Source organism: Lissotriton helveticus, chromosome 1_1 (assembly GCF_964261635.1).
Source record: "Lissotriton helveticus chromosome 1_1, aLisHel1.1, whole genome shotgun sequence".
In the NCBI taxonomy this organism is placed as follows: Eukaryota; Metazoa; Chordata; class Amphibia; order Caudata; family Salamandridae; genus Lissotriton; species Lissotriton helveticus.
This window is the reverse complement of record NC_136057.1, coordinates 1,686,413,887-1,686,702,244: the sequence shown is the minus strand read 5'-3', so window position 1 is coordinate 1,686,702,244 and position 288,358 is coordinate 1,686,413,887. Positions and strand designations below refer to the sequence as shown.

General features: G+C 47.2%; 1 long non-coding RNA gene across 1 annotated transcript; it reads left to right on the top strand.

Moving 5' to 3' along the window:
- The first annotated feature begins 109,246 nt into the window (after nucleotides 1-109,246).
- On the top strand, nucleotides 109,247-234,636 carry LOC144773946 (uncharacterized). The gene is made up of 4 exons (XR_013600079.1): nucleotides 109,247-109,417; nucleotides 138,403-138,491; nucleotides 191,312-191,373; nucleotides 233,332-234,636. It is a non-coding gene; the product is annotated as an uncharacterized LOC144773946 (long non-coding RNA).
- Nucleotides 234,637-288,358: the final 53,722 nt, after the last annotated feature.

Sequence of the window (288,358 nt, the reverse complement as noted above, 5' to 3'; positions counted from 1 at the left end):
TGTGCCTGTCGCCCCATGTTCTAACTAACCAACTATCTAAATGAAGATCGGAGGAGGACGCCAGAACCCCACATCCCCGCCCAAGGAATCATAAATTGCGCCCGGTGTAATTAACAGTTCAAAAGGGGCCGCTCTGTAAGAATGTCTCATGAGTGGTCTCTCTCCCCGCCAGCCCATGACGCCCGAGCAACAGCTATACTTATCATTCCTGTTCCAGCGTTCCATGTCCGTCATCGCCACCACCATCTCGGATCTCCTCCTGGGGGGAGAGACCCTCCAGCCTGTCCGAAGCAATTTCGGGGTAGTTGAAGAACCGCACTTTCCCCGCAACTTCAACGCGCAGCTTGGCAGGAAACAACACAGCATATTTCAAACCCCTATCCCGGAGCCGCTTCTTGACTCCGAGAAAGCTCTGCCGCTGCCTCTGGACCACCTGAGTAAAGTCCAGAAAGAAGGTGATGGTGGAATTCTCATAGTTCAGGGGGCCCCCAGATCTGGAGGCCTGCAGGATAGCGTCTCTATCTCTGAAGTTGAGCACCCATGCAATCATTGGACGTGGCGGGGCTCCCGGTCTTGGCCTGCCATCCAGGATTCTGTGCGCACGTTCTATCGTGAAGAAGTTTCCCAACCCTTTCGGTTTCAGATGGTTAAGGATAACGTCTTCGATGGGGCTAACCCTTTAGCTTTCTCCGGGATGCCAATTATGCGCACGTTGTTTCTCCGAGCACGTCCTTCATATTCATCGAGTTTGCGATTTGCCAGATCTCTGGAGGCTTGGAGAGCCCGAACATTTTGCTGCAACTGCGACACATCATCAGTCAGACTCACGGTTTTGACATTAAAGATTTAACCTTCTCACTGGTTTTGGTGATGTCAGCCCATATCAAGTTCACTTCAATAGACACAGTGTCCAATTTATCATCCAGCGATTGCATCTGCTGCCCCAGGGAGGTTTTGACCCCATCTATTGCAGCCATCACATCCTGCAGTGTGGGCTCCGATGTAGAATCCGAGGACTTATTGCCGTCCAGCACCCACCCCGAACCAGAAGGTGAGCCCCTGGGCTGTGTATACCGGTCTAGTTTATTAGACTGGATGGAGCGGGATCCCTTAGACGCCCTGGACAGTGGTTTCTCGCCCTCAGGCCGAGCCGCCATCGTATGTCCCTATCTGCGCTCCGTATCTCCACCGGATCAGCTAAGCAAGTGTCACAATCTATTGGATTACTCCTCCGGCCCCAGTGTCAGCACTCGATCCCACAGTGGCTCAGATGTAGCGGGGAGAGGTCATAGAAGAACGGCGCCGTGAAGAATGCCCCCCGCCAGCAGTTCAACAGCAGATGGAGCGAGGGGGCCAACAGCCGCACACCGCCACTGTCTGTATCACCCGCTTTACTTGGGCACCTCAGGAGGCCATGGTAAGTCTCACATCACCACAGTCGTCAAAATCCCACCAAATATCAACAGTCTACTCCGTGGGGTTGCAAATGGCGATGTGTGGCCCATCGCCAGAAACAGTCCAGGGTGTACCTGTCAGGCCCACAGAGCCACAGGCAGGTCCAATGCATCGCAGCCAAGCCAGGATTACGATGAAAGGGTCACTGCACAGCGGCGCAAACCTCCAATATGCTGGCGGGTATATTGGTCTTGGTGCCCGCTAATCCACAATCCGCCATGGGGAGAACTCAGGACCTGTAGGCGGCTGGGTCTCCAGAGCGTCGCCCGCCCCGCCGCTCATATCACTTTGCGGCCAGGCACGCCCCCCCCCCCCGGAGGTCCGGGGGTACAATCAAGAAACTGAGGTGTCCGCCCGGGTCGCAGCCACGGAGAGGACCAATGCTGCCTCCATCTAAAGTATTTTCGCGGATCTCCCCGCTCGCACCAACCGAGTCTGCGCCCGGGCGAGGAGAAACCACCAAGTCCTCCTCCGGCTCCCCGCGGCCGAAGCCGCATCACAGGCTATCAGGGGCTCCGGGCAGCTCGCCCGACCCGGGTCAGGCGGGGCCGGCAACTTCTGGCTCGTTTCGCCGATGTTGACGCACTAGGGGTCGGTCCGCTCCACACAAGACCCCGGCTCCAATTGCGGCGGAGACCTGAACTTCACGGGCGCGCCACTGCGGCTAACAACAATGCAGCGAGTCCAGAGCGGCACCCACACAAACCGCTTTCCTTCCGCCAAGCGGGGTTCTCATCAGGACATCAGGATATCACCAGGATGTTGCGGGCGAGGTGGGGGTCGCACGGAACTACCGGCCTACGCGGCCATCTTTGATGCTCGCGTAGCTCCGCCTCCCAAAAACAGTATTTTTAAATAAATGGATAGATATCTTTGCAATCAACAGGCCTCATCGCATGATTGGGAGTGTGGAAGAGTATTGAGTAGTAAGGTGTATATGGGAAAAGATTGATGGTAATAATATATATATGTGACACAAGAGGGACCTTTTTCTTGTTGTGAGGTGTTCTAACCCTGTCCCTTTTGTCTGAAGGGTTGATCTCTCATTTGTTTTTGGGGTTTTACGTAGGGCCTGGCCGGGGCAAAGGCAGGCTAGGCCTGGCTGTAGCCAACCACACACTGCGCACAGCCTTTAGCGTTCACAGCAAGGGGTTGGCCAAGGGGCCTGGCTTGGGGTCAGGCCCTATGGATAACCCACCCGGAGGCTGCCATTGCCCCCCCCCCCGCAGGCAAGGAACCTCACGTTACAAGCGGCCTTTCTTTGCACACAACGCGGGGTTTGCTGTGCCCAACTCCCGTCAGGCAGGCAACACTATGCTTCACAAATGCGTGGGTTAGCCGAAGGACTTGTGTTGAAGCCAGGCCCTGCTTCCAACTCCCCTCAGGCAGACAACCCCGCGCTGCACACAGAATTTGGCCACACGCAGCGGGGGAAGGTTGGTCCCAGGACTTAGCCTGCCGTGAGGCCTTGCGGCCTAACCCCCAGAAGGCTGCTAATCCTACATCGTGCAAGCCTTTGGCGTGTGGAGCAGAGGGTTGGACTTGGGCCCCGGGGACCCAATCCCTTGGAATATATTATTAAGGGAAGGGAAGCCTGCAACCCCCTTCCTGACCCCTAATTAGCACCAGGGACCCCATCGTCTAGGGCCACAAGCAATTAAACTGGTGAGGAGGGCGTGCAGCCCCCCTCCCCAAGCCTTAATAGGCCCTAGGGACCCCATCGCCTGGGGCCAAATTCAATAACAAATGGGAAGGGGGCTGAGCATTCTGGGGATGTGGGGACCCCAACCCTGTGTCCAAAATGGCATGGGAGGGGGCGTGAAGCCTCCCTCCCGAGCCATATTTGGCCAAGGGGACCCCATCTGTCAGGGCCACATATAATATAAAAGGGGATGGTGCATGCACCCCCCTTCCCTGAGCAATATAAGTTCCCATGATACCAATCCCTGGGGCGAAACCAATACAAATGTGAAGGGGCCATGCAGCCCTACCCCCGTTCAGAACAAAAAGTAGCCCGAAGAATTGGGGTCCCGGGACTGATGAAGGCTCGGGGCTGCATTTGGCATACCACCCCCGGGGCCAAAGCCAATTAAAAAGGTGAGGAGCATACAATACCCCTTCCAGAGCCTTTTTTCGACCCCAGAGACACCATCCCTCTGGCCAAATGTAATTAAAAAGAAAGGTAGAGGGGCATTAGGCCCCCTCCTCGGGCCTTATTAAGCCCCAGGGAGACTATCCTCCTAATTTGAGTAATAAAGGGAGGAGGGTGCATGGCCCCCTTCCGTGAGTCTTATTACACCCGGTGGACCACACCCCCTGGGGACAAATATAATAAACAAGCATTTACAATGCAATAGGTCTCGCATTTATGAGAGTTTGAGCTATTGGCATTGGAAATGATATTGCTAGTAGCTTAAACTCTCGCAAATGCGGGACCGATTGCATTTAAAATGCAGGTTTTGGAAAAGGCCCCCATGCTGAGCTTTCACGTTAATGTCAGCTACGCCACTTTCTTTAGACGAGCCACGTACCGTAACGTCAGGGCACAAGTATTTGAGGAGTATTGTCAATTCATTTAAGCTGGGTATCATTTGCAGAGGCATGAGAGGACTCTTTGCTGTTTTATGTTCGCACTTAAAACTAGCAAACTGTGGGCTGAACGGGGTTGGCAGACACAGGGATCCAAGAATGGACCTGCTCCTGCATGTAAGACAGCGATGCAGACAGCGTAGGTTCATTTGATGGAAAACGCGGACTAATATGCGACACCCTCTTGTCTGCGCTATATAACACTGCTACATGTAAATAAATAAAAGGCGAGCATGTCCAGCAGGCGAAATGCTTCTTACTGCCACAAGCACTGGGTAAAAACACAAAGAATCTATAAAGGTGCCATCAGTACTGCAACAAATGGGGGTGTAAAGCAGAATGTATCATGTGCTGTGAGCGGCTTCATATAACAGCGTGCTGCTAGCATAGCGCCTTGAGGCTATTTAGTGCACAGTGCACTTTTATGAGCTCATGTAGCGCGGCCATTGTGGTTTAAGCCACTGCCCTGTGGCCTCTCTGAATGCCTTTCCTCCGCCCCAAGGAGATGGAATGGGGCAATTAAAGGCTATTAAAGGGCTGGAAGTAAAAGCTTAAAAACAGAACACAGCAAAGCTGTGAAAAGCATTCCAGTCTGAGCACCGCAGGTCACCGTAGCGGCTGCTTAAGGCCTGATTTTATCCGAGCAGGATTATAGCAACGGGCGCCTGAGCCAAGGGTCCTGAGCTCACAGAACTCGAGGGCAGGAGGGGTCTCGATAAAGCAGGGAGCACGGCTGGGGAGGCAGAGAAACCAGTATGACTGACTGCGCCCCAGCCCTACAAGCGCTACTCTGCTGACTCCATCTCCCCACCTGGCCACTCTGCCGCTTCTTAATCCCCCCGCAGAAGATGCCCACCCACTTTTAGCCATCAGCAGGGCACGGAAACAAGTTTCTATTTATAAAGAAGAAAAGCTTCTCAGAAATGTAAGGGCATAAGATAGCTTGTATAGATAATGTGCCTGCGCCAGAAAGGTGCTCTGAGATCTGCCTCGGCTCCAAGCGCCAAATAACAAATAGCATGCAAGGGCACTCATGTTTAACACGGAACCCGTGGGCAGGGGGGGTCTTGACAAAGCAGGGAGCAGGGCTGGGGGAATGGGAGGGGTGCAGAGAAAATAGTAGTCTCACTGCGCCCCAGCCCTAAAAGCGCTACTCTGCTGACTCCATCTGTAATAAAAAAAATGTGATTAGAAACTGTGGAGGAGCGGTGCTATAAAATGTTTTTAAACACAGCTATACAAACTCCTTCCGCGATGTGTCCGGAAGTCAGGCAAAGTCGCCTGTGACGGGGGCGGGGCTGCGTCTGCACCGGAAAAGAAGGCAGGCGGAGTGAAAGCGTCTCGGGATGCCAGAAGGAGAGCGGAGTCCCTCTACATTGAACTGGTAAGTTGAAAAGAGGGGGGGGGCTCGGTGCACTCGTGTGTGTGTGTATGATGTGTGCGACGGCGTGTGTGTCTGTGTGTGTATGTGCATGCGTGTGTGTGGTGTTTTGAGCTTCCTAGGAGACAGCGCCTGGCCGCAGCGCTCGTTCACGTGCGCGTGTCAGTTTGGAATCGCCTCCATGGCGATGCGCGCGGCCAGGATTGTCTCCTGGGAAGCTCACATGCCGACAATAGGGGCTCGGAGGAGACGCGCTTCGCGCGGCTAGCCGAGACCTAAAAAGGGTAGAAGGACCGCGTGGCCCCCCTCCCCGAGCCTTCTGAGGCCCTAGGGACGCATGCACAATTTTTTGTACAGGGAAAGGGGGGATTTGTGGCCTCCGATACCGGAGCCTCATTAGGCCCTGGGGATCCCACCCTCTTGGGCCTGCCTTTATTATAGGTGAGTGCACCGGGGCCCACCCAGGGTACCCACCATGCACATGTTGCAGGCTGCGGGTGAACCCCAAGGCCCCCGTGGTCTCTGGCGGCTCCACGCATGGCATGGTTGCTGGCTTTGCTCCCACCCAGAGGGAACAGCTATCAATGCTGCTTCCTCTGGGCAATTGGTGTGGGCAGGGAAACAGATCTTGTCTGCTCCCAGCCAGGGGAAAATTTTTAAATCTCCCACCCACTGGGAGCAGACATTTTGTTTGCTATCGTTTGGTGGGCGATTTGAAAATGCTCCAGCCAGACGGAAGTAAACATGTTTTCCTGCCTGCGTCGGTCCAGGCAAGGAAACCACTGTGTCCCGGGGGTGGGCTCCCTGGGACACACCAAGTGAACCGGCCCCGGGGGATGGGGGGCCCCTGGGCCATTAAAGGCTCAGGGAGGGGGGGTTGCGTGCCGACCTCGTTTTTAAAGTAAGTGACGGCCCTGGGGGATTGGGTCCCTAGGGCCTTTTTAAAGCTTGGGGAGGGGGGGCATGTGGCAAACTCCCCTTGAAAAATACTTTGGGCCTCGAGGAATAGCGCCCACGGGCCGAAAATAGCTTGGGGAGGGCGGCTGCAACTCCTCCTCATAAAAAATACTTTAGTCCCAGGGGTATGGGGTCCACAGGGCTGAAAGCAGCACTCGGAGGAGGGCTGCGCACCCCTCCCTTTAAAAAATAGACTGGCCCCAGGAAATGGCTCCATTTCCTGGGGCCTAAAATGGCTCGGGAGGGGGGCTGCACCCCCCCTTCCCTTAAATATACCCAGCCACCGGAGATGGGGTCCCCAGGGCTATAAATGGGCAGGGGAGGGGAGCCCTACTGATGCCCACCCTCCCCATATATAAGAAACTAACGGTGCCACCAATTTTTCTTTCCAAGCTCTGAAGGATTGTCGCAAAATTTGCCAATTTATTTGTCTATTGTGGCCCCAAAGGGTTCCCTCTAGTGCCCCCTTATATTGTTTATTTATTTATTTATTTTAAGTTCTGGACAGGGGACCTAAGTTGCCGCGACCTGTAATGGCTGCCAGAAACATTTTTCTCAGCAAATCAGAGCGCTCGCTTGCAGAAGCGAGATGGCCCAAGGAGAAAAAAAGCCACCTGGGCCAATGCTCTATTTTTAAATTGGCTCTCCCGCAAGACTCTTGAGAGACTCTTGTAGACAAAACCGTCCAGATGTACAAAGATTTTCAAACCTTAATTTCTCAAAAACTACTAAACGGATTTACATCAAAATTTTAATTATATTGAAAGCAAGGCAATTTTAAGTGGAATAAAGGTCAAATAAAAAAATGTGTTTCCAAATATGGAGCTTCACGTCTGACCCAAATATATACCGTATAACAAGACACCAATTAAATTGGCTCATCTGGATTGGTAGCGGTGAACAAGGGTAGCCACGACCTTGAAGATTCTTCCTGCACAGAGCCCTGATGAAGTTCTACATTTAATTGGAACTAAATGCGTTGGCTGGATGTTGTTGTGATTTGAATATAAGAAGAGAAACAGTAAACACTCTATTTTGATTACACATATTGGATACTTATTTGGATTGCAAACGGTGCACCCCTCCATTTGCTATTATCTAAATAAATCAGAACTTTGCAATGTTAAAACATTAATGTTGCGGTCAATTGGAAAAACACATATATGAAATTGATAACTTAGAGAGTGAGTTCAACAGAACCCACTTAGAGGTAAGGTCTTGTCAGTCGTGACCGGCATGACTCGTAGGGGGGGGGAATGTAAAGGGAGGGGGAGGGTTAATTAAAAAAATGTTTAACTTACCTTGGCCTCCGGTTCCGCGTTGCGTCTCCTCTCTCTGCTTCTACAGGAAGCAAGCAGCCTCCTTCTCCTCCCCTAAGCCGATCACAACAGTGCAATGGCAACATTGTGATTGGCTAGGACGCCGACCCCCACAGGTGTCTATAAGGAGGCCATTTTCTCTATGTAGGCTGCATGCAGCCTACATAGAGATAATGCAGAGTGTGCATGACTGCTTTGGTCGGGCCTGGGGCCGACCAAACAACCAGCCCCCACAACAGTGGGTGAGCCACTCCTCCCCTGCCTGAAGGAGGAACGCCCACCCACCCGCCCCCAAGCAGCCCCTGCCTTCTGCTTTTTCGCAGTTCGAGAACCAGAAACATAAAATGGTATTTAAAATACTATTTTATGTTTCTGCTTTTCACACTGCAAAATAGCAGTGGGGTGACGCTCCCCCGCCCACGTGGAGGAGCCGCCCATGGGTCTTGTGAGTCCCTAGACCAGTTCACAACAGCTAGCAACATTTTACCTGGCTCATGGGAGCAAGATGCAGGGGTGCGATTTAGCTGTCAAACAGAGCTGTCAATCAGGCTTGCGACATTGGAAATGGTTACCTTAGCAAAAAGGTACTTGCAAGGCGAATTGAGCAAAACTCTTTGGAATCCAAGCAAGAAGCTGGAACTGGACCAGGAGTCTCCTGGCAGATCTGATCTACCTGGCTTGGGGAACTCGGGTACAGAGGTGCTCTTGGCTATCTGTGGTGCTGAACTGAATCCATTGCCAGAGAATCTGTTAGGCATGCCAAGAGAGGGTAAAAACAAATGCAAGATCTTTATGATAGAGCCACATGGGTGGTTGGTCATTTGTGTAGGTGAATCTCTTCTCTACAAGCTCTGAGTAAAGCAGGTTGTGGTCTGACTGACCACAAGCAAGCCTTGGAACCTGCAAGCATTCCAGTTGTGAGGTTCTGTAATTCTCGAGCCTGACTCCATTTTGTGTTGCCCTGACGTAGGCCTGTGAAAGAGGCCCGGCGAACAAGGGGCCTGGCCTTCTGAGTTCATGTAAACATTAATTAGGTTTCTTTCGACTCTGAAAGAACTGCAGAGAAACTGACCTCTTCACCTGAAACTGACCTCACAAAGCCAATTTCCCTTGGTTTGATCCTTGTCTAAGATTGCCACTTAATGTTCAGGACCTCGTTAACCTTTAGTTTCCTTGCACATGTTTTATCTTGTTCAGCATCTATTACTGTTTCCTTTATGTTCTGACATTACATTGGTTGTGCTTTTCAATTATAAATTTGTCCGGCTTGCAAAGATTGAATTTGGGACATTCCTAATAATTAACTTTTGGGTTGGGTTACTGTAAATTGGGTTTTTGTTAATGTGATACTCAGTTAGAAAATGTGTCCTATTGGTCAGAATTTTGCGCAGTGGGTGTACATTTATAATGCGAATATGGTGTATAAAAAGAGATGTCTTGCTCTACGAAAACTGAGTAGTTTCCTGAGTTGTACACCGTGTTGTATTGCTTGGTTTACTGTTACTAGCTGCAGCTAATAAATTTGATCTTTGACGCCATCCAGAAGTATTCCGTGTCTCTGTATTCCAAGACAGGAGAATCCGAAGACTTTGGGTGTGTCCCTGGCACCGCTGGGTTCTAAGAAAACCCGGTTCTTCAGTTGGCGCCCACGTGGGGCGATTTCAGCTGTACCGGTCCAAGCCTGAGGATCGTGAGGAGCCCAGTGAGGAAATTCTGGAGGAAGGCCAACCACTTCATCGACCCCTGTATGTCGACGTGGACCAAAAGTTTTTACTGCGAGGCTTCCCGCTTTCCAACGGCTACGAAGGACTGCTGCCCTGACTGTCGCCCTGTCTTGGACCCTTGATTGATCCTTTGTAGAGCGAGACGATAAACGTCTTCTGGTGGTGTGACAGATACTTTGGTTAAGTATAAGTGGGTCGCTCCCACGATCTTTGTTTTGGTCCTTGGTTTTGATTCGGTTATTGCAATAGTCAAAGCCGAGGGGCTTGTATATTTACGAGTGTATCGATAGTTGATAACCCCTTGAAGTTTGAAGCTAGATAAGTGAGCTATAAGATGCCTGGCTTAGCAAAATTAGGAAATGGTTTAGTTGTGGTTGCAACAGGGATTCCCGATTGGAGGATTCATGTCCGATACCTCCGGTTGGAACTCCGACTTATGAGCTCTATTCAAAACACGGAGTGGGTCCTTTTACTTATAATGAAGTATGGGTTCGCTATACGAAGAAAGATGGTGTTTTACGATGGCCCCAACATGATAGTTTAGAATTAAATATTTTAGATAATCTGGAAGTTGCGCTATTTAGGAAGAAAGCCCGGCCTGCAATGTTTGACTCTTTCCGCCTCTGGCGAAAGGAAGCCAAACAGTGAGAAATTAAGCAAGCAAAGAGAGATAGGAAAGATAAGAATATGTCAGTACTACAAGCTGCTAGGCAGTTTAAAGTAGATGAAGAAGATCGAGTGAGTGAAGTCTTAGATAGACAGCATTGCATGGCCATCAATAAATGTTATCCGGCCTTGCCACCTTCTCCTCCAAAAGTGATTGAAGATCCTGAAAAAGATCCTTTGCTGTCTCATTTACTGAGATTGCCACCCCCTTATGTGCAGGGTGCTACTGCGCCTCCATTACCCCCGGTTGTTCCACCCTTTGTGGTTCAACCTCCTGCTGTTGTTGAGCCACCTGGTGCTCAACAGATGGTTTTGCCTCCTACTGCGCAACCCACTCTAGGGTCACCAGCTTTGCTACCAGCTTTGCCTCAAACTCCTTTGCCTTCTACTTCTGTATCTTCGACTCCTACTGTTCTTGTCCCTACACCTCTTTTGCCTCAAAATACTTATTCTCCTGTTCTTATGTCTGCTTCTTATCCTTCTGCTCAAAAACGAATGACCGAGACTGTTGTTAATCTGTTGTCTCCATTGTTTGGGTCATTGAATATGACCCCTGTTTCGGAACGTAAGCAAAGTCGTAGTCAGCTTCCTAGTTCCGAGGAACGGACAGTGTTGGATTTGTTGGCTCGTAGATGGATTTTAAATGCTTCCAGGTATAATTTGCCAGCGGTTATGGATGTTTTCTTTCAGTGGGAGCCGCCTAAGCAAAGGTATGTTTTTGATGTAATGTGTACTTTTCTCTGTCAGGAATGGGAGGATAATGAGTTGGGTCCGATTCTGCAGGAAGTGCTTGATGTTCAGTCCGAATTTGCTAAAGGGACGATAGTGGAATCTGATGTTACAGATGCCGTGGAGACGATACTTGTTTTTAGGTCTAGATTACCGCCTCAGACATTGTACGAACCTGATTCCTCTGTTAACAGGAAAGTGAAGCAGTATCCCATGAGAGAGGTTCCCCCTATATGGAGAGAGGAAGTTGTTGCTAATGTTAATCAAGGTATTCATGGTGTACCGGCACATTTTCAGCGAGTATGGGTACATGTACCTTGGAAAAGAGCAGAGGTCTTGGCTCTTAAGCAGACCTTACCTGATCCCCGTAAAAATCCTGCGGTTATTTCAAGGAGTTGTCCCAGACAGTTGATGCGTGTATTATGAATTTAGCTGACATAGATATGTTGATGGGTAATGTAGTCCCTCAACCTTTGTGGGCGAAGATCCGTCATTAGAATCATGCGCAAGAATTAGGAGATACGTGGGCTAATATTGTTGCTGCAGATGGTCGGCAGGTAGGAGGTGCCAAACCTGAGCCCTTAGTTGCAGAATTACCTGGTAGGATTATTAATTTAATGAAAACTATGATGCCACCTTTACAAGTGAATTGGGACAAGTTAGCAGCATGCAAACAAAAGAAAGACGAGAGTGTGTCTGATTTCTTCACGGGGTTTGAAGAAACTTTTATTGATCATAGTGGTCAGGATATGAGCACTGAAGGTGGTCAAAGGTTGTTCGTGGACAAATTTGTCTTTAATTTGCTTCCAGAACTTTCTAATAAATTAAAAGACTCTGAGAGTTCATGGGCTGTTTCTTCGTCGGCTCAGATATTGGCTACTGCACAATATTATGAGCATAGGGATAAAGATGAGAAGGATAAAGCAGAGAAGAAAACTAAAGATTTAAAGACGAAAGTTCTTTTGCAGCAAGCTTATCCGCCTCGTCAGAATCAGCCTCAGTTTCAGCAACCTCCACAGTTTCAGAGATTGTTACAGAAGCCTGAGCTTTATGCTCCGCAATTCTTTCCTGGTCCTAATCAGTGTGCTTATTGCAGAGAGGAAGGTCATTTCAAGAATAGTTGCCCGGCTTTGTTACAGCGTGCGAATGGCGTATCTGGTCAGAGAGGTCGTGGTGGTTTCCAGAAAGCTCCTAGGGGTAGGGGACGTGGTGTGTGAATGAGCGTTCCTCTTCCCTTCAGAATTCTGCGAATTATTTTGACAGACAGAATGTTCCGAGCGGTCAGTCTGCCCAGTACTATGTTGAGGATTACTGTGTTGAAGGTGAGAGTGTTGGTTATAATGATAGCGAGGACAGCCAAGGACAAAGTAAGGGAGTAGTGTCAGTTCCAGTAGACCAGAGTGGACCTTATGTTGAAGTGATTACATTAGGTGTGGCAGAACCTTTTCTTTTGGATACTGGTGTGACGAAGAGTTCTATTATGCACTCTAAACTTCCTGGCGCACCTTTGTCTAGCTTGACCAATGTTTCCATAGGATTTTCAGGCGCCCCAGTTTGTAACCCGGTTTCTAATCCTTTGCCCCTTTCTATTGGTCCTTGTGAATTGGAAGCTCCCCTTATTCTAACGACTGGTTGTGGTGAGAATCTGTTGAGTTTGGACTTGCTGAAAAGACTGCATGCGACATTACATTGCTCTCCTTCGGGAATACATCTTACCTTGGGTAAGAAAGTGATTTCTCAGATGTATTTGTCTAAAGATTGCCTTCCACTGGAATTGCGCTCTCTTCCTGATACACTTTGGGCTACATGTCCCAATGATGTTGGTCTCTTGCAGATTCCACCCTATGTTGTTACCATTAAGTCGAATGCTAGGCTACCTCGTATTCCCCAATATAAAATATCGAGCGATGGCGAGAGAGCTCTTCTAGCAATTATTTATGATTTGGTTGAGAAGGGTGTAATTGAAGAAATGAGAGGTAACGTGTGTAACAGTCCTGTTCTGCCTGTCCTTAAGCGTATTGATGCTTCTCAGCCACCTGTGTATTGCTTTGTGATCGATCTTCGAGAAGTGAATAAGATTGTGGTGCCACAGTTTCCTGTTGTCCCTGATATCACTGCTTTGTTGACTCTGATTCCTGCTTCGGCAGCCTGGTTTTCTGTTATCGACTTGAAGAATGCTTTCTTCAGTATTCCAATTGCCGAGGAAAGTAGAGATATTTTCGGCTTCTCTTTAGGAGGCCGCAGCTTCCGGTTTAAGAGAGCTCCTCAAGGTTATTGTGAAAGTCCCTCTATCTATAGTCAGGCGATGAAAACTCAGCTTGATGGTTTTGTGTTGCCTACTGGTGCTACTCTTATTCAGTACATTGATGATTTGCTGATTACTGCTGATGACGAAGAGATTTGTAAAGAGGCTACTCTTTCTTTGTTACGACATTTGTCTGACCTTCATCATAAAGTGTCACCTTCCAAGTTACAGTATTGCCGACAAGAAGTAACCTACTTAGGTCATCTCTTGTCGAAGGAGGGAAGAAGGTTGACCCCAGAACGAATTCAAGCGATTGTGCAAATGAGTGTGCCATCCACACAGAGAGAAGTGCGTGCCTTCGTAGGTATCACCTCGTATTGTAGGCAGTGGATCCCCAACTTTTCCTTGCTAGCGAAACCTCTGTTGGCGCTGACTCTTAAAGATACTCCGTATCCTCTCCCTTGGTCTGACGAATTTCAGAAAAGTTTTTCTGAATTACGTGATGCATTGTGTTCTGCTCCGGTGTTGGGTACTCTTGACTACAGTAAACCTTTCACGTTGTATGTTCACAAGAGAGAAGGTTGTGCATTGTCAGTATTGACGCAACAATTTGGAGACAAGCAGCGTCCATGTGCGTATTTTTCAGCTACGTTAGATCCGGTAGCTAGAGCGTGGCCGAGTTGTCTGAGAGCTACAGCTGCAGCGGCTGTTTCTATCCGACAGTCTGCTGGTTTGGTATTGGATAATACGTTGATTGTGATGGTCCCACATGCAGTGGATACCTTATTGAATAGGACTAAGACTCAGCACTTTACTAGTGCACGTCTGTCAGGCTATGAGCTGACTCTTTTGGCTAGCCATGTTCACATTAAGAGATGTAATGTGTTAAATCCAGCTACGTTGTTGCCGATTTCTGTAGAGACAGATGCTCAAGAACAGCATGATTGCTTTCTTCGGACAGAGGAAGAAACGAAGGCTAGAGTTGATTTGAAAGATACTCCTCTTACGAATGTTGATGGTACCCTATGGGTAGATGGTTCGTGTTTCAATCTTCCGAATGGTGAAACGACTGCGGCATATGCCGTCACAACTTTACATACAGTTGTTGAGACAGCACGTATAGCACAGAAATCTGCGCAAGCAGCAGAGTTGATTGCATTGACTAGAGCATGTGTGTTGTCAAAGGGAAAGCGAGTGAATGTCTATACTGATAGCCAGTATGCGTTTGGTGTTGCCCATAGTTTCGGACGCTTGTGGAGAGAGAGAGGATTTCTTACTTCCCATGGTACGAAAATACAGCATGGGCAATTAGTGAATGAACTTCTGGAATCACTTACTCTCCCAAAGCAGATTGCAATTGTCAAGTGTAGTGCCCGTAAAAAGATGGTTGTGGATGATGTGGGGCGAGGAAATGCGTTTGCGGATGAAGTTGCGAAGGAAACGGCGAAGGATATGATGAGTCAAATGTATGTTGCTGGCCCTGCTATCTGGGTTATGACAGGTGGAATGTGTGAAGACACAATAGAAAGTGTGAAGTTAATTCAGGCTGAAGCTACAGAAAAGGAAGTGAGTACGTGGAGAGAAAGTATGGGTATGTTGGATTCGACAGGTTGTTGGGTTGAGTTGTCGGAGCACCAGAGATGGTTGTTGCCTGATGCGTATGTGCTCCCAGTGGTTACTATGGCTCATGGAATGGCTCACATTAGTTCGAAAGGAATATGCAAGTTGTTGGCCCCAGTATGGCAGAATGCTGGAATTCCGAAATGTGCTGAGAATGTGGTGAAACATTGTATGATTTGATTGAAGTACAATCCTGGAAAGGGAACTCCAACTCCAGCTGGTCATTTTGCTCCTCCAACTTATTCGTTTGAAGTGATACAGCTAGATTACATTCACATGGAGCGATGCAACAATTTGAAGTATGTCCTTGTGGTTGTTTGTGCCTTTTCCAGATGGATAGAGGCTTACCCCCTAAAGGATAATACTGCCTTGTCTACAGCCAAGGTTTTGCTCAAGGAGTATTTCACTAGATATGGTTTGCCGAGAATTGTATGGAGCGACAATGGGAGTGAATTTGTGGGTCAAATCATGAAGAAAGTGTGTGCGGGTTTGGGTATCAATCAGAAATTCCATGCTGCGAATCACCCCCAGTCTGCTGGACTTGTCGAGTGCTATAATGGCACGTTGAAGCTGAAGCTAGCTAAGATACAAGCAAGCACTGGTCTTACATGGCCAGATGCCTTGCCGTTGGCTCTCTTGTCAACAAGGACGACAGTGCATTCTCGTGTGGGACTTAGCCCATACGAAATCGTCTTTGGTCGTCCGGCCAATGTTTGGGGTGTGCCAAGGCCTAAGAAATATAGTGACATCGAGTACCCTATGTTGGTGGATTACTTACATGACTTGACTGCTAAATTACGTGTTTTCCACCAACAGGTCTATGACAGTTTGCGACAGCTACTGCAGATCCAGGCCATATGATTCAACCTGGAAACTACTTGCTTACGAAGAATTTTCAACGAACCAAGAACTTGGAACCGAGATGGACTGGACCACATTTGGTCCTTTAGGCCACTAGAACTGCTGTTAGAGTAGCTGGTAAAAAAAACTGGGTGCATGCCACCCATTGTAAAAAGGTTCCTTTGCCCCTACCGTATGATAAGTGGGTGAGGGATGGAATAGCCGATTCCGAATGTGAAAGGATTCCTAGATTTGTACCTTTTAGTGATGCACATTTCACATGGACTCAGTCAGAACGCGAGGATGATGACATTCTGCAAGCTGCTGTGCCTTCCCATCTGAAACTCGACATAATGAATCAGGACTTCCTTTTTCAAGAGCAAACTGTGTCTGGTAAAGAGCGCTACAATCTAAGACCGAGAAAGACTGAATCAATGGACAAATAAAGATTGAATTTTTTTATGTAGTGATTACACCTTATCAGATCAAGAGACTTTTTTTAACCTTTTTTTCCTTTTTCGAGTCACCATCCGTACTCAGCTGCAGGGTCGCGGTACAGCCTTAACGGGTGAGCCGCGTATTGACATAAGGTCTGTGGTTCATGGTCGTTAGTACGATCTTGACGCACACTTAAGTGAAGAAGGTAATAGCCGTGAGCAGCACGTTAGAGGATGGAGTTTTTTGAGTCTGATAAGACTGTTAAGAGAACTGATCCTAAAGTGAAAATATGTATATTGATTTGTAGCAAATGTTTTTTGATATTGTGTTTTCTAATGCTTTTGAATATTATGTTAGCTTGTGTGGGTTGGATTGTCTATGTTACGCAACAGACGCTTGCATCTACGTCCCAACCTACTCTTTCTTTCTCTACTGTTTCCCCACATGAGTTTCATACGTTGCCTGAACATGAACAGACACGAAGATCAGAATTTGTAAACAATTCGTTCATACAGATGTTGCATCAGCATCAGCTAGTCGTAAATACAACAAATTGTTGGGTTTGTGGTCTTATGCCATATACGATAGATAAGGGAATGCCATATTTGGTTTTGCCTTTTTCGCCTAATGGGTCAGTATGGGCACTCCAAGCAATGTTTATCTATGCGAATGAAGCATCTCCTGTACGTTCCGTCAAAGATAATGCGAGTAATAATGCCTTGATACAGGGAATAGTAGATTAGATCAGAGATATTGATGCGTATAATGCTATCCCTAAAGATGAGGTACGAGCATATATCGGTTGGAACAAGACTGGATATAGCATTAGCCTGACAGAGAAGAAGAGACGAAAAAGGTCTCCCCCTATTTGGATTGTACCCCACCAAGGTCATTTTTGTCTGCAAGGTAATGGTCAGAATCCGAGAGCTCAGCTTGGTAAGAGTGTGTGTGTTCACACCTATGTCTATACATCCCAGAAATCTCCACCGTTCGTGCCAGCTAAAGGCACATATTTTGTTTGTCACGACAGAGCATATACATGGTTGCCTCCTGATTTTTCAGGCACATGTTATGTGGCATTTTTGCTTCCCCCTACATATTCAGCTGCTTTCAATTACCATAAGACAAGATATGGTATAGGGGTAATTGATGTGAAAGATACTGTCGCACAAGAAGTTGGAGACTTCTTTAAGGGTTTTCTGCCCTTTTGCGGTCCTATGGCTAATAGTAGAAATATTCGTCAGCTTACGAGAGTGGTCGAGGCCACTATAAATGAGACTGCAGGTGCCCTTAGCAATATTACAGCTGAGCTTCAAGCGGATCGCCTTATGACATTACAGAACCGCTTTGTTTTAGATATTATACTTGCAGATAGAGGTGGGGTATGTAAATTGATCGGGTCTAGTTGCTGCGTTTTCATACCTGATAACGCCCCGACAGTGTACCAAGCCATCTTGAGGTTACATAAGTCCGCTGAGTCTATACATGTAGACGAAGGGAACTGGTCATTGATAGAATGGTTTTGGGAACTGCTGTCCAAATGGGGATGGAAGATTCTGATGTTTCTTGGTATGGCTTTAGCAATCCTTTTCTCGTGTTGCTTATGCATCAAGTGTGGTCCCGCCATTTGTAGCCTTTGTGCTACGATCTGTGTGAGAAGATCAGTCCCGAGAGAAGTGAAGGGTAATAAGATGATGCTACAGCAACACCTTGATGACCTGATGAGAATAGACATAGACCTGGATTCAGATTGACATGAGTTTAGGTTATTGCCTACGTAATGGCAAAAGGAGGGTCTGAGGTTCTGTAATTCTCGAGCCTGACTCCATTTTGTGTTGCCCTCACGTAGGCCTGTGAAAGAGGCCCGGCGAACAAGTGGCCTAGCCTTCTGAGTTCATGTAAACATTAATTAGGTTTCTTTCGACTCTGAAAGAACTGCAGAGAAACTGACCTCTTCACCTGAAACTGACCTCACAAAGCCAATTTTCCTTGGTTTGATCCTTGTCTAAGATTGCCACTTAATGTTCAGGACCTCGTTAACCTTTAGTTTCCTTGCACATGTTTTATCTTGTTCAGCATCTATTACTGTTTCCTTTATGTTCTGACATTACATGGGTTGTGCTTTTCAATTATAAATTTGTCCGGCTTGCAAAGATTGAATTTGGGACATTCCTAATAATTAACTTTTGGGTTGGGTTACTGTAAATTGGGTTTTTGTTAATGTTAGAAAATTAGAATAGTTAGAAAATGTGTCCTATTGGTCAGATTTGTGCGCAGTGGGTGTACATTTATAATGAGAATATGGTATATAAAAAGAGATGTCTTGCTCTACGAAAATTTAGCAGTTTCCTGAGTTGTACACCGTGTTGTATTGCTTGGTTTACTGTTACTAGCTGAAGCTAATAAATTTGATCTTTGACGCCATCCAGAAGTATTCCGTGTCTCTGTATTCCAAGACAGGAGAATCCGAAGACTTCGGGTGTGTCCCTGGCACCGCTGGGTTCTAAGAAAACCCGCTTCTTCAGTTGAGGAAATATTTATCCAGAGGGTCAGGCAATGTTGTAGAAAGCTGAGCCTCACTGGGGGTTGGGACTACAGTTCCCAGAAGTTTTTGTGCAGACACGGGTCTCTTCTTGTTTTACGTCAAATCTAAGGTTCTGGTTTCTGGAGTGCCCCTTCAATCCAAGATTTAGGGGGTGTTTGTGGGTGTGATGAGAAGAAGCCAATGGGCATCTGGTCCTGCGGCTAATCCGCCCCAGTAGTGACGACATCCTGTGTGTACGTCATTAAAACTAGTCAGAACCTGATTTCTAGCCTAAATTCAAGATGGGCAAAACCATCCTCGACTGTACACCTCAGCTGCAACATCCTAGAGATTTGGTCAGCCTTGTGGAGGTGGACGCCTCGATGCATAGCTAATTTCCCACCTGCCCGCAACAAACACTGCCTGGGGCAAGGGAGGTTTTGTCCTCGAGTGGGGAACAAGTTTCTTTGTCCAGTGGTGCCAGTGAAGCCTTTGAGGCTCACTGCGGCACCGTTTTAATCACAAGCCATCCTGTGTGGGTGAAGGTGTCACCTCCTGCTCACACAGTTCTTTGTCTCTGGCCTCTTGGAGTGGCACACAATGCCCAGCAAGAGGTCAGACTTCTGTCTTGTAGGTAAACCTTCGAAAAAGCCCACCAAGGCACGAGGACACTGGATTAACTTGGTGGACACTGTCTAAAGTCCCATCTAGGTACATGCTGGTTAATCCTCGACACCACTATCGTGTCGGGGGTTAAAATACGAAGAAAATCAGCTGGGCCATCATGGAGCTGGGCATATAGATAATGCCCATATGACACCCCATGTTATCTGATGAACCGACTTTCACTTGTGGTAGATTTACATTTAGAATGCTACCACAGGGCAATATATGCTTGCACATACATTGTAGGGGACAGATAGGGGAAAACAGTTGCCAACCCGGTTTTCCTGTCGACGTGTAGCCCTTATATAGCTACACCTATAGGGTGGGATACTAAGCGTCACACTCCGAGAGAAGGGTGCTGCCATCTTTGGAGTGGGTAGAATATTGCACCCTGTCACAGCTAGATGCCACACATTGCATGAAGGTGTCATCAGGCTGGAGGCAACCTTGTAAATCACTTGCTCATAGTCACTGCATCCCATGAGGGCAAGTTGTGGGCATAAAAGTGGCACCCTTGGTAGCCAAACCTCAGATTACATCTGTAATGGAGAGAAGACTGAAAAATGACTGCCTTGCTACGCCCTGGACCAAGTTAAGAGAAGTTGCATCACAGATTAGACTGCACCTATTGCTCCTGAGATAGCAAAGAGAGGACTGTTCCTGTGGTGCCCTGCTTGGGGAAAAGTCATCCCCGGGCCCCAGACAGAAGAGGTGAACTCCAAGAGTCAGTTGGTTGACTTCTTGTTACAGCTCCAGGGCCAAAAAAGCAGAAGAAGCTACCTTGATGAGTTTGTAGCCACAATTCCTTAGATGTTGCTGACCACCGAAGTAAAGCCCAAGAGACTGAGCTCTAACACTCACAAGTTGCACCGGAGTCTGCTGGACCTGGAAAAGTGGTCGAAGTGCAGTTTGGTCACCCAAGATACATAATATCCGCAGTTAAAGGGAAACGCTAGTTGCACTGTGATTGGATACCAGTAGACCAGTGGCAACTGAGATCTGGTTGGACTTTGAGGGACATCGACCTCGGAGGCCAAAGTCACACTAAGGGGTTCAGGACCAAGGGGTGGCCTCAAAAAGATCCCTTGAACTGGATCAGGATCTTCAGCATACTATATCCCTTGCATCAGGACCACTCCATTGATGTTTATGGTGGTTTTCCCACAGAGCGCGGACTGGAGACTGCTTTTACTGCAATATAACTGTCCTGCTAAGCCTTAATGATCCCTGTGACTAGCCCCCTGCCGGAGTTGGTCACCCAAAGTGGTCCGGAGTACCTGAACACAACTTTATAAGAAGTTTTCAAAGTAACCACTAACAGTAGTAGTTGCCAATGCTTGTTTGCATTTTGAGTGAAGAGCAGTGACTATCGATTTGCTTAATAATTTATATCTCTTGAACCATCTGGGGGATTTTGTTCATTTTGGTGTTTAGAAATTCATAAAAATAAGATCTATTTTTTTTAACTGGTGTAGGATTCCACTTGTGTTGTGTTTCTTATTCAATTGTTTCTTTGTACTTGTTCCTTTGTTAAAGTCAGACTGCTTGAAGCCACAGCTACCCAGGATTGAGCCAAGGTTTTCAAACTAGCCTGACTGGACCCAAGACAGGTTTGTGAGTTTATTACACTGTGAGGTCGCACAACCACACCGTAATAAACCACTTTTCCTCATAGGCGCACAACCAGTAACATGTATATATGTATTTATAGATATGTATTCACTTAAAGACCACAGTTAAAGAATAGTTCTGGTTACAAATTAAACCCAACAAACCATTGGCAATCAGCAATTATTATTAGTTTTGCAACCCATAACTCAAAAAGCCTTTATGGACCTGTTTGAGAGTGCTCTTGCCTGCCATCTTGAACCAAAGAAGAGTTTTTGCCTTCCATTCCATTCTATCGTAAAAGGTCGAGAAGAAACTATGGTCTTTAACCCTGAACCAAGGAAAGGATATGAAGCAACACTCGTTTCCCATTCTGAACCTGAGAAGGTCAAAGAAGAACCTGAGGTTTTCCTTCCTGAACCTACAAAATACCTGGGAAAATGAAAGGTCTCCCATATTACCATCCGGAGGAGCCCTACAAATCATGAGAAACACCTGCAAGAACGTATTACCTCCTGTTGAGGTCTTGAAAAGGAAATAAGACAGTACATCAGTCATGTAAGAAGAAGGGTCCTCTCTCTTTGTGTGAGATTGTTTCGTTTGTCCGCACGTGCTGCTCCAGCTCTTCATTGGGGCTTCTCTCGCCTTGTGTGGCACTTACTGCGCTGATCTGCATGCACAGGTTTGGCCGGCTTAGCCACTGCCTCATGGCGGTTGCTTTGGTTGCTGGCTTATGCACTGCATTGCTATGTTAGATTGGTTGTGCATTATACACACACCACAGATGTGTCTCCAGGGATACCCCAAAGCAGGTGACCTTGCAAGTAGCTGGTGATGTTGGAAGAGTAACCAATGAAGAGTGGGGTGGGCACAGGTAAGATGCCAGAGGTAGGAGCAGGAGCTTGACATTTACCAAAAATTCTGGGCGAGAGGGACCTGAAGAAGGAACTGGGCGAGGTATAGCTAGAAAACAAGGGTTCCCTTATCATGGATAACATGGACTTCCAGAGGGAGTCTGGAGACCCGGTTAATGTGATCTCTCTGGGACAGTCTGAAGACGTGCATCAAGAACAAAGGGGAGAGAAAAAGAGGGAAGAAGTGGAAAGCAAGAGCATAGGTCTAAACCCCACAAACTAGACGCAATCAAGAGTCTTGTCTCTTGATGCCCTCACACATCCCGAGGGATGTCATGCTTCATCATTGGGCGTTGCTCCTCATCGGGCGGGCGCTGCAATGCCCTATGGGTCCCCCGAAGGGTCGCTTTGGCAGAGATCTTTTATTGGTACTGCTGTATGATGAGTGAGGGTGTGAGATAAATGGTTCTGGGAGAAGGGTGAGTAAGTGAGTGAATGATAAAACTAAATAAGGGATATCAGGATGAATTAGGTTTAATATATAGGTTCCCTTGCCAGGTTAAAAAACCCGTAGATCGTGTGTTACTGATGGGGGTAATGGGCCTTAGTAACTTTTGGTCAACATGTTTGGGGCCGTCTGAGTGGTCAGAACAATCCCTGGCACTTCTTCAGGACCAATGAAGTGAGTAAAAAGTGAGTAAAACGAGTGGGTCTAGAACCCTAGTAAGCAGGAACGGTCCAACCCTATGTATGTACAACTACAAAGTGGCTACAGCTCTACTGAGTGACCGCTCCTGTTGCAACCTAGTCTAAGTTTGTTGGTTGCTCCATAGGCTAGCGCGTGTAGTCGCCAACATCTTTTTTTTGATAATCAACTTTATTGAGTATATAAAACAGCAAGGAGTTAATTGGCAGCAGCTCACAAATCAACATGGAAAGTGGGTCAAAATCAGCAAGACATATCGGCGGGGTCAGTCCACTCCAGTCCAACATTTCATCACGTACGACAGTAATAGCACACCTTAAGACAATCCCTACAACTGAACTCATGGCGGGATCGTGTTGAACCATTTCCCCCATATTTTGGGAAACATCTCTGGAGAACCTCGGAATTCGAATAGGGCCTCCTCCTGAGTGCCACACCAGTCCACCCCCATCCTCCACCCCCCCCCCACAGTGGGTGCAACGGTTCGTGACCAGTGGCGCGCTATGTCCCTCTTGGCCACGGCCACCGCCGTTCCTAGTAGGCGTTTGTCCATCCTGGACCCGTCCAGGCCATCAAAGATCCCCAGCAGCATTCGTAACGGGTCGTGAGGGACCTTCCAGCCCAGGGCCTGTGTGAGTTCCCAGTCCACTCCTCTCCAGAACTTCTCTAGCACTGGGCACAGCCACACCATATGGTAAAAGTCAGCAGGGGATAGTCCACATCTCGGGCAATCTGGGGAAGGTCGCAATCGGGCCCTGAAGAGTCTTTCTAGGGTGAGGTAAGCCGCGTGTAGGTAGTAAGTCTGTACTAGGTGCAGTCTGGAGGACGTGGTCAGGGTGCGTGGAGCCATTAGGGCATCCCTCCAATCTGGCTCGTCTAGGGGGCCCACCCATCCCTCCCGGCGTGTGCGCAGCTTGTCTAAGGACGCGGGGCCATTGTTCACGAGGGAGCGGTATATGCGGGATACCCCTCCTCTGCCCAGATTCCCCATTGTCAGTTGCGCTTCAAGCGGGCTGAACTCTGGGAGTGTGACCGGTGAGGGGAGGTGTGAATGGATGGCGTGGCGCATCTGCAGGTATCGAAAGTGCTGGGCGTGGGGGAGGGCGTGGCACTGTTGTAGGTCTGCAAACGTACAGATATGGTCCCCCACCCAGACATCTCCAAGAACCGAGACGCCGATGAGGTCCCATCTACGGAATCCATTCAGGGACGATACCTCCCGGAGCCAGGTGCCGTGCTAGAGTGGTGTCTGACGAGTGAGTTTACGGTCCCATCCCGTGTGGCGCAGGACTGCGCGCCAGGCAGGGGGACTGCTCTGGTGATAGGCGCCATGGTTTGTGGCACCGGGGAGCCGTAGAGGAACGCTTGGATCTGTGAGAAATCCGTATCCTCTAGTTCCACACGGTATGCTGGGTCGGACCAGCCGCCCGCGTACCAGTCATGGATGACTATCAGTTTGGTGGCAAGGTAGTATAGGTATAGATGGGTCACCCCCAGGCCCCCGTCAAAGGAGGGGATGCGACTGTGTGCCAGGGAGATCCGCGGTCTTCTGCCACCCCAAAGGAATCGGGATAGGGTCCCGTCGAGCTCACGGAACCAGGTGCAAGAAAGAGGAATGGAGATATTTTGCAGGATATAAAGGAAGCGGGGGAGAACCATCATTTTGAACAGGGCACTTCGTCCCAGGGGGTTGAGAGGAAGGGTTTGCCATTTTTTAAGGTCAGACCGCATCCGGGTCACCAGGGGGGTGATGTTCAGTGCCCATTCCAGCTCCGGCAGGAGGGCCATCCATATCCCCAGGTATTTAACCGAGTGGTGCCTGAGGGGGATGGACGACTGGCAATCGTAGCATTCCCGAGAGGGATGCAGCGGGACCAGGGTGGATTTGGCCGCGTTGAGGCGAAGGCCGGAGACTCTCTCAAAGTCAAGGAGGATGTGCAGGCATTTGGGGCCCGAAGTCACGGGGGCAGCCATAATATATGAGCACGTCGTCGGCGTAGAGGGCTATTTTGTCCACGTGGCTTTCGTTCCAGGTCCACCCCTGGATGATGGGGTCCTGTCGGATTAGCGTTGCCAGGGGCTCCATCGCTAGCGTGAACAGTAGTGGGGAGAGGGGACACCCCTGGCGCATGCCTCTACAGTTCGGGAATGCCTCTGAGAGCGCCCCATTGACCAGCACCCGGGCCCCGGGGTTGGCATACAGGATCCCAATGTACCGGCGGAACAGCGGGCCAAAGCCCATCGCCTCCAGCACGTCTTGCAGGTATGCCCAACCCACCGTGTCGAAGGCCTTCTCAAAGTCAAGGAAGAGAAGGGCCAAATATGGGGTCAGGCGAGCACAGTGGGCCAAGGCTAGGTGGAGGCGGCGGATGCAATGGCGGGTGCCTCTGGCCGGCATAAAACCACATTGGTCCGGGAGGACCAGATCCTGTAGAAGGGGCTAGAGCCTCTGGGCCAATATCGTGGCGAAGAGCTTGATTTCGGTATTGATAAGTGAGATTGGACGGAAGTCCGCGCAGTTCGTGGAGGGCGGTTGGGTCTTGGGGATGACCACAATCGTGGCCAAGTCCGATTCAGGGGGAAAGGAGCCAATTTTCACTACGTGCCGAAAGAGGCCCAACAGTTGGGGAGCCAGGGTATCTCGAAAAGCAGCGTAGTACTCCTGTGGGAACCCGTCTGGGCCGGGCGTCTTACCAGGGTGTAAAAGGGGGATAGCCTCCCGGACTTCATCTAGGGTGAAGGGCTTCTCTAGAGCCTCTGCGGTTTCAGGAGCAAGGGAAGGGAGACGAACAACAGCCCCGCACAGGAGGGTACTTAAGGGCGCGTCAGCCGGTCGCGCCACGTAAAGGCGAGCGTAGAAGTCTGCAAAGGTTCCGGCTATGGCCAGGGAGGTTACCTGAAGGGTGCCATCCAGTGCATGGACCTCCGGGACAATGCGGTGGACCCTGGGGTAAGAGAGCAAGTTATGGAGGAGTTTGCCATTTTTGTCCCCCTATCCATACACCCGTGCCACCGACGACCGCCATAACATTTGGGCCGAGTCTAGTGAGATCCGGCGGATCTCTTCTCGAATCAGTGCCAGTTGCCGAGTGGGGTCGTCGCGGCCGGCGAGGGCCTGCTCAGCCTCCAGCTGGGCAGCCCGAGATTCCAAGTCCGCGAGCCGGGCCAGCCGGTCCCTCCGCTTGGTGTGGACAAGCCCCCTTGCCACCCTACGAATTACAGCCTTGCCGGACTCCCACAGGGTTCCAGGCGAGGGAACCGAGCCTTCCTTGGCGGAGAAGTAGTGGGTTAGCTCCTGCTCAAGCATGTCCACCAGTGCTTGGTCCTGTGGGAACCAGGCGTTAAGACGCCATACCGGTCGCGGACACGTCAGGGCAGCGTCAAGTCGGAGGGAGACGGGGGAATGGTCGGACAGTCCCCTGGGCATGATAGTTGCTCCCGAAACCAGGTGGCAGTCAGTGGTCGGGAGCAGGAGAAGGTCGATGCGGGAGTGGGTATGATGGGAGGCCGACGTGTGGGTGTACTGCAACGTACGGGGGTTCCAGACTCGCCACACATCGCAGAGCCCCAGAGCCGAAGTCCAGCTCGATAGGGCCACTGCGGAGAAGATTCGGGTCGCAGACGGGGTACCGGTCGTGTCCCACTGGGGCTGCATGACGGCGTTAATGTCCCCACCAACCACCGTGAGGCCGTGCTGGAAGGAGGAAATAACCTGTGTGAGGCACCGAAGCGTCGGGGACAGGAGGGCGGGTGGGATGTAGAGATTCAGGATATTCAGAGGGCAGCCCTCCACCATGCCAGATATCGCAACATAGCGCCCCTGCGGGTCAGTGTATGCCTTAACCAGGGTAAATGGAAAACCTCTCCGGAGCAGAATTGCCACCCCTCTGGATCCGCGCAGAAACCCGGAGTGCCAGACCGTCACAAATCCATACTGGGCCAGGAAGTGGCATTGCGTTCCCAGGAGGTGGGTCTCCTGGAGAAGGAGGACGTCCGCCGCGTGTCGGTGAGCCGCTCGGAGAACAGCCGTGCGCTTAATACGATCAAGGAGACCATTAACATTCCAGGAGAGGACATGTAGGGGTCTAACCAGTGCATATGCCATGAGGGGAGGGGGGATGTGGGGGAGCGCAGGAGCCTCGGGGGGCTCACCCAGGAAGGGAGGGCCCGCAGCGCCACGTCGAGGCAGAGGGAAATCATTGAGGCATGGTAGCGGAGCAGGGGTACCAGAGGTCCAGGCGTTGAGCAAGGGAGACGGGGCGACCGCCCGCAGCTACCCCCCACGGCAGTCCGCAAGCGCCCAAAATGGCCGGGACGTCGGGTGATAGTTGGTATTGATAGTCAGGAGAGGATCGACCCACCGTGTTACGTCAAGGTGAGGAGCTGCAATCAGCCACCCGCAGGTAGCACCAACATAGGCCGAGGAGCGGCTAAACAGAGGTATACTAAAAAGCGGCCCATAGGCGGCTAAAAACAACAAAACAATAGGAGCCAACGGGCTCCTCCTCCCCGGCTACCCCCTAACTCCCCCCACCCTACACTTCGAAACCGGAAGCATCTGTCGCCCCAAAGTCTAACTACCCAAAGAAAAACCCCCGCTAGGGGAAGGCACTAAACTAAAAACGGTTAGTTGGGAGCAGTAGCACCAACCAAGAGTAAGTTAGGGAGGACCCCCCTCCATATTGTCGGATAAATGCGAACAGCTTTGAACAACATATCTGCAAAGATAATTGCATTTCAGGATGTAAGTTACAGTCTCTCAAGTGACAGAAAGGATATGATATCAGGACCAAGAGGAAGACAGAGCGAGAGCACAGAGTAAAAGAACGTGGACAGTTCGGGTTCCCGTTCCCCAAGGGGAACCTCTCCAGGCTTCCGGCCCTCCGGACGTTGAGTAAGGTTCAGGCATTCGGCCAGGCCCGGCCGCTCAGGTTCAGTCAGCAGGGATTACGTGCCAAGTGGCCCCGGTTCAGGCCTCCACATCATTTGGGGATCCCCGGATCACAGGGCTGCCGGACAAGTCCGAGTCCGATCTTGTCTTACACAGGCTCGCACTTGACTCAGGGGTCCGATCGATGACGACCACGGAGGAGGACTCAGCAGAGGGGGGGCGCCCTGATCCAGGAGCGGAGGTGGGGACCTCCGGGACGCCTCCCCCAGTGAAGGAGAGGCCCCTTGTCGGCAGTGGCCCCGCCTGCGGGATCCGGTCCGGCGTCGCCGCGGCTTGGGCATCTCAGTAGGAGGGCGGGATGCGGCCCCCCCGGGTAGGAGACGGGGCACCCCCGGAAGGAGGGGGTGCTCTTTCATGAGCCAAGTCCAGGCCGCCTGTGGGGTATCAAAGAAGAAGGACTTGTCTTGAAAGAGGACCTTAAGGCGGGCCGGGAAGAGGAGACCATAGCGCAGCCCCAGTGCCCTGAGTTTTTGCTTGACTTCGTCATATGACCTGCGCTGGGATTGGACCTCTCTGGAGTAATCCAGGAAGATCATTATTTTAGAGTTCTGGAAGAGCAGGGGGCCTTGGTCTCTGGCAGCCCCCAAGATGACGTCCCGGAAGTTGAAAATACGGAGGATGAAGGGCCGGGCCCGGGCTCTACGGGGCGGCTTGGGCGCCATGGAGCGGTGGGCTCGCTCTATCGTGAACCAGGGGGAGAGCTTCTCCGCCGGCATCCAGGAGCGGATCCAGGTTTCGAGGAAGACGGCGGTGGGGCCCTTCTCCACTCCCTCCGGAAATCCCAGCAGGCGTAAGTTGTTTCTGCGAGCCCGGTTTTCGGCGTCCTCCGCCCTGTGGTGGAGGTCCGATGTCAGCGTCTGAAGGCGAGCCACCTGGGTCTTCAGGATGGTCAGGTCATCCTCAGCCGTGGAGATACGGGTTCGGCTTCGGTGATGCGCGCCGTGGCGGTCCGGAGGTCCTGCCGTATGAGGGCGACATCCACCCTCACCTCCCCAATTTTGTTCTCAACAGACGCCTGGGAGGCGCTGATCGCCTGGAGGATTGTAGACAGGTCCCACCCCCCTCAGCCCCCGGCGGACGCGGGGGGTCCACGTTGGATTCATGGTCCGATTTGGTGAATTGGTCCATCCGCATCTGGGACCGGGGAACCGGGGTCTGCGTGGTCCTTCCCCTGCCCATAATCGCAGTGAGCCAGATGGCGGGGCGTATGGGGTGATGCCGCTCACTCCAAAGGGTTGGGCCTCTCGGAGGATTGAAGTGTCCGGATTCTGATGGTGGCTCGTGGATCTGCCCTCGACCGTGGGCCCCGAGCACCCAGCGCGGGCGGGAAGGCCCTGGAAGCCGGAGGACGGGGAGGAGGAAGGAAGGAAGAAAGGGGGGGCTGCGCTTCTTCTGCGGCGAGAGACAGAGCGAGTGAGGGACTCCCAGATGATCGCACAGAGTGGGGCGCCAGGCAGCAGCGGGTTCAAGCAGTCTCAGTGAAGCGGAGCAGGGCAGTGCAGTTCAAGAGCTCCAGCGCCCGCCGCAGGTCCCCACGCCGCCTCGGCCCCGGAGGCGGAGTAGTGATGACTTGGAGGTAGCAGTGGAGGGTAGGCAAGGTGGTCTAGGGCCTCCAGGCCCGTGGGGAGCAAATCCAGAGGGCGGGCGCCCAACGTGGTCCCAAGTGGAGCGGAGCGGGGCCCCAGCAGGAGAGTACAATCCACAGGCCCTGGGAGCCGGAGGACGGGGGGGAGGGGAAGGAAGGAAAGAAGGGGAGGATGCGCTCCTTCTGCAGAGAGAGACAGAACGTGTGAGGAACTCCCAGACGATTGCGGAGCAGGGCAGTGCAGTTCAAGAGCTCCAGCACCCGCCGCAGGTCCCCATGCCGCCTCGGCCCCGAAGGCGGAGCAGTGATGACTTGGAGGGTAGGCGAGGTGGTCTAGGGCCTCCAGGGCCCGTGGGGAGAAAATCCAGAGGGCGGGCGCCCGACGTGGTCCCGAATTGAGCGGAGCGGGGCCCCAGCAGAAGAGTACAATCTACAGGCCCCGGTGCCGGCGTAAGACTTCCCACCGCCAGGGCCTCGGGGGTGGTCCGGTGAGGGTGTGGCACTCCCGGCCTTCAGGTTCGTGGGACGCGGGACCGGGAGATCAACGTCCCGCCAATCCTTCCCGCCAGTCAGCCCAGCACCCCCGGGGATGAATGCTGCGCAGGAAGGAGTGCAGGGCCGTGTGTTGAGCGGGAAGAGGGGGCCGATCAGTGGTAGGGCGGGGGGACTGAGTCCATCCGTGCGCACCCCGGGCTCCCAGGCCTCCGAGCCCAGCCGAGCGGCTCACGGGAGATACCACTAGGGAGCCCCTCGCCCGCCCCAGGCCTCTCCTCACCTCCACGGGCCGTGGCGGCCCCGGTCGCCCCGGGCCGTCAGCCAGATCCCACCGACGTAGCGCCATCGCAGCCGCTGCCGGGTCAGCCTCCCAGGGTCTCACGGGGCCTCAGCGGTCCCGGCAGGGTGACCCCCGGGGGGGAGGCGATACCGCAGGTGGTGTGTTTGGGCTCCCCGGCCTCTCAGCCCTCCTGCCCAGTTCACAGGCGAGGCCGGGGGGAGCCCCCCACTGCAGGACAGGCCTTCACCTCACCGCCAGCTCCAGAGCTCAGCCGGCCAAAGGGGGCAGGGTCGGACGATGTCGCGGCCGAAGTATCCGGGGCAACCCCACCGGGAGTCTTTCCCGACTCGGAAGCCCAGGGGGGACATCTGCAAGGCCGCCGCCGGCACCGCAGCTCACAGGATCCGTGCCTCGTCCTCGGCCAGGTAGGGTGACATGGCGGTTCCGGGGTGGGGGGGGCTCCGCGCCCGGCAAGGCGGCCTCAGCTGGAAGCGATGGACCCCCGCGGGGGCGAGGAATACACTGAGCAGTCAGGGGGCGCCGGTATCGGCTCACTAGACAGGCCGCCCGTCTCCTCAGCTGGGGGCCGCCATCTTGCGAACCTCGCGGCCCGGAGGAGTTGAGCCAGCGGAGGCGCCGCCAGGCCTCGGGGAGGCCCCCAGTACCGCTGGAAAGTGCACGGCAGCCAGGAGGGTGCAGGGATGCTGGGGCTGTCCGTCGTTGGGAGTCGCTGTAGGCGGATGCAGGGCGGATGACGGATGGGGGGTCCAGAGCACTCTTAGAGTGCGACAGCCATCTTGACGCCCTTGGCCATGCCCCCGTAGTCGCCCACATCTTAACGGGGATTGCCGCCGGGTGCACTGACTGCCAGCACCTACCCCTTACAAGCCTGCCTGGGGTCAATTTATAGCTCAACGGAAGACGACCATGGAGATCTTTGATTATTTGGATTTAGAACTAGCTCCATGGGCTCCACAGGTTATTTTAGCTGGAGATCTCAACATTAATGGGGCAGGGGAGCTTGGTATAGATTCTACTGGGAGATACCAGGGCCGAAAGAAGAGAGTTTGCCGGGCAATACTGAGCCTTGGAAAGAACAATGCGTTAGTGGATGTCTGGGGAAAATTAAAATCTAATGACCCCGGTTTCACTTACTACTCCGCTCCCCATAAGCTCTGTGTTAGACTAGATTATTTTTTGATATCTAGCTCTTTATTATCAAAGTCACAGATTGAAAGGCTACCCCGGATCGTTTCCGATCACAACCCTTTAACATTAACATTAGCCGTATCAGCAAATCTCAGGCAGAATCGGGTGTGGACTTTTGAGAGGGGATTGTTAATGGACATTTACTATATAAAGCATATGAAAACCTGGATTACAGGTTTCTGGGAGGTCAATAGGGGGAGCACGGCTGTGGGAAATGCCTGGGATGCCGTTAAGGCAGGGGTTCGCGGAGAGACACTCAGCTTTAGCCTCTACAAACAAAAGCAGGAGCAATTGCGACTGGAAGAGTTAAGTAGAAAGTTATTAGATGCTGAAGAAAATCTCGCACATTGCACGTCGACTGGCATACTGCTGGATCAAGCACTTCTTAAAGTTGCTAGAGCAACAGCGGAGGCAGAAGAGAGTATAGCCACTAAAGCGGCTGCTATCTTTTTAGCTAAAAGGAAACAGTGCTACGAATTTAATGAACGGGTGGGTCGTACCCTAGCAGTTCGGGCTAGGCAGAAAGTAGCCCTAGGTGAAATAAACAAGATAGAGGATTCTGCCGGGCACCTTGTCACAGATACTGAGGAAATTCGTGAAGCCTTTAGACAGTTTTATATCTCACTATATAAGGAGGATCAATCAAAAGACCCTAGTGAAATTCAATTATATCTGTCTGGAATCCCCACGGTTACGTTGCCTAGTGATGATAAGGAAGTTTTAGATGCACCCCTGGAGAAGGAAGAGATTATGGCCGCCTTATCGAGTCTTTCTTCAGGTAAGGCAGCAGGGCCAGACCAGATTCCGGTTGAATTTTATAAGGTTTTCCGTGATGTAATTAGTAATGACTTGACCACTACAATAGAACAGGCGCAGTTAGGACTGTCAATACCCATTAGCTGGGCGGGAGCAGATATAGTAGTCATCTTAAAAAAAGGGAAGCCATCCAGAGAACCAGGGTCCTACCGGCCAATTACACTCATGAACTCGGACGCAAAGATATTTTCTAAAGCCCTGGCAATAAGGTTCTCAAAGGTGATAGACACATTGGTTAGTATTAATCCACATGGCTTTATCCCAGGGAGGGGTACGACACATTACATACGTAAAGTTATCACTTTATTTGATGCAATGGAAACTCCAGGAGACCCAATGGCAGTTATGCTTTTGGATGCTGAAAAGGCATTTGACCGGGTCTCCTGGGGATTCCTGTGGGCAGTTCTGCGGCAATCTGGATTTGGGGAAGGCTTTATTAAAGCGTTACAAGCATTATACATAGCACCAACAGTGCGCATTCGGGTGAATGCAGGATATACTTCACCCTTCCAGATTGAACGGGGTACGCGGCAGGGGTGCCCGTGCCCCCCACCAGGCCTGGACTGGCCATAGCGGGCACCGGGCAATCCCCCGGTGCGCCGCAATGGTGGGGGCCGGTTTTGAGCCCCTGGGGGCCGATTTTGTTACAAGGCCGTTTTGGCAGCAAAATCCACCCTGCAACAAAATCGGCCGAAAACCAGCATTAGCAAAGCGCTCGGCGGCACCTCCAACCCCCCCCCACCCCACCCTGAGTGGGGAGGGGCCGGCCGGCCGAGCACTTTGCCAGGGCCGATTTTGGTTCCCAATCTGGCCCTGCTCCCCACTCTTGTTTGCTATGTACATAGACCCACTAGTCCGCAAATTGGAGGCAAACAATGGGAATCCCCCATTGGAGACCCATAGAGGCCACTGCAAGATTTTAGCCTATGCCGACGATGTGGCAATCATTACTCCATCACCCACGGAGGCTATAAGAGAGGTCGAGCTGGAAGCAATGCGCTTTGGACAGGTTTTAGGGTACAGCCTGAACAGATCCAAAACCCAAATCATTAAAAATGGGAAGACAGATTGTGTAAATCTGCGTGTGGTGCAGTCAGGAGTTTACTTGGGGATAAATATCTCCGCGGATCTCGGCAATTTGGTTGAGGCAAACATAGGGCCAATAATCAACAAAGCCAAGAGGGATTTAGATAGGTATCACAATTTACATTTGACCATAGTAGGGCGAACCAATATCGTTAAAATGATCCTTCTCCCAAAACCTCTCTATCTGTTCAGGGCAATCCCGTTAGTGTTTGAGGGGAAGTGGTTCAATATATTAGAAGAGATGGTAAATAGGTTTTCTGTGGGCACATGGGAAGACAAGAAGAGCGCTGAGGTATATGTCACTCCCTAGGGAATGAGGAGGATGGGCCCTGCCTGATTTTAAGTTGTATTATTGGGCGGCAGCCCTACAATATATGACGGGGCTCCTAGGGAGAGCAGAAATAGAGGCAGAGGATGCATTAGCCTCTAGCTCTATATATGCGCTTGTGCTTGGCGATGAGGCCGAGAACGCTCTTCTGAAGTATACTGATCCCAGTTATTTCAAAAGAATGACGTTTAAAACTGTGATCGCAGCTCATAATATTTGGAAGGCATTTTCGAAGAGATTTGGGTTAGGTAGATTTAATGCATACACTAGGTTATTTGAGAATTCCACACTACCGCATGAGATCTTTTCGGATACTGTGTTCCTAGAGTGGGGGTGGCGGGGGCTAATAGGTGGGTGATATGATTGGGGTTGATGGACTCTATCAATTCTCGGACATCCAGTTAACATATGGTTTTAACCCAAGGAATTTTTTCAAGTACCTTCATGTTAGGAGTTTTCTAACTACTAAAACAGGCGGACCAAATGGGCTTGGGAAGAATGTAATTATGGAAACTATCCAAGGGGGAACCAACTGTACAATTAAGAATTTCTATGCTGAGCTTATCGAGAATAGAGACGATAATTTGGAGAAATATGAAATCAAGTGGGCAGCTAAGTTAGGAATAAGACAGGAGACCTTCCGCTTGTCGTTAGACTTATGTCAGAGAACTCTATGCTCAGCGTTCCTCCAGGCACAACACTACAAGACAATTTATTTATTATATTATACACCAGCCAGGATTGCACAATGGGGGGGAAAGCAGGAAATGAGTTGTCCTCGTTGCGATAGTCTAGAAGCAGATATAGTACATATTTTTGCTACATGCCCATACTTGCAGCCTCTGCTTGGTTCTATTGAATTTTTTTTTTTAATTCTCTGGAAATTGAGGTCAGGCTCACGCCAGCAAGAATTCTTCCTGGGGTAGTCAACTTCAATCCGATTACTTTACATTTGCTGCTATGGCCGTGCTTCGATTGTGCATTGCTGCAGCGTGGCTTGACCAATTACCACCCACCCTGCACCAATGGCTGGCTAAGTTTCAGAATGCCTACAACCTTGAAAAGGGGATTTATTCAAAGAAAGGTAAAAGGGGAAGAATGTTGGGCCTTAAAATATGGGAGCCCATTAATAAATGGAAGGAAAATGAGGCTCCTGGTGATTAGATAATTGTATACCCTCTGACTGTTATAGGCTTCATTTTTCTTACTTAGCGGGTTTGATTGATTTAATCTGTGGATACATTTCGGTTGACTTACGTATAAATATAGTTATTTATAATTCAATTTATGAGTTTACATGTGAACTCTGTTCAGAATCAAAGGTTACAAATATTTTTTAAACTCATGCTCATGTCTGAATTTGCTACTATGTATATTGGTTTGCAGATGTATTTGTTTTATTCTTTATTCTGTTTTGTATTGTTTGTGCCCTGTAAAAACAAAAAGGGGAAAAATACTTCAATAAAAATATATATATTTTTTTAAAAAGGATATTTTTCCAATCCGACGGCAATAATGGATATCGATCAATCAACCATTGCATTTGTATAGCGCACTACATACCCGTGAGGGTCTCAAGGCGCTGAGGAGGGGGGGCTGCTACTGATCGAAGAGCCAGGTCTTGAGGCGTCTTCTGAAGGACAGCAGGTCCTGGGTCTGCCGTAGGTCGGAGGGGAGCGTGTTCCAGGTTTTTGCGGCGAGATAGGAGAAGGATCTGCCGCCAGCGGTGGTTTTCCAGATGTGTGGTACTGTGGCCAGGGCGAGTTTGGCAGAGTGGAGACTGCGGGTGGGGGTGTAGAAGCTGAGTCAGTCGTTGAAGTATGTCGGTCCGGCGTTGTGTATGGATTTGTGTGCGTGGGTGTGGAGTTTGAAGGTGATCCTCTTGTCGACGGGGAGCCAGTGTAGGCCTCTTAGGTGGGGTGCGATATGGCTGCGTCGGGGGATGTCGAGGATCAGTCGTGCCGAGGCGTTCTGGATGCGTTGCAGCCATCTCAGGAGCTTGCTTGTTGTTCCTGCGTAGAGAGCGTTCCCGTAGTCCAGTCTGCTGGTGACGAGGGCCTGGGTGACGGTTTTCCTTATGTCGGAGGGGAACCATTTGAAGATCCTGCAGAGCATTCGGAGGGTGTTGAAGCAGGACGCGGAGACAGCGTTGACTTGCTTGGTCATGGAGAGGGCGGAGTCGAGGATGACCCCTAGGTTGCGTGCGTGGTCGGTGAGTTCCGGCGCGGTTCCTAGCGATGTAGGCCAACAGGAGTCGTCCCAGGCTGATGGGGTGGGGCCAAGAATGAGGACCTCCGTCTTGTCTGAATTTAGTTTCAGCCTGCTGTCCTTCATCCATTTAGCGACGGCCTTCATGACTCTGTCGAGGTTGTCTTTGGCGGTGTGGGGGTCTTTGGTGAGGGATATGATCAGCTGTGTGTCGTCGGCGTAGGAGATGATGTTGAGGTTGTGTTGTCGTGCGATGTGGGCGAGTGGAGCCATGTAGATATTGAACAGCGTCGGGCTGAGGGAGGATCCCTGAGGAACGCCGCAGATGATCTCGGTGGTCTCGGAGCGGAAGGGTGGGAGGCAGACGCTCTGGGTTCTGCTGGAGAGGAAAGATGTGGTCCAGGCCAGGGCCTTCTCTTGGATTCCCGCGTCATGGAGGCGTGTTATTAGGGTGCGGTGGCAGACCGTGTCGGAGGCTGCTGATAGGTCCAGGAGGATGAGGGTGACTGTTTCTCCTTTGTCCATGAGGATCCTGATGTCGTCGGTGGCGGCGATGAGGGCGGTCTCGGTGTTGTGGTTGCTGCGGAAGCTGGATTGGGATGGGTCCAGGATGTTGTTGTCTTCGAGGTAGCGAGTCAGCTGTCTGTTGACGATCTTTTCCGTGACTTTCGCCGGGAAGGGGAGTAAGGAGATGGGCCGGAAGTTCTTGAGGTCTTTGGGGTCCGCCTTGGATTTCTTCAGTAGGGCGTTGATCTCGGCGTGCTGCCAGCTCTTCGGGAAGGTTACTGTCTCGAGGGAGATGTTGATTGTTTTCCTGAGATGTGGTGCGATGGCTGTGCAGGCTTTGTTGAAGATCTGGTGAGGGCATGGGTCGGATGGGGATCCGGAGTGGATGGAGTTCATGGTCTTGATGGTGTCTTTGTCGCTGACGTTGGACCTGGTGGTCAGACGGCTGATGCGGGTGGGGGTCGCGGGGGTGGTGGTCTCGGCGGCGGAGGTGGGGGTGTTGTGTTGAAGCTGTCATGGATGTCGGTGATCTTGTGGTGGAAGAAGGTGGCCAGTGAGTCGCACAGGTCTTGTGATGGTGGAATGTCACTGGTGTTGGAGCTGGGGTTGGAGAGTTCTTTCACGATGTTGAAGAGCTCTTTGCTGTTGTGTGCATTGTTGTCCAGGCGGTCCTTGAAGGCGGTCCTCTTGGCGGTCTTGATGAGTTGGTGGTGTCTGCGGATGGCATCCTTGAGGGTGGTGTAGCTGTCCGGTGTTCAGTGGCGGAGCCAGTTCTTTTCCAGCTTCCGACTGGTGCGCTTGGAGGTATGGAGGTCTTCGGTGAACCATGCGGCTTTCTTGTTAGTGTGATTGGTTGCAGAGGTCTTGAGTGGGGCTAGGGCGTCGGCGCAGTTGTAGATCCACTGTTTGAGGTTGATGGCGGCGGTGTCGGGGTCGGTGGGGTCTGCGGGTGGTTCCAGGGTAAGGGCGGTGGTCAGTTGGTCCTCAGTGATCTTGCTCCAGTGGCGGCGTGGCAGCTGTTGGGTGTGGCGGTGTGTTGTGGGTTTCCTGAAGGTGAAGTGGACGCATCTGTGGTCTGTCCAGTGGGGTTCGGTGGTGTGGTTGAAGGAGACATGGGGGCTTGCGAAGAAGATGGGGTCCAGTGTGTGGCCAGCGGCGTGGGCGGGTGTTGTCATGAGCTGTTTGAGTCCGAGGTTTGCGAGGTTGTCGATTAGGGCGGTGGAGTTGGCATCGTTGTTGTTCTCGAGGTGGAAGTTCAGGTCCTCGAGGAGGATGTAGTCCGTGGAGGCGAGGGCGTGGGTGCTGATGAGGTTGGCGATGGTGTCGCTGAACTGTGGTCGGGGTCCGGGTGCTCTGTAGACGGATGTTCCTCTGAGGGTGGTGTTGGGGTCGGTGTGGATCTGGAAGTGCATGTGCTCGGCCTTGGTGAGGGTGTCGTCGGTGTTGGTCGAGACTCTGAGGGTGTCCTTGTGGATGATGGTGATTCCCCCTCCGACTCCGTTGGTGCGGTCTCTGCGGGAGATCTTGTAGCCCTCTGGGATGGCTATGGCGATGTCGGGTGCCGATGTGGCGTTCAGCCAGGTCTCCATGAGGAAGGCGATGTCGGAGGTGGTTGCGAGCGGAACGGGTGTTGAGCAGGATGCACCGGAGGTGGTTGGGTTCTCTGGTTGATGGTTTGGCAGGCCGGATGCTGGTGAAGCTGCAGTTCCGGCAGGTGAAGGGTCCTTGGGTGCGCTTCGGGGCGGCCCGCTCGCAGGAGTGATCTCGTCCGGGGTTGAGTGCGTGGAGGAGCCGGAGTTGTAGTGCAGCCTGGTGTTCTGGCGGCTTTGGGGTCCAGGGGTTCTGGCGCTGGGCGCGGTCCAGGCGCGGACGGGCGCAGACGGGCTTTCCTCTGGCGCGCCGGCACTCCCGCTGCACGCAGCCCCGCAGTGGCCGCCATTTAAGGCGGGAAGTGAGGGAGGAGCAGCTGGGAGGCGGGAGCGGGCGGCGAGGGGGCAGGGCCGCAGGGGAGGAGCAGCGGGGATACAGAAGGAAAGGGGGAAACGGGCAACGGAGGCAACAGGAAGGAGCAAAAAAACAGAACGGAGCAAATACAGAAACAGGGCACAATAAAAACAGAGCAGAACACAGTACTGCAGGCAAGCAGGCAGAGCACAATATCAACAATACCGAGGCACAGCAGACATCAGGACCGAACTCGCGGTAAAGGGGGCAGCGGCAGCACAGAAGACACTGGCGCACTGGTGGAGCTGTGCGGTAGCGGGGGGCGACCTGGCCTGTAAACAGGGTCATGGGTCACTCCAGCTGCCGCGCAGCGTCCTCCATTTAAGGCGGGAAGGGAGGGAGGAGCAGCTGGGAGGCGGGGCGGCGAGGGGGCAGGCCGCAGGGGAGCAGCGGCAGGGATACAGAAGGAAAGGGGGGAACGGGCAACGGAGGCAACAGGAAGGAGAAAAAAACAGAATGGAGCAAATACAGAAACGGGGCACAATAACAACAGAGCAGAACAGGCAAGCAGGCGGAGCACAATATCAACAATACCGGGGCACAGCAGACATCAGGACTTAACTCGCGGTCAAGGGGGCAGCGGCAGCACAGGAGACACTGGCGCACTGGTGGAGCTGTGCGGTAGCGGTGGGCGACCTGGCCTGTAAACATGGTCAAGGGTCATTCAATAGTCAATAACTTCTTGCCACCTTTCTTCTATTTTTAGGAGCTTCCCTTGTCTATCTTCCCTCAATGCCCGGTATAGGTGCGTCACGAATTTACGCCCTCCCGCCATAGAAATCATGGTGACCAGTGTATGTGAAAGTGCATGGGCCTCCGGGAAAGTCGGCCAGAGCTGTCTAGCCGTGTATGCTACTTTTGCATATTGCAAAAATTGTCCGGCCCCTAAATCAAATGTTTCTACCGCATTCTGGTATGTTATGAACATGTCTTCCGGGTATAGGTTCGCCAGCATTAGGTAGCCTCCAGCTTTCCATTTTTCTATGGTCATTATATGCTCTATCTAGGCAAACTGCGGGATTCCCCAGACATCCGCCTCTTGTGCGATAGGCTTCGTTTTGATTACTGTTCTTACCGCTCTCTACCACATGTTGGCCATTAACCATATCAGAGGGGGGGTCGAGTCCGGCGTGCCCCTTCCTTTCATGAAAAAGGTCCCCAACTGATGGCCTCCGTAGGCACTCTCCAATAAGATCCTCTCCCATGAGGGTTCTATGTCCAGCCAGGGTATCGCGTGCTGTAGCTGTGATGCCAAATAATAGAGCTCTAGATCTGAGATTTCCAACCCCACACTGTCCTACTGCCGTTCCATCACTTTTGACAGGAGAGTATTTATGACTTTGCTTTTTTCATGCAGTGGTGCGGTGTAGGTTGTGAGGCATCCCTCTTTTAATGATACTGTCAATTCTTGATTTGTTGTTGTCAGTGGGGACCACCCACCATTATTTCAGTGGACTGTTTCTAACTATTTTCCACCTCCTGTGCTGTCCTGTTTCAAGTGAGGAGCCGGCCACAGCAGCCACAAAGGTCCATAGAGATAAAGGAAGGACACCCAATACTGTGATCCTTCACCATATCATTGTATTGGCAGCCTTTCTTCTATTTCCTACACCCATAATGGAACTAGGTGTAGCACTGTCTCTTCCAGCCATGTGCAGCATCTTTCCAGCCAGTCTGACTTTGCAGCAGAAGGTCGACAGCTTTCAGAGGCCCCGTCTGACACGGGTTTGTAGTGGGCTGCAGCTAAAGCTGGAGCGAACCTGCCTTGTTCAATAAGAGAGGAAGTTAAAGCTTGCTTCTCTCTACCGACACCTCCCCCTTGCTGAGCAGCTGGCCGCTCTCCCTAGAGTCTTGAGCCCTGTACGCATATTTTTGGGGACCAGCATATTTTTTCCACAAATGAAGAACTAGATAGTGTCAATGTTCACACTTAATATCCCTGTTTTTCTGACGACATCCAGGGCCGGACTGGCCTTAGCGGGCATCGGGCGCTTCCCCGAGAGGCTGGAAGGGTGGGGGCACTTTTGCTGCGGAGGGGGGCGTTTTTGCATCGCTGCCCCCCAGTAACAAAAGTAGCAGGGGGGCTGGTCGGTCAAAATTGCAAGGGCTGCTTTGGGTTCCTAGTCCAGCCCTGACGACATCTGGATACATTTGAAATGATCCATTCTTTCAACTAAGGCTTCAAAGTAAGTTCATTATCGAAGCCCTTCTGCTGAGGGCTAAACACGGGTGCACAGCTGCATGGGAAGCCTGACCTTGATCAGTAAATGGTAAACATTTAACTAGCTACATCCTTGTTGATGACATAAGCACCAGATTTGTATATGTAACATCAGCCTGAATTTTAGGAATATGTACGCTTCTGTTGTTTGTATATGTAATGTCCCATGTTAATTGATTTGATCTGGTGTGACTTAGCTGCTCTGTGTATACTTGTTATCTTTGATGCGAACATTTACTGGAGTAAATCTCTCTGATACCTTTGAGTCTAGATAGTGCTATATAGAACTCTCAAATAAATAAAATAAAATACAGACTCTGTAAGAGATGCTAAAATAAGTTGGGTAGAAGGGAAGATTTTATCCAAAGAATACAATTCAATAAAGCGAAAGGAGAGAATAAGATCTGTACTAGGAAGTCCAAAGCTAGGACAGAAGACATGCCATCAGTGGGGGCCCAGGTCATTGGCCCCACCCTGAGCCCTTGGGGTCCAAAGGCCTCAGATTACCAATGAGCAAGAAGAAACTCTCTAAAATCAAAATCCCGCAAGATAGAGGAACAAGGTTAAGAAATATTAGAAAGTGTGTCTGGTGGTGGCAGGCAGCACACAATCCCAAAATCTACTCATGAAACCAGGGACCCTAATGACTTCCTATATTTATAGTAATAGAGATACAGAATCAAGCCAAGTGAAAGGTACTTCCTGTTTGTTGTCTGGTCTTTCTGATGCATGTGAGCTGCCCCATGATGGCACAGTCAAGGAGAGAGCCTAGTTGGGTGAGAACCAATTAACCTTTTTAGGCTCAAGGGTTTTGAGAAATTTCAATGCTCTGATCAGTTCCAAACTCGGTGAATGGACAACCCTCGTAGAACCATGTGAAGGGTAAAGGCCGTCCACCTCCCACCATTCCTTTCGCCATATGGCCTGGAGACACAGTCCCTTGGAGGGAATTATTTTAAAAAACACTCTGAAAGGCCAAAAAGGCTTCAGGTAGAATTAGGGAGTGAATTCAAGAAGTCGCCCACTTGCTGGGAAAAAAAGTAAAACTGGGTCAAGAGCTAACTGCCTTTCACCTCACATCTTAAGATAACAGCAGCCAGCATTCCTTAGAAAGAAATTAGAAATAGTCAATTTGCAATGGCAAAGAAAAAACGCATTGATAGAGACACATGGTGTTAGTTTATCTTTACCAGTATATGAGCCATTACACGCATCCTGCAGTATGTAGATATACTGTAAACAGTGCATCATGAACTTAGCCAAAGCAGACATACAGAGACTTTGAGAGCTGCATTATAATATTTGGTTTGTGTGTAGGCATACATGTACTAACAGCAAGGAATGCTACATCTAAGGATTTCCTGTTTTTGGACAATATCACCCTTCACTACTTCCGGTAGGCGACCCAGTGACCTCCTTGTGAGCCTCATTTATATCAGCAGTGTTCTCGTGAGGAGTTTATACTGCCTCTGGCCAGACTTAAAAGAATTGTTCATCGTCGTTTGGAGGCACCGCTGGGAGGACTGCGGGCTGTCATCATAACGGCGCATATTCATCTCACCCCTGCTGCCCCCAGAAGCACCCAGGCAGGGCTTCCTTGTTTACCCTGCAGCCGCTCACCGGTGACAGCTCCGTCCGCCTATGAAGGGCCAGTCTTCGAGCGTTCCCTAGTGACGAGCCTGTCACCGGGGGATGCGCCCGGCTCCTGCTTTGCATATAGAGTGGATTTCCGGTGCTTCCATTTGTCTTCTGCTCCGGGTACAAGCCTTCTTTTATTGTTATTATTACCTTTCTTTGTGAGTTGCTAGCCTGTTGGCGACAGGGGCAGGATTATTTCAACTTGGGGGGGTTGGGGGTGGGGCAAATCAAATACAGAGCTTACTGTCAAACATCCGTTTGTGGGTGGCCACTGAAGAAAGAGTCCAGGTTGATCAACGTGCTGTGCTTTAAATGGGCCGGTACTCTCCGGTACGGAGTACCGGCACCTTTTTTTTATTTTGAGAGGGAGAGTCCCGGCACTTCTCAAGAGAAATGCAATAGCTTTAATAGGAGATTAATGGCACTTCTCAGAAACAAGAAGGTACTCTGTTACAGAGTACCTGCACTTCTATGTTTCCATTTCAAGCACTGTCAACTTGTGTTGTGGTGCTGGGTCTCACATATGAAGTGGCTGTCTTCGCCACTGTGTGTGATATCTATGGGTATCTCTCCTGGAGCTACACTCACTGTCTGCCCACCAGCAAGACACAAGGGGCCTTATTTATGAAGGCCTTGCGCCGCTGGTGCGTCGCTTTTAACATGGGAAAAAGTGACGCACCGGTGGCGCAAGGCTTTCATAAATAAGGCCCAAGATGTCTCGGTAAGACATGGGTACTCGCAAACATTTTCCCAGGGGCCGAAAAGTTTAGTCTGTGATGTGACCGAGGGCCGCATAGATGCCAACATGGTGGCAGTCGAGCGGTCAGGGGGTGGTACGGTAGGGGTCAGGGGGTGATAAGATGGATGAAAGTGAGGCAAAGCTTGTACATCTAGTGAATGAATTGCACAATGTGAAACCAGAAAACCTGCATGAAACCCTTTAACCCCATTTGCCCAAACTATGTGATCCTAGGCATTTGTTTTATTTTACTTTCTCTCCTTTTTCATCATTATAACATATAAGAGACCCTCAAAATGCATGACTTCAGGATGTGAATTGTTCAAAACCTCCTCCTGTCTTTGATTTAAATAAACTATAATGTTATGAATTCTGGCAACCCAGGCCACCCAAAGGGTGTACAAAACAACTGACTTGCCTCTTGGGTCACTATTTACATTGTTGCCAGGGGGGGGGGGGGGGGGTGAGGTGAGCATGAATGCTTTAAAAATCATGTTTGAAAACACTTTAAAAAAAAATACTTCCCAAAGCACTGATATAATCTGACATACTAAGGTGAAAAGGTTCAAATGTCAATTAAATACCCTTTTTCAATTTTGAAGAGATGTTGTCATATGTTTACACTTTTGCTGAAACATGTCTTCAAAAATGAAGGTGTTCCTAAAGTTAAGTGGTGCAGGACACCTTATTTTCATATTTTCTTTTACTTTGGTTAACCTATAAATAAATGCTTGCCTGTTTACAGTTGAGTAAACAGCAGCCTGGTGCTGGTGTTGACCAGGGGACCCCATGTAAAGGTCAGGAGGGCCGCATGCGGCCGCGGACCGTACTTTGAGTATCACGGCTCTAAGACATGGTGTGTGCCCCTACAGAAATGAGCCTGCGTAGATGTCTTTTCTCTAGGATGTAATGACCTACATGACTCTGCTGACATACTTGCCTCTCTCCATGGGGAGTAATGGCCTTCTGCTGGGCAGTGTTGGAATTGTTGTTTCATCAACAGTAAGTAATGACCTACAAGAGGACTGGAGAGGTTGGCTTCTCTACAGGATGGAATGCTGCTTTTCAGTGACCAACAGGATTAACTGGCGCCTCCAAATGTTCTTCTAGAGGTGAGCAAAGGAGTGGTTTCTGTCACAGAATGGTGTCAGGTGCTATTACATGTGAAATGTGAAGCAGTTGAATCCCGTACAATCGTTTCTCAATGTACTACTAGATAAGTTCACCCACAGTCCACCTGATTACAACTGGGGGTGGTTGGAACTTGCAGAGTATCACTCCGTGGAATTCCTCTGAGTTATAGAAACACTCTGGGCGGAATTCCGCGAATGGGCAAAAAATATGCAGCTCGTGCTACAATTTAGCGTCAGTAGCTGAAAATCAGCATGAACACCACCATGCATTGTGCAATAGCGTGTGGTCATTCGAGTTGATTTTGATGCTACTTGATAGACAATTTACTTGAGCTACAGCAAATCTACTCAAATGATTGCCTTTTAGCCACAGCCACTCAGGAACTCTGGCGACGCCCACATTCGAAAATCGCGCTAGGGGGCGCCAAATTTCGCTCCCCAGCTTGAGTTTTCCGGAACCTCATGGGGGAAGAATTCCACCACACGAAGATAGGTGGAATTTGGCAGGAACTCCACGTTAAAGAGTAACACAGAGTGGCCAAATATCTGCCAATTCCACAGGAGGAACCGAACATTCCGTCCACCCATGGTTGCATCCCAAGGCTCATAGGTAAGTCACAGAGCAGACAGGTGCCCTAAGCCAATCAGAGCCTTTGTGCTTTTGGGCCTTTTAGCGCTTTATATGCAGTTTGCATTATGCTGTACAGTGACTCGGAGTAGGTCATTTTAGAGCTCCTTAGCTCACACAGAAGCCTACTAGATCCCTTCAGGGTAGTCAGATTGTGAAGATGAAATCATCCAATCCTCTACATATGAAAGGAGGATGTAAGAGCCCTGCAGGGACATGGAGGCAGGCAGGAAGTAGGGATTTGGGGAAGGATTGCAGGAAGAAGAGATGAAAGGAACAAAGGTGAGGGACTGCAAGGGGAAGAAAGCAGTAAAGGGAAAAAGTTATTATTAGAGGAAGCAATTAACAACAGAAGGAAGAAGGGATGCACAAAGCTAGAACCGCTTTAAGGAAGGTGACAGAGGGAAGACAGCAAACCAAAGGTGTTAGAGGGAGTAACATCAGAAGGAGGGAGAGAAAGAAAAAGGACACAAAGGATATGAAGCAAGAGAAAAGAGAAGCTGAGAAACTAGACAGAGCTTGTATATTGCTGATAGAAAGTGTGGATGCCACATTTGGCACAAAGGCGTTGGACTGTAATGGTTCAGATCATTTATCTTAAGCTGCACCCAGCAAGTAAACACAGGGCCTTATTTAGAGTTTGGTGGCAGGGATACTATGGCCAATATGTGGCAGGTGTCCTGTCCACTGTATTACAAGTCCATTATAGTATATGGTACTTCTAATATGGCAGAAGGGAAATCCCTCAAAATCTGAAGCAGGATTCTGTCCGCCAAATACTAAATAAGGCCCTTAGCCCCTTCATTTGTAAAGACTCCCAAATTACATTGTCGGTGCCCCAAGGTCCTCGACATTCTCCTTTAACAGCTGTAAGGGATCCTCGCAACCATCCTCAACTGCCACATTGTTGCCTGATCCACATCAAGGTTCTGAAAGATCAGGGAAACAGCTGCTCCCTCAAAGACTTTTGCTCCTGCATGTTCCCATGAATGGCTCACAGCTACCTCTGCATGGATGCTAGCAACCTGAGCTACTGCTCCCTGGCCCCGGAGATCAAGCGGAGCATTCCTCAGTCTGGTTCCACACCGTGGTTCCTCCCTGGCTGCGGGGATAGTGGGGCGCTTTCCCCAGTCTGGCTCAACATTGTGAGGTTTTCCTGGCCATGGAGATCACAGGGCGCTTTCTTCACTTTGACCCCATGCTGTGGGTTCTTCCTGGCCCAGGAGATCACTGGGCACTTTCCTCAGCCAGGTTCTCCGTCCTGGGTGCTTCTATTTTCACAAGTTCAGTCAGAAATCTCAGGGTCACCGGTGGCTCGGAACTATCATTTACTGCACAAGTGACTAAAATCACCCCAAATGTGTTTTTCAAACTCACTGCCTTAGGGTGTTCTTTCCACTTGCCCATGCCCTTGCTGTGCCCCTCCTTCGATGGCCACGCAAAACAAGCATTTACAATGCAATGGTTTCGCCTTTTGAAAAGTTTGAGCTATTGGCATTGTAAATGACAACATTTTTATTTATGTGTTGGTTTTGGAAATAAATAAATAAATGGCATTGTCATTTACTATGCCAATAGCTTAATGTCTCGCAAATGCGAGACCTATAGGATTTGCAATGCAATAGGTCGCGTATTTACGCGAGTTTGAGCAAATGATATTGCAGCTAACAATGCGTTTTATTTATGTTTCAAAAACCAAAACATAAATAAAAGGTCTCTCACACTGCTGTCTCTCACACACTGCTGCCTCTCACACACCATGCTCTCCCACACACCATGCTCTCCCACACACCATGCTCTCCCTAGAACACTCACACTGCTGTCTCTCTCACACTGCTTAAAGAAACATGTATCATGAATTACTGCGCACCGCACCGCACAATGTTTTGTTTTTTAGCTCAGAAAGGGTGTAATAGTCTTGACAGAATGTGAAACTGCAAAAGGCAACTTATGCCTAGGCATCCAAAGGCACGAGTGCCATTCAGTTTGATTAAAATGCCAGCGTTGGTTGGTGATTTTAGATATGGCAGCAAACATTTTTGCGTAGTCTACAGGTTATTACAAATGTGGTTATCTGGTTCACAGACTGACTGAGACCAACCCGTAATAAAAACGTGCTCACGTTTGAGGACATAGTCTTATCAGTTTTGGGTCACTTTGAAAGGGGGCACGACATTTTCAACCTTTGCTCTTAGTTTGTGGACCTCAACAACTGAAAGTACTCACAAAATAAAACCAGTTTAGAGCCCATAGCCCTTTGTCAAAACAATAGGTCGATTATATTGTCATAATTTGGTCTGGAACGTAGGTCAATGTATTTGATCCATAAGAGAACTCTGAAAGTGCTTTGCTAGATCACTAACTAGGAGCTATATGAAGATGACTAGGGAAATAAATAGGCTGAGAAGTAGCGACAGGTTGGGTGCAGCAACACCAGGTAATGAATAAAATAACAAAGAAGCACCCATGAAATGGCTTTAAAGAGAATGTGGTCTGGACACAGAGGAGACCCGCAAAACCCATGGCACATTTTCACATTATGTGAATTCAAAAAAGGAATAAATCATTAACATTCAATAATGTTATCCTTAGAAAAATCCAATGTCTGGACGTTGCCATTTTTTTTTTTTAATTGTCAGACTGATAGAGCGCGCGAGGTCACCCAGCCAATGATTACGCCGTTTCCGGCTTCAGGGCCCATATACTTTCAATTCACACTATTCATTGACCAGGCGACTTCACGGGCTGCTACCAATTGTGTGTGTTCCCTACTGTGAATACTCAGTGTACCCGACTTACCATCCACCAACACGAGTACCTATGACATCAATGAATCAGGGGCCTAGCTGTAAAAGGAAAGGCAGCAAAATGCAATTTCAAATGACTTTCAATATTGTTTAAATGACCACGGACAACTGGAAGTTTTAAAATGTTTATCTAAAGTTCATTATCATCAAGCATGAAATACACGAGTATGAGGCAATCAATAACCAAGATAATGTAAATTATATAGCTATAGAGAACTAACGACAGGGTAACCATTCAAAATGCAATATGGAATGCAAATGGGAAAATACTAAATTCTCAGAAATGTTTAAGCATGGACAAACTATGCATGGGTTACTATAGGAGGGCCTATAAAGAGTAACACGCTAAACTTAAAGTAAAGGGACCTTTAAATAGTCTAGGTAATGAGGTTCTAGACCATATCAGGAAATGACAAACTGCAATGCAAAATATAATTTCTAACAGATGAGATGACATGAGAACACGTTTTGCGAGATAATTGCAAATGACTTTCAATGGTTTGCGGAAAGCATGGAAAATAACATATGCCAAGGTGTCACTTTATTTTAGCAAAAGGTAGAAATATAGAAAGGTGCAAGTTTAAAGAACTTAGAGCAGTATTTACCTAGACTGGTGTGGAAACCAAACCCTGGCCACGGGTCAGTTTAAGGACAGGAAACCCTCAAGGAAGGATACTCCTCAAGGAACAGCAGGTGCAGAATGGACACCCCGGACAGGACAGGATACCCTCAGATAAGGAATCAGGACAGGACCTCAGGACAGGACAGCAAACCCTCAGGACAGGACCGCTCAGGACAGGACCGCACCCGCAGTTTGGAAGCAACGCCTGCGCTCCACCCTCTCTGCAGCTATCGATCAAGACCCCGATTGGGTCAGCGAACTCCCAGCAAAGTGCTTTGCCAGCACTTTAAGGTTCAGTAGAACCTTAGTCTTATGGTCAATTTAGGACAGAGTGCTCCGCAGCTCTCTGTATCTTCAGTCACCTATTGAGTACGATGGGTCAGTGACAGGTCAGCTAAACCAGACAAGTCGGACAATTCCCTAGGTAAACCCAGGGTAGATATACTCTTTTGGGACGATGTACCACCCCCCAAATGTTGCAAAGTGTCAGAATCCCTCAATTTGGATTGGTCCTAAAGTAAGATTTGGGTAACACACCAATCAGAACACGCTAATTCGAGCCTATATTAGCATACTTGGGTACCGCCTAGAGAGATTGGGGTTCTCATGAGAACTGTGCAGAAAGACAATGGCAATTTTACAATGTATCATATGAGGAGCAACATTCGCCGTTCTCGTAGCGCAGAGGTGGCTTTCCCAGGCGCATCTTGTCTGTGGCTGCCAGCTGGCTGAGTTCCACTGTCCAAAGTGGCCACCTTTCAGTATTCTCTGGTCATGCGCAGAAGAGACCGTCAATATGGCTCCCAATCAGTTTGGACCCCCATTCCCCGCGGTACATGAAAAGTAAGCGAGAACAAATTAATACACAGAAATAACGTAATGAAATCACATTCACAGGGTTGTACCTTCAACTTATCATTATAACATATACTTATGCAGTCTAAATGTTAGCTACATGGAAACAGGCACAAGAGCAGTGGCACGAGCAGTACCACATGATGGGCACAGCTATGTATTACACATGCGCATAATTTTCCCTCCAACTCTGCAGACGCGTCAGGACACGTGAGTGTGGCTGACGCATGCGCAGTAACTAAATACAAGCGGCGGCCATATTAAAGGACACGGATTAAATGCATTAGAAATACACATAGGCAAGCTTCGGGTACTTTGCCCAAACAAAAATAAACGTTAGTAGAACATACATTTGTTACCTTATTACACATAAACGAGGTTCTTGACTTCGGCAAGCCGCAAAATATGCGAAGCTTTGCTTCATCAATCCCCTCTTTGATGATATTTACTATCATCACAAATAAATGGAACCAGATGCCAACTTTCTTTCACACTTTATACAATTCTATCTCTTCCAGCAATCGTTCCAATTTCTCTCTTTCAGTTTTGGTAGGGTGAGAAGTCTTCACCTTTTTGTATATCTGATCATTCACTTCTTCTAATTCAATCTCATCCACACTTCGTTTCACCCCTCTGGCATTCACTTCATGCTTTCCGGTGCGCTTGCGGCATTTGCAGCAGACAAATATGAAAAATAGGATGAGACCTATAATCCCAATTGGCATCAATACTTTGAGCAATAAGCCTTTACCTATACTAGCGAACCAATGACCTACATTTGAGAGACCATCTACCAGTCTCTTCCAGGCACTAACAACCTCGAGTGGTCTGAGTTCCTTTGCCAAATTAGTAATATTTTTCACATATCTTTTGATCTGTACACTTTTATCCGGAATATAAGTGCAACAATGTTGCGCCTTCAACATCCGGCAGACTCCGCCCTCTTTTGCTAATAAGGTGTCAAGAGCAAGTCGATTCTGCAAAACCATTGATCTGATCGCAACCATTTCGGTATTGACCAGCAGAAATCCATGAGCTGTCTCAGTAGACAATACATCCACTATAGTAGACAATTTGCAAATTCTGTGAGTGTTCAGAACCACTCCCACTCCAGGTATCAGTGCACTGAAAATACTACCCATAATTTCACCTATACTTTCTCTTTTACTACGCACTAAGCCATTAGTATTTTCACTGCTTCCAGCGCCTCCATTCACATGGTATATTTTCGGGAAGACAATGCCAAAATAGCAACTTCCATACCAGTGATCCGGCAATTTGAAATAAGCCTTGTCCCCACAAATATAATAAATTCCAGGAAACACAGGCTCTGACCCATTTTTGAAACCCCAACCTCCAATTACCTTGTAATTATGTTCGCATTCACTGGAACCAATGAAAATGTTATTATAATAGCTAGTCTTCTCGCGGTGAAGACATAGCTTGCCTTTCTTTTCAAAATCCAGCAACAGAGCAGGACCCGCCCCACCAGTTGAGGTGCCTTCCATGTTCTCTGCCCACTTTGGCTTTTTCTGACTTTCGTCATTAGCCTTCTTTTGTATTTTAATTCTCCTTTTCTCTGCCATGTTTAGGAACATCTTTTCCTGCTCATGCAAAGAACAAGTCAAGTTATCTCTGTGTGCGTCCGCTATGTCAATGTTACCTATAGTCAGGAAATAATCTCCCATGTATCGTATTGCGTCACTTTTGGTATGTACAGGATTCAAGTTCCCACGTATAGGAAGCTCAGAAAAGATCACGTCATTGTTAGAGTAATAGTACTGTAACGGTCCTCTTTTGTAAAATAAGCTAGCTAAAATGCTACAGGAAATTCCGTATGTCAGTGGCAAGTGATGGTATGTCACGCCTTCAGCCACAGAAGTAGGTAGCTTCATGCAGACATAGCAATCTTCAATTTCCATAGTCTCTACATAGTGTATTAACAAGTTTGCGAAAACATTTAAGCGTGTCCTGTTTTTGATTCTATGATAATGTAGTTCCTCATCTGATGCTTCTAAGTCTTGTTTTGTTTGTCTCAGTGCCCTTTCATGTCTAGCTACACTCTGTGTTGTCAGCTCTTCACTGTCAGTATTTACAATTTCAGTAGGGACAATGTTAGTATCTTTACTCACAGCAAAGGGTATAAAGATTGTTAGTCCTATCCAGAGTAATATCAGGACAACTACACTACAGACACATACCTTGCAGCAAGTTTTGCAACAGCTGCGACTAGGTCTACCATTCACTGCCGAATCAGACATTATGGCTCAGAAGAAGTTTCTCGACCCCTCTTTGTGACTTCACACGAGTATCTTACTTTGTGCAAATTCACGGCGGCTCTTCTTCCTCCTCGTCAGAGTACTCAGGGACGGGCTCTCCGTCGCTTACGTCAGTGATGTCGAGATCTTCAAGCTCTTCTAACACAAGTGTCCATTCAGGTGACTTGTACTTTTTGTTTTGTCTCTTTATCCGATCACTCCTTCTTTTGGAAGAGTCTTCTGGTTGTTCTGCTATACGAGCACTTCTCCTTTCTTCTGCACGTTTTTCTTCTACTGTTTTTATTCTCAATCTCAATTTCTTTATGTATTTAGGCTCAAGATGCTTTCTTTTCTTAAGTCTCTTGGCTGGTACTTGGACTTCGTTTCCTTCTCTTGCCCTTTTATTGTCCTTAGCTTGTGGCAATTCTGCTTCAGTTTCCTCTTCTTCTATCTGACTAATTCCAGGGCTAGTATCTGTTTCTTCTGCCTGGGTACTAATCTGGCCTTGTTCAGGTATACTGTGTGTTTGCTCTTCAAGTGTCTCTGATTCTATTTCCTGAACACTTTCTCCTAATCCTATCTGATCCTGTTCAAGCTCTTCGATCTCTTGATTTTCTTCTGCTCGAATTATTACACTATGTCTAGTCTGTCCCTTCCCGATATCAGGTGTCAGTGGAGGAGTATCAATCACTTGTTCTGTATTCCTCTCTTGTTCGAGATCCTTCACTTGTTCAGTATCGGGCACTTGTTCAGTCTTATTCACTTGTTCTGTATCAATCACGTGCTCTGTCCCTGTCTGACCTTCTCCTTCCTCAGTTTTGATGTGAATCTCAAGATTCTGAGGCTCTTCGCCTATGCCTTGCTTTTCCTGACTAGTCCACTCTCTACCTTCCCAAAGTCTTTCATTTGTTCGAATAGGGTCTTCAGTGAGGTCAATCAATGGAATCCACTCTTCTGGCCATATGCTTGGCAGCTCGTCTTCAGCTACTTCTGGCTCAGCTCCTTGGACTCCTTCAGCAGGCTGGGCTCCTGGTAGTTCGTTGTCAACTATTCTTGGGCCAACGTCTGCTGATTCTGCAGCTTGACTGGTACTGGGCTGTACGCTGTCAGCTACCTCTGGTCTGGCTCCTGCAGAGTCCTCTGCTGGACGTCCTTCTGTTTCAGGCACTTCGTCTGGTGGTACCTTCTGGGTGTGGCTGGCGTGTATCCAACGCGGAACCCCGGCACACTTGACTGCTGTGGTAGTAACCAGAATCACCTGACGTTTTTCTCCCCACCTTGGCTCCAGGCAGGTCTTCCGAGTGTGCTTCTTTATCTTCACCCAGTCCCCCGGGACCAGTTTGTGGAGAGGAGTCGTTGGATTGAGGATGGCGTCTTCTCCGATCTGGCGAGAGATAGAACGCACTTGGTCACCCAATCTCTTGCAGTATTCAAGTACCAAATCATCAGTAATACTCAACAGTTTGCTTCCAGGCACCCATGCTTGTCTCATTATTCTTCCCATAATTATTTCATGGGGACTTAGGCCTGTTTTGCGATCAGGAATACTTCTGAGTCCCATTAGAACCAAGGGCAGGGCCTTCACCCAGTTCAATTTAGTTGCATCACACAATTTTGCTAGTCTGTTTTTGATAGTTCCATTTATTTGTTCCACCACTCCAGAAGCCTCTGGACGGTAGGCACAGTGTAGCTTTTGTGCAATTCCAAAGGCCTTACAAAGTTCATCGATGACGTCATTATGAAAATGTGAGCCTTGATCTGATTCAATAGTGACTGGCACCCCGAATCTAGGTATCAGTTCTTTTAGTAAACACTTAGCTACTGTCTTTGCGTCATTTTTGGGAGTGGGGAAAGCTTCCACCCACTTGGAAAATAAACAGACCATGACGAGGACATATCGTTTCCCTTCACAATGGGGCATGGTGATGAAATCAACCTGTATCCTTACAAAGGGACCCCCGGACCTCCCAATTTTCCCCAGTTCCACTACAGTCTTTTTCCCTGGGTTCATCTTTTGACATGTCAGGCACCTCTGGCAGAGGGACTCTGCTACTTTCCTGAACTTTTTACTGTACCAAGTCTGTTGGAACACTAGAATCATGGCGTCCCTACCAATGTGTGATCCTTCATGTATTAACCTCGCCATTGCGCTAAGTAGGTGTCTAGGTAACACAGGCATACCAGTTGGACCTATAATGACACCATCCACACGCCTTGGTCGACACCCATCATCCTTCCACTTCTCTCTTTCTTGCCAAGGTGCCGCCTGCTGCCACTCTTTCACCTCATCCCATGTAGGCACTTCCTCAAACACCTGAAGCTGGCAGCTGGTTCCTGGCCCCCCTCGTTTTGGATTCACGATATACCGATCTCTTGCGCACCATTGGGCCACTCGATCAGCATAATCGTTTCCCAGTGATACCTTGTCCATGCTCCTCTTATGAGCAGCACATTTTTCCACTGCCAGTTCCTTTGGCAACTGGATTGCCTCTAAAAGGTCTTGAATAACCTTTCCATTTCGAATAGGGGTACCTGATGAAGTCAGGAACTCCCTCTGTAGCCACAATTGGCCAAAGTCATGCACGACTCCATAACAGTACTGACTGTCAGTGTACACTGTTATGCGTATGTTCTTCCCAATTTGGCAAGCTTTTATCATAGCAATCAATTCGGCTACTTGTGCAGACTTGATGTGATATAAATAACCTGCTTCCTCAATTTTCTCGAAGGACACTACTGCATAGGCAGCACTCAGGCCTCCTTGTTCATGCCTTAAACATGAACCATCTACAAATAATTCTTTGTCATGCTCAGGCAAGGGCGTTTCTTTTATGTCTGGGCGTGGCTTGGTGTTGAATTCAGTTAAGTCTATGCAATCGTGTTCATCATCCACCCCCCCTTCCATATCCTTTGGGTCGGGGAGTAAAGTGGCTGGGTTCAGAATACTGCACCTAACAATGTTTACATTTGCAGCACCCACAAGAATCCTCTCATATCTAGTCAGCCGACTAGGGGTGAGATACTGTGTTTTTGTTCTGGTCAACAAAATTACCACTCCATGCGGAACATACACAGTTACCGGATGTCCCATGACAATTGACTCACTCTGTTCTAAACTGGCACAGGTAGCAGCTACTGCTTTCAGACAACCTGGTAATCCAGCAGCCACTGGATCTAAGGTGGCAGATAAATATGCCACAGGCCTTCTCGTTGTGCCATGTTCTTGAGTTAGGACTGACAATGCGCAATTATCGCGAGTGTCACAGAATAGGGCAAACTCCTTGGAATAGTCTGGCATTCCCAGTGCAGGAGCAGTACACAGACAATCTCGTAGTTTGGTGAAGGCTGTTAAGCTTTCATCATCCCATTCTACAATCTCCGGTGTTCCTCTCTTAGTCATTTTTATCAAGGGCCTGGCTAGGACTGCAAATCCCAGAATCCACTGCCTGCAGTATCCTATCACACCCAGGAACATTCTAATTTCTTTCTGAGTACGGGGCAACTGCATCTTTTGAATTATTCTCACTCTTTCCGATGTCACTTTTCTGACACCTTTTTCTATCTGGTGCCCCAGATATTTCACCGATTTTGCACAGAACTGTAACTTGTCAGGGGACACTTTATGTCCCTTTTCACACAGGTGATTCAGTAGGGCAATGGTGTCAATCACACAATCCTTATGACTTTTAGACGCCACCAAGAGGTCGTCTATATATTGCACTAAGACAGAGTTCCCAGGTAGGACTAAAGTTTCCAAACATTTTTTCAAGATCTGATTAAAGATAGAGGGGCTCTCTGTATACCCTTGAGGGACCCGGTTCCAGCAATACACGTGACCTTCGAAGGCAAATGAGAAAAGAAATTTGCTATCTGGATGCAAAGGAATGGAAAAGAATGCATGACACAAGTCTATCACTGTGAACCACTCAGCATCCCAGGGAATCTGATACAGAATCACTGCCGGGTTCGGGACAATAGGGCAACAGGGAACTACTATTTTGTTAACTTTTCGCAAATCCTGCACTACTCTGTACTTGCCATTAGGTTTCTTAATGCCCATAATCGGAGAGTTACATGGGCTACTCATCACCTCCTGTATGATGTTTCCTTCTAACAATTTCTTGATTTCCACAGCAACACCAGCTTTCACTTCTGCATTCATCCTGTAGGGTTTAGTATTGGGGTATACCGCATTGTCCTTTATTGCTATCTGTATGGGGTCCACATTTTTCATCAACCCTACATCTTTCCCAGTAAAGTCCCACACCTCCGGCTTCACTGCTTCCTGGAGTTCTTTGGGTAAATCCTGCATGGTCATTCGTTTAATTTCCGAGTCAGGGCGGACTAACATTAATTTATAAATGCCGTCTTCATCTGGGGTCTGAATTTCAACACCCTTTGGTGTGCAAAAGATGGTACAGTTCATTTTGCACAGCAAATCACGTCCCAGTAAGTTTACTGGACTGGTGTCGCAAACTACAAATCTATGCATTTCCTTAAAGTTTCCGATTGAGATCTCCATGGGCTTGGTAACAGGAGTACTAATCAATTGATTAGATACACCCACTACTTGGATGGCTTCTCCCGAGAGGGGTAGGTTTGGAACGTCCACTGTTCTTACAGTAGAACGGGTAGCGCCAGTGTCCAACAGAAAGGTGACATCGTTTCCGTCAACCTTTCCTTCAATGTATGGTCCGGACTGGTCTACCGGCAAGGAGGCGCCAAGTACGCACTCCTCGTCCTCCCCTCTCAGGCCCCGTCAGTACTGGTCATCACAAAGGAAGGTATCATTTAGAAGATACTGCGAAGTTGCTGCATTTCTGTTCTCATTGCTTTCCCAGACTTCTATCTCATCTCCCTCTGCCTGTTTTCCCCTGTATACTTGCTTTGGTGCTCGGGGCACCTGAACTGTTTTTACCTGTGGTTGAGTCTTTCTCGGTCTCTCTTTCTGCGTCTGTGGAGTTAAATCAGGAGTTTTGGAGTTATCTTCGGGCAAGTAAGGACACTCGTTACGCCAATGTCCAATTTCGCCGCACTGATGGCAGGGAAATTTCTTCATAGCCTCCTCCCTGCTCATTTTGGGCCGGGGCTTGCCTCCTCCCCCTCCCCCAGGGCCTTCATTCTTAGCATTTTTGACCATGTTACTCAACTGCTTTTCCTGCTGCTCTGCGAGCTTCACCTGAGCCCACATCACTTTTTCCTTTAGAACCTTTTTCTTTTCTGCCATCTCGTCCTCGCAGTACTTGGCGTACCGCAGGACCTCATCTACCTTCTTGGAGTGCCAACAGATTTTGTTATCTTTTATCCACTGACAAATCTCAGGTCTTAAACCATTTACAAACCTGTAAATGAAGTGCGTCATGTCCTTCATCTCGATGTTATCTATACCACTGTATGTTTTGAACACCTGTAACAGCCTTTCATAATAGGAGTGCACTGTCTCTTCTCTTTCCTGCGTTGTTCTATCTATCCTGGTCCAATCAGTTTCCTTTGCTGGGACCTTTAGTTTCAGATGCTGAATTACCTGCTCATATTTTCTCATCACTTCTTTCGATGGTTCCCCAGTTTTTTCATCTCTCGGGTATTCCTCGCTAGGCCAGGCTATAGCTATTTTACACTCGGTCCATAAATCGACTGGGACCACAATGTCGAAAAACCCATCCAAGTCTTTCCACAGGCATTTCTGTACCTTTACGAACCTTTCCACTTGCCGGTACCATTCAACTGGCTTCTCCCGCAATTTTGGGAAATCGTTAGTAAAGGACACAATATCCTGTCTGGACCACGGAACGTGCACATACCTCCCACCAGGTACTTCGCGCATGGGACATAAAGTTTCGGGTTTGTCTACTTCTCTCAGAGGGAACTCAGGGGTAGCTTGTCTGGAGCGGGCCTCCTCTTTCTTATGTGCCCACCTTGTTTTCCATTTTTCCACGTCTCCCCATTTTTGCAAAACTGCAAGCAATTCTTTAATCTGCAATTTTCTTCCTGACACATTCAGACTTTCTAAATCTTTGTCGGAAAACTCAGCTCGGTATGGTTTCTGCAAGGGCTTCGATCTTGATATATCTATCCCCATACTAGCTGCAGTGTCGGTCAGTTTTTCATGGAGCACCCTAGTACTCCGGGTAAGACTTTTGCACATAAACAGCAACTCTTCTTCAGAATAGGTATTCAATCTGTCTAACCCCACATTTCCTGCCATTAATTCCTCTATTTCTACTCTCAGTTTGTAGAGGTCTAAAGGTTTCGTTTGCGGAGCCTGTTTTTCTAATTCACGACTCCAATTTTCAATTTCTTCTGGCGTTACCAAAGAGACACTCCTAGTACCTGTTGCTGACTCTAATTTAATTTCTTTCGTATCAAAAGGATTATGCCTCTTCTGCACTCCCTTTCCGGTCTGTTTGTTTGGCAGATCCAAGAACACAACATCAGACCCACACTCACTGGACTGATCGTCTATTAGTAAGGGCTCTTGCCTCGGCGGGGCCATTATCGGGTTCATAACTGGAGGGTTCAGACCTCCTTGATTATTCCCGTACAATGGAACCACTGGTCCGATTGTTACCGGAATAGTCAAAGCTTCAGGACTGGTATTTAACTGGGAAATTTTCTGAATTATTTCTGACCTCTGTTTAGCTATGGCCTCTTGCTCCCTTTCATCTAACACTCTTCCTAATGTTCGGTCAGGTATCATCTGTGGGGTCAGTTGAGGCGTAAAACTCGGGGCAGTAGGATGCGTCTCACTTGGTCCCCCACCATAATTTGGTTTCGGTAATAAAGTTCCCGTGCCAAATGGCCTACGCTCTTCCCCATATGGAGGCTGCAAAAAGGGTACCCCTGAACCTACTGGCTTTTCTTCGTTCTCATAAAGAGGTCTGGGGTAAAATGTTCTTTCACGGGAATATTTTTCCTCTGAGCTCTCGGGCATCCTAGGATATATATTGCGTACCTCCGGGGGCTCGGGTTTCTCAAAATAGGGCAATACCTGGCCCCCTCCCCCCCTACATAGGGATCTGTCCTCCTCCTTAATAGATGGACGTTGGACAATTTCTCCTGTACTGGAAGGTCGGGCTCCCTCATTATAAGGGGGCGGACTTCTCGTAAAGATGTCATCTAACAATTCATCATCTGACTCTCCCGGGGCCCCCCAATGCTTACACTTTTCGGTACTTTTCGCACCCGCTGCAGGGTTATGACATGCTGGCATCATGGGAAACAGACCCTCAACAATCATGCTCTGCCTCCACTGTTTCATCCTCTTGTCCCTGGTCTCTTGTTTCAGCCTGGGGTACCATTTGGTCAGACCTTTGTCCATTCGGGGTTTCTCTCTTTCAAAAGCCTCAATCTCCCATTCCTCTAATGCCTCATACTGCGTTAGTCTCGGTCTGGGATGCAATTCATTCATGCGGGTTCTCAAATTGAATAAAATCCTACCATTAAAAGTACCGTCTAACGGAAAAGCCAATACTCCGTCATCTTTTGTGTACTTCACCCAATTCTCCAACCACACACAGGTGTTGTACCCTCGGTCAAACATCATGAATGAGGCAGGAGTATTCGGTGGCGGGACAACAACGCCTTCCCTAGATTTAATCGGTTTGTCCGTTTTGAAATAATTCTTTACCCTACTTACAAGGGACATCTTTCTCTTTCCTCCGTACATAATATCGTATCTATTGGCTTTCCACTGATCCCTTTCGAACCCTTGGTTTCTCGGATCGGGTCTAGTCTCTGGACAATACGAGTGCCACATACGATTTCTATGCTTAACTTTGTTTACAAAGCTACCTCCAATCAGAACGCGCCTTGCAATTCTGTGCGACCAATGAGGTGCACGCGTTCAAATAATTTCGACCAATGGGTGCGCGGCCCTTTCGTGAGATAGTTCTCACTCCTCGGCGCTTCACCCCTCCTTTACAATTCCAGCCCCGCTACCCGCCCGCTGTTTCTACCAATCCCAGCGCGGCACGGAGTGACGTCAGAGACGCTTCGCGACTGACTCCCTCCCTTCACAAGGTAACGGAAACTTTCTTTCCTTTAAAGTGCTCAGTGCTTGGTTATTTTACAACAAATACACATTCGCCACAGTGCTCAAGTGTCTAGACAGTATAGCTTTGTTTCGCTGCAAGTAAACTACTTCCATTTACTTTTCACGCGCTGCGGGCAGATCTCTTCCGCCTACCCTTCACTCTAGCATCGGTGAACCTGTTATTCCCCTAAACTCATCCACTTCTTTCCGGGATATGTTCCGAGTCTAAGGTTTCTCAGCGGACCCCTTTGCTTTCACCCAAGCTCCGAGGAACCTGCTACTTTTCCGATGTGACCCTTACTAGGTTACGCCACTATGGGAATTTTGCCAATGAACCTTGTTACTGATATTTATTCACACATGTATTCAGAAAAACCCTAGTTAGTGCTTCCCGGTTATCCTAACCTGCACCTAACTTTCCTTTAAGCCTGTGACCTCAGGACAATGGATTCTATTCACCACTTGCCCTTTCAATTCCCCGGGGAGTTCGGACAACAAGAAACTAAACGGTTGACAAACGCATGGATTAATACATATAACAATATAAGAACAAGAATAATAAAAATACAGCAATTCATGAATTATTTTTACAAGATATTATTCGTGCGTATTCACAAGAGATTGATCAGGTCTCTTTAGAACAGCCGCTCTTTTAGCAGCATTAATGTACTAGCAGCTTCCGACTCAACTAGTCTAACTAGTTCTACCTAACCTTTAGCTAGTCCCTAACCATCCTCTGTTCTACCAGAAAACTGATAGAGCGCGCGAGGTCACCCAGCCAATGATTACGCCGTTTCCGGCTTCAGGGCCCATATACTTTCAATTCACACTATTCATTGACCAGGCGACTTCACGGGCTGCTACCAATTGTGTGTGTTCCCTACTGTGAATACTCAGTGTACCCGACTTACCATCCACCAACACGAGTACCTATGACATCAATGAATCAGGGGCCTAGCTGTAAAAGGAAAGGCAGCAAAATGCAATTTCAAATGACTTTCAATATTGTTTAAATGACCACGGACAACTGGAAGTTTTAAAATGTTTATCTAAAGTTCATTATCATCAAGCATGAAATACACGAGTATGAGGCAATCAATAACCAAGATAATGTAAATTATATAGCTATAGAGAACTAACGACAGGGTAACCATTCAAAATGCAATATGGAATGCAAATGGGAAAATACTAAATTCTCATAAATGTTTAAGCATGGACAAACTATGCATGGGTTACTATAGGAGGGCCTATAAAGAGTAACACGCTAAACTTAAAGTAAAGGGACCTTTAAATAGTCTAGGTAATGAGGTTCTAGACCATATCAGGAAATGACAAACTGCAATGCAAAATATAATTTCTAACAGATGAGATGACATGAGAACACGTTTTGCGAGATAATTGCAAATGACTTTCAATGGTTTGCGGAAAGCATGGAAAATAACATATGCCAAGGTGTCACTTTATTTTAGCAAAAGGTAGAAATATAGAAAGGTGCAAGTTTAAAGAACTTAGAGCAGTATTTACCTAGACTGGTGTGGAAACCAAACCCTGGCCACGGGTCAGTTTAAGGACAGGAAACCCTCAAGGAAGGATACTCCTCAAGGAACAGCAGGTGCAGAATGGACACCCCGGACAGGACAGGATACCCTCAGATAAGGAATCAGGACAGGACCTCAGGACAGGACAGCAAACCCTCAGGACAGGACCGCTCAGGACAGGACCGCACCCGCAGTTTGGAAGCAACGCCTGCGCTCCACCCTCTCTGCAGCTATCGATCAAGACCCCGATTGGGTCAGCGAACTCCCAGCAAAGTGCTTCGCCAGCACTTTAAGGTTCAGTAGAACCTTAGTCTTATGGTCAATTTAGGACAGAGTGCTCCGCAGCTCTCTGTATCTTCAGTCACCTATTGAGTACGATGGGTCAGTGACAGGTCAGCTAAACCAGACAAGTCGGACAATTCCCTAGGTAAACCCAGGGTAGATATACTCTTTTGGGACGATGTACCACCCCCCAAATGTTGCAAAGTGTCAGAATCCCTCAATTTGGATTGGTCCTAAAGTAAGATTTGGGTAACACACCAATCAGAACACGCTAATTCGAGCCTATATTAGCATACTTGGGTACCGCCTAGAGAGATTGGGGTTCTCATGAGAACTGTGCAGAAAGACAATGGCAATTTTACAATGTATCATATGAGGAGCAACATTCGCCGTTCTCGTAGCGCAGAGGTGGCTTTCCCAGGCGCATCTTGTCTGTGGCTGCCAGCTGGCTGAGTTCCACTGTCCAAAGTGGCCACCTTTCAGTATTCTCTGGTCATGCGCAGAAGAGACCGTCAATATGGCTCCCAATCAGTTTGGACCCCCATTCCCCGCGGTACATGAAAAGTAAGCGAGAACAAATTAATACACAGAAATAACGTAATGAAATCACATTCACAGGGTTGTACCTTCAACTTATCATTATAACATATACTTATGCAGTCTAAATGTTAGCTACATGGAAACAGGCACAAGAGCAGTGGCACGAGCAGTACCACATGATGGGCACAGCTATGTATTACGCATGCGCATAATTTTCCCTCCAACTCTGCAGACGCGTCAGGACACGTGAGTGTGGCTGACGCATGCGCAGTAACTAAATACAAGCGGCGGCCATATTAAAGGACACGGATTAAATGCATTAGAAATACACATAGGCAAGCTTCGGGAACTTTGCCCAAACAAAAATAAACGTTAGTAGAACATACATTTGTTACCTTATTACACATAAACGAGGTTCTTGACTTCGGCAAGCCGCAAAATATGCGAAGCTTTGCTTCATCAAGACCGTTAACCAGTTGCAGGTCTGCAGTATTAAAACACTCTTTTACAGCTAAAGCACAAGTTCCGATTCCTGAACAATAAAAAGCTGGAACTAGTAAAGATCTTCTTTCACAAAGAAGACTATAACAAGATAGGGCATTCAGTAACAAGATCTGCATACACCCGATGTTGTTGGTTCTTTCCAAGATAAATGCATCTCCCTGATGTCTAATAGAGCAAAACGAGATCTGTCATATTCGTTTTAGGCAGTAGAAGGAGGGCGCTTCCTCAATTTTAAAATGGGGATAAAATGTTCAACGGCAAAATTAACGTTAAAGTGCCAGTAATCACACCTTTCAGACGTCAATGCTCACTTCGACCATAAGAACCACATAAAAGATTTTCCCTTTACCTAAGGAGAGGTGCTTTGGTGAGAATTCGTACAGCGACTCGTGCCATTTAGCAAATCACTGAGCAGATGAAGATACTTTAGCTCAACAGATATGGATTTAGCCAACATGGAGAGCAGAGTAATGCTGAGTCATTGTAGCACATTCTCTCGTCTACAGGGCAGTGCCTCCTCTCATACACGGAAACAGAAATAATGTAAGGCAGCTAAGACCTTCCCAGCACATATTAAGAATAAGGCTGGCAGTTTACACAGTATGTCGTCTTTTCTGTTTAAAAAACATAGTATCATCCAATAATCATTCGATATAATAGTGCTCATTGTATTAAATTGGAAAAGATGAAAATCTGAAAAGCTCTGCTTGGACTCCATCATTTTCCTACGGGTGACGTGTATTTTGGCCGAGGGTGGACTCAAAGCATCCCCTCTGAATAAGAGTGTAACAAAGTAACCCAATGTTGCCAGGCAGAAAGGTCACAGGGCAAATCTCGAGTCTATAAAATATCACTGTAGTAAGCCTCCGGGCCTCACACAGCGCACCCCTCCATTCATCATGCCAAATCATCATATGCATCCCTTCCTTTAAAGCAGAAGGCAGCCACGGAGGGGCTTACTCCTCCCCAGAGACAGGACCACAAATGCAACATGTACATAATTAGTCAGAGCATCCCCGCTGGGCAATTTTGGCACCAAGCATGCTCTCATCAGAGGAAGTGCAGCAAAACAAACGGCGCACGTGAGGTTACAAGCCGGGCCTCGAGTACGACGTAGCATAAAGCAACTGCTACCTCCACAGAGTATTACACAGACCCTCCCTGCCAAAAGCACTAGGGGAGGAGGTGGAGGAGAAATCCTACCAAGATCATGCTCCACAACGGGCTGAATGGAGCATGGCAGGATCAGAAATGAAAGGGTCCGCTCAGAAGGCAGCTTGAGTACCAGGAGTTTAACAACCATACTCTCCGCCAACATAGCGCCTCGTTGACAGCTTCTCTCCACCTGCGAATGGCAAAGGACGGGGGCTGGAAAACCAATCCGAACAAGCCAGTCACTCAGCAGGACGAGAGATGCTGCTAATGCGGCGCGCCAACAAAAACAAAAGGCGGAAAGAGGAACACTCAATCTCATCTTTGCAACAAACATTAAGCACGGACAGCGGGGGGGCGGGTTAACGGCACAAGGACAGAGGGAGGGGGGTGGGTTAATGGGCACACGGACAGTGGGAGGGGGGGCGGGTTAACGGGCACACGGACAGCGGGAGGGGGGCAGGAACGGGCACAAGTTACAAGCATACCGTGCAAAGCGAAACATTCACAACATGAGGCAGCAACGAGACACACACAGACGTAAAACAAACAGCTTAAAATATAAACAAAATGCTGCTTATCTGATCGCAAATAAAAACACCACCAATCCGGCTAAAGGCATTTCGAAAAAGACGAAAACAACACGGTTAAAAAAATAAAAATAAACCACCGCCCACCGCCGCATGACGATCGCAAAGGGGCGGGATGAGTAAAAATCGCGGGAACACCCACGAATCTGCTTGCAGAATGACGAGCAGATCTCTCTTCCAATGGCTAGCCTCCATTTATGGAGCTAGCCAATGGAAAGAGAGGGTGGGACAACACACACATACTGTAAACATTAGATTTCGCCTGCGCCGAAAAGCTGTGCGGTGCGCAGCTTTCGACAGGCGAAACCTAAAAAAGGAAACTTCAGACTGTGCCAGATTTCATTGCCTGAGGCGAGCTAGTCCCATCCACCAGCACTGAACTCTCTTCTGGCTGCCAATCAAACAGAGGTTTAACTCTAAGGCTCTGGGACTGGTACACAAGGCCTTGCAATGAACCGCTCTGTTGCGCCTTGCCTTCTCTATAATCCTTACCCTCCAACCAAGCCAGGTCTGCCATTGGACTCCCATCAGTATTTCTCATACACTCATGGCGATAACTCTTGCAAAGCTGCTCCCTTTGTAATTCTCTTCTAGTGCCTCTTTGATTGAGGCTATCCTGAGAAAATTCCTGAAGCAGTTCAAGACCCACCTCTTTCAACACACCTTTGGAGTGGCGTAACTGTTATGTTATGTTATGTTAGATGTGCTTGTATAGCGCACGGCTGCCCCAGCCAAGGGGCGTCCCGGCGCTAGCTGCCTATGTCCAAAGGACAGCAAGATGGATTTGCAGGAAGTCCAGAGGTGAATATAACATAACTAATTAAAAAGGTGAGTTTTTATAGCTTTGCGAAAGGATAAAAGGTCATTCATTGCGCGGATTTGGGCTGGAAGTCCATTCCAAAGTTTGGCGGCTAAGTATCCAAACGAGCGGCCGCCCATTCTGGATAACTTGATGCGGGGGATGATGACCAAGTTCTGACCTTCTGACCGAAGGGACCGCCTAGGGACGTAGGGTGAGAGCAGAGGACATAACATAGGTGGTGAAGAGAGTTTCAAAATTTTAAAAGCAAGACAGAGAGTTTTAAAATGAATCCTCTTTTCAACAGGTAGCCAGTGTACTCTGCGGCTCTGCCTGGTGTCTCTATTGCTCCATCTCCCTTGGCTAGTTCTTGGAAGTATCCATGTTTAGGTTTATGCTCCGTAAAGTGCATGGCTGGCCGGGGCTTCCCCGAGCTGGTGAGTGCTGAACTGGATAGCTGTGTATGGTAACAGGTTAGTGGGGGAACAACCAGGTCTTGAGATTTTTCCTAAAAGTGAGTTCATCTTCCAGTGACCTCATAACAAGTGGGAGACCATTCCATAATTTGGGTACCAGGTGTGTGAATGATCTTCCGCCCCATTTCGCCCTTTTCACTTTAGTAGCGCTAAGAAGGTGTTTTTGAGAGGATTTTAGAAATCTGGCTGGGGCATAAGAAGATACCAGACCTCTGAGCTTAACTGGACCTTTATTCTTAATGGCCTTGTGTGCAATGCAAAGGGATTTGAACGTAATCCTTTCTTCAATCGGCAGCCAGTGGAGCTGTTTCCAACACAATAAAATAAAAAGAAAATAAGGAATGAACTGGAAGGTTAAAGAGTTAATTAATACACACATAAAGGAGAGCGGGGAGCAAACGGCCATGTTACCTTTTTTTCACAACAGATTTTATTGTTGACAAACACAAGAACCCTGGCAACATCAGGGTAACACATTGTATGAGTATCATGGTAATGGTAAAAATGTCAACTTTTACAATATACAGTTGTCGCAAATAGGAATATGCAGAAATCTGAGTTAAGTGTAAACAAGCATTTGAAATGAGAAACATCAGTGTCCCAAAGTCTGTATACATGTTATCGTAGAAAATCTCCAATCATAATATTTGGATACACGCATGATTATTATCAATATTGGTACCCAGCATTGTATCTTTATGGCAGATCTTCATTGTGTAGTGTAGGGGGGTTAGGTTCAAGATACAGACCCCGATAATCCGCCCACCGCTTCCATATCTTTGGGTGTTTCTGGGGGCATCCCGAGCTTTAAAAATTGGTAGTTCTAACCCCATGGAAAGGTCGAGGTCCTGTTTTCAGGCCCCCACAGTTGGCGTGGAAGTCACTTTCCAAGCTATAGCGATGTCTCTCTTAGCCAGCATAAGACCCAGGTGTAGCAGATGTTGTTTGTACCTATTACTGCCAATTCCCTCTGTAATATGAAGCATAGCCAAACTCTGTGACCGTGGAACGTCCCACCCCAACATCTCAGAGAGACACGTCAGCACCCCAAATCAAAACCACAATAAAGCAGTAAATTCCCAAACCGTGTGAAGGAGAGTGCCCTTGGCCAGCCTGCAGCGCAGTGACAGGGGGATGAAATCATCCTGGCGCGTCAAAGCCTATAGCAAGTAAGGTATACCCGTTGGAGGTATTTAAATGGTATAAGGCGCCGGTGCGCAGCAATGGCCGTGCCGCCTGGGGACTCAAGAGCCTCAACCCAGTTGTCCTCATCAAGTGGACCTAAATCTTTCTGCGTCTCTAGTCTTGTTAAGTGTGGTGTGGCTGTTGGTGACCAATGTGTGATATAATGCTGCAATTTTGTGCGCACCCATTTCTCCCAGGAACACCTTGGTCTCAATGGGGTTGAAGTCGAGAATATTGTCTTGCCGTTTTAAGTATGGGTAGAATGCGTGACGGAAGTCCAGATATCTGTATAAATGCGACCGGGGCATGTGGAATTCGGATTGTAGCCCATGTTACCTTTTTATCTCTCTCAGAGGCAGGGCTTTAAGTGGGATGAAAAAACTAGGGGGTCTCTCAAAGGCGTGGCTTAAAACACATAAGCTAAAAATGTGTGCTTAGCTTAGTGTGCCGCGGGCTGGAATTTTGCTGCTTCTGTCATTCCATTCAGATATATAATACAACAAATATCATTTATTTATTTATTTATTTATTTTGAAGGTTTTATATAGCGCGAACAAGACCCTTGCGGGCATCAGAGCGCTTTACATGACAGATGTTGGAAACAAGTATAGACATAGAACATTACACCTACAACAAGCCAGCTCTATTGGCTTTGCCATTGGTTGTTAGTTGCATAAGATAAATAAGCAACAACCATGGCTTCGTAGCATATAATATTAAAAATGTTTCAGTTCTGAAATGATGAGACTGTGAGAGAACTATAACAAGTCTCTTTGGAGTTACCTCAAAGGCAGTGATGGGTGGTACTGCTGCAGACATAAGATTTTTTTTTCCACCCAGAGGGTGAGAACAGAAATAGATAGCCCGATAGGGACCCATCTCGGCACCTGTTTGATAGAACTGCCGGTGATGAGAACCCGCAGGACCCGGCCCACTTAAAAAGCCCTGCTCAGAAGGAAACAGCAAATAAGGACGCAGAGCTGGAGGGTGTGAGGAGGGGAGGCAGCAACAGTGTATGCGACTCACTCTTGGGCGAATCCCATGTTGTGGTTGGCACTGCCTCTGCACCCTGTTGATTGCTGTGCTCGTGACTGGGTCCTTCTTCCCACCTCTTTCTCTTTTCAATCAATCACTCAATAAGATTTTTTAAAGCTTGCTACTCAACTGTGAAGGTCTCAAGGCGCTGGGGAAAGGGGGGGGGGCAGCTCTGGATCAGTGGAAGAGCCAGTTCTTGATTTCCTTCCTAAACGTGTGCAGGGTCAGGGAGTGGCTGATGTTCAACAGGAGATCTCATTCCAGGTTTTTGCTGCAATGCAGGAGAAAGCTCTCCCACTGGTTCTGTTTCTTCGGTTGCGGGGGACCTCTGCTAGGACGGGGTCAGCGGAGTGGAGGTTTCCCTTGGGTACGTGGAAGGCAAATCTCTCGTGGAGGTATTTGGGTCTGATGTTGTTGAGGGATTTGTAGGCGTGGGTGAGGAGCTTAAAGATGTCCCTCTTCTTGACGGGGAACCCAGTGGAGGTTTCGTAGGTGATGTGTCATGTGCTTGTGGCGCGGTGTCCCGAGGACGTGTCTTTAGTCCCTCTTCGTTGTTCTGCTAAACAGCTGCCGGGCTGGGGTACGAGTGTGGATTGCTATGAGCTGTGTTCAATGCATCGGCTGCAGTTTCCAAGCCCATCTCTTCCAGGCCTTGACCTTGGAATGACCTATGGCGATCTTTGGCCACTTATCCGGCATACAACCTTAACGTAATAAAGAGCAAATAAATATCCTACTGCAAACCAGGATATATTCTGATTACATATATAACATTTACTTTAGAATTTTTGATTTAGCGCTACAAGACACTGAATAGTGACAAAGTTCTACACAACAACGGGTAACAGGATAAGAACTTCCACAACACTTGCAAGTGGAAGGAAATGACATAATACAGTAGCGAGGCAAGGTGATATATATATATATATATATATATATATATATATATATATATATATCTATCCAAGGCGCCGCTTGAAGAGATCGGATGCCGCGTGTAGTCCTCCAGCATACAACGAAAAGCAGACACAACCCAGAGTAAGTGCAGAAAGTAGCGTTTATTTTCTCGCTAGTCAGCCATAACGCGTTTCACCACAGAAGTGGCTTGATCACATGACATATATATATATATATATATAGATAATTCTAATGGGCAATGACTAACCTATTCACCACTCAAATGACATTCATATTTCAGCTTACTAATTCAACAATAATCCTTTATGGGTTCCGGAGTAGCGTGCTACTCGCCGAAAAAGCGTTTTGACGCCTCGTCAGGGGTAGTAAGTGCTATATAAATGCAATTATTAAACAAATACAATACAATCAGTATAATTATAGGGCATTTAAAAGATATATGCATTTGTAGAAAACGTGAATAGATATATAGAGAACAGCCAGAAAACAGTAACGTACGTGGGGTATGAACATTTGCAATAAGCAGTATTACTGGGGCGTAGCTATCATTGGTGCAGCAGGTGCAGTGTACCGGGGCCAGGAGCTCTGAGGGCCCAATTGAACCGTGATAATCGCTGTATTTTACTACCCCAATAGCAGCCAAAGGGGCCATTTTCCTTGCTTGCACCAGGGCCCATGGCATCCGGACGGGGCGCGGAAGTAGAGAGCGCATGAGACTCCAAGCTCACCTGACCCCATGTCTGTGATAAGAATTCGACATAGTGAGTATATTAGCAGTGCAGCTGATGGGTGTTGTGCACTTGACGTTAGCAGCACTGCAACCGCAGTGGACAATGGGAAGCCAGTATTAGCAGACATGAACACAGTGAGCGGAGTCAGGGCGCGATTGGTAGGTGAGCCTTCAGGCCTTTGCAGATCTGCAATGAGGAATCAGGTCTTATAGGGTTTCGAAGAGCATCCTGTGTCCTATGCACCTCGTTCGCTTGATGCTGGGCATTTATTTGTATAGGAGCTGTTGTGAGAGTTAGTTTAGATTTACTCCTATGCTGCCCTTTTTGCTGGACAGCTTCGGTTTTTGTGTGCGGCAGGGGCTAGTGGGAGCTAGGGTTGTACGTTACACAGGCTGTTTTATAAGTGAGCGAGAGACCAGTGTTAACCGCTTTAGGGAGTTTAGAACGGGAGCAGTATTCCTGTGGCAGTGATCAGCCTGGCTGCGGAGTGGAGGGCGGCTCTGAGAGGGTTCGGGCTGGATCTAGGTATTCAGTGACGCTAGTGTACCATTGGCAGCGGGTGGATATTGGTGAAGGTGGTTGTTGTACTGGTGTTTGAATTTAAAAAAAACACTTAGGTGGACATGTTGGTGTCATATTTACATTTGAGCTATGAAAAATGATTTTAAAACAGTCTGCTGCAGTTAAGATTGCTTTGGCTGTGTACAGTGAATGTATGCACTAAAGAAAATGCATGTGACAAAATGTTTAAAGGTTGAGAGCACATTTCAGATGCAAATAGTCTCTCATGCAATGATTGCAAAAACTCCATAGGAAGCAGTGCTTAATTTGAGCCGGTGGTTTCCGTGCTCTATACTGGCACTTCATTGTCAACACAGCGCTTTTGACAGTTTGTCACATGGTGGCGCTGTCTGTCTAATTTAGAGATGAGCACAAAAACAGTTGTTTATTAATTCAATATACATTAAAATGAGGAATGCCTGCCATCCAAGCTATTCTTATAGCATTAGGGTCGTGTAGTAGTTTAACTGCACACTTGTAGCTGTGTGCTGGTTAGTAGTTGTCTTGGTACTGTCATTACAGGTGCTGGCAGGGGCCATGGGTGGAGCAAGCTGCAGAGACCTCCTGATTAGGGCCCTGAGACTTATTTTGTTACAAATTAAGCACTGGCTGGCGGAGGAAGGATCCCTTTAAACTGCCAATAGCAAGACCGCGGGAGTGATTAAGATGTGATTGACAGTTCCTGAAGCCAATGGCTGACAGAGACTATCCCAGATGAGCTAACGGTTGAAGGGCTTCTGATGCAACGCCCCTCTATGTGTACTGTAAGCAGTGGGTCTTGAGTCAATGTATCCTCTCGCCTCCGCCCGGACTCTATAATGCAGCACTCACCGAGGACGGGGGCTTCAGCGTGCCCATTCCAGTACAAGGGGGTCTGCAGCAATGGCAGAGTGTACTGGACAATGCTGTGATTGATACGCCACCTACAGGCGCATTAGTAGGAAGTCTAGATTAGGTTTAGATATGGATGGTTGGGAGGACGAAGGCCCAGTGGTCACTGTCACTGCCATCCTGTGGCATTATATCAGCTGGCGCCATCTTAGATGGTGCCAGGCGGTTAATGACCGGAAGAGCACCGACACCCTGCCCCATTCTTCTTTCCAGGGGCAGTGGCATAGGAAGGAGGGTGCGGGCTGCCCCGGGTGTCAGGGCCGGACTGGCTACCGGGCAGTTGTGTTTGCTGCCGAGCTGGGGGCTAATCTCTCTGTAGTGGGGGCTTATTTTGTTGATGGGGACCTGCGTGCTCATTGAAATAAAAAAAGCAAAACGAATTTCGTTTTTCACACGCAGGTCGCTATCAACGAAATCAGCTCCCAGCTCGGCAGCACACACAACTGCCCGGAAGCCAGTCCGGCCCTGCCGGGTGTCATCACTGAGGGGGGGTGACAAAATGGCAAAAAAATTAGTTTAAAACACATATTTTTGCCATTTTGTCAACGGGGCTGACAAGTGTCATCACTGAGAGGGGGTGATAAAATGGCTAAAAAATTAGTTTAAAACACACATTTTTGCCATTTTGTCAACGGGGGTGACAAGTGTCATCACTGAGAGGGGTGACAAAATGGCAAAAATATGTGTTTTAAACATATCTTTTTGCCATTTTGTGAAGGGGGGGGGGGTGACAAGAAATTTTCCGCACCGGGTACCACCTGACCTTGCTACGCCACTGTCCAGGGTGTACCTCCACAGCCCATGACGGGTGATCCCCCAGTTTTTGGCGGTGTAGGCTGGAAGTACTTGGGGTGCAGCCTTTCCACTGTGGCCCATCTCCCAAATCTCCACGGTGTAAATCCGTGGGGGCGAGCGCCTGGAAGTGGTCGAACGGGCGCTACACCTGTCAGGCAGAAGACGTATAGGCCAGTGGGCCCTGGGTAGAGGCGCGCACTGCCCGTGAGGTGATCCGTCTCTGAGTGGCACTTGATCAATTCCCATTTCAGAGCTCTAATGATATCCACAGAGGGCTCCCCGGGCTGGCAGCGCTTCGAGGACCTGTCTGCGGCCGGGGCTGATGAACCGGCAGAGGACTGGGGCGCCCGAGGGCCTCCCCGGCTCGGAGACTCTCAGGCGCGCAGTCCGAGCAAGGCCTCTCCCCTGCTGTGGACGGTGCAGGGACTACTGCACCAGTCCCCCGGGGGCATATGGAGCTTTGACCTTTGTACACTCCAGCACGCGAGCTCTGCCCGTCTTCACTCCATCTTACTACATCTGTGATCTCTCCCTTTCCCAGAGTACACGCTAGCTCTGTCCCTTCATGCCAGCACTACCTCTGTCCCCTTTTCCACTCCATCGCTAGTTCTATCCCTTCTTTGGTCCAACACAAAAGCACTGTTCCTTCGCTCCTGCACTAGCCGCTACCTTTCCTTCTCTCAAGTACTAACTCTGTCTCTTCACACCTGAACTGGCTCTGTCCCTTTTCCACTCCAGTACTAGCTCTGTCCCTTCCCCATACACTTAGCTCTATCCCTTTCCCTTCCCCCTGCACTTGCTCTGTCCCTTCCCCTGCACTAGATCTGTCCCTTCTCGCCTGCACTAGTTCTGTCCTTTTTTCACTCCAGCACTTGTTCTGCCCCTTTTTCACTCCCGCACTAGCTCAGTCCCTTTTCACTCCAGCACTAGCTCTGTCCCTTCCCCCGCACTAGCTCTGTCCTTTTTTTACTCCAGCACTAGCTCTGTCCCTTTTTCACTCCAGCACTAGTTCTGTCCCTTCACACCTGCCCTAACGCTGTCCCTTCACACCTGCGCGAACTCTGCCCCTTACACCTGCGCTAGCTCTGTCCCTGGCCGGCACACCTGCACTAGCTGTCCCTGCACACCTGCACGAACTCTGTCCCTTTTTCACTCCAGCACTACCTCTATCACACCTGCGCCAGCTTTGTCTCTTCCCTTGCTCACTTTCTCTGTTCTACCTTCGCACCTGCACAAAAGCTCTGTCCCTTCGCTCCATCATTAGCTCTGCCCCGTCTTCAATCCTGTATTAGCTCTGCCCCGTTATCACTCTCGAACTTGTTCTGTTCCTTTCACTCCAGCACAAGCACTGTCCCTCCATCCAGGAATACCGCGGTCCCGTCCTTTCTTCTCTACGGCACAAAGCTCTCTCCCTACGCCCCAGCACTAGTGGAAGGGCGAGATTTTGATCGATACCTTATCACTATTGATCTAAACCCCGATCTGGTCGACTGAACCTTTGTTGCCTGTCATTGAAGGAAGAAAGTGCCTCTGTTACCAAGCTAGTTCACCCAATAAAGGACCCCGCTCCAAAAGATCACAAACAACTTCTAGCTTTCAAAAGTTTATTGTAAGGATAGGATAAGCTGCAAATACAGGCATCTCAGAATGAGATTCACGAGATACACAGGTCCAACTACATACATGTGCTCTCTGAAAGCCCTCAGACGAGCAACGGAAATTACTAACACAAGTTCTAAGAATAATAAAGCTATCAGCATTGACGCATATTGAGATCTCTCCTTCATTTAAGTTGGAGGAAAAACGCACAGGTTAGGCTGTCCCTACCCTGCTCTAGATGGTATCCCTACTTAACCAAATCCCAACCTAACAAAGGTGTCAGCAGTGAATGACCCCCAAGGGAAGTCACTCACTCTTAGTCTCTTGGTGAAAACCTATAGTTCTCCAGTCATGACCCCTCTCTGCCTACCCATCCGCTCTCTAAAGGGTCCTCAGGTATCTGCTCTAACTCCACCCAGGGGTGCTGTCCCTAATACAAAACAGTCAACAACATTTGAGACGCCCCTCATGAGACGCCCCTCACGTGGTGTAGCTTCTGGCTTTTTCCATGCTGCTTTGTATTGGGCCTCATACGTTGGAGTTGACCTTGCTTCTCAGACTCTTCTCCGGCCCGCTGATACCCCTTAAACATTCCGGAACCCTCCTCCATGTCTGGGCCGTCTACTGAACAGACCTCTATTCATATTATTTATAATCGGATCCTCCCTTTCTCTCTTGCAGACAGACATCTGCAGCCAAGAACCCAACTCTCATAGACTTCCAAAAAGGTTCGCAACATTTCTCGGCCCAGACATGTACGTGTAAATCAATGTTAAAACATTTCAGGCCTACAGCATTTCTCATAATGATTATAGCATTCAACTTCTTCATTAATTAAAGCATGTTAATACTCTTATTCTATTATTCAGTAAACACATCTATAAATCATGGCCCATTAATGCAATGACCAAAACATTAGTTCAATCTATGTCGTGAAAAGAAACACCTTCCCCTTCCCTTCTAGCTCTGGCCCTGAGGCCTACCACATTCTGCGTTTAACCACATGCCATCTTACATTTTAACAGCTACACGACATGGATTCAGGAATAATCACATCTAATAAAATCATATAGTGTCACACATTTCTGTATTAGTTCCACTTCTACTTAAATCTCTACATTAGCTATACATTCAGAATATAATTGCAGATACTACTAGCACTCATGGCATTTCTCCTCATGATTTGTGCTTACTACAGGTAAGTGTGATGCACTCATACATTTAGGTCAGTTTGCGCTCTCTCAGTTCCCCCCTTTGATGACCTCTCGGGGTCATCACTAACATTTAAACTGCAGTTATTGCTAGCATAACTTGTCTCTGCGCTTCCAGAGCCCTCAGACTCCTGTACTGATTATCTTGTATGGCAGCCAATCTCTGCAGCTGCTCTCTTTGGGCCCTTTCTGACCTTTTTGCTCTGTACCATTTGAATACCCTCACCAACCCCCACAATACGATCCCACAGATCAATATTATGATGATAGGTTTTAGTATATACCACACAAAGCTTTTGCCTAAGGTGGAAATCCACCCTCCAACTTCACTCATTCCGTGGCCCACCTTTTCCCAGACATTTTCTCTACTCAAGTCTTCGATCTCCTTGTGAATATCAGTTATGTTCCTAATAACTTTCTCAAGGGGCTTCGAATTGTCTGGAATGTAAGTACAACATTCCTGGACCTTCAAAGCCTTACAGACTCCGCCCTCTTTTGCTAGTAGGACGTCTAACGCAAGACGGTTCTGAAGAACCATAGCCCTTATCGATTGCATCTCTCCTTCTACCAGCATTAAGGACTGAGCAGTGCTGGCAGACAACCTGTCGACGACTGTTGCCAGTCGTCTAATTTTAACATCATTAAGGATTAGACCCAAAAGAGGGAACATAGCTCCAAAGACATCTCCAACCATTTCTGCATCTCCTATATCTCTCCTTCCCCTCGATGATGTCTTGCCCTCGATGATCACTAAGTCTTGTGCATGATATATTTTGGGGAAGACAATTGCTAGGTAACATGATCCATACCAGTTGTCAGGTAGTCTCACGTAGGCATTTCTTCCACATACAAAATACACATTTGGAATCACTTGCATTCCCTTCAGGAAATCTTTAGTATAGTACTCTATATTGAAAGCATGTTCACAGTCGACTTCTCCCACGTATACATTTTCATAATACGTTTTGGCTCGGTGAAGACATAGCTTTCCTCTCTGCGTCTTATCTAAAGCTATTGGACCACTACTACCCTTTCTCTTGTGTGCCTTCTCTTCCTCGGTCCAATCTGTTTTCCATTGTCCTGATTTTTTCAAAATCTTTTGTCTCCTGTAACGATCATCCACCTGCCCTATGAACTTCTTCTCGACTTCTGACACTTTGCATGTCAGGTTATTCCTACGGGCATGTGAAGTATCTAAGGTAATCCAAGGAATGAAGAACTTAGCCAATCTGTCTTCACTCTTCCAGTAGTCCCATTTGTTCATCTGCTTATAATTTGGGACTTCTGGCAACACTGAATCATAGTTGGAGAAATAGTATTCAAAACTATCTCTCTCATAAAATATACTAAGCAGTAAGCTACATGTAATGCCATATGTCAGCGGGAGGTGATGATATCTAATGCCTTCATCTACAGACGCCGGCAACTGCATGCAGACGTAACAGTCCTTAACCTCCATGGCATCCACGTATTCATATAAGAGTTTAGCATAAGCATTTGACCTAAAGTCTCCTTGGGACTCATCTACGTGTAACCTGCGGGCTTCTGCAGCTAATAACGCCTTCTCTTGAGTGTTTTCCCTTTTCTCACCAGCAACAGTGGGTGTAAGCGTTTCTACAGATTTCACATCAGTTACCTTCGCCTCTTCCTCATGTCCCTTTACATAAGAAATTGTTACCACTAAAGCTATCAATATTATCACTCCTACTATTAGTGTACCTATTATACATTTAGCTCTGCGGTTCTGGGTGCCGGCTTCCATTTCGTCAGACAATATGGCTCTCTCTTATCTTAGCAAAAAGTTCTTTTCTTCTCGTTCCTTTACAGTCTCTTTTTAATCCTTTTGTCTTTAGAATCCACACAACTGGAAGCTGACAACCTTCTTCGCAAAAGTCCTTTAACAGTTCAATAAAGACAACCCTAGCCCTTCTCCATCAACTCAAGGGAAGTTCCCTAATATTCTCTGCTTCCTGGGCGCTAGGTAATCTTCTTTTTCTGCTCGCTTTATTTACAAAGTCCTTTAAGCATCTACTATCAGGTTTGTGCCTGCAGCTTCGATAGCAAAGTTCAGTATTTCCAAACGAAGATTGTGCTCTTCATGGGCTGTTATCGTTGTACCAAAGTCGGGGAATTGCAATTCTGAGAGAAACATATGTTTTAACTTGCTGAGGCGGGGAGGTCTGGGGAGCATGAATGTTAGTGACCCTTCTTGTTCGACTCCGGGTACCAACAGTCGTATTTCCACGGTGACGATGGGCTCAGAACTGGACACCACCACCGCTCGGATCCTCCCTGTCTCCTGTTTCACAGACATTTGTCGCCAGATATGTCCACTCAGGGGTGGAGTATCTTCTGCTAGGCACACGCACTCTTCTTGACCTTCTTCGGTCCGGTGCTTCAGCGCCCTGAACACCTTCTTCCGGGTCTGAGTCTTCTGATATCGGAGGAAGGGTTATCTCTGGAGTTGACCTCAAGCTAGAGCTCCTTCTTTGCGGCCAATTAGCTTCTCCACGTGCCCTTCTACTCCTTCTCCTTCTTGTCTGTTCTCGCTCTCTGTCAGACCTGTCAGTGTCTGACTCGTACTCCCAGCTACTTTCTCCTTCTGTAGCGTCGTCTGTTTCGCTGTTGTACTGACCGTCCTCAGCTTGGTCAGACTCGTTCCCTGCTTCCGCTGGCACCTCTACAGCTTGGCTAGCCCCCTCTATGGCTTCTCGGTCCTCTGTTGGACGTCTATCCGAGAGAGGAGCTGTTTCTTCCAGAGGTGCTGGAACCCTTCGCGTATGTGACGCGTGGATCCAATTGGGCAGGCCTCCCACCTTCACAGCCGTGTTCGTGATCAGGATGATCTGGAAGGGCCCACGCCAACGAACATCCAGGCAGCTTCTTCTCACATGTTTTTTCACCAGGACCCAGTCCCCAGGGTACAGGTCATGGCACGGGCCCTGGCACGATGGAACCTCGGCAGCCTGCACCTGAAGGGACACAGAACGAATGGCGTCAGACAGCCCCTTACAATAGTCCAGGATCATATCATCTGTGATATTTAACAGTGCAGTAGTTGGGACAGATGGCAGCCTCATTGCTCTCCCCATTAACACCTCATGTGGTGACAACCCCGTTCTTCTGTCTGGGGTACTACGAAGGCTCATGAGGACCAATGGCAGGGCGTCAGGCCAACTCAGGGTCGTTGAGGAACACACTTTTGCAATTCTGGCCTTGATCGTGCCATTGATCTGCTCCACAATTCCTGAGGCTTCTGGTCGGTAACTGCAATGCAATTTCTGATCTATGTTCAGAGCCGCACAAATCATCTTCACAAGCTCGCTGTTGAAATGCGTTCCCCTATCTGATTCCAAAAAGGCCGGCACCCCGAAGCGCGGAATGAGTTCCCTAAGCAGTAACTTGGCCACTGTGAGGGTGTCGCACCTACGTGTAGGGTATGCCTCAACCCATCTGGAGAATACACAAACAACCACCAGGACATAGCGGAGGCGGTTGCACCTCGGCATTTCAATGAAATCTATCTGCATTCGATTGAATGGACCTCCAGACCTTCCTATGTGACTCAGTGCAACTGGTGTTCTTTTCCCTACGTTCAGCTGCTGACAGGTCACACAACGCTGGCACACTGCTTCTGCTGCTATTCTAAACTTAGGATTGTACCAAGTCTGTCTAAACACTCTCAGCATAGCGTCTCTCCCTAGGTGTACGGGACCATGTATGTGTCTGGCCATTGGGCTCACCATCTCATTGGGCAACACTGCTCTGCCATCTGCTGAGACCCAAAAATGGGACTCACCCACTACACATCCTGCCTTTTCCCATGTTTCTTTTTCAAAATCAGGAGCATTTTCTTGCATGTTTGACAGTTCATCCCAAGTATCAACAGTTTCCAATATCATGGCTAATTCAGTCCTTACATTTATTCCACCCACTTCCACCTCTGTGAAAGAGTACCCTTGCTCCGCGCAATACCGCGCGACTTCGTCAGCATATCTATTGCCTTTCGAAACGAAGTCCTCATTTCTGGTATGTGCGGTGCACTTTACAACTGCGATACCTGCTGGGCATTGCAACGCCTCTAACAACAGGCGCACAAACTCTCCATTGCGAATGGGAGAGCCTGAAGAGGTCATGAACCCTCTTTGAGACCATAACTGCCCGTAATCATGAACCACCCCATAACCATATTGGCTGTCGGTGTATATGGTGACTCGAATTTGATTGCTTGCCAAGCAAGCACGTGTCAAGGCAATAATCTCGGCTACCTGAGCGGAGTGTACTCCTTCCAGGCACCCAGCTTCCACAACTCCAGTAATTGTACAAACAGCATAAGCTGCTCTCAACTGCCCAACTTCGTCTCTTACACATGAGCCATCGACAAAGAAAATTTCGTCTGGGTCGGTCAGTGGCTCATCTACGATGTCGGGTCTGGGTTTGGTGCATAGTTCAGTCACATCGAGGCAGTCATGGTCTGTACATTCATCATCATCCTCGATATCATTTGGGAGTGGCATCAAGGTGGCAGGGTTCAAAACAGAGCATCTCCTGAGGGTCACATTCTCTGCAGCAAGAATAACTTGCTCATAGCGCGTGAGCCTGCTGTTGGTCAGATGCTGTGTTTTGGTCCTGGTCATCAACAGTTCAACAGAATGGGGCACGCACACCTCTAACGGGTGCCCCATGACGATATTTTCACATCTCTCAATGCTGACACCCGTTGCAGCAACGGATTTGAGACATCCGGGCAACGCTGCGGCTACTGGGTCTAAAGTAGCCGAGAAATAAGCAACTGGTCTGCGGGCATTCCCATGGATTTGGACTAACACAGACAACGCGCAACCTTCTCTCTCACAACAGTAAAGCAAAAATGGTTTATTGTAATCAGGCATTCCCAATGCCGGAGCACGACACAGGTCCTCTCGCAGCTGTAGGAATGCCATCAAACAGTCTTTGTCCCATGGTACCGGATCGCTCACCTCCTTGTGCGTCAGTTTCTGCAAGGGCTTTGCTTTCAGTGAAAAGTTCGCGATCCACTGTCGGCAATAACCCACCATCCCTAGGAACATCCTGACCTCTCTCTGTGTCTTAGGCGCATTCATTTTCATGATCGCCTCTATCCTGTCTGGTGACACCTTTCGTTTGCCTTTCTCTATTCTGTGTCCCAAGTACTGCACTTCTGTCAGGCAGTACTGCAATTTTCCCGGGGACACCTTGTGCCCATTGGCAGCTAGGTGATTTAACAAAGCAATGGAGTCCTCCCTGCAAGCTTCTTCTGTTTCTGACGCCACGAGGAGGTCGTCTATGTACTGGACCAGAACTGACTTCTGGGGCAGCACTAGACTTTCAAGATTTTTCTTCAAAAGCTGGTTAAAGATCGATGGGCTCTCTGTATACCCCTGAGGAATGCGACACCATGTTAGGACGCGACCTTCCAGCTTAAATGCGAAAAGAAAATGGCTTTCTTCGTCCAGAGGGATCGAAAAGAAAGCCTGACAAAGATCAATCACAGTGAACCACTCAGCTTGGAATGGAATCTGAAACAGTATCACTGATGGATTCGGTACCACTGGACAACACGAAACGACTATGTTATTAATCTTTCGAAGGTCCTGTACTATCCGGAATTTCCCATTTGGTTTCTGCAGACCCATAATCGGGGAGTTGCATGGACTACCCACGATTTCTTTCAGTATTCCCTGTTTAATCATGGACTCGATCACGGGCTTTATGCCTGCAATCGTTTCTGGAGTCAATTTATATTGGGGTGTTCTTGGGAACTCAGCATGCGGTTTCACTACAATTTTCACTGGGTCCACCCCTTTAACCAATCCAATCTCTTCCCCAGTGAAGTCCCATACTTCTGGTGCCACTGTCTCTCTCAAGTCCCAGGGGAGCTCATCTACTGTCAAAGTAGGGTACAGCTCCACGCATATTCTTGAGTTTGCAACTTTGAAGTCTGCGTCATCATCATTGGTCAATACCTCCACTCCCTGAGGTGTACAGTATATAGTACAATTCAATTTACACAACAGGTCTCTCCCTAGCAGACACACAGGACTTGAATCGCAAACCACAAACTGGTGCTCATCGCTGTACTTCCCTATTTTCACCTGTACCGGTTCTGTCAATTGGCTGGTTATTCTCCTGTTTGCGACCCCCACCACTTGTATGGTCTCTCCAGACATGGGCAGGTCTGGAACTGCAGCTGATCTGATCGTGGACCTAGTGGCTCCTGTGTCCACCAGAAATGTCGTGGGGCACCCTGCTACTTCTGCTTCGACATAGGGTCCCCTCTGGTCCACCTCCAAGGCTGCCCCGAGGGTGCAGTCTTCTCTTTCCACTCTCTGTCCGGTTAATGGGTCCACATAATAGCACTCTTCTCCTTCTACAAACAGGGGCATCTGTCTATAGGTCTTACCCATAGTCCCTACTCGGGGAGGTTGCGGGAACTGGGCTCGGGGAGGAGCCCCCCCCCCTTTTAGCACCTTTCCCTGGTATGGCGTCACCCCTCTTGTAGGCGCGCTCTGGACCTCCTCCTCCTCTATCTCTTGTTCTCCTATCTCTACATTGTAGGGACACTCGCGTTTCCAATGCCCCACCTCGTTACACTGGTGGCACCTAGTCGTTTTCTTCAAGGCAGCTATGTCTAATCTGGGTCTAAAGGTGGAACTCTCCTCATTGCCCTTGTTCTGACTGTACTGCTTCTTTCCTCCTGTACCTATTCCTTGCTGCTGTTGCTGCTGTCCCCCCTTTCCTGCTGCCTGCATCTGTACCACCATCAACTTTTCTTTTAGTTTCTTAGCCTTGGAGTCTATCTCATCACAGCAGTACCTGGCATACCTCAGTATTTCGTCTAGGGGTTTATTTTGCCAACAAATCGAGTGTTGCTGAATCATTAAACTAATATCCGGTCTCAGTCCCAGGACGAACTTGGACACGAATTGCCCTATGTCTTTTGGATCCATTACATCCAGGCCGCTATACTGTTTAAACGCCTTCAGCAATCTCTCGTAATATTCGTGGACGGTCTCTTTGGGTTCCTGTCTGGTTCGGTCTATTCTGACCCAATCTATGTCTTGCATTGGCACTTTCTCTTTCAGCCAAGTCATCACTCTCTCGAATTTTGCCATCACAATCTCGGACGGCCCATTAGTCTTAGCATCTCTCTCCGGCTCCGTTGTGGGCCACTCAGCGCTAACCTTGCATGCTGTCCACAGATCTCCTGGTACTACAATGTCGAACAGCGTGTTCAGATCTATCCATAGGACCTTTGAGATTTTTACAAATCTCTCGACTTGCTTGTACCACTCCACTGGGTTTTCCCGCAATTTGGGGAAGGAGGTGGTAAAAGCAGCTAAATCTCCCCTACTCCAAGGGACATGCACATAGTTCCCATTGGCGACTTCACGCAAAGGGTATGCTTCTATTCCCTGCAGCCTTCCTGGTGTCATACCAAGCGTGCTTCTCCTGACGGTCCCTTTCTTGGACCACCTCTCTTCCCACTTATCTAGTGCCCTCCATGTCCTTATTCCCGTGATCAGTTCCCTTATGTGCGTTTTCAGCCCAATCGTTCTCCTCTCATCTAGGTCTCGATCTGTGTAATGTAGCCTGTGGTTACCCTGTAATGCTTTGGTTCTTGACAGGTCCACCATATATTTGCCTGCTAGTTCGACTAACTTCTCATGGATTGCTCTCGCTTTTCGAGTGATGTCCTTTGCCATATACAGTATTTCATCCTGCTCATACATTTCTATTCTTTCTAAAGGCAGGGTACCATCTATCATGTCATCCAGGTCTGACCTTAAGCTGGCGACATCGAGTCTCTTAGCTTTTATCTCAGCTCGCAATATGTCTTTCGAAGGGGGCTCACTGGTCTCCCTACCATCCCAACTCCGAGCTCTACGTTTGGGCTCGGGAGAGTTAATGAGTGCTCTCCCTTGCTCCCATCTCTCCAGGTCCCATGCTCGGCCATCCGATCTTGGAAGGTGATGGAACACGGGCCTGTTACCCCCACTCTTGCTCTGCCCACTCTCTCCTGCTTCTCTCCTTTCACCATACTCCTCTCTGTTATTTTCCCTCTGGTCGCTACTCTCCCTTTGCCTAGTATCGCTCAGTATCCGATACGATCCTTCCTGGTTCCCCATATTCCCTGGGCTGCGCTCGTTTCCGTCATCACAGGGACTATGGTGCGACCTCTCACAACTCCCATTCTGTTCTCTGGTGCCGGGCACACAGTGTGGACACTTAAAGCTGTTTCTGTACTCTTGCGCTCTCCTCTCCCCTTCACTGAGTATTGGGCACGCCACCCCTCCACTCCCGGGGCCCCCGTTTTCCAGGTCTGTTCTATTCCCACTCCGGGCCCAATGGGTGACTCCCCTACTATCTCTCTCTCTCCAGTCCCACTCCGGGCTGCTCTCCCCAGCCCCGCAGTGAGTCCGAGCTCTGCTGTCCTGACTTTCCCTTTCAGCTTCTGCAGCTATGATGCTCTTATGAGCCTCCACTGCCTCATCCCACTTCTTCATGTACTCATTTAGCTCTTGAAAGGATTTTCGTCCAGATCCCCTCAGATCCACTGGCCATCTAGGGCCCCCAGGGTCCCCTCCTGGATCCCCTGCTGTGTGCATCGGGGTGCTCCACTCTCTGGGTATCGGCATCTGACTTGGGGAATTAATCGTATCGTTCCTCCTTGCCGTCCCTGCTCTTTCTCTGTCCTTCCGTACCCGTTCTTCCCCTCTTGCTCTCTCTTGGTCATATATCGATATTATAGGACCTATGGTAACAGGTACCTGTAGTGCATCTGGTAATGCGTAGGATGTGGCGCTCTCCGTTTCCGGCGCTCTTTGTACCACAAACCTCCCGACTACCTGTTGCACCTGACTAGGCTGGGACAGCTCTTTCTTTGCCTCAGGATCCCACTCTGAACTGGGAAGCGGTCCATGCTCTCCTGCATTGCCCCCCTTTTCTCTTTCACTATGCTCGACCTCTCCCCCTGCTCTATTATACGGGGGTGGCCTGTCTGTCAGTAATCTGTTTATCAGGCTGTCCTCTGTTTCGCTCTCATCATCTTCTTCTAGGGGGCTTTTATTTCCGGGCACCTCTAACACCGGGTACAGTTTATTTACTTCCATGTTATGCACTCTCCATCTTTTAGCATCCGCATCCCACCTGGCATCCTGCACTGCCCTTACCGATCGTTTCACCCTTTCTTGTCGTCTGTTCATATTTTTTTCATGCGCTGCCCTAATCCATGCATCAAGGGCTTCAAACTGGGTCGGTCTAGGCAAGGGTCTCATTGAGGTCATGACTGATTTTAATCGATGTAACACCTCTAATCTGAACGTCCCGTACTTCGGGAACGTCAGTTCCTCATTTCCTTCCGTGATCTTACTCCACTCTGATATCCAAAGGATCGTATGCAACCCAACATTCACTGCCATGTAACGAGCCGGCGTACCCTCCGGCGGGGCTTCTTCCCCTTCATACGATCCCCGCTTCTCTTTTTTAAACGCCGCTCTCAGCCATTTAAAACACTTCATAATTATGCGCACAATATCCAGCCTCGCTACTCTGTTTACTTCCTGATGACAATCCACCAATCCTGTCGCGGCTTTGCTAACTTGGCCTATCGCAGCGCGGTCTTTCTCCGGTCGGCCAATCACAGAGCGACACTTTCTGACGTCTTTGCTAGCTGGCCTATCACAGCGCGGTCTTTCTCCGGTCAGCCAATCACTGCGCGACACTTCCTGACGTCACTTTTCTCCGCTTCGCAGCAGCACCCCTCCTTTCTCAACTCGTCTCCCGGTCATGCATGCGTCCCATTCATACACCGAAAAATGACTACTTCCGACCAAGCGGTCACTTCCCTCGACTGTACGTCCACAGTCTATATGTAATTGTCAACACAACTGACGAAATGTCTATCGTCTCTCTGATAGGTTGCTTACACACACAGTAACCTCCGACCAGCGTCCGTTACTCACGCACTCACTCTTACGTTCCCCCTATCTCGGTCTTTCGGGTGATCAATGGTACCTCATGACCCCCTTCACTCCAGTTGACAATTACTCTGGGTGTCCGATACACCCGAACCACTTAAGCTCTCCTTGAACTTAAGATTTCCACCGGTTGCGCGCGCTCACAACCTGTTCCACAGTCACTCTACAGACATTCAACTCCGCCAGACATTACAACATAGATACAATACAAAAACACCGCAATCTAACACGCATGACCCTTTATACTCACTCTCGACCGATACTGCTGCTTTTTCTGTCTCACGTCATCCGGATGTTCTTCGGCGGGCGGTTCTTCCGATCATCGATTTCTAGGGGCCTTGGGGTAAGCTAACCTGGCCTAGGTCACCGTCCTCAAGAAGGCAACCATCCTCTATAGCTACCAACTGGAAGGGCGAGATTTTGATCGATACCTTATCACTATTGATCTAAACCCCGATCTGGTCGACTGAACCTTTGTTGCCTGTCATTGAAGGAAGAAAGTGCCTCTGTTACCAAGCTAGTTCACCCAATAAAGGACCCCGCTCCAAAAGATCACAAACAACTTCTAGCTTTCAAAAGTTTATTGTAAGGATAGGATAAGCTGCAAATACAGGCATCTCAGAATGAGATTCACGAGATACACAGGTCCAACTACATACATGTGCTCTCTGAAAGCCCTCAGACGAGCAACGGAAATTACTAACACAAGTTCTAAGAATAATAAAGCTATCAGCATTGACGCATATTGAGATCTCTCCTTCATTTAAGTTGGAGGAAAAACGCACAGGTTAGGCTGTCCCTACCCTGCTCTAGATGGTATCCCTACTTAACCAAATCCCAACCTAACAAAGGTGTCAGCAGTGAATGACCCCCAAGGGAAGTCACTCACTCTTAGTCTCTTGGTGAAAACCTATAGTTCTCCAGTCATGACCCCTCTCTGCCTACCCATCCGCTCTCTAAAGGGTCCTCAGGTATCTGCTCTAACTCCACCCAGGGGTGCTGTCCCTAATACAAAACAGTCAACAACATTTGAGACGCCCCTCATGAGACGCCCCTCACGTGGTGTAGCTTCTGGCTTTTTCCATGCTGCTTTGTATTGGGCCTCATACGTTGGAGTTGACCTTGCTTCTCAGACTCTTCTCCGGCCCGCTGATACCCCTTAAACATTCCGGAACCCTCCTCCATGTCTGGGCCGTCTACTGAACAGACCTCTATTCATATTATTTATAATCGGATCCTCCCTTTCTCTCTTGCAGACAGACATCTGCAGCCAAGAACCCAACTCTCATAGACTTCCAAAAAGGTTCGCAACATTTCTCGGCCCAGACATGTACGTGTAAATCAATGTTAAAACATTTCAGGCCTACAGCATTTCTCATAATGATTATAGCATTCAACTTCTTCATTAATTAAAGCATGTTAATACTCTTATTCTATTATTCAGTAAACACATCTATAAATCATGGCCCATTAATGCAATGACCAAAACATTAGTTCAATCTATGTCGTGAAAAGAAACACCTTCCCCTTCCCTTCTAGCTCTGGCCCTGAGGCCTACCACATTCTGCGTTTAACCACATGCCATCTTACATTTTAACAGCTACACGACATGGATTCAGGAATAATCACATCTAATAAAATCATATAGTGTCACACATTTCTGTATTAGTTCCACTTCTACTTAAATCTCTACATTAGCTATACATTCAGAATATAATTGCAGATACTACTAGCACTCATGGCATTTCTCCTCATGATTTGTGCTTACTACAGGTAAGTGTGATGCACTCATACATTTAGGTCAGTTTGCGCTCTCTCACTAGCTGAGTCCCTCCAGCGCCCTGTCCTTTCACTCCTGCAGTAGCTCTGTCCCTTTACTCCAGGACTACCTCTGTCTCCGCTTCACTCCTGCTCTGTTGTTGTCCCTTCGTCGCTCCAGCACAAAATATCTGTCCCTTCTCCCGTCACTGGCTCTGTCTCTTTACTCCAGTAATAGCTCTTTCCCTTCACTCCTGCATTAGCTGTGCCCCTTCACTCCAGCACCAGCTCTGTTTCTACTCCAATAATAATACCTCTGTCTCTTCGCCCCTGCACTCTGCCCCTTCGCTCGAACAGCAGGTCCGCGCTTTCTTCGCTCCCGCACTTTTTCCGGCACTCCTTTCAGTGTGCATTACACTTGCAGCTTATTACTAACACCTGCGGTTAGTGTAAAATGGACGTTAAGGACCCCTCTATAGGGTCTGATCACATCACTGACACCTGGAGTTACTACAAGATTAACTAAACTACACCATGTCTGTCTGGAAAGAAACCCCGTGTAAGAGGAGACACACACGGCACTTTTTACTTTCCGAGCACTATAAAGTGTTGTTTTATGCCACAGTAAACACCCGCTCCGGTAGCTCGTAATTTATGACAGGTGCGAGGTGAAATCCGCGTAACACGATCCCACCCACAGCACCATTACAAAACAACCAGCGCTGACGCCAGGGTTGGCATCACCTCTAGGCGCTACAAGCCTTTGAGCCGAACAGGGCCGGACAGGGAACCAAAACCGGCCCTGGCAAAGTGCTCGGCCGCACCCCCCAGGGTGTTGGAGGTGCCGCCGAGCGCTTTGCTAGGGCCGGTTTTCGGCCGATTTTGTTGCAGGGCCGATTTTACAGCTATGCTGCCAAAACGGCCCTGTAATAAAATCGCCCCCCAGGGGCTCAAAACCGGCCCCCACCCTTGCGGCGCACCGGGGGATTGGCCGGTGCCCGCTATGGCTAGCCTGGAGCCGAACCCCGCCCAGCCACCCCGTCTCGTGCACACACGCACGACTCGAAGAAAAGAAGCAACTTGTAGAAAGAAGCAGAGACAGACAGAGGTCAAACTTTCCCAGAACCCAGTGTTCTTGGAGGGACCCACTTCCTCCAAAAAAGACTCAACCCGAAAGGTTTAAATTTTCCATAGAGAGGCGTTGCTTTTGCAAATCAGCTGTCAGTCGTGGAAGACCGTACTTTCCGTCTAGCCCCTGGCGCCCAGGCCGTTGCCCCACGATTAACCCTGGGTGGAAAACTACGCTACGCTCGTGGAGTGTGCGTAGTTTGCGCAACTACGTACTAAGCGAATTGCACGTAGCACAGTGCAAAAACGCGTAGCCTAGCAGACATTTTTTGCTCACTCGCGGTCCTCAACATCAAGTTGGCGACTGTGAGCGAGCAAAATCAACATCCAGGAAGACTTTTTCCTCGTTCACGATCGGCAACATGAAGTTGCCGATCGCGAGCGTGGAAAATAAATCTCCCGGCGAGATTCTCAACGCGGGGAGGTCAGGTTTCTCATTGTGAGTGGTCGGGTATGCTCGCGACCGCTTGCGATGAGAAACTACCAGTTCGCGTTGAAGTACAAATCTACTTGAGCGGCAGAAAACGATCGCTTGCACTGTGCATGATACCGTTCGCAATGATTGCACAGTGCGGACACGCATCCGGCACTGTGCAATCATTGCGAACAGCGCTTCCCTATCGCACTACGCAGCTCGTGTAGCGTGCGTAGTGCACTTCGTGTAGATACACGTAGCGCAACTACGCGAACTACGCCCAGGGTTACCCACGATCCTGAGCTGCAGAAATGCAGGTAACACAAACCCAATCCATGTACTCTCTTTGGCGGAGCAGCGGGTGGTGCGGAAATCTCGACGGCGCCCATCTTGGTCTTATCCGCTTTGCAGCGCTAGATGTGGATAGAGCGCTGGCAGTTTTTTTTTTAATGTAAGAATGGACATCTAGAATCAGGGGAAAACTTGCACTTCACCTTTTCCGAATGAAAACTCTGGACACCCACTGCGTCAAGCAGACGACACCCGGGGTGAGTGCGGCCTATCACCCCATGTCCCTAGCTCCAGACTTCGTCTCGGGACCAGCCGGCCCTGTAAGATAGCTCAGTGGTTTTACTTACCTGCTGACGAGATCTGTCTGGTCCTGCTCAGCCTTTCATCCTCGCCTGTCCCATATAGTAAGCAAACAGTGTGCTGGGTAATGATATTCCTGTTAACTATGGACAACAAATCAGTGGGTCTGCGCGCCTGCTGCACAGATAAGTGGAAATCAGAGGTTTGAGTCCTTCAGAAGCAAACATATAAATACCATGTTCGGGATATTTCGCAGTCAAATCAGCAACCAATCGCAGAAAGACAATTCGGTGCGTAGCATGAACTTTAGAAATGGTCATTCGTGACCGTACAAAATATGAACCATCTGTCATTTGTAGCACATTCACCCAAAGCACCCTATATGGAAAAATATTTATATCGGAAGTGATCACTGGCGTTATGCCACCTTCTTCCCAGACCACTTTCCCCCCTCCCCTATTTTGCTTTAATTTTTCATATACAAATTTGTCCTCGATTCACACAAAAACATTCCACCCGCCCTAAGTATGTTCCTCTGAAGCTTAATTTTGAGAAAAGTGCTCATTAAAAGTTTTTTTGCCAAACTTAAAAACGCAGGCACCACGCACCATCTCTTCTTGGTCAGGTATGGTATTAAATGTATTTACTTTCGTTTAATAAAGGAAATACATTGATTTGTTTTATCAGAGAATTAAAAAGCGGAAGCCCCAATGTTATCTCTTTGAAAAAGTTACTTTTAGCTCTTTGAGATGTGAAAAGCGCTATATATAGCAATTTCCACTGTGCGTATCATATTATATAATAGTATATTATATCAACTCAAAAGTGAGCAAAATGTTCTCATTTTGTTCTTCTCAACGACTCGCCCTTTCCCAGCCCACCTTGATTCTGTTCCTTTGAGACTCTTGTGGTATTCTCATTATTTTGTACATATTAGAATGTAGAATGTTATTATGGGTTCTATGACTCTGTGTTCCTGGGGAATCAGTTGAAGTCTGACTGAGCTCCTTGCCAGTCCTAGCGGTTGTTAAGCTGTCTCTTCTTTCCTGGAAATAAACCTTCAGAATCTGAACCATTCCTGTGAGAGCGTGTTATCTTTTCCACAATTCTTTTCAGTGGTGTGATGCAGGCCCCTGTGGAGCAGAGGGCCCCAACCCTCCATGGGCACCAAACCCTTTAAAGGGGGGGGGGGGGGGGTGCATTCAGCCCAAGCCCAATGAATAGCTGTAATATATGGGACACTCGAGAGCCCCACATCACATTATGCAAGGGAGGGGGTATAATTTTCTGTTATGCTGCTGACTCTTGTCCTTTATGGCCTTTTGTTCTGGTGTTTTGATATTTTCTTACTTTTCTCTACTCAAACCTACAGTTAATGTTTAAATGGGTCCTTTCATTTTATTTCTTCTGATTCCCATGGCTAACCATTGTGAGGTCTGGCTTGCCAGCGCAGCTGTCGCCACACAGTATGTGATCAACAGAAAAAGAGCTGTCAGAAGTACTACCGAGAGAGTGGCTTTGGCTCCACCTACAAGTTGGTTTACTTGAGTATGCGATTTGATTGGGCCAAAGAAGTGAGCTGCCACTGAAAAGAGTGCTTTTGTTGAACTTTTTACCTTTTGAAAGATTATGCTCACTCACTACAGGAGCACTGCGCTGGATGTGGCAGTAAATCAGAGACATTGGGATTGAAAATCGGACCGGGCACGCAAAAAAAAAATCGGCCCGCATTTGCATAATCACTCCTCAAATCACTGCTTTGGCGTAATTTTATAAAAAAAAACTTTAGGAGGGGGGTAAAAAAATGCATGCGTTAAGTTTACAGTGGTGAAACAAGTTAGGCCACTTCTACTCAGGCCCCCTGCCACCACTCACTATGTGCATACATTAATGGGCCGGCCAGCGAGACAAAGGGAATGACACCTCTTGCTAAACGGAGGTAATGAGCGCCCATCTGCCTCTAGGAAGGACACTCAGACACCCACTGGGCCGCTGGCTGTATTCAACAGCGGCCAAATAGCCCACCAGACTGCTAAAAAAGAGGCCCACAGCAGCACTCCGACACTGGCCCCTCGGGCATTGCCCGAATGCCCGCGTTACCAATCCGACGCTGGTCAGAGAGCAACCTATAGGCCTGATCTGTTTACTATGAAAAGTTATCACAGCGACAGCAGGTCTGATGTGTTTACTGTTAAAAGTATATGTCTCATTTAGTAGACATTTAAGGGTGCATTGTTGTTCCTATGTATTGGAGCACACAGAGAGGTATTTTGTTATGTGGAATCTCAGATGACCATAACAGACAAAGGTGTGGTGGTGATTCCCGTGGCAAACTTTGGACATTGAAGTATTGCACTGTGATAATCCTTGTTAGGCCCTCTTAGGAGAGATATGATTTTATTTGGCTAATTTAAGTTTCGTATATATTTTTTAATTTTGTGACTGTATACCTGATGGTTGCCTTGTGGGAATGTTCACGTTCAACCCAGTAGGTCTGAGTTGGTTACAATGATAAGCCAAAGAAAAAGACAAAGATTTATTGTGAAAATCGCATGTCATTGCCAATATACTTTTAACAGTGGATTTTTGTTACACTGTGTTACATACAGGCTGTATTTTGTTACGTGAATCCTTGGAGATTACTTCAGTTATCAAGAAGTTTGGAGCTGGTCATCTCCTCTGACAAACTCTGGCGATTTTCACTGTGATAACCCTTGTTATTTTTTTGCCAACTGTCATTTTGTACAATCGTGCAATTTTATCACTGTGAGCCTGACGGCTGCCAGCTTTTGTGCACTTTGTTACGCCGGTGTTGTTTTTGACGACGATACAACGGTAAAGGTTATTTGTTTTATTATTTCATTAGGAAAAGTTATGTCAGATTCCATTGATGAGATCGGTTTATTATAAAACGCTGCAATAAAGCCAGTAGGCTTGACTTCCTTATTGTAAAACGCATGCGTTAAAGACTTTTTTTTGTGTCGTAATTCTTTATTGAGAGATTAAAGGTATATACATTCATGAAAGTATAATGCATTATAGTAGACCCATAAAAGTCTGGGTATTTAACATATTTAGTATAATATGAAGAAGAAAAAACTTGCATATAATAAAGGAAAGGGGAGGAAATAGGAGAAATGAAATAAAAGACAAAGTGTAAAGAAGAGAAAAGGAGAATAGTGGACATTGTATGTTAGGAAATCTAACTATGGCCAGATAGAATCATGGGAAAAAGTTAGACAAAGTAAATAATGGGATGGGTAAATATAAGCGTTAAAGGCTTTTAAATATGGAGTTTATAGCACTCTGCTGAAACCTGTCAGAGGGAATTTTGTTACATGGGCTCTCACAGATTACTGGAGTAGACAAGGGCTTGTCGTTCATTAACCTCTTTGACCGACACTGGAGAGTATCTAGAAGATGTGCTCTGTAATATTTTTTGATAGACTCTCTTTCAATGGCCTGGAGAGCTTTTGGCTTTATTTAAGGATTGGCTAGGGGGACTCACCATCCCTGGCCACAGACCTGCCACCATCACTCACAGGACAACAGGGCCAATCACTGCGGAGGGCCGATCCGTAGCTCCATGCTGCCTGCTGCATCTGTAGAGGAGGACCAATCCTTTAATCTTCAATTTTCTCCCTTTAGATTTCCTCTTTCTTCCCCCCCCCTCCCCTCCCCTTTTTATTTTCATATTTTAGAGCAGACTAGAGCTCCCCAGACAGTGCTAACGGATCTCTTGCTTGCCTCTCATCTGCAGCGTGCCCTCTTTGCAACGAAACCAAGCCGCAATCACAGAATGGTATTGTCCATAGCGTGTCCTTGTTTTACCTTTTTAAGATGGCCAACGCGTTAGTTCTAAATGTAGTGTCGCGCTCAAACTCTGAAACATTGATGCATAATGTACTATATCACGGGCACCACTTTCTATGCAAAATTTGATTTGTTAGTGCAAGCATGCTCCCGCAAGGTTTAGGTCCCAGCATGATTTCTACCTTCTACTTTTACTCTTTGAAGTTAGGTTGCATATACTGTTGAGTTTTGTGAGTGTGTTTATTGTGGTTTCATAAGATAGTGAATGTAGGAATGAGTCATCGGTGGATGAATGGAAGCACCAACGCAAGGATGAGTGATTGATTGCATGTATGATGATTTGAGAGGCACTTTCATTTAAAAGGCAGACCTACCGGCATTGCCAATACTTGTTCATATTTTTCTTGATCCAAGCAAGCATGCGCTACAAACAGAATGTGCTTATCTTCACTGTCTCTTGGTGGACCCTTTGGGTCCATCATGATGGCTACTCCATTCTACTCTTGAATACAGCTAGGGGGAATTCTACTAACTTGTGGACAGAAAACCCAGATGTGGGGGTCACCTCTAAGCGCTAGAGATACATCAATAATCCAAGAGTAGTATAGGCAAGGAAATAATGGTAGTGCAAGCTTCCCTCACGCACAGAAGCACTAAGTACTGGTGCAGTGCAAGATTCCCTCACATAAAGAATATGCACAGCAGAGCCTGGTGAGGTGCAGGCATTGCTCTAATGCCTACAACGGGAAGCTGTAGAACAAGCTTCACTCACACACACAGAGCAGGCGCAGCAAAGTCTGCACTAGAGCAAGTATTCCTCGCATACCGAACAGGATAAACACAGCAGGAAGCTGCAGTGCCGCTGGCAGCTGCGGTGCCCACTGCCTTTACACATAACATGAAGAGCACATTGGCAGCAATGTTACACCAATGCACACAACGATATATCAATGGCATTAAAAGGGAGAGGATGTGGCGCAGCAGCCAGAGATGCCGACTCGGGAGCTGGGAAACTGGGTTCGAGTCTCGGCGTCCGCGCAACATCCTGTGTTTCTCGGCAATTCACTTAATCTCCCTGTACCAATGGACAGTGCCTGGATTTCCTCATAGGTGATAAGCGGCTCTATATAAATCTACAGACTGTAACTTTCACTATAGACGTGTAAGCCCCTTCAAACACACACCCACCCCTGCAAAGGAAGAGCACAGGCAGCAATGCATGCTGCCTCAGACATAGAACAAATACAGCATAAGCAGCAGCAGCAGCAGAGCAAGCTTCAATCACATGTCAACAGATACAAATTGGGCTGCTGAAGTGTAAGCTTTCCTCACATACAACAACAGGCATATAGCATAGACAGTAGCAGTGCAAGATTCATTCACAAACAGAACAGGTGCAGCAGAGGTGCCTGCTCCTTCCAAAAGCAGATAGGTTTCATCAATACATGCTCCCAGAAAGAATAGGGACAGCCCAGACAACAGCTGTGCATGCGTCACTCTCTCACGCAGAGAACCGGTGTAGCTTGTGCAAACGCACCACGGGAAACAAACGTTACAACAAGGTTTATCCCCTTTGTGCCTTTACCACACATTTTTTTGCATGCATGTTTTTACCACTTGTATATTTTTACAGCGCATACCTTTACCAAGCATTTAGGGTAAGTCTCCCCACAAAAATACATTGTTTTTTAATATATATAAACAATTCATGTTAATGGCATACATTGTAAAAGTATATCACAAAATATTCGAAAAGGGGGTCCTAGGGAAAATATTTAAAGACCAAACAGTATTCTGTCCCCAAGCTAAACCTTACATAACACAAAAGAAACCATTGGTCTGGAGGGATAAACTTAGGCAACAACAGACTTAAAAGATTAAGTTAAAGGAGTCCTTTTAACACCCTCAGCGCTCATGATGAGCGCAGCTCGTCATGAGGCACAGTGGAGCTGTGCTCATGACGAGGTGAGCTCGTCATAACGGCCGTGGAACGCCCACACGGGGATAATTCCCCTCCTGTGCGGGGCGTTCCATTAAGTGGGCGGAGTCATGACGAGCTCAGCTCATCATGAGCACATCTCCACTGTGCTGCATGACGAGCTCAGCTCATCATGAGCACATCTCCACTGTGCTGCATGACGAGCTCAGCTCATCATGAGCACATCTCCACTGTGCTGCATGACGAGCTCAGCTCGTCACGAGCACCGTGGTGCAGCGCGTGGCACCCCTCCCCCCGCGTCACGGGGGAATTATCCCCACGGCGAAGGGGTTAAAGAGGACGGAATCCCATCTCCCACCAAAGGGGCATGCTTCATCTGGGACCTCCTCTTAGTTGCAAAGCCTAGTGCAACCAAGGGCTGCAACCATCTCAACAGTAGAAGGGAGCTCACGGATGTTTTATTGAGTGTTCTAAGATGGAATCCACAGTCATCGTTTTTGACTTTTTACAGTTATTTGTTGAAACTGTATCTACGCACTGTTTTAGTTTCGACACAAGGATAGCGTCTATTAAAATTGTTCAGTATCCTGGTAGTCAATTTTAATGTCAAATTTTTTCACACACACAAATTCACATGCACTGCAATCATCACCGCTCGAGACTACAATTCCAGCTCTTCACTCTGGGATCATAGTGGGTTCAATCTTAGGGCACTCATTAAAACAAGTAAATAAGTAAATAAGGGCCCACGTAAATAAATGTGCTCACTAGGAAGCACCTGAAAACACTGCTGGACCCGGACCCTCCTAGAGATGGTGTTAGTCTGGTTCTGACGGGGTTTACCAATTTGGCCAGGTTTTTGCCGAGTCCCCTTCCCTTAGGTTGACCCCCAACTTCCCATCTATTGACCACCGGGTATTTACCATCTCCCAGGGCTTTAAGTGGGCCGGGTCTCACCGGGTCTGAGCACCGGCAGTTTTTTTAAGGTGGCCTCGAAACGAGTCTCATAGGACCCGTACCCTCCAGTTCTGCCCCCGCCTCCCCCTTGACATGGACACAGACATGCATAATTCCCCACATTGCAATAACCAAGAGATTCTTGTGGGGTAAAAACGGCCATGTTTAATCAGTACATTGAATAAACATGACAAGCAAATAACATGCATATCTGATATTCATAAACACATTTTTCAAGATTCCTTATGATCCTCTTACATTTCCAGCCCTAAGGGAGGAGCCCCATCTGGCTCGCATCTCGCACTGGGTACCCTACGCCAGGTGCCGTGCGCCTGCCCCTTAGAGTGGTGGGCCCGCACCCCTGGTCCTTGTCCGGTATTACCAGGGCCCACCCCTCTACCGCCCGGCTGCCCTGGGACGCCCAGGAGGCTCGAATTCTGTCGCCCTAGCCTCCCCAGCCGGTGGTGACTTCCTCCCAGCGGAGAGCTTACCATATCCCCCCTCAGAGCTGGCCTATGGAGTCCGCCAATCGGCCTCCCCTCAATCACTGTTTACTGCTCGCAGGTCACACTTCCGCAACAACGCCCCCCTCAAAACCTTTAATCTCAGGGACGGGTGGGTGGGAGTTAAATTCAAAGGCCGTGCCTCGCGGAGAGGGCAGCAACGGGGCAGCACGCAGTCTCGGAGTGGTGGAGGGAACAGAGACCCCGGTCACTGGTGCCTGACCCTAAATAGGCCAAAGGTCTCCGCCCCTCACCACTCCGGACGTGCGTCGCCGCCCGTGACCCGGAAGTCAAAAAGGGGGGGGGGGCGGCCGGCCGCCGATTGGCCGCCCGGCCGCCCAACCATAACTGGGGGGGGCGGGGCCCGGAGGTGCCGGGTCCTAAGTGCGCGCCTCGCGATTCTCTGCGCTTGGCATTCGGGCTCTGTTTTGTGCCCTGGCACAGGCGGTCCGTTTTTAACAAGCGTTATAGGGGAAGGGAAATCCTTTAAAGAGAGTCATTTCTCTCGATTTCCCTTCTCTTTATGAATCTCAGGAGCAGCAACATTGTCGTGGTGTCACCAGGGCTTTAAGTGGAAGCTTTTTGAATACTAATACAAGCCATAGTTGCTGCTCATTTACCTTATGCAACTAACAACCATTGACAAAGCCAATAGTCCTGACTTGTTGTAGGTATAATGTGACTTGTTGTATCATATATCTGGATGCAATAACAGAAACCACAAAATACCAGTCGGGCGGCACACTAGGCTAAGCACAGATTTTTAGTTTACGTGTTTTTAAGCCACGCCCTTAATTACATTGGCCATGCCTCCTTGAGGGACCCCCCCAGTTTTTTCATCCCACTTAAAGCCCTGCCATCTCCCATTTTCCCCCAAGGCATAGCTAATAAATCAACATCCACACAGGATGCGTCAGCAGCTGACACTAACCCTGCCCCCCTCCCACCACGAGAAGCGTCCCGGGGACCGGCACAGGCCGCCATATTTGCGGCGTGCCCGATTTCCCGGTTGGCGCCTAGTGACACAACAAGGATAGGTTTGGTCCTCACAGGGCGGGCTAAACATGGCCACACGCACGATAGATGCAGTGCGAGAAGCCACAGTGGAAGCTGCCCTTTCAGGCAAAGAGACAAATGCAGACATGGGAGGGCATCACTGTAAGATTCCCTCACATGCAGACTGTCTCACTCACACAGACAATGCATGCTGTGTGGGCAGTGGCACTGCAACCTTCCCTAGCAAACACACTCACAGAATGCCTGGCAAACACAAACAGACTGCGTAAAGTATGAGCAACAGTAGTGCAAGCTTCCTTCGCACAAACAACAGGTACAGCAACTCACACAAAGGTGACAGCAAAGCAGATTCCCTCATTCACACAAAGCAGAGGCAGCATGGGCAGTAGCAGTGCCAACTTCCCTCAAACATGCATACACGTACAGCAGGGCAGGATCCTTCACTCATAGAATGCACAAAGTATGTGCAACAGCGGTGCAGGCTTCCTTCGCAGAAACAGGTACAGGAACTCTGGTACCCTGATGGACACATGGAATGGGTGGAGTAAGGCAGTATCCGTGCTGGTTTCCTTCACACTCACAAACAGGTACACCTTTGTAGGTTCCCTCACAGACTAGATAGAATATGGACAGCAGCAGTGCAAGCTTCCCTCACATACACAACAGGTACAGTAACTAACGTCCCCTAAAGGACACAAAGAATGGATGCAGTACGAGCAGCAGCAGTGCAAGCCTCAGACACACACACCAGTGAAGATTCCTTCACAGAGACAAATACTGGATAGAAGATAGGCAGCAGCACTACAAACTTCCCTCACACGCACAACGGGTGCAGCAACTAACGTCCCATAAAGGACACATAAAATGGATGCAGTACAAGCAGCGGCAGTGCAAGCCCCCCCCCACACACACATAGGAAAATTCCTTCACAGACACACATACTGGATAGAATATTGGCAGGGGTGGTGCAAACTTCCCTCACACACACAAAAGGTACAGCAACTAATGTCCCATAATGGACACAAAGAATGGGTGCAGTACGAGCAGCAGTAGTGCAAGCTTCACACACATGCAACAGTGCACTCTTCCCTCTCACACAAAAGGTACAGTAAAGCAGATTCCCTCATTCACACAAAGCAGAGGCAGCAGGCGCGGTAGCAGTGCAAGCTTCCCTCACACATACATGCAAAGCAGTGCAGGATCCCTCGCTCACAGAATGCATGGAGTATGTGCAACAGCAATGCAAACTTCCTTCACACACACACAACAGGTACAGCAACTCAGGTCCCCTGATGGACACAAAGAATGGATGCAGTACAAGCAGCAATACTGCAAGCTACACACACACAACAGGTACAGCAGAATAGGTTTCCTCACAGACAGGATAGATGGGCAACTGCAGTGCAAGCTTCCCTCACACACTCACACAACAGGTACCGCAACGAATGTCCCCCCAAAGGACACAAAGAATGGCTAGAGTATGAACAGCAGCAGTGCAAGCTTCACACACACACACACACACACACACAGAACAGGCAGAGCAACGCAGCCTCCCTCACAAAGACACAGACTGGATGCACAGTGGGCAGCAGCAGTGCAAGCTTCACTCACACATAGAACAGGCAGAGCAACGCAGCTTCCCTCACAAAGACACAGACTGGATGCACTGTGGGCAGCAGCAGTGCAAGCTTCACTCACACACAGAACAGGCCGAGCAACACAGCTTCCCTCACAAAGACACGGACTGGATGCACATTGGACAGCAGCAGTGCAAGCTTCACACACATGCAGCAGTGTGAGCTTCCCTCACACACAGAAGAGGCCGAGCAACACAGCTTCCCTCACAGAGATACAGACTGGATGTGCTTTGGGCAGCAGCAGTGCAAGCTTCACACACACAGCAGTGTAAGCTTCCCTGACACACAGAACAGGCAGAGCAACGCAGCTTCCCTCACAAAGATACGGTCTGGATGCACTTTGGGCAGCATCAGTGCAAGCTTCACACACACGCAGCAGTGTAAGCTTCACACACACACAGAACAGAGAGAGCAATGCAGGCCTCCCTCACAAAGACACGGACTGGATGCACTTTGGGCAGCAGCAGTGCAAGCTTCCCTCACACACAGAACAGGCAGAGCAACGCAGCTTCCCTCACAAAGACACGGACTGGATGCACTGTGGACAGCAGCAGTGCAAGCTTCACACACACGCAGCAGTGCAAGCTTCCCTCACACACAGAATAGGTAGAGCAACGCAGCTTCCCTCACAAAGACACGGACTGGATGCACTGTGGACAGCAGCAGTGCAAGCTTTACACACATGCAGCAGTGCAAGCTTCCCTCACACACAGAACAGGCAGAGCAACGCAGCTTCCCTCACAAAGATACGGACTGGATGCACATTGGGCAGCAGCAGTGCAAGCTTCACTCACACATGAAACAGGCAGAGCAACGCAGCTTCCCTCACAAAGATACGGTCTGGATGCACTTTGGGCAGCAGCAGTGCAAGCTTCACACACATGCAGCAGTGTAAGCTTCACTCACACACAGAACAGGCCGAGCAACACAGCTTCCCTCACAAAGACACAGACTGGATGCACTGTGGACAGCAGCAGTGCAAGCTTCACACACACGCAGCAGTGCAAGCTTCCCTCACACACAGAATAGGTAGAGCAATGCAGCTTCCCTCACAAAGACCCGGACTGGATGCACATTGGGCAACAGCAGTGCAAGCTTCACTCACACACAGAACAGGCAGAGCAACGCAGCTTCCCTCACAAAGACACGGACTGGGTGCACGTGGACAGCAGCAGTGCAAGCTTCACTCACACACAGAACAGGCCGAGCAACACAGCTTCCCTCACAAAGACACGGACTGGATGCACATTGGGCAGCAGCAGTACAAGCTTCACACACACGCAGCAGTGTAAGCTTCACTCGCACACAGAACAGGCCGAGCAACACAGCTTCCCTCACAAAGACACGGACTGGATGCACATTGGACAGCAGCAGTGCAAGCTTCACACACATGCAGCAGTGTAAGCTTCCCTCACACACAGAATAGGTAGAGCAACGCAGCTTCCCTCACAAAGACACGGACTGGATGCACTGTGGGCAGCAGCAGTGCAAGCTTCACACACACGCAGCAGTGCAAGCTTCCCTCACACACAGAACAGGTAAAGCAACGCAGCTTCCCTCACAAAGACACGAACTGGATGCACTGTGGGCAGCAGCAGTGCAAGCTTCACACACACATAGAACAGGCATAGCAACACAGCTTCCCTCACAAAGACACGGACTGGATGCACTGTGGACAGCAGCAGTGCAAGCTTCACTCACACACAGAACAGGCCGAGCAACACAGCTTCCCTCACAAAGACACGGACGGGATGCACATTGGGCAGCAGCAGTGCAAGCTTCACACACACGCAGCAGTGTAAGCTTCCCTCACACACAGAACAGGCCAAACAACACAGCTTCCCTCACAGAGACACAGACTGGATGTGCTTTGGGCAGCAGCAGTGCAAGCTTCACACACACGCAGGGGAAACGTCGTTTAGAACACAGTGTTTACACCGCACGACCTTTTCCACGCAGCTATTACAACGCAAGTCGTTACTACGACTTGCGCTGGATGGCGCTGTGGGATAAGGAATGTTGTAATTTTATATTCCAACACCTTCCCTACTGTTACGGGGACTGGTGTTGGAATATAAAATTATAAAATTCCTAAATCCGCGCCCTCCAACGCAAGTCGTTGTTACGACTTGCGTTGTAAAATCTGTGATGTCAAGTACCGCGATCTAAAAGATCGCGTTGTACTGACATAGATCCACACGCAGCAGTGTAAGCTTCACACACACACAGAACAGGCAGAGCAACACAGCTTCCCTCACAAAGACACGGACTGGATGCGCTTTGGGAAGCAGCAGTGCAAGCTTCTCACACATGCAGCAATGTGAGCTTCCCTCACACACAGAACAGGCCGAGCAACACAGCTTCCCTCACAAAGATACGGTCTGGATGCGCATTGGGTAGCAGCAGTGCAAGCTTCCCTCACACATAGAACAGGCAGAGCAACGCAGCTTCCCTCACAAAGACACAGACTGGATGCACATTGGGCAGCAGCAGTGCAAGCTTCAATCACACACAGAACAGGCCGAGCAACACAGCTTCCCTCACAAAGATACGGTCTGGATGCGCTTTGGGTAGCAGCAGTGCAAGCTTCTTACACATGCAGAAGTGTGAGCTTTCCTCACACACAGAACAGGCCGAGCAACGCAGCTTCCCTCACAAAGACACTGACGGGATGCGCTTTGGGCAGCGGCAGTGCAAGCTTCACACACACGCAGCAGTGTGAGCTTTCCTCACACACAGAACAGGCCGAGCAACGCAGCTTCCCTCACAAAGACACTGACGGGATGCGCTTTGGGCAGCGGCAGTGCAAGCTTCACACACACGCAGCAGTGTGAGCTTTCCTCACACACAGAACAGGCCGAGCAACGCAGCTTCCCTCACAAAGACACTGACGGGATCCGCTTTGGGCAGCGGCAGTGCAAGCTTCACACACACGCAGCAGTGTGAGCTTTCCTCACACACAGAACAGGCCGAGCAACGCAGCGTCCCTCACAAAGACACTGACGGGATGCGCTTTGGGCAGCGGCGGTGCAAGCGTCCTCGGGGCCCACAGATCTCGACATATCTTTCCCGCATCAACGCCTTTCATGACAGATGCGTCAGCCCAAAGCTCACTCAGTGATTGTTCCCACACAATTAGGCCGCTTTTCCCTTTGAAGGCCTGAAATGCATTTTTAATATTCAGTCGGGTGCCCCCGTCTGCCTCCCATTTCCCTTCGAGCGGGAGATGTTCTGCGCTGAATTACAGCGCGGAGATGATGATGTGTGCGTTATCTACCTGAACATTTTTCTCCAGATGACTTTGGCTGCCTCCGAGGTTGCCTCATGTAAATAACTCAGACAATTTGATTTCGGAGCTCCCCTGCCATTTAAAATTCACGCCGCTCCGCCGCTCGCGAAGCCTGTCCCCGCGACCACGAGAACCGACTCGCCGTGTTCAACCTGCCCCCGCCACCCCGAAACAGGGGCGGCGGGGGACGAGGAACAAACAGAATGCAAATGGGGATTTTAGAAAAATCATTTCCGGTGCCATGAAAAATTCATTATAATAAGGGTGCGGAGACGCGTGTACGTGGGAACCTCAATGCATAAAATATGGCTGAGCCCAGGTATTAAAAATGAAACGTTAACCCCTCGTGGCCCGGAAGGGACTGCGCGGCGCACTCATTGAACCTCCGGAGGCAGCCCTGCTGTGCGTACAGCTCGTGGTTTGGCTTTTGAGGCTAGCAGCAAAAACCAAGCAAATTGGGTTTGCACAACCCTGCATCGATAACATAATTAATATATATTGGGCGTTGATGTGTAGCACACCTTACACATCGATGTGCCTTTCATAGCTCTGACCCAGGGAGCCTTGCAGCAGGCACACCAACCTTCCGAGCTGTCTTATCAAGTTCAGGGATGATTAACTTGCATGATGCTTAATGCCGTCAAGGTACAAGGTTCTCGAGCAACCTAACTTACAGTGGGAGGTAAGTCCCAGGATGCTTGTTTCCTGTCCAGGGAGGACCTGGCTTGGCAGTTCGGGCTGGACTGTTCCCATGAGGCACAGGGTCAGACTGATTTGCATATGGCCATGTCTGAACTGGGGTGGCGGAGTGAGCTATGAATGAATGAATGAACGGCATCTTATCCTGCGCAGACTTAGCCCAATGGGCGTCAAGGCGCCTATTTCAAAGTACCAACTCACATCAAAGGCGAAGCAGTTCATCCTTAATAGGCTCTTGAAAAGCACCAAGTTTTTAAGGCCTTTTTAAACAGGTCCATTGAGGGTAGGGTTTTAATCTCCATTGGCAAGGCGTTCCAGAGCTGAGGGGCAACGACGGAAAAGGCCCTAGCTCCCCATCTGGTCAGCCTAAAACAGGGGACAGCAAGTTGGAGTAATCCCGCAGAGCGAAGGCACCTTGTTGGATAATAGCGGGTAAGTAGAGAGCTGATAGCACCCTTAGGGCCATCCTCGAGTGCTCTATACGTCAGGCACAAGATTTTAAAATAAATTCTGTGCTGGACAGGGAGCCAGTGGAGATCTCTCCTCGCGGTGGTAGCAGATGATGTCTTAGGAAGAGCTAAGACGAAACGTGCTGCAGCATTCTGCACGATTTGCAGTCTATGTATGAGGCCCTTGTTGGACTCCATGTATAGAGAATTACAATAATCCAACCTGGAGCCAACAAGGGCGACTGCAATTTGCTTACGTGCCTGAAGTGAGAGATAACTTCGGATTCTGTTGAGTATCCTGATCACACCCCAACAGGTCGCAACAGTCCGATTCACTTGTAGAGACATCGAGAGTGAAGTATCAAAAACCACGCAGAGATTTCTGGCAGATTGAGAGGGAGTGGGGCAGATGCCAAGAGAGGGAGGCCACCACTCACTCGACCAGGCATCTTGGTCCTTCCCAAAAACCAATACCTCTGTCTTGTCGCCATTCAACTTCAGGGAGTTGATGATCATCCAGTCTGTTACATGCTGCATGCATGACCTGAAATTGAAGGCAGATGTGGTGACAGAATGATGATGGATTAAACCCAGATCAGTTGACTGGGGGTGAGTGTTTGATTTGCTCAAACGCTCCGTCCATCATCCCCTTTGGTATCGCTTTTTCTTAGAGCACACAAAGTGTCAGGCTCGAGACATTACTGACTTCAAATCCACCACAGATAAGCAACTTGCAAAAGAACCTCGCAAATACATATAGTTATAGTGTTCTAGTGGGATTTGTTACGCGCACAACTACTCCTGAGTATCCTGGCGCGAAGCAGTATAACATAGCTGGCGAAAAGAAGATTTAATAGGCCTGTTTAAAAAGGTGGGTTTTGAGGAGTTTTTTTAAAACATTCTGTGTCCTGAGTATGCCGCAGCGCTAAGGGTAGGGCATTCCAAAGAATGGCTGCTTTAACCGAGAGGGACTGGCCACCCAATCTAGCTCGGCGAAAGTAGGGAATTACCATCAGTCGCTGGGCAGCCGACCTTAAAGATCGTCGAGGGATATAGAAGGCCACTCTCTTCCTAATGTAGGCGGGGCCCGAATCGTGTAAGGCTCTATGTACTAGAACCAGGGCTTTAAACTGTACCCATAGACATCCTGTTAGAGGCCAAACACTGCAGGTTCAACAAGGTGAAGATGGAACAATCTCATCACCCAAGGTCACACGCGGTGCCAGTGGGAAGCTGAGCTCCTTGGACCAGTCACGTCAGTTAGGCAACCCAGATCCCTGAGAGCATCTAAGATGCCTGTGTCTCATTTACCAGCACTATGGTTGGGGTCGACGGGTCACTGATCAATGTTTACCTAACGCCATTTACATCGCTGTCAACCCAGACCTGAATATCTTTCCTTATTTAGGTCTGGTTTCACAGGACGTCTCTCTGCCTGACCTATTGCTTACAATATTTATAGAGAGGATTTTGGGTGAGCTCTTTCAACTACTGGTTTATTTAGATCAGCCTCTGTCAGATAATGGCTTGATACACTGTCAATTACATCCCAGGTCAGCCTAGTTGATTACTTCCTTCTCACTTTTTTTGCGATTGTTTGTTTTATGTATCCTATCATATTCTCAGTTGAGCTTACATTCCAATGCAAGACGGCCTATTTTACATCTGAAATGTACACTCATGCAAACATATTTTTAGCCACATTCAAGGCGGGGTACCTCAAGCCTCATCCCTTAGCCCAACCCTCTTCAACACATACATGACCCTCCTGGCCAATATCGTCACAAGCCATGGACTCAACCTCGAATCCTACGCAGATGACACCCAACTCTCTAGTCTCTGACTAACAATCCAGGAACTATCAAAGATAAGTTCCAAATGTCTCAAACTCAACACCAACAAGACAGAAGTACTCATATTCAGGAAGGGCAAGGTCACACACTGGAACAAGGAATGGTGGCCCAGGAGCTGGGTCCAACCTCGATACCCACCAAACATGCCTGCAACCTCGGCATCATCCTTGACAACCAACTTTCCATGAAGAAGCAAGTCGGTGCCGTCTCCACCGCCTGCCTCCTTATGCTCCATATGCTCAGGAAGGTTTTTAGATGACTCCCAACCATCACCAGGTAACGCAGGCTCTCATCACCACCAGACTCGCCTACAGCAACCCCCTCTTTGTAGGAATAATAGCCCAACTCATGAAAAAACTCCAGGTGATCCAGAACACTGCAGCCAGGTTCATCCTGGACCTCCCCAGACAGACACACATAACCCCTCACCTCAGGAAAAACCACTGGCTAACAGTCATAAAGAGATGCCAGTACAATACTCACCTACGCATACAAGATCTTACACAATGAAGGACTTTCGTACCTCAACCAACGCGTGACCTTTCACCAGCCCACCAGGAAACTGAGATCCAGCGATCCCTCACCCTTGCTGCCACCCGTCCCATTTGCCAGAATAACAGCAAGACTGCTCGTTCTCCCATTTGGTGGTCAAGACCTGGAACGACCTTCCCCTGCACCTCAGAGTGTAACCATCGCTCCAGCAGTTCAGGAAGGACCTCAAAACCTGGCTGTTAAACCAAAAGGAGAACTGGCAGCAACATCCGATAGCGCATCGAGATCCTATTGGTGGAGGGCGGCGCTCTACAAATACTGATTGATTGATTACATTTTTATCTCTTAAATGCAAAAATACTTTTTATTGCAGCAAACATTTTTGTGTTTTGTCATACCTCAAGTGTGAGTGTAATCCTAATAGTGCATTCTAAGTGCTTTTTAATCACACCACCAATACCACTAGCACCACAAACACCAACTGCACAGCATCAACACCATACCATGCCATTTCCAATGCAACCACCAATAAACAACTCCTCTAGAAATACCATTATCACTACCACCAAATATATCACCACCACCAACACCATTACCAGTAACAGCAGTACTACCAGCAATACCACCACCAATATCCACATCCCCAATACTTGCACTAACACCACCATTATGACGATAATTACTACTACTATCACTAACACCATCCAATACTACAGCACTATCTCTAACAATACCACCAGTTTCTTCAGCAAAAAAAAACAGTGCCATCATAAAATCAACACTAATACCACCACCAGGGTTGGATTGGGATTAAAAATAGGCCCGGGCACGATAATTAAAAGTAGCCCACATTTGCATTTTGCCTATGCAAAACACTGCTTCGGTGAAGTTTTATTTAAAAAAAAAAAAAGCTGGGGGGTAAAAAAAATGCACGGATTAGGTTGCACTGGTGAAACACACCTGAATACAAGTGAGGCCACTTTTGCTCCGGCCCCCTGCCCTGCTCAATAGGCATATGTTAATGGGCCGACCGAGCGAGAGAAAGGGAGTGACACCTCTGCCCTTTGATAAAATGGAAGTAATTGAGGCCCATCTGCCTCCAGAAAGGCTACTCAGGCACCTACTGGCCCGCTGGTGGCATCGGAAGAACGCAGAAACCGCCAAATCGCCGTTTTCGGCCGCTAAGCGGCGATAATACTATCGCTCTATTAGCAAGCTGTTGCTAACTGAAGTTAGCGACAGCTTTTAGGCGATAGCGAGCGGTTTGGGGCCCGCTTTGCATGTCAGTGATATTTATCGCTAATGACATACAAAGTGGGCGTACCCAACCTGTTAGCGACTGAAAGCAGTCGCTAACGTCGCTATCGCCTATTAGCAAGGCAGGCGTAGCGATGGAAATATTCCCGCTATGGCCAAAAACTAACGCCTGCTCAGACCAGTTCTTAGTCATGTTATCCAATGGGAGGTGGATAACATGGCTAAGAGCATTTCGTCGCTAATGCGTGAAAATCGCTGTATTCTCAGCGATGTTCATGCATTTCGCCGCTATCGCTGGATATTTTAGCACAATGGAGAAAAACGTTGCTAATAGCATGTTTTCTCCGCTAACATATCCAGCGATAGGCAGCGATAACAAAATCGTCGCTAAGCCTATTTAGCGATAATTATCGCTACTTGTTAGTAATATGCCCCCAAGTGTACTCATGCCTGTTGTGCCACACCTTGCTTAGCATTAAGGATGCTAGCTCTCAAAATGGTTGATTGGGCGAAATCAGACTTGTGTAAAGATATTCAATCGATTCCAGATGATTGTTTGAGAAGCCACAGTGACAACAAGTAGCCCCGCACCCGAAGACCGTACGTGCATGTGCTGTGCGACTGGGATTTAGAAACATCTGTAGTTGTCTGTGACGGTATTCTCAGCAATATTAGTAGCTCAGACTGGAGGTGAAATCTGGTGTGATAAGACAAAGGGGACCAGTCCAAGTGGTGTGGGAGGCCGGGTGCGGTTATTCCACTGGATGCTGTAAATCTGAGGTGTGGCATTACCACACAAATACAAGTGTGTTGCAGAAAAATATGGACTAACCACAGAATTTGGCGGTTCTGCACTGATTCTCCTAAAGACCTTCCCTCATCCCAGGCCTTTTTCCCTTCACACATATATTACCAGGTGAAATGTGCGCCCTAAAAATAAATCGGAGAGCGCTGTTCCTGCACAGCTTGTAATCAATCGCTTTTGAAACAGTAACTCCTTTTAAGGTCAAATCTACGTTTCCCCAATTTTCGCGCTGAGGGCCACAGTCACCAAACTATTCAGCAATCCTTTTACACTGAAAGGTGGCCATCCTATGCAAGGGTCTCATAAATGACATAGGGGAACATTAGAATGGAATGTACTCGGGCCTTCTTGGCATAGAATTCTTGTGCCAGGCTTTGTTAAGCTGTGCCCTTGGCCTTGCTGACTTGCTTTAACTTTGCCCTGTAGTTGACTCCACAACCTACGAGCCCCTAGGAAGTGTTCAACCTTTTATCGAGGGATCTGTAACACAGCATTACTCTGTTAAAAACAGTGACAACCAAACTGCACTATAAACACGAGCGTGGGTCGCATTTGTCCCACTGCCCCAGGCCGGGAGGTGACTGGTGACCGTGGAAGCGAGTTTGTAGTTTAGGGGCACAGACTTATCATTTCCCCAATCTCAAACCTCATGAAGTTTCAAAGTAAAAATAAGGGGAAGGGTAGCTCTTTGCCAGAGCAAGCATCCGCCCAGCATAGCAAAGGGTAGCTATGGTCAGCCACCCCAAACTTAAGGCACATTTATACTGTCTGGTCCCATCAACACCTAACAGCAAGGCAAAGTTCTACTCCAACATCCCCACGAGCACCCAAACCCCCAAGGCAAAATCCAGCTGCCGGGTCCCAGTCTCCATCACCACCCCATCAGCCAGGCAAAGCCTTACTGCCCTGTACTGGTCTGTGCTGCCAACTTACCACTGGCGCCAGGGACGGCGCTGCAGACATCCCTGGCCCACCTAGTGTCACCCCAGTAGCAGCGGCTGCAGTTTTACTCCACGAGGGCAAAATGTGACGTCATGAAACTGCCTGATTCAGCAGAGTTCAAAATTTCCTAACTTCCCTTCCCCACAATATACATTCTGCACTTGACCAATTTTCATGGCACCATCGTGTTGTTCCTCGACCTAAAGCTCAAAGTGACCAGTTGGACTAAGGCCCAACAAGAAGATTTCCAATCTATTTATTTTGGTTCTGAAAAGAGCTTCTTGGTATTTCATGATAATTCTGAAGATCTGGTGTCCCCATTGCTATCATTTCGGTATGGCCCATGGTTCTTATCTGAGCCTTCAGGATTGGTTACATATTGACCACCTCAAACCGGAAGCTATTAAATCGACTGGACTTTGAAGGGACCAAAAGATGTTTGCCAGAGAAAGGTTGTTGCCACACCTGGATTTCTGTAGGACTTTGCTACTGTGAGGTGGTGGAAAGGGGGACACAGAGGGCTGGACTAAGAGAGGAGTTGGACCATCACCACCTATAAGACCTTGCCAGCAGACTGTTGAACCTGGATAAGGCTCAATTTATTGGATGCTACCACCCACAAGCAATAAGGCCCTTGTAGCCCAGGGGTTCTCAATAAAGACCAAAGACAAAGATGGAACATTATATGGGTGACAGAGCTCCAGTGACAGCCTGATGCTTCATTCTGGCGAGCATGCACTGTCTTCAGCCAGTACGGTTAGGGTGCCCCTTATCGGTCAATTCAACCAATAGTGCCCGGGAATTCTATGCTCTCACACCACAAGCATGAGGTTCAGTCCCATGTTATTTTCCCACTTTGTGACTAGCAGCTACAGCATAGTACCTCCGGTGCACCCTTCACCTGATACTCTTGACCATGGTCGGCCTTTTCAAGATACAGTCCTTTATCGTTTGGTACCCCCAGGGGAAATGGGATTCTTTCAAGTTGGTCCCTCCCTGGGGACACCATAATTCATGCTGACCAATACTACATATTGAAAGCACATATTCACCCCAAATGGCATCATTTTGGCACTGAATAACAAATGTTTATAATTAGCCAACTCAATGTTATACATTTTTTAACCAAGAAGGATGAAAGACTGAATGGACTGGCCGGGATTCGAGCCTGTGACAGTGTAGGGGAACACAAATTCCTTACAGCGGATGCATCAGTTTAATGAGACAACAGACCAATTTAAAAATGAGAGCAGGGCACAAATTATGTATTGGGTGCACTGTTTTGATTTGCATGGGGGAGAACACCTAACTTTGCTCCTGGGGCAGACGGACAGTACACCAAATTACAGTGACAAATGCACAGTCCACAGCCAATTGTGAACTCTGACAGTTTGTGCGTGCACATTGAGGTGGTGTGGTGACCTGTGTTTGAAGACGATAAAGGCAGCTTGGTGATATTCGTACCCGTCTGCAGTTGGATACCTAGGTGTCTGTATAACCTCTGTGTCCCCCTACCCAGGGGTGCCACTGGGGAAGGATGACTGACTTTGCGCCAATTCTATGTGCATCTTTTGATAGCTTCTTTGTCTTTTTCCCCACCTCTCTAAAACAGTGCGGGCGCAAAGGCAAAGTGTTTCCTCATTTAAATGATGCCACACCCCATTTTAATTGTGCTAGTGCAAAATGTGTGCCACTATCTGTATTACAGAAGGGATACACAAGCATCTGGGACTCCTATTAATAGCAAAGTGCCAAAGTGGGCAAAAATGCCCATTGTATCACCTGGACACTTTCTGGAATAAGGGACTAGCGAGGTTCTTCATTGATCACAACTCTGTAGTGGAGTGGTTTCAAAACTTCAACAAATATGACACATTTGTCAGTGTTCTGCCGATTTGTACATTTGTCAATGTTCCCTATGTACTTTCTCTTATTGGCTCCCATCGTTTTATTTTTTTAGCCCTCCAGTAAAAATGTCATGGCGTAGGTCTAAGAGACTGCTGTGGCGCCCAAGACCCCGGCCGCGCTTCCCCACCCAATGAGATCATTATGCCGAGGACGTAAGAGGTCGCGCGCAGCCGGTGATTGGCTCATTACGCCCAGGCGCGCGCTGAAGGCCGGGGGCAGAGTTATTTAGACGAGGGCAGCCTTCTGTGTACAGGCGCCGATTGGGGGCGACCTCCGTGGCGCCAGGGGACTTCTGAGGAAGAACGTGAGCGCACGTGCGCCGTGCACGAGGGAGGCGGGAATCGAAGCCAGCAGGGTGGAAAATGAAGGAACAGGAGCAGCTAAAGAGGAAACAGGCAGGATAATGGGAAAGGCGGTGAAAGAAAGCGGCATAAAAGGTAATCACATGAGACAGGAGCCAAACAAAGACAACCTGCCTCCCGGGGCAGGGTCCCGTTTCACCTGCTATAAGGAAGGCCACAAGGGGGTGAATGGAGGGCATGGAACCCAGGGGGGTGAAGCCTAGAACCCGTAAATGATTCTCAGAGTGGGGCCAGAAAAAGAGAATGCACATTCAGGAGGATTTTAACGATTGAAGTGAAGTAGAGAAAAAGAAAGACGGAAAGAAGGGAAAATAAGAAGGGAAAATAAAAAGGGGAACGAATGAAGAAAGGTAGACCAGAAAAATAACGATATAGAAGGAAAAGTGTGTGAGGAATGGGTATTGAGAGCAGAAGAGACAAAAACAATTGAGGGGGAAAGTGTAAGATTGGAAGTGGAATGGTAAGGGTGCTAGGAATCGAATTAAAAGAATGAAACAATAATACAAAGAAATGAAGGTGAGGTGCGAGGTAAGAAAAGGGCATACACATGAAGTGGGAAGGCGGGAAGAGAGGTAATTGAAAAGAAGGATGGCACACGGAGAAGGGCGTAAAACAGGGACAGAAGGAGAAAAGTTACTAGAAAGAAGGAATAGAAGATGGAAGAAAAACAGAAGTAGGGGTAGATAGGCAGGATGGAAAGAGTATGGCAAAAAAGGAAGAAACAAGAGCAAAAAGGGGAGAGGTGGATGAGAAGGAACTTAGGAAGAGGAGAAGGGAAGAGGAAGACATGTACAAAAGGGGAAAGGAAAAGGAAAGAGAGATAGGGAAATATAAGAAAGCACTGCAAAGGGCAAGTGGGTGAGCGGATTTTGGAAATAAAAGCCACAAATGTATTTATTTTATTTATTTAGCGATTTATAGAGCGCCTGGTGACCCGGAGGCATCCCCGCGCTGTAGCATTTGTGGAGGCCAGAGGGGAGAGGGGACTTTATTTTGGGAACAGCAGCGTTTTCAATTTTCAATTTTCAAATCAACTAAACAAGAAAATAAAGCAAACAAAAAATGGAAAATATGAGAGAATGAGAAACAAATGAAATAAAACAATGTGAAAATAGTGGACAGGAAGAAAGCAAAAGTAATGACAACAAGCATTTGCAATGCAATAGGTCTCGCATTAGGAAAGTGTGAGCTATTGGTACTGTAAATGACATTTTTTTAATATGTGTTGGCTTTGAAAATATATAAATTAATAGCATTGTTATTCACAAAGCCAATAGCTTACACTTTCCTAATGCGAGTCCTATTGGCAATGGCAATGCTTGTTGGTAGCAAGCAAGTGCTGTTGTGGTGTTGAGTGATGCTGTTGTGGTTGGGCTGAGTGATGTGGTGGTGTCCCAGAGTGATGTGGTGGTGTTCCGTGAGTGATGTGGTGGTGTTCCGTGAGTGATGTGGTGGTGTTCCGTGAGTGATGTGGTGGTGTTCCCTGAGTGATGTGGTGGTGCCCCTGAGTGATGCCCCTGAGTGATGTGGTGGTGCCCCTGAGTGATGTGGTTGTGTCCCTGAGTGATGTCCCTGAGTGATGTGGTGGTGGCCCTGAGTGATGCCCCTGAGTGATGTGGTGGTGGCCCTGAGTGATGCCCCTGAGTGATGTTGTGGTGCCCCTGAGTGATGCCCCAAAGTGATGTGGTGGTGTCCCAGAGTGATGTGGTGGTATCCCAGAGTGATGTGGTGGTGTCCCTGAGTGATGTGGTGGTGTTGTGAGGCGTGCAGCAGTGTGTGGCGTGCAGTAATGTGTGGCGTGCAGCAATGTGAGTAATGCAGCAGTGTGAGTAATGCAGTAATTCAGCAGTGTGAGTAATGCAGCAGTGTGAGTAATGCAGCAGTGTGCAGCGTGCAGCAGTGTGAGGCATGCAGTAGTGTGAGGCGTGCAGCAGTGTGAGGCGTGCAACAGTGTGAAGCGTGTTGTAGTATGCAGCATGCAGCAGTGTGAGTAGTGCAGCGTGCAGCAGTGTGAGGCGTGCAGCAGTGTGAGGCGTGCAGCAGTGTGTGGCGTGCAGCAGTGTGTGGTGTGCAGCAGTGTGTGGTGTGCAGCAGTGTGTGGCGTGCAGCAGTGCGAGGCGTGCAGCAGTGTGAGTAATGCAGCAGTGTGAGGCATGCAGCAGTGTCAGTAATGCAGCAGTGTGAGGCGTGCAGCAGTGTGAGTAATGCAGCAGTATGAGTAATGCAGCAGTGTGCAGCATGCAGCAATGTGAAGCGTGCAGCAGTGTGAGGCATGCAGCAGTGTGAGGCGTGCAGCAGTGTGAGGCGTGCAGCAGTGAGGTGTGCAGCAGTGTGCGGCATGCAGCAGTGTGCAGCAGTGTGAGGCGGGCAGCAGTGTGATGCGGGCAGCCGTGTGAGACGTGTGGCAGTGTGCAGTATGCAGCAGTATGAGGAATGCAGCAGTGTGCAGCATGCAGCAGTGTGAGGCGTGCAGCAGTATGAGGCGTGAAGCAGTGTGAGGCGTGCAGCAGTGTGAGGCATGCATCAGTGTGAGGAGTGCAGCAGTGTGAGGTGTGCAGCAGTGTGCAGCGTGCAGCAGTGTGAGTAATGCAACAGTGTGCAGCAGTGTGAGGCGGGCAGCAGTGTAAGGCGTGCGGCAGTGTGCAGCATGCAGCAGTGTGAGGAGTGCAGCAATGTGAGGCGTGCAGCAGTGTGAGATGTGCAGCAGTGTGAGGCATGCAGCAGTGTGTAGCGTGCAGCAGTGTGTAGCGTGCAGCAGTGTGAGGTGTGCAGCAGTGTGAGGCGTGCAGCAGTGTGTGGCGTGCAGCGTGCAGTAGTGTGAGGCGTGCAGCAGTGTGTGGCGTGCAGCAGTATGAGGCACGCAGCAGTGTGAGGCGTGCAGCAGTGTGGCGTGCAGCAGTGTGTGGCGTGCAGCAGTGTGAGGCGTGCAGCAGTGTGAGGCGTGCAGCAATGTGAGGCGTGCAGCAGTGTGTGGCGTGCAGCAGTGTGAGGCGTGCAGCAGTGTGAGGCATGCTGCAGTGTGAGGCGTGCAGCAGTGTGTGGCGTGCAGCAGTGTGAGGCGTGCAGCAGTGTGAGGCATGCAACAGTGTGAGGCGTGCAGCAGTGTGAGGCGTGCTGCAGTGTGTGGCGTGCAGCAGTGTGCTAAAAGCTAAGTGGGAAAAAGATTTTGGGACCCCAGATGATGATGATGCTTGGACAGAGACTAAGATGACTGCCAGGATTCTGGTGCTATACCTTGAGCTCTGCCTTATCCGATTTACGTATTTCCATATATTCTCCTACTAACCATGCTGACTCTGAGAGATGGGTTGAGCACAGGATGCTCAGTGCATGAGATGTAGAGTCTTGGGGGCACATATTCTCTAGTAATCTGGGAATGGTCAGTGATATTACAATATTGGCAAAAGATGGAGCAAATATTTGGAGACGTGGTGGGCAGAACAATATACTTTGACCCGCATGTGATGCTCCTTGAGGTAATGGACGAATGTGGAGAGTCACGCTATGCTAGAACCATGGCTGTATTGGGCCTGCTCATCGCCAAAAGAGAAATTGCTAAACATTTATGGGACGAGATGGACCCCACGGTGGCTGACTAGACCAGAGGCATGGACTTTTGTGCCAGAAAGGAGGTGCTGGTGGATAGAGCGAGAGGTTGCCCCAGAAAGCATGCCAAGATCTAGGATAAACTGTGGGAATATTGTCATGGGCTTGTGGATGCTAAATCAAATCCTGAACTTTAGTGTCTGTGGTTATGCGTATTTTCTGGGTTCACAAGTATGATACAGATATTTAAGTTTGAAAACACTTTGACAAGTGGCTCTTACTGCTTGAACTGTGCTGCTATTTGTTTGAACTGTTCCAAAAACAAAAAAATTGTTTTAAAAAATGGAAAGTGGTTGCCAAATCTTTCTCATATTAAGAACCTCGCATCGGCTGCATTAGTGATGGCTACTCGAATCTGTTCTCACAATCGCTGCACAGACTTTGCCATTGCAGAGAGATGGGGGCTAAAATATCAAGTGGGAATAGAAGGACGACTGGTATGGTGACCGTAACAGAAAAGGAGATAATCATATCATTAGAGGAGTGTAGCGCCTCTCTTAGCAATTCACACAAACCTTTCATAGTGCTTTCTGCATCTGCATCAGGTGCACCGACTCTTAGTAGAGTGCCCAACATCCGTCTTCAGTTGTGTTTCTTTGTGCCTTCTGGTTCACGACAGTCTGGGCAAGGAAGGAGTTGCGTTGTCTTCGTCTGATAGTTACCTCATCTCAGTACCGAATAATCTAATAGTCTGTGTTTCATCTTGGTGTCAGGATCACCGCTTGCTCAACACCGAGTGCGCCACAGACTCTTGACCCTCCCGCAGCGTGGCTAACACTAACCCTACTGCTGCATTTTAAATACATCTTCATAGATAAGTGAGAAACTGCATCGTTTCTCCTCATCTGGGACCCCCAGGCCCTGCTCTTCTCCTGAGAATAGAAACAAACATGCACCCAGGTTGTTATTGTGCTGTTCTACAGCGTTTCACAGCCTCCCCTGGGGCGGGACTTCCGCCTTTTGCGGGAAGCACGCGCCCACTAAGTGACTGGACGAGAAGGGCAGGAGGAAGTCCCGCCCCAGGGGAGGCTGTGAAACGCTGTAGGCACGTAGGAGAAGCAGAGGTCGCCGATGCAAGTGAGGGAAGCCCCGCGTGACGGAACCTGTAGCCCGGTGAGTGGGGTGGGCGGGGCTTAGTTATAGGGTGTGGATGTGTGTGTGTGTGCGCGCGTGTGTGTGCCTGCGTGTGTGTGCATGCGTGTGTGTGTGTGTGCGCGTGTGTGTGCCTGCGTGTGTGTGCATGCACGCGTGTGTGTCTGTGTGTTATCCACTTGCTGCCAACGTAGGACAGGAGATGTGCACGGCGTGTGGGTGAACGTGCGCGCTCACATGGGGATTCTCCTGCGCGTGCCCATCCCCTGTCTCACATTCCCAGGAAGTGAGTAACAAAAGATGCTTCGCTGGACGCAGTGCGAACCAGCTAGACCTAAAAAGGAGTAACGGAAAAAGGGGTAGATATAAGCAAAAACATATATTGGCAAAAGCCAATAGGTTGCGATTTTTTGACCTACTGGCTTTGTTAAAGTTTTTGGCCGATGCTGTGTACAAATCAACAAGAAAGAAATGCTTTTTTGGAGTCGCTGTACGGCAAAAACAGCAAGGTGATGGAAGGCATGCCTAAATCATTCTCGGCCACTGGCCATTGCTTGGGATCACATTGCAGACCATCGTTTTTTACAATCTGTGCTACTCTAGACAGAGACCCGCCTCTTGGTCCAGCTCCAAATTAGAAACAGTCAAGCCCAATCTGCTAGGTACCCTCCAGATTTAAAACATAATCAACCACACATTGGTTTCAACATACTTAGGTCTTCCCAGTGAGGTGAGGCTTGAATCTTATGACACAATGAACATGGGACCCACGTCAGGGCATAGTTGTCGCACCAAGGGCATCTCCTGCTAAAGCAGCAAGGGTATTGAAGCAATGCTTGAATTAATCTCGGCCACTTATGATCCTTCAGGCCGCATTCCAAACATCTTGTTTCTTTTTTCATTGTGAATCCCTAAATGCAAGGGGTATGCTCAGACATAGGTCTCATGCTGACTGTGCCACTGAAACCAAGCGGCATCTGACTGAAGAAGCCCAATACATTGAAAACAGTCTTGAGTTAATCGAGTTCTGGGTCAGGGAGGACCTGGCATGGCAGTTCGAGTTGGATGGTTCGTATAGCAGCAGGACCGAGGCTGATTTGCATATAGCTGGGTGTAATCTAAGGTGGTATGAGATGGTAAAGTGAGGTTTTAATGATATGCTCGATTTAATCACAGCCAATGGTGATTACTCAAGGCCCGTGGGCGCATCCAGGTCCATCATTTTTTTGGCTGGTTAGCCAATAAACAAAGGCTGAGATGCGCCCACAGGCTTCGAGTAATTACCAGTGGCTGAAATTAAATAAAGTATTACATTAAACACTTTTTTGTACTTTGTTTTGTATTTTTCACTGTACAGCATCTTTAAAAAAAGAAAGAAAAGAAAAAGGCATGAGGATGTAAACGCAGATAGCTGGTGGGTGTGTCATTTCTTATGCATGAGCATGTTTGAAGACGCATGCAGATGTGTCACCACTCTTGTGTGCGCCAATAGAATGATGTGGATGTCATTTTAATCATTCTTTTATTTATTGCTCCAAGATGGAGGATGCCATTTGGAGCAGCAAATATGAATAAAAAAAGTTACATGTGCAAAATCACTTAGAAAAAAAATGTTTTTTTATCAAAACAGCCTGGCAACAAATGGCAGCTTCTGTGCCCATAAAACATATTAACAAAAATAAGATAGAGTCTCGACAGGAGGCGGTAAAAATCAACAAAAAAAATTGCAATGTTGGGAGAGCATTGGGGAGTAGGTGGCGCAGCAACAGAGAAGATGAGTGACCTGTCAATGTGGGGGTGAGTGAGCAGAGGAAAGGGGGAACAACAAGGAGTTTGAGAAGAAGAGTCAAGCTGAGAGGGAAAAAAAAAATCCTGGGTCGGCGAATGAATGGATGAGCTTTGGGTGTTCGGTGTTTGGGTGTGGGGAGGAACAATGCAACTTAAAGCACATAAGATAAGATGCCATAAGTGGGTATTTGAGGTGGCGAAAGCAGGACAGAATGAATCCTTATTGAGTGCTTAAACAAAAAAAACAAAATAGTATCCTGAATGTGAGCAGTGGAAAAATACAGCCATCCCATAAAAAAATGGTAAAGAAGCTTTGACCAAGGCAGGGGCAAATAAGAGGAGGAAGAAAAGCCACTGAATAAGAAGCAAACAAATAAGAGTAGCAAGAAAACCGACCAATGGTGAGGCTCTAAGAAAACTGTAAATTTTGAGTATGGTTCATAAGAGGTCTTTCGACAACAGGTAAAAGTTATCTGTATGTGGGACCTAAAAATTGAAAACTTGTGAAGGCAAACAAAAAGTAAGAAAGAAATGCAATAAAAAATCCGAAAGGGTACAAGAAAAAAGTGAACGATTAAAAACAGAAATATGAAGCGCCAACAAAGATACAACACTAATAATGAAAGAAAGAATAAACAAAAGATGAGGGAACAAATACATAGAAAAACAAAAGAAACCAAGATAAAATGCATGACAAAGAGAAATGTGAAAAAACAAGGAAACCCAGAGCAAAGGAAAGAAAAAGCAAAAAAAGAAAGAGAAAAAGGAAAATAGGAGAGGATAAGGAAGCAGGAAAGGAAAAATACAAACGAATAACAAAAAGAGAAAGTATGAGGGAACAAGAAACAACCAACAATGAAAAGAAAAATGAAAGAAAGTAGAAGGAAAATACGTGGGAACAGCAGAAACGAGAGCAAGCATTGAAAATGCAACAGGTCTCGCCTTTGGTTAAGTTAAAGCCATTTGCTTTGCTAATGGTATTGTATAGCAAAGCAAATGGCTTTAACTTAATAAAAGGCGAGAACTATTGCATTTTTAATGCTTGTTTTTTATAGGTGTACGTAACTACCCATTTAATTCCCACCTCTATTCACGGTCTGAAAATTCCCTGCTACCAGCTTCAGTTTTTTAGTTCTCTTGACACCAATCACATGATCAAAAGGAACAAATGATGGACGGAATGCTGAACAATGCAAACATTCACCCCCAGTCAGAAGGATCTGGGTTTAATCCACTGGGGTGGTGCGGTGAGCAAAAGAATGATGCATTAAACCCAGACCTTTGTGACTGGGGGTGAATGTTTGCATTGTTCAGATTTGAAGCACTTTACAGTGAGTAGCATGCTACTCCGGAATCCAGGGTTAGAGGTTACTTTAGTAGTATGTGTTTTTAGGTGAATGGCTGGTGAGCTAGATAGGCTGGCTGAGATTAGGCAATGTTAGATTACACGGAAATGGTTTTATAGAAGAGTTTATGATCTTTGAAGTGAGGTATCGGCCAATTACAATAATAAGCATTATGGTAGACATGCATGAGACTGAAAGGAGGCTATACTCAGAAATAGAAGGCATACAGAGGAAGGAATGTAAGGAGAGAGTAATTCTGAAGAAAGAAAGGAGAGGAATCAAGCAGAAGTAAATAAAGGGAGACTTTTCACACAGGGCTTTGAGAATATAGTGGGAGAAGCTGTTATGAGATAGCAACTTATGTGCAAAAATAGTAAAATGATCTGAATAGTTCAAATGTACTCTTGTGGAAAAGGGCACCAGTACTACCCAACAACGAGAAGTTTGCGTCTTCTTATTACTTTGGGAACTTTCTCGACCAGTGCAGTAGGGGTGCAGGCATTAAGACAACCTGGCACTTTAATCTTCCTCCATCAAGATGATGGCATAGCTAACCGGGCCATTAGCCACGACCCTCACAACGCTAAGTCACTCTGCAGTCAGATGACTAAAGGGGCCCTGCATCATGCAGGATGGGTAAACACGGACGCAGAGGTTCGACAACTGAGGTCTGCTTAAGGGACAGAGAATCTACCCAGCTTTACAGTTTTCAATCACCTTCTTTTGGTTAACACCATTTCACGGTTATCCTAAACTGCCCAGATACCCAACTCCTCTCCACTATATGCTTGAAAAATCTTACCTTAATTATGCATGAATGTCAATCAGATTCCAAACATTTCGATGAAAAGGTAAATAATTGGTTTGCCATGGCAGCACAAGCGCAATGGCGCCCCCTAAATATCACTTCTGCTTTCCTGAAGTATTTAAAATCATCAACAAGCATTGGCTAGGTCAAAAGGCTTGTGTAATCACTATAGCGGTGACCAAACCAATAAAATAAGTCCACTGCAGTGAATAATATTGTTTAAAAAAATCGGTTATTCACACATCGCGTATATAACGTATGGATGAGAAATAATTAAATGTGCATTTATAGTACATTTTTCAGATGTACAAACAGTTTTTTATGCATTTCAAAGGAGGCCCAGCAATAGAGAACAGGAACTGGCTAAGCAACTAAAGCTCTATTAAAAGAGCTACCTATAAACAGACTTAAAGCAGAGGGTGATCACAGTTGAAGTGTGCGGATCCTCGATCTTGCGGATTTATAGACAAACTCCCTTAGTGCTACACGAACATCTGCCGTCTAGTGACATTGCAAGGGCGGTCAGCTTGTGCCTACGTATTATTCGGCTGATGAGTGGGTGTGTTACAAATCAATAAAAAGAATCATGGCCACTGCAGCATAGAAGTATGCAAAAAAACTTCATTGTTCGTCTCCTATGCTTTGCCACAATGTGGAGCACTTTTTAAACAATACTAAAAGCACAACACAGAAGAACGAGTAGCACTAAGGAATGTGCATATGCTCATGTTGTGCAGTATTCTAAACAAGCAGACACTGAAAGTCGTCGCTGCAAAAACACGAATAGCAAAGACAAGTTTGAAAAATACACTCAGACATAATGGCCAAAGCGATGACATCACTCACCTACGAAACCGCAAGCAGCCCGGGCTGAGCGTGAGAGGGCGGGGGCTGCCCGCGCATGCGCGCTCGGAGCCCCGGTGCCAAAGCGGAGTGCGGAATCTGAAGTCCTGGGTCCCAGGAGGGGGCCTGGGTGAAGACCAGCGCTGCGGAGGGAGATCGAGGATCGAGACTGACCCCCTGGCTGACGAGAGACAGAGACACGGAACACACTAAAAGAGCCCGGTGAGTTGGGGGGAGGGGGATGTGTGTGCGTGCGTCTGTCTGTGTGTGTGTGTTGTGTGTGCCTGCGTGTGTGCCTGCCTGTGCCTGCGTGTGTGCCTGCCTGTGCCTGCGTGTGTGCCTGCCTGTGCCTGCGTGTGTGCCTGCCTGTGCCTGCGTGTGCATGTGTTGTGAACAGCCGGCCGGGATCGGAGCGCGTGACCTAATCCGATTCCGGCCGGCTGCGTGCGCGTGACAGCCTGTTGTCTCTGCCTAGTCCTTGAAGGGGAAAACGACTGAAATGATTACAATAGATCGCTTTGCGACAGCAGGGGCTTTCGCCCCTGCAATCGCAGGCACGACCTAAAAAATGGAAATATGTAGTACCAAGAAACCTGTTTTTAGGGTTTGCACCTGCGTTGCAGTGCGCAGCAAGAGCCCTTTTGTATGGGGTTTTGAAAGCTGACCACTCGCTCCTGCGTGTGATCAGCCTTTCGCAGTCAGGCATTGGCTTTCGCGTGTTTTAATAATAATAATAATAATAAAAACATTTATTAAGCGCCTGAATACACTACAACAGAGCGTCTCCGCGCTAGGATGCAGTCCTACTAGAATAAAAAACAAGATCATCACCTACACGGAAAGCAGAACGGGAAGGGGGGAGAAGAGCTAAAAAGAAGTTAAAGTGCAGGGAACAAATACGTTTTGAGTTTCTGTCGGAACCTCGTTTCCGATGGTTCCATACGAAGCTCCATGGGAAGATCATTCCACTGCTTACTTGCCAAGAACCTGAAAGAGCGCCCACCCATCCGTGATTTATATATGCGGGGGACAGAAAACTGCATACTGCCCATAGATCCTAGAAGACTATTCGGGCGATATATGGTAAGTAACCTATGCAAATGCGTCGGGCCCTTGCCATGAGCAATCCGATGACTTATGCACAAGGTCTTAAACCGAATACGTTCTCTCACGGGGAGCCAGTGCAAGGTCTGTAACGCACCTTTCCCCGAGAAGTTCCTAGGCAGCTTTAGAACCAGCCTGGCCGCCGCATTTTGCACACATTGCAACTGGTGCAGGCCCTTATTACTGAGGCCACACAGCACGGAATTCCCATAATCAAGGTGGGAAGTGACCAAGGCATGCACTAGTGTTTTCCTAGCTATAATAGGTAAGAGATCCAAGATCTTACGTAGGATCTTTAATATGCCATAGCATTTCCCTGCTATCTTGGCAATGTGTTGAGAGTACGAGAGATTGTTGTCCAGCAGAACAACCAAGTTCTTCACTGTATCAGAGGGGACAGGTATCGGGCCCAATTCCATAGGCCACCACGCGGATGACCAAATGGATGGAGATGAACCAATCACCAAAAGTTCAGTCTTATTGCCATTAAGGCGGAGGCAATTGCCCTTCATCCAATCTGCTAGAGATGACAGACATGCGGAGAAATTATCCGCCGTCTCAACTGGGTTGTGAGATAGAGTAACCACCAGTTGCGTATCATCCGCATAAGATACAATGTCCACCCCATGGGACTCCACCATCCTGGCCAGGGGTTCCATATAAAGATTAAATAACGTAGGGCTCAAAATTGACCCCTTGTTTTAAAATACGGGACGTGGATCTGAAGGGGGGACAGTGTATTTGGAATTTTCTGTCCGCCAAGAAAGAGACCATCCATTCAAAGGCTGGCCCCTCAATCCCCAACTCACTCAAACTAGCCAGGAGTTTAGAGTGCGACACAGTATCGAATGCCGCACTTAAGTCCAGCAATATTAAAGCGGCGGTCTGTCCTTCATCAACTATCTGACGAAGCATCTCTGTTGAGGAGAGGAGGGCAGTCTCAGTTGAATGTTTAGCCCTAAAACCAAACTGGGAGGTGTGCAGGAGTTGATTATCCTCCACAAATTTGACCAGCTGGTTATTCACCAGTTTTTCCACCACCTTCGCACAGAAAGGAAGAAGAGAAATGGGCCGAAGGTTATCCATTTGGGAAATATTCAAATTAGCCTTTTTTTTAATGGGAACTACCTGTGCCAGTTTCCAATCCTCAGGCACATGTCTTTCTTGAAATGAAAGGGACACCAAATTACTGATGTATTTCCACAGGAGATGGACCTGCTCTTTAAGGATTTTGGGCTGAACCACATCTAAAGGGGATCCTGACTGAATACTCATGATGAGGTTTATCAGTTCCTCCCTAGGGGGGACCATGAATTCCCTAAGATGAGCTTTCTTAGTAGATGTCTGGCCACTATCCCCCATAAAGTTACTATCAACTGGATCCTGCTGAAAGGACTTATAAATCTGTTCCACTTTGTTCACAAAATGATCTGCGATAGATTCGCATATCTCCGTGGAATAGAGATCTTTAGTTTCTACCCGTGTAGGCACCGTGAGCTCTTTATATATTAAAAAGAGCTCTTTGGAAGAGTTTACCGAGGAATCTATTCTCCCTTGGATAAATATTCTCTTGGCCTTGTTGATCTCACCGTGGTACTCCTTCACACTCAACCTGTATGCCTCTTTACAGGCTGGGTCATAGTCCCTGCGCCACAGACGTTCAGATCTTTTACATCTGGCTTTGACCATGTGCAGTTCATCCGTATACCACGGGGCCGACCTAGTCTTATGTGCAGGGGCTTTTGAGGTCCTTGGGGCCACCCTATCTAGTGCCTTCGATATCCATTGTTCGAACTCCCTCCATGCCTTTCTAAAGGTATTACTAAGCGGGGGCTTATCCTGCAATAGAATATCTTCAAATGCCTTTTGGGTAAATTTGTTCCAATTCCTACGTTTGGAATAGATAGATTTAGTGCAAGTTGTTCTTACTGACCCATCTGTTATTGTGAATGGAACAAGGTGATGATCCGACCACAAAGTCCTAATAGGATTTAGCACCCTTACCCCATTCCAATTAGCAAATATGGGATCTAAAAGATGACCCGCTTGGTGAGTCGGCATTTTACCTAAGAGCTTGAGCATCAGTGAGTTTAATGAGACAATTAGAGACTGTGCCACAGCACAGGTAGCATCCTCAAAATGTATATTGAGGTCACCCAAAATCAAGAATTTCTTATAGCGTAGGGCCGGTTGTACTACCGATTCCAATAAGCTTTCCACAAACTGCTTACTTCTCCCGGGGGGACGATATAGGAGATAACCCATAATTATGCATTCAGGGGACACCTTAATAGAAAAAAGGCCGGCTTCACAATTATTAATTTTTACTTGCTCTAATGAGCACACAAGCTTAGTATTATACACCATAGCAACCCCCCCCCCCTCTTTGGGTCACTCTATCAATTCTCAATAGGCTGTAGGCAGGAGGCAGGGCTTCAAGAATCTCCGGCGCCGAAGCCTCGTCCAGCCATGTCTCTGTAAGAAACAGCAAGTCAGGCTGGAAATCAGTCAGGACATCATAAATGTCTAAACTATGTTTCCTGAGTGAGCGACAGTTGACTAACAACATGGTAAGCTGGTCTGCCCCCTTTATGTTCGTCAGATGTAAAGGCGATTCCAACTTACATAGCCTACATTTCTGTTCCACATCCTCAGGTAACCCGCTGTAAGTACATACGGTGTTAGATGTAGAACGAAGGCAGAGCAACTGATCTCTAGTATAGCATCTCCTTACTGTTATATCGATCTGAGCAGGAACAGGGGGTATGGCCCCTGGCCACGGTCGGGCACGGACGGGCGCAGACGGGCTTGCCTTGTGCGCGCCTTCGGCGCGCACTCGGCGCGTCCGCTGCGCGGTCGCAGACTTGCCGTCATAATATGGGAAGTGATAGGGAATGCTAGAGCGCTAACCCTAGCGCCGAGGAGACAGGAAGTGGTGGACTCTTCACCCTCCGCGCAAACTCCCACAATGGACGCGGCGGACTGGGGCGGGACCGAACAGGAAGGCACAAATTTATTAGCAGCAAAACAAACGGTAATTTAATATTTTTAAAACAGGTCCTACAATTTGGGCACAGAGTAGTGACCCGCAACGTCTAAAAATCATTAAAAAGAGGTCCCAAATAGCGGCGAGCACCTCCCCTTTCGTATCCCCACACAGTAAAGATCTTAATATTAGTCCAGTGAAGGGTAACTGTCACTGCCACTGACAGTTTGGCATCCAAAAAAAAAAAGAAGGCATGTGATTGGGCAAAGGCGGACGTATGTCCCGCCTTTGCAACGCCCATTCCCGACGGTATCTAGGACACACCGACAGGCTCCCTCGCCCCCACCCCTCTGTGGTGCGCGCGCACCACTAGTTTCAATTTCTGCCCTTTAGGTCTCATTCATTCAGGAGGTTGAGAGGGCTAGCAGGGCTCAGCTGAGTTATGTGAGAGTGAAGGCAAAGGTGGAATTTTATCAACGTCAATGTCAACTTTGCAGGATGCGCCCTGCCCCGCGCGGCCTTTCCCGGGATGAGCCCAAGCATCGCTCACAGCTTATCCTCCACCCGCCTAACGCAGCACTCGCCCGCCTGCTTGGAGTTTCCCTTTAAATTCAGCATGGCACAGGGTCTTTTTTTCTTTTTTAGTCCTCATTTGCCTTGCCCTCTACCCAACAAAACTCGCCAACCACCTTGCATGTCCTAGCTTGAGAAACAAATAAGACTCTTTGCCCCCGCTATTCCAGACACGAGTCGTTTGATGGCGGGAGACGAATTCATAGGAAGAAGAGAGGGGGTGAGGGGGAGGGGCGGAAGACCAGCTCTTACTCCATCAAGGTATTTCGACCTGTTGGACCTATTACTCTATCCGCGGGAACCGTCAACCCAAGGACCATGGAGTGTAGTAGGCATAATCATAGGACCCGGGGGAAAAAAAACAAACAAACCCCGGCAATCCTATCTCCACTGAACCAAGAAGTACCAAAAAGACAGATTTCGTTTGCTGCAGGATCTGGCCAAATCCACCTTCGAGGTTTCATATAGTGACGTCAGCCAGCCTGCATGCGATGGCGCCGTGGTGTCCACCCAGAATTTACAAATCTGCCACCTAGCAAGGAGAATTGCATAGAAAAGGAACGTTTTTTCCTTGCCTGTGACCTTTTCATCCAACCCAAAGATTATTAGAGGCAGAGTAATAGACAATGAGGTCTTAAGGATGGACTCCAATGAAGATTTTACTTTTTCCCAAAATAGGCTAATGGAGGGGCAATCCTTAAACATATGTATGTCGGATGCTTCGGGGAGGTTGCATTTGTTACACCTCTTTCCCGGCTGGAATTTCGATAACCTTAAGGGGGAGAGGTAAGCGCGGTGTAATGTAAACAGATGATTACGCCTCAGCCAGGCTGGTTTGACTGATTTGTAGAGGAGAGTAAAAGATCTTGTCTATAACCCCTCGCTTTGAAGGCCCAACTCATCTCCCCAAACCTCACCTGGAAGGGTAAACTCCCCATCCATTTCCTCCAAATTACTCCAATACCAAATGGCCACCTCTTTGCCTCCCTCTTGCCTCTCTACCAACTGTTGTTCTAGGTTGCTGAATTTTCCCAGTTGGACACCTTTCCTACCCATAGCCCGTGCCCAACTGTCAAGCTGTATATATTTAAATCTGGATAGAGCTGGGCCAACCCTTTCCCTTAATGCTTCCCACTCTAATACTGATTCACCTGCCAGTAACTCCCCCCATCTAACAATCCCTGCCTCCTTCACCGGGATTGCGAGACTGTCTTTCAGGCACGGTGGCTGCCCCGGGGAGTCCCACAAAGGGACAAAATTTGAGAAATAAGATATTCCTATTCTCTTTTTTATCTGCGCCCAGTCTCTTGCCGTAGCTTGCAAAGTCTTCAGCCTCACCTTCTTGAAAAACTTCTGGTCCCCAAATTTAAATAAAAATCCATCGATAGGCATGTTCTCCCCTACTAACAAGGCCTTCCACAATAACCCTATAGATGAATTTGATCTTGTCTTCAAGAGCATCCTGGAGTGGGATAGCTGGAATGCCCACCCATAGTACTGTAAATCTGGTAGTACCAGCCCCCCATTTTCCCTCCTCTTCCTCAACTTCTTCCAAGCCAGCCTAGTCGCCTTATAGTTCCATACGAACGAGTTGATCTCCCGCTGACATTTGACCAGTTGTTTGGGGTCAAAGGCCAGTGGAATGGTGTTGAAGATAAAAGTAAATTTTGGAAGAATGGACATCTTAACCAGATTTGTTCTTCCGAGTATGGACAGTGGAAGAGAAGCCCAAGATTTTAAAAGCTTCCGAGATTCATTAAAGACCCGATCTAAATTGGTCTGCACCATATCCCCAATCTCATGTGTAATCCGTATTCCCAAATAACGCATAGATGGGGTCACCACAAGCTGTGAGTTGGGAATATTCCAAGTCATAATTTCTGATTTACTTGAGTTGATTTCGTATCCCAAAATCCGCCCAAATTCTTCCGCCCTCTTTAAAACCGTGGGAAATGAACGCTCGGGATCAGATGTATAAATGAGAATGTCATCTGCATAAAGGGCTACCCGCTTCTCCCATCCACTAAATTCGAAAGAGGGGATGTTATCCTCTTCTCTCAAGACCTGTGCAAACGGCTCAATGTACAAATTAAATAGAAGGGGAGAAAGCGGGCAGCCCTGCCTAGTGCCTCTAGTGATTTTAAAAGGGGCTGTCAAGGCACCATTAACCAACAATCTAGCCCGTGGGGCCCTATACAGTAGGTCGATGACTCGGCAGAAGTCGTCCCCAAACTTAAACTTCTTCATTACTGCGGCCAGATAGGGCCAATTGACCCTATCATATGCTTTGGTAGCATCTAAGGTAAGGGTAGCCAGAGGGAGCGAGAAGGTGGAGGCGATGTCTATTGCTCCTACCAGGTCATGGGTAAGATCTGCCAGCTGTCGCCCCTTTACAAACCCTTTTTGATCCTGATAAATTATTGAGCCAATTACACTACCCAATCTAGCTGACATAATTGATGACAAATTTTGTAGTCGTTATTGAGTAATGAGATCGGCCGGTAGGATCTGCAATCCGACGGGACCTTTCCCGGTTTGGGGATCAAGACAATGGTTGCATCACTCCATGACTCTGGGGGTACTTCCCCTTTCAAAAGAATACTATTGAAAAGTACCGTCAAAGACGGAACTAAGACTGCACTTAGGACCCGATAAAGCTCTCCTGGTAAGCCGTCTGGACCGGCCGCCTTCCCGCGTTTTAGTTGGCCAATAGCTTTCCCAAGTTCTGCCTCAGATATTTCCATCTCCAAATGGCTACTCTGTGGTTCAGAGAGAGATGGAAGGGAAATGCTGTCTAACCAGGACTCCCTTGCCCCAGGGTCATTTGTGATCTCCTCCTTATATATTTCCTGGAAGAATTCTTGGAAAGCGCTTCCAATTTCCGAATTAGAGGTCCTAGGTGTACCTTCACCCTCTACATTGATTTCTCTAATATACTTTTTTGCTTGGTCCGATTTAGTTTTCCAAGCCAAAACCTTGCCTGCGGCTTCCCCAAATTCGAAATGTGAGATCTTGCTTGCCTCCCATCTCTTAGCAACCCTCTCCTGCAATATATTTTCAAGCTGTTTTTTCACTCCGGCCCGCTTCTCTTGCTCTTCCACTGAGCCTATGGAAGAACCAGGCTTTTGATCTAGCAAATACAATTCTTGCTCCAGATTATTGATCATGTCTCTGTAAGCCTTCAATCTGTAGGAGGCTCTATTGGTTATACAACCTCTCAAATAGGCTTTCAGGGACTCCCACACCGTAGCTATGGCCGCAGATTCCAAATGAATTATGTTAGTGTGAATCGGCATCTGTTCGGCATCTGTTTCGAGGGGTGAAAGAGCCACCGTACAGCGAGGAAGCAGCGAAGACACCAGAACGAAGAATCGGAAGCGGACATCTGTAACGCCGACGCCGATGTGCTTCGGAGCGGGCCTGGGACCCCTCCCCCCACCTTTCTCCCGCAATGGAAGCGGGCAGCCGTGGAGCTGAGGCGCGGCCGCAGGTCAGCGGCTCGCGGGCTCCCTAGAGGTATTGGTATTGTAGGAAGAGACCGAGGGGGAGACACGACAGCTGCGGGATCTATTTCCGCATTTGCCTACTTTCGCCCTGTCACTCACGCATCCACAACCGGCAACAATAACAAAGTAAACGAGGTGAGCCCAGAAGCTCTCGGCAGTGCAGTCGCACATGGGGAAGGTAAGCTGGGTGCTTTGACTGGGGCAGAGGAGACAGAAGGTGTAGTGGCCTCTACATTAGGCAAAAACGCTCCAAAAAAGCGGCTAATAAAAAGCAAAGGATGAGGGAAGGCTGCCAGAAACTACACCCAGACAGAGAGCCCCGGTAGGGAGGGAAAGAAAGGGGTTTCAGATGCGGCTTTGGAGGAAGACAAGGAAGGGGGGAGTGAGACCGGAGTGGAGGTCGAGGCTGCATTGGTTTCCGAGGCAGACAAGATTAAGGCAGGAGACAGAGTTGAGGTAATCAGGGGGGCTAAAAATAAGGAGAAAAATAAATGCAGTGGTACAAAAAAGGGGGGCAAAAAGAAGCCGGTACAGCACAACGTGGTTCGTATCACCCCCTCCCTACGTTCCTTTTTTAAGGGTTTACTCCAGGTTTTGGAGATCCCCCCAGTAAACTCTTGTGACCACAACACCCCTAGTAAAGATATGGCTGAGTTCTCTTCTATGTCCTCACCCCTCCCTCAAAATACACTAAGAATCACTCAGGATAAGGAGATCACAAATCCCCCGACAAACCCCCGTCAAACAAAGAGGATTTGGGTATAATTGAGGAGTCCATCAGTCCGGGGGACAGCACTGCAATGACAACTAGGATAAGTGGGGAAGGTCCTGGGGGAGAAAAGAGGGCTGAAGGTTCACTGGAGGCATTTCTAACTGCCATGAGGGAGGAGATAAGGAGTGACTTTGCGGTCTCGAAATTAAATCAAAATGAGATCAGGGCAGCTTGTGAAACCTTAGAGAAGAAAGTCGATGGCTTATATGAAAGAATGGAGAGCCTGGATGGTTCAGTGGGGTCTCTAAAAGCCAATCTGGAAAAAGCGGAGAGTAAGATTCAAAGTCTACGGAGAGAGGGGAATGATATGAAGGAAAGAGTTGAGTCACTGGAAAATTTCTCATGGAGGAACAATCTTCGGCTCTTGAAGGTCCCAGAGGGGAAAGAGGGAAGTGATATCAAGGCCTTCGTGGTATCACTACTGAAGGACTCCCTAAACCTGGATGAGCCAGCTGACTTTCTAGCGAGAGACATCCAGCGTATCCACAGAGATCCCTTTCGTCTTAACCCGGGTAGACTCAAACCCAGAAAGATATTAGTCAACTTTCTTACCGACTCATTGAAGGAGAAAATCCTGAACCTCGCATTGAAGGCTAAGTCAATAAAGGCCTTAGAAGTCCTTTGAAGTCCGGTCTGATCTATCCAAAACCTCTCTAGACCAACAGTGGGAGCTTGGTGAAAGAATGGAGAAGTTCAGAGCAGTGGGGGCGACAGTACAGATGAGGTTCCCTGCCTTTTTGCGGGTGATGTACAATAATAAATGTACAATATTCGATCCCCTTTTGAGGCCGACGAACTACTAGGATCCATTGGGGACCGCTCGCAGGGAGGGAGCTAGCTAGTTATCTCTCTTTTTTTTTTTCTCTCCTTCTCTCCCCACCTCATCGGGGGAATATGATGAGGTGGCAGTGATAGAGCTAGAGTTTCTTTCTGGGAGAGTGCAGGGACTATTTTTGAAATGGTGATCGATAAGGGATAGAAAAAAGGAAGGGGGAAGGTAAGGGGAAAAAAACACAAAGCAAAAAAACAAACAAATAAATAAATAAATACAAATAAAAAATGCATAAATCAATAAGAAAATAGAAATAAACATAACACATAAACACATAAAGGTATTTAAGTATAGAAGTGAGGAGTTGGTTCGCTTCTCGCTAGTTCACTCTTCCTAATATAGGTCGTTGTTAGTCGGCATCAAAGTCAAAAGGTATAGGAGGGAGGAGGGGTCAGTCTGAGGACGTTAACCTGGCTATACACCTTGCCAGAATAAGTAAGGGGGGGGTTTCCAGGGGTGGGGGGAGGGGGGTACAGGTGGAAGGGGAGCATTTTTAAAAAATCCTCATGAGTCAGCCCTCCTAAACACAATAAAGTTTTTAAAGTGTCCAACAAGTAGATATTTCCAGACCAAGTCCTTGCATCAGTCGCATATGAGGGTTAGGGGTTTTCAGGGCTGGTGGATGGGAAGGGATGGAGTAGATAACTGAAATGACCTCCCTGCAATTTCTATCCTGGAATGTCAATGGCCTGCGTGTGAGGATCAGAAGACACAGAATCCTTCAATATTTAAGAGACTCCCCCGCGCAGGTCATTGTCATCCAGGAGACCCATTTACTCAAAGTAGAGGTCACGGATATGTTAAAAAAACAGAAGTGGGTGGACAAGTTTCTCTGTACTGACCATAATGTTAACATAAGAGGGATCCTCTTTATTTTTAAAAAACAGGCGAAAGTCCAGATTTTGGAGTACAAAGAAGATCATAGTGGGAGATGGCTCTTAACAAGAATCTCAGCAGCTGGGCAGATTTACACGTTAGTTGGGTATTATGGCCCTAATCAAGATGATCCAGCCTACTTGAATTCGATTAATTAATCTCCTCCCAGGACCCGATCATCTGGGTCGGGGACTTTAATATAGTCCTTAACGATAAGCTTGATAAGTAACCTAATTCCAAAGCCTATACACTATCTAAATCCCGGGAAACTCATATCATTAATGAAATAGCTGGGGCTAGCGGACCTATGGAGGGAAAGGTCAGTCAATACATTGGGGGTCTCCTTTCAAAATCTTAAATATAAGCATAAGTCGAGAATTGGTTATGCTTTATTTAGCTTTTGCCTTAAATACACATTGAGGGAGTTGGAATACCTTCCCTCCCACCTGTCTGATCATTCAGCCATCTTATTTACGTTAAAAAACGATCAGCAGAGGAGATATGCCTCATGGTCTTTCGACCACACGATTTTATTAGAAGACGAGGAAACTAGTTTTCTGATAGCAGAATCGATGGCACAGGGTCTTACTGAGGTCGAAGGAAAAGGTTTCCCAATTCTTGAATTGCTTCCAAGAATGATCAGCTGATCTATGTTCTCCTTTGAAGTTGGGAGGTTCCACCATTGTGTCCCCCGTTCGTCATTCTTTTATTAGGTGGTTGCAGGGCCCTGTGTGTGGTGCAGACAGTTTTAAGGAGCTGTCCCCCTCCACAGGAAGTCTTGGGAGGGATAGCCACTTAAGTGTGATGTGGGCACATTTCTTGTTGGGCTGCGATTTGACCCTTACCGAACCCAGCTGTAGGAAGGCTTTATTTGACTGCGGATTGTAATCGTGTCTAAAGGTGGTGTCCACTTGAAAAACCGGGGATCTGCCTTCTAGTGCAAGGAACTGGGATTAAAAGTGCAATGCAAGGAATCTAGCGGGAGAACACTGCACATGTATATCATCCTCTTGTGTCCTTGTATGTGCAACGAGGCTATTAACAGTATTGTAAAGTTGAGATATCAGTTGTGTTTCGATAAGTTGTAAATGAGCTGCTATCGATTGAAAAGTAATCTACCCACACGACAATGACTGGTTTTTGTACAGCTCTTCATACCACACCTTTGCCGATCCTACTGGCTGTGCACAACTGATGTTCTTATCTCGTTTGATAGCTCTCTATTTTCCAACCCCGAAAGGATATGAAGCGATGCCTATGGCAAACAAAGTGGTACAAAAGGGGGTGGTGATAGACGGAGCATCTGAACCAATCAAACACTCACACCCAGTCAACAGATCTGGGTTTAATCCATCACCGTTCTTTAGCCCATTCTGCCACCCCAGTTCAGACATGACCATATGCAAATCAGTCTGACCCTGTGCCTCATGGGAACAGTCCAGCCCGAACTACCAAGCCATGCCTTCCCTGGACCGGAAACAAGCTTCCGAGGACCGGTTTCTGGCATTTCAGCTGTCTTCAGCCCGGCTTGCTTGAATCCAGTGGCAAAGTGAGCAAGGGACTCACATCTGAGCATACCCTGCAAACTTATGGCAAACAAAGTGGTACAAAAGGGGGTGGTGATGGACGGAGCATCTGAACCAATCAAACACTCACACCCAGTCAACAGATCTGGGTTTAATCCATCACCGTTCTTTAGCCCATTCTGCCACCCCAGTTCAGACATGGCCATATGCAAATCAGTCTGACCCTGTGCCTCATGGGAACAGTTCAGCCCGAACTGCCAAGCCATGCCTTCCCTGGACCGGAAACAAGCTTCCGAGGACCGGTTTCTGGCATTTCAGCCGTCTTCAGCCCGGCTTGCTTGAATCCAGTGACAAAGTGAGCAAGGGACTCACGTCTGAGCATACCCTGCAAACTTATGGCGAACAAAGTGGTACAAAAGGGGGTGGTGATGGACGGAGCATCTGAACCAATCAAACACTCACACCCAGTCAACAGATCTGGGTTTAATCCATCACCGTTCTTTAGCCCATTCTGCCACCCCAGTTCAGACATGGCCATATGCAAATCAGTCTGACCCTGTGCCTCATGGGAACAGTCCAGCCCGAACTGCCAAGCCATGCCTTCCCTGGACCGGAAACAAGCTTCCGATGACCGGTTTCTGGCATTTCAGTTCAGACATCAAGCTATCCTGGCTGAAGACGGCTGATAGCCAGAAACCAGTCCAAGGATGCTTAATTCCGGTCCAGGAAAGACATGGCTTGGTAGTTCAGGCTGGACTGTTCCCATGAGGCACAGGGTCAAGGATGATTTGCATATGGCCATGTCTGAACTGGGGTTGTGTGGAGTGCAAAAAAACAATGGATTTAGGCCCAGATCTCTGTACTTGGGTGAATGTATGACATTGTTCTGCATTCTGTCCATCAACTGTTGTTTTGCATTTTGTCACCCCCCGAGTGGGATGGGTATGCTCAGACGTGAGTCCCATGCTCTCCACACCACTGGAGTCAAGCTATCCTGGCTGAAGACGGCTGATAGCCAGAAACCGGTCCTAGGATGCTTGAATCCGGTCCAGGAAAGACATGGCTTGGCAGTTCGGGCTGGACTGTTCCCATGAGGCACAGGGTCAAGGCTGATTTGCATATGGCCATGTCTGAACTGGGGTGGTGTGGAGTGCAAAAAAAACGATGGATTTAGGCCCAGATCTCTGTACTGGGGTGAATGTATGACATTGTTCTGCATTCTGTCCATCAACTGTTGTTTTGCATTTTGTCACCCCGAGTGGGATGGGTATGCTCAGACGTGAGTCCCATGCTCTCCACACCACTGGAGTCAAGCTATCCTGGCTGAAGACGGCTGATAGCCAGAAACCGGTCCTAGGATGCTTGATTCCGGTCCAGGAAAGACATGACTTGGCAGTTCGGGCTGGACTGTTCCCATGAGGCACAGGGGCAAGGCTGATTTGCATATGGCCATGTCTGAACTGGGGTGGTGTGGAGTGCAAAAAAAGCGATGGATTTAGGCCCATATCTCTGTACTGGGGTGAATGTATGACATTGTTCTGCATTCTGTCCATCAACTGTTGTTTTGCATTTTGTCACCCCGAGTGGGATGGGTATGCTCAGACGTGAGTCCCATGCTCTCCACACCACTGGAGTCAAGCTATCCTGGCTGAAGACGGCTGATAGCCAGAAACCGGTCCTAGGATGCTTGATTCCGGTCCAGGAAAGACATGACTTGGCAGTTCGGGCTGGACTGTTCCCATGAGGCACAGGGTCAAGGCTGATTTGCATATGGCCATGTCTGAACTGGGGTGGTGTGGAGTGCAAAAAAAACGATGGATTTAGGCCCATATCTCTGTACTGGGGTGAATGTATGACATTGTTCTGCATTCTGTCCATCAACTGTTGTTTTGCATTTTGTCACCCCGAGTGTGATGGGTATGCTCAGACGTGAGTCCCATGCTCTCCACACCACTGGAGTCAAGCTCTCCTGGCTGAAGATGGCTGATAGCCAGAAACCGGTCCTAGGAAGCTTGATTCCGGTCCAGGAAAGACATGGCTTGGCAGTTCCGGCTGGACTGTTCCCATGAGGCACAGGGTCAAGGCTGATTTGCATATGGCCATGTCTGAACTGGGGCGGTGTGGAGTGCAAAAAAAGATGGATTTAGGCCCAGATCTCTGTACTGGGGTGAATGTATGACATTGTTCTGCATTCTGTCCATCAACTGTTGTTTTGCATTTTGTCACCCCGAGTGGGATGGGTATGCTCAGACGTGAGTCCCATGCTCTCCACACCACTGGAGTCAAGCTATCCTGGCTAAAGACGGCTGATAGCCAGAAACCGGTCCAAGGATGCTTGATTCCTGTCCAGGAAAGACATGGCTTGGCAGTTCCGGCTGGACTGTTCCCATGAGGCACAGGGTCAAGGCTGATTTGCATGTGTGAACTGGGGCGGTGTGGAGTGCAAAAAAAGATGGATTTAGGCCCAGATCTCTGTACTGGGGTGAATGTATGACATTGTTCTGCATTCTGTCCATCAACTGTTGTTTTGCATTTTGTCACCCCGAGTGGGATGGGTATGCTCAGACGTGAGTCCCATGCTCTCCAAACCACTGGAGTCAAGCTATCCTGGCTGAAGACGGCTGATAGCCAGAAACCGGTCCTAGGATGCCTGATTCCGGTTCAGGAAAGACATGGCTTGGCAGTTCGGGCTCTACTGTTCCCATGAGGCACAGGGTCAAGGCTGATTTGCATATGGCCATGTCTGAACTGGGGGGGGGGGTGTGGAGTGCAAAAAAACAATGGATTTAGGCCCAGATCTCTGTACTGGGGTGAATGTATGACATTGTTCTGCATTCTGTCCATCAACTGTTGTTTTGCATTTTGTCACCCCGAGTGTGATGGGTATGCTCAGACGTGAGTCCCATGCTCTCCACACCACTGGAGTCAAGCTCTACTGGCTGAAGATGGCTGATAGCCAGAAACCGGTCCTAGGATGCTTGATTCCGGTCCAGGAAAGACATGGCTTGGCAGTTCCGGCTGGACTGTTCCCATGAGGCACAGGGTCAAGGCTGATTTGCATATGGCCATGTCTGAACTGGGGCGGTGTGGAGTGCAAAAAAAGATGGATTTAGGCCCAGATCTCTGTACTGGGGTGAATGTATGACATTGTTCTGCATTCTGTCCATCAACTGTTGTTTTGCATTTTGTCACCCCGAGTGGGATGGGTATGCTCAGATGTGAGTCCCATGCTCTCCACACCACTGGAGTCAAGCTATCCTGGCGAAAGACGGCTGATAGCCAGAAACCGGTCCAAGGATGCTTGATTCCTGTCCAGGAAAGACATGGCTTGGCAGTTCGGGCTGGACTGTTCCCATGAGGCACAGGGTCAAGGCTGATTTGCATATGGCCATGTCTGAACTGGGGTGGTGTGGAGTGCAAAAAAACGATGGATTTAGGCCCAGATCTCTGTACTGAGGTGAATGTATCACATTGTTTTGCATTCTGTCCATCAACTGTTGTTTTGTATGAAGCGATGCCTGCCTTGCCGGATTCAGATCGTGAGCTTTAAATCACTGCCGATGTCAGCGGTGAGCGTTAACCCTTTCAGCTCTATCGCGTTTCTGTATTATGTGAACATTGCTGCCGAATCCTCGTTATGTATGGGTGTGCATGCACATTACTCAGCCGCAATAGAAAGCGCTCGCAATGTTTCATTTATTTTTCAATTATTCATATCATATAACTGCCATTCCCAATTTATATCTTTTTGATAGTATATGAAAATAAATGTGTTTTCTTGGTTTATCTGCAAATCTCGCCAGATTAAAAAAGTTACGACGGGGCAAATGTTTTACAATTCAACAGTCCATGGTGTTCTCCCGTGTGTATTTTTAAAGTATTCGCTGGTGGTAAAATTAAATGATGAGTGTGTGTGTCTGTGTGTAAGTATATATATGTATATGTGTATATATATATATATATATATATATATATATATATATATATATATATACACATACATATATATATATATATATATTTATACTTATTTATTTGTTTTGTTAAGGTGACTATTACAAAATGTTCGTTCACCAATATGATATTTCTCTTTGCGCGCTGGGAGCCTACTTGTATACCAACAAGACATATACGATTTTGTTATTTAAGACCCGTCTGTCATTATTATTTTGATTACAATTCTAGAAACTATCCCTCATGTTTTTTTATCATTACCTGTCTCCCTCCTCCCCTCTCCATTTCAACATTGCGGAGACAATTGCTTATGCTGTTACCCTATAGCATTTGTCCGATTAGCTCCTCGGCGTGCTCCAAATTCCGCAACCCCTGTCCGTCCAATGGCTGCTGAATCCCACCTGAGCCTACCCCTCCCTTGCGGCTGTTCTCCTGTTTCTAAACAAATGGGTAAAGCAGCCATAAGTTTAGTCCGCATTGCTTCCCACCCAGCGTGCTTCTTGTAAGCTGCCTGCCCCTTCGTATTGCGTCTTCCACTCCCCGACCTCTTCTCACCTGCCTCTGGATCTTCTGATGCGGTGGCGAGCAGACAAGTAGGGTCACCTCCACACCTTCTGCTGAGCGCCTTGTTGACCTGGCCCGCATGCTACTCCTAGGACCTCTAAAGCACATAGGCCCAGCAAATCTTCTCTGCCTGTCTTGCAGAGAACTCTGCCGCCTACTCAATGCACATCCCACCCGCAATTATTACTGCTGTACCACCCAAATCGAACTGCCTTGCCTATCCTAACCAAATGCTACCCTTTTCTCTATTGCTATACACTCCCTTGTACTACTCCCAAACCTCGAGGTACATCAAATGCCAACCCGCGCAAGTCCAAACTAATTGAAGGTAATGTGCTTATACCCCACCACTGTGTCGCTGTTCAATCTAAAATGGCTCCAACCATTGTGTGGCTCACAACCCCCCCCCCCTTTTAGTCCCTGCCCATCATCTGGTTTCTGCCCCAATTAGGTCTTGCAGTCCCTGGACTGCACAACTACACCCAAGCAGCTTGGTGGCGGGGGAGAGGGAGACCTTCAAAGTCAACTACTCTACAAGCGCCCATTTTAATAGTAAGAAGTATGCTAAATGAACTGCTCACAATCAAGATCAGTCGAACTCTATGGTTGTGGAGTGTAATCGAGTAATGTTCCCAAAGATCACATCATCAGCAGCAACAACACCATTAAAGTGTGGTTTATCTACACATTTGTTATCTAGTAACATTTCACGTTAAAAACAAACATATGACTTTCTATGTTGACGGTGAGATTTTATGAGCCCAGAACTCGGGTACGATACTGCCTGCATCTGTGAGCAAAATCTGTAGCTGAAGCCAGGTTGCATGGAACAGTGGTAGACTCTTGTTCCCACCACCCTCATGTGAGTGTAGCCACCAGTAACTTAAAACAGGATCGGCTTGCAGGCTTCCCTCTTTACTGCCATTAACATGCGCTCCAAGAGACCCTCACTTTCTAACAAGGTTCTGGTAAATGCAACTTAAACAACCGAGGGGCCTCCTGCAGGCGTTTCCACCTCAAACATCTTATTTACAAGAGACATTATGAATCATTACTTATGAATTTCCTTGCAAAGGTGAATTCGTCGAAGTGAGCTTTTGAATGAAAGCCACTTTAAGTTAATAAACATATTTACATTTTAGCTCGCTTTGCAGGAGTAACATAGTATCGCACACGCTCAAAACAGATTATTTTATGCTGTGTAAGGGACTTGGAAGGCAAATAAGAATAGTGGCTGAGATACGAAGATTACTTGTTTTATGTTTGTGTCTCACTGTATGGTGAAGTATGGTATTGAGTTAAGAGCCTTTCTACCAGAAGTGTGGTATGTATAGAGAAAGTAATGATACCAAGCAAGGCTTGGAAGAAATTAGTACAGTACATTCAGAAAATATGTTCACGGTATTCAGATTTACACCTGCAGGACAACATATCCATCTCAGCTTTTGTGTTTGCTGCCTTATTACTTATTCAACCTCCCTCTGAAATGCACATGTAGCCCTGCCTTTTTGCCCTGTCTTGCTATTCTAAATTTCCAAATTGAAATTTTAAATAGTCCTTTAATCCTAAAGTTCCTGTCATTTTAGCTGATACTGAGAACACTCTTATTTTTTAATAAACTAATTAAAAGTGGAGTGGAGGCTTAGCTACAACCATACGTATTCCTGAACTGGCATCATCGATTTGGTGTGTACTCATGCCAGGGACTATTTTGGTGTCTTTAGGGGTACAATAATGGGGGGCCCATTTATGGGGGTTTGGACAGCACCTAACTCCCATTAGACATTGTTAATTAGCATCATGAAACATGCTCTGAGGCTGAAGAGATTTTACCATTGTTGGCTGAAGGGACATCACAATGCGGGCTATGATTTTTTATATATATATTCTTAGTAGATGGCAATGTTGGGAACCTAAGACTAAAAAAATTGGGAAGAATCCTTTGGCCCAGCGTTTAGATTATGAAACTTGCTAAGCCACTGTCATTGATTGTTTATTTCATGGTGTTTGAAAAAAGCCTGGCTTAAGCCACACATGCAGATAGGTGTTCAGTTGGTAATCTGAAATGTAATACCATTGTTGAGAGAGAGGAGAAGAATCTTGACCCACTCACTGCTTCATGTTTCGTTAACCTTGACCCTCCCCAAACTCAACCATGGTAATACATAAAATATACAGGGTACATAACGTGTAGTTGTGTAATATGGTCCTATATCTTTGTCATCAGGCTCTGGTGACATCATAAACCCTGAGGCTAAAGGCTGAGGGATTGGCAAATAACACCAGAACCCAGGATGACAAAGTAGAACCATATTGCAATGTACCTTCTAATGTATTTTCATATTAATTTTTGAGTAGACACCTTAAAAAGGTATTTTTTTCAAGTAAGGCAGTGCGTGTTGCAATTAATACAAATGCGAATATTCGTATATTGTCCATGTAGAGACTCCCTATTCACTGTATACATTCTATGGCACAAGCATTCTATGATGTAAAAGGGAATGTAACAATCGAGAGGAGATGTAAATGACAATGCCTTTTATTTATCAGTTTTAAAAAAACAACACATAAATAAAAGGCATTGTCATTTACAAATGCCAATAGCTCAAACTTTCACAAATGCAAGACCTATTGCCTTGTGAATGCTTGTTTATTCTGGGAACAGAAGAGAGAGTGCACTTCTTATTCTGTATATCCTTGAATTTAGAAGGCTCTGTTCTTCCAAATCCCCCTATCACCCTCACATCACTCAGCCTGACAGGTACACTGTGCTAGACTCCTCCATGGCTCTGCTATTTTTCTTTCTCCCGTAAATGGCCTGAACTTGTCACCCGTTCTGTCCCGCCCCATAAATATTAATCTCTTTTTACCTTTGTTTCCATAGCTAGTTCCGCTGATCGGATTCACCGGGCTTGGCATTGGAAACGCAGGCGTGTACCTGATGCGCCATATCCTCTTCAACCCTGACGTCAGGTAAGTGGCAGCAAGCGACTCAAGTCATTTCCAGCCAAATGAATTCACATTCAGGGGGTCAGTCGCTCGCAGAGGCCAGTTGCCAAAGTCATACTCTTCCGGAGTTCAACAAGCAAATTTAATTGTTTCCAGAGACCATCAGGCAAATCAGATAACATGTATAGGCCAGTAGGCATACTGAAGCAGCCACTGGAGAAGCAAGTAGGCATTTCCAGAGTACAACAAGCATTTTAAGGCACTTACAGGGGCCAGACACCAAACCTCATGTGCAAGGCACAGACAAATTAAAGATAGCCACAGTAAAATTAAATCATTTCAAGAGTGAAACAAGAAAATTAATGCACATTCAGAGGCCATTAGGTAAATTAAGTCCAAAGCCTGCAGGAAAATTACATCATCCCCAGCGCCAGCTACCAAATCCCTAAATTTCCAGAAGCGAGCAGGTAAATAAAGTCTGATCCAAAGGCCTAGCTCAGTTTGAAGCACAAGGTATACATAAGAAAGACTGTTTATACATCAAACGTCTTAAACCACTTTCAGGCACATGCAAGGACAGTGAGTCACTTCTGTAGGCTCAACTAAATCATGGAGATCAAGCATCAGATCAAGAGGCAGGCAGGGATCAAATCAGGTTCCTGGGATCTGGCAAAGTCATGCACCATGGCTGGTGATTTATGGTGCAGGGAATTTTGCCAGTGATTTAAGTCTTTTCTAAATGCCTGGTCTAGCCATTTGGCATTGGCTAACAATCAGGAGGCAAGTAATTTCACCAAGTAACTTAAGACACATTCATAACCCAGTCTATCCAACCAGCAATGGCTATCAATCAAACGACCAGGTGTGAGGCAACTGATTAAAAAGCCACATCTTTATCAGGAGCCAGTGACCTCTGATACATGACTCTAGCCACTTCCAGAGCATTGGGATGTCCCTGCAGCCCAACCTCCCTCTCAGGCGGCAAAGAGAGCTGCACCAATTAACTCAAACCACTCCCCGAGTACTGACCTAATCATGCAGGTATAAGGAAGCACCACCGCCATTAGAGAGGTCTTGGATACTGGAGGAAAGGCCATGTTGGTCATGTTGGACCTGTCGGCGGCGTTCGACACCGTTCCCCATGATACCCTCCTAACTCGACTCTGGGATTGTGGTCTCCGGGGGACGGTGTGGAACTGGCTTAAATCATTTCTAGCTAGCCGTCGACAAACGATCTGGGCGCCACCTCACTCCGCAGCTATGGCAACTCTGGAAGTGGGGGTCCCTCAGGGGTCCATTCTTAGCCCCCTGCTCTTTAACATCTTTCTGGCCCCCCTTGCAGAGGTTGCGGAGTCGTTCGGCGCTCAGATCGTGTCGTACGCTGACGACACCCAGCTCTTGTTCACATACGACAAGAATGAGGTGTTCGATGGGATCCGTATCAGAGGCTGCCTAGAAGCAGTCTTTGATTGGTTCAAAAGACACGGCTTAAAATGCAACTCCGATAAATCGGAGCTGCTCTTTTTTGGATGTGTCTCGGAACCAAACTGGAAAAGTTGGTGGCCACAAGACCTGTTTCCACCTGCAAATGCAAGTACCAAGGCTAAAAACCTAGGTATCATTGTTGACAATGAGTTAACCTTTGGGCCTCAAATATCCTGTCTCTCCGGGAAATGTTTCGGGATCCTGCGGATGCTCAGGAAATTCCTCCCCCTGATTTCTATGAACCATCGAAGGATCATTGTCCAAGCACTTGTCGGGTCGCGATTAGACTATGTAAATGTCCTCTATTTAGGACTCCCTAAATATCTCGTGAGGAGACTTCAAGTAGTCCAAAATTCAGCTGCCAGGGCTATTTATGGACTTCCTAGACGAGCTAGTGCGTCTGACTTGTTGAAGGAATTGCACTGGCTTCCTATAGCCAAGAGGGCTCTCTTCAAAAGCCTGACACTGACCTACAAGGCCCTTCACGACTCAGGCCCTAGGTACATTAGGAAGCGTCTTGCTCTTTACAAGCCGAGCAGAGCCTTGCGATCTGCCTCCTTGTGAAAAATGGTCGCTCCGTCCATCAAGCGAACCAGACAAGGGGGACGCTCCTTTCATTACCTGGCCCCGCGCGCTTGGAATGAGCTTCCCATTTCTCTCAGACAGGCCCCTAGTCTGATGTCTTTCAGAAAGGCATTAAAAACCTGGCTTTTTACCAGTTAACTTCGCTGTTCCTTTTATTCTGCAGTTATGTTCCTCTACCTAAAGGACTTCTTCGCCAAAGCGCCGGGACACTCCTGCTGGAGTAGCCGTTGCGCTATAGAAGAACCCAAATAACATAACATAACATAACATATCTGAAGCAACAGATTTCGTTCACCGGCCTAGGCTTATCCTTGAAGCATGTCTGCCCAGTAAGGAGGTAAGGAACCGCCCACAAACAAATGCAACCACTTCCACAACCCTAGCATAAAGACACAAAGCTGTCATTCAATCACAGTTCAGTAATCAGCAAAAAGCAACATCACAACTCCACAGTTGGTGCCTAGCTGTGTAGGCATGGCCAACAAATTAGGAGGCAGAGAGATTGCCCCCTTCAACTTGTATATTTCGTACTATCAAACGTTTGTTACAAACCTCAATAATTCACTTAATTGACTGCTTCCACCCAAATTGCATCCTTGTTCCAAGCTACATTTAACATGCAACTCGTTGCAAATAAATAAATAAGTGCTTCCAGATGTTAACGCAGATAAAGTGTGAGTTTACAAACTACTAAAAAAAATGCACCTGGAAGTGGACCTACATGTGTTTTGCACCTGATTCGGGACACAATAAGTATAAAGTTACTCCAAGTACCCTTTCCCTTGTTGGAGACCTCTACCACTGGGGTGAAGAGAAGACCTCCCCATGGAAAGTATAGGAACGTTTATTAAAGTTTATTAACAAAAATGCACCTGGAAGTGGACCTACATGTGTTTTGCACCTGATTCGGGACACAATAAGTATAAAGTTACTCCAAGTACCCTTTACCTTGTTGGAGACCTCTACCACTGGGGTGAAGCCCTCCCTATGGAAAGTATAGGAACGTTTATTAAAGTTTAATTTTTAAAAAATCGAATTATAATATAAGGTAAATTAATTTTAAATGGTCATTAACCCGCACAGATAAAACAATGTTACAGCATATTACCACCTCAAACTAAATGTGTATGAAATAATAATATAATTTAACTATATTCATTTTATTTATAAATATTTTCAAACAATAATACAAAAATACCCTCGTTAACATTTTTATTTATATTTAATTAGTAGTAAACTTGGTATTTAATTAATGTAAATACTATTACTATTTTTAAAAACATATACTTACACACATACTTTTGTATACATTGGAAATGTAGAATTATTGTAATTAATTTAGAATTAATTTCCATGGGGTGTTGTTATTGCCTTCTTTGTTTTCTTTGTGAGCATGTAGCAGTAAAAGTGGTTGGCCATTTGTAGTTCTTATCTTACTCAAAGGCTTGGCTAGATCAGTGCTTCCCAAACGTTTTAGATCCACAACTCAATTTTTAGAATGAGAAACTTTAGTGAGCCATCTAGCTTTAGTGGACTTAAGGCGGGTGATTTTTTAAGGTAACTGGGCATCGTCTGGTAGCGCGCAGTCATTTACAGACAGCATATTTTCTTTTAACGTGGGCACTGACTTTGCACAGACGGTGAGTTTTATGATAAAACTCTATTGGACACAAATGAGAACGTGTGGAAATCGGGTTTCTGTGAATATTCATCATTTGTGCATCACCAAGTAAAGTGTATTGATTTGTTTTGATCCTATTAAAATCTTTGTTCCATCACACTTCAGAATTACAAAACAAAATGTGCTTCATTTTTAGGTCTCACCTAGCGAAAGCAGCGCATGTGCTGCTCTCGCTATTGCAAATGCCTTTTGGAATAGATTCTCTGCTGACGGCTTTAGTGCACACGTCTGCATGGACAAACATGGCTGCTGTTGCCATTTGTCCATAGCAGACAGCATGCACGTGTCCGTCGGACTGTGGACAGCCCGATGTCATCTTGTGCCAAGCTTTCCATTGGCATGGCAACTAAGCTGGGTTGTCTGGCGATAGCGCATGCGCAAATATTGCCATATAGCTTTGTATTGTCACGGAGGGCCAAAAAAATGCACGCACATCTAGACAGGCGGCGTACTTTCACTTTCACCAGTCAGGGGTGGAGACTGCCTTCCGAGGCGCGAGCTCTGTTTGCCGTCCGATGACCCTCCCGCCCACCCTCTGTTTGCTGTCTGATCACCCTCTCGCCCGCCCTTTGTTTGCTGTCTGATGACCCGTCCGCCCGTCCTCTGTTCGCTATCTGTTGACCCGTCCGCCAGCCCTCTATTCTCTGTCCGATGACCATTTCCATCCATTTGTTGTCCATCTTGACTCCCAACCCCCTCTTTCCCTCCGAGAAATCAAATTTTAAAAAGATTTTCTGGTTCACACTGGGAGACAATGAAGGCTTCTCATCTGTGTTGTTACCAGTTGGTGCATCCTTAGCCTGGAAAGAAAACATGTAGCTGCACTATTAAACCCTTTGGAGGCTTTGTATTGTTTTCTAGGCAGGCCTCCCCATTTGATGTTACTGTCGTCCTGCAGCTAGGTAGTCAGCTGATCATCATGGGTGGTTTCTGAAAGCACGAAAGATGTACACTTTTTAAGAGATTCAGTTGGTGTAAGGTTGATTGAATTACTGTTCCTATGGGTGCCCTAGACAGATATGCTGTCATGCACAGCACAGCTTCCTAGACCGTCCGCTCAGGCCCACCTTGACACATCAAGGCACATGCGATATGCCGATAGTGTTTGAATTCAGCCTTCAGCAAGACTCACAAGAGGTCTGTTTACCCGGTCCCTTGAGGATATGGCAACCAAAGGGCCTCCGATAGTACTGGCCGTATTCCTTCCCGAGACTGTAAGCTGCTCCCAGTATCATCAATGTGGGCTTTTAAACCCCTTCAAGGCGCGACGGAATAACACAGTCCTCAACTTTTAAATAGGCCTTCCTCTGTGCACTGGTTTGTTTCTCCCAATGCTCCCTCGCCTCAACACAGCCTAAGAGAAGGGGGGGCCAATCGGCCCCCACGCAGGCATGGCGGGGCCCGGCTCCTCCCACACCCCGCTCCTCTTCGTGGTCGCATGCCCGCCCTCGCCCCGGAAGTAGTTGTGCACTTCTGGGGTGAGGGGGCGGGGCCGCGGCGGCGAAGGGGTTAAGCGCCTGGGGAGCGCGGGAAGCGGCCTCTTTGTGCCCGCGCTCCCAGGCTCGCTCCTCGCCCCACCGTGGGGCTGAGGAGTTGACGTTTATTAGAGGCTCTACTCACAGGGTGGGGTCCAGTGGACAGAGTCAGGGAATGCCCTATGGATAGGGAACAAAATAGCAGAGGGTAGAGGGTTTTTGGATTAGGAAGTTTATGACCTTTCAGTGTAGGCGGTTTGGGGGGGGCCAGATAGTCGGTCAACTACCTGGCCTGTGGCGGTAAGGTCATTAATCGGTGAGCAGCATTTTAAGGTCCTTACGGGGGGGCGGACCCATTCACGAAAGGGGCCGCCCGCGGGAGGGGCCATTGGTCTCTCTCAGAACTTCAGGGGCAGGATATGATATCCCGTATTTTAAAGGGTGCGGGGGAGGGAGTCTACGCTTTCCTCAGGCTGGTAGCCACCCCTCACAACACTATGACGTCACTAAGGTGCGCGAGTGTCTGGGCCCTCCTGTTATGGTTAAATGGAGTTCAGGGAGCGCACGTGGGTGTCACGTGCCCTGGGTTGCGCATGCGCATCTCGAACGTGAGAGCGCAGCTGTAAAAGGATCTGACACCGGTTGGCGACCTTGCCGTAAGACTTTATTATTATTAGAATGCAGTTTAATTTTCAGGATGATTAGATTTGGTTAGGAAACACGCTGTACTAGATATTTGTTAAGGTTAGCCCATCATACCATGTCGAAACGGATGTCAATCTAATGTTCTGAAAAGATGTGCATTTTAATAATTGTCAGAAAGGTTTATTTGATTAAAATTTTTGATTTGTTTTTATATTTTAATAAATACGGCCAGGGGGGGGCCCTGTACCCCCTGACTTCCAAAGACCCCATGTGTTGACTGGTTGAATTGGGTAATTCAGTCAGTATGTTAAGGGGGGAGGTGGCCGGCAGTCCCAGACCATGAGAGAAGGGGGGGCCAATCGCCCCCACGCAGGCATGGCGGGGCCCGGCTCCTCCCACACCCCGCTCCTCTTCGTGGTCGCATGCCCCCCGCCCTCGCCCCGGAAGTAGTTGTGCACTTCTGGGGTGAGGGGGCGGGGCCGCGGCGGCGAAGGGGTTAAGAGCCTGGGGAGCGCGGGAAGCGGCCTCTTTGTGCCCGCGCTCCCAGGCTCGCTCCTCGCCCCACCGTGGGGCTGTGTAATTTTCCCCGCCCTCCATCCCCTTTTTTAGCAGACCTTGGGGCCGGCCAATGGTAGGTATAAGGTGTAGCAATGTGCCGGATTAGAGTTATAGGATGCTTGATCCAGTAGGCCTTTTTCCCGTCTACTGGAGAGTTGAACAGAGTAAATGTTTTGTGCATTGCTGTGATATTTTAACTAATTTTTTCCTTAGGCCTTTTTCCCGCTGACAGGAATATCTGTGTGTATATGTTTTGTGCTTTGCTGTGTATTAATAAATTTCTCCTTAGGCCTTTTTTCCCTTTTTAGTATAGCAATGTCGTATTTATTATGTGTGTCTGGCGGTAAGGTCATTAATCGGTGAGCAGCATTTTAAGGTCCTTACGGGGGGGCGGACCCATTCACGAAAGGGGCCGCCCGCGGGAGGGGCCATTGGTCTCTCTCAGAACTTCAGGGGCAGGATATGATATCCCGTATTTTAAAGGGTGCGGGGGAGGGAGTCTACGCTTTCCTCAGGCTGGTAGCCACCCCTCACAACACTATGACGTCACTAAGGTGCGCGAGTGTCTGGGCCCTCCTGTTATGGTTAAATGGAGTTCAGGGAGCGCACGTGGGTGTCACGTGCCCTGGGTTGCGCATGCGCATCTCGAACGTGAGAGCGCAGCTGTAAAAGGATCTGACACCGGTTGGCGACCTTGCCGTAAGACTTTATTATTATTAGAATGCAGTTTAATTTTCAGGATGATTAGATTTGGTTAGGAAACACGCTGTACTAGATATTTGTTAAGGTTAGCCCATCATACCATGTCGAAACGGATGTCAATCTAATGTTCTGAAAAGATGTGCATTTTAATAATTGTCAGAAATGTTTATTTGATTAAAATTTTTGATTTGTTTTTATATTTTAATAAATACGGCCAGGGGGGGGCCCTGTACCCCCTGACTTCCAAAGACCCCATGTGTTGACTGGTTGAATTGGGTAATTCAGTCAGTATGTTAAGGGGGGAGGTGGCCGGCAGTCCCAGACCATGTAAGCTTTCGTTTGTTGTAAGGTAACTTCCCACGGAGTTGCCATAGCAGGCTTGAAAGGGAAGCGGGGTCAGAGCTCAGCCTGTTGTTGTGCTGCTCCTGCAGTGTGTTTATTCTGCGTGTTCTTCTGAGTGCCAGAAGAATAATTCACACTTTGCCGACAGGCTGAGAGGCCGTACCAAGCCTCCATTGCTGGGCGTGTACTGCAGTGGAGATGCGCTCTGCAGCCTTTGTGAGCTCATGCGTTGTCTCACTGTCTGTTGATCTGATATATGGAGTTTCCACTGTTGCCTTCTGTCCTTTGTATGTCCCTGCGCCCTGGGTCGCTTCGGGAAGGATAGGAGTTTGGGTGTTTTCAAATAGGATTCATGCAGTTCGAAGACGGTAGAAACAAACTAAGCCAGAGTGGACAAAGCCAATAAGCCCGGCTTTTGTGAAAGACTGTTGAAAGTGTGGAAAGAAAGGGCGGAAGCATGTTTTGAATACGTCAACATAAAACTGAAGTGGTGAACACCAAAGGCAGAATTTACAAATCAGTATTTTGGAATAATTTTCCTGTGGCCTTTCTTTGGTGGCTTGTCCTTGCCTTGCCAGCACTCGGACATATTTTCTGGTGTCACTATTTCGCAGTACAGTGTGGTTCGATATTCACCAGTAGAACAGTGCGGTTTAATGAGTTAGTGCGCTTAGGTTGAACCGCAGAGTGATGGGCTAGTGTGAATATTACGTGGAGGTGTTCGTGTCACTAGGATATCATTTTAATATGGTGTCGCTGCCCTTTTCTACAGGGACTCACACTCTTCTAAAACAGTCCACGCCGTCCCTCATAAACTTCAGCGCGCAGCGGCTTTTCACCGTAGAAAGGCAGATTTTGTCGGTGTTTTTGTGCGCATCGTGTTTGCTGCGGAGCGTGTGCAGCCACAAGACCATACTTGTATGGTAATAGCTCTCTGTTCCAGGCACAGACATACTTTTTAGGTCACATGGTTCAGTTTAGCAGTGGAGATGAATCAGATGTTGCTTTCATTACAGTGGCACAGGGATTCGAGTTTTTTTTTGTGAGATTACCATGCATTGACATTAATTAACTGTTTCAAATTAACAAACCATTTGTTTTAACTGTAATGTGTACTAGACATAACATGCAACTTTATTAAACTATAGTCATAGTCGCAAAACATGTATTTTATTGGTTATTACTATTCCAAATGTACCTGTCCTTTGACCCTCTTAGCAAAAAGTAGGTCAGTGATCTTGTGTACGCACTTTAGAAGCATAGGCACTTTTGAGGCAGTTTTCGGACAACAACATGGGCTAATTTGTGAAAACTATCTTACTACATGGGCATAACTGTTGATTTATATTCAGTTCTTGGTTCTCTAACATGCATCACTAAAAGTGCCACACATAAGACATTTATATGTCACACGAAAGATGACTGGATATATGGCTATGGCACACACAAGCAGTCTCAAATTTTGACAGCTATGTATTAGGTCACTGCACTTACTCTAGTTACTTTACACAAGAGGCATGTTATTCTTCCAAAATGCCAGGAGTAAACTTTTTTCACAGTACTGGTTGGCTCAGTGGTGAACAGTGGCAACTGTATTATAGTGCTATGAGGTCCTAGCCTGCTACCGAAAGCACTGTGATATGCTATAAACGTTGCTTTTTAGGCTAGTGTATGCTCATGAATGATCAGATCAATGAGATCATATTATGAGCAGCTGCAGTGCCTGCCTGCCCTGCGTTGCTGAGAACTGCAGTCACAAAGTCCATCTCCGGTTATTGTGCTTCCATTTCTGGTGCTTTGGAGACATTTTAAGGTCTTCTTAGAGTTTCTCATTGCTCAAATGGCTGTCTGTCTGATATTTATACCTTTCCCTAGTCTTCATTGCTTTATTTTGCTTGTAAGAAAGTGTCACTCATAGTCATTGAAATATCACTCATATTTATACAGAAATTATGAAAATGTCACACATAGCAATCTGAAACCTTGGCAGCTATGACCTCAACGTCGCAAGCTGCAAGATTGCACAGTGGCCGCATGTCAGAGTATGCAGAGTGTATACGCTGGTGAATGCAAGATTAAGTTAAAGCCACTTGCTTTGCTAATGGTATTGTATAGCAAAGCAAATGGCTTTAACTTAATCAAAGGCGAGACCTATTAAATTTTCAATGCTTGTTTACTTTCCTAGCTGCTGAATTTGTACAGTACATTTACAGGTATTTACATTTTGTTGTGTGTTATAATAAAATTACATCTTACAGCCTTTCCTTTCACACTCTCTGTACCCAAGTAACATTGTCACATAATTTACTTTACTTTTCTTTTCTGACTGCAAAGTGAAAGGAGTTTATGAACCCCAATCCCCATGTTAAAAAAACAGAAAGCAGCAATTTGTCATAAGACATAGCCAGACCGTTTACCTCTGTTTTTGAAGCACAACAAATAGGATAAGATAATTGTCAGGATTCCGCTGACAACAGGGAGACGGAAGCGCCCCAGGACTCTACTAACGGCACTCTATTGCCTTACCTGCAGGCAGGGCCGGAACCCCTTAAGGAAAATTCCTCGATGGAATCCCCGGAGGCGTGGCCTATGACGTTTTCCTTCACCAGCCAATCCGGTGAAAGAAAGGACGGAACAAGAAAGGCAGACCCCCCGCACGTATGCGGAAGGAGAATCCTGGGAGAGTAGAGCGTTGGAAGCGTGGAGGTCAGAGAACAGCGAAGAACGGAAAGAACCGGAGAAGAGAAGCGCTGCAGGAAAGGATGACTCCAAGCCAGGAGGCCTACGAGGCTGCACTTCACCCCGCCACCCTTCAGGAGGAGGGTGGCTTGGCAAGGTACGGGCGAAACTGAAGGGGTTTTCTGGACACGGGTAGGGGTGGGGTCAAGAGGGAGGTCACAACCGGGACTCACATGGTGTCGGCAATTTAACGGTGACTCGTCCCTCACTCCCCGCTACCTTTATCAGGAAGAGTGCTGCTTCCTCATTGCTCACACAGCCTTTTTCTTCTTTTTTTTTTGGGGTAGTTTTATTTCGGATTGGTCCCTCCCGAGTAACCCCCAGGTCCCTCCTGTCCTCGTCCCCTTCATACTAACCAGTGAGATAACCTATCTCCCAGACAGAAAAAAGAAAAGCAGGAATGCTGATACGCCCCTCCCTCTCCCTATTGGGAGTACATAAGGGTACAGTACCCAGCATGCCTCCTGTTCTTTTTTCTGTCTTCGACAGTTTTTCCATAAGTGTGGACCAGGAGCCTGTGGGCTCCTGGAGCTTACCTGTTGCTGGGCTTCGGGTGCTTGCTGGTCGTCTTGGCTTCTCCTCCAGCTGGGCTTGAGGGCTTCCTTGCGGATGCTTCCTGGCCTTTTTCCGTCTTGGAGTTGTTCCTGCATACCGGGGAGTGTCCTGTCACCGTCTCCGTTCTGCCGGGCTTGACGGAGACGCTGGCTTCGTTTCCTGCTGCTCCGTGGTGCGGCGGCATCTGTGCGGCTGGGGCGCTTCCTTCCGGAGTATGCTGACTTCCTCTGTTTGGAGCAGGAAGTCAGGCGGATGTGATGGGCGGGTGGCGGCTGGTTCGTGGTGGCTGTTTGCCGGCTCCTCCTGTAAGTACCGCATAGCGTTTTTTTGCGCTTTATCAGCGTTTGTTTTTGGCGGTGCCTGCATCCTTTTTTTTGGTGTGTGGTGCATGGTGCTGCTCATTTGGTTTTCGCTGGCTGTGGAGGTGGTTGACTCTCTGTTGCTGCCGTTTCCTGGGTGGTGCTGGATTAGCCCTTGTGCTCTGGTGGGCTTTCTGCAGTCTTGCCTGGGGTCCTGCTCTCCATTGAGTGTCCTGCTGGGAGTGGTGGGCTTCGGTCCCTCGCTGCTTTCCAGTGCCTTGTCATGGGGAAACATGCTAAGAAGAGCAGGCATGTTGTGAAGTCCTCCTCTTCTTCTTCTTCCTCGTCCTCGTCTCCTTCTCCGGCGCGGTCCCGGCATCGTTCCAGGGGTGGTGATGCACGGTTGAAGAAGCTGATTAAGGAGACTTTGTTGGAGATGGGGGGGTCCCAGGTCCGGGTCCAAATCCAAGTCCAAGTCCAGGTCCAGTCGTGCTCCGCCTCCTTCTTCTTCCTCTGGGTCTGAGGATGGATGGTTGGAGGGTGATGTGATTAAGGGCAAATATGTGGATAAAGACATGTTGCCGGACTCGTTGAGTCATGTTAAGGCGAATATGGGGTTCCCTGCTGATGATGTCCCGGGTACTTCTGGGGGTCCCTTGCTTCGCCAGTTCCAGTGCGCTGCTCCTGTGGTTATGCCTGTCCATCCTTGTGTCAAGGAGGTTTTGGATTGGGAGTGGAAGGATCCGGATCGCATTCTGCTTCCTCGCTTCATGGCTAAGCTCTATCCTCTTCAGGATATGGCCAAGGATTTGCCGGACTCTGTTCCTGTGGACTCTTTTGTGGCGAGTCTGGTGGGGCGCACTTCATTGGCTGAGGATGCTATTGTGCGTGATCCTGTGGACAAGAGAGTGGACGCTTCCCTGCGTAAGGTTTATTCTGGCTCTCATCTGGCTCTGCGGGCTGGCATCTATGGGACTTATGTTGCTCAGTCCCTGCTTTCGGACTTGAAGACTTTGTATGGTTCCATGGATAATGCCACTGACTGTTCTGATATTCTGGCTCATGTTGAGCGTCAGGTGGAGTTTCTGTCTGACGTTTACTTCGACGTTGTGCGTGCTTCTGCCCTCTCTGGGGGTGCTTGCGTGGCTGCTTGTAGGAACTTGGTCCTGAAGGACTGGAAGACGGATTCGGCCCAGAAGTCTGCTGCACTGCGTTTGCCCTTTCGGGGTTCCATGTTGTTTAGGGCGGAGTTGGAGGGCAGGTTGCATCGGCTATTCAAGGAGAATAAACATTCTTCATCTTTCAAGCAGTCCTCTGCTGCTCCTGCTTCTTCTAAACCTAAGCCCTTCTTTCGTCCTTCCTCTCACAGGCAGTTTTCCAAGGGTCGTGGTCGTTTTCAGCCTGATCGGGGTCGGGACAAGAAGGCGAAGTCCCCTCCTGCGAAGCCTCGTTCCTGACTATCTGGGGTCCGAGGTCGGATCCTTGGTCGGAGGTCGGCTTCGGTTCTTTCTTCCGGCCTGGATGTCCTCCTGTTCAGACTTGTGGGTCCTGGACGTTATCCGCTTGGGGTACCTCCTGGAGATTTCCGTCCCTCCTCCGGACCCGGGGGTCCGTCCGACTCCCTGGCCGTCCTGTCGGGTCAAGAGGGAGGAGCTGTCTCGGGGGGTCCAGTCTCTGTTGGACAAGAGGGCTGTGCAGGTGGTTCCTCTTGGGGAGCGGGGTCGGGGATTTTATTCGATCATTTTTCTCGTCCCCAAGATAACGGGAGGTTTTCGTCTGGTGCTAGATCTGAAGGCCCTGAACAAGTTTGTGCTGCGGGTTCCTTTCAAGATGGAGACTCTTCAGCGGATGATCCCTCTGGTTCTCCAGGGTCATTACATGTGCACTCTGGACCTTCAGGATGCCTATTATCACGTGCCTGTCCATCCACTTTCTCGTCCTTTCCTGCGGTTTTGTCTTCTGGGGGTGCATTACCAGTTCATGGTTCTTCCCTTCGGCCTGAGATCGGCTCCCAGGGTGTTTACCAAGGTGGTGGCTCCCTTGGTGGCTTTCTTGCACCTCCAGGGGATGATGGTTTATCCGTATCTGGACGATTGGCTCCTGCATGCTCCCTCCGCGGATCTGTTGTTGAGGGATCAGAGGTTGGTGTGTTCGGCCTTGCGGGACCATGGGTTCCTGTTGAATCTCCCCAAATGCCAGCTTCTGCCGTCTCAGGACTTGCAGTTCATAGGGGCGCGTTTCCGCACTGATTTGAATGGGGTCTTCCTGCCAGTGGCTTGTGCTGTGACCCTGTGTTCCCTGGCACATCGGTTTCTGGTGGGTCGGTCCTTCCAGGTCTGTCTTTGGTTGCGCCTTCTGGGTCTGATGGCGGCCACAGTGTTCACGGTGCCTTGGGCGCGTTTCCATCTTCGTTCTCTGTGGTCCTACCTACTGGCTCGGTGGGATCCCTTGTCGGAGGACTTGTCCCTTTGGGTTCCTGTGTCCCTGTCGATCCTTCCTGCCCTGCGTTGGTGGTCTCTGTCGTCCAATCTGGACAAGGGCTTGCCTCTGCAGTCTCCGCCTCCGGTGGTCCTTACGATGGATGCCAGCGCTCTGGGCTGGGGGGCGACTTTGGGGTCGGAGTGCCCTTAGGGTCGATGGTCCCTCCTGGAGGGTCGTCAGTCTTCGAACTGGCGGGGGTTGTCTGCTGTGTGTCGGGCTGTCCGGGGGTTTCGGCTCCTTCTGATGGGCCAGCATGTGTTGGTTCGGTCGGACAACTCTGTGACGGTGGCCTACTTGAATCACCAGGGCGATATCCATTCTCGGTCCCTGAACGCGGTGGTGTCCCCCTTGTTTTGCTGGGCGGAGTGCCATCTTTTGTCCATGGTGGCTGTACATGTCCGGGGGTGGACAATGGGGTGGCGGATGCCCTCAGTCGTTTTTTTCCTGCCTCCCTGGAGTTGGCCTTGACCCCGGTGGCTTTTCATCAGGTGTGCGTGAGGTGTGGTCTTCCCTCTCTGGACCTCTTTGCTTCCCGGCTCAATGCGCAGCTTCCCCGGTTCTTCTCTCGGTTTCCTCAGGAGGGGTCTTGTGGCGTGGATGCCCTGTCCCTTCCTTGGCCTTCCCGCCTGCTTTACGCCTTTCCTCCACTGGTTCTGATATTTCGCTTTCTGTCTCGGCTGCTGATGGAGGATCGGGAAGTGGTGGTGGTGGTGCCTTTCTGGCCCCGCAGGTCTTGGTTTCCCACTCTGATGCTGTTGGCTGTTCAGGGTCCGTGGTTCTTCCCCTTCCCTCCGTCTCCGTTACCGTCCTCTCCGATGTTGCCCCTGCGGCGGCTTCGGCTGTTGGTTTGGCGGTTGAGAGGCAAGGGTGGCGGAATAGGGGTCTCCCGGAGCATTTAGCCTTGGCTATTCAGCGGTCTCGGAAGCCTTCTACCCTTCAGTCCTATGGTAGGCATTGGGGTAACTTTGAACATTGGTATCTTGGCCTGGTGTTGTCACCCTTGGTTTGTCCTTTGTCGGATGTTCTTCAGTTCCTTTGGGATGGGTTCGAGAAGCGTTTGTCTGTCTCTACTCTCCGGGCTCAGTGGGCTACTATCAGGGCTTTTCGGGCCCCTTGGGGAAATCTGCCTGATGTGGATGGTTTGGTTTCTTGTTTGTTGCGCAGTTTTGCGCATTCCCGACCTGTGGTGCGTCCTTCTTTTCCTCTCTGGGATCTTCCCTTGGTTTTGAGGGTTTTGGTTGCTGCTCCCTTTGAGCCTTTGGAGGAGGTTGATATGAAATTTGTCACCTTCAAGGTTGTTTTTTTGGTGGCTATCACTTCTGCTCGTCGCCTGGGGGAGCTGGGTGCTTTGATGGCTCGGGAGCCTTTTCTGTCCTTTTCTGCTGATGGTGTGGTCCTTCATTTAGATTCCTCCTTCGTTCCTAAGGTTTCCTCCCAATTCCATCACTCTCAGGAGCTGGTCCTGCCGGCTTTGAATTCGGCTCAGGTGGACGAGAACGAACTTCCTTGGTCCTTGCTGGATGTTTGCCGGGCTTTGCGGGTCTATGTTGATCGGACCCGTGCCTTTTGGCTTTCTGACTCCCTGTTTGTTTCTTTTGGGGCTATCTCCAGGGGTTGCCGTGCTTCTTCTTCTTCCATTGGGCGTTGGTTGAAGCAGGTTATTGTTCTGGCCTATTCTCTTTCTGGTTCTCCTCCCCCTGCTGGGGTTCAGGGGCGTTCTACTCGGGGGATGGCTGCTTCCTGGGCGGAAGTTCCTGGGGTGTTCCTTTCTGAGATTTGTAGGGCCGCCACTTGGGCTTCTGCTAATACCTTTCTTAGACATTACCGTATCCAGAATGTTCTGGGGGGTGACACTAACTTTGGTTTGGGGGTTCTCCTGGCTGTGTGTTCCTGATTCCCCTTGTTTTCCTTATGCTGTGCTGTTGTTTTCAACAAATTGCTGGGTTTTGCTGTACTGCTGTGTCCTGGTGGTTTGTTGTTTGATGATGGCCGGTTGCTGCTTGGGTATTCTCACTGGTTAGTATGAAGGGGACGAGGACAACGGGACCCGGAGTAATGAAGATTACCGGTAAGTAATAGGACAATACCGAAGTGGCGGACGCCTTACGAAGCCTGGACATTCCCCTTCCCTTGGATGCAAGTTGGGAAACAAGAGACAAGGCACACAGTAGAGGAAGACAAAAGTGTACCGGACTCTGAGTTAAAAAGGCAAATAAAGACCAGTTTGTGCACCTCCTTTGGTCTTAGTGTGGATTGATTCCCCTTCAAGACGCGACCCCATTACAATAATACAGAATTTAAAGGGAGTGGGTCGTGAGCCACAGTTTGGGAAACACATGGCTAGAGTATATTATATTTATTTAGCAGTGCAATTTCTGAATTGCACTTGTCCTACTTTTTTGTGGGTGTGTGTTTTGCAATAGCATGTCCCTCTTTAAATTCTGTTAACCTCACCAATTTTGGAGTAAATGATTACCCATTTTCCCACCACTTCCCCTGGACCATCCAACAAGTGCTACAACAAATATACTATGTGCACAGATATCTCCAGCACTGGGGTGGAGCTTTCTACACAGAAAAGATGGGTGAGATAGAGAGCTCCACCCATACATTATTAAAATGCATTTTGGAGCAAGTAAATTGTACTAGTTTTGTGTACTACTTTACGTTCTACAGAATAACATTTGAGAATTAGGCCCCTAGTCTTAGATTGGACCCACCTAAATTTCAGAAACCTTCAAGTAATCTAAACTATTCACCTTGTGTTGACGACTGGGGCCAAGTGCAAGGATTCTCTCAGAAGACCATAGAAGAAGGAAATGAAGTGAGTACAAATCAACCAATGTGATTATTAAATGTCCAAAAGAGAAGGTGAATTAAACACATTTGTTAAAATGAAGTAAGGGCCTGAGATTGCTTATGTAAGGCAAAACTGCAACGACTCAACAGCTGAGAAGTGATCTAGTTTTTTTAATGAGAGTGTAATGAAACTGCCCAGGAATCAGGAACTCCAAAGTATGAACAATTATTGCTAAATGAGCAAATTCTCCACAGTGTAAGAAATAAAGGCTTCTTCTACAGCGAAAGCACACCAGAGTGCTGCATTGGATTTGGATTAGCAAGACCTGCTTGCAGATATTTTGTTCCAGAAGATTGTAGTTTCTCCATTCCTGAAGGAAAAATGCTAGCAGTGCAATACTCCTGCTTACAGAGAAACGCTTGCTAGGTCCCTGTGTTGTGCCTCAACACATACTGTACTAACTAAATATCTTATATTGCCAATGCTGCTGTGACTGCAAACTACTGCCATGAACCAAAGGAAAGCATGCAGGATCTCCACACCAGGATACAGCAAGGCCATTTCTCTTGGTGTCTTGGAGGTAAGTATCTTTGGTGACTGCTGTTGATTACCATTGGTGCCCCAGTGCCTCAGCTACTACTGCTCTGCAACTGAATAATGACCAGTCTGCTCCTTTTGTATATTGGATTCTTGACACACAGTAAAGCCAGCAGTCAAGGCTTACTCCATCCTTAGTGGGGGAGTTGGAACTCAGATACATTTAGATGCTCTTTGTCGGTCTTGGCCAAATGGGTTGCAAGACCCTTGATGCTCCTGAGCGGCCCACGCACTTGAGACTTCTTCCATGGAGGCTTCAGTCAGCCATTGTCCTTATGGACAATCTCTGCTCCTATCTTCATTATATATCAGTGTTAGATCTGGGGAAATTGAGGAGGGAGCTGGAGGTGAAGTCTTTTGGCCCTGAGACTTCAGCAGGAGGCAAGTACAGTTCAAGCCCTTGGAGAATATTCTGTAGATGAAAGTCCTTACAAAGTTCCTTCTCCTTTCCCAGTGGTTTCCCATGCAACCACTGCAGGCCAAACCAGCAAACAGCAAACTGGCAGAGGGGCAGTCCAAACTCCTGCAGCTTCCTTGGTTCTTCCCCTTGTCAGAAAGGTTTCTTGCTCCAGAAGTGATCTAATTTCTTGGGAGCAGGGTCCCAATATATATACCCCAAAATCCTTTGTTCTCTGAAGGCAGAGAGGCCTCTGCCTAGTTCAAAACACAGGGAGTGGATCCAGCATTGTAGAGGGAAGGCCCAGTCCTATTCAGGTCCCAGGTGCGCTCCTCCCTCCCATCTGGATGTAAATCTCTCTATTCACCACTGGGCTGCCCCAGACTGTTTCCTGGAATTTCCCCAGCCCTGTCACACATAAACCAAGACAATGAATACACAAACCAGCAGAGGTATTTGCAAACACAGAATATTAAAATAAACTTTACTAAAAGATGTATTTTATTATTCTGAGTTCTGGCATACTAAACTCGAATTTCTACCATGTTCCCTGAGTCAGTTAGGATTATAAGAATGTAATAATCTTCACTGCCCATTCCGGCCTATGAGAACAGGTAGCCTTCAATAGTAAAAACCGAAAATGGCTGTAATTCACTATTAGAACATCCTACACACATCAGAGCATGTCCTACCTTGTACTAACAATGCACCCTGCCCTTGGGCCTACCATAGGAGTGTCTAATATGAAGCAAAGGGAAGGTTTAGGGACTGGCAAGTGGGTGCACTTGGCCAAGTCGACATGGCAGTGCTAGACTGCACACAGGCCTTGCAATGGCAGGCCTGAGACATACTTTAAAAGCTGCTTATGTCAGTGGCAAAACCAGTGCTGCAAACCCACCAGCAGCATTTGATTTACAAGCCCTGGGCACACATGGTGCACTGTACTAGGGGCTGGCAGATAAATCAAATAACCCAATCATGGAATCCAATTAGTACATTAATTTAACATAGGGAGCACTTGCACTGTGGCACTGATTAGCAGTGGCACAGTGCCCAAAGCATAAATCCAGCAAAAACATATCAAAACAGGCAATCCTTCAAAAATGGAAGGGAGGGGGGGTGTGGCCAGCAACATGGCCGAGTGAGACGTGAGCTCTGCAGCTCCGGCTACCAGCAGTAATCCGACGTTTGAGAAGGTGACCCTGGACCTTGAAACTGGCAATTCTGGGTGGCGAAAAGGTTCCTGCAGCCCCTGCGGGTGAATCAGTGCCCGCCAGGTTCGTCGGTGCTCCGCTCCTGCGGTGGACACAGAGTAGGACCTGGAGAGAGGGCGCGCGGCCTAAAATGGCGCCGGCTCCGTGCCTCTGAAGGCGGCGCAACGGAGAAGACCCGGCGCTTGCCATTATCCCCGGCCGCTTGGGCTGCACCCGCCCGCTTACTGGACCAGGCCGGTGAAGACTGCGGGAGTGGTACGCGTCCTCGGCGAGGTCGATCGGTGACGGTGAGACTCCGCCGGCAGCCCCACACTTGAGGAGCTGTGTGTTGGAGGCAGACGGGGCCTGGCGCGGTGCAGCATGGCCCTCCTGGAGTGTGGCCTTCCCCGGGGGCGCCCTGGGAGTGAAGGAGGCCTGACGGGACTGAGGAGTCGGCACCATAGAACATCCTGCTGGGCTGAAGGTACGCTGTTCGCTGGGAGCCGCCCCCCCCGCTGCTTACCCGAACACCCTGGGGTCAGCCTTGAGGTGGCCGCTAGACGGGGAGCTCCCTCCCCTTGCCCCCACTTGCACTGCGGCGGGGAAGGCCGAGGCCTGCAGTTGATAGTGGCATTTATGGGCTGGTCATTGGTCAGTGAGGACAGCGAGAGGCCACACAGTGAAAGTGCTGCAGCGTAGGGACTCTGGGACCCTTACACAGGATACCATCTGGGCCTAGACGCTGGTGGAGACTCCCCACTTATAGAAGGCGCCGCAACTTGGACTTTGGGAGGCTCAGCTGGGGGGCCCAGAGAAGGAACCAGGGGGCGAGTGGTGCCTGGAGTGCTTGCCTGACCTGGACACTGGTGGTGGGAGGGGTATTGAGGCTTCCACCCACTCCCCCCCCCTCTGGCAGTGGGCGCCTGGAAAGCTAGAGAACGCGGAGAAAGCCCTGGTTGACGGTGCGGGACCGGGACTGGGGCGGACCACACGTGCCTGAGAACTGGTGCTCGAGCCTCAAGTGACTGTGAGGTGGGGAGGGCATTGATCTTGCCGGCTGGGCCAGAGTGGCGTGTGGTCCCGGACGGCGCTGTCTGGGGACAACGAGGGCGGTGGATGACGACAAGAATGCCGAGAACTTTGCGGACTTGTGCCTCGGAGTCCAGAAAGCCAGGCGAAGGAAAAACGATAGCGCTATCCGCGGATCTCAAGCCCCCCAAGCAGGGCACTCTGGACAGGTATGCCATGGCCCTGCCGGCGCGGACGGCGGAATTGAGTGGGGCGAGTTCGGACACGGCCTTTCTAATGAGTGCGATACAGGCGTCCCGGGGGGCCCTCGAGAACAAAATCGGAGAGGTGGGGACGGAGGTGACGCTCCTGCGGCAAGATCTCCGCAACCTGGCTGAACGGGTGACGAACGCGGAGACCAGAATAGGGGAGGCAGAAGATAATGTACAGGACTTGAAGAAAGACCTGGTGGATCTCCGAGCTTCCCATATGCAGCTCCTCTGGAAGGTGGAGAATGCGGAAAACAGAGCGAGACGTAACAACCTCCACTTTAGGCTTTAGAGAAGGAATTGAGGGGCCGAACATGTCGGAGTTTCTTCACTCATGGCTGTTAAGTACGTTCCCGAAGGACAAATTCTCCTCCTGTTTTATAATTGAGAGGGCACATAGAGCACTGATGGCGAGACCCCCGGTCAGAGAGCGGCCTCGGCCAGTCATTGCTCGCTTCTTAAACTTCCTCGACAGGGACATGATCTTGCGGGAGGCGAGGAAACTTGGCGATATCCGGCACGAAAATGGACGTATAATGATATTCCTGGACTACAGCCAGGAGGTACAAAAACAGCGACGATCATTTGATTCTGTTAAAGCCAAGTTGAGAACACTTCAAATACAATATATACTGTTATTCCCTGCAAAGCTGAAGGTAATCTAAAAGGAGAAGGCCTATTTTTTCCAATCCCCAGAGGAGGCTTGGCAGTGGTTGGAGGAGCGCCCACCCATGGGGTGGCAGCCGACAGAGGAGCGGAGACCGCCGTAGCGAGGTCACCAGGGTTTGCCGAAGCCACAGAGAATGCGACAGCGACGTGGAAGCCGAGAAGTGGTGGCCACCCTGCATGGGGCCTCTGGAACTCGGAGAAAGAGGCGGAAAAGCACGCCTCACTTGACTCGGGCCTCCTGGCTGGTTCCCGCTTTCGCTACCTGGCGGAAAAGGCACGCACGGAGGACGAAGCCGAACCTGATGACACCGCGTTGGACGGAGAGGACTTGGAAGACAGCTCGATGCATCCCTTGGTGGCGGCCATAAGGGACATGGAGCAGGGCCATACACAGGACACTGAGACCTTGCAGGGGGAACCACAGGACTCCAACTCGTGAGGAAAGTTCCAGCAGGAATGACCGAAAGCACGCAAGTTGTTGATAACATCCCCCCCCCCCCATTTTCATTGTTTTCACTGCTTTCCTTTTATAATTGTTTATTGGGAAGAGTGTGGATTGTTTTTTATTGCTTTGTTTTACATTGGGTTGTATGTCGGTGGTTTTTGACCTCGCACAACTTTCCTATAGAGGGGTGACGTAGGCGGGTTTGTAGGGGGGCGCTAGAGGGTGGGCGACAGACCTCCTACTGAACGGCTGTATCTCTGTCGCTAGGATGGTGATGGGGCTAGACGGAGGAGGGGGGTGGGGTGGGGATTGTTTCTGGGGTACATCAGTTGGGTGGTGGGGGAAGTGTGGGGGGCCAGGGGGATCGAGATGGGGCAGTGTTTGGGGATCTGATTATTGTTGTTGTTTTTTTTAAGCATGTCACAGACTAAATGGTTCATTGCACCCGTAAGCCCTCCACCAGGGTCCGGCCGAGACAAGTTCTGACCCAGTTTGATGTCTTCTGAGGTGGTGGATGACCCTGTGGTTGGGGCGCAAGAGAGTGGACAAATCAAAATTCTCACTTGGGACGTGAACGGTATGGGCACGAAGATAAAACGGGGGTTGGTCATGGCCCTAGTCAAAAGGAGGGCTCCTGACATAGTGCTGCTGCAGGAGACGCACCTACAGGGGACACGGTGTGGTTTCTTAGCTAGAGGGGCGTACAAGGTCATAGCCCACGCGGGGTACACAACAGGTTCCAGAGGGGTGGTCATATTGGTTAGAAAATCCCCCCCCTTTCTTGGTTACTGACACCTGGACGGACCCACAGGGTACTTATGTCGGAGTGACGGGGACATGGCGACGCCAGAAGCTAACTGTGATCTCAGTGTATGCACCCCCTAGACTGCAGGCTAGAACCCTCGAGCGGGTGACGGATATTATCTTGAGCACACCGGACTCCCTGCATGTGGTGGGTGGAGACTTCAATGATGTTATTCACTACCTGATGGACAGGTCTGGGGAACGACCAAACCCCTCGGTACAGTCCCCTTTGGCGCAATTTAGAGACATGGTAGGGCTGACGGATACCTGGAGAGGGCTCCATCCATAGACTAGGATGTACTCTTATTTCTCGGGGCGCATAGGGTGTACTCCAGATTGGATTACGTCTTCCTGCCTCGCCGTGTACTGGATGTGGCGAGTCGGGCAGAATTCCTAGCTCGGGGCATCTCGGACCACTCGCCGCTGATGGTGACGTTCGGCATGAAGTTAGGGACAAAAACGGGACGGTGGACACTGGCACCGTGGGATCTACAAGACGGGGACCTTTTGTGGGGCTTTAGGGCAGACGTGAAGGTCTATCTGGCGGATAATTTGGGCTCAGTACAGTCGGGGGTGACGATATGGGAGGCCCTGAAGGCGGTCCTCCGCGATAAAATACAAAATAGGATAGCAGAGGACAGGAGGAGACGGCAGGGAGAACTAAGGGACCTCGAGACGCGCATACTGGACCTGGAGAGACAACATGTCCTGACTGGAGGGGTACCTGCTCTCCGTCGGCTGTTGGATACCCAGCAGCAGCATAAGGACTTGACGAGTAATGAGGCCAGGACACAGGCGCAGGCGTCCTTACATAGGTTGTATGATGTTGGGGACAAGTCTAGGAGGCTGTTGGTATGGTTGAGTCACAGGGAACAAGAGGCGAGATGGGTTGACCGGGTGGTGGGTGCGGATGGCCGCCCTTGTAGAACTGATGTTGAGATAGCGCAGGCGTTTGCAGATTACTATGCAGAATTCTACAGGGCTAGTAACCTAGGCTCGGCGGAGGAGATCAACCAGTATTTAGAGGGAATCGAGACCCCCTGCCTCGGCGAAGTGGAGCGTGACAGCCTGGAGGCGGAGATAACCACAGAAGAGGTGCGGGCAGCCATTGCGAAAATGCACCCAGGGAAATCTCCTGGCCCTAATGGGTTTCCGGCGGAATAAAAAAAAAACGGAATACCTCCTTACCACTTATATACTGGCATTATTCAAAGGGGCGCTGGAAGAAGGGATGCTTCCCCCGGACCTCCGTATGGCCACTATTGTGCCTATATATAAGCAGGGCAAACCGCTAGGGGACTGCGCGTCATACCGCCCCATATCGTTGTTGAACGTGGAGATAAAGCTCTTAGCGACAATCCTGGCCCTTTGTCGGCAACAGGTAATTACAGGCCTGATTCACCTGGATCAGACTGGTTTCTTACTAGACAGGGCGACTAGACATAATCTGCGGAGGACGCATAATTGGTTAATGGAGGTGAGTGTACGCGAGGAACCGCATGTCTTCCTCTCCCTCGACGCTGAGAAAGCATTTGATGTGGTACACTGGCCCTTTTTAGACAGCGTATTGGCAAAGTTTGGGTTTGACCCGAGGTTCCGGGGGTGGATTACGCTCCTTTACACAGACCCGTTGGCGAGAGTTAAGGTCAATGGAGTGCTTTCCGAGGACTTTCCCATAAGGAGGGGGACCCGCCAGGGCTGTCCCATGTCCCCGCTACTGCTCGCCCTCACCATTGAAATAGTAGCTTGTGAAATACGGGAGGATGGACAGGTAACTGGTTTTAAAGCCCGTCAGGTAGGAGGATATGAGGAGAAAATATCGCTATACGCGGATGACATCCTGCTATATGTTACCTCTCCGGAGGTCTCGATACCGCATCTGTTCTCTCTACTGAACCGTTATGGGTCGCGTTCTGGATACACCATTAATTGGCATAAATCGGTGCTGTACAACCCTGGGGAGGGAAGGGTGGGCCCGGCTTTACCTGAGGCGCTGCGGGTGACGACTGATGGGCTTTTATATTTAGGTTTTTACATAATGACAGATAGCTCCGTCTCGTATAAGAAAAACATCCAACGAGTCCTCCAGAATTTCAAGGACGATGCGTGTAGATGGAAGACTCTTCCACTTACAATGTTGGGAAGGGCGGCAATGTATAAAATGATTACCCTGCCGCGTTTTTTATATGCACTACAAAACGAATACTTTCCCCTCCCACGTCAGGTTTTTACAGAGATAAATGAGGGACTTCGAGATTTGCTTTGGCTTGGGAAACAGCCTAGGATAGCGATGGAGACATTGCAGAGAAACCAATACAAAGGTGGGATCTCCCTCCCCAACATTGAGGCATATTATTGGGCAGAACATCTTGCTCCAATTAATGACTGGATACATGCCCCGGCGGATCACCCCACGTATAGATTGGAAAGGGAGAAATTGGGCCGCCGCACATGCTTACATTACATATACGGTGGGAAAAGGAAAACAACACTACTGCCTGCATCTAGGGTGACCATAGAGACATGGGATAGGGCGATGCGACGGATCGGCTGGCGACACAAACCATCGACTCAAACCCCAATTTGGGAGTGCGCTTGGTTGAGAGAATTGTACAAGCTGAAAGGCTTCAGACGGTGGGACGATATAGGCATTTCCGTGCTGGGCGACCTTAAATATGCGCAACTGCGTTATGCGTGGCAGGCGGAAGGGGCGCTCGCGGAGCCACTACCGGAGTACGCTCCGCTGGAGGGCCGCCTATTGCAGGAGCAGGTACAGGCCAAGTTAGTTTCCCTGACTTATAAAACTCTTCTCAACAACATGCCAGACGGGCTAGTGAAATTGAAAATGGTGTGGGAATCGAACCTGGGGGAGACGGACACGCTTGACTGGGAGACGGCACTGATGCATCCTAGGGAGGTGGCCATAAAATCCCATCTCCGACTTATTCAACTCAAAATTTTGCATAGAGTCTACTATGACAGGCACCGTTTACACAGGATGGGGCGCGCTACTGACCCTAGTTGCCTAAGATGTGGTCATGACAAGGGCGACATCTATCACACCATCTGGGAATGTGGGGTCCTTCAAAGTTACTGGGCTAGAATATTTGGAGTGCTGGGAGAAATACTCGAAGTGACCCTACCGCAGGACCCTAAATTAGTCTTATTGGGGATAGCGAACGAGGTGGACCTGACTTGTCCTGATCTAATTTTTTTGACAATAGCACTAGGGGTGGCCAAGAGGGATGTGGCGAGGGAATGGGGAGCCCAAAACCCACCGAGGGTGGCGGACTGGAGTAAAAGTATGGACATGTATATGGTGGCAGAAAGGGTTGCTTACAAAGAGAGGGGTTGCCCAAAGAAGTTCAGTAGAGTATGGGGGAAATGGAGACGCTTCTATGGCCTAGATGGGGGGCTCTGAAGGGGTAGGCGGGGTGTCACGGGCGGTTATACTGTGCACGGGAAGGTTTTGGGGGCAGCTACTCGTCGAGATTGAGGGTGGATTTTCAATATAGATGCACGGTTTTGTTTAGTGCTTTGCGGAAGTGGGGGGAGGCGGGTGGAGGGAGGGTAGGAGGTGATGGCTACTCAGATGAGACATGCTTGATATGCTTTTGTTTACCTTTTTGTTTGAAAATGCAAATAAAAATAAATTTTTATTAAAAAAAAAATGGAAGGGAGACTCACGCCAATGATGTCAGGTCTAACAATCAGCTACACAAGTAGATCATTCTAGGGGTGTTACTGGCAAGAGTCCCTTCCCATAAAACTCTATTGTAACCTCCCCCTTCTACAATGATGTCAACATCTCTCACACCTACTGCAACATGGACTCCACAAAGTATCCTCCACAACATCAATTCTTTTTGAAACATTAGCAATCTCATATTCTCATGTACCTGGTTGAATGTTGTGTTTCCTGCAGTGTAGGAAAGTGCCCTTTTTGCATGGTCATCCACCCACTTTTTGCTCCAGTGCTGATGGTTATGACTCTCAAAGTGCACTAGAGCCTGCTGTCCAGGCCACAGTGCCAGCGCTTTCACCCTAAAACGGATACATCTGAATTGGTAACCCCAATTGGCAAGGACTTTAACCCACTTATCAGTGCCTAATAAATGGTACCAGTGGTACCCTGGGCATGGGAGTTAAATAGGTCACCAGGGCCTGAAGCACTGTTTGTGCCACCCTGGGTGATCCAAGTAAACTGACGAAAGCAGTTGTGCCATTGCAGACTGCAGGAGCAGTGCAAACTGCTCATATTCGACTTTGCCATCACCACATCAGGCAAGGTCAAAGCATTAATTTTAATATATGCCAGTCACCCCTAAGAGGGCCTCCTGAGTCCATGAGGCAGGGTATATTATCTCAAAGATGAGGACATATAAGAACAAGCTTATATGTCCCTGTAGTAACCTTTTCCATTAAGGGCTACTATAAATGATCAGCGGGCCATAGGATAACTTGGGCTGGCACTTGGAAAACTCTAGGTCGCCAGCAACATATGTCAGGTTTGGTATCAAACAACATGCCCCATCACCCCTGAAATGATTCTTGAGTCGAGGTTGGTGTGGCAATCACCCAGGTAACTACCTTAGAGCTTGCCTACCTGGTTTCCCCAGCCTTTCCTGTGCTCTGGCTGACAGTCCTCAGCAGCTGCCACAAAGACAGGACAGGAATCTAACCCCCTGCCAGGAGGTGTGAACTCTCCCAGGAGTCAGAAACAATAGCCTCGAAGGGAAGAAGGTCACACCTCTTTCCCTGACAGGATGGCTAGTGAAGTGGCACATCAAGGAGGTGAGTTTCAAGGCTTACACCACCTGTGATATTCAACCAGGCTGTCCCTGTAGTAAAGCCTGACTGCTATTTACCACTCTACCTGCACTGAGCTATACTTTTATTATTGTGAATCCAAGGACCATCTTTGGGGTATTGTGAGAGTATTGCATAGTGAAGTCTAACCAGCATCAATACATAATACTCCACTTTCCTACATGCAGCTCTTCATATGTTGAAACCTCTAGCAGCATATACGACATTAACAGCTGGTTCATCCAGTGCTTAATTTGAGACAGAATTTGCCGGTGCTCGGCACTGGCACTTAATTTTCAACACCAGCACATGTGACAGTACACCACATGGTGGTACTAAAGGGGGTGGTGATGGACGGAGCATCTGAACCAATCAAACACTCACACCCAGTCAACAGATCTGGGTTTAATCCATCACCGTTCTTTAGCCCACTCTGCCACCCCAGTTCAGACATGACCATATGCAAATCAGTCTGACCCTGTGCCTCATGGGAACAGTCCAGCCCGAACTGCCAAGCCATGCCTTCCCTGGACCGGAAACAAGCTTCCTAGGACCGGTTTCTGGCATTTCAGCCGTCTTCAGCCCGGCTTGCTTGAATCCAGTGGCAAAGTGAGCAAGGGACTCACGTCTGAGCATACCCTGCCAACTTATGTCGAACAAAGTGGTACAAAAGGGGGTGGTGATGGACGGAGCATCTGAACCAATCAAACACTCACACCCAGTCAACAGATTTGGGTTTAATCCATCACCACCCCCTTTTGTATCGCTTTGTTCGCCATAAATTGGCAGGGTATGCTCAGACGTGAGTCCCTTGCTCACTTTGCCACTGGATTCAAGCAAGCCTGGCTGAAGACGGCTGAAATGCCAGAAACCGGTCCTAGGAAGCTTGTTTCCGGTCCAGGGAAGGCATGGCTTGGCAGTTCGGGCTGGACTGTTCCCATGAGGCACAGGGTCCGACTGATTTGCATATGGCCATGTCAGAACTGGGGTGGCAAAGTGGGCTAAAGAACGTGATGGATTAAACCCAGATCTGTTGACTGGGTGTGAGTGTTTGATTGGTTCAGATGCTCCATCCATCAACACCCCCTTTTGTACCGCTTTGTTTGCCATAAGTTGGCAGGGTATGCTCAGACGTGAGTCCCTTGCTCACTTTGCCACTAGATTCAAGCAAGCCTGGCTGAAGACGGCTGAAATGCCAGAAACCGGTCCTAGGAAGCTTGTTTCCGGTCCAGGGAAGGCATGGCTTCGCAGTTCGGGCTCGACTGTTCCCATGAGGCACAGGGTCAGACTGATTTGCATATGGCCATGTCTGAACTGGGGTGGCAGAGTGGGCTAAAGAACGCGATGGATTAAACCCAGATCTGTTGACTGGGTGTGAGTGTTTGATTGGTTAAGATGCTCCTTCCATCACCACCCCCTTTTTACTGCTTAGTACACCACATGGTGGCACTGTTTGTCCATTTTTAAGGAGAGCACATCAACAGTTCAGTATTTCAGTATACATAAAAAATTGATAATACCAGGCATCCAAGCAATTTGGATAGCTTTAGGTGGCCTGGAATAGTCTATACCTGTAGGAGTGTCATGATTAGTAGTTGTGCTGGTACTAGCATTGGCGGCACTGGCAGGGGCAATGGATAGTGCACACTGCAGTGGCCTTCTGAGAAGGGCCCTGGCACTTTTTTTTTTTACAAATAAACCACTGAGTTCACATGATGTGATGTCGACTCTTCTTGTAGCTCCTCCTATGGGAACTAATTTGGTACTTGCTGCAACATCGACTTCTATGCCAGTTGCAGTGACACTAACTCCTCTGACAGTTACAGCGACATAAACTCTTCTTGCAGATGCTGTAACGTTGACATTTCTTACGTTATCAACTACTCCGCCTTGACGTTGTCTTTTTTACTCCTCTTCCATCATTAGCAGCAGCTAGGGAGTAGACTAGACTTGCACCTGTTGCAGCACTGATTCCACTAGTAGCTACTGCAACATTAACCATTTTTTGTTGCTTCAACACTGATGTGTCTTGTGTCTGTTGCATCATTGACATCTGTTGCTGCTGCAGCAGTGTTGCCTGCTCTTCTGGCTGTTGCAGGAGGAAGTCTTCTAGCCATTATGACATTCACTAATGTAATCCCTGAGCAGACACCAGAGATGGGGATGCAAGGACCATCGTGAACCAGGAATATGGGAAGATCCCATCTGACTTCAGTAGGTATTGTCATCACGAATACAGGACATTACAGCGGAGGCAGAACTTGTTTTATCCATCCGGTGGTATCAGGAAAGAGGATTGTGAAGCCTTCTGCGAACCAAACACCTTTAAACCGGATGTAAGGAGTTCAAGTGGATTAGAAAATGGAGCCCAAGAACACAGAATGAAACAGAATCAGATTTGAAAAGGACAGGCATTTCATAATGCCAGGACAGTCTACAGAGAGGCAGGTCATAAGAGTGGGACCAAGAAACGTAAACGCCATTTCAGGGTCAAGCCAAAGACCCAGGAAAGAAACCAAAGACATCCTGAGGGTTAAGATTTTGAAGGTGAAGCCTGCAGTTCGGCATTATTTTTGCATTAAGGATCCTCCACGAAAGAGTCGATTACGGGTTCCAAAGTGGCGCGCGGGGTTAAGAGTCCCGGGCGGTGATTTCTGTGGGTCGAAACTGCACCAGACAGAAGCTCACGTCCTCCAAAGGGCTCTGTAATCGGTATACGGAAGCCCCAGTTCTCTCTGAATCCCCACTGTAACGTCTCCGCCATGTTGATGCTATTCGAAACGGCGGCAGGGTACGCCATCTTCAAGGTATGGAAGGGGTGAGTCGGTGGGCAAAGGGGGGGCGATACATCTTGAGCACCCCGTGCTCAGAAGCTGGGATTGCTGTGTTCAATATCACCTTTTCCTCATACACTGGCCATGCAGTGCTATTTTCTTCTAGCGCCACCTGTTTGTTTGGTGAGGGCATATATATCTTCTCCTCCCCCTTAAAGTAAGAAAAGGCTGTGGTTGAAGTTTCTGTTAACCTGGAACTCTAACGTGGTCTTCTAAACATTTAAGCAATCGAGGTTAATTCACTGAAAAGTTGGTCACAGGTTATTTGAACATTGCCCACAGTGTTGGCTACACCACTCGTATTAGAGTAGCATGGGGCGGGCTAGTGTCACAGGAGGTTAGACCATGTGTTCAGGTGATACACTTAAAATTATTTAGTTGTTGTCTTCGCTTTATTTCCAAATCAAAGAGAGACCAGACAGTTGATCAGGTATTGAACATCAACAAACTTGTTATCGATTTCCACATATTCATAACATTAGTTGTAACAAGTGTATCCCGTCACCAGTGAATCCTGTATTTCTACAAACATCCGTTTTGTCTGGAGATATTTACACAATGTAAAAGTAGTATACCAGATCTTAATTATTTTGCATTGCATGTTCAGGTTGTGAATGTGGCCTAGACTATCTTCATATAGGGTGTGTTGGACTCGGAAAAGTATTTTAAAGGCCATAATATTTACATTTGTTCTTTTATTTGCCGTTTTCTGGGAATTTTGGAGCTGTGCATTCCCTTGGTGGTGTCGATAAGTTTCTACCCCCGCCTTGTTATGGGTCTCATACTTGGTTGGATATTTTTCTTGTATTATTCTAATGGTCTAAGGTGCGTACTTAACTTTTATTCTTTTCTAGTCAGAATGGCAAGAGCTGGAAATCCGTCCAGTGGCTCGGAGGGAGAGTCGCGTGTGTGTGCCTCTAGTTCGCGATTGTTGTTGGTATCTTTTGAACTTAATCGGGGCCTGAGGCGACCATACCCGACAACAGTAGAATCTTAGACCTCCAAAAGAGTGCATGTCTAAAAACATTCCTAATAAGAACACATAATACAGCGCTGCCACTTAGCTTCAGCACGGTCGAATATACAATGTCGAGAATTTCAGTCTCTCTTCGATCCGTTTTGTCCATGTTGGTAGCACTTTTTGTAGCGCTTAACTCTAGAGCGGTCAAAATCGTATCTTTTGGACTGGCTGTTTTATTTTTATCCACCCACCCCACAACCCTGTTGGTATCTGATGACGAAACATTTATGTAGTAGCGCCTAAATTGTCCCCAATTTGATGCATAATCAGGGAACGAGTCCTAATTCGTGTGTGCCCTTGGACAACTCTCTTCCGTGTTCAGATCAGGAATCCGACCTCCATCAGAGACACACAACTCGGCCACATCCCCAATGTCTTTGTTATCAAACAGCCAGAGAGCGAGCTGCACAGTACTGATGATCGGTACGTTGTTCGTCCATTATGCCTTGTACTGAGTGCTAGGATTGCCGCTGCCCGCGTCCCCCACAGGGTGACATCAGCAGGGCAGCCCCCTTAGTCCCATTAGTCGGAGCCCCCCCCGGTCAGTCCTCGTGGAGGGGGAGGCTCGGGCAGCGCACCTGCCCCTCCCCCGGCCGGGTGCACCAGTGACGTGCATCCGGGGGAGGGCGCGTTGGGGGGCGGGCGGGTACTTAGGCCCCTGCAGCCCTGCATGCGACCTCTTTGCCGGTCGTCGTCTGCCCTCCCGGCTGCCCCTGTCCGGCCCCTGTACCGGCCGTCCTGCGCCTGACTGCCTCGCTTTTTTCCTGTTTCATTTGGAGCCCATTTAATTTATGCAACTAAGAAGCATGCAGCAAGCAAACAGTTGGCCTGGTTAAAGATGTGTGCTCCGGGTCTAGACGTGGACAGGCAACAACAACGGTCTTAATGCGAACTGCAGGGTTCACACACAATGGAGGGTCCTGGGCTAGGTGCACCAGCATGCGTGCAGCCTGAGTCAGATTTAGGTTTGGTTATTCAGGTTAAAGTGGGGTGATCTCAGGCGGTATTTACATGCTTGAAAGGGCATAGTGAGTAAGTAACATTATCCCTAGTTGCCCAACTGTTTTTTTACATCTGAACAGGGTGCTTGTCAAACAGCCGTCTGGGAGCCAACAAATGCCCATAGGGGTGACTGGCCACGGGACGGACATACCAGTCACTCTGCACAAGGAACGTGAAGGGAGATTGGCTAGTTAGATCCCATAAGAGGCTCCAACGCATGATGGGGACAACTAGTGGCATGCCTGGAGAGGTAAGCCTTGTAGCTAGGGGCAGGACGCCCAGGGGAATAGCTGGGCTGGCGTGCACAGGCAGGTGATTTCAACAGGGACTTAGCCAAGCTTGCTGCCAGGCAGGGGCCACACAACTAAGGTGATTACATAAGGTTGCAAGCATGCACCAAGAAATGGATGCTGAAGCCCATCGCCAGAATGGCAAGATAGTCCCCAAGTGGGGAGGTGGCCATTGTGCGCCTCGCTAGGTCAGGGACAACCACCCACACCAGCTGGGCCTGTAAGGGGGATGAAGGTTAGGAACATAGACGGGGGGGCTTGGCCCAATTACCCTATCATCCAAGCATTGGGGGATAGCAGGCGCTTAGGTGTCTTATGGGACGGGCTAGGGCTGATAGCAGGGACATGACGGGTCCCCAGCGAATCCTGGAAGCCTATAGCTAGACATGTGACCCACTATCTAGTAGTCTATACCAGTACTGGTATAAGTATCCAGGGTCACAGGTGTATAACAGGGTCCGGCCATCGGTAGGTTTGCACCCCACGAAATGTGCAACGACTTAGGTGGGACACCTTGCATTAACCCTTCATTCCTGTTGTGACCCAATTGTCAGGGCGCCAAGGATAACGTGAACATAACTAAAAGTGTCTGGTCAAGGTGGCAAAGTCAGAAAGGATATGTTTCCCCTTGACGTGCAGGAGGCACTAGAAGCTGCGAGATGTAAGTGGGGAACTCTGAGGTGGGGGCTCTGTCATCGACGGTAGCCTCCGCCAGAGCTGTGGCGGAGTTACAGGGCGATCTGGAGGCAGACTGGTACAGTAAGGGTACCTCTGCGGCAGACGGGTACAGTAAGGGTACCTCTGCCTGGCACAGTAAGGGTGCCTGAGCCAAAGACCTGGAGCCGCAGGGAGGTTCCGGGAAAACCGCGACGGCGCCCCGTTAGTCCTTCGGGCGGTTGGGGGGCCTTACTAACCGGGGGTGTGCCACACCACGCTCTGACCTGAAAGGGGGGGCCGGAGTATAAGACATGATCACGTGATCCGTAAGGGGATCAGCAAAGGCTGCACTGTCCGGGCGTCGACCCACCGTGCCGGCTGGCTCATAAGGCGGGCGGGGCAGCGAGGGGCTGCCTGCCCTGGATCGTCCGTAAGATAACCCACAAAAATGTCATACTTTTGTTGTATGAAAATAAACCTGCAGCAGTTCTTTACCCATAACAATGTGTCCTGTGTAATCATTATATGGGCAAGTGTATAAAATGCAGGGGGGAGCGGATGACGGTGTGGGCACAATGCCGCTGCCCGCGTCCCCCACAGGGGGACATCAGTAGGGCAGCCCCCTTAGTCCCATTAGTCGGAGCCCCCCCCCCCTCAGTCAGTCCTCGTGGAGGGGGAGGCTCGGGCAGTGCACCTGCCCCTCCCCCGGCCGGGTGCACCAGTGACGTGCATCCGGGGGAGGGCGCGTTGGGGGGCGGGCGGGTACTTAGGCCCCTGCAGCCCTGCATGCGACCTCTTTGCCGGTCGTCGGCTGCCCTCCCGGCTGCCCCTGTCCGGCCCCTGTACCGGCCGTCCTGCGCCTGCCTGCCTCGCTGCACCCACCCTATCCTCGTACCCATTAAAGTAATGGGGTAACCCTAAAGGTACTGGACCTGGGTAATAACTAATATAAACAAACAATGGTCCGAGACCAATCTATTTATGAAAGCAATAGGTCAAAACTTAAACAATTAGAGGCTTATGTTATATTAACGAACCTTACTCAATTAATGAAGAGCAGAAAATAGGCAACAGCAACCAGCTACAAATATATGCAATATTTTAATCTATTGTCATAATGAAAAGCCAATTCACAGTATTATGTACATTTTATATACAATATAATGCCCCGTATCAAGAGCGTGCAGTAAAGAAAAAAGAAGTGTCAAAAGAGCGTGATCGTGATAAGATGAAAGGAAAAGAAATCACACAGAGTATGTAAAAATTATTCTCAATGATTCAGAAAAACACCAGCCAATAAATGCCGGAACAATATATCCTGGCCACTTCAATAAGTCAATATGCAGTCCTTAATGCTATTCATAAGACATGAGATGTATAAATGTCTGCACTAATAGAGGGGGATAACATTAGTGGTCCAGGTTTTTTTAGTAGGTGTCGACGTTACGACTCGTCTTGCGGCCTTGCGGTTGGTTATGCCTGGGCCATGCGAGTCTTCTTCAGGACAGATAGGACGGGGCAAGGGATCTCATTGATGACCCCTTCACGGGATGAAATGGACGTAATTTCCACTCCAAGGTAACTCAGTCCTTATGTATCCAATAAGAGTATTGTCCAGATGTTCTCTTCAGTGTGTATGGGGTTCCTATCCTACTCATAAGCACATGTACCACTACATGTCTTTTGCTTGAACTCCAATGTGAAATATCAGGCTGGTAACTCTTCACCAATACATTAGCCTGAGTTGATTATTTTCAGTAGCTTCGTAGAAAGGGCTAATTGTAAATCACTTGCCGATTCTAAGTAGTGCAAAACGGCAGCGGCAAGATAGGGAGCGTGGTTTTAATCAGACACGCGTCATGGTAGAACCCCAGGGCAACTACTCACGGAGGGAAACGCGGCATGGTACTTAGGCCCCTGCAGCCCTGCATGCGACCTCTTTGCCGGTCGTCGGCTGCCCTCCCGGCTGCCCCTGTCCGGCCCCTGTACCGGCCGTCCTGCGCCTGCCTGCCTCGCTGCACCCACCCTATCCTCGTACCCAGCAGCTTGGCAGGTGGCATACTGATTTGGATGTTGTAATGTTTTCTTTTGTGTTGCAGGCGGAGTTACAGGGCGATCTGGAGGCAGACTGATACAGTAAGGGTACCTCTGCGGCAGACGGGTACAGTAAGGGTACCTCTGCCTGGCACAATAAGGGTGCCTGAGCCAAAGACCTGGAGCCGCAGGGAAGTTCCAGGAAAACCGCGACGGCGCCCCGTTAGTCCTTCGGGCGGTTGGGGGGCCTTACCAACCGGGGGTGTGCCACACCACGCTCCGCCCTGAAAGGGGGGGCGGGAGTATAAGACATGATCACGTGATCCGTAAGGGGATCAGCAAAGGCTGCACTGTCCGGGCTTCGACCCACCGTGCCGGCTGGCTCATAAGGCGGGCGGGGCAGCGAGGGGCTGCCTGCCCTGGATCGTCCGTAAGATAACCCACAAAAACGTCATACTTTTGTTGTATGAAAATAAACCTGCAGCAGTTCTTTACCCATAACAATGTGTCCTGTGTAATCATTATATGGGCAAGTGTATAAAATGCAGGGGGGAGCGGATGACGGTGTGGGCACTATAGCCCCTGTCTTCTTATGTTCGCATAGCGAGACTTAACTTTAGAATCTGTGACTCGAGCAGGGCTTGCATATTGGTTTACTTTAGGGAATGTTTAAAATGCTGTGGTGGTGAGTTTGGCCCAATTGCTTGGCAGAAATATATTATTGTGTACATTAAAAACATCCTTCGCAATATATTACATTCAGTATATTTAAGCCGCTGAACATACACTTCACAGACTAAATTTAATACTATAACAATTCAGAAGATAAATCACATTATTGTGGTTTCAAAGCCAATCTAAACGTTTATTACAGTTCACATATGTACTTGATTTACCATTTAAACAAAATAGAACAATTTCGAGAATGGTTGAACATCCTCTTCCACAACAAAATCACTGGGTGTTGGGCCACTCGGGCTGTGAAGAGGACTCCGGATTTGAAGTCCTGGTTTGGGTTGGTGTCGGACAAATTCGGTGTCCACAGGAGTACAGAGTTCTTTAGGAAGGCAGAGCAGGTCCCTGGGGTTCTTAGAGGCTGCAGGATACGGCAGGTTCATCCCGCAGGAGACATGCCCGTAGGGCTAGGGACAAATCAGTTGTCGTCGACCTCTTCTGAAGCACAGCTCTTCAGTCGCTCTTCTTGTCACATCTAATGTGAAGAGGCAAGGTCCTGGGGTGTTCTAAATACTAGATTTAGGGGCATTACGGTAGAGTGCAGGTTGGGATCAATGGGTCTCTTCCCTGGGGTGTCTACACCCCTAGTATGCTACCCTCCTGTGGGAGGGTATGCCTCTTCCTAATTGAAGGGATCCCCCACATCAACAAGCTGGCGGGGACTGAGATGTGGGCCTCGCCTCCCCCACCTGAGGGGAGTTGGCAATGGTGGGCATATCTCCCTTCCTCACTAGGTTTTCCATCCAGTTCTCGTGACAAAAATGGGGGCCATAACTGGTGGGAGCCCGTTGCTGATGGAATAAAAGGGCTGTGGGGATAGCTAACATAGGCGGCAGGCCTTTGAATCTCCCATCTCGGGGACCCTGCTCATGCTGGGGAAAGAGGCATAACACAACTGCCCAGGATGTGATTTGTTTCCAAACCCGGAGAACGGATGGCTCTCCCACTGCCCCCCCCTCCCCCAGCCAACAGGGATATTCTACATCAGAGGTTCTTCTGTGAGCTGTTTAAACTGTGTTTACTAGGGACTGTGCACTTCGTTTTTTGGAAAGGAGAGGGAGTAAAGTTTTATTCAAACAGTATTGTTAGATTTCATGTTAGTGAGGCCTTTACCTGCAGAAGTCCAAAGTGTGGATTGAGCCTGTCTGTCTCCTAGCAGATTCTGAACAGGAGAAGCAGCTTCCAACTCGCTGGTCAGCGAGGTCACTAGGACCGGATGTACGTTGTTACAACGCATGCTTTTACCACGCATGCTGTAACAACGCAAGTTTTAAAACGCATTCCATTACAACGCATTACACTGGGGGGTGCTGGATAGTGAATAGTTTAATTTACTATTTCAACACCAGTCCCCGTGGACACTAGGGAAGGTGTTGGATAGTAAATTAAAACTATTCCCTATCCTAGAGCGCCCCCCAGTGTAATGCGTTGTAATGGATTTCGTTTTAAAGTCTGCGTTGTAATAGCACTGCGTGCTAAAAGTTGCGTTATAAAGATTGTTCACCCACTAGGACCTTATATGATCTGCTAGTGGTTGGTATATGTGTACACTGATTGGTGGTTGTATCTGGTGTTTCTATTGGATTAGGGTTACGGTCCTCATTGGTTGGGTATTTAAGGGTTCTGATTGGTTTCTGGGTCTGTAATTCAATCAATGTATCCCCTGCGCGTTTTGGAGCCTCTGCTCCGTGATCACGGGCTGTGCGTGCAGATTGGCAGATACGAGAGAAATACAAGTCTCATTGTTCATTGCTTTTATCGCCCTCTGGTGGGCCTCTCTGGTGAATTTAGGCAATGATAGCATCCTGGGACTTGTATTACTTTCACTGTAATTTTTACCCTTTGGTGGGTTCTGCCACAAAAGCATTTCATAAGTGCAATTTCCTTAGCCGTCCAGTGAGACTCCAGATATGAAGCCAGTTTATATTTACACCAGACCTCTTCTTCAGCTTCCGCCATTTCAGACAGTCTGTTATCAGCAGCCCACATTCCATTTTAGTGGCGGTGCTGTTTTCCCAACCTGGACTGGCCGGAATATATAGTCAAAATACGGTGGTTGCCAGTAGGTAGTTATATGTAGGGCCTTGTTTCCATAGGAAAAGCAGTTTTTGACTTGACTATAACTTTGGCGTTGTTTGAACAATCTTCATGAAATTTTCAGAAAAAGGTTTCAAGGCAGGTTCTGGTAGTTCTGGAAAGATTGGGGGTGATCCATTCAGTGGGGACTGAGAATTTGGGGTGCAAAATAAGGGTGCATTTGTAATGTTAATTCCCGTAGAAACCTTCAGTCACACCTACAGCCTGAACCACTGAATGGACTTACAACAAATTTGGCAGAGAGGTTGATGTTGGTTCAAGGAAGTGCCTTTTGCTTATTTGGTGTACCTCGTTCAGTAGTTGTTGAGAAATTTAGGTTTACAATTATGGTGATATCTGTGGTCGAAAAGTCTTCACGAACAGGGAAATGCACTGCTCTGATTGGCTGCCAACACTTCAACCAGGAGGTGTTGGCAGCCATTTTGAACACTCAGCTTCACCGAGTCCCCAAGAGAAAAGTGGAAATAAAGTAAGGGGGCAGGGTAGGAATATCCTGCCCCCCAAGCCATGGTCTTGGGGGTACATGGGACCCCGCCACAGTATAAAAGCATTTTTTAAACAAAAGAAATTGCAGCGAATTTGCGTTGTTCACAGCAAAAAAGTTTTTTTTAGAAAGCAAGCTCCTGTGCTTGCTTTAAAATGACCCCTGGGTGGGCCAGGTCCCAGGAGTATATAATCAATATAGGAGGGAGGCGCACATGCCCCCCTCCTAGGGCTTATTAAAACCCTGGTGCTATTATTATTATTAATGCTGGTGGGCCCAATGGACCTGCCCACAGTCTTATGTGGTGGGGGCGGCTTGCAGACCTCCCCCTACCCCAGAGAGTGCCACCTCCCCGGAGCTAATAAAAAAACAATATGGGGGATCTCGCAGTACCCCCTGCCCCAGGGAATGCCACCTCACTGGGGCTAATTCCAATAGTATGGGGGGCCTTGCGGGCAACCCTGTCTGAGGGACCGCCACCTTCCTGGGGCTAAAATAAATAAATAATGATAAGTGGGGGGCTCTGACCCCCGCATGCAGCCCCCAGGGTCGTCACCTCCCCGGGGCCCCCCTCCTGGAACCCTACTTTGCCCTGGGGACCGCCATCCCCAGGGCCAACTCCAGCAATGTCACAGGCTGCCCACCCTGGGGACATTGCAGTTTGATATGGGATGGCAGGAGCACTGCTCCCACCATCCCATAGCAAACAGTGTGCTCCGGTTTGCGCAAGCGAGAGCATTAGGCTCTCGAGTGCTCAAATCAGAGCACACTATGCTTTTTATACCCTGGGATCTGCATGTTAGTAGCTCCCTGTATGTAGAAAGCAATGAGGCTCCTGCAGGAGGCGTGAGCTATCCGGGACCATAGGGGTCTTCAGGCTACCCCGTCGGTCCCCAATGAGCTGGCCATGCCCCAGGGGATGTGGTCTCCGGCGCTGAAAATGGCAGAGGGAAGGGAGGCCACATGCACCCCCTTCCTTTAATTAATTAAATATAAATGAGAGGCTGGGCTTGGGGGTCTCTGGGCTGATATCCGTGAGCTAATTATAACTTACGCCCCTGAATATGCATGGCTTATGACCTAACATATTACATCACTCATGAGATGGTCAGTGACATCACTGATGACATCTCAAATGACATCACTGATGACATGATCCACAGAACCCCTCATCACTGATGACATCATCCACAGTACCACTCTTATACCTACTCACACTCCATTCAACCTCTTGTATGCCTGCTTTCACACCTGTACAACCACTGACATACCCATTAACAGACCTACACCAGTACTCACACACCCACTCAGTCCTCCATAGAGCCACTAACATTCCCCTCACTCACTCGTACACCCACTCATGCAACCATTCACTAACCCATACAGCCACTCATACAAACAGTTACTCACCCATGCAGCCAGCCACATAACCACACACTCACCGATACAGCTACTTACACGCCCACTTTTTTATCTACAAAGTCACACACCCTCTCACTCATCCAATCAGCTTCACAAAACAGCTGCTGACTCACCCATAGAAGCCCTCATACACTAACTCACACAACCCATTCACATATCCATACAAGCACTCACACATTCCTGTACTCACCCATACAGCCATTCACACAGACACTCACTGTCTAATACAGCCACTCACACACAAGGTCACATAACGAAACACCTACTCAAACAGCCTCTCACTCACGCATACAGCCACTTACACACCCAGTCACTTACTCATATAGCCATTCAGACACCCACTCACTCACCCATATAGTCACTACACAACCACTTACCCACTGATAGAGTCGCTTACACCATCACTCACCCACAGATACATCAACTGACACACCCACTCACTCACCAATACAGCCACTCACACACCGATAGGCAGGATACATACAGTCACACAGCCACTCAAATGAAATATATTAAAAGTAGTATCACTCATTAGTAGTACACCTATTATACCGCTTTAAGTTGTGTTGTACCACAGTATATATGTTTAGCCATCATAAACTTACAAATCTTACAAAATACTTACACTCACTGGATGGTGTCATCAGTGATGGCATCAGTGAAGCCATTTGAGATGTCATCAGTGATGTCATCAGTGATGTCACTGACCATGTCATGTGTGATGCAATATGCGAGGTCATAGGCAGTGCATTGCAGGGGCATAAGTTATAGTTAGCTCAGATAACTATAACTGCCGAATTCCACTGGTTTTATACGAGTGAGATCTGACTCTAACTATAACGTCCCTGTAACCTTTGTTTTTTTCACTGAATGTATATATATATATATATATATATTTTATTCCAAAGCCCTTGCGCTCAGGATATGCACACGACGATGCTCCTACCACGTTCATGGTCTTTGTTAGCCTCGTAGCAACATGCTTCCCCTCTGTCTACATTGGCAATGATACTGACGCGTTTCGAGGCAACTGCCTCTTCATCATGAGTTTCGCACAGAGACACGGAAAAACTCGCTTGATAAATCACTCTATTTCATTGATTTGAATGACTCCGCCCACATTGGGCTTGGCTTGCAGTAAACGCCATGCATGCTGGTTCTGGTAGTTCAGGTGAGTGTTGGTGAAAGTCCTGTAGTAGGCTCCGTATCCCTCTGCTCATTAAAAATGTTTGTGATATCCTATAGTAGGTTGGCCCTTCGGGGATGCACATTATTATGCCCAAAGTAACATTGTGCCACAGAAAGGAATCTTTCCTTCCCTCGCCCTTCAGTCCGAAGTGGTGCACTTCCTGTTATCGCGGCTCGGGCAGCCGCGTTCCAATGTTTTATTCCAAAGCCCTTGCGCTCAGGATATGCACACGACGATGCTCCTACCACGGAGCCTACTACAGGACTTTCACCAACACTGTCGATTACAAAACAGGAGAGATGTTTTATGTTGCCTTCATGTAACTTATTTATGTGTCTGGCCACTGGGTATGTTTGATCATCATTGTTTATGGCTCGCAAATGCTGTAGGATTCTGATGTGGGCCTGATGAATGGTGCTTCCTACATAGCGCTTCCCACAACTGCAAACAAGTACATAGACAGCATACTCTGTCTTACAAGAGTATCCGCCTCTGATCATGTACGGTTTGTTTCTAAAGGGTACTATCACCTCTTTGGTATTGATACCTTGTTTGCACGCTTTACATTTAGCGCATTTTTTGAAACCTTTCTGGCTCGGTGGCCATGCAGCATTCTTGACCACAGCCGGTGCATTACAAACCAATTGGCTTCGCATCGACTTCGCCTTCCTGAATGTAATTGAAGGTGTGTTACCATTCAATTGTCCTATTACAGGGTCATTGCGTATTAGTGGCCAGTGTTTTTGCAAAATTCTCCTAACATGGTTGTGGTATGTGTTGTATCCCGTTATCATTCTAGGAATGTTAGCAGTGGACTTCGATTGACTATCTTTATTTGCCTCTTTAGTTGCAAATAGAAGATCCTTCCTGTTCTTGTTTTTACATTTCTGTTCTGCCTTAGCCAAGGTAGATGTCCTGTACCCTCTTTTGCCAAGCCTCTCAAAACATTTTTAATCACGTGACTCTGTAAGCATCTATGTACCACAATGCATCTGGAACGTAAATATCAAGAGTCACGTGATTAAAACATTTAAATTGCGCGCATTGACGCACTTGGTGGTTGGCTTTCTTCCGTGACCAAGGCCCACCCGCCGAAACATGTTGGATTAGGGGAAGCTTTCTGATGCCGCATGACCTCGAATAAAGCCTCTTTGCCCAGTATTGGGCCTCTTTGTTTGTTGCATTTTGGATGTTTTGACGGGCTTCTCCGTGCCTGTTGCAAGAGGCCGCCCTGAAGGGTCGGGGGCGCCATACTGGAGGTTTTCTGTGTGGATGTTAAATAATGGAGCATGACCCACTCACCAGACTGTGCACCCACTAAGGTATGCTAATTTGCAAGTCGGAGTTCGGCGCTGGAAGGGATTGTGTGTGGAGAACTTCCTCACAGATCGTGCTGGGAACTGGAGGTTTTGGACGAAGTCTAATAAACATTGAGCATTCGCTGTGATAGACACTCATGTGACATCATAATATTTTGAAATTGAGTGCACTGGTAACAAGCAGTGAGCTCGGCACTGACTGAGCCATGAAAATGAAAACTATTTTTAAATCAACTTGATATTTAAGTTCTAGATGCATTGTGGTACATATATGCTTACAGAGTCACGTGATTAAAACATTTAAATTGCGCGCATTGACGCACTTGGTGGTTGGCTTCCTTCCGTGACCAAGGCCCACCCGCCGAAACATGTTGGATTAGGGGAAGCTTTCTGATGCCGCATGACCTCGAATAAAGCCTCTTTCCCCAGTATTGGGCCTCTTTGTTTGTTGCATTTTGGATGTTGCTTCTCCGTGCCCGTTGCAAGAGGCCGCCCTGAAGGGTCGGGGGCTCCATACTGGAGGTTTTCTGTGTGGATATATATATATATATATATACATATATATATATATATATATATATATATATATATATATATATATATATATATATATATATATATATATATATATATATATATATATATATTCACTGAAAAAAACACAGGTTTCAGGTCATATATAGTTAGGTATTAGCATTTAAAAAACCAAAGGGCAACCTGTTCGTGTTTATGTTTTGCGGCCAGTCCGGTCGCGGAAAGGCCCCGCCGCAGACACAGCGGATCCTGGGTTATCTGACTCGGTAACCCGGCAGGACCGGGCGGTACCCAACTGTGAGTGACGTCGGTACTGGTAGAGGAGCCAGTTTTTAACTACAACCAACCCACTGGGGTGAACATTAATTGTACGGATGGCAGACAGCAGCACCTACATGGATTTATTGTTTAGCGGGACTATGTTAACCAGAATGCAATTTAGCATACGCCTATCGAGCGCAACCTCAACGCCCACTGGGGCGGAAACTTATCAAATAAATGAGGCATGTATCCCACCAATTGCTGCTGTGCGTCATTTGTTGCCAGTGATCAAGGACGTTTACCGTCCGAAACATGTTTGGCGTGTGTTTGGAGGGAGAGGCTGGCTCATCTTCTGCACTCACGAAGGAGGTGAACTTCCCGGGTGCGTGCTTTTCCACAAAGGGCAACCTGTTCGTGTTTATGTTTTGCGGCCAGTCCGGTCGCGGAAAGGCCCCGCCGCAGACACAGCGGATCCTGGGTTATCTGACTCGGTAACCCGGCAGGACCGGGCGGTACCCAACTGTGAGTGACGTCGGTACTGGTAGAGGAGCCAGTTTTTAACTACAACCAACCCACTGGGGTGAACATTAATTGTACGGATGGCAGACAGCAGCACCTACATGGATTTATTGTTTAGCGGGACTATGTTAACCAGAATGCAATTTAGCATACGCCTATCGAGCGCAACCTCAACGTCCACTGGGGCGGAAACTTATCAAATGAATGAGGCATGTATCCCACCAATTGCTGCTGTGCGTCATTTGTTGCCAGTGATCAAGGACGTTTACCGTCCGAAACATGTTTGGCGTGTGTTTGGAGGGAGAGGCTGGCTCATCTTCTGCACTCACGAAGGAGGTGAACTTCCCGGGTGCGTGCTTTTCCACAAAGGGCAACCTGTTCGTGTTTATGTTTTGCGGCCAGTCCGGTCGCGGAAAGGCCCCGCCGCAGACACAGCGGATCCTGGGTTATTTGACTCGGTAACCCGGCAGGACCGGGCGGTACCCAACTGTGAGTGACGTCGGTACTGGTAGAGGAGCCAGTTTTTAACTACAACCAACCCACTGGGGTGAACATTAATTGTACGGATGGCAGACAGCAGCACCTACATGGATTTATTGTTTAGCGGGACTATGTTAACCAGAATGCAATTTAGCATACGCCTATCGAGCGCAACCTCAACGCCCACTGGGGCGGAAACTTATCAAATAAATGAGGCATGTATCCCACCAATTGCTGCTGTGCGTCATTTGTTGCCAGTGATCAAGGACGTTTACCGTCCGAAACATGTTTGGCGTGTGTTTGGAGGGAGAGGCTGGCTCATCTTCTGCACTCACGAAGGAGGTGAACTTCCCGGGTGCGTGCTTTTCCACAAAGGGCAACCTGTTCGTGTTTATGTTTTGCGGCCAGTCCGGTCGCGGAAAGGCCCCGCCGCAGACACAGCGGATCCTGGGTTATCTGACTCGGTAACCCGGCAGGACCGGGCGGTACCCAACTGTGAGTGACGTCAGTACTGGTAGAGGAGCCAGTTTTTAACTACAACCAACCCACTGGGGTGAACATTAATTGTACGGATGGCAGACAGCAGCACCTACATGGATTTATTGTTTAGCGGGACTATTTTAACCAGAATGCAATTTAGCATACGCCTATCGAGCGCAACCTCAACGCCCACTGGGGCGGAAACTTATCAAATAAATGAGGCATGTATCCCACCAATTGCTGCTGTGCGTCATTTGTTGCCAGTGATCAAGGACGTTTACCGTCCGAAACATGTTTGGCGTGTGTTTGGAGGGAGAGGCTGGCTCATCTTCTGCACTCACGAAGGAGGTGAACTTCCCGGGTGCGTGCTTTTCCACAAAGGGCAACCTGTTCGTGTTTATGTTTTGCGGCCAGTCCGGTCGCGGAAAGGCCCCGCCGCAGACACAGCGGATCCTGGGTTATCTGACTCGGTAACCCGGCAGGACCGGGCGGTACCCAACTGTGAGTGACGTCGGTACTGGTAGAGGAGCCAGTTTTTAACTACAACCAACCCACTGGGGTGAACATTAATTGTACGGATGGCAGACAGCAGCACCTACATGGATTTATTGTTTAGCGGGACTATGTTAACCAGAATGCAATTTAGCATACGCCTATCGAGCGCAACCTCAACGCCCACTGGGGCGGAAACTTATCAAATAAATGAGGCATGTATCCCACCAATTGCTGCTGTGCGTCATTTGTTGCCAGTGATCAAGGACGTTTACCATCCGAAACATGTTTGGCGTGTGTTTGGAGGGAGAGGCTGGCTCATCTTCTGCACTCACGAAGGAGGTGAACTTCCCGGGTGCGTGCTTTTCCACAAAGGGCAACCTGTTCGTGTTTATGTTTTGCGGCCAGTCCGGTCGCGGAAAGGCCCCGCCGCAGACACAGCGGATCCTGGGTTATCTGACTCGGTAACCCGGCAGGACCGGGCGGTACCCAACTGTGAGTGACGTCGGTACTGGTAGAGGAGCCAGTTTTTAACTACAACCAACCCACTGGGGTGAACATTAATTGTACGGATGGCAGACAGCAGCACCTACATGGATTTATTGTTTAGCGGGACTATGTTAACCAGAATTCAATTTAGCATACGCCTATCGAGCGCAACCTCAACGCCCACTGGGGCGGAAACTTATCAAATAAATGAGGCATGTATCCCACCAATTGCTGCTGTGCGTCATTTGTTGCCAGTGATCAAGGACGTTTACCGTCCGAAACATGTTTGGCGTGTGTTTGGAGGGAGAGGCTGGCTCATCTTCTGCACTCACGAAGGGGGTGAACTTCCCGGGTGCGTGCTTTTCCACAAAGGGCAACCTGTTCGTGTTTATGTTTTGCGGCCAGTCCGGTCGCGGAAAGGCCCCGCCGCAGACACAGCGGATCCTGGGTTATCTGACTCGGTAAACCGGCAGGACCGGGCGGTACCCAACTGTGAGTGACGTCGGTACTGGTAGAGGAGCCAGTTTTTAACTACAACCAACCCACTGGGGTGAACATTAATTGTACGGATGGCAGACAGCAGCACCTACATGGATTTATTGTTTAGCGGGACTATGTTAACCAGAATGCAATTTAGCATACGCCTATCGAGCGCAACCTCAACGCCCACTGGGGCGGAAACTTATCAAATAAATGAGGCATGTATCCCACCAATTGCTGCTGTGCGTCATTTGTTGCCAGTGATCAAGGACGTTTACCGTCCGAAACATGTTTGGCATGTGTTTGGAGGGAGAGGCTGGCTCATCTTCTGCACTCACGAAGGAGGTGAACTTCCCGGGTGCGTGCTTTTCCACAAAGGGCAACCTGTTCGTGTTTATGTTTTGCGGCCAGTCCGGTCGCGGAAAGGCCCCGCCGCAGACACAGCGGATCCTGGGTTATCTGACTCGGTAACCCGGCAGGACCGGGCGGTACCCAACTGTGAGTGACGTCGGTACTGGTAGAGGAGCCAGTTTTTAACTACAACCAACCCACTGGGGTGAACATTAATTGTACGGATGGCAGACAGCAGCACCTACATGGATTTATTGTTTAGCGGGACTATGTTAACCAGAATGCAATTTAGCATATGCCTATCGAGCGCAACCTCAACGCCCACTGGGGCGGAAACTTATCAAATAAATGAGGCATGTATCCCACCAATTGCTGCTGTGCGTCATTTGTTGCCAGTGATCAAGGACGTTTACCGTCCGAAACATGTTTGGCGTGTGTTTGGAGGGAGAGGCTGGCTCATCTTCTGCACTCACGAAAGAGGTGAACTTCCCGGGTGCGTGCTTTTCCACAAAGGTCAACCTGTTCGTGTTTATATATATATATATATATATATATATATATTCACTGAAAAAAACACAGGTTTCAGGTCATATATAGTTAGGTATTAGCATTTAAAAAACCATTGAAATTCACTCAAAAAATTATAAGTTTTAGTGGTGTTATAGTTAGCTGGACATTTTACTCATACAAAACCATTGAAATTGCTCATATATAGTTAGTTGGACTAACTATATTTCGCGCACCCGCAATCCACTGCTGATGATGTCACATATTACATCATTCATGACATGGTCAGTGACATCACTGATGACATCACTGATGACATCTCAAATGACATCACTGATGACATCACTGATGACATCATCCAGTGACTGTGTGTTTCTGTAAAGTTTAAATATGTTTTACATATTGAAGAATGAGTAGATGTATAAGTGTCTGGATGAAGGATTTAGTAGGTGCGTGTTTGACTGTATGAGTGAGTGAGTGATTAAATGTGTCTTACTGAATGCATGGGTTAGTGACTAAACTGTCTGAATGTGTGCATCAGTATGTCTGCTGTTGTGTAAGATGCTGTATGTGTTGATCAGTAGCTATATCAGTGGCTATATGGGTCATTGATTGGTTGCCCAAGTATTTGTATATGAGACTGTGTCTGTGTGTGGGTGACTGGGAGGTGTGGAAACAGCTGTATGGGCGGTTTACTGTGTGCATTGGTGTGTTGGTAAGTGAATGTATATCTCAGTGCTACATGTCCAAGTAAGTACATACGTAAAACACAGTGCATGTGAGAGTTGGTATATATAAATGCCTATACATGAGAGCCAGTGATTATGCAAGTGGCTGTATGGATCAATGTGTACTTGTATCAGTGATTGTTTAAGAGAGTAAGTATGTGTTAGTATATGTTTGAATAAGTAAGGTGTTATGTGTATAACTGTATAGATGAGGAAATGGGAGTGTGATTGATTCTTTGCATGACTGACTAGGTGTGTGAGAAACTCCATGGATGAGTAAAAGTGTGTGAGTGTCTCTATAGGTGTATAAGTGCATATGATAGTATTGTATTGATGAGTGACTGTATGTATGAGTGATTGTATGGGTGAATGAGTGGATGTGTGTGTAGACCTAGGTTATATTAAGGTTATATTAGAGTGTGAGGAGGTGCATCGTATTATCACATGAATAATATCATCAGTGATATGATCAGTGATGTCAAATGAGATGTCATCAGTGATGTCATTTGAGATGTCATCAGTGATGTCATCAGTGATGTCATCAGTGATGTCACTGACCATGTCATGAATGATGTAATATATGACATCATCAGCAGTGGATTGCGGGTGCGCGAAATATAGTTAGTCCAACTAACTATATATGAGCAATTTCAATGGTTTTGTATGAGTAAAATGTCCAGCTAACTATAACACCACTAAAACTTATAGTTTTTTGAGTGAATTTCAATGGTTTTTTAAATGCTAATACCTAACTATATATGACCTGAAACCTGTGTTTTTTTCAGTGAATTTCCAAGGTTTTTTAAATGCTAATTCCTAACTATATAAGGCCTGAAACCTATGGTTTTTTCAGTGAATTTGCAAGGTTTTTTTAAATGCTAATTCCTAACTATATATGGCCTGAAACCTATGGTTTTTCCAGTGAATTTCAAAGGTTTTTTAAATGCTAATTCTATTAGCGGATAACGTTTAAATATATTAATATCCTAGTGGGACCACCTGAGCAGCCCTAAGGGGTCAGGGTGTTTCTACCCTGCCCCCTTTTTGTGTTCTACACATTTGTTTTTCTGCTTTCTTGTGCCTAATTCCTAACTATATAAGGCCTGAAACCTATGTTTTTTTCAGTGAATTTAGGTGTGCCATACTTTTGTCATAAGTAAGACTGTTAGCGCTCTAGTTGTTCTTTAGAACACTCTGGGACATTCTGTCATTGGGCTATAGTTGGGCTACATCTGGCTAATATTTGGGCTACATTTGTTTTTTTTTGTCTCTGGTGGCCATCTTTGGGCTACATTGGGCTACATTTGGGCTCTAACATATATATAGCCCAATGTAGCCCAATATATATTTTTTCAAAGTTAATTTTCGTAAAAACCACTGGAGCATATATCTTGAGACATAGCAAAGGCACATCGGGCTACCAGTCCCTACAATTTTGCCAAGTTTGGTGGAAAACCATTCAGCCGTTCGGGCTAAAAGTGAGTCCAACCGCCCTATGGAAACTAACATGGGGAAAACACGTTTTGGGACCCCCCTTTTATCTCGGCCCCCGCTTGACGGATCCCCCCCAAACTTTCAGGGAAGGACCAGAGCGCCGCGAGGCAAAGTTAAGGAAAATTTCAGGAAGATTCCTCAACCGGCGCCAAAGTTATTCCCAATAGAATGTTGCGATTTCCCTATGGAAAACAATCCTAACTGTATATACCAGCTGGCTATCGCCAGTAGGTAATATATATATATATATATATATATATATATATATATATATATATATATATATACATGTTTGTAAATTTTTATGTAACTTTGAATTGATAAAATAAATTTAAATTAATAGTTTAATGTTTTAAAGTAAATATAAATATTAATTATTATTTATGTGTTCAACTTTTTTTAAATTAAGTTTATTTGTTTTGTTTGTTAAAATGTATATTAAATCGACTTTACTTTTTTATATTCATTTTATTATTTAACATTTAATATTTATTTTATTTTGTGTATATATATATATATATATATATATATATATATATATATATATATATAAATCGATATTTTGAAAAACTATATTTTTGCATCGATATTTTTTTCTCTCGATATTTTTGTACTTGTTCAAGTTTAGTGAGTCGATATTTTTGCTTTCTATATCGATATTTTTAAGAACTATATTTTGTACATTGATATTCTGTCAGTGAAGCCACCTAATGTCGAAGGAACCATGGAGACTCTTATACGTACCATACGCCACAGGTTGGAGGAAGGCTGGCACGTATTGTAGGGTAGGGACTAGGGCTAGGGTTAGGATTTCTATTGGAAGTAGGGACTAGGGCTTCCTATGTTATTGGTTGTTGGGAGTATGGTGGGACTAGGGCTAGGGTTAGACCTTTAATTGGAAGTAGCAATTAGGGCTTATGGTGTGATTGGTTGCTGGACTAGTTGTGGGACTAAGAGTAGGGTTAGACTTTCTATTTGAAGTAGGTACTAGGGCTTCCTGACCATTGGTTGCTTGGACTTGGGTTGGGACTACTGGTAGAGCTAAGGCCTCTATTGGACGTAGAGATCAGGGTTTTTGAACTGATTGGGTGCTTGGACTAGGGCTAAGATTGGCTGTAAGATCCTGGTCTACTTTTGGTTCTAGATTTTAGGGCTTAGTGTTGTGATTGGATAGTGCTAGGGCTAGGGTTCCTATTGGCTGAAGGGGTCACCTGGTTACTAGGGCTATAAAAGGCCAGGGTTAGGGCGTCTCAGCCCAGGCGTCGATGCTAAGGGCGGAAAGGACAAGGGCTGCTGCCTGTTTGAGCCTGTTAAGGTCGGAGAGGACAAGGGCTGCTGCCTGTTTGAGCCTGTTAATTGTGGAGAGGACAAGGGCAGCTGCCTGTTTGAGCTGTTCGCGACTGACCAGGACCAGGGCCAGAAATGCTGCCCAATATACTTACCTCCTTTATGTATCTATATACTTTCAATGTACTTATGGATCTATATATTGATCACTTTCTTCTAATTTAGCATTTCCAGTGCACTACCCTATGTCTCATCCTATACATCTATCAATATATACTCTACAGCCACTCTCATTTATCCCAAACCCCATACCACTACTATGATCCCCAAAATAACCCTTTCTAGACTCTCTCCTACTCTACCCCTCCTTGTATCATCTGACACCTCTTTCTACTATACCTATCCCCCAAAACAAACCTTTCTAAACTCTTCCCTCTGACTCCTCCCCTCCAAAACTCCTTTTTACTCATCCAAAAGCCTCATCCTACTGCTAAGACCTCAAAACAAAACAAACAAAAAAAACTTCACTCTTTTATCCCTCCACTATCCTTTTCAATCAAATTTAACAGACTAACATGTTCACTTCTCAAATTCCATGTTCAACTATACTAATTCACCACTAATCCTTTATGGGTTCCGGAGTGGCGTGCTACTCACCAGAAAAGCGCTTGAACACCCATCAGGGTTAACAAGTGCTATATGAATGCAAACCTTTCTTCCTCTTTTATCCCTCCGCTTTCCTTCTCACTCCAAATACCTGACTAATATCCACCACTCAAATTACTTTATATTTCACCATACTAATTCACCACTAATCCATTATGGGCTTCCGGAGTAGCGTGCTTCAACACACTATCAGGGGTGACAAGCGCTATATAAATCAAACCTTTTTTCCTCCTCTATCCTTCTGCTCTCATTCCAAATCCAAATAACTGACTAACCTATCCACAACTTAAAATGTACTTGCATGTTTCACTATACTAATTCAACACTAATCCTCTATGGGTCCCAGAGTAGTGTGCTACTCGCCAAAAAAGCAATTTGACGCCTTGTCAGAGGTTGTAAGCGCTATATAAATGCAATTACAATACAATACAATACAATACAATACCATAAGAGTTGTGTACCGGAAGATGGGACATGACACACCTAGATATGGGAAGTCGCAAACAGTAGGATTGAAAATGGAAACAAGAAGAGAGGAAAAGGTGTACAGAAAGATGTGAAGCACTAAATGGAAAATGAGGAGATGGGTTCCAGAAAGGGTGTAATCCTGAAGAAGCACCAAATTATTAGTAGTTAAAAACGGATGAGGTAAATACACCCAAGGACTAAAAAACGACGTGTTAATTCCTGTTTGACAAAGTACATCAGAGAAGAAAATGCCGGAAATCCTGCCGTTGAACAATAGGAAAGCAATCCCTTGAATGCTCAAACTCAGACAATGCTGAAAGACAGAAATGTAACACGAAAGCAAACTAGTGAATACAGAAACCAGATTTCACGTAGGTGCAAATTTTAACAAATTTCCCTCAAAAGAGGAGCAACCTATCAGCACAACAAAAACATGCTCCCAACTCTAATACCCTGATGAGTGACCAATCTCTTCATGTCAAAAACTGGATTGCTGGACAGACCCCAGATGTTAGAATCAAGACGGAGTAACAAACTCTCAACCAATGCTTAATTTGCACAAAAAATAAATAAGTGTAGTAGGAGCCGGCTGCCACAAGCCGGTGTAGCTGAATACCAAAGCGGACTTTTGCTCAATTCCAATTTTTGCCTCTTCCACCTTCCTACACTTTATCTCTTTTTCTTATTCTTCCAAACTCTTTTACTTCCTTGGTTTCTTCCTTTGTTAACGGTTTTCCTATGCTTATCTTCATGCCTCTTTCTACCTTTTCTGCCCTTCTCTCCCTTGCTCCAGGTCAAAGTCTGATGCTAAAAAATATGTTCTGGTGCCCAATACCTGCATCCACTTGCACAAATGAAAACTCTGCCTCAAAGCCAGAAACCACATTGAGTAGAAAATCCACAGTTGTTTGACGGACCAATGGAAATAAATACATCGTATGCATTAACCACACATTTTTTACCCCGCATTTGTTTACAAGCAATTATCCTTTTACAATGTATGCCATTACCACACATTATTTATATATATAAAAACAATGTATATGTGGGGGGAGACTCCCACCTAACCATAAATGCGTGGTAATGGCATGCGTAGTAAAAACATACACAGGTTAAAAACATGCGTGCTAAAAAATGCATGGTAAAAGCACAACTGATAAAAACCTCGATATAAAGGCTGGTTCCCAAAATCCACAAACCAAAAAGGGACCACCCCTTCCTTAGTAGTTGAACTTGCACACACTACTGCAAGCCAGTAGGCTTCCTCCACCTGAGGGGCTTGGAAGGTGCTATAGGTTTCCCAAAAAAATATGAGAGCCACAATGCAATGTACCTGCTGACTGCTTCTTTTATCTACTATTCTACTGAATAAAAATGGCAGCCAACCCAATGCGCCTCTATTGAAGGAGATGCTTAATAAAACAGTTTTCCAACTCTCACTGAAAAAAATATTTTGAGGCAAACACACACTTTCAAGCCCACCACTACTCCCCTTCTTCTGACACCCATTGCACACTTCGCGAGTAGGGAAGGGAATGATAGGATAGGGACGAGATGTTTGCAACCGCGATTGAAAATGGCCATGGCTGTCAGCACCCTCTTGAAAGAGAATATTCAAGGGGTTTCTCCATAATGATTAACACCTTTCAAACCAACCTACGTAATATTGTCATATAGTGCCCATCCATTTCCTCCCGCCTGTCACCTCATCCAGGTTCTCCCCATACTTCTAGGAAATAAGGGGCACGGTTGCATGAGCGGGTAACCATGGATACCGTGCTTTGATTATGTTTGCCAACGAGAGAGATCCCTTTCTCGAGTGGTACATCAACAAAGTCAGAAAACAGAAGGAAATAATGTCGAAAGGCTTATCCCAGGCTGCGGAGAGTCGCTGACGCGCGCGGGCATGAAATGCAGCAGATATCTCCTGCCAAGAAACTGATTCCACCAATTAAAAGTGGCTTTTTTCATTTTTCTCCTCCACAGCTGGATAAAGAAGGATAATCAAGAGCACTGGAACAACCTTGGTCCGAGCCCCTAGGTCAATGGTAAGACACAGAGCTACGTTGGTGGGTAGTTTGGCTGGAAGAGGAACCATTAGCTGTAGTTTTTTCAGCCGTAATCATGTCCCACTCAGCTATTACATTAGTGCCCATACTTCATAAAACAAATTATCATCCCAGTAATTTCACCCCATCGTTCATTCGCCAGTCAATTTCCCAGCAACCATTACCAAACGAGGTGGAGCTAGTAAAGCGGGTGTAATCAGTGTGCCGGCAATCATGTACCTTCAGCCTGCTAATGTTTATTTGACTGGTGAGTTGGTATTTTACGTAGTACTAACAAGGCTCCTTACAGCAGCTTCAGGGTACTTTGAGGAACTGGACACAAACAAAGATGCAAAATCAGGATCCAGACTGTTGCAGCAAACAGTGAGGAACAGGGGCGTAGCTTAGTCATTGAGATTTGAGGGTGGAAGTCAAATTTCCAGTGCTTTAAATGGGCAGATACAGTCTGGTACTGAGTAACTGCACTTTTTTGATTTGAAAGGGAGTACCTGAACTTCTCAGTACTGCTGCAATCATTTAATGGGTGAATGGGTGAGATTGCCAATGTTCGATATGAACTGTTTCAATGTGGACGAGTGTCAGGACTAATTTACATTGGGGGGACCACTAGTGCTAATTTAGAGTTGAGCGGATAGGTACTCTGTTGTAACCATGACAAAGTACCTTGTCTGCCAAACTCAAGATCCGCCCATCCAATTTTGAGTAGGACAGACAGCAAGTTTTATGGCGACGGAGTACCATGTACTGCACTGATGTAAAACTTTCAGGCCCGACGGACTAGATGCCACCTGAGGTAAGACATCTAACTATCTTCTTTATTTAGAGTGGACAGTCAGATGGCTTTTTTGTTTTTTTTACTGTCCATCACCACCTAGTATATCCTCTGGAAACATTTGATGTACAGCCATCATGTTTGAGGGAGCTGTCTGTCAAACTTTTCCTACATTGACAGAACCATAGGGTTAATGCAGAAGGACTCCAAGTGCCAATTGTCCATGCGCCAGGAGGTGCAGTAAATTGCTTGGGGGCCAGACATCATGCTATAAAGCGCTGCCCCGTTTCCCACCTTGTGGACAGGCCCACCCATGCCAGTCGGAACCCAGAGGAGGCTGAGCTGAGCACCGCACCCCTTAGCTTTGAATTGTGAGGCACTGTGCCACTTTATTGAGTCTCCTAGTCAAACATCGATCTAGTTTTTGTTTTAACTGGGCATCTTTGTGCTAATTTCTTTGTCGTTTACCAGTTACTTGCTGTGTGGTTGCATGAATATAACGTAGATGGCAAAGCACAAGTTAGGCCCGAATTCTGATGGGGCCGCCATTAAGAAATCTGGCACCCTCAATGGCTACATTGAAAAAGTGGTAGGCACTTTCAATAGCCCTGTCGCAATCTGATCCAGAAGCACATGCATGGGTCAGGAATGTGTGGACAGAACTCATCCCAACAAACAAGCCTCCTCTCTCCCTGCTCAAACTGACATTTATGCCCGCCACTACCCATAAAACAGAAAAGAGGGCCCACACCTTAGAAGACCACAAACTCTATCAAGAGTCCTGTAGGTTCTTCCTTGACAATCGTCCATTTTAATTGCAAAGAGACTACTGCGGTACTGTTCAAGCAATTTGGCAGAGATTGTTGACCTTATTGAGTCCAAGATGTCAGAGCTATATGAGCGTCTGGGGCACATTAAGGGCCAAATTAACAAATCTGGACATTAGACTGGATCATAGTGGGGTTGAAAGGGCCAATACCCCGGAGCAGAGACCCCCTAGCTCTCTGCTCAGGATCAGCTGCAACCGATTGAGGTGATGGGGCAGACTGCCACTTGCTTGTCAAGCAAGGATCTTGTCCCTGGTCCAGCTGTTTTATCTCCCCCAAGCCTCAGGGAAACTGTATTAACTGACACAATAGTGAGGGGCCGCGCCCAACAGAAAGTCCTCTGCATCTTGCTAAGCCATTAGGGTCAACTCCAGGATGTACTTCTAGATATAACCTTCCTCCGGCCTCGTGCCTCTATGTAGTTATGCTGGCTGATCTTTAAATGTTTCCTTCTAAAGTAAGTGAGTCCACTCTGGATCTTATTAATAAATTAGTACACTGTATTAAGGGGAATTCCAGGCCTGATGGTTCCTTATTCTCTGAAGTACTTATGGCCAGAAGGCTGGGATGGATTGGTTAAATGCCTAAGGAATTTGAGGGGGACTGTGTCATTGTCTCTTGTAGGAATCCTATGGTGGCTAGACATTCAATTGGGACCTTTCAGCAAAGTAACTCCTTCAAGATTAAGAATCTTGCATCTTGCATTATTTTATAGAGATCTGGCAAGAATCCCTCATCCTATTATCTCTCAAACACGTTTATTTACTGTCCCCCTCTGTAACTGTTTTGCTCCCCTGGGTGATCTTTCTGTAAATGATTGACTCAGCCCCGGCAATGTGATAAATCCTTCTTCCTCTTCCATAAAGGAGCTTAGCTGGGGTTTGGGCTACTCAGCAGTTCATTCTAGTGCATCACTTACCTTGGAATCCACTACTATCCCAAAGTGTAAAGTGACCTTAAGACCACCTAAAGAGTTAACTCTAATCACCCATGTGGATCTGGCCCATGATGTGAACATTTTGTCCTGGAACATTGCGGGCCTCGTCCAGCAAAATAGATTGTGAAGAATGGGTGCATTAGATACTTAAGTATGACATCATTTGTTTTCAGGAGACTTAGGCGACCGCGTTTGTTAACATGGATAGTTATTACTCCCATTCAGTCCCTGCAGTCCGTTCTTCTGTGGGTTGAATTCCTGGTTTAAAGTCACCTTGGACTGTAGCGTCACCCTGATCCCTATCGTGGCCTAATGGTATGAGTATTGTTTTAATCAATTTTTATAGCAGTTATTTTGATTTAGATCTTACTGCCAACCTTCATGAGCTGTCAGATTTTATTTCTAGCCTCAATGCATTGTTGGCCTATTTGCACAATGGTATTCACATCATAATAGGTGGTGATCTGAATGTTAAATTAGGGCCAACTCAGATGAAGAATGCGCAAACTATGCTTGATTGTCTTATCATTGGGAACAAAATGATACATCAGGAAAAGAGAGTTCAGGCTCTCTTTCAAATAATCAAAAAGTTTAATCTTCAAAATGCCAGAGTTCCTCAGTAATAGACTATCTCTTTGTTAACCAGAATTTGTGTCACTGGATGTCTAGGGCCACAACTGAAGAAAGCCCACATAGTGACCACAACCCATGAGTCTTGGCTAAAAATCTCAAGGGGGGTGTACGGGCTATGATCTTGGCTGCCCAGTCCATTGACGTTAAATCCCAGGGACTGCAGTGGGCCTGGAGACATGCTGATGGGGACATCCTCTCAAAAAAGATAGGCTTTGACTACCTCTCTGTGGTACCTGCCTGACTCAGCCCATCTGAGAGGCATTGGTATGTGTACATCCATTTTGTTGAATTGGGATTAGTGGCCAGTAGTCTGCTGATGAAACCTAGCATACCAGGGCCAGATAAGCACAAATGGTTGATCAATCGTGCAGAAAGGCCTCAATGTGACTCCAATTCAATTCAATTCATGGCATTTGTAAAGCGCACAGCTACCTCCAAGGAGGGGTCCCAGTGCTAGCGGACAGCACATTAGCGATAGACAAACAGTGACAATTATATAGCCATAGGAGGGATTGAACAGGAAAGGTTTGAGATTGCTTCTAAAAACGGAGTCCGAAGGCTACCGTGTAGACTGAATGGCAGGTAAGTAAAGGACAGCTAAGTAAAGGAACAACTGCCTCATCTTGTTTTACATATGTGAGGAACAAACAAAAGCTTCAGATTGTTGGACCTCAGGGCTCTGGACTCGGAGTAAGGCCTAAGTCTCCTCTTCAGAGATAGAGGGCCCTTATGGGTGTAGTCACTAAACCTAAAATGGGAGCCTTAAATTGAATTTTCTTAGTCAAGGGAAGCCAGTGAAGATGCCGCAAAGGAGGAGAAATAGACGAAAGAGAAGGAATCTTCAGAATGAGTCAAGCGACAGAAATCTGAATGTATTGAAGCCGCTGAATAAGGACACTTGGGAGGCCTAATTAGAGACTATCGGAATATCCCAATTTAACCGTAACCAAACCATGGACAACAATTTTTTGGGAGTCCACCGGAATGAAGTAGAACATTCTCCTAAGAGATCTGAGGGTGGCAAAACAGGAGGCAGAGAGAGATCTGATTTGAGGTTCAAAAGTAAGATGGGAATCAAATTTTACCCCCAGGTTTCTGGCCATCAAAGTGGGGGTCAGGGCAGCACCTAATTCAGGTGGCCACCACAGACTAGCATCAGTTTTGTCTGAGTTTAATTTAAGGTAGCTTTCCTCCATCCAAGCCACCGCATCTTTCACACAATGCTTATAAGGGCTTAGCAATGAGGGCGTGTGTTCATGTAAAACTAAAAAGAGCTGGATGTTGTCCTCATACAAGACCACCTGCACCCTCCATGTTTCCACCAGTTTAGCAAGCAACTCCAGATAGATATTAAAAAGAGTAGGTCTAAGTGGTGGGGGATGCCACATACCACCGTTTTGGAAGAAGAGGTGAAAGGAGGCAGAAAAACTGCTTGGGAACGATCCGACAGAAATTATTTCAACCAATGCTGAGCTTGGCCTTCGACACCATTTCTTTCAATTCTATTGAGTAAGATGACATGAGAAATGGACAGAAAGTCAGATCCAGCAACATAAGCAATACAGGAGCGTCTCTGATCGAGTTTTTTGCTTGATAAATTCCGATACCTCAAGCAAAGTGGACTTGGTGCTTTAGCCCTAGCGAAAACCAGGTTGTGAATCATGCAAAAGAGAATTAGATTCTAAATTATGTGACAACAGTTTATTGACCCTTTTCCCTAAAATCTTTGCTACCATGGGGAGAAGAGAAATGAACCTAAAATTGCTAAGAACATTAGGATCCGCTGACGGCTTCTTTAACAGCGGGAGCAACAGTGCATGTTTCCAACCAAGTGGAACCTCACCCAATTCCAGTGCTTCATTCATCAGCATGTTAATAGTAGGACTAACCATGTCTCCTCCTAGCTTTAAGAAGGCAGGAGGATAGGAATCTAATGGAGAACCCTATTTACAACTTACTAATTCAAACGCAGAGTCAGCTAAGGAAATGGAGTCAAACCTGGTAAGAAGGGGGCCAGAAGAAGAAGAGTCCAGAGTGACCACATTAGATGAAGTTGAAGCCGAAAATTGGTTAAAAAGGTTCTGAACCTTCTCAAGAAAAAGTTTGAGAGATCTTGACAAAGATCTTCAAGGGAGTTGGAGTGATTTCTGTGACCGAAGGAAACAATTAAAAAAAATTCTCAGGATTTATTAGCTGCTTCACAGATAGAAGCAGCAATGTAGGTGTCCTGCGCTTTCTAGATAGAGGAGTGGTAGTATTTCAGCGTGGATAGATAAATTGCTTTATCCTCATTATCATAGATCCTCCTCCAGCGCTGTTCAAGTCTTATACAACATGATTTTTCTGCTTTAAGAGCCTCTGAGAACCAAGGTGCGGAAGGAGATAATCTGCTAGATGAGTTAGTTCTGGAGGGAGCAATAGTGTCTAATGCAGAGGTCAACCAGTTATTAAAACAGGCAACATCAGATTCCAAAACTCCATTGCTAATAAAGGATCTAGACCGTAGGGCCTGCCCCAAAGATGCTTCTGTTATCTTGGCCCACTGTCTGAAAGTTTTGAGTGTTGGTCCATGAGCCGACCTGAGAACTGGGGAGAGAATGTCAAAAGGGATCATAAAATGGTCAGACCAAGAGAGCTTAAAAGCCAGTCTGACCCTATTCATATCAGTAGATGAAAAAATAAGATCAATCGTATGACTTCCAAGTGCGAGGGTTTTGTGATCAAATGTTCCAAATTAAAACCTTCTACGGAAGACACAAATTGTTGTGCTGGTTTACTTTTGGAATCATCTACATGAAGATTGAAAATCCCTAAGGCCATGAAATTCACGTGAAGGGGCAATAGTTGGCTAAGGGTGTTCACAAGCTAAAGGAGAAAGTCCGCAGATGCATCAGGAGGATGATAGATAAGGGCACCAGACAGAGCAAACGTAGGAGTTAGACCAATGGTGAAAGCCAAACCTTCAATGATATTTCCAGTCACCAATTTAGAGAGAGAGCATGAATAGGGGGAGCGGTGTACAATAGCAAGCCCCCCCACCATTTCTCCATGCACGATCCAGATGCCTAATGGAAAAATCGGGTGGGATGGCTAAGGCTATATCTGCCGCAGACCACTCATTAAGCCATGTTTCAGTCAAAAACATAAGTTCCCAGGTATTATCCATAAGTAAATTATATATATCCAGCACATGACTTGGTAAGGAGCGGCAATTAATGAGACAGGCAGAAAAGTATGGAAGAAAATTAGATGAAGGTCCAGTTGCAAGTCCCACACATATAGGTAATTCAGAATAAGGAGAACCCTCTAATGAAAATGAACAGCCAGTGCAACTAAAGACATCATGCTCTGCCGGCAACCTAAGTTCAAAAGTGTGAAGATTACAAACAACCTTGTTCAAATTTAAAAGCTCCGCTTTAAAAAAGGTTCTACTTTGCGGAGTATATCTGGGCTTACCTGCAGCATAGTTGGTGCTAGTTGCAATCCAGACACAGACGGGCTTGACTTAGGGGCACCTTCGGTGCACCAGCGGCCCGTCCGTTGTGCGTCTGTCTGGTAAACAGCATCCATTTTATAGGCCAAGAAGTGATTTGGAAACACTGGAGTGCACACCAACTAAAAATAGCACCTCACAGTGGAATCGCCGAAAAGCAAAGCCTGAAGAGAGGGCTGGAACGGCTTGCCCACGCCCTCACCAAAATAGCCCTAACAATATTATCGTATTGGTAAAAAGCAAGTCCTCTCAGCATTGCAAATTTTTACATTTAATAGTAAAGCACAGTTCTTAAAACAATCTCCCACAAATATTTTTTTTTAAATATCACATGCAGAGCAAAACAAATGGCCTTAAAGAAAATACCCAGGGATACATCTAAAGTGCACTAATGTAGAGTGGAATAAAGGCTCGCTCAAAGTTCAAGACATAAAGAACTGCAGCATGAACCCTTGGGTGAGCTTGTTCTGTCCTGTAGGTAAAAAAATACTTGCGATGTTTAGTCAAGTCTAGCACCGTTACTACTACTATCATCAGCCAGAAGTTATGGGTCATTCACGTTAATGCAGTGTATTGGTCGATGAGTGCCACTCCGATTGGGGAAGATGAGGTGACATTTCCCCTGGCATTGGAATACAACGTAGAGGAAGCAAGGGAGGCAATTATCAAAACCTTGTCCCAGAAGGACCCTGGCCCCAAACGGGTTCTCATGGATTTGTACAAATTTGTTCCGGATCTATGGCCCACTTTGCTGTTCAATTGTTTCAACGCCCTCTGTAAAACAGGTCTCTCTTGATCATGGCATAGAGCTGTAATAGTCCTAGTATTTAAAAAGAGCAACCCCCAATTACCAGAATGTTGTCAAACGATATCTTTATTGGATTGAAGCTGGAGGGCAGGTTGGTGTTGGAAAGCCTCTTAGACTGGGCTAGGTAAGCTGATACTCTGTCAGAAGTGCAGTATGATCTCCATGAGGGGCTTGCTACGATGGAGCATTCCGATCAGTAAATACACCATCGCTAAGCAGGGCTCCATCTACATAGCCTTCACGGACCTAGCTTGTGCCTTCAACAGCGTGGTGACGTCCAAACTTTGGAAGACTGAGTAATTTGGGGGTTGACTGGGACCTGGTTAAATTCTCAAGAGCTCTCCCTTATGACTTGTCTGCATAAGTGAGGTCTGGTCCCTCAGGAGAGAGGACAGACTGGTTCAAAATAGAGAGAGGAGTATGCCTGGGGTGCATTTTAGCCCCCCTGTTGTTTGTGCTGTATATCAACGGCTTTGGTTCTGCCCTATCTGCTAAAACGTCTAACACCTTTTCCATTTGCAGCAGAAAGGTCCCTGTCCTATTATATGCGGACAATGCTGTAATCCTTTCAAGAACCCCAAATGGCTTAAACATCGTGTTCCAAGAATTTGTCAACTTCATGGGCTTTCTTGGGTTGGTTACAAAGCATTCCAAAACTTTCATAATGACATGAGTTCTTAAGCAAACCAAGATAGGCGGTGTTAAGCTACAAGGTAAACAACAAAAATAGTGGAGCACTCCTGCACAAAGCATATATGTAGAAACAATGGCACCCAATTTATTTTCATCGGTAAGCTTACAATGGTGTTTGTCTATTTTAGTGCATGATCATAACAAAACAAGTAGTCCAAACTTGTATAGTGGATGAATGTTTCTGTTTACGTCTTCTTAGTTCAATCAATTAATCAGTAAAAATCTCCAGAATTTTTTTTTTTCTTCTGAATTATATTTATACAGTCAGATGTTACAGTCAATTATAGTTGACATAGCCAACAAGCATTTCGTCCACTTTCTGAACTTTTGCAAGGCTTAATTTAGGTATAAATTCCAAATATTAGACCACAAAATGGCATAACATGGTTTAAATTTAACCCACGCTTTTAATCAGGCTTTCCTGGTCTCCACGGCTGAATGTTAAATTACTGTTGTGTATCTGGATGGTGACTGAATGTTTTTTGGAGGGGTTTCATCCTTGATTGCAAAAAATTAGGTACATGGATTCAATTGCTTTTTACTCAGGTCCTTTCTTTGAATGATACGATATTAGCTCCGTAGTTACTTGGAGCTGCATCTCTGTTTCTTTCTCTGTACTCTCATGCATACACTATGCTACAAAGACATTAAAAGTGTGATTTAAATAGCGCCATACTGGAGCCATGTGTTTCAAAATACGTTATGGCCCCGTATTTACTTGGGGGTATTACTCTTGTTTCTTCAGACTCTCAAGCATACGCTTTGAAGTATCGTTTGACAGGCATGCTATTAATTCCAGACGCTCACAATTTTGGGAGGGTTTTATGGGAATGTTATACAAGACCAGTTGCTTGCAATGCTTTTTGGGCTTGTTCTATTTCATGTTTGCTTTAACCCCTCCCATGCTCATGACGAGCTCAGCTCGTCATGACCTTTAGAACGCTCGCACGCTGGGCAAATTCCCCTGCTGTGCGAGCGTTCTAAAGAAACGAGTGTGGTCATGACGAGCTCAGCTCGTCATGAGCACACCACCACCATAGCTCATGAGCCCCTGGGCGCTGTGCGCGCCCCCCTCCCCCCAGCACAGCGGGGGAATGTGGCTAGCAGACAAGGGATTAAACAGCAGACAGGCAATTTCAATGTTTGAATTGATTGTAGGGATTCCAAGTAACACTATTGGACACAGATTCAAACCCATTTTTTGTGTTCCAATATTTGGAGTTCATACCCAATTTAAGCCTTGAGAAAGTCCACAAGGTGGACAAAACACGTGTCAGCGATATCATCTGTAATCAACTATCATTGGATATCATCTGTAACCAATCACCACTGGAACATCTGACTGATTGAATGATTATAATTCAGAAGAATCAAACATTTGGGGGGAAATTTCTACTTAATCATTGATTGAACTAAGAAGAAGTAAACGGAAACGTTCATCACGCTATAAAGGTTTGGACTCTGTTTTGTTATGATCATGCACAAAAATAGACAAACACCATTGTCAGATTAGAGATGAAAATAAGTTGTGTGTCATTGTTTCCGAATACATGCTTTGTGCACAAGTGCTCCACTTGTACACCATAAATTTGACAGGAGGAGTAAAGGCAGGATGGCAGACAAAGTCCTCCACCAACCTGATCTCTTAAACCCATCTGCCAAACCCTAAGTCACGCCCTCTGTGAGTGGCACTGCAGGTGAAAAACTATGGTTTGGTATGCCACATCAAGAGATTGACTGTGGTTAGACAGTTTACTAGCATTAGTCTCATCACCTTTTGTGTGCTTGATTGCAAGTAGTATGTCTGGAAACCTGACACTGGCACATGATTCCAAGCCAAGTACTGCCAATGTTTGTGAATTCTAAAAGAGTAGTAAATTTGCATCCACATACCTGACAACTTACAAAATAACGTCACCATGTGAGGAGTGGGTCTGGTGCTGAGAGCTATGTTGAGAGCTATCTAAGAGACACACTGCCCCTCACCAAGCCCCTGCCTCCTCCCAAAAAAAAGAAAGAAAGGGTCATCGAGGCTGTCACCGATGTCCTGGACAGTTTTCACAGTTCTTAATGGACTCCGGCTGCTTACAGCTACCGAAACGAGCTGGAAATCCAATGTTTACAGTGGTTTTTGGTTTTTAGCTCATTTTCCATGCCACCGTGTGATTTCGGCTCCTCACCGGGTAACCGTGTGAAGGGAGCCGAAATTGTGTGACACACAGTGACAGTGTGTGAGTTGGCAGGTATGCATCCATTCAAAGAGTACTTTTATGGGTGAAAATGTGCTAATTTTCTGGTAAACCAGTCACCATTCATATATTTATGTTGATGATCCAAATATCAAAAGGTTAAAACCTCTTTCTCTGTGCCCACCACAAAGCCCCCTCAAGAGACTGCGTGAAGTACAAAATGCTGCAAGCTGATTGTTGTACTGAACTCATAGGAAAGGAACACATTAAAGCAGCCCAGAGATCACTACACTGACTGCTGTGGCTGTCAAAGATAATGACAGGACTTGCTAAATGCTATCCTTCCCGAAGACGCATCCGGCATTGTTATTACACACTATGTAGTTATGACTCTACATACTTCTACTGAAAGTGTTCTTTTTGTGTCCCTGGTATAGTGCAAAACAGGGGGAGGCAAGGGTGTTTTTTGTTAGGGAATCTCAGGACTGGAAGCCTCTCTTGGGAAACTGAGAAGTAGGAGAAACCATGTGCTCAAGACATCACTCAAAGCCTCCATTTTCCACTGATGTCCCAGTACTACTATTATTCTGAGTAGCGTAATGACCAGCAGCAATGAATGCTTTGTTCGCAGGGCCGTTTCTACCATTAGGCAAGACTAGGCAGCCGCCTAGGGTGGCAAAAGGGGGAGGGCGGCAAAAAACATGAGTTTGGGAATTGGAACAGCCTTCGACCTCAAAAGCGCATTGGGTAGCGCCTTGCGCCTTCTACAATTCGACGTGACGTCGTGTTTGGCGCCACGGGCGGGGACCATGCGCACGCGGCCGGCGGTTCCATGTTTAAATATCGAAAACAAAAATATAGACAACAAAGATATCGATGTAAAAATATCGATTACAAAAATATCGACTCCCTATACTTAAACAGGTAAGTACAATAATATCTACTCAAAAATATCGATGTAAAAAATATAGATGTAACAAATATCGACTTTAAAAAATAACATAAGTTAAATTAAAATAATTAGATAATGTTATCATTATTAACAAATTAATTTAAATTTAATATATATTTTAATTAAATATAACAAATACATTTAATTTAATAAATATAAACACAAAAAAGTGTACATATACATATATTTACTTAAATACATTGTATTACCTATTATCTTTATTTAATTTATAAAATGTATTAATTTTTAAAAAAACATATATAAATATTTTAAAATAAAATAAAATATTCTATATTTAATTAACACATGAAACTCTGAAATAAACAATACATACATTTAATAACAAAATAAAAACATTAGTAGTTAAAACATTTAGCCGCAGAGTCAAAATTACTATTCCCACTCCAGTGAGTGCAAAAGTAGGGAAAGCGCTGGATAGCGTAGGGGTAAAATTTACTATTCCCACTCCAGTGAGTGCAACAGTAGAGAAAGCGCTGGATAGCGTAGGGGTAAAAATTACTATTCCCACTCCAGAGAGTGCAACAGTAGGGAAAGCGCTGGATAGCGTAGGGGTAAAATTTACTATTCCCACTCCAGTGAGTGCAACAGTAGGGAAAGCACTGGATAGCGTAGGGGTAAAAATTACTATTCCCACTCCAGTGAGTGCAACAGTAGAGAAAGCGCTGGATAGCGTAGGGGTAAACATTACTATTCCCACTCCAGTGAGTGCAACAGTAGGGAAAACACTGGATAGTGTAGGGGTAAAAATTACTATTCCCACTCCAGAGAGTGCAACAGTAGGGAAAGCGCTGGATAGCGTAGGGGTAAACATTATTATTCCCACTTCAGTGAGTGCAACAGTAGGGAAAGCGCTGGATAGCGTAGGGGTAAAAATGACTATTCCCACTCCAGAGAATGCAACAGTAGGGCAAGCGCTGGATAGCGTAGAGGTAAAAATTACTATTCCCACTCCAATGAGTGCAACAGTAGGGAAAGCACTGGATAGCGGAGGGGTAAAATTTACTATTCCCACTCCAGTGAGTGCAACAGTAGGGAAAGCGCTGGATAGAGTAGGGGTAAAAATTACTATTCCCACTCCAGTGAGTGCAACAGTAGGGAAAGCGCTGGATAGCGGAGGGGTAAAATTTACTATTCCCACTCCAGAGAATGCAACAGTAGGGAAAGCGCTGGATAGCGTAGTGGTAAAAATTACTATTCTCACTCCAGTGAGTGCAACAGTAGGGAAAGCGCTGGATAGCGTAGGGATAAAAATTACTATTCCCACTCCAGTGAGTGCAACAGTAGGGAAAGCGCTGGATAGCGTAGGAGTAATAATTACTATACCCACTCCAGTGAGGGCAACAGTAGGGAAAGCGCTGGATAGCTGAGGGGTAAAATTACTATTCCCACTCCAGTGAGTGCAACAGTAGGGAAAGCGCAGGATCCCAAAAAATAAAAAACAAAACTATCAACATTTTAATTAAATGTAATTTCCAATTGTAACATAATTAAAATATAATTATATATATATCATTATTAACAAAGATAAAAAAATAATTACACATTATTTATCACTATAATATCCACAACACACACCTAAAATTAATTACACAATTACATTTATTATTTACTAATTAATTAATGAAAATTGATTCATTAATATTTATTAAATAATCAATAAAAAAATAATTACTTACCAGCTTGCACACCATTTACGCATTAAAACACCACAACACACACCTAAAATTAATTACACAATTACAATTAATAATTACTAAATAATTAATGGTAATTAATTTTTACATATTTAATAATTAACCAATTAAAAATTACTTACTCACCACTCTTCACACAATTATTAATTGATTAATTAAAAATAATTAACAATTAATCACTAATTAATAAATTAACACATTAATTATTCAATTAATTTTATATAATTAAATTACTTCCCACCCTATTCCCCTATAAACCCACAACCCGCTACGGAACTAATAACGCAAAATTAAACTCAAAATAAATTTATAACTAGAAAAATTCTAAAACATATAATAAAACGATAAACAATTCTTATTAAAAACACTAAAATACATAACATTATTAATTAATCGATATTTTTGTAAACTATATTTTTTGTAAACTATATTTATTACAACTATATTTTTGTAATCGATATTTCTTACCTGTCAGTCGATATTCTTGTCATCTATATTTTTGTTGACGATATTTCTTCCAGACGATATTTCTGCGGCGATATTGATGTACCTCGATATTTCTCCGTCGATATTCCTGCTCTGCACCGCGGCCGGCGGAGGCAGAGAGTTCCCGCCTGAGGTCCAGCAGGTACCGGGGAGGCCAGGGTGGAATCCGGGTCAGTCAAGAGCCAAGTAGTTTATAAGTGTATTTTTTAACTAACTACCCCTGTTAAGGGAAGACCTGGAACGATCATGGCACAGCTAGACAAGAAGTTTTTTGAGAATCTTTCGGGCACCGGTAAAGCCATTGCGGTTGTGACCAGCGGAGGGGATGCACAAGGTAAGCGGCTCGCATGGAGGTGGTGGGGGGGACGTGATCTAGCACTGGGTGGAGGTTTGAGTGGGTACTCTGCATTTGGTGACTGATCCCTGTCTTGTTCTCCCCCTGGGAACATAAGCTCACCAACATCTGTGGCACCCAGCTCATGAACGGAATCCATGGGGACGCGAGGGAGGTTACGTTCATAGCATGCTCCGTGGGAAGGAGATGACTAATGAATTACATAGAGGAAGTTCTGCTCATGAAAAAACTAGTGGCTGTGCGAAACGTTGGTGCATAAGCACTCAGCGGATAAGAAGAGATGTTATGTTATCTGTGTACAGCAAAGCCGTGACGTAATGTAACATTTGAATAGCATATAGAGGAGAGGAAATGTAGGATGATGGTGCTGCCCAGTGTTTATAAACAGTTCATAGGTGTGAATAATACAAATTCAGGCGTTCTCAGGGAAGGCCTTTCAAGGCATGGGGCCGGAGCTCATCTTTCTAACAACACGATCCGGCTGAAGCAGTGCAGGGTGCCCTCAAAACCTCCAGTGGACCCCTACTGAAGGTCAATATTTATGTGTGAGATATGGGAGACTCGGGGACCCGCTTCAAATCCTGCCTGTTGGCCCCACCATTTTGCATTGCGTCATTGAGTGTAATGTGCTGGAGGGCACAAGGCGGCTGTGTGCTGCGCATGGTACCTTTGTATATTTCCTTGTCTTGAGCTAGATATTCCTCAGTACTTCCTGGAAAATCCGTTCTCGTCGGAGGAGCAAGTATGTCACCGAACAGGATGTAGCACAGAGGTATAGGAGCGAGGGGATTCAGAAACACTAACATCATGGAAGGGCTTTGATGGTGCAGGTGTGAATATGGAATACCTTTCTGCACTTACATTGTTTACGGAAATGTGCTACCTGTGCTTTCCACTGAGGAGTGTTGAGTGTACGGTGTAGTACAGAAAAATGGACATGCATCCCCGGATCAGATTGTGGCAGCTAGAGATGCAGCAGAGGTTCATGGTCACTTGCATCCAAATCTGCAAATTCATGCACCTTGGACCGGGAAATGTACTCTTGTCCCTAATGTAGCCAGCACGAGGCCAGGAGCCAGGTTTAAACCTTCTCTAATCTTAATTCCTTTGTTAATCGGGTGCACCAACCAGAGCTGTAGCCTCCATTAGTGCAGCAGGAGCATTGGCGCCGGGGTTCAGAGGCCCTATATAGACACCCAAACACACACACGATCTCTCTATCTAGACACACGCATTCAAACGCACACACACACACAATCTCCCTATCTAGACACATGCATTCAAACACACACATACACACACACATGATCTCTCTATCTAGACACATGCATTCAAACACACACACACATACTCCCTATAGACATCCAAACACACATGACTCCCCACAGAGACACCTAAGCAAATCACACGCATACAACCTTTCTGTAGACACCTTAGCACACATTCACACAGACACACCCACAAATGCATGCACACCCCCACACATACACAAACTTTTTTCCTGACACCGAAGCCCATGCACACACACAATGACACACTGACAGACACACTGGCCCGAATTGCAAACAAAGTAAAAGGGAGGGGGCGGCATTTTTCAATTCTTGCTTTCGGTATTCCCCATTCATTCCAATGGGCCTGGAGGCCCATAGGAATTAATGAGAATTACCGATTCGGTAAATAACGAATCGGTAAAAGGGGGTAGACTTACAAGGGTGGCATGGTGTCACATTGACACCCTTTTGCACCCCTGTATAGTGCATGGGTGCACATGCGGCACACATACATGCCCTAAGGGCATGTATGTCTGCCACATGGCACAGTTGAAAAAAGCACAAAATTGCTTTTTTTAGGGTTTTCGATATTTACCACCAACTTGAAGTTGGTGGTAAATAACGAATCCTCACAAGTGAAAAGCACTCACTTGAGTGCTTCCTACATTAAGGATTCCGTAATTTACCGAATCAGTATTTAAGAATTCGGTAATTTACCGATTCCATAAATTACCGATTCGGTAAATTACCGAATCCTTAAATTAGGTCCCTACATCTGAAAAGCCTAATACCGGTCGGTAACGGCCGAAATTCGGTAATTTCGTCCGTTACCGACAGGTATTAGGCTTCCTACATCTGGCCCTTTATCCCTTAACTCAGATATTGCACTGGGAGTCAATCCACGCCTGTTAGTGTGCCAGTAGTTATGCCCAACGTAGGTAGCTATGTTGGAACTAATTATGCCCATCAGATCGCAACAGTGCCACTGATCATTCTCATTAGAAAGTAACTTTGCCAATAATCATGCTACCCACGAGACATGATGATGCCAGCACTAATGGTCCATCCGTCTTGTACCAGTAAATGTGTCAAAGAGAAAAGAATATCAGTAACTACACCCAAAAGGAGTGATTATGTCAGTATTCATTCTCCACTGTGATGCTAATCGTGACCCACCATGCTGGTAATTATGCCCCTATGAACAGGTAATCATGCCACATTGCTCTGGTAATCATGCCCCTATGAACAGGTAATCATGCCACATTGCTCTGGTAATCATGCCCCTATGAACAGGTAATCATGCCACATTGCTCTGGTAATCATGCCCCTTTGCACAGGTAATCATGCCGCATTGCTCTGGTAATCATGCCACATTGAGCTGGTAATCATGCCACGTTGCTCTGGTAATAAGGCCACATTGCGCTGGTAATCATGCCCTATTGAGCTAGTAATCATACCCCGTTGTGCTGGTAATCATGCCACATTGTACTGGTATTAGTGCCACAATGCTCTGGTAATCATGCCTCATTGAGCTGATAACCATGCCACCATCACCTATGGTACATGCAATTATACCCGTTCTTTACTGTGCCAATACTCTTCTATACAACAGAGTGTTGTGCCACTAATTATCTCGAGCAGGCCATCTTTGGTATTGGTTCTTTATTTCCAAAATCAGTACAGGGTATTCATCTGTGCAGGAAATCAAGAGATTCAGCCGCCGCTATTATTGAGCTGGATAAGGAATGTGGGCTAGACCCAGTAAAATATACTGAATTTGCCCTGGTGTAATTTTCCGACACTGGGAAATATTCAACAGCACCCCCACGTTGTCTGCTTTCCACCTGCAGGCGGTAAGGGAGCATTCTTATTTTTACTTACTGCTGGGCCCAAAACAAACGCATGACCTTAAAGCACCATCAACCCTTTTGTTGGAGTATCATGCTGGCTAGGAGCTATCTGGAGCCTAACACCTAGATGCCAATGCAATGGAAGGAAATAAAGGCACACTGCTTGTTATCACTACACAAGTACTTAAGAGAACTACGATTTGGAGGCACTTTTATTATTTTGTTCAGTCGCTGTATATAAAATGTTAGCATGCACTGTACGAATGTCTGCTATATGGTCTGTATGAGTAGTTACTAGAGGTGGGTAAGACACTCAAAGCTCAAGCTATTCTCAGCGCAACATGCTTGACTCCAGCTCAGCTCAAGGTCCTCTTGGAACCTCAAGTCCAAAACTAGACAAGCTTTTACAGGAGGCAATATGGCCTAGTGGCTATACCTGCCTACTATGCATCTCAGAAATTGGGTTTGAATCCAAGCCTTGGCTCAGCATCCTGTGAATCCCAGCAAATCAACCTGGGCTGAAAAAATAAGGATGTAACATAGTCTGTTATGAAGCACTCATGTCCTTGGTAAAGGTTTGTGCTATGTAAAACCACCAAAAATAAACTGTGCATTCTATCTATCACAAAAAACACAGTTGATGGACAGAATGTAGAACAATGTCATACATTCACCCCAGTACAAGGATCTGGGCCTAAATCCATCGTTTTTTTGCACTCCACAGCACCCTGGGTTAGACACTGGCTATATGCAAATCAGCTCTGACCCTGTGCCTCATGGGAACAGTCCAGTCAGAACTACCAAGCCATGTCTTTCCCAGACCGGAATCAAGCATCCAAGGACCGGTTTCTGGCTAACAGCCTTCATCAGCCTGGATAGCTTGACTCCAGTGGTGTGGAGAGCCTGGGACTCACGTCTGAGCATACCCAGCACACTTGGGGTGAAAATTGCAAAAAACACAGTTGATGGACAGAATGTAGAACAATGTCATACATTCACCCCAGTACAAGGATCTGGGCCTAAATCCATCGTTTTTTTGCACTCCACACCACCCTGGGTTAGACACTGGCTATATGCAAATCAGCTCTGACCTTGTGCCTCATGGGAACAGTCCAGTCCGAACTACCAAGCCATGTCTTTCCCAGACCGGAATCAAGCAACCAAGGTCTCTGTACTGGGGTGAATGTATGACATTGTTCTACATTCTGTCCATCAACTGTGTTTTTTGCAATTTTCACCCTGAGTGGGCTGGGTATGCTCAGACGTGAGTCCCAGGCTCTCCACACCACTGGAGTCAAGCTATCCAGGCTGATGAATGCTGATAGCCAGAAACCTGTCCTTGGATGCTTGATTCCAGTCTGGGAAAGACATTGCTTGGTAGTTCAGACTGGACTGTTCCCATGAGGCACGGGGTCAGAGCTGATTTGCATATAGCCAGTGTCTAACCCAGGGTGGTGTGGAGTGCAAAAAAACGATGGATTTAGGCCCAGATCCTTGTACTGGGGTGAATGTATGACATTGTTCTACATTCTGTCCATCAACTGTGTTTTTTGCAATTTTCACCCCGAGTGGGCTGGGTATGCTCAGACGTGAGTCCCAGGCTCTCCACACCACTGGAGTCAAGCTATCCAGGCTGATGAAGGCTGATAGCCAGAAACCGGTCCTTGGATGCTTGATTCCAGTCTGGGAAAGACATGGCTTGGTAGTTCGGACTGGACTGTGCCCATGAGGCACGGGGTCAGAGCTGATTTGCATATAGCCAGTGTCTAACCCAGGGTGGTGTGGAGTGCAAAAAAATGATGGATTTAGGCCCAGATCCTTGTACTGGGGTGAATGTATGACATTGTTCTACATTCTGTCCATCAACTGTGTTTTTTGCAATGTTCACCCCGAGTGGGCTGGGTATGCTCAGACGTGAGTCCCAGGCTCTCCACACCACTGGAGTCAAGCTATCCAGGCTGATGAAGGCTGATAGCCAGAAACCGGTCCTTGGATGCTTGATTCCAGGCTGGGAAAGACATGGCTTGGTAGTTCGGACTGGACTGTTCCCATGAGGCACGGGGTCAGAGCTGATTTGCATATAGCCAGTGTCTAACCCAGGGTGGTGTGGAGTGCAAAAAAATGATGGATTTAGGCCCAGATCCTTGTACTGGGGTGAATGTATGACATTGTTCTACATTCTGTCCATCAACTGTGTTTTTTGCATTCCATCACCCATGCTCTAAACTCATTGTCCAAGAATTAAAAACAAATCGTTAAGCCTTGATGTCATAAAGAGTTACTCATTTAGAAGGTCAATTGAGCACTGTGAAACTGGAAATTCTGGGTTTAATACTGGTTTTCCTGCTTGTCCAAATTGTGTGATCCTAGGCAAAAACTTAATTTCACCAAGACTCCTTTTAGTTCATTTTCACATGAGAGTACCTTCCAATGCATGAGTTCGGGATTCATGATGTTAAAAAAAACCTCGCCTGCATTGGATTTAATAGCCTTTAATGTTGCTCCATCTATAATGCGAATCTAGGTCACCTCTAGGGTGCACATGACAACTGACTTGCCTCTTACTTCACTAATAGCTTTGTCATCAGGGCAGGGGCAGGAATGTTTCTCAGTGCATGTGTGTTAAAGAAATAACACTTGTGTGAAAACTGAATACACTCTAAATTGTAACACTATGTGTTGCATGATTTACATAAAAAATATTTTCACGGGGCGTGGCCAAGATGGCGGGGTAGAAGGACGTATCGACTAGAGCTCCCGACCCCATCGGAGGCCCGAGCCCTTAACTCGGCAGCGTATTCCCCCCGGAGCTGCGCAAACTTGCTCCGCTGATAGAGGAACGAGCGACGGTCTGATTGTCGCCTCCAGCGCACGATTTGGTGCTCGATTTACCGTTTTCCCGGAGCCGTGCCCGGGATCGGCTAGAACCAAGGCTGCAACAGTACCCCGGCCCGGACGGAACAGCAAGGCGTCGGACTGCCCAGGCGTGGGTGAGGCTCCCCGGCTCCTACAGGCTGCACAGCTGAGCGTCGCGGAGCGGAGCGGTGAGGTGCCCGGGAGGAATCCGCTGCCCCCCAGCGCCCTAAGATGGCGGCAAGCGACGTTGATGGACCCCTGCCCGGGGCCGCTGGAGGGCCACAGACTGCACAGTGAGCCGGCTGCCCGGGGCGGGCCGCCCAAGCTGTCCGGCGGACACCACCGTCGATGCGGTAAGCAGTGCGCCTGGCCCAGACGCTTTCTCAGCCGGGACCTGGAGGTCTACAAGCCCCGAGGTGCTGAGGGGACCGGGGACGGAACAACGCAAGCGCCCGGCCTGGAGGCCTAGCTGGGCAGCGGGTGAGTCCGTGCACGGCCCTTAGCGGCGCGGCCCCCTAGTGGAAGCGGGCTGCTACCGGCGCTCCATATCCACCCCCCAGGCACACGGCGCCCCAGGAGCACCGGCGACACTCCGCCCGGGCGTTACAGCGCCCTCGTGGCCCATGGTGCTTGAACTGCGTACCGTGCAGCACGCTGTTGGCGGTGGGGCGGCCCAGAGGAGTGGAAGATCGCGTAGAGCGCCTGGAGCATCTGCATCGCCGGCTGGGTCCTGGAGTACACCGCACACCGAGGTACTGGCTGGACAGTGGGGGGGGCTACGTGGTCCGCAGGGCCGCAGATAGGTCCTGAGGCGGTGCCCGACGGGGTGGCTCCCTAACAGAGGTGGTCTGCCACCGACGGAACACGGTCACCCCCCCTGACGAGCGGCGCCCCCGTTGCCTCAGCTACCTTGTGCACGCACTACGGAGCACCCGCGAGGCCCGGGGAGCTCGGGCTGGGTTGCCCCTGGGAGATCCTTGGGCTGCACGGACACCTAGAACGGCCAGAGGTGGACTGGGATGTGCGACCGGAGCCCACAGTATCGAGGGACGTAACGACTGGGGTCGAGGACGGCTCCTCCTGGGCCGGAACGGCAGCTACGGGACCCTCGTGGGGACGGCTGTGGCACACCCCCTCTTCAGCCTGAGGAAGAGCTTCTGACCGGGACCGGTGGGGTTCTTTTGAGCAGACGCGCATCGTCGCTGGCACCGAGCTGGGACCAGGCTCCCTGAGGCCCGGATTCCACGTGCAGGAAGGCACAGACTGGCGAGGAGGCCTGATCATGGCGGGCCAGAGAGGAGGGAAACGCAATGATCGCACCGACCGCACACTCCCGGAGATGCTCAACAAACAGCAGACCAAGGGGGACAGGGCTTCTTCCTCGCCTGGGGCAGCTGGGAGCTCGCAGTCTGGTGCAGCAGCAGAACCCCCGGTAACTAGATCCTTTTTGGAATCTCTCTTTGGGACGCTGAGGGAAGACTTCCAAGCCCTCAAACAAGAAGTAGCGAGTGAGGTGCGTGAGGTCCGAAGGGAGGTGGAGGGCCTAGGCGAGAGAGTGGAAACTGTGGAGACCTCCACGCACAGGCAAGCCGAGGAGATAACTCTTCTCCAGCAGGAAGTTCTGACCCTTCGGGAACAACACCTAGACCTACAATTGCACAACGAAGACCTAGAAAACAGGCCACGAAGAAATAACATTAGAGTCCGGGGTGTACCATCCTCGGAAGAGAACCCAGACATTGTTCAATACTTGCAAGAACTCTTCCGCATGGTCCTGGGAGAGGGGGATGACTTCCCCATTAGAATTGACAGAGCGCACAGGGTGGGTCCCGCCAGACGAGCTAATGGCCCCCCTCCAGACATCTTAGCGTTCCTCCCGGACTTCCCGCTGAAAGAAAAGATCATGGCAGAGGCTCGAAAGGCACGCTCTCTCACTTTCCGGGATCACCCAGTCGCCTTATATCAGGACCTGTCCACGATCACGCTGCAGAAGCGCAAGTCGTTCAGGATTGTGACAGACTTTCTTCAACAGCATGAGACGCCCTACTCATGGGGGCACCCTTTTCGTATTATCTTTAAGTGGCGGGGAGAGACGCACCATGTGCGGAACCTCCAGGATGCCTGCGAAATCTTGAGCATCACCACAGAGGAGGCAGACTCCCAGACGCCTAGAAGGAGGCGCACGCCTGACGATGGCTGGCGTCGAGCCACGAGCAGGAGGAGAAGGACAGCGGACCCAGCACGGAGGCCAGGGTCTCCAACGATTAGAGCGGAACAAGAAGCGGCGGTCCGGACTGCGTCCACGGTGCTAGAAGGTTCATCAGAGGTGGCACTGACCGCTTAACTACGTTCCGGGGGGAACTCACAGTAGCAGTATTTCCATGGCGGGCTTTGATTGATGGGGGGGGGGTGAAGGTTTGACTACGTGTGGCTGAACGTCCACTAAGGTAACATTCCACGGACTGGTCCGTTTGGGCTTGTCCGGGACTATTTCAAGTAGTTTTGGGTGTACGGGTGCGGGGGGGCAGCATGACCCGGGGGGTACTGCTGAGGAGGGTGGGAAGGGATCTGGGGGAGTTATGGTGGGTGTTGAGAGTAATGGGGGGGAAGGGTTGTTTAATGTTGGGGATGGGGGAAGTTGGGGAGGGAGAGTTGGCAGTTACCTTGTCCAGTGCTTCTACGGTATTTGTGAATGCTAGTGTAGATATTCGTATATGCTTGGCGATCGTCCTGTTCTCACACGCTCTGGTTCGCACACATAAGCAGAATCATCCATTCCATCCATGGCAGAATTGAAGATACTGACCCTGAATGTCAAGGGGTTAAACAACCCCACGAAAAGGAGGGCCATCCTATCTTTATTAGAAAACTCTCGGGCGGACATCTGTCTGCTCCAGGAGACCCACTTGTTAGCTAATGATTGCCACAGAATGAGGTCCCTTCATTTCCCTACACAGTTCTTTTCCTCCAATACGACTAAAACTGCGGGGGTGGCTATTCTTCTGTCCAAATCGTTTAAAGGGGAGGTGCTGCACAAATTTGTAGAACAAAAAGGTAGGCTTCTTGCCTACAGACTTAAAGTGGGTACTCTCACGTTCACTGTAGGCACCGTTTACGCCCCGAATGAACAGCAAGATAGATTTTTACGCGGGGCTCTAGAGGAGGTCACGGCTTCACCGGACACGCACATTATGCTAGGGGGGGACATTAATTTGGTCTTTGACTCCGCGAAAGATAGATCAGCGCAGCGATACCCACAGACTGGGGAACTCTCACAAGCAATCAAGGCTCAGTTAGTTGAATCCGATCTGCATGATCTCTGGCGCGAACTCCACCCTACTGACACGGATTTCTCCTATTATTCGCATGCCCACAAAACTTATGCCAGACTTGATTATCTACTGGTCTCTGGCCCTGTTCGTGACCTTGCCACGGCCTCGGAAATGGGTGTTTTATCTCTGTCGGATCATGCACCGGTCTCGGGGACCCTGCATCTCCAGCCGAGCTCGGCCCGGAGGGGGGTTTGGAGGCTCCGGGACACCCTCCTACATAGGAGGGAAGTGGTGCAAAGCATTACTGATTCGATCAAGGACTATCAGCTGCACAACTCCAATGCTGATACTTCCCTGTCGACTCAGTGGGGGGCTCTCAAGGCAGTGCTACGGGGAGACTTTATTGCGATCTCAGCGGCAGATAACCGTGAGAGGAAACGGAAACGGGACGAACTCACCCAGAAAGTCAGGGAATTAGAGACTGTGCATCGCCGCACTGGGGCTCCAAGAGTCTGGAGACAGCTGAAAGCTACGAGGAAACTCTTGTCCTCATTGGACCTTGATAGGGCGGAATATGCAGCATTGCGCCTCAAACACGCATATTATACTGGGGGGGACCGATGTGGCCGCCTGCTGGCAGCCAAGCTGAGAGTGGCCCATCAGAGTCGCCAGGTGAAGGAACTGGCAGGAATTGCGGGACAGGGGATCACGGGTGACGCTGAAATTGCCGAGACCTTTCGCCGCTTCTATGCTGATCTATATAGAGCGGACGCCGCCAATATGGAAGACGCGGAGGATTACCTGGATTCGGTGGCCCTACCGTCACTGACCCATGAGCAGGCGGCTTATCTAGAAAGAGAGATTAAGGTCGAGGAGGTGATGGCGGCGATCTCGAGGCTCAAACTAGGGAAGGCCCCTGGCCCAGATGGCTATACAGCCCTCTTTTATAGAACGTTCTGCGGGACGCTAAGCCCTATCTTGGCCGCACTATTCAACTCCTTCTCTGACCCTGGAGCTATCTCTCCGGATCTGCTACTAGCGACAGTGTCTGTCATTCCCAAGCCAGGGAAGGACAGGAAGCTGTGCGGCTCGTACAGGCCAATCTCCTTACTAAATTTAGACCTGAAACTCTACACTGGAATTCTTGCGGCGAGACTGGCGCAGCACCTCCCTGGCCTCATTGAACCGGATCAGGCCGGTTTCGTGCCTGGACGGCAGACTGTGGACAACACTAAACGTGTTGTTCACGTCTTGGAAAAGGCCTCACGTATTCCAGGGGAACGTATGCTCCTCTCAGTCGATGCGGAAAAGGCATTCGACCGGGTGCACTGGCCCTACCTCGAACGAGTCATGGCGAAGCTGGGGATGGGGGAAAAATTCCGAACCATGGTCTTTAATTGCTACAAATCCCCCTCTGCTGCGGTGCGCGTGAATGGCTGCGGCTCGCGACGGTTTGATATCGAACGCGGCACGAGACAGGGTTGTCCCCTCTCCCCCCTTCTCTTCGCGCTCTACATGGAGCCCTTTGCCCAGCGAGTGCGGCAAAACGTGGCCGTGACCGGAGTACGAATGGGGGGTTTCACCCATGTAATAAGCCTTTACGCAGACGACGTTATTTTCGCGCTGGAAAACCCGAGGCAGGCCCTACCCGCCTGTATGGCGGAACTCAAAGCTTTCGAGACAGTAGCCGGCTTTCGGATGAATGTGGAGAAATCCACGGCCCTGGACCTCTCCTTGACTCTGTCGACGAGGAACGACCTCCAAAGGCTCTTCCCATTGCGGTGGTCGAAGGATCAGGTGCAATATCTAGGGATTACGTTAGCTCCCACGCTGCAGGCGATGGTTTCCCTTAACTATGGGGCGGTTGGCAAAAAGGTGAGAGACGAACTAGGGAGATGGAACAAAGGCACGCTTTCCTGGCTTGGTAGAGTGGCGGCGATCAAAATGACGGTCTTACCCCAAATTCTGTATCTATTCCGGGCACTGCCCTTGCAACCACCTACGGGCTGGATTCCACAAATGCAAACTGACGTGTCCCGATTTGTGTGGCAAGGCCGTAAACCCCGAATGCGCCGCACTCTCACGACATTGACACCGGAAACTGGAGGACTGGGAGTTCCCGACCTCCGCAAATATTTCCAGGCGGCCCAATTAAGATATCTGGTGGAATGGAGCAGGTGGGAGTCCGATAAACACTGGCTCTTCCAGGATCAGGCGGTGGCCGGACGCCCTTTACAAGACATACCCTTCCTCCGCCGCCCACACCGCCCCTCGAATCTCTATGCTTCTTACATAACGCGGGTCCCATTGAAAGTATGGGACGCCACGAATCGCACATTTGACCTCACCACGTTTCCCTCGCCTTTCACACCAATTGTAGACAATCCCGACTTCACACCGGGGATGGAACAAGGGGCCTTCTCACATTGGAGGGACAAGGGCTGTAGGGCACTCTTCCATATGTACGCGGCGGATGGAGTTATCCCCTTTCACAGCTTTAAAGCTTCTTATCAGTTAACCGAATCAGACCGCATGAGATACTGGCAGGTACGGCACTGGGCCTTGCAGCCGAGTGTGAGGGAATCTGCTGACAGGAGGCTCCTCCCATATGAGCGATGGCTAATCACCCGCACCTCAGACTCCAAACTTATCACTGACCTATATAAACTGCTTCAGCTCCCGTCTTCCCACTTCTACATTCCCGGTAGGGAGCGATGGAATAGAGAACTGGGGAGAACGCTTAGCCTTAAAGAATGGGAACGTATTTCATACAGAGCACGACACTCAGCCTACCACATGGGCCTCACAGAAACCTTCACAAAAATATCCACCTACTGGTATCACACCCCAGAAAGGCTACACGAAATGAATAGGCTTCTTAGCGACAGATGTTGGCGAGAATGCGGGCAGGTTGGCACGCTGACACACATCCTCTGGGACTGCCCAGTACTGCAAGCCTATTGGTCGACAGTGATAGACGAGATTGATGAATGCTTCGAGATTGCACTGCCCCGTTTTCCAGCGTATACCCTACTGGGTCTGCCAAATGACTTAATGTATCCACTAAAATCTAAGAGGGGGAGGCAGATTGCCATTATGCTAGGTTCTGCGGTACAAAACATACTGATTCATTGGCGCACAACAACCACTCCCTCACGCACGGGTTGGCTGCACAGGTTGTGGCATGTTCTGGGGATGGAAAAAATGTCTCTTACGCTAGCAGGAGATGTGACTGGTTTTGAGGAACTGTGGCAACCCTTTCACTCACTGCTGGCCTCAGAATTCACCGAAATCACATGCCCGAGGTACCTCAGGTTACTGCGGCTTACACCCCCTTTGTGAGGCATGGTTTTGTTTGGGACAGGACTGCCGGGGACTCACGGGCGTATGCGGGGTGGGTGAGAAGAAGGATGGTTGATTGCTTTCATGCTACACGGCACTGGACAGGGAGGGTGGGGAGGGGGAAGTTTGTTGGGGCATGTTGTTCTATTAATAGAGGTACAAGCCCATAGGGCACTGCTTTTTTCTTGTTCTCTTTTTTTTTCTAATCTTTCCTTGTATATGCCTCTGTGCGAAGAGCAGGACATTGAAACAGCCCTGGGGCTGGGTCTTTAGCATTTCTGATCTTGAGTTGCCTCTTACAGCACCCATTGCATGTTTGTAAATTGCTTTCTATGTGAGCTGTACCTTTCTAATAAAATGCTTTAAACATAAAAATATTTTCACTGTCGGCTTGTGCACGGGCTCTTAGAGCCACAGGCGGCACTTGGTTCAGCTCTGGCTCGGGCTCCCCCTGTTCATTTTTGGCTCGCCCACCTCTACCAGCTACAAATAACAATTTAAATGGCACTTACAATTTTTTTCAATGTAATTCTTTTACGGAGCTACTTATACCAACGTAGGGTGTTAGAACACTTTACATCACACACACACATTATACATTGGCAATAAATCATACTAGTGGGTAAATCAGTGTACGGGATGTGTTACATAAGACAATGAGGGTTACAAGCTGTAGAAGTCACATATCGCCCTCACTTATAGGCGTTGCATGGTAAGACTGAACAACCTGGAGAAACACAAAGTCAGGATTTTAAAATGAATGCACTGCTTGTGGTGTCTGTAGTAATAAGACTCTAATACTGCCCAAATAAACCAGTTTAGCAGCCTTATATTAACAACAGATTGAAAAAAACAATAAGATTCTAAACCCATGCCTTGCAGTTTACAGACCGCTCCTTGATGCTGGTTAATAGCTCACTGTGCTATATTAGAAAGATTGCAATTTAGGAACTTCAAGTAACAAAAGCAGTGACCTTCTTACCTATCTACGTAAAATAAAAATCGAATCTGCATGTTACACCGCGTGGTTTGCAGGAGACACATTAACCCTCTGTGCTACTTTGTGAGTCAAAACTGTGACTGGACAAAACACAGATCTCTCCAGCAAGTACATTTACCACCATAGTTATCTTAATACTATTATTATTATTATTCCCTGAGATTTAACAGCCAGACGAAAAGCTATGCAATAGGTGCATTAACCTCAAAGATCGTTTTAAAATGCGACCTTTGCGACCAATTAAGCCAGTAATGATTTATTGTCACCTTAGTCCTTGTTGCCAATTTCATTGTGCTGGAGTTTTTTTTGTTGTGTTTTTTTAATGTATAAGTTGATTGTTGGATTCTGCTTTTTATGACGGCTGCTCTTATGACTCCACCAGCTCTCCTCTGCCACACCTTGAACTCCAATTGATGGGTTCCCAGAGTATTTTGTCCCCCAATTGTAGCACTGGTGTTCATGAAAAATTCTGTATGTATTCATGAACTTAACTGGAAAAAGCTGGAAGGTTCGCAACACTTCAAAAACATATGAAGCTACTTCACACGTAGAACAGTACTCTGAGGCTACTGAAATACGGTACACAGAGCTTTACAGCCCCCAAAATATAATACAACAATATATCCAAAAACCCTTCTGATTGGTAGCTTGATCAGAAGCACCCTGAATGGCAGTGTGCGCCCTTAGCTCAGGTATAAAATTGCCTGGAGGTCTGGCCCACTCAGTGCCGATCATTTATAGTAGAGGTCACACCTGGTACAACAAGGCAATGGCCTCGTGACCCACGGACCGTGCACGTTCCCTCCTATGCCCTGTAATCGAGCAAGAGGACATTCAAAATCAATACCACGAAGCTCGTCAAGCCAATGATGGAACACTTCCCGCTCGATCAATTCCCCCGGGGGACCAAAGGAGTCAATCAATTCATTGTATTTGCATTAAGAAACAGATTGAGATCACCGAAAAATCAAGGGACCGATAGTTAGGTTAATGAAATCTCAATGGCCTTCTGGCTGTGCAAAGTGTGCCATTTAATCATGCAAGTCCCACGTGAGCCTTGTCCGGGATCAATACAGTTCTCCTCATAAAAAACACCAATAAATAACTTGAGCCAATGTTCATTTTGTGTGGTAGCAAAGTCTTCTAGCCTGGCCACATCAAATGCAAGTGGAAATAAACTCAGAACTTGACACAAGGCTTCGCCATTGATCTAGTGAAGGAGTACCTAAAGTAGGTACGCAAGGAGAACTTTTCCTGCCAGACTTACAGAATATTTACTTGAGATAAATGTATGTACAATTAAAATTGTAATCATTTAGTCAGCACTAATCCTGAAATCTTGTATGGTTCCAGGAATTCTTGGCCAACTTTGGACACCCTTGGAGCAACACATGAGCAACTTCCCTTCAAGAGAGGTGTGAGCAAGAACATAGAAAAAAAGTTTGGTAAATCCCAACACTCTATGGGACACAAGGGGACTAGCATTGCCACGCTCATCCAAGCACATAGCGATCCAGACACAGACGCACTGTAGCGTCAATGAGCAGGTGTTTCATCAGACCGGAACACAGATCTACCCCAATCTTAACTTAAGGCCCTACTTTCCAAGCAACACCTTGTTACTAAGTAACTTCTGAGCTAGCGCAACCATATGAAGGGAGCAAACTCCCTGCTTACTTCTGTCATGTTCACCCCACTACTATTAGTGTCACGCCCGGTAGACCCCCTTAGCCCCAAAAGGAAATGTGCCCTTTTCAGAGAAAATGAGGCCTGGCAGGTGTCTCTCACTGCTCCTCTAGCGGGTTATGCTCTGCTAGACAGGGAGTGCTAAGTTTCTTTGTTATGTAGTGCTTGTCTGCATAGCAAATGTATCAGACTGATCGCAATTATTATAAACAACTCAGCAGATAATTTGCAAATTAAAGCAACGGGTAAAAAAGCCCCACTTATAGTTCATTACAAATCCTCAGCCTGCTAGTCTATTTACAAGTACACATCTGATCCACCGTTTTCTGGACCCCCTTGTTTACCATTGGTCCTCCGAGAGACCTTTCCCTCACCCTGAGAGGTGATGGGAGTTAGCCTTAACAATCAATCAAAATTCAATTAACAGTGCAAACCATATGGCAACACAATGAGGACCAGGAGTCGGTAGCTTGGGTTAAGAAGGATTTATTACAAATTATTAATCAGATTCAAATACACTACTCGCAGCACCATGCTGTAGCGACACAGAATAACAATTGGGAGTCCCAGATTGCGGAAGAAATTAAGGTGAATTAGTATCAAACAGACAAGCAGTTCCGTAACTGCAATACAAAACAGTAACATTAAAATTTGATGCTCAGCCAAGATTTTAAGACTTTCTCTCCTATACATTAGTAATCTAAGGATTCAACAGCCCAGAGGATAGTTTGAGGAAAAAGATCTCAGCAAAACAAGGAACTCCATAAAGGAAGTCAGAGCAGGATAGAAGGGAATCGAGTAGGAAAGTGTAAGCATCTAAGAAGCTAGGGCGAGTCTTCTGTGGGTCAAGAATAAGTGTCACACTAAGCCATATTTAGACAGGAATCAAAGGAAAGCATTGAGGTATAAAACCTCTCGAAGTCCCTTAAGCTAGCAATGACTCAAGGAAGGTGTTTGCTGGGGCAAAAAGCAGAATCAAGAAGGAATCTGATCAGCATCATGAAAGAGATCTGAGTAACAGTCCAAGGGGAAAGCTATATTACATTGTGCACAGATGCCAACATCCCCTTGATTACACCCTCAGGGGTCAATTGTGCTCATTCGAATTATTCAGTTGCGGACTACAACATTTCGATGTTATGTTACATTGGACTTGGGTACACCATCCTTCTCAGAGACACATGTAGGTTGTAACATTTGGACAATAGTTCATTCAGTTAGCGCCCTGTTGCTCCATGTACCTTTCACCAAGGTGCCTTACCTGGGGCACCTGGGTCTCTCATATCTAGTACATGAATGTATCTGTTCTAAACTGACAATGCATGTCAGTACCTGCAAGAAATGTTGAGTTAGCAAAAAAATAAAATCAGCTTTAGGCAGTATGGTGAAACACAGGCCTATTAATCTGAAGTTTAGCAGTAATTTCAATGCTGCACATTTAATATGCATGTGCACATTTAATCACAAATAAATATACATTTGTAAAGCATTAGGTTCCCTACTACATGTAATATTCAATAAACTATCATAATATTCAGAGATAACTATAAATGAGAACTCCATTTAAATCAAATATGTGGAATAATAATGCACACATTATATGAATTGATTGTCGTTTCTTGCAGAGTTACATTCTACATGTGTAACAAAATGTTTACTCACAGTGTCAGTTTGTTACATGTTATTTACGTGAAGTAGCACACACAAGTAGAAAATCACCTTTCATCTCCTTGGTGAATACACTTTCTACTAAACATAGATGATTCTTAATTAATCACTCTTATTAAGGCAAAATATTTTGCATAAGTTCCCTAATCCTATAGTGAAGGCACTCTTTAATAAATTTTTTCAAAAGAGGGGGACAGAGAGCTAGGTTATGAGGTCCTGCACACAGGCTCCCAAATGAGGCTAGAAATTAGAGAAGGTGTGCAGTTCCTCTGTGAATGTGGAGGGAAGACAGGTCTTTCTTCGTGATGCCCTCACATACCCTGAGAGGTGTCATGCTTCATCATTGGGCGGTTGCCCCTCGTCATGCTGGCGCTGCAATGCCTGACGTGCTCTCGAAACCGGGGCGCTTTGTCGGGGATCTTTTGAAGAAGAAGCCGTACGGTGCCTGGGGGTGTGGGGGCTGGGTAGTGCAAAATGAGATGAAAATGGATAAAATAGGCATAGAGCAGTCCTCCTACATCAAACTTTAATAAAACGGTAGCTCTAGCCTAATTAAAAAACAAGTGTGTGCCCCTGTGTGGAAGATAATGTTCCTAGGGGCGGTCTAAATGTGGAAGGTCGACATGTTTCGTGCCTTGTCTTGCCCCTAACGGGTCAATTGGCTGCCCTGGAGCTAGGGTAGGAAGACGGCAAGTTGCTTATCCATGCCTATTACCGGAGCAACGAGGTGCACTGGCCATCCCCGTCAGCCTCTTGACGTTGTTCTAGGGGTCTATTAAATTCCCCAGTATACATCAACTAGGCCATTTCTACCGCCCCTGGTAATTTATACTAGTTATCTGAATACCAGGCGGTAGTGCACTAATTTCACTATTTTCCTTGATGGTCCTGAAGAAGTGCCAATTGACCGGTTAGGGGCAAGACCAGGCATGAAACATATGACCTTCCACATATCGATCGCCCCCTAGGAATATTATCTTCCACACAGGGGCACACACTTGGTTTTTAATTAGGCTAGTGCTACTTTTTTATTAAAGTTTGATTTAAGAGGACTGCTCTATACCTATTTTATCTATTTTCACCTCACTGTGCACTACCCAGCCCCCACTCCCAGTGGCGTAATGAAACTGGAGGGGGCCCCCCTGCAAAGTACATAGAGGGGCCCCTGTGCTCTGGACCCATTCAGGAGCTCTCAGGGCAGGGGCCAGCCACTCATGCAACGTGCTGGAGGTGGCCCTCTGGAGCTTGGGCCTCCCTGCACTGCTGGGTGTGCCAGGGCTATTGTTATGTCACTGGTGAAAGGATAGTTGAATGAGTGGGTCTGGTGGCTCATTGGACTGATGTGTCAACTGTAGGGGCTTGTGTTTGACCTCATAGTCTCAGATTCAAATCCCGGCGGGTCCACTCAGCCTTTCATACTTCTGGGGGCGATAAAATGAATACCATTGAGTTGGGCAACAATAAACATCTGTTATTGAACGCCAAGATATGTGTGCTTTACAAATACATATGTTATGCTATGTGAGAGGATAAGTAAGTGAGAGGATGGATACATGGGTGGATGAAAGGATGACAGAGTAAAGGGAAATTTCAGAGGATGGATGGATGGCAGAGCAAATGGAAATCTGAGAAAGGGTGAAAGGATGGCATAGTGAATGGAAATCTGAGGAAGGGTGAAAGGATGGTAGAGTAAATGAAAATCTTAGAGGATGGATGGATGGATAAAATGGCCAATGGATGGAATGGTGAACGATTGAAAGTTGTATGAAATAATGAATGGATAACAGAATGTAAACGTGAAATGATTGATAGCAGAAAGTGGATGGGAGGTTGAAAGGATGAATGAATAGATGCTTGGATGGAAGAGACAGAGGAGCACTTCTAGGGTGTTTTAGACTCACTTGCTGCGCTTGCTTGGTGTCATCAGAGCTTTGGTTCGAAGTGGTAGGATATTCTAATGTTCTGGCTACTCCGTTACACACAGGTATGTCTCTCACTTTGCATTCACCCAGCCCCTCCTCTTCCCATGCATTCAGACAGACATGCCTTGCACCCTGCATTTACACAGTTACACACTCCCCCTGAACTCATATGACTCACCCTCTACTTAAGCGAGCATGCCTCCCACTTTGCACTCATGTGGGCACACCACTCAGCCAGTACTCACACAGGCACACCACTCACCCTGCATACACCCACTGATATCACTCACTCTCTGCTCACATAGGCACGCCTCTCACCCTGCACTCACATGGGTAGACCGCTACTCACTCACAGAGGTACACCCCTCCTTGTGCACTCACATGGGAACATCCTCCCCCATGCACTCACCACGGTTTATCTCTCATTGTACATTTACAAGGGCTCAAATATCCCCCTGCATTCTCCTTGGATCCCATGCATTTACAAGAGCTCAGATCTTACCATGCACTCACATAGGCTCACCTCTAACCATGCACTGTCGCACGCTCACCTTTCACCATGCACTAACATAGGTACGCCTCTTACCCTGCATCCACACAGACTCCTCTCTCACATAGGCATACCACTCACCCTGCATGAACATCAGCTCACGTCTCAACCGGCACTCAGAGGCACACCCTGCATTCACAAGGTCTGAAGTGCATTCACAGAGGCCCCCCTTTCACCCTGCATTCACACGGCTCAGCTGTCACTCTGCACTCACATGGGCTCAAACTTCACTCGGCGCTCGAACAGGTGCATCATTCACCCTCCGCTCAGACTGGCTCACCTCTCAGGCTGGAGTCACAACTTCAGCTCTCACTGTACACTCACAGCGCCACATATCTCAATCTGCACTCTCAGTCACACCTCTCACACTGTATTCACAGTCACCATTCTCATACTGCATTCACAGTCAGACCTCTCACACTGCATTCACAGCCAGACCTCTCACACTGCATTCACAGTAAGACCCCTCACACTGCATTCACAGCCAGGCCTCTCACACTGTATTCACAGCCAGACCCCTCACACTGCATTCACAGCCAGACCCCTTGCACAGTCTCGCACTGCATTCACAGCCAGACCCCTCACACTGCATTCACAGCCAGGCCTCTCGCACTGCATTCCCAGCCAGGCCTCTCGCACTGCATTCACAGCCAGACCTCTCGCACTGCATTCACAGCCAGGCCTCTCACGCTGCATTCACAGCCAGACCCCTTGCACTGTCTCGCACTGCATTTACAGCCAGACCCCTCGCACTGCATTCACAGTTAGGCCCCTTGCACTGCATTCACAGCCAGGCCTCTCGCACTGCATTCACAGCCAGGCCCCTCGCACTGCATTCACAGCCAGGCCTCTCGCACTGCATTCACAGCCAGGCCTCTCGCACGGCATTCACAGCCAGACCTCTCGCACTGCATTCTGCATTCACAGCCTGACCCCTCGCACTGCATTCAGAGCCAGGCCCTTGCACTGCATTCACAGCCAGGCCTCTCACACTGCATTCACAGCCAGGCCTCTCGCACGGCATTCACAGCCAGACCCCTCACACTGCATTCAGAGCCAGGCCCTTCACACTGCATTCACAGCCAGGCCTCTCGCACTGCATTCAGAGCCAGGCCCCTCACACTGCATTCACAGCCAGACCCCTCACACTGCATTCAGAGCCAGGCCCCTCACACTGCATTCACAGCCAGGCCTCTCGCACTGCATTCACAGCCAGACCTCTCGCACTGCATTCACAGCCAGGCCCCTCACACTGCATTCACGGGCAGTCCCCTCACACTGCATTCACAGCCTGGCCTCTCACACAGCTTTCACAGCCTGGCCTCTCACACTGCAATCACAGTCGCATCTCTCTGAGCACTCACGCGCGCACACATGCCTCCACAGACGCCCTTCTGCCGGGTGGAAGGAAGGGTTTGGATCGTTGGCGGAGTGAAGTATCCTTGAACAGGATTCATAGCCTGGGATTTCTTCAGGCAGTGCAGCCTTTGAGACAGCTGCTGGCCCGAACGCTGCTCAGATAAAAAGCATTCTTGAGACTGGCACTTTTTATTCTCAATCACTGCCTGCACATACAAAGCAATGGGCACGTCTGCAATGAGGGTGAACATTTTCCTACTAGGGTGACATTACAATCTCTAAGAAACACTGGAGGAAAATGCAAGATGTGCGGAAGGGGGCCCGCACATCAGTAGGGGCTGAGGGGGACCCCCTCGAAGACTGGTAAGCCTGGGGCTCCCCGCACCGCGTGGGCTGCGGGGGCCTTTGTTATGCCCCTGCCCACTCCCCCACACACCTTACGGCTTCTTCTTTAAAAGATCCCCGACAAAGAGCCCTGGTTTCGGGTGCCGGTCAGGCATTGCAGCACCGGCCTGACGAGGGGCAACCACCCAATGATGAAGCATGACACCTCTCGGGGTGTGTCAGGGCATCACGCAGAAAGACCTGTCTTCCCCCCATGTTCACACAGAAACTGCACTCTTTAATACATGTCAGGTGCAACACTTACATTAATTTGTTATACCATACATGAATAATGTACTAAGTGCAGTTTCATACAGTGTATTTCTTAAGTAGGAATGAGGTTTGTGACTTAAAAAGGGTTGGCAAGCTTTGTGCTGCACCACATCTATAATCTTTGCAGCCATCCAACAAAAATGGCTGTATTATTTCACAAAATGATTTACTATGTCAAGCCATATATAGGTTCCATACACGTGCACAGCCGTTATTGGTTTAGCAGTTGGAATTCAGGTCTTCAGAATCTCATCTCTGCAAACGGCCCATGTGTCTAACCCCGCCCATATGTCCACACCTTACATACCTTTATTACTATTGGTGTCTTACAAAGCTGTGTTACAAAATGTGCAGACAATGCACCTTTGTAAAAGCATATCGAAGCTACTAAAGGTAATGCTAATTTTTATTCTTACACGACAGATCTCTGCAAGGTCATTTCACTGCAGCTTTGATTGCAACACCTGCACCAAGAAGTGGACAGATTTCCTTCTCTGCCTTGTTAGTTTGAACAGTGTAAAAAAACCAATAAATTGCTAAATTGAAAACATGGGGATGGAGCACACATTTGCTAACATTATCATTGAAGTTTTAATCTAAATTCCTAGGCCCTACACTTATACAAGCAGTTCCTCACATTAGATGGTGTCATGTTTAGAGAGCAGACCAGTCTCAAAGTAACATGGATTATTATCATATGAAAGCATTGCCACACACAAAACTTCCCAACGGTCTTGCCTCACTTACCCTAGCACCTGGCCACCATCTTCAATTCTGTTCCCCCATGTGGCAGTATACACATGCTTTTCCCTTCCCACCAGCCATACCTCTCCACTCCTTTCATGCCCTCCACTCGGCTGTATCACTCCCTCCACTTAGCAGCACTTCATTGCTTCATGGCGAGATTTGAGTATGTATGCCGACATGCACATGCCAGTAACAGCATGTATATGCCAACAAGCAGGTGTTATCTCTGACCTAAATACAAATCTAACCAGACTGGAACTCACCAGACTCCAACTCCAGGTATTCATTTGATCTGAAAACACTGTAGATTCTAACAAGCATTGGCGTAGCCAATAGGTCTCGCCCTTGGGGCCTTATAGGTGTTTAGACAGAGCTATTGACTTTGCCAATGTGTTTAAGCTGTGCTGTGGAGAAGTGTGGCTGCTGTGCAGCATGCCAAAAAGTTGTCATAAAAAAGTGCCAGAAGCATTTTCGTTACCATACATGAGCCCCCTCGCGGCCATCGCACGCCAACACAACCTCAACATAATCTCCTACGCCGACGACACCCAGCTGATCCTCTCCCTGACCAATGACCCCGCCGCCGCCAGAGCCAACCTGCACGAAGGGATGAGAGATGTAGCCGAATGGATGACGACCAGCCGCCTGAAACTGAACTCAGACAAGACGGAGGTCCTCATCCTGGGCTCCTCGCCCTCCGCCTGGGACGACTCCTGGTGGCCCCCCGCCCTGGGCACCGCACCCAAACCGACGGACCACGCACGCAACCTGGGATTCATCCTGGACTCCTCCCTCTCCATGACCAGACAAGTCAACGCCGTTTCCTCGTCATGCTTCAACATCCTACGCATGCTACGTAAGATCTTCCGGTGGATCCCCTCCGAGACGAGGAAGACGGTCACCCAGGCCCTCGTCACCAGCCGACTGGACTACGGCAACGCCCTCTACGCCGGAACCACCGCCAAGCCCCAGAAGAGACTCCAGCGGATCCAGAACGCCTCGGCCAGACTCATCCTCGACATCCCCCGACGCAGCCACATCTCCGGACACCTGAGAGATCTGCATTGGCTCCCGGTCAACAAGAGAATCACCTTCCGTCTCCTCACCCACGCGCACAAAGCCCTACACGACCAAGGCCCGAGCTACCTCAACAACCGGATCAACTTCTACACTCCCAAGCGCCTCCTCAGATCAACCAGCCACGCCCTCGCCGCCGTCCCCCGCATCCGAAGAGCGACAACAGGAGGAAGGTCCTTCTCCTACCTGGCCGCCAAGACCTGGAACTCACTCCCGACCGACCTGCGCCTGACCCAAGACCACCTCTCCTTCAGGAAGAAGCTCAAGACCTGGCTGTTCGAGCAGTAACGGCACCCCCCCCCATCCCAGCGCCTTGAGACCCTACGGGTGAGTAGTGCGCTCTATAAATGGCCTGATTGATTGATTGATTGATTGACCAAGAAGGCATTATGTCCAACAGAACGACCATATTAAAAAATGTATGTACAATAAAAAATTTCCTCATTTTTCTTTTGTTCTTGCAATGCTTGTTAAAGTTTTTTTTTGAGGGGGTATAAACAATTGGAGGGTGAAGGTTGTGAACTAGTACCTGTATTATAACACTAGCAGTGGCCATACGCTAGCGGAGAATCAACAGATGGCAGATTGTGAGAGCAGGCTGAGGTGGTGTTGAGTGATGTTGAGGTGGTAGTGGTGGTGGTGGTGGTGACTGGTGCTGAGACGATGCTGAGTTCTTGCTGAGTGATGATGGTGTGGTGGTGTACTATTGCAAAGGCAATGTTGAGTGATACTGTGGTGGCGCTGGGTGATGCTGTGTTGGCCGTGAGGGATGCTGTGTTGGCCTTGAGTGATGCTGTGTTGGCCGTGAGTGATGCTGTGTTGGCCGTGAGTGTGCTGTGTTGCTGAGTGATGCTGTGGTATTGCTGAATGATGCTGTGGTGTTGCTGAGTGATGCTGTGGTGTTGCTGAGTCAGTGAGAGAGAGTGAGCCAGTCAGTGAGAGAGAGTGAGCCAGTCAGTGAGAGAGAGTGAGCCAGTCAGTGAGAGTGAGTCAGTCAGTGGGAGAGAGTGTGAGAGGGAGTCTGTGAGAGGGAGTATGTGAGAGAGTGTCTGTGAGAGAGTGTATGGGAGTGAGTGTCTGTGAGAGTGTCTGTGAGAGAGTGTCTGTGAGTGTCTGTGAGAGTCTGTGAGAGAGTGTCTGTGAGAGAGTATCTGTGAGTCTGTGAGGGAGTGTCTCAGAGTCTGAGAGAGTGTCTGAGAGAGTGTCTGTGAGAGTGCCTGTGAGAGAGTGTCTGTGAGAGAGTGTCTGCGAGAGAGTGTCTGCGAGAGTCTGAGAGAGTGTCTGCGAGAGGTTGCGAGAGAGTGTCTGTGAGAGTCTGTGACTCTTCTGCGACAGGAATGGGAACATTCTTTGTCTGGAATCAACAAAATAAAAAAAAGTCTGTTTACACTCACAGCAACACCCATCCCATGTCTGCAGCCAGCATGGTGGTGACTGCGGAGCAAAGCGCCTTACAGGCCCTGGCGGAGGTGATCAGGGAGGGGGCAGAGGCCCAATAAATACCTCATCATCTGCCCCATATCTGAAGTGTGCATTGATGTGTCAGAGCGATAGCCACTACGTCACGGGCTGTGTTTACAGTCTGCTCTGTGGTGGCGGAGGCGCTGTACGCACCTCACAGCATGCTTACAACTACCAAAGGCACAGTCCGCACAGAGAGTACCTCAGAGCCTGTGGCTATGCATTATGGAGGGAGTAAGCGTCCCTACCTTACAGTCTGTCCGAAGTGAGCGTGCACGCACACAAACATGCCCCACTGTCAGTTTACGTCAACTTTGACATCCAGAACCTCATACAATTATAATAATACCCGTACCAACGCACAGGCAAAGTGCGTCATGCCTGCCCTTCAGCGCTATCTGCTGTTTCAATGTCTTGATTAACACAGAGCTCTGTCATTGCACCTCTACCCTGATCTTCGGGGCTTCTTTTTTCCAGCGCTAACTCCCTGTAGCATGGCCGGTGTATCATGGGCCCTACTGCGAGGAAGGAAATACCTATCTGGCCACTGTTTGAATCATAACATACAGCAATAATCAGAGTTGAGAGGGCCCTCCGGCCTCTGGGCCGGTGAGACTGCACCTGCTGCACAAATGGAGCCTATGCCTCTGATAAGTCACATCTCTGCTAACACACCTTATTTCTTACCTTAGCCACACCCAGCGCTTGGGCCCAAATTACGGCTCTCATAATGCACCTCATCCTGCCTCGCAGCTGCCATGTCGATCCAAGTACGGGCTCAGACACAGCTCTGTCAGCCTACCTCAGTACCACTACTGACCCACAGCGCAGCCCTGCTAACATACAGCACCCCAAAGTCTCCACAAGTTGGGCACACACACTGCTCTGTCAGTGTACATCAATCCTGCCTCGCAGCACCCACTGGACCCACAGACGGTCCAGACATGGGAACCCACCTCAGTTCTGACGTACAGGACCCACCCTTGCTCCAGCAGGGCTCCCCTCGAATCCCCCGCCCATTCCCCGGTATTTTCTAGCCTTTTGTCAGCCTCTGTTTTTGGCTGCACACGCTGTGTCACTAGGAGACTCCGAGCTCCCAGACTCTGTGTACTGTGGTTTCCCTGTCAGGCCGTGATGATTTCACGTTCAAAGTTACTGAGAAACTTCATGCCCTGCGGGGGAGGAGCAGGAGGGGCCGGGGCGCTGCGCTGTGTATATAAAGTAAGAGCAGGCTGAGGCAATACCGGCTGATGGATAATAATATAAGGAGCAGTGGGGGATCCAGTGGTGCACGCGCACCACAGAGGAGCGGGTGGAGGGAGCGCGGCAGCGAGGCGAACGCGCGCTGCTGCGCGTGCTGGCCAACAGTGGGAATGGGTGGAGCAAAGGTGGGACATGCACCCGCCTTTGCCCAATCGCATGCCGTTTTTTATTAATAAAAAACACAAGAAGCCCAATGGCAGCCAGCGAGAGCAAAACCCCTTTACAAGAGCTCTCGCACTGCACGAGCAATGCTGCGCACTGCAACGCTAGGCGCGAGACCTAAAAAGCAGGTATTCCTCTTGACTATAACATATATCTCCATGTACCCGAACACCCGAGACTCGATTATGCAGATGTTGTCCTGACCTGAACACACTGTAGACCACAAGCAGGTAAGCCCATTGACCTGAACACAGTTTGTATAGACTTACATTGTGGGTCGCCAGAGTAGTAACATTAGCCCCCAAAACCCCGCCGTACAGGGGGGGCCCGAGCTCCAGGGGCGCCTCAGAGCAGTACACTGGATTTGGGACCAAAGAGGTAGGTGGTGGGCGGGAGGGCCTCCATGTACTTTGCAGGGGACCCCCACAAGTCTTGTAACGCCACTGTAGGTCGCTCGAGTTGTCACCCTGCTCCATGTCATTAGGACGCTATATTTAAAATCCTGAGCTTTCAGTGACAAATCATTGGTACCAGGTGCATTGGTCCAATTTGGTTGCACAGAAACAAAGACAAACTACTACTAATAAGGTTGTCAAATGCCCTGCCGCGTAGACAGACTACTTGCACATTGTACTTATCTTCAAGTAAGCTCTCCCCCGCCACCGCATAGTTTCACCCGGCCAGGCCATTGTTTGACCACTGCCCTTATCACCCTCTCCTTTTTCCCAGCTTAATCTCTTACACTCGGGCTACTCTGCGGGCATTGTGTCCTCGAGCGCGTACATCGCCTACGCTGGTCTCCTACACGACGATGTAAGTACACGCTCGCCGCCCCGCCCCCCCCCAGTTAATATATATACCTAAGCTGGATTGAGACTTGTCCTCCAGCTTCTAACAATTTACTCCTAATTCACCTTTTCTTAAGCTGTTCAATTACACCTATTCCCATTATTATGTCACCTTCTGCAATTGTTCAGAAGGTCCCATTGTTAAGGTATTCTCCTTAACTGTTGTTTAAATGTACACAGTCATACCTCCGGGACCAATGGTTTGTCTTTTTGTCTAGATCCCATCGGCTCACACTCTCTTGTCCTGATGATGATCTCCAACTAAGGAGATCTAAACGCCGTTGACTTCCCACAACCAAAAACTCCATTATAACAACTGAAATACTCATGGAGTTTTATAATGTGTTGTCAATGCGATGTAATTTTCAAAAGTCACCATCACCTATCACTTCACGCACCTTCACTTTTTGTGTGAGAACCAGGACTAGCTCCTTAAACTCTGGATGACTCTCAGTTTATGATGCTAATAAATGTGATGTCACCCTTACTACCTTGTGTCCCCTCATTTATTGTGTTCCCAATGTTACTGGTTATCTTGTTCAACCTCTAACCTAGATGAAAACTATACTTTAATCGACAGTAGCTCTGCTACACGAGGACCTGTTTGGCCTCACCCAGACCATTGTTCTTTTCAAATACTACCGTAGCTCGAAGCATGGTGTTCTGAAGACACGAAGCAAGATAGTGTGTGCCATTGTCTCTTCACCTACTTGTGTCACCTCATACATCCATGTCTGTCTATGCGTTATCTCCCGATTCCTATGACTTCATCTTCGTTCCCATGTATCTGGGTCTCCGTATGAGTTTACGCCTCTTCATATGTCAAAGTCCATGTATTGCATGAAGTCACTGTCTCTGTGTGACTGTGTCTCACTGTACCCATGCCTATATATGTGCCTGGGTCTCCACCAAGTGTCCCTGCGAGCCTCTATTCCTATATAGCCATCTCCAAGGACAACCCCTGTGTCTTACTCCAAAGTCAAATGTACTTAAAGCTGGGTGGCATGTGGGGGGGGGGGGTGGGAGGTGGTGACTACTTTTCATCAACACCCTAACACTTTGCTTTTCTGAAATATTCTATTCCAGCTGCCAGAGTGACCATGTTGGCACACAGAAGACTAAAGAACCACTGGAGCAAACTGTATTTATTCAATTTAAATGAGAAGCAAGGAATCAGAATCTCGCAGCCCGGTAACAACTGTCTCCCCAGCACACAAACGTTTGGAAACAACTGGGATAGTCCGATCGAGAGGGGCCAACTTTCACAACTCACGAACCCTTGGGCTTCTCTCCTGGTGGAGCTGGTGGTCCAGGCAGGCAACAGCCCCATTGTGGATGACAATGTGCTATGCGGACCATCTTACTTGGAGCAATGGAGCTAATTTTTCTTTATTCCAAATGTTAACAGGTGGTGCTCCCATATTGACAGTCCCCGATTTGGAGGTGCAAGAAAATGTGTCGATGAAATATTAATGTAAACAAGATCATGGTAAAAAAAACATCGTAAGCTGTGTAAAGAACAGTATGACCGTTTAATTACTATAAAAAGAAATCTCAAAACAATATTGGGACAATTTATCAATGTAGGAATTAGAAATTAAATCAAAAGTAACTAGCCATCGAACTAAAACACCCTAAAAAAATTCAAAGAACTGCATAGCATACTGCACATAATTTATCAACATATTTCACTAGCTAGCCAGATATGCACCACAGGAAGGATTCACTAACAATTCTAATGCCTGATATCTTTAACACTAGCCGTACATATATTCAACTCTACTCCGAAAGTGATGTTCATGAGAACAGAACATTTTTCATTGTTGCCATACTCATTCCATACTACTCCTTCCACCACATACTCCTTCCACACATCACTGCTGATCCTGGGATACTTTCAACTAAGTCCTTCTCTGGCCCAATAAGTTGAACAACTTTATTTGAAACCCAAGAAACTTTTTTTCGACTGCTAGTAACCTCAGCTCCAAAAAATACTGCTTTTTATATGCAATACTATGTGGTATACTATACGCAATGTCTATAGGAACTCCAGTTGCCTTGTTCCTCACTTCCTTGTTGTTAACTCAAAGGTCTACTGGAACTGAGTTTGAGTTTCTAAATATTACATTTGCACTATGGTTAAGGGATAAACTATTTGACAGCTGTGTCGAATCCAGAAACCTTTTCATTAATTCAGCATGTTAGGTTGGCTATACTAAAACATTAATGCTCATAGAGCGTCTGACATCAAGCAGCGTAAGGAATTAGCAATAATAATTTAAGATCATAAGACTACCTAATGAATACCCTTACTGCAAGTGGACTGGGCGATGTAATCCCCGGTACAACTATATAAACAGTCATTGGACATACTCAATATATATAATCCATTGGCCAACCATTCACAAGTATTTATCGTTTGGAACATTTGTCTTTTAGATTCTACAACATGACTACTTGTTATCAATTGTAATTTTTCTGCATTTAAGTTTGTCTCAGATTAAATATACTTATTAGCATTGACTTGTTCTGGGAGTCTAGACCTTTCTTGCTTGTTCCATTGTTTGCATTTTGAATTCTGATCATTGACTGAAATACCAGCAACCAACAAATGAATAGTTTGGAATGCAAATGATTCTCCTTGGGGTTCAGTTTATACCTGGACCCTTTTCCCAGGCTTCCTGAGGGTATATTAGGATTGTTCTATAGAAAACACAGACTTAGGCCTGCCAAGCTTAATAGAGAAAATGTAGGACTGAGACGATTACTTTCAACAATGTATAATTTCTTTAAAGATTCCTCACTATGCCCTGGAACTGCGAAAGCAATACAGCAATCACTTAGATGCAGCAGGCTTGAAAAAAGAGGGACAACAGGAAAAAACACCATGTAGATCATTGAACCTTCAGACACTCCTGCAATGGACACAGAAGACACTTCATTATCTTATGCGTCATATGTCATTTTAGAGATGGAATAAACATAAAGTCAATTAATATTCACATCGTGGATCTACCGGGATAGGCCCAACCAGGAACGTACTAATCTCTTTTAATCTTGACAAGAACGCTCTCTCACCCGAGGGTGACATGCTCTATGAAGAGGTTCCCTCACACTAGGACTGCAAGGTCCATGATGTGGGCTACGACTCCCCAGGTGGGGAGGAGCTGAGGTGTTTGTGATGAGTGATGGTTTTAGAGTGAGCAAGAGACAGAGTGCAAAAAAAGAGAATATACAGTGGTAATTAAACCTACCTCCAGGGTGCCTAATAAATTGTATTCCGTGGCCAATTGAGGCTAGGGTTAAAAAGAAGCCTGGGGCCAGGAAAAAATATATACCACTTTCAACATGTTTCTGCCCGCTGTGGTCCGAAAAACAGGGTTCCAGGGCATTCATCAGGCCCAAAAATGATATAAAGTCACACTGTGTGTCATTTGATAAACAAAAACTATAATGGCCAACCATTAGAGAAACACAGAGAGCATGTCCTACTAAATGACAGCAGAATGATCATGACAACAGAAAGATCACGCAAATGGTGTCTCTTACAAACCACAATAATAGGCAGCAAGAACAGGTTCTGCTTATACAGACTGCATAAACAGACCGCCAACTTACCACAGAAAAGCAGACCATGACAAGAGGCCCATTTTACTGATCGTGGAAACATACTGATCAGAAAAATGACAAAAGAGGTGCTGTTTAGTGACCAGATAAATACAGATATTGCAAGAACAAGTGTCACTTATTGGCCTCATAAAGAAATACCTAGACAACAGGTGCAACTATTGATTACATTGAAGACAGAAAACGGGACAGTTACTGGCCACAGGAAGACAACAATGAAGAAAGATGATCAGAGAAACATACAGACCAGAAGAAAGGGTACCACATACAGACCAGAGAAACACACAGCACAGAAATGATCACAGACCACAGAATCATACATCATGACAAAAGGTGCCTCTTACTGACCACACAAGTGCAGTCTGTCAAGTCCTCCTAAAAGACTAGAGAAATACAGAGATACTTAGAATATGTGCCACTGAACAACCACAGAAAGTTAGATCCTGTCAGTAGAGCAACTTACTGTGAATAAAAACACAGACCGTGACAAAACATGTCTCCTATTGGGGGGCGTGGCCTGCAGCCAAAGAAGATGGCCGCACACTAGGCGAGCTGCTGTAGCAGGGACATAAACTTCGCCTACCATCCGGCATAATCCGCCCGTTTGAAGGGAATCTTCGGTTTTCTGACGCTGCAGAGAAGCGGTGGGCTGCCTTCCCTGCCAGCTCCGCTATGGAGTCTAATCCTGTGGTTGCTCTGAGGCCTGGACCCGCACCGTGCAGTCTGAAAATGGCGCCTGTCACAGCCTAGCACAGCCGTTGTCATCTGGGGCTTGCGGTGCGGCGTGTGGAGAGGCTGCGGGCGACGGCTGTGATGCGCTTTGGGTCCCTGGAGGATTGGATCCGTGGTGACATGTGTCCTGTGGTGTGGTGGTTCCTCGTCCGGGACGCTGCGGGCCCGCGGCACGATGGTGGAGGCGGAGGGACCGGCCGACCCCCCAGAGGTGGTAGACATTGTAGGCCTGACATCTGGACTGCCGCGGCCGGGCCCGCTCGGTGTGTAAAGCAGCGGCACTAGGCGTCGCCTGGGGGCGCGAGTGGCGGGCTGCAGTCCAGCAGTCACAGGTAGATTGACAGCAAGGCCCAGGCGGGACGAAGTCTACTGGGCCTGGGTGCGTGTGGATTGCGAGCGCTTCAGGAGCATAAGCGGCACCCAGGCTGTTGGAGAGTATTTGGAAGTCCCACCGCGGTGTGACATTGGTTGCGTGGCGGCATCGGGGATCTCGTAGAGTTGAGGAGGCACTATAGGGACAAGGCCGGAGTTGAGACTTTGGTGGTGGGTGAGGCAGCAGCGGGCGCGACATGATGGAGGCCTGAGTATTCGTGGGCACTGGAGCCCGGTGTCCACAGTGATTGGGGCCTGTGGCTCTGCTCTAACTGGTGGCATAATAGTGAGAGCGGCCCCCACACAACATGAAGCGCCGCGGCGCCTGTGGGCCAGCGGTCTGGCAGCTTGGACTTTCTGGATTGAGGCAGCATTCCCCCCGGTACACTGGTGCCTGGCACGTCTCTGGCCCCACGTGGGATTCACAGGCCCGGGAAGAGTTGTCCGGCGCCAGATACAGACTGTACCCTGTTGTGGAGGGACTGTCTAAGCGGCAGGGTGCCATCACGCCCAGTAGGGCATAGACTCAGTCGCAGGGGGCGAGAGGCATTGAACGGAGCGCATAGGGATAGCCCGGGAGGTGCCCAGCGGCGGACTGCATCGACTGTGGTGGTGGTCACGAGGCTATGGGCCGCAACAGGGCGCAGACGCAGGGCCAGACTAACTACATCGACAAATACGCCGTCAACATGGGATGGGATGACAATCAGCCAGTGGGGAGCCAGAGAAGCGAGACGACAGTCAGTGGACTCGACCCATCACTTAAAGACATTATGTCAGCCATCATTGATATGCGCGGCACCATTAAAGAGATGCGAGGCACCATGGAGCCCAAGCTCGATTCCGTGACTGAAGAGGTCAACCTATTGTGCGCGTACTTTGGAAAGATGTCCAGTAAGGTAGCGGGGCTGAAAGCGGCATTGGTAACTTGCAGTCTAAGACAAAGAGGTTGGAGGAACAAGTAGCCTCACTTACTAAAGGCCAAGCAGACATGGCCGCCCGCCTGGAAAATCAGGAAGGCCGGGCGCGTTGAAATAATGTCTGAATTGGGGGAGTTCCGGAGGGCATGGAGGGCCCATCAACAAACTGGTTCGTAGTGGACTTCATACTCAACCACCTTCAGTCAAAGCGCCTCTCTAACTTCTTCTCTGTGGAGAGAGCTCATCGGGCACTGAGGGGGAGACCCAAGCCGGGAGCCCCGCCACGCATCATTATCGCCCGCATCCTAAACTACAGGGATTGAGACACAATCCTGTAGGCATCAAGGGTGTCCGAGGACCTGCACCTGGACAACATCACAATTCGTTTCTTTCCCGATTTTACACTAAATGTGCAGCGTGAGCGGAGATGGTTTGAAGGGGTCATGAGGGCCCTAAGGGATCAAGGAATAAAATACATGATGCTGTACCCGGCTGGCCTCAAGATCCTGGAAAGCGACAAGGCGTTTTTCTTCGACACGCCGTCCAAGGCGAGTGACTGGATGGAGTGGTGCGGACTGTGGGCTGCCAGGATGGCTCGAGAAGCTCTGCCCAGGGCCGCGCTGGTCAGGGGGCTCAAAGCAGGAACGGTCCATCACAAGAACCCCAGCAGCTCGAGCAGACATCCCACAAGTGACTGCGGTGGTAACGTTAACCTGGGGCACTGTTGGGGAACGCTGTGGGGAGGGTAGCATGCCTCATAGGTCCTTGTATGTAGGTGGTGGTCGGATGGGAAGACCGGGGGCAGCGGACTCTTCGGACTGTGTCTCCTGTGTGTTTTGCTACTGCGAACTGAGGGTCTCTGGCGTACCTCTGCAGCATGGGGGGGGGAGGAGTGGGAGGGGGGTGTGGACAGGGAGATCCACCTAATGGGTGAGCACTCCGCCATGGGGTTGAAGGGGCGACAGGCACTCTGCATGTTTAAGAGTTGGATGGTTGGGGACTCACTTAGCAGGGAGGCAGGGAGGGGGGTGCGAGTTGGGGGGGTAGAAGTATGGGGGAATGTTTATGGTTAGCTCAGGGTGACTCTATTTCCTATGTTTATGTGACATTTTCTAGGGGTGGGCATGTGCGGGAGGGGGATCTGGGACAGTTTAACTTGTTGTGCCTCAATGGGTGATCAAGATTTGGTCAAATCAAGATGAACCAACTATTTTTGATCAGATTAATATAGAATTGCTTGGATGGGAAGGGGAATACATTGTATTGGGCGATTTTAATTGTATTATGAATTACAACTTAGATACAACTAGGAAAAATTCCTTCCAGAGAATGAGGAAAACTAGAGCTGCAATTCTGGATCTAGCGACTACTCATTTCCTGAAAGATGCTTGGAGATGCTTAAATCACAAACTAGCTGGTTACACATATTATTCTGCCGCTCATAAGCTATGCTCACGTATAGATATGATCTGGGTTTCAGACTTTATCCTCAGTAACTGCTCAATGGCTATATATCCAAGGGTAACCTCAGACCACAATCCAATTTCTTTGACTTTCGAGGTCACAGCTGAAGAGTTTTCTCCTCGCCTTTTCTCATTTCCGAGATATTTGTTTACTGATTATGGGTTTGTGAATCAACTTAAAGAACACATAAAAGAATTCATCGATATAAATATACAATCCAGTCAACCATTGATAGTTTGGGATGCTTGTAAAGCTAGTATACGCGGATTCACACAACAATATATCTGGCGATAAAATAAAGAACATCGAAATCTAAATGAGAAAAGGCTTGGAGAAATTCGTGACATTGAGCTTCAGCTATCAGAAGCTCTGTCTGATGGGGCATCGAATTTAGATATACTTAACTTTAAACTAATTGAACTTAAAATTGCATTAAAGGATTTTCTCAGGGCCAAGAGTATTAACAAATAAAAAAATATCAACTTGATCAATATGAAAACGGTGATAAAATTGGTAAACTTTTGGCCTATAAAGTTGCTGAAGATCGATCACAGAACATAGTTAAAGAAATTAAAGGAGATAATAATCAATTATTTTACGACTCTAAATCAATATTGCTACAATTTGCTTCCTTTTATCAAGCTCTATATACACCAGAGACTACAACCTCGGAGGATTGCATTAAAAATTATATAGAGCTTAATATGGTTAAAACCTTAGAACCGGAACAATCTGTACAACTAGGGGAAGACATTACAGCTATAGAAATTAGGGACGCTATTAACTCCCTAGCAACAGGGAAAGCAGTAGGGGAGGATTCTATTCCTTTGGAATTATATAAATGCTGTGCCGAGGACCTGACACCTTTATTAATGGATGTGATTCGTGCTATAGGTAATGGGCAACAGGCACCTAGATCTTGGAATCTAACTCAAATTATCTTCTTTTTAAAAAAGGGTAAAATACCTCAAGAGAGATGTTCATACAGACCAATCTCGCTTATCAACAGCGATGCTAAAATCTTCGCCAAAATATTGGCTACTAGGCTCGCGCCAGTTATGTCTCAGCTTGTATCTTTTCAGCAACATGGATTTATTCCAAAACGCGATACTACAGCGCATATTAATATGGCCATTTCTGCTTTTGATGCTGCACGGACTCAGTCCGCCCCACTCGGTATGATTCTACTAGATGCAGAAAAAGCATTTGACCGAGTGGGGTGGGGCTTTTTATGGGTAGCTTTACAAGCATTTGGTATTAGCGGCCAATTTCTGAGATGGATTCAATCACTTTATGATAATCCTGCGGGCAAAGTATCTTATATGGGAAAATGCTCTCCTATGTTCCCAATTAAGAGGGGGACAAGACAGGGGTGTCCTTTATCACCCCTGCTTTTTGCTTTAGGTATGGAACCTTTTTTAATTGCATTACAACGCCAGGCCCTAATCAACCCTTTCTTCAATGGCTTAAATAAGCTTGACATTACTGTATATGCGGATGACGTAGCAGTGTTCTCCTCGGATGTGCCTCAAGCCTTGAAAGGTATCATAATTGAAGCAGGTATATATGTCTCAGTCTCTGGCTATAGACTTAACACCACTAAAACTCAAATTGTTACGAATTACCAGCTGTCCGTTCCCACTCCAGGAATTTGCGGTGTCGCAACGTAGCTTGGTGTCAAAATCTCTTTGGAATTGTAGCACTAAATTATGAAATATTATTAAAAGAGACTGCTATGCAATTTAAGAAATGGCATAAATTACCACTTAGTATCATTGGCCGAATAAATTTAATTAAAATGAAAATCTTGCCAAAATACCTATATTTATTTCGTGCAATTCCTCTACGCGTAAACAATTCCTATTTTCTTAGATTAGAAGGAATTATTAGTAGTTTTATATGGGGGGTATAAAAAAGCCAGACGAGCCGTCTCCTCACTTAAACTTCCGTTTAGTCAAGGAGGTCTGGCTCTCCCGGATTTCAAGCTATATTATTGGTCGGCTTTTTTGGTTCGTTTTCGTAGTTTAACAGTTTTTGATAAGTGTTTGTATTTTCATAAATTCTTACTCGGACAAGATGCTAATATGTTTATTTACAGATTAAATGACCCTAATTATTTCAAAAGGGTTAAATTTAAGACGGTACGAGATACCGTTAATATCTGGCGTTCCATCATGAATAAATTTAATATTTCTTACTTACATTATAAAACACCTTTGTGGGGGAATCCAGGCTTTCCTTTAATTTTTCAGGATTCAACATGCCGATTATACTTAGAATCTGGTATTAAGCTCTTGGGAGATTTGTATGATCATCAAGGATTAATGGCGTTTGAAAAAATAAAGCAATGTTATAATTTATCAGAACTGGCTAGGTTTAAATACTATCAGATTAAAGATTATTTGGTGAAGAAATTAGAACTCACTATGGTAATAGATTCTGATTTTTGGGACTGTATTTATAGAGAATCAGACAAAGCCATGATTAGCATAGGATATAAGATATTTTCTGACTTTAACACTAGCGACATCATAAAATTAACTGAGAAATGGAATAGAATATTAGCTTTAAATGTACCACCTGATCTAATTACTTTATCTCTTAAGAGTTTAAATACATCAGTTCATTCTTCTAGCCTTAAATTACAAATGTTTAAAACTATATGTCAATTATATCATACCCCCGAGAGAATTCTTAAATGGGCAAGTAATAATAACTATAGTGAACGTACGAAATGCCCTAAATGTGATCTAAGTGGTGCTGATATTGTTCACATGTTTTTTTCTTGCCCTCATATTAGTGAATATTGGGATGGAATAGTCAAGGTGGTTTCTGATAGACTTACTGAACCTATTTCTTTCTCACTAACTGATGTGTTGATTGGTATATGTGGGGGTTCTAGTACATTTAGTGATTTGTTGAATATATTAGTTACTTGTGCAAGACTTATTATTGCTAGAGCTTGGATTCAGAAAAATCCACCAACTGTTATGGAATGGTGGTACTTAGTTAAGGAAACATATACTATGGAGATCACCCTTGCTATTTCAAAGGGCCTTCGGGCTAAACGAAAAACTGACAGAATCTGGGGATTATTTATGTCTTAAAAATAGTATACTTTACTTACTGTTTTCTCTATTATTTATTTTTTATTCTGTATGATCTCTTTACTGCTTATGACTAATGAAATGCTTAATGTTTTTCCTTTGACTCTACTGAAATCTGTGTAGATGGATTTTGTCTATCGTGACTTTTTTTCTTTGTGCTCATTTGATGCAAATAAAAAATATTTTTTTTAAAAAACAAGATTTGGTCATGGAACGTCAATGGGTTGGGTAACAAGATTAGGCAAACACTTGTCCTGCAGTATCTGAAACGCCATCCCCCTGATGTAGTATTCTTACAGGAGACTGACCTACGGGGCAACACATGCAGGGCTCTGGACCAGTTTGGTTACATGATGGTGGCCCACTCTGGGTTCACGCCGGGATCTAGGGGGGTGGGAATCCTAGTACGCAAGGCTCTCCCGATTGTGGTCATGGGCACGTGGGCAGAGGGCTTGGGGTGTGTGGTGGCTGTGGCGGTCAAGTGGGAGGGTCACACGTTGGTGTTCAGCTCCTGTTATATCCCGCCTGGGCTACACGCACAGGCATATGTTAAACTAGGGGCCCATTTGGCGGACCTTCCTTGGGGCACTTTGATTTTGAGGGGAGACACCAATGCGGTCATGGATGCCGACCTGGACTGCTCTGGAGAAAGGCAGGGGCACAGGGGGGAGGCGGGCTTGAGTGGCTTTGTTGCAGCACTGGGACTCAGTGATATTTGGCACATACATCAGCCCTCACAAAGACACTACACCTTTTACTCTGCACGGCATGGATCTTTCTCCAGAATAGATCATCTTTTGACCCGGGGAGACCTATAAGGCAACTTCGTGGACTCCTGTATCATGGCCTGGGGAATCTCGGATCATTCCCCAGGGAGTTACTCTTAGAGGACGGCAACAACTAGGGTGGCCTTCCCTAGAATTGACACATGGCGCCTCAAAGATGACTCCATGGTCAATAAGATACGTGAAGGCTCCCAACTGTACCTCGCTGAGAATCAGGGATCGGTTGATTCCCAGTTAACTCTGTGGAAGGCATTTAAAGCTGTCTTGAGGGGTCAGGCTCAGGCGCTGATTGGAGCCCAGAAAAAGGAGGAGGCACTTAAAGTGGCGCAGCTGGAGCGGGAAATTGAAAAGCTCGAACGGGAGACGGGGGGCCCCCCTCGGTGGAGCATAGCCACGAGCTTGCCCTCAAACAGCAGGAACTTCGCACGTTGGCGGAGAGTGAGGCACAGATCTATTCCCTGGCCACGCAGCATCAGATATACGATGCCGGGGATAAAGGCATGAAGTTGTTGGCGTGGCTTGAGCGTAGGGACCGGGAGCGATCCTGGGATGTGAAGGTGAGGGGTGAGTCGGGAGAACCGCTATCCACCGGGACTGAGATAGCTGAGGACTTCGCGTCCTATTTTGAAGGGGTTTATACCCCTGTTTGCACCCGATCGGAAATGGATTGCGAAGAGTTCCTGCGGGACTTCGCTTTGCCTATGCTGTCCCGGGAGCAGTCTGATGGTCTGGACGCTGACCTTACGGCGCAAGAGCTCGGGGAGGCCCTCAATGCCCTCCAGTCCGGAAAGGCGCAGGGGCCCAATGGGCTCCCAGTAGAAATATACAAGAGGCAAGCTAGTGTGGTGATTGAGCCCCTCAGACGAATGTTCCTCGATGCGAGGGACGTTTGGAGACTCCCGCCGGATCAGCGAGAGGCCACGATTGTGTTTATACATAAGACCGGAAAACCGGCGGACCGATGCTCGTCTTACCGCCCTATATCACTCCTTAATGTTGAGGCCAAGGTGTTGGCTAAAGTCTTGGCGACGAGACTGCTCTCGGTTCTACCGGATCTGGTTCATGTAGATCAGTCAGGATTCATGGCCCACAGGAGTACTAGGCACAACCTGCGCCGCCTTTATGGATTTTTATACATGGCGGAGGACATCGGCGACACCCAAACGGCCCTAATGACGCTGAAGGCCTCCATGGTCTTCGATAGTATCAAATGGCCATACTTATTCATGGTCCTGAGACGATTAGGCTTTGGGCCTGTCTTCTGCAGCTGGATGCGTTTGCTGTACACACAACCGGTGGCAAGTGTGAGAGTCAATGGGGCGATGTCTCGGACGTTCCCCCTGCAGCGGGGCACCAGGCAAGGTTGGCCACTATCCCCGCTTCTCTTTGCCTTGGCCCTGGAGCCATTGGCCCACTGGATCCGGTGGGAGCGGTCTTTTTGGGGCTTGGCCCTGTCTGGTGAGTGAGAGGAGCATATATCTCTATACGCTGATGACAACGTCCTATATATTGCCCGACCATACCATTCAATGGTGCAGGCGCTCCATCTTTTTGAACTCTTTGGCAGTTACTCCGGCTACACGATCAATTGGGCCAAATCCCTGATTTACCCACTGTCGGCCCCCTCCAAAGGTCCTGTCGGGCTGTCCAGCATCGATAGTTACGGAAGGGTTTAAATATCTGGGGGTGTATGTCCCTAGGGACAGGTCGGAGTTCTTCGTCCAGAATCTTGAGCCGCTCCCGGCACGGTTGGCATCAGATGTTGCCCATTGGAGGTCCTTGCCTCTTTCCCTAATGGGGCGCGCTGCGCTCTTTTAAAATGCTGGCGCTCCCGCGCCTCCTCTATATCCTGCAAAACATGCCATTCCCGGTTTCCGAGTGGGGTGTTTCAACGGGTGTCTCAGGCCTTGAGAACGCTGCTGTGGGATGGGAGAAATCCGAGAATTTCACTACGTAAGCTCACAAGGGGGGTGTACGACGGGGGGCTGGCCTCCCAGATGTGCAGTTGTATTATTGGGCCTCTCAGTTGCTGGTCATCAATGACTGGATTTACGGGGAGAGTTCGGACCCGGCCTATAGGGTTGATTGGAACGTCATGCCGGAGGGTAACTGCGAGCCCCTGTTATACTCGCGGAAGCTGCGCAAAAATCTGCCCTCGCATCCTGGGGGGTATACAACCGTTACAACGCAACTTTTACAACGCACTACCATTACAACAAAACTTTTACAACGCAAAATCCATTACAACGCATGCATTTACAACGCAGTCATTACAACGCATGACACTACAACGCACACCACTACAACGCATGTCATTACAACGCAGTCATTACAACGCATACCATTACAACGCATAGCATTACAACACATAGTACCCTACACTATCCAACACTTACCCTACTGTTGCACCCCCTGGAGTTAGAATAGTAATTTTTACCCCTACACTATCCAACACTTACCCTACTGTTGCACCCCCTGGAGTTAGAATAGTAATTTTTACCCCTACACTATCCAACACTTACCTTACATGCAATGTAATGTAATGCGTTGTAATGGTATGCGTTGTAAATGTAGTATGCGTTGTCGTGGAATGCGTTGTAAAGGTAGTTTCAAAGAATTCGTTGTAATGGTATGCGTTGTAATGGTGTGCGTTGTAATGGATGTTGCGGTGTAAAAAATGCGTTGTAAAGGTAGGCGTTGTAAAAGTATGCGTTGTAACGTCATACATCCATACTGGGGCGGTGGTTCAATGTTGGAGGGAGGCTAATAAATACTTGGGGTGGGCGGGCACTGTAACGGGGAGGACCCCGCTCTGGACCGGAGATCTGCTGACGGAGGTGAAACGACTATCAGGTTGTAAGGTGTGGAAACTGATCGGGATAGACTATCTTGGGGATGTCTGGAAGGGGAGTGCCCCTAGAACCTTCCAATATCTCAAAACCGAGTATCAAATGCTTGATTCCCAGCACTACCATTACCTCCGCTTAGTGCATGCCCTACGCATGCATATAGGCGCAGACACCTCGGTTCCAGAGTACTCGCCTATGGAAGACAGGCTACTGCTGGATCCCATTCTCGAGAAACCCACGGCCACTATTTACCGTAAACTCATAAATATTATGCCTGATCCATTGGTGTCCCTGAGGGCTAGATGGGCGGAAGATATTGGAGACCTTTCAGACGATGATTGGCAGGACGCCCTGCAAAGCCCCCGCGAGGTGGCGATTCGGATTCGGTTCTGCCTGGTTCAACTAAAAATCCTGCATCGGCTGTATTACCCGTGCACTCACCTAGTTGCTTGGGGCAGGAGTCTGTCCCCGCTGTGTGCCAGGGGGTGTCAAGGAGAGGACTCCTTTTTTCCATATTCTTTGGGACTGTCCGTACATTTTGCAGTTCTGGACAAGGGTGCCACATACAATGGCAACGGTAGTAGGCTCACCGGTCCCGGTGGACCCTTGGTGGTTTTTACTTATGATTAAGGGTCCGACGGACTGGTCACGCTAAGCTGAGATTTGGCTGGCCCTGGCAGCTGGAGTGGCTAAGAGGAATATTGCTCGCTTATGGTGGGTGCAGGAGCCTCCACAATGGGACCAGTGGCAGCGAGACCTGGACTGGTGTCAGAGGGCGCAGGAGACTGTGTACAAGGCTAGGGGTGGTGTGAAGAAATGGAGGAAGGTCTTGGGTCCCTGGCGCAAATACAGAGCCCAGAGAGGGGGGCGGGACAGGACTGATAAGCATTGTTGTTCTATAACACTGTATCATTTGCTTTCGAGGGCGGATTGTGTTGATATCCTTGCACATGCCATGTATACATTGTTGTGTATTTGCTGAGTCACTGATCAAAGTTAATAAAAAGGTTATTAAAAAAACATGTCTCCTATTGACCATAGAAAAACAAACAGTGTCAAGGGGTGCCAATAGTGGCAACAAGAGGTGTGCTATAAACCAAGTATTTATCTGCTACACTGCAATACACTGTTCCAAAAGTGACCTCATAGACAAGGGCTGGTTCTGCTCTTCTCACCATGGCAACAGAAAAGAATGCAGAGGCCTGCTCCAAAGGGCCTAGAAATAGAGTGCAGTTGACTACGCAGGTCAGATATATAGGAGTGGGACAGTCCGCCCAAAACAAGAATGGCTGGGGTCAAAGGGCCCAAGGACCCAAACATGGATAAGCTGAACATGGTGGCTCGGGGTCAGACTTGGAAGGATCACATAGAGATGGAGCAAGAAGCTGCCCGCCGATGGCCATGGCGATGGGGATTCATGGCCACCACTAATGAGGAGCTGCTCAAAGACGAGTTAAGATGCAAGGAGAAGTCACCAACTCTGAAGGTCCCTAAGCACCTGCAGGTGCGGCCAGCATCCCCCTTGGAGAAGTATATCAAAGTATTACCATCACCTCCTGTCCCAAAGACCACTACGGGTCTCATCGGCTGGAGGTCCACAGTGCCTGGCCTGGAGCTGGAGAAGTACAACCCCACTAGGCATGTGAAGGGCAACTTTTACAAACAAATGGGGTGGGCACCCGAGGGTGCAGACTGACCATGGAAAACCCATCAAGATACAGAAAGCAGGACTTGGGTTGAAGAAAGGAGGCTAACGGGCATGGTTATCTGGTATCACTGCCTAGTTTTAAATCAGCATACATTTACTTGTTTCATATACATGCGTAGAAATGTATGGCTAGAGCTTGGGGGAACGCCTTGCAAAGTAAGAGTCGTGCTAAAGCCATCCAGGAAACTACGCTCCCCAGGAGCAGGTAGTACAGACAGAGAAAGATATAATGTTGCAATTAAACTATCTATTTAAATAGCAATCCAAGAGTTATTTGGTTTATAATGCCATAATGTTTAGTGATGGTATCTCCACGCTCAGCAATGCTTGTTTTATCAACTTGAAAATCATGAAGGGCAGAGTCCATGCTATCCATGATTAAAACTTGGTAACTGCTGGAAACACAAATATCCAAGCATGCCTAACTCAAATCAGATATGATGTTGGCAAAGCCAATTCTGAGAGTCCAGTAAAGCTCAGGAGGCACGTATGTCAATCAACAGTTATATAAAACACCAATGAAGCAATTAGTGACAAAATATGTATCTCATGCTACCTTCTGCTATGAAATCGGTTTAATAAAAAATACACCGATTATTGAAATATCTTTATGCCAAAACACCCCGTATCACCAAATATCTTGCTTCCTACAATCTCAGTATCAAAGCTTTCACTTTAATATTCGTGTACCTTTCTTTAAATCTCACATGTCCTGAAATCTTATTCCAGCACCTATCCACATTCTAAAACGGGTTCCATATGTAACCATGCATCCTGAAATGTTTCTCCCAAATTAATCCTGAAACCTGTTTTTTACAGACATACCTAAAAATAATTCTCCAGAAAATCACTATAACCTCGGATCTTTTTCCAGAACATCCTTATCCTAACTTCATTTTCTAGAATTTGTGTCATTAAATGTCTGCTATCTTGAAAACGGTCTCCACAATTCTCCACAATTTCCATCCATACTAAAATGTATTTCTGACAAACACCCGTACCTCAAACTCTTTTCTCCACAAGTAACTCTATTCCCAGCAGTCTTATTCTATAATCCGATTTATTATTCAATAATACTGCATTCCTACGTTTCATCAAACATTGTTGTTGCATTGAATCTCGAAAATATTTTAGGTAGAAATAATCTATTTATTGTAACAAAAGCAAGCAGGTACAATCTGCCCAACCGGACAGCAAGATGTTCACTCAGGATCTGCCAACCGCTCTAGCTTCGCGTTCCATATTCTATGAACGCGAAGCACAGAGCGTGCAACAGAACACAGATAGCGTGCATAAAAGAAAGATACACAAGGACTCGGAGTAATGAAGATTACTGGTAAGTAACCGGGGCATCACTGGTGATGATCGGTCGACTTTGAACTCATGCCAAGTTCTCTCCTCTTCACAGACAATTTGTGCTCTGCTTTCCTCAGTTGCGCTGCTGAAGTCCGTCAAGTGCAGGAGATAGCAGGAATTTCTTCCTGACTGTGGTATCGTTTTAAATGTAGGAGTGGAGCTTCCGCTGTTTTAAGCGTGTCACATGCACATTGTTTGGTGGACATTTTAATAGGTCTATAACACGGCGATACGCATGCCATTTTACCCTGTTGCAGTTTGTCAACGAGCGCCACCACATCGTTTGGAGGCCATCTTATTTTTCTATCACGGTGATACGCACACCATTTAGGAACATTCAATGGGACTTTAAAATGCGTAATCTTATCGTTTTAGCAGCATTTTGTGTTAGTTCCAATTTCAGTGATGCGCACACCATTAGCCTAAATATAGGATATGACGTAAATTGGTGCCATTATAACCGTACAACATCGGTGATACGCACACCAATTATACAAATGTGCATCGTTACTTCATTGGGCGATTATCTGCAAAAAAAATTCTGGTGCTACACACACCATTCAAGTTGCTTACGTGAAACAAACGTAATAAGTACCCTAGAATATACAGTGACATGCACAAATATTTCCCCACACACAATCAAGTTGTAAAGTTTTTGTTTCTCCTTGTAAATTTTAACCGTGATTGCAATACTGATTGCCATTTTGTATTGATTGCTATTTTGTATTGATTGACTTTAAGCGTTTTCATGCGCATATTGTACACTTGTATTATTTTGGGATACTACTTAATATAGTAATGTTAAAGCCTTTGTTGCATGTAATATTAGTTAGACATTAACAATTTTTTTTTCTTTCTGGTTGTACTGGTGGCTAATCTTTGTTCCCAGTAACATGCAAGCCATCATACCATCTTCACCATTTTTAAACTTCCTGATGATCCGCTGATTAGATGGAAAAAGTGGTTCAGGGCATTTAATGCATACTTAGGAGCTATAAATGGATTCAAATTTAGCCCTGATAGAAAAAAGTGGATCCTAGAGCATTCTGGGGCAGAATATTTTTTAGCATTTACCTAAAATGGTGAATGTTGATTCTGAAGAAGAATTGTATGAATACGAGGAGGCAATTTGATGTTTGGAGATGTATTTTGATAAACCAACTAACTTATTTGCCAGAAAACTCAAATATTTTCATGAGAGCAGACTTTATCTGAATCAATTGATGTATATGTGGCGGCTTTTTGGGTATTAGCAATGAAGTTGGAAACGTCACTTATCAGCTGATTAGAGATCAGTTGATCACCAGATATACTATAAAAGAATTCAGGAACTTCTTCTGACCTATAAGGATTCATCACTTGAAGAAACTATTGAGACAGCCAACAGTATTCAGGATTCCAAGGAGTATTTGAAGGAGCTTTACAAATTTTCATCAGAGACTATTGCTATTGTCACAAATAAGAAGCCTGGTTTCCCTAACATTAGTTCATAGCAGAAGCTTAAGTCTACGCCTGATTATATGTGTTGTGTGGGTCGAAAAAGCATCTAGGGCCATATGTATCAAAAAAGAGTTTTGAAATTCTCAAATTGCGATTTTTAGCGAATCGCAATTAGAGAATCGCAAAATACAATGTATGTAGGATTTGCTAAAAATGTTGCGAATCCTACATATTCCTTATTTGCAAATCACAAATTGAGATTTGCAAATAAGGAATACATTCCCATTCATTCCTATGGGCTAGGAGGCCCATAGGAATGAATGGGAAGACATTCTCAATTTGCGATTACCAATTACAGAATCACAAATTGAGAATGCAATTTCAAGTTTGCAAGCGTGCCAAAAGGACACCCTGTTGCACCCCTGAAATATGCATGTGTGCACATTTTGCGCACACAGATGCCCTAAGAGCATGTATCTGCAACAGTTGGCACTTTTAAAAAATCATAAAAGTGCTTTTTTGAGAAAATCGCAAATTACCACCAACTTGAAGTTGGTGGTAATTTGCAATTCCTTAAGGCCAAATAACAAATTTCTTGTGCTTCCAGAATTGCATTTAAGGAATCGCAATTTGCAATTCCTTAATTGCATTCGCAAAATAGAGAATCGCTAATTTTGCAATTCTCTATTTTACAATGGCCTTTTGAGATGATACATCCCGAAAGGCTTTTTCCAATTCGCAAACGGGCCGATTCTGAGAATCAGCCCATTTGCAAATGGGAAAAAGGCTTGATACATATGGCCCCTAGCTTCTTATAGATAGTGCCCAGCACTAGGGAAAGAATGTAATAAATGTGGAGTCTTGAATCACTTTGCAAGGGTATGTAGAAGTATAAAAATGTTAAAGTCAACTCTCTGATGGAAGAAGAATCTGCTCATATAGCTAAAGAAATGGGAAATATAGGGGCATATGCATCAATGTAGGCTTTGGCGATTCCTTAATTGCGGTTATTAAGGAATCGCAATTAAAGAATTGTAAAAGCCTATGCATGTAGGAATCTCTATAAAATTAGCGATTTCCAAACATTCCTTAATTGTGACTCGCAAAGTGCGAGTCGCAATTCAGGAATGCCTTCCCATTACAATTACGCCTGCAATTTCAAAGGTGTCAAAAGGACACACTGTTGCACCCCTGAAATTGAACTGTTCACACATGTTGCACACACACATTCCCCAGGGGCATCTGTGTGTGTAACCTACAACTTTGAAAAAAGCACTTTAGTGCATTTTTTCAAAGTTTTTGCAAATTACCATCAAGGTCAAATTGATGGTAATTTGTGACCCCTATTAGCGAAATCGCTATTTGCGATTTCTTCATGCATTGCATTTAAGAAATTGCAATTTGCGATTCCTTAAATGCAATTGCAATTTAAGAAATCGCAACATATTCCGATTTCTTTAATTGCGAGTGCATTACATTTTAATGCAATGCAAAAGCCCTTTTTGCGGGTGCAAACAGCAGATTTTTGCGAATCGCACCATTTGCGCTCGCAAAAAAGGTTGATGCATGTGCTTTGTGTTAAGGCATGTGAGAAAGATGGGCCTCTCTGCAAAGACCCTGTTGAAAAGTTTATGGTGAAGAGAATTATGATTCCTTTATTAACTGATTTAGGTTCTAAAATCATGATAATTTCGAAACAAACCTTGCTTGAGGACGGGCTTATGTAAGACCTTTACCTTCCAATATTTATCCTGGAGGGTACAATGGGGTCAAAATAGATCTTGAAGTGTATTCTGAATCTTAATTACAATTTAAAGAAGGTATAGTTGTGGGGAAGTTTTATGCGTCAGTTGCAGGACCAGACATTTTAGGGTGGCAACATTAAGGGTGTTTGGGGCTTTAATTGAGACGTGGATGTTACCTTCAAGTTTTGAGTGTGAGTGAATTTGTTTATTTTCCCATGAGCATGGGTGACATTTTGGAGCGATACAAGAGCATTTTTGCGGTAGAATTAGTCACAGTGAGCAATTTGGAGCATCACAACAAGTTAAAAGAAGGGACTCTGCCTGTCAAGCATAAATTACATAGAGTTCCATTGAGCCTCCGAAAATAATTAACTGAACTGTTGAAGAATTTGTGTCAAGAGGGCATTATGGAGCGTATTGATTGCTTTTTATGGCTGTCTCCCATTGTGGTAGCTCATAAGTAAAATAAAAAGCTGAGAATGTCTATAGATCTGAAAAGTTTAAACAAGGCTATATGAGGGGATGGGCTTCCAATTCCCAGGATCGATGATTTGATTGTGTCCTTATCTGAGGCATCTGTATCTTCCAAGTTGGGCATGCTTTCTGCCTATCACCAACTTGTTCTCAGTAAAGAACCCAGTTATATGACTGCTTTTGTCACTCCGGGTGGTGTTTTTCAATTTTGTAAAGTACCATTCGGATTGGCTTCGGCAGTTGCTCCTTTTCAAAGATGATTGAGGATGTTCTGGGCAGTATTCTTGGTGTTTTAATTTTCCAGGATGATGTGCTAGTCCATGGAAAGGCTGAAACTGAGCACAATAACAGGTTGAGTGTGGGTTAAAAGCCATGGCAGAAAGAGGTTTGAGATTGAGAACAGAGAAATGTGTTTTTGGAGTGGAGAGATTGAATATTTGTGACATGTAGTGTCCTGCATAGGAATGTCACCAGACCAGCCTTACTCAAAGCTATTGTTAATGTATCCAAACCTAAGGATTGTGATGAACTTCATGCCTTCATGGGTATATGTGAATTCTATAGGAAGTTAATTCTGGATTTTGTCACCATTGCAGAACCTTTGTTAAGGTTATTTAAAAAAATTACATTTGTTTGGGTATGGAGCAGCGAGATGATTTTGACACTATCAAGAAGAAACCTAGTTATGCTCCTTTACTAAGTCCTTTTATACCAGGGAAAATAAACGTTTGTAACATTAGATACCAGCAATATTGTGGTCGGAGCAGTCTTAACACAGGAATTTGCAGGCAGAGGAAATACCATTCCATTTGCCTTGCATTACATTATACCTCAAGAGAGGATGTACTGTCATAGAATGTCAGACGTTAGCCTGTACTTGGGCTGTGGAAAAGTTTAAATGTTATGTGTGAGGTACACATTACTTTATCAAAATAGATCATAATCCATTGATTCCCATTTTGAACGGTCCTAACATCGATACCAGTAGGGCTACAGCTAGACTTATTAGACTCCCTTCAAAACTCATGGAGCAACATTTTGAAGTGATGTACATTCCTGGAGGGAAGAACAAGAAGGAGGATTACCTTTCATGTCTTCCAAGTTCATTGGAACCCGATGTACTTAACCAAGCTGAAGAAGCTGAAGAAGATGAGGAGGATGTAGAATGTTTGGTTGCTAATATTTATTGGTCCGATGAGTGTCCAAACAAGAATGGAGAGATGCTTTGAAGAAGACAGCATTTTGAGGGAAATTAAAAGTTTTGTGACTGTTGGTTGGCCTAGCGAAAAGAATTTATCCTTGGCATTACTGAGCATTTGGAAAGTGCACGATGAGTGGTCAGTGGAGGGTAAGTTTCTTTGTTGTGGTATCAAATTAATACCACCTTTTAACATTAGGAACAAATCACTTACTCTGTCATGAAGGGCATTTAGGCATGATGTCCAACAAGAAAAGATTACGGATTCTATATTGGTGGCCAGGAAAGAACATAGATGTTTAGGAATTGTTCTAAATGTGATCAGAGTAAAAGGACAGATTTGATTCAATTAATTGTGCAAAGAAATTGTACATTGGCAAAGGTGATTGGGTATGTGTTAAATTGCCCAGATGTGCTGTGAGAAAAGAAGAAGTGAGATCCGGGTCAATATTATATGGTGCAAGAGGTAAGTGAGAATTCTAGTGCTGTGAGGTTGGAAAATGGTCAGTGGTGAAATTACAGTAAGACTGTTAAAGTGAGTAGTGAGTGTGCAAGCGCGTTGTTGAGTTCTGAATTTCGGGAGTCTGAGTGCACTTAGAAGGATGTTGTTGATGATAAGTATTCTAGTGTGAGAGATGCTCATGCTGGTTTGCTGAGTTAGCGTAGACCATACAGAGTTAAGTCGATGCCAGCTAAATTTCAAAGTTACATGAAGTATTAATACGAATATATAGAGAAGTGATATATGGTGTTAATTTTTGCTTTCTGATTACAAGATTGCATTACGCATGTATTTGTGTTATTAATGTTTTAGGATATGTTGATATTTTTGTATATTTTCCATTTTAGGAGCGTTCCTGATAGTTTATATAAGTTTTTCATTGTTTTATTTTTAGAGCTATAGAAAGGGTTTTGGTTGGAAAAGGAGGGAGGCGTATTATGTTTGAGTTCTGCGCACGAAGGTTCCGTGCTGGAGCCTTCCTGAGCAGAGTTCTAAGGCGCGTTCTGTGAAACGAATAAGGCTGTGCTGCTCGCTGTCTCCTTATCTTATTTACTCAACAAATATTCGATAAAATCCTTAGAATTTTGCCCTGGCTTCAGGCGACTTTTATCATGCTGTTTTACTGAAAATCTAAATGGTCCTTTAACGTTGTAAAACCAGAACTAGGGGGCATATTATCAAGGACAGGCGATACATTTTGCCGCTTTTATCGGCAGGAAACTGCCGATAAAGCGGCGATATTGGCCTTGATAATATGCTCTATGATTTCCAATCGAAGCCCATGTTAGATGTGAACACATCCAACATGGGCTTCGATTGGAATTCATAGAGCATATTATCCAGGCCATTATCGCCGCTTTATCAGCAGTTTCCTGCCGATAAAAGCGGCGATAATGTATCGCCTGTCCTTGATAATATGCCCCTCAGTGCATTCCCTGTGTCTCCTTTATTCAGTAGGTGGCATGCATAAATTCTAAAAGCTATCTTGTGCACGCAAAAGGCAACTAGTTAATGATGCTGTGGAGCACAAAGCCTCCACCTTACTTGGGAACAGATTTACCCTCTGAACACCCGGTTTTTAAAGTGCTTTTTCTGGTGGCAGATATTGTTGGATGTTCTACTGAACTTGCTTGTGAGCAAAAGGCAATGAGGTGTTCCAAAGCCAAGAGAGAGAAGCTCACCCAGGCCTGGTTTTTACCTTTCCATGCTGGTACTCATTTCGGTTTCCTAATTAAACATATACAGGGCTTTAAGTACAAGGGTGTAAAAAAAACTAGAATAAGGAAAGCTACACTCGGCTGGTGAAGTGCGCCGTGAGATCTCAGATTATATAGGCTACAAAAATGTACACATTGTTCCAGAATTGGCCTTGGAAACTCAAAAGCACTTGCCTAGCTTAGATTCAACACAAAATTGTTCTTTTGGCTAGCTGGTTTACTGCTTCCTTAGTATTTGACAGCATCATTGAATGTATCTACACATCTTTATGTCACCGAAAGTGACTTTACCCATTTTAAAATCCACTAAGCAGTGGTTTGTTTAGAGGCACCCCAATCCAGTGGACGTAATGCTGTCAAATGTAACTTGAAGATAGAACACATGCTGAAAGAGTGCCCTTTTTTAGGTCTCGGCCTAGAGACGCGCGAAGCGCGTTCTCGGCAGAGAACTATTGCAGTCGTTTCTGGCGGCAAACAAGACAACAGCTGTGCATGCGCCCAGCATTCTCAATGGGAGAGGGGGTGACAAGAGCTGGCCACGCACGGATTTGGTCGCGCGCACTCTCACGGTGCCAGCGTCTCCGCCGCGCGCCGATGACTGCTCCTCTTCCTCTTCACGGAAGGCAGCATGCTTGTTTTTTCTGCTGCTGCGACTTTCTGGATCGGCGCTAGGTAAGGGGAATGGTGTCAGTTGATTGTACAGTAGCGCGAGAATTGTTTGTGACGTGTTTGGACTTTACCGTTGCGCCCTGCATACGTTGTCGGCGTAGTGACCGAAGCCGGGCAGTTAACTGGGGGTGTCTTCTCGGGGCTCCTTAACACGTTTCCGTAGCAAACCTACTATGCAAGAAGGAGGATGGCAGAGATGGCTGTGGGTGGTGGGGGCTACTGTAAATTTTCCACCAGTCTGAACCTTTATAATATGCTCAGCTCTGCCGATCTTAAGTGCACTACTCTTGGTTTATCCTTGTTTTCTATTGCTGGCTGGACAGGATGGGGGTTGTGAAGTCTTGGGGGCTGAAAGTTGTTACACACGGAAACGCGTGTTCATTATAACAGTTTTCCGCAATGGAAATGCGAGGTGCATTGGAAATTGTGTGTGTATTTCTCCTCCCGCCTCTTCACACCACATCCTCAAACTGTCAGTTTCCCTCCGCCTCTGATTTCCTTTCTGATTCATAAATGAATAGACAGGTCAGTCGCTGGGTGTTTGGTGGGGCGGGGGGGGCAGGGGGGGGGGCACTCACTCCAGGACATCACGCAAACTATTTTAAGTCCTGAACTTTTTCCCTACAAATCATAGTAATCAGTTTAGTTCATCTAATTATTTCAATAGGAGCAACTACGACACCCAGAATGCATTTGGCCGATACATTAAAGCCTGGGACTGGAACCTGTGTGACATGGCCTGGAGTTAGTTGGTCACTCTGGTTGCTGTTCATTACCTATTTATTCTTCTGCACTTGACATTACTCCAGTGGGTCCAGCTAGGATCTGAGCTTTCCCTGATTCTCAGACTGTCCATAAAATATATATTTCCAAGAAGTAAATTGCATGAAATGATAAAGTCGAAGGTAATCCTGGAAATCTACAGTGGGTTTGGCCTTCATAAACAATGTTGGGCACCCATGCTTTTAGCTCTGGCTACTTACTCCCTGCATCGGTGCTAGGCCTTTTAGACCTGGTCTGGAGACAACTTTAGTTATTTCACAAGCCAGATCCGAACATAAAATACACAATTAGAAGAATATACCCATACACCTACAACGTAGAGGGGCTTTGGGTGGGCTCCCTTCATCGCATACTGCTTTCACCCACAAGAGCTTACAGAATGGGGAAGTGGGTACTCACGCTTTCTCAAGGTTTAGTAGCACACCTTCGCTGTTAAAGTCCTATTTTTACTGGGTTATCCTTTTGAGATTTTATGACCGGGATGTCCAGCCTTGGCCCAGGAGGGCAGAGGCTATACTTTATATGTATTACGTAGAACTTCCGTTTGGATTGAATGTGGTTAAGCCCAGCCAAGATGGATGTCCTGAATGTTTTTCATGGATCGGCCCTTCTAGACTGACACATATACCAACCCTGACTCTATTCGAACAGGTATGAGACCTTGCAAGTGTTTTATTTATTTGAGCCATACATCTTGTACTAATCTGGTATCTCCCCTCTGCAAAGTATTAGCACCTTAATTCTTTTCTGGGGCCAGGATATCCAGATACGGGCCCAAAACTGTAAATGCTGCCCAGTGATTTGCATCCTACCTGCAAAGCTTCTCTTTCTACTTCCCAAATCCTTTCCTGGTTCATATCTTTGCCATATCGTATCCAGGGTTACTACGCCTGTCCACAAGACACTGTGGTTTCAGTACAGAATTATCCTTTTACTACTCAGCTCGGTGCTTTATCAGCTCAGACCAGGCATGAAAAGGCCGAACACAAGAAAGCCAACCCTTCCCGCCAGCCCCCGGGATGTCCCTCATCCATTTCGAAGGTCCCCACCTATGCATGCCCTCCCTATACATTCATCTATGCCATGCAACCCGCACTGATCCCCGCTGAATGAATGCACGCACCACATACATACATCCACCCCTGACGTGCCCTACCCCATCACACAGCCACAGCTCGACCCCACCACACACAGCCACAGCCCCCTCATCTGGAACGGTGTTCCTTTTTCACCTCCCCCCCCCGATCCCCCACCCTCCTTCCATCCCCCCCACGCCAGCATCGGACTGGCCTTCGTAGTGTCTTGGGGTATACCAGCGTGGGGCACTATACACTTCTTGAGAACTGTGTTCTGCTGTACAGCGCATAGACGCACGTTGTGCCCCACCACAGGTACCAACAACCAGGAAAACAAGCATTTGCAATGCAATTGGTCTTGCATTATTAAAGTTTGAGCTATTGGCATTGCTAAATAATTCAACACCAATAGCTTTTGTTGCAGTTGGTGTTGCAATATTTAGCAATGCCAATAGCTCAAACTTAAATAACCCAAGACCTTTTGCATTGTAAATGCTTGTAGTAATGCATGAATCTGCCCAGCGGCTTTTGCAAAAACTGAATGTAAATAAATGAGCCAGACAATCGATATTTTGCCCTTTTTATTCATCGGTTGGTCAGTATACCCAAGATTTTAATCTGAACTCAATTCCCGTCTCATCTAAGGAGAGCTTTCAGCACCCCATCAGAGTGCATGCGTTGTTTTGCTCTCTCCCTCTAAACCCTGTATGTCGCTCCTCCTTCACGTCTCAGCACTCATGCTCCCCATGTTGCTCCCTCAGCTCGTCTGTTGCTTCTCCACCCGTCTGTTGCTTCTCCACCCAGCCCCACTTGGCTCTTTAGGTCGAAGCCTACCAGGCAGCGCAGCTGTCAGGTTGCAATGACATAATGGAGACATGCCGAAAGCTTCCCTAGGAATGCATTCCACCATTGCAAACCACTGGCTTTGTGTTTTGTAATTCACAATTGTTTACTTTCTATTTGCTGACTTTGTTTTCGGCTGTCCAGCATGCTTTTGTCCCTTCCATGGCGCAAAGCCTGTTTACCACCTCTCTGACTGTTCCTATGTATTGAGAACTCTTTATTTGTTTGCAAGGCACTAGACAGGAATACATGCGATTTCAGATGTCTCCCTTTAATGATAGTTCAGAGCATAAACATGCTGTATTTCTTTGAAAAGGCCTTCTGTCTTTCTGCTTACTACTGATACTTACATCTGCCACTACCAGTTTATCAATGTTGAATGCCTGTGAGGAACAATGTTCTGTCTACGAGCTAGTTTATGTTGGTCATGCTCTTTACTAACAGCATAACTAAACAATCCTCTTCCTCAATTTCATGCCCAGGCCATAGGCTGAAGCACCCACAAAATAACCATGCTGGAGTTCAGAAGTGAATGAGCAATAAACATGCCTTTACATTTTGTTTTTATCTTGTCACATTTGCTGTGCATTCAGATATTAGGCTCTGTCTTCCAAGGGAGGTTGTTGTTTTCTTTACTGCAAAGTGAGAGGATTTATGTTACAATCTTGCTGAGTACTGAGGGTGTGAAATGAGTCTGCAGGAGATCATTTGTTTCTAGCACACAACACAATTTAAATGTCAGTAAATGAACTGTACAAATATTTTGGAATTAGGAAAGAACAAATAAAGCACGTTTTTTGTAATTCTGAAGTGTGGTGGAAACAAATATTTTAAAAGGATCAAAACAAATCAATAAACTAGTGGATGCCATTTCCACACATTGTTTGTGCGCTGTGTAGTTTTATCAGTAAAACTTTATGTCTGAACAATTGTACTAGTAATCTAAATTGAAAATGTGTTGTCTGTAATGACAGTGTGCTACCACACCATGCATACTCAACTTCATGCCACCCACCTCCAGTGCACTGAACGCCACTCTGGTCTACAACATACTACTTCACTCTACTACAGTGCACTCTGTGCCACACCACTCTACACCACTCTATGCCCCTACCCCATTCCAGGTCACAACACTCTACTCCACTCCATCCAACGCACTCTATGCTACTCCACTCTATACCATTCCAGGACACACTACTCCATGCCAATTTACTCCACTCTATGTCACTACTCCATTCTAGGCCACTCACGCCACTCTACTCCACTCCACTTTACAACACTCTACTCCATTGCATTCTACAACACTCCACTCTATGAACAATGCTCCGCTCTACGTTACTCTACTCTCCGTGACTTCATGCCCTTTACTCCTGATGGAGGGGGGGACTGATGGAGCGCAATGGTGCTCTTTAAATTTGCTCGGGTTCAGTATAATCACGAGTAATCTGCACCTACATTTAATCCTTGTCGTATTAACATGTAGCTAGAAAAACGTATTTGGGCATAACAATGTGAATATTAATATTATGTGCAATGTAAAGAGTTAAACACGGCAGTACTGTTTTGAATAATTAACCTTTAGCTTTTTTGCAAACAATTAACAAAGTTGCTCATGTATAATGTAATGCATAGATTGAAAATGTGCACCATACTGAAGTTGCACATGATGAGGCTAATTGAGATTTAATGCGTGTAATATTATAAGTTGCCCATAACGATTTTGTATTAATGGGCTCATGTAACGCGATAGTTTGGAAATGCATATATAAATGTTTGCTCATGTGCAATTTGCAGGGCCTGAATGTCTTATTCTTATGTTGGCTGATTTCTGTAGGCCTGAAATGTAATTTCCCTGATGGCTCTAGCAGACGGGGTAGATTTAAATTCATGTGCATGCTGGATGTGTTCTTTCTCATGTTTCTGTTGCAGGTGGAAAAAGTCGTCTTTGTTAGTTAGAATAACACCTTTTGTTTTAGGAGTTAGGCCCGGGGAGGAGAGGATACTTTTATGCAAAGAATGCTGATAATTGGGAGACAGTGTTCTCTCAAACTGGAGGAGGCCTGGGACTCAAGATCATAGAGCAAGGAGCTGGGAATACTGAGACTCAATGGAAAATCACCTATGAGAAGTGTCCAGAAGGGTGAGGTGATCCTGATGCACCAGTGGGCGTGTTCTGCGTTTTTGTATTTTGAATTGGGGACAGTGCCCTGAGGGTTGAGTCAGGAGAATAGGTGAGGAGATCGATGAAGAGGGAAGGAGCATCTTAGAACGAGCTCTGTGGCTTTGGATACTTGACTCATACAGCGTAAGTGTGTTTCTTAGGAAGTCACCTTTTCCTGATCTTGCCTGGGAAATGCTAGGTAGGGATGTCCCAACAGTGGTAGTGTAGGGAATGGGATAAACTAATGCTGTTCTCTTATCAACCACAGATGAAGACGGACCTTGATGTAGGGGCAATCATTGCCTGTGCTCTGGTTCTGGAAATTGTCATTCTTTTCCTGCTTCAAAGGTTTAATCTTACTTGTAGGTTCGGATTTGTATTAGTTCCTTTGTACTTCTACAACCTCGTCCTGAGGTGTTTGTGTGTCCAGTTGTTTTTGGCTTTGTAATAAACCCACTAATTTGAACTTTGTATTCAGTGGTTCTTCAGAGTCATGTTTATATCTAAAAGTTGACTAGATTGGATAAATGAGTTGTTTCTACACTTCTCAGCAGACAACAAAGTTCCATCAGCCGAGGGTTCCGGAGTAAGTTGGTAGTGTGGAACCCAGCCTTATCAGTTGGTAGCAGACGGTTGCTTCTGCAGTGAGGTGAGAATTTAGAAGTTAGGAAAAGTTAGTCATAGAACCCCTAAGAACCAAGAGGATGAAAGCTCAGAGGATTGAGAGTGGAGGACGACGGACGTTGGCTGAAACTGGCAGAAAGTGACGGAGTGGCGGAAACAGGGGTTCACAGTGGAGTGAATATGAATAGGGATGTGTGTGTTAAGATTGCAGTGTTGATTTTATTGTGTGATGTCTTGCTGAGTTGGGATGAGAGTCGAGTGATCGTGGTTTTGGGCCGAACATGCACAGGCCTTGTGATACGATTTGATGGTTTTGATGTTAGGCTCGACTAGTAGCCTAAGATCCCAGGATAGATATGAGGTGTAGAAGACACCGAGTGATGTAAATGTCTGACCAGTGATTGTGGGAGTTGTGAAGTGCTATCGACGGCCCGTTTGGAGATAGAGAACATGTGTGAGTGAGCCTGCTGGGATCGTGTGGGAAGCTACACAGTGATTCAAGTGGTCAACGCAGTTCGTGTGTTACTGTGTGTAAGTGTTAGAAATGGGATTTCTGGTTGGCTAGGGCATGCACCTAAGCCAGGCAGAAACCACCACTCTAGTCAGGGCAAGGGAGTTACAACCTGAAGATAACCCCCTGCTCACCCCCTTGGTAGCTTAGCACGAGCAGTCAGGCTTATTCCAGAGGCAATGTGTAAAGCGTTTGAGCAACACACACACAGCAGCAACACACTAGGCACACTACAAAAGAGAATCCACACAAGGTTATATAAAAAATAGCCTTTGTATTATCCAAAACACATTAGAATCATAACAACACATATACACTGTGCCAATTGGCTCTAGGCAATATTCACAGGGGATTATATACACATGACAGGGCCAATCGGGCCACTGTCAGAACCTTTAGAAAGCATTAGTAACAACTGTAAAACACAACCAGTAACTACTGGTACCATACTGTACTTAGCATCCACACCTGCAACATAAACACATTATGTCTGCATCACATTAGGCATAAGACACATTATACATAACCATCATCAGCATAAACACATTATACAATCTCTGGAGGCATAAACACATTATGCCATAGGCATCACAAGCATAAACACATTATGCAATAGTCATGGAGCATAAATCACATTTAGCAACAATCAGATTAGGCATAAACCCATAAAGCAATCCTTGCAGAGCCTTGCGCCCTACCCATGTCACCAAAATGACCTCCCAGGCCAACTAGCCTTTCACTGGGGCTTAAATGCCCTCTGTCCCAAACGTCAGGGCATAACTGGGGCCTTCTACTGGCCCATTGGCTGCCAATGCAGTAAACCACTGTGTGCAATGTGCTGGGGGACGTGGGGATTGTCTTACCCCTTTCTCATCAAGCCAACAAAATGCCCCCGTGTTGCAGCTGCCTGCGCTTCTGCAGTGCAGCTGTAGAACCGCCTTGGCACTGCTGTGCCTCCCGAGCCCCCACTGGGACCTTGAAAACAATTTGCCCCACGTTGCAGGCCAAATGAGCACTGGCACTACCCGTGCCTCTGTAGCCCCCCTCCGGGGCTCCTGGGTCAAAAATGTCCCATCGGTGCAGCTGCCCGCGCATCTGCAGTGCAGCTTCAGAAAGTAGACCTTGCACCACAGTGCCTCTCCGGTCCCACTCCGGGACCTAGGGAACCGAAACTCCCCCCATAAGAAACCAGCACAGGCACTAATAGTGCCTCAGGGAGCTCCGTTCACTGGGCTCCTCAAGGTGCACTTCACTCTGCACCAACCAGGCGCCCAACCGGCCCCCACTCACCGGGGCTCTGCAGTCTCCTCCGGTCTCCTCTGGCAGCCACAACGCTTTCCGTGCTGCACGGGAACTGGAGCAAAGTTTCCCCAGGAATTCACCAGTGCGGGGTAGTCTCCCGCCGGGACTTCAGGCTCAGCAGTAGCGTCTCTTGGCTTGGGCACTCTGGGCTTCCCCTCACTTCACCAGCCTCCTGGGATCCGCCTCTCGGGACACGCGTTGTACGCCCCTCACTCACTGGGGCTCTTCTTAGCTGCTCGCCAGTGCGGGGTAGGCTCCCGACGGGCTTCTACCAATGCTTCTGCCACATGCGGGGCTCCGCCTTCCTCCCAGCACGTCCGGACAGGCTACCGGTGTCTTCCTTCCTGCCGCTGGCCACGCCCCCAACCAGGCACAGCCGCCTGGCTTCCAGATCGCGTTTGGAGCGGCGGCTTCTCCTCTCCTTCGCAGCGTGCTGGGTGGGCTCCCGCTATTAAGAAAACACCAATGCGGGATGGGCTCCCGCTCAGAGGGACACACAACAGCGGGGTGGGCTCCCGCTCTTCAAGGACACAAATGCTAACAGGAGCATAAACCAGCGGGGTAGGCTCCCGCTTTTCCTGCAGATGTGGGGTGGGCTCCCGCTCCTCTTCCAAGTACGGGGGAATCCCCACACCGGGGTTCCCTAGCAGTGCGACACGCCGGGCTTGCAACAGCAGGGTGGGCTCCCGTTTCACTCCTGCAGACAAGGGCAACCAAGACGAACAGTGCGGCGCTCACAAGGCGCTTGAATTCCAAAAGTCCAGGGGAAAGGCTGGGCCCAGGCAGGCCAGCTCACAGGGCCCTCCAGCAGGGAGGCAGTTGCTTGTGGCGGTTTGTACTGGGGCCCAGCAACCGCAAGTCACAAGGAAGCACCTTTCATGGGGTCACAGCCCCAGTACGTATACTCCCAATCCTTTGATCTCTTCGGCAGAGAGTGTCTGTGCCCAGCCAGAACCAGTTCTGCCTTCTCTGGTGTGACTTCCTGGCAGGAGGTGGAGAAAGCATGTCAGAGGCAGACCAGGCCCTTTGAGGTGCAAGGAAATCTCCTCCCCCTTCCCCAATTGCAGCCCTGGCCTATTCAGCCCTTTCCTGACCCACCTAGACAATCTGGAGCCACTCCTGCTCCCCACCCTTCTGTCATCCAAAACCCAGACAGGCAATCCACATTCCAGCAGGGGCACACGGGATGAATGAGCAAGAAAATACCTACTTTCTAAAAGTGGTATTTTCAAACACAGAATGTAAAAATCACCTCCACTGAAAGATGCATTTTTAGATTCTGAATTCAGGCATACTAAACTTTACCACGCTGCTCCTCTCAAATCAGGAATTACCACTGAGCACTTATCGGGTAATTCCCAATGCATGCCTATGAGAGGGCAGCCTCACAGCAGTGAGAAACCAAAATGACTGTTTGTCACTACCAGGACATGTCACGCACTTAAGGTACTTGTCCTACCTTTTACCTACAATGCACCCTGCCCATAGGGCTAGCTAGGGCCTACCTTAGTGGTGACTGATATGCAGTAAAAGGGGGGTCACAGACATGGCACACACTTTAGGACCCACGTCACAGCAGCAGTAACACTGCACACACAGGCCTTGCAATGGCAGAGGCCTACGACAGGTTTGAAAGGCGACTTCGGTGGGTGGCGCAAGCAGAGCTGCAAGCCCACAGTAGCATTTAATTTACTGGCCCTCGGTATATGAGATACCACTTTACAAGGGACTGACCTGAGGCCAAACAGGTGTAGACCAATCTTACCATGTTTACCACAGAAAGCACACACACTTTACACTGGACAGCAGTGCTAAGGTGCCCAGAGACCTAGAACCACCAACACCATGTCAGAAAAAAGGCTAGGAGGAAGGCAAAAAGTTCAGGGATGACCTTGCAAAAAGGGCCAAGTCCAACAGTAAGTGATTGCGAGAGTGGATCCTATCTATTTATTTACATGACTGTCCGGTCGTTCGTGGGCAGACGGTCTGATATGTAGTTGACTGGTCGTTGGTGGACAGGCAGTTACTAGAGGTGAGGCAGACAGTTACTCAAGACTGTCCAGTCATTTCGTGGATAGACAATCTGACATGTAACTGTCCTGTCGTTTGGTGGACAGACAGTTGCTAGATTCTATGAGTGAAGTGTGTGCATGTGTAAGGAAGAGATTGTGAAGGAGGGTGAACTGCTGTGTGAGGAAGAAGAAATGACGTCGGAGTGTGCAGCACTACGATAGGTCAGTTGGTGTAAAGCTGCGCTGGGATTTGTGGATTGTCATCAGGAAGTGGAAACGAAAACATCTTGCGGGTAAAGGTTTTTGATTCAATCGTGCGATGCTCTAGGGTGTTAAGAGACCTTTGTAGGGAAGATAGGGGAGTAGTAGCTCAAGTGGGTAAGGAAGCACCACTCGAGTACACACCACCACACTATATGTCAATGACTGTAGGACTACATACCATAGTTTGGCTTCAAAATTGGTGTAAGATTACCGAAAAAGAGGGAGATTTGGCTTTTCCTCATTAGGGTTCACTTAGATTAGACGTGCTGTATCAGTTAAGGGCAGTGATCATCTCATTATGACCTCAACCTAGACCAACACAGTTTGAGGCATTAGATGCATGGAAGAGAGTAGCACAGGCAAAGAAGAGGGAGCGAAGTCAGGGAAGGATGAAAAAGGCAATGAAGGCATATTAAGATGCACGTTGGGGCACACAGTTGAAGAAGTGGAGGGTAGACACCATTAAGGGAGAGAAATTAGTGTTAGTGAAGGTAGGAGACACTCAAAAAAGGAAGGAAGAGGACGATTGTGACACCGATGGAAGCTTGTTACACAGGTTGTTAGGAGAGCGTCCGCCTCCATGCAATTCAAGCTCAGAAGAAGGAAGGCGAGTGCTGATGGGGGAAATGGGAGAGCCACAGGCGAGTCCTAGTGCAGGGGTAGTGGGAAAGATTTCAACAGGTGCGGAAGGAAGGGTGATACAACTATTGAGGACCGCAACACCACCGCCCTGCTGGAAAACCTCGCCAACCTCGGACTCAAGCAACTGGTCAACACCCCCACCCACTACGCCGGCCACACGCTTGATCCCGTCTTCTCTTCCAGCAAGTACATCACCTTCAGCCACGCCACCGGACTCCACTGGACCGACCACAGCTGCGTCCACTTCAGCTTCAAAAGATCCACGACCCACCACCACCCGCAACAGGTACCTCACAGGAATTGGAGCAAGATCACCGCAGACCAGCTCACCACCTCCCTCAGCCAGAGCCCACCCGCCAACACAACGGACCCCAACGAAGCAGCCCGCAACTTCACACAGTGGCTGACCGCCTGCGCCGACGACCTCGCGCCACTAAAGAACCCTCCCAGCAGACCCAGAAGCAAGAAGGCATCCTGGTTCACCGACGACCTCAAGGACTCCAAGAAGACCTGCCGCACCCTCGAGAAAGCCTGGCTCCTCGACCGGACCACCGACAACATGACCGCCCTCAAACACGCTACCCGCAAGCACCACCAGCTCATCCGCACCACCAAGAAGAAATCCCTGAAGGAACGACTGGACAACAACACCCACGACAGCAAAGAGCTCTTCACTATCGTCAAGGAGTTCTCCAACCACAGCACCGGCACCAACGACATCACTCCGTCACAAGACCTCTGCGACTCCCTCGCCTCGTTCTTCTACCGCAAGATCGCCGACATCCACAACAGCTTTGGCGCCCCACCCACGCACCCAACCGTCGAACCAACGCCCCCCACCGCCACCCTTCGCACCTGGACCACGGTGACCACCGAAGACACAGCCCGCACAATGAACACCATCCACTCCGGATCACCGACCGACCCCTGCCCACACCACGTCTTCAACAAGGCCGACTCCTCCATCGCACCCCAACTCCGGAACATCATCAACGCCTCCTTCAACACCGCCACCTTCCCGGAGAGCTGGAAGCACGCCGAGATCAGCGCCCTCCTGAAGAAACCTACAGCGGACCCCACCGATCTCAAAAACTTCCGCACCATCTCGCTCCTCCCTTTTCCTGCTAAAGTCATCGAGAAGATCGTCAACAGACAGCTGACCGCCTTCCTCGAGACGAACGGATCCCTCGACCCCTCGCAGTCCGGCTTCAGAGCCAACCACAGCACCGAGACCGCCCTCATCGCAGCCACCGACGACATCCGGACCCTGCTCGACAAGGGGGAAACAGTGGCCCTCATCCTCCTGGACCTCTCCGCTGCTTTCGACATGGTCTGCCACCGCACCCTAGTCCAGCGCCTCAGCAACATCGGTATCCAAGAGAAGGCACTGGAGTGGATCATCTCGTTCCTCGCCGGAAGAACACAAAGAGTCCGCCTCCCCCGTTTCGCTCCGAGGCCACCGAAGTCATCTGCGGCATCCCGCAAGCATCTTCACTCAGCCCCACCCTCTCCAACATCTACATGAAACCTCTCGCAGCCATCGCACGCCAGCACAACCTCAACATCATCTCTTATGCCGACGACACCCAGCTGATCCTCTCCCTCACCAGAGACCCCGACACCGCCAGAACCTGCCTACACGAAGGGATGAAAGACATCGCCGAGTGGATGAAGGACAGCCGCCTGAAACTGAACTCGGACAAGACAGAAGTCCTCATCCTGGGATCTTCGCCCTCCGCCTGGGACGACTCCTGGTGGCCCCCAGCCCTGGGCACCGCACCCAAGCCAACCGACCACGCACGCAACCTGGGCTTCATCCTGGACCCCTCCCTCTTGATGACCAGACAAGTCAACGCCGTCTCCTCATCGTGCTTCAACACCCTGCGTATGCTTCGCAAGATCTTCCGCTGGATCCCGACCGAGACCAGGAAGACTGTCACCCAGGCACTCGTCACCAGCCGACTGGAGTACGGAAACGCCCTCTACGCCGGAACCACAGCCAAGCTACAGAAAAGACTCCAGCGCATCCAGAACGCCTCCGCCCGACCCATCCTGGATGTCCCCCGACGCAGCCACATCTCCAGCCACTTGAGGAACCTGCACTTGCTCCCCGTCGACAAGAGGATCACGTTCCGGCTCCTCACCCACGCACACAAGTCTCTCCACGACCTGGGCCCCAAGTACCTCAACGACCGCCTGACCTTCTACACGCCCACCCGCCAGCTACGGTCCACCAGCCTCGCTCTCGCAGCCGTACCACGCATCCGAAGAGCCACCGCCGGAGGAAGATCCTTCTCTTACCTGGCTGCCAAGACTTGGAACTCCCTCCCCATCCACCTTCGGCTGACCCAGGACCATCTCGCCTTCAGGAAACAACTCAAGACCTGGCTGTTCGAGCAGTAGCATACCCTTCCCCCCAAGCGCCTTGAGACTCTGCTTGTAAAATGCTGTTGAATGGCCAGCTTCAGAGCCTGAGCGAGACCCCATAACACATGGTCCTTCACTTCTGGTTATAACAAAATACGAACAAGTAGTCACATGGTTACAATCTAAGATTTCACAAGATATTGATTGGGTAAAAATAGACCGAACCACCCAAGAACCCGAAGAGTCAGTTTATGCTTATTACGAAAGGCTCTTGCAAGCCTTCAAGCAGTATAGTGGATTGGATACTCTAGATTTAAAGGACATGGAGCAGTTTGTTTCCAAATTTGTGATTTGGAAAAATTTGTGTGAGGGTTAAGATCAGAGATTAATTTTATGATCCACCAGCATTTGATTTGCTGGCAGAATAGGTCTGTGGACGAAATTCTGCACTATGCCAGATACTGCAGTGATGAAGATGACTCAAAGCATAGAAAGCTCAAGGATAAGCTGATGCTAGTCCAAATGAGGAACACAGACAGGGTGGACAAAGCACAGCCGAGTGGGGGAACATTAGGATGAAGGCAGGGAAGCAATCATGGAGGGACCCATAGTGCGGCGAATAATGCGGGCCAGGGAAGAGGGAAGCCCATACATCCCAAGACAGGGATTGACGTTGGTACGTGAAAGAAAACTACTGCATGTCACTTTTGTCACAAGATCAGGCACTGGAAGGGCGAGTGTCAATTCAACCCCGCTAATGAGGTTCAAGTCGAGGAAATAGTACAGACACCCGAGGTTGTGAATACAACGACTAGGCCCAGATCTGTGCATGGAGGAGGTTTGAGAACACAAGTGCTGGTTCCCCAACCTCCGAGAATCCCTAAAGGAAATCGGATGTACCAACAGATGCCATTCATCAAGACTTTTAATGACTTTGATTCAGACCCGTTGCAATGGCGGTGCCTGAGAGGGGAGGAAGACTGTACCCTTGGAGCAGTCTTGGAGGTAGACCAGAGAGGACCATACGTGGATGTAGACGATGACGGTCATCCCATCACCTTTTTGATTGATACTGGTGCTACTCATTCTACTGTGAGATCTGCAGTAGCCCCAAACCTACCCCTTGTGGGACAATCGATGCAAGTTGTAGGAGTTGCTAATAAGAGAATGACAAACCAGTTGACCGATGAGACACCTGTGAGAATAGGAATCTTCCATTATGACCCAAATTTGTGGTGTGTGATTCAAGTCCAGTCTGCATGTTGGGTTGTGATCTTTTGTGTAAGTTGAATTGTACCAACAACTATTGCATGCCCAAAGAAGTGGAGTTGCAGACCAATGATGATGATCTTGCGTTCAAACTGGCAAACCAGAACTTTTGTACAGAGATGTATCCCGTATTGACAGTTGAACTACCACTTGATGTAAGAGACTAAGACTCTTTGGATGAAATAGATTTTACGGGAGAAGAGATAGGGTTGATCGAAGGGGTTGAGCCAGTTAAGATTCTGATCAAGCCAGACGCTGAGTTCCCAAGAACACCTCAGTACAACCTGACGTCGGAAAGGAAGGCAGGAATCAAGCCTGTGTTGAATACATGATCGAACAGGTAATCCTGAAAGAGATAATTGGGAGCCCATGCAATTCCCCTATAATGGGACTGCAGAAACTGAGTGGGAAGTTTAGAATCATGCAGGACCTGCAAAAGGTCAACACGATTGTAGTTCTAGCTGTCCTGTGGTGCTGAATCCATCAGTGATTCTATTCCAAATACCTTATGAAGCTGAATTGTTCACAGTGATTGATTTGTGTCAGGCCTTCTTTTCTATACCGTTACACGAGGAAAACCAATTTTCATTCGCTTTCTGGCTGTGGAAAAACGTGTGTTAGTGTGGTGTCGTATCCCACAAGGGTATACAGAGAGTCCATCGCTTTTCAATCAGATTTGAGAAGAATCTTGAGAGTCTGGTACTGCCACAGAATGCAGTCCTTGTGCAGCACATTGATAACCTCTTTATTGCATCTGAGACAGAAGACGCTTGCAGGATCGATATTGTTGCCTTGTTAAACCACCTGGCGGAGAATGGACACAAGGTGTCACCGAACAAGCTACAGTATTGTTTGACTGAGGTTCAGTATTTGAGTCATCACATTGAGAAAGGCAAGAGGAAGGTGTCACCAGACCGCATTGAGGCGATCATGAACATGACTGCGCCTACCACATAAAAGGAAGTCAGGATGTTTTTGGGGAAGTTTGGGTACTGCCGGCAGTGGATTCCCAACTTTCCGCGGAAGGAGAAACCTCTACAGAGGTTGACACATAAGGATGTGAGTGATCCTGTACCATGGGATAACGACTGTTTGGTTGCCTTCTTGGAGTTGAGAGAAAGCCTTTTTGGCGCTCCAGCTCTAGGAATGCCTGATTACAACAAATCCTTCTCACTATTTTGCTGTGAGTGTGAGTGTTGCGCACTATCAGTACTCACACAGACTCATGGAGGTGTCTGTAGACCAGTTGCCTACTTAGATCCGGTAGCTTTTGCGTTGCCCGGATGTCTCAAGTCACTCGCGGCAACAGCTGTCAGCATTGAAAGGGGTGAAAGTATTGTGATGAGTCATCTTATTACTGTTCATTTTCCACACTCAGTTGAACTCCTGATGACGAGAACCAAAACACAGCACCTCACAAATAACAGAATCAAACCCTACAAGCAGGTTATTCTTGCTTTAGAGAATGTGACTCTGAAAACATGTTCTGTACTGAATCCTGCTACTTTGATGCCTCTTCCAAATGTTGATGGTGAAGATTGTGAGGATCATGACTTTCTTGATGTGACTGAACTTTGCACCAAACCAAGACCTGACAATGTTGATGAACCTCTACCTGAGTCCGATTACATTTTCTTTGTAGATGGTTCATGTTTAAGGGACAATGCAGGTCACCTGAGAGCAGCATTTGCTGTATGCACCATTTCTGGAATTGTGGAAGCTGCTTGTTTACAAGGAATATATTCCGCACAAGTGGCTGAAATCATTGCATTGACAAGTGCCTGCTTGGTTGTTGGATCAAATCCGAGTCACCATCTACACCGCTAGTCAGTATGGGTTTGGTGTGGTTCATGACTTCTGACTGCTTTGGTCACAGAGGAGGTTCCTAACGTCATCAGGATCTCCCATTAGAAATGGGGAGTACGTGAGACAACTGTTAGAAGTCTTGCAACGCCAAAGGGAAACAGCTGTGGTAAAGTGTGGTGCTCTCTGGAGGGGACATGACTTTGTGACTCTGTAACAGATACGGCTATGTGGTTGTGTGTTTCTGTGCTGAACAAGGATGTATTTTCACACGAGAGTACACTGAGGAGAGGCCAGAAATAACCGAACTCAGCACCATGTTAGCCATGGCGACACTTGGGATAAAATCAAGCGTCTGCAGTGAGAAGTGTCAGGTCAGGAAGAAGCTGGTTGAATTAAAGCAGGGTGTGAGAAGAGAGATCATGGTATTTGGGTTTTGGCTGATGGTCGAGCAGTGTTACTAGGTGATTTACTGAGTCCCATGGCAAGGCAGATTCATGGAGCAGTACACATTGGAAGGGATGCCATGGTGCGAGAGTTTAGACAGACAGGGTTTAATCCACTGTTTTGTGCCTTTGCTGAAGCAGTGTGTCATAGATGTGTTACGTGTCAACAAATGGATGCTAGAAAGAAAACTGTAGTTGCACTGGGTCACATTGGAAGATCTGGGGGACCCTTCAATAAGATCCAGCTTGATTATATTGAGATGCCCAGGTGCAAAGGTCTGAGGTACATTCTGGTTTTGGTGTGTGCTTTCTCACGGTGGGTGGAAGTTTACCAGACAAGAAGGTGTGATAGTCTCAGAGTAGCAAAGTTTTTGATTAGGGAGCTTATACCTCGGTTCAGTTTACCAACCTCTTTGGAGTCGGACAGAGGAACGAATTTCCATCGCGAGAATATGAAGTTACTTTGCGCTGCTTTATAAGTGGATCAGAGATTGCATTGTAGCTACAGGCCCAAGGCATCTGGCATCGTGAGCAGATCAATGGAGCTCTCAAGATGCGAATGGCGAAAGTGTGCTCATCCACATCCCTGACATGGCCTGATGCATTGTCCTTGTGTTGATGAGTATTCGTAGTATCCCTGATAGGAGGACAGGTCTATTGCCTCACGAGATCTTGATGGGGAGGGTGAAGCGTTTGCCTGCAGTGCCGTCTATAGCCTTGATAAACATCACAGATGATTTGATCCTTGATTATTACAAAGTACTGGCTGACGTAGTCTGTTATGTGTCTCACCAGATTGAAGCTGCGACTGCCCCAACCTCGAAGGACCTGTGGCACGACTTGTGCCCAGGTGATTAGGTGCTAGTTCGGTAGCACGTGAGGAAGAGCTGCCTTCATGCTCGGTGGAGCGCTCCATACCAAGTGATTCTGGTGACAAATACGGCTGTGAAGTGTGGAGGCTTGCCGAACTGGATGCACGCCTCCCATACCCGCAGAGTTTCAGGACAATTGGAAGAGACAGCTCCTCTCCCAGAAGAAAATCCAGCTGTGATTGCAAGGCCACAGGAGAGGACGAGCCAAGCTGTGAGGGTTGCTGACAAAGCTGGTTGCCCACCAGAGCAAGCTGGGGGGGGGGGGGGTCACGCTACACAAGGCCCAGGTATTGACTCTGAGGGAGACTGTAACATTGTGAATGGTACAGAATCAGACTCAGCTGAGGGAACTGGTGCGTCAAGTGGTCGGGTGCAAAGAAGAAGAGCAGAGGTTGCAAGTGAATCATGGCCTGTGAGACAGAGAAGGCTGAACTTGAGATTGGCGTCTGAAAGAGATCTTGCCCCTGTGTGTGAAATGTCTGAATCAGAGCTGAGTGCCGCAGAACTAGCACCAGAGAGCCAGAGGAGGTCAAAAAGAGCAAGAGACCCTTGTCAGAGGTACGCTGCCCCAGAGTGGACTTACTTGGTCACAGATGCAAGGCGCAGTGGGGACCGGAAAACTGAGGTATTCGTGAGTGGTCAGCAGATTCCCGAAACTGAAAATTGATATTGTGCTAATAGTCCCTGGTTTAGAAATAGAAGAGGTGTTGACATTGACTGTGCAGAGACCTCCGATATTGAGCAGGGTACGCAATTCAGTTTTGCTAGATTTGTCCTTTCCACACTTTTGATATCTGCCACCAGCATAGGAGATTATAGCTGTTTGTCACAAGATTCTACAGTGTGTTATTGCTGAAATAGGTTCTGAGCTTATAAGAGACCTTTGATTAAACTGTGAACTGTAAATAAAGCTGCTTAAAAGAAGATAGACTAGGCCCGGGTGGAAGGAGAATACATTTAGGGACTTTTCTGTAGGAGAAAAAAGAGGGCTAAGGAAGTCTTTTTGAACTCTGTAAATAAAGATGCAACAAACTGTGAATCTATTTATAGGACTTCAGCGAACTGTGTGTACCTGGTCAAGCAGCAATTAGAGGCAGAGAAAGAGACTTTGCATTGATCCTCTTGCTGTGCTAAACCGACAACTTGAAAATGCAGTCTGGAGATTCGAACCATAGGTCTAAGTGGGTGATAGGTACACTCATAGCAGGAGTGATAATGGTGATAGCAGAAGTCATTATTGTGTCTGTAAAAATTTCACATGTCGCAGAAGAAGGGGTGGGAGTACAAGGGACAACCACACATGTTACTTCTAGCACAAAAGAGTGTATCATAGGAGCAGAAAAATCTATGCTAGATCAGAATAGTCGAATGTTACACATACATTTATCTAAGGGTGATTACACCCTTAATGCTTATGCAAAGCTGCTATAGGAGTATGTGAGCACGATGGATGAGAGAGATTGCTATGTGTGTATGCAATTGCTTTGTCTGTGGAGGAGGGTATTCGTTATCACCTTCCATTGACATATGGCATCAACAGTAGTCTATTGTTTAGTATGTTTTACGGTAAGGGTCATTATGAGTACTATTTCTCAAACTATGAAGTAGTGGTTTCAGAAGTTCCAGCCAATAAGCACTTGAACAAGTATGATTATTACAAGCAAGAAAATAGAGTGGTAAAGTATTTCATACCTACCGTTGCATTGGATGCAGCTTATGCACATCGTCATAATCTGACATGCATATTAACAGAGATAGAGAAGAAATGTGTAGATCAAATAGAAGATAGAAAGCGACAACTAGGTGCAAAATCTGATGGTAGAGGAGGAAAGGTTGAGAGGACCCAGCAGGAGTTGTCCCATAAAGAAAGGGGGAGTTCTGGTCCAATAGCTTTAGATTTTGAGCAGAGGGGAAAGCTTTGTATCCGACAGGTACAGACGCACTATGATAAGGTCTCTGTGGGCGAGAGTGTGTGTGATCACATTTTCACAATCAAGGCGACTGCGAAGAAGTAATTGCAAGATGTGGTGCAAGTGGTGCCAAATGTATAGTTTGTGTGTGGGAGAAATGCCTATATGAGATTGCCACTGAATTGGTATGGTACATGGCTGTTGTATTCCCCAAGATATACCATGTAGTGGATTTTTGGCCTTTGGAAGGTGCATTACATTATAGAGAGAAGTGAGGTACAAGCGCAGGAGAAATAGTTGGAGATGCATTTGGAGCAATGATATCCAGTCTGGGAGTGATCCTGAATGATTTTAAGATTAGGCGGTTGTCAGGTATTGTGGATAAGCTTTCAGCAAATACAGCTCAGTCATTGCTACTTGTGGATGGAGAGATGGTGTTGATAAGGGTATGGTGATGTAGAACCGTCTTGCTCTTGATGTCCTGTTAACAAAAGAGGGCGGAGTCTGTACAGTATTGAAGGTTCAACAGTGCTGTACTTATATACCTCTCAACAGCAAAGATCTGAGAAAGTATATAAGTAACATCACTGAGATTCACCTTGAGATGCATGATTTGGCCACAGGGGGCATTTGGGACAAAATTGGAAAAGGTTTTAGAAAGACCGGGAGTTGGTTTTCCAACCTTTGTAATGGAATTCTTGGTTATATTTTTAAGTCCATCATCATAGTGGTGGTTTGTGTGATCATTCTTTCGGGACTAGTAAAAGCTTATACATGGCATAAGGCAGGACAGACTGAGAGATCTCCTAAGGAACATGAATGGAGAATAGAGAGACTGCAGGACAGTCAATATGAGAATCTCAAGAGTCTAGAGAAGTTCAGATAGGGAAGAGTGGCTACTACTTCTGTATATGTCGGTTCTTTTAACATGGAATTGTGATTGATTATTCTGACACTTGTCATCAGAGGGGGGGTCTGATGAAGCCCAATGGTGTTCTTTAAATTTGTAGGGGTGCATTATAATCACGAGTAGTCTGCACCTACATTTATTCCTTGTCGTATTAACATGTGGCTGGAAATACGTATTTGGGCATAACAATGTGAAAATGTGAAAGAGAAATGCTAGAATTATTACGTGCAATGTAAAGAATTAAACATGGCAGTTGTGTTTTGAATAATTAACCTTTAGCTTTGTTTCAAACAATTAACAAAGTTGCTCCCGTACAATGTAATGCATAGATTGAAAACGTGCACCATGTTGAAGTGGCACATGATGTGGCTAATTGAGATGTAATGCGTAGAATATTATAGGTTGCCCATAACGATTTTGTATTAATGGGCTCATGTAACTCAATAGTTTGGAAATGCATATATAAATGTTGGCTCGTGTGTAATTCGTAGGCCCTGGGTGTTCTTACTCTTATGTCGGACGATTTCTGTAGGCCTTAAATGTAATTTCCCTGATGGCTCTAGCAGAAGGGGTAGATTGAAATTGATATGCATGCTAGATTTGTTCTTTCTCATGTTTCTGTTGCAGGTAGGGAAAGTTGTCTTTGTTAGTTAGAATAACGCCTTTTCTTTTAGGAGTTAGGCTTGGGGAGGAGAGGATACATTCATGCAAAGAATGCTGATAATTGGGAGACTGTGTTCTTTCATGCTGGAGGAGGCCTGGGGAATAAAGTTCTCAGAGCAAGTAGCTGGGAGTGCCCCAAGGGTTGAGTCAGGAGAATAGGTGAGGAGATCGATGAAGAGGGAAGAAGCATCTTAGAACGAGCTCTGTGGCTTGGGATAATTGATCCATACAGCATGAGTGTGTTTCTTAGGAAGTCTTCACGGGCTGACACCATTTCCTGATCTTGCCTGGGACATGCTAGGTAGGGATGATATGATAGTGGTAGTGTAGGGATAGACCATTGTTTTTCTCCTATGAACCGCAGATGAAGACGGGCCTTGATGTAGGGGCAATCATTGCCTGCGTTCTGGTTCTGGAAATTGTCATCCTTTTCCTGCTTCAAAGAGTTAATCTTGCTCATAGGTTCAGATTTGTATTAGTTCCTTTGTGCTTCTACAACCTCGTCCTGAGGTGTTTGTATGTGCAGTTGTTTTTGGCTTTGTAATAAACCCACTAATTTGAACTTTGGAATCAGTGGTACTTCACAGTCATGTTTCTATCTAAAAGTTGACTAGATTGTATAAATGAGTTGTTTCTCCCGCTACACTTCTCAGCAGGAAACAAAGGTCTATCGGACGAGGGTTCCGGAGTAAGTTGGCAGTGTGGAATCCAGCCTTATCACTCCACTCGAAGATACTTAATGACACTCCATACTACTCTACTTTATGCCACTCCACAATACTCTACTTACTCTATGCCACTCCACTCTACTCCACTCTAGGCCACTCCTCTCTACCCCACTTGAGGCCATTCCTCTCTATGACACCCCACAACACTATTCTATACCACTCCACTCTACTCAACTCTACTCTACTCTAGGTGACTCCACTCTATGCCACTGCACTCTTCGATACGCCATTCTACGATACTTTACTTAAACTCTATGTCACTCCAAACCACCTATCAACTCTAAGCCACTTCACTCTACCCAACTCTGTCTACTCCACACCACTCCATGTCACTCTTCTCCGCTCTACACCACTCATCTTTATGGCACTCCACTCCACGACATTCTATGCCACTCCACTCACTACTCCACAATACTCTACACCACTCCACTCTTCGACACCTACTCCACTATGACACAATACAACACTCCACTCTACACCACTCCACCCTATGCCACTGTACTCTAGTACATTCCAGATTATGACACTCTGCTCCACACTCTATGCCACTCCACAATATGACACACTCTAATCTATGCCACTCCACTGTACTCTATTCCAGTTTATGACACTCTAGTCCACTCCACTCTACTCCTCTCTACTGAACGGCACTCCACTCCACTCTACTCTACTCCACTCCAGTTTAGGCCAACCCACTGTAGGAAACTCCACTCCATTCCATGCCACTCTTCTCTATGCAAATAAATGTAGCCATGCTAAACAACAGCCACACTAGTGTACAACATGGCTAAAATACATTGACAAAGTCAATAGCTCTAGCATAGGCAAGCCCTAATGGCTCTGCCAATACTTGTTCTTTTATATAATCCCCAGTCCCTGAAGGGCTCCACTGTTGCTTCCACCTCACTCTGTGCACACTGCTACTTGTCAGCTGGGTTAACTTGCTTATCAGACCCCCCTGTTGCTCCCAGACCTTTTTTATAAATTCCATTTTATTTACTTTTAGTTTGATGCCTGCAATCTTGGATCATGAATTAAAAGAAAAAAAAGGCCACTGTAGTATCATTATGCATGCTTGCATGAATGGTGATGTATGCATGCATACACTTCATCACATTGGGGCAGCTGTATCATCATGGCTTATATGTTCACACAAGTGCTTATACATCATCACCAGGGGCTTATTTTTGCTGATGATGTCCAGAATTGTCAGCAACCCTTTTTTTAAGGTCTGTCTTAGTGACATCTTGAATATAGTATATATATAATATTATATATATCCAAACCTAGTTCGCCCAAAGGAAAACAGGGGCCCATAAGCAAGGTGAAGGATTCAGCTTTTTATTCTTTGAAGGAGCGCAGCTTGCGAAATGGATGCAAAAAACAGCAAACAGTGAAAGTCAGCCTGACGCGTTTCATATTGCTACTTCATCAGAGGCAATGACTGAGGCTTGAAGGCAAACACTTTTCTAGGCCAAATTGCATCAATGGTACCCGTACTAGTGGGCGTGGCCGATCGCAGGGCTTCGTGGTACCTGTAGTGCAGAGTCCTGTCCTTCTCCGGTGAGTGGCCTGCCTTGAAGCACATTGTTCAATGAAAATAAAACCACAATGGGGTATGCAGTATTCCATCACAACACCGCAGCTGTCTGTAATGCCCCAACAAACGCTCCTCGCTCCCAAGTCGGTGGCGTTGTTTGGCGTCTCCGTGGGGGGCTTGGACAGCCCCAGGGCTAACCTCCGCGGCTTAGGCACGCCGCTACAAAATCCAAACCTAGTTCACCCAAAGGAAAAGAGGGGCCCATAAGCAAGGTGAAGGATTCAGCTTTTTATTCTTTGAAGGAGCGCAGCTTGCGAAATGGATGCAAAAAACAGCAAACAGTGAAAGTCAGCCTGACGCGTTTCGTATTGCTACTTCATCAGAGGCAATGACTGAGGCTTGAAGGCAAACACTTTTCTAGGCCAAATTGCATCAATGGTACCTGCCCTAGTGGGCGTGGCCGATCGCAGGGCTTCGTGGTACCTGTAGTGCAGAGTCCTGTCCTTCTCCGGTGAGTGGCCTGCCTTGAAGCAGGTGGCCGCACCCATGGAGGAGTTTGACACCCAGGTTGCCCTGTGGCTGCGCTACATTGACGATATTTTCGTCATTTGGAGTGGATCTGAAGAATCGGCTAGGAAGTTTGTGAAAAAACTCAACAACAATGACCTTAATTTGGTTTTTACTGCAGATATCAGCAAGACCGAAATTGAGTTCCTTGATATCTCCATTACCATTAATGGCAACAGCATTGAAACCAAACTACATCGTAAGGCAACTGCAGGGAACAGTATCCTAAGGGCTAATAGTGCACATCCCCGCAATCTAGTACAGAGCATCCCCTATGGGGAATTACTAAGGGCCAAAAGAAACTGCAGTACAGCAGAGACTTTTGAATCAGGGAAAATTACCATGTGTAGTAGATTTAAGGAACATGGTTACAGTACTAAAATCATTTCGGCAGCTTGTAAGAGGGTTGAGGAAACTGTAAGAAATGATCTGCTATATCCAGTAAGGGACAACACTATTACTGAGACTGTGAGATTCATTACCACCTATTCGGGACAGGCCAACAAAATACAAGATATTTTCAAAAAACACTGGCATGTCCTACTCACTGATGAACATCTCAAATCTGATCTGGGGAGCAATCCCCAGATCACTTTTAGGAAAAGCAGATCATTGAAGGATGAATTGAGCCACAACCATGTCACACAAGAAAGACAAGGACATCCTGGTACTCGAACAGGATATAAATGCTGTAACAAATGTAAAGCATGCAGAGGTAGCTTTAACTGTGACAAATTACTGGTTTCATGTACAGGAAAGGAATTTGTGATAAAGAAACATCTAACCTGTAGTACACCATATTGTGTATATATTCTGATTTGCCCATGCAATATGTGGTATGTGGGAAGTACCAAACATCAAGCCAAAAAAAGAGTTCTGGAGCACCTCCGAGCTATTAGGAACAACAATAGATCGTATCCTATAGCTCAGCATTTTCAGTCATACCATTACCAAGATGAGACCAAAGTACGGTTGGTGGTGATTGATAATGTCAATCTCGGGATGAGGGGTGGAAACCAAGAACTGTCTCTACGAAAACTTGAATCGACCTACATCACTGATTTTGAAAGTATTGTGCCGAATGGATTGAATGTAACTGAAGAATTAGCAGTACATTTGCATTGAATATGAATTTGATGTCTTTAGTTAATCACATCTGCTGTTTTAGTAATTTAAAATTTTCTATTTTCTAGGTGTTTCTAGCTGTTTAGGACTATGTGGCCATATGAATGTTCATTGTGTATGAAGTTTTTATCTGAGAAATCAACATGCAAGACACTTGTTGGGTATCGAGTACAGCAATTTTTCTCGCCCACAGGGGCCAGAGGACAATTGTAAGATCGCCTTTGATCCCCGCGATGAAGTGATATGTTGATAGTGATTAGCCCACTGGGGCAACACCTTCTGGTTTATCTGATTTATTTCAACATTAAATCACTGTTTATATTTTTTTATTTGTCGATTTCCCAGAATGATGTATACCTTGTAAATATCGATGTACTGATATATGGAATCCTTAATCGCATTTTGGGATTACCTTTTTGAACTGACCACTTGGTCTATAGAACACTTTTGGACATTACAAAATGGCCGACATGATTACTGTCATTTACGAGTTATCTTTATAATAGTCCTATGTCTATGTCTATATGTATGGATTTAAATTGCACTGGTGTGTGGAGACTTACAAGCGTGATCAAGGCTTAATCGCCGAAACGCGTTGTTTTTGCCAATAAATCGATATTTTCACTTGCACAAGGAAGGTGTCCGAGTAGTCTGTCTTGGAAATAAGGAGACTGTGGAAAGCATAGTTGGGACTTCCGGTGTCCCGGCTCGGACCGCCCGCTGACAGCAAACCCGACGGTACCGGAGATCGGTGAGAGAAAAAAAATATATATATAACCCCTCTGAGTGTGGCACTCCTACAGGGGGCAACCCGTTTTGGAGAGAATATATATATATATATATTTATATAATTTTCACTGAAAAAACCATAGGTTTCAGGCCTTATATAGTTAGGAATTAGCATTTAAAAAAACTTTAAAATTCACTCAAAAAACTATAAGTTTTAGGGGTGTTATAGTTAGCTGGACATTTCACTCATACAAAACCATTGAAATTGCTCTATATAGTTAGTTGTACTAACTATATTTCGCGCACCCGCAATCCACTGCTGATGATGTCACATATTACATCATTCATGAAATGGTCTGTGACATCACTGATGACATCTCAAATGACATCACTGATGACATCACTGATGACATCATCCAGTGAATGTGGTTTGCTTCGTTATTTAAATATGCATTATATATATAGCAATTTGCATTGAAGAATGAGTGGATATATAAAAATAAATATTTGGATGGAGGATCTAGTAGCAGTGTAATTGACTGTTTACTTGACCAATTTATAGTGTCTCACTAAATATAGTGGATAGTGACTAAACTGTTTGAATATCTGTATCACTTTGTCAGTTGTTGTGTAAACTGGTTCTCCAGTTGGTTACTAGCTATGTGAAAGTCTGTATTAGTTATTGATTAATTAACTGAGTATTTGTATGGGAGAGTGAATGTGTGTGTGGTTCGGTGGGGGGTGTGTGACTGCCCAAAGATGTGTGAATAGTTGGTTCACTAGATATATGAAGTTAAAACTACATGTTCTAACAGTTGTTTGGGTGAGTGAATATCTTTATGGGTGTGGTGATGAGCAAATATATTTCTCAATGGTACATGTCCAACAAACTAGAAAAATAAAAGGCAGTGTATGTGTCAGTTGTTGTACACATAAGACTAAATTATTGTGTGAGTGACTGCATAGATAACTTTATACTTGTAATAATGATTTTATAATTCACTAAGTATGACTTACTATCTCAATGAATAGATGAAGTTGTGTTTGTATAAGTGTGTAGCTAAGTAAATATGTAAGAATGATCCATTGCTTGCATACGTGAGTAGGATGACTTCATATGTGAATAGGATGTGTGCTGGTGTGTAATGTCGATTTAGGTGTATAAGTATTTTTGATAGTGTTCTATTGTTCATTGACAGCATGTATGAGTGAATCTACAGGTAAGTGATTAGATGTGTGTATACATCTAAAATCACTGAGTGGGTTTTTAGATACTTGTATTGCTGTAACAATGGATTCAAATATGATACTCTTTATTTTACAAAGAGTGATGAAAGATTTTACTAGTGTATGAAAAGGTGTATGTGATTGTCACGTGGATGATGTCATCAGTGATGTCATCAGTGATGTCATTTGAGATGTCATCAGTGATGTCACTGACCATGTCATGAATGATGTAATATGTGACATCATCAGCAGTGGATTGCGGGTGCGCGAAATATAGTTAGTACAACTAACTATATAGGAGCAATTTCAATGGTTTTGTATGAGTGAAATGTCCAGCTAACTATAACACCCCTAAAACTTATACTTCTTTGAGTGAATTTTAAAGGTTTTTTAAATGCTAATTCCTAACTATATAAGGCCTGAAACCTATGTTTTTTTCAGTGAATTCCAAAGGTTTTTAAAATGCTAATTCCTAACTATATAAAGCCTGAAACCCATGGTTTTTTCAGTGAATTTGCAAGGTTTTTTAACTGCTAATTCCTAACTATATACGGCCTGAAACCTATGTTTTTTTCAGTGAATTTCAAAGGTTTTTTTAATGCTAATTCCTAACTATATAAGACCTGAAAGCCCACCAGGAATCTCCAGTATGCGCCAGGGGACTGCATTGCAGAGAGGTGTAATGAAGCCACGCCCCTTTTTACACCTCTCTGCAACGCAGCTCCCGTGCATGTTTGAAGAGGGGGAACTAATTCCCCTTGCATACTGGGGGCCCCTGGGGGCCAACTAGCCCACCTTGAACCTCCAGTATGCGCCAGAGGGCTGCATTGCAGAGGTGTAATGAGGCTATGCCCCTTGTTACACCTCTCTGCAACGCAGCCCCCTGGCGCGTTTGCAGAGGGGGAACTAATTCCCCTTGCATACTGGGGGTCCCTGGGTCATATCTGCCCAACGCCGAAATTCCAAACGATTGAAAATGACTTTTCTTGAGAAACATTTGGATTTGGATTATCATGTCCTATACTTTGGAATTTTTTAAAGACTGACTTTGAGGATGCTATAAATTACTCAAGTCTGCCCGAATTGTGTGGGTAAAATTGATACCTAGTCACTTTGAATAAGAATGTACTTACGTCTCGTCTAACATTTGGAAGAAATATCTAGTTATATGACAAGAGGATACCGACATAACTTGAAGGAAATAAGAACGCCCTGAAGAAGTTCTGTTGTACAGAACGAAACGCGTCAGCTGGCTGTGGTACATAAACTTAAGGAAAATAAAAGCATTTGAATATACACCAAGATTCAGCTCTTCAATAAGGACTCTGAGTGATATGATTTGATTGGACTTATTGTGCAAGTGGTGCTGTGCCAAACTTTGGAATATTCTCCACTACTCTCTACTACTTACTCTCTACTACTCCACTACTCTCTACTACTCATTCTCTACTACTCTACTACTCTCTACTACTCTCTCTCTACTACTCACTCCCTACTACTCACTATCTACTACTCTCTACTACTCACTCTCTACTACTCTCTACTCTCTACTACTCACTCTCTACTATTCTCTCTCTACTACTCACTCTTTACTACTCACTATTTACTACTCTCTACTACTCACTCTCTACTTCTCACTCTCTACTACTCTCTACTACTCACTCTCTACTACTCTCTACTACTCACTCTCTACTACTCTCTACTACTCATTCTCTACTACTCACTCTCTACTACTCTCTACTACTCACTCTCTACTACTCTCTACTACTCACTCTACTACTCACTCTCTACTACTCTCTACTATTCTCTCTCTCTACTACTCACTCTCTACTACTCTCTACTACTCACTCTTTACTACTCTCTACTACTCACTCTCTACTGCTCTCTACTACTCACTCTCTACTACTCACTCTCTACTACTCTCTACTACTCACTCTACTATTAACTCTACTACTCTCTACTACTCACTCTCTGCTACTCTCTCTACTGCTCTCTACTACTCTCTACTACTCACTCTCTACTCTATTACTCACTCTCTTCTCTCTACCTCTCTACCTCTCTCTACTTCCCTCTCTACTAGTCTCTACCTCTCTACTAGTCTCTACCTCTCTACCTCTACCTCTCTACCTCTACACCTCTACCTCTCTACCTCTCTCTACACGCACACATATACACATATATATATATGCATATATATGCATATGCATTTATGTATGTGTATATATATATATATATATACATACATATATAAACATATATAATCTGCATATCTATATAAATACAAAGATAAATGCATGCATACATATACATATATGCATACATATGCATGTTATTTACATGAAAGTTTTAAAAACACTAATAAAAGCAAAGCTAAAAAGCCACCTTATTACAAACAGAATGGCTTTAACTTAAACGAGGGCGAGATCTATTGCATTGTCAATGCTTGTTTACTTTGGTTCCATCAAGAAGGCATTCAGATGTGTCACACATTTGCCATAAATTCTGAATGTTAGCACTCTAGTTGCTCATTAGATCACTGTAGTAAACCTACTGCTCACCAGGGAAGTCTGCTGCTAATCATACTTTCTATGGCAAAATGAACCCCCTCATGTTGTTCCTTTTTAAATTAAATGTTTTCAGACTTACCACTTCATTCCAATCAAGATGGCTTCTGGTGTGCCATACTTTTGTCATAAGTAAGACTGTTAGCGCTCTAGTTGTTCTTTAGAACACTCTGGGACATTCTGTCATTGGGCTATACTTGGGCTACATCTGGGTGATATTTGGGCTACATTTGGGCTCTTTTGTCTCTGGTGGCCATCTTGGGAGACTGCATGTCAGAATTTTTTTATGAAATAGAAGAGGATTTGGGAAGTCACTCAAAATGTGCCCTAATTTTTCTTTCTGCAGCACTAATCATACTTTCTATGGCAAAATATACCCCCTCATTTTGTTCCTTTTTAAATTAAATGTTTTAAGAGTTACCACTTTATTCCAATCAAGATGGCTTCAGGTGTGCCATACCTTTGTAATAAGTAGGACTGTTAGCGCTCTAGTTGTTCTTTAGAACACTCTAGGAGGCTGCAGTAGAACACAAAGGAATCAACTGAGTCGCTGTCCTTGTTGGATGTACATGTTTTACTGAGAATGTCAGACTTCATGCTCACATGACTGAGAAAGATAATGTGAATGTACAGAAAATATGCTTTCAGTTTAGCTTATAGATCCCCTTCCAAACCACTGTGGGAAAAGCATGAGATAATAGTTTTCCTTCAAACATCATTCATGATATCCCAGCAGAAGGCTTTTTCACATGGTAAAATCATCTTAGAACACACCACAATTCCTAAAATGAGTATGGTACCATCAACAAATGATTTATAATGTAACTAAAGTCCTAAAACCCTCTATTAACTACGATGCTTTTTAATGAGGTGCTATCACGTATATTGGTCCCAAGATGGCTGCCAACACTTCTTGGATGAAGTGCTGACAGCCAATCAGATCTCACGATGAGATGTGTGGTTAGGCTCCGCCCGGATATATATGTGTTTTGAAGTTAATTTTCATAAAAACCACTGGAGCAATTTTCACCAAATATAGCAAAGGCACTTCTGCGTACCAGTCCCTACAATTTTGCCAAGTTTGGTGTAATTCCGTTCAGCGGTTCGGGCTGTATTCTTGTCAGAGCGTCCTATCGAAATTAACATGGGGAAAACACGTTTTGGGACCCCCCTTTTTTCTCAGCCCCCACTTCACGAATCCCCCCGAAACTTTCAGGGAAGGAGCGCAGCGGAGATGGCCAACATTTTAGAAAATTACACGCAAATTCCTCAACCGGCGCCAAAGTTATTCCCAATAGAATGTTGCGGATTTCCTATGGTAGCTAGGTCCTAAATATATATACCTACTGGCTATCGCCAGTAGGTAATATATATATATATATATATATATATATATATATATATATATATATATATATATATATATATATATATATATATATATATATATATATATATATATATATATATATATATCCTATATTCGGGTGATTTAACGCCAAATGTATGGCTGCCCACCGAAAATTAAAACCCCTCCTGACAACCTTTCCTTGACCAGTAGCACAAATCAAACTTTTCAGATGGCAATACAAGAAAAGCTTATTAATAGATAACAGACTTTTTTTTAAATATAGTAAATAGGCCTTACTTCTCAGATTCTTGTGCCCCCAAAATAGAGATAGCGATCCCTTCAGAGAATTGGGAGGCACATTTTAGGGCTATTTTCATAACAGATGACATTTCCTAGGCTATTGTCTCCTTAAATACTGATATAGTACAGCATAGACCTGAAATTTAGCCTGCTTATTTAAATGTTTGTGTTAAGGAAGTGGAGGTAGCAATCAAAAAATGCACACCGGGGAAAGCTTCAGGTCTAGATGGCGCATAAGCAGATGTTTTTAAATCAAATACATAAATGTGGGCCCCACTTTTAACAAATGCTTTCAGTTATGTCACTAGGGGTTATATCACTGAATCATTAAAATCTGCCTTCATTTTGACCAATTTATGAAACAAGAGACAGGACTTTACCAACATGTAACAGTCCCACCTCCCTAATTGACTCAAGCATGAAGATTCGTGGTGGAGTCCTACTAGAGCGCCTGGAAAAATGGGCAATGGGTAAAAAATACTATCAAACTTGCAATTTAGTTTTAGGGAAGGGGAAGCACAATTGACCAATGCCCAAACTTGTATTTAATAGCAAGAAACTATATTTTAGCCAAAAAAGGATCACTCCATGTGGCCATTATCCACGTATCTACTGCTTTCGATCCAGTAAATCGCGCAAAACTCTGGATCTTGATGGAGGAGATGGGAGTGGAAACTGATCTCCTAGTGTTACTTAGGTTTTTACATCAGGACTCGACTGTGAGAGTGCGCAATGGATCCCAGGGCGAACTGACTCCTCTGATAAATTCTACGCAAGGAGTTAGGCATGGATGCATTCTTTTTTTTTGTTGTAACTTTTTTGTTATATAAAACAAAAGGAAACAACACATCAAACATACAATCAAGGCAATACAGCAATAATACAGCCATTAGGTCTGCGCTCAAGGAGGACGGGAGATACATGACAACAGGAGAAAGAACTTTCGAATACAGAAGAGGGGAGGGTGCCAAAGGCAGAATTGCATATGAACAGCACAATACATCACAGCTAGAAGGAACGTGGTCAGGGCGACTGGGAAGGACTAGGAATCGCAGTGAGTGGGGGCGTACAGATATCTCCACGGTATGAGTTCCACTGGTCCCAAATCTTCCCCCATTTTTTGGGTCTGCCTCTTGCCATATGCACTGTTTTCTCCCTGAACATGCACCAGTCCAAACTCTCTTTCCAAGCAGTCACTGTAGGCGGCCTCGGGGACCCCCACAACTGTGCAATATCCCTCTTCGCAACCATATTGGCAAGAGTCACCCACCGAAGCTGCGACACGTCATAATCATTCGGACCCCACACATTCAATAAACATTGCCGGGCTTCCGGCATCATCACAACACCCGTTACTTC